Consider the following 234812-nt stretch of genomic DNA (forward strand, 5'->3'; position numbering starts at 1 on the left):
CTGGATCCCTGTTATGAGAGAGCATAAACAAGATCATGATGGGCGTCTTCACATGAACCTGTTTTGAATAACTATAAAGCCTGGGTTTTGGACTCACAACTCCTAACAAATCTGAATTCTACTCATACAACGCATTGGCAGGGAGCAAGATGAACGGCAAGAAAATGATCTAAACGTTATAAATGACTAACATCAAATCCATTCTTATAACTTCACATGTATGTTGATAAGAGTCTGAATTGGCAATGACTAAGCACTGTAAAGAGATTTTAGGATCAATGAAATTCTCAGTTCTGTGGGGGGGGGGCAATGAAAATGGAAAATTTCATGCTATTATTAGAAATGGGACTGACGATAAAAATGCCATCTGCAATCCTAGCATAACAATGAGGACTTTTAAATAAATTTGGAAAACTGGGTAAAATTTTAGACACTCCACCTCAGAAGGGATACTGTAAGCCTGGAAAAAGACATCCCAAATGACAAATGGTTCACACCATATTCTCTTAAAGGAAAGGCTAAACTGGGGCTTTTTAGGCACACACTTTAAAAAAAATAAATCTTCACTACAATCCTGTGGGGTAGGTTTAGGATGAGATGGGATTAATAGCTCAAGATAACCCACCCAGTTTGCTTCCTGGCTTAGAGAAAATGAGAATCCAAGTCTTTTCCACCACACTTTGCTTATGTTAGGGTCAGAGGTACAAGCTGGGCAATTTTAAACTGCAAGTAATGGTCTTCTAGTGCCCGCCGTCTTTACGATCCTTTTCCTAAAACGGTCGTGGGACCTGACGGCGCCACTGACGACTGCTAAGCGGACCCAAAGATCTGTTCTTCCGGATTAAATCAGAGCCGGAACTATCGATGCGCAGCCCTAGTTGCAGAGCCGAGATTGTTCGGCGTTGCACCAAGGTGCCGCCGGCTTACGGAGAAGGTGCACCCGCTTTTTCCTTCCCCCAGAACCGAGAGGAAGTCGGGCAGAAGCCGGGATGGAGGCCGCGGCTGGGGCGCTCGTGTCGTGGTGTGTGGGGCAGCTGCGTGGCGGCTTCGGGCTGGATGTCGGCGAGGAGCTTGTCCAGTGAGCTGTGGGGAGAGGAGGGGGGGGAAAGGGTCGATTCGCCGAGCCGGTTACCCCGCGCGGTGGTTGTGGAGAGAACGCGCTGCCGGCGTTGTGACAGGGAGAGGCGTGTCGCCCCCTTTTCGCCTGGCAGGCGAGCGACGCTAGGCCCAGAGGGGCTCCTGTGCCTTTAGCACAGGTATAGGCAAACTCCGGCCCTCCAGATGTTTGGGACTACAATTCCCATCATCCCTTGCTAACAAGACCAGTGGTCAGGGATGATGGGAATTGTAGTCCTAAACATCTGGAGGTTGGAGTTTGCCTATGCAGCTGTAGGACAGGCAGAAATGCCAATACAGTCATACCTTGGGTTACAGACGCTTCAGGTTGTGCGTTTTTGGGTTACGGACGCACCAAAACCCAGAAGTACCGGAACGGGTTACTTCCAGGTTTCAGCGCATGCGCAGAAGCACTAAATTGCGCTTTGCGCATGTGCAGAAGACCAGATCGCAACCCGCGTGTGCGCATACGCAGCGCTGCAGGTTGCAGACACTGCAGGTTGCGAACGTGCCTCTCACACGAATCACGTTCGCAAGCTGAGCGTCCACTGTACAGGCACCGGAGTTGATGTGTCTGTTATTATTATTACAGTGGTACCTTGGTTCTCAAACTTAATCCATTCCAGAAGTCCGTTCCAAAACCAAAGCATTCCAAAATCAAGGCACACTTTCCCATAGAGAGTAATGCATAATGGATCAATCCATTCCAGACTTTTAAAAACAACCCCTAAAACAGCAATTTAACATGAATGTTGCTATCTAATGAGACCATTGAGCCATAAAATGAAAGCAATAATCAATGTACTGTACTATAAAACAAATAAGACAGTGTTCTAGATGATAAAAATAAAAAATAAAAATTCTTTTCTTACTGCACTAATGATAGTCATTGCTTGGATGGGGGGGCTTTTATCCATTTCCGCAATCACACAACCAGTCAATCAATCAATCAATCTCAGTAGCTGAACTGGGTTCCACATGGTCACAAAAACAAATTAACTGAAAAAGCCTCAAAAACAGAAACAAAATAAATAGCAAAAACAAAAGCGACAAATTTAATCTGTTCTGGAAGTCCGTTTGAAAACCAAGGCGCAGCTTCTGATTGGTGCAGGTGCACCGAAAACAATAGCCGACAGCCACATTAGATGTTTGGCTTCCGAAAACTGGAACACTTCTGGGTTTTCGGCGTTTGGGCACCAAAGTGTTTGAGAACCAAGGTACCACTGTATTATTATTTGTGTGCACAATATCCCTCTACTCCTTACACCACTGAGCAGAAAACACGTAGGCCTGTTGAATTTTTCTCTCTCTACATACGTATATATGATCTCTGTTCCCCTCAAATATGAGAGTACAGAAACAAGATCATGATGGGAGTCTTCATGTGAACCTGTTTTGAATAGCTATAAAACCTGGGTTTTGGACTTACAATTCCTAGCAAATCTGAATTCTACCCACACAATGCATTGGCACGAAGCAAGAAGAATGGCAATAAATTGATGTAAACGTCATAAATGACTATTTTTAAATTTTCAGATTTATCATCAAGCAAACAAATAAAACAATTTCCATAAGTTCCCTTGGACTAACCCCCTCTGCTTTTGTGGGTCTTTATGTTAACTTTTTCTCCTGCACCTTCTCTGTTAATCCAATTCTATTTAATCTCCAATAAAACCATAGTCCAACTTTTAACTACGAGTGTCATTCCAATCCTACTAATAAGATAAATTGTATATTTCCCCCATTCTGATTCTTCTGGTCAGCTTTGCTATTTCTGCATAGTCCAGTTTAATCTGCCATTCTTCTCTGGAAGAGACTGCCTGCTTTCCATCTCTGGGCTAATAGTGTCCAGGCAGTAGTAGTCACATACATAAAAAGTGTCTTCTGGTCACTTGGAGTTTTGGCATTTACAATTCCTAAAATAAAATCTTTTGTTTTTTTAAGAAAATGTTATTCTAAGGCACGCAGCTTCCCCATCGCTCTCGGAGCTTGCAGGGCAGGGGGCGGGGGAAGCCTGAACTTCCCCCGACCCCAGCCCCCAGAACGGGTCCGAGAGCGATGGCGAGATTGCATGCTTCCGGAGCTTGCCCGGCTGGGGGGATAGCTTCCTGAAGCCTGAAGAGCGAGAGGGGTCGGTGCGCACCAACCCCTCTCGCTCTCCAGGCTTTAGTGAAAGCCTGCATTTGCCCCATGGGACACACACACATTTCCCCTTCATTTTTGGAGGGGAAAAAGTGTGTCCTATAGGGCGAAAAATACGGTACTTGCTTTTAACTGTTTTATCAAGAATGTTTCATTTTATACTTTGTAAACTGCTTAGAGGTTTTCTTGTAATCAAGTGGTAGATAAATTTTGTTAAATCAATAAGAAGGGGGTGCACTGATCTTTCTGAGTGTGGTTTGTATATTGTCTCCTGATGCATTCAGCCATAGCTCTAATTTACTATCACGTTGTCTCATTTAGTTCTTTATTTTGCCCCAGTGCCCTTAGAAGTCTCATTATACAAATAGCATGTTGAGAAATTAAGCAGCAAAAGCATTTAGCCTTCATGTTGTCTTTTGAACAAGGCACTCCTACAAGCTTCTGTGCTTTCTGTTCCTTTATAGATATATCTTGTCTATTGAGGATGAGGAGGAGATTCGAGATTATGTCACTGACCTAATCCAGGGGGCAGATGGCAAGAAGAAGCACTTTGTGGATGAGCTGGTAGCCAGATGGCAAAAGTCCTGTCAGCCAACCTCTGACCCTTTGCCAATATATCGGAAAAAAGATGGTAAGTGGGAGTATAATGAGGCAGTAAGTAGAAGAAATAACTGTTTGTTTGCTAGATTGCAACATTTTTAGATTACCACTGAATCCAGTTGCGTTGCTGAAAAATATGAGATCTTAATCTGAATTGTTCTTGGTGCTCCTCATGAAAGGTGCTGATGGTAAATTGTTGCACATTGACTTGTGCTGATGGCAAGTGATGTGGTGCAGAGAGCAAGTGAATGTTACAAGGAGAAGGGGAGAGGAGTGGTAGGAGCTATTGAATTTTTCTTTACTGTACATTATCTTTTAGATAGCTCAGAGGTTCTTCGGCCAGGAGACCAAGTCAAGAGGGGAAGACGCAAAGGGAGAAACAAACAGGAAGCACCTGTTCATGTTGAAGCTGAACAGCCCGTAGAGGAAGTAAAAACACCACTAGATTTAGCCAAGGTAGGTGCATTTGTTGTCCACCATTGGGTCAGATTGACTTTGTGGGCGCTTTATCCAAAGACAGAAGCCTAATCTTCAAAACAAAAAAGCATTGTAATTTTTTACTTGAAGAGCATAAAGGCGCCATTGTATTTCAGTTGTGGGGACTGATAAGGCATCTGCTATTCTGAGAGTCAAATGTTTCATCTCTTATCAGGGAATGCACGAATAAATCTGTCATCAGTGGTCAGAATCTTTCCACTTTCTTTCTACGTGCTTTTAGTGGCCAGAATTTTTTCACTTTTTCCCCACATGCTTTTTAAGGACCTAAGTAGGAAAAGTTAAAAAGGGAAATCACCTGAAGCCCAAATTAGAGTTCAAGGAGTTCTGACTGTTGATTTCTTACATACTTTTCTTGTTGAGAATTTAAACAAATATGCAAAGTAGTGTGTGCTGATCCTTTTTCTTCTGTGGCTAAAAATACAAAGGATTAATGGCATACTTTCTGATTTAGACTGCTTTGTTTGTCTTAAAGTCTTCCAGAGTGTGCAGTCCATGCTACTTTCTCTGGAAAAAAAATTCCACTCACCAGGTTTTCCAAGTTTTGCTGACTTGCAATAACATTAAAAGTAGAGAGAGGGTACAATTTAGCTGGATCAAACTCTGAGGTGGTCTTCATCTGCTTCCCTTTCTCTCCTGGAATCCTTCTAACAGGGCAGGTGGTAATAGATAGCCCAGCTAGAGCAGGCCCTAATGTATTTGCTGCCTGCCTCTCCTGGAAAGCTTTCCATAGGGTCCTTTGTGATGGATGGCACTGTAATCTCAGCAGATCTCTTGGCAGCTGAACAAGTGTTGCCTAATCTTTTACCATAAAAATCACAGTCAATAAAGCCATTGAAATGGATGAGGTGACTACTGTTTCCAGATAGCCAAGGCATTGGTTTTTGTGTTTAGATTTTTATTCACAACCAGAAATATATGTATATGTATATTTTTAAAAAGAGTATGCCACTGTTTCTTTTATTGAATACAGTGGGAACACTTGTGACCAACAGCTTTAACCACAATTAGGCTTTGTCTGCAAATTTCTCACCATTTTAATCCTCACATTCACACTAACCTTTTTTTTTTACACAATTTATTAAATAATTCACACCCTGTTTTCCAGTTTGTTCAAAGCAATTTCCTGTGCACATTTAAGTACAATTTTAAAAATCGTATCGGTACATTTTATGAAAGCCTAGCAGACCCATTTGATAAAATGTAATCCAGATACCAGTCAGGTGCTCATCCTCTCCAATGGCCACCTGTAAACTTTCATTAAGACATCCTTTCCTGTCTCATAGGAGGTTCCCCACTTAACTAAACTCACCCCACACTCATACGATGGACACCCCACCCCATATTCAACCTTTTGGTTTCCTTGCTATCTCACAACTGGCCACCAACTTTCTGACAGATGTACATGGAGTGGGTGTTACTCCCCCATCCCTTTGCTGTCAACCATCATATGCACTCATGGGTCTTTTCAAGGCAATGGGAATACAAAGTTCTGCCCCTCACAAATGAAGTAAGAACAAAAGACGAGCCTGCTGATTAGGCCAATGGCCAATCTAGTCCAGCCTTCTGTCCTCACAGTGGCCAATCTGATGCTTCTGGGAAGCCCAACAGCAGGACCTGAGTGCAGCAACACTCTTCCCACTTCTGATTTCCAGCAACTGGTATTCAGGGGTGTATAGACTGACAGTGGAGGTTTGTTGGCAATTGTGAGGGCCATGCCGGCTTTCTCTTCTTTCTCCCAAGTAGGGTGCCTTAAAGATCTGTTCATATCTCATGAAGGCATGGGACAAATCCTTGCAATCAAATATCAGAAAGTTGTTTGTATGGCTCTGTGCTTGGCAGAAATAGTTCTGCTGCCACGATTCCCTATTCTTTATAATGATAATTTGATGATACAGATGACATGGCTTCTTCTCGTCCTGCATGATAAAGTAAATTGATAAAGTTAAGCTAGAGATAACTGGAAGACTTCCCTGATAGGTGGGGCATAAAAAACTTGAGTACCAAACAAACTCTGCAAGAGGGGACAATGATTAGGTACTTTTGTCCCGAGGGAACCTTCCGCAATCTTTACGTTGGTCAAAAAGAAGTGCAAAAATAGATAAGGCATTCCAGTTCAGAAGATTCTCACTCCAGTTGTTCTCTGAAATGTGTTTTCTTCTCCCCTCCTGCAACATCTCCGCATAATTTAGGCTCAGGAGATAAACAGTGGCAGCTCCTCCTGCAAGAAGAAGGCAAAATACGTCAATTTGTACACAAAGGAGGGTCAGGACAAACTGACAGTCATGCTCCCGGGACGTCACCCTTGCGAGTGCCTGGCTCAGAAGCACAAGCTCATCAACAACTGTCTGACATGTGGGCGCATCGTCTGTGAGCAAGAAGGCTCTGGGCCTTGCTTATTCTGTGGGACACTGGTATGTTAACAACGTCCTGTATATATTTGTGTGCCCCTCAGGTTCTACCTTGCTTAATTATATCAGGTTAGCACTATATTGTTCAGTATCCTGTGCAGTGCACTAAGCTATCTCTGTTATACTTCTCAGGGAAAAGAGGAAAGACTTATCCCTCTTTGCTGTTCAGATCTAAATCTCTCTCATGTGACATGGATGCATGTTCTTAGACCTTGTTTTGAAGTTTTATTCTAAATATAGTTTGTCTCGCAGACATAAGCTGATTTAATGTCCCGACATCTTGTTTTGAAACTTCATAAACCAGTACCATGAGAAGCAGTTCCAGGACAATTACAAGGGCTGTCATGGAAGCTGCGTTTCAGAACTCCTGGTGGATTTTGATCAGGGAGCAGGTGAAAGGTGGAGTTCAACGGATTAACCCCACCTAGCAAATTGAGGTACAATCTGAAACGGGAGCCATGGGAAGCAGACAATGACAGGAGTGCACCTCGAATCTTCTTATGGCTACCCTTTCATATATGCACAGTGCTTAGAAAAAAATTAGGCACTTGATAACAGGTGTTATTAATAGCGTGTAGAAATTTCATTTTCTGGATCTAGATGGCAGCCTGTCAGCAGCAGATGTGGAGGTGCTGCTTGACACCTTGTGGAGTTATTGCCACTCAGTGTAGACATCATTGGGCTAGAATCAGCAGTGGCCCAAATATGTATTTGTGGGCCCACTTCTTAGTTTATTATCATGTTTTCAGACGGTGCTAGTGCTGTTAGTGTGACTCACCTTGCTCAGGCTGTGACCCAGTATTGGGTTCTGACCAATGGGCCATTTGAAGAATAATGGGCTAGATGAGGATGGGGGTCTTTGGATGTTTGAAAATTGTGAGTCTTGGACCCAAACTATTGGGTGCAGGTGCGTCATTTGGAACATGGTGATGTTTTAGATGCTACTATTCTATATAAAACGGATACTATGAATATTTCTGTGTGTTTCCAATGTGTGTGTTTTTTTAAATTGTTATACTTATTGCTCATTTGAAATGAGATGAACCACCTTGGGCATAATTCTGTAGGAAAGCAGCATACAAGTCAGCAGATGCTGCTGATGAGCCAACCGTAGAAGGCAATTGCATGGCCATGTGTTGCTGCATGGAGAGAGCAGATCTCATAGTTCTCCGTTCTCTTTTAGGTGTGCACAAAAGAAGAGCAGGATGTCTTGCAACGAGATTCCAACAAGAGCCAGAAGCTGTTGAAGAAACTCCTGGCAGGTTGGTAGCTTATTTGGAGGCGGGGAGACTTGAATACAGACCTTGTTTACAGGATCAGGGAATTTTGCTAACTTTAAAGATTTGCAAGAGTGCAATCCTTTCTTGCACAGGTTAGAGTATTTTAAGTTTTATTTAGAAGGGTAGCTAAAATAAATTGTTTTAACACCACTTCCTTCTGGACAATCCTGGCTGGGTTGGACGTTGCACTTGCAGCAGTCTTTGGTGGCTGTTGTCAACCATTTTTATTTGAGTGACTTGCTTGGTCCCCAACTATAATTGCACTTTCAGAGCCAATCAGAGACCTTTAGAAGTCTGATTTGGATTGAAACCACTTCCTCTGCCTAGGGGGAAATGAATGCTCTATTTGCCACGGATCCAAAGTGATCCCTCCAAATGGAGCATTTGTTCCTCCGCATAAGAAGTGGTTTGGATTCTCTTCCTCATCTTATATCAGAAGTGGGCAGCAAGTAGCAAATGGTTCCCAGCCCAATTTTATGTGGGTGGCAAGGCAGGGGGCAAATGTGGGAGAAAGAGAGAAAGGGGGATGGCTTTGGCCAGTTTTGGCTCTGGTCTGCATCCCCCACCAGCTTCACCACACCCACGTGTGCCAAGGGAATGCATCCCTTGACAGATGAAAAGATTCCCCATCCCCTCTTTGTGTACAGGCAAGACTATGCAGAAATTATTCTCAAAGTGCCAGGTGGATGTGTAAATTGATGCATGGAGTGCAGGTCGCAATGAACTCTTGTGGATTTCAGGCACTGAGAGTTCTGGAAAGGTGGATATAAGTGGCAAGGACATACTCCCCCGCCAGGAGTCTCGACTCAAGGCAGGTCTGGAGGTGGCTGTGAAGCACAAGGACAAGCTGCTGGAGTATGACAAAACAAGGTACGTGACAGAGCGAGTTAGACATGTGTCTAGATCCAAAGACTTCCTGAGAGGAAAGATCCTCCAATCCTTCTTTATGAGCAGCCTGAACCACAAGCTGAACTCTCTCTGCTAAAGCTTTGAGGACTGATTTCCAATATTAATATTTGCAGTTTCCGTCCTTGGCCCTGTTCTTGTACTTTCTCTTGTATAAAGCGCACAAGTTTCATTTTTTACTCAGCAGGTTGCTTTTGACAGAAAAAACTCAAGGTTTTCTTTAAAAGCTTTGATGTGAAGATGCCCACTGTGCCAATTGCTGAATCTCGACTAGCTGGATTTGCCTTTTAGCAGGATAACACCAGCAAGGGGGTGAATTTGACAATTTCAGATCCTCAGATTGAGAGAATAGAAACTGTGCCTGCTTTGCTTCTGTCCCTAGCATATGTGTGAAGCAGTGTTCATTGGGTCACCTTTGTCCCATGCTATAGACCAGGGATGGGGAACTTGTAGCTCTCTAGATGTTGCTGGATTGCAGCTCTTATTAAACCCAGCTGCCAGACTTTGGGCTCTCACATTTCAGCGGCACCCTGTGTGACGCTAAAATTCAGTCGTTGTCGTCCTTACACTCCATTCTACAGCATAGTTGTGGCACCCCTTGCAGCACGGCACCCAGTGCAGCTGCAGCAGTTGTGTTACCTTAAAATAGCCTCTGCCACCATGACCATCTGAAGGCAGCTTTTAGGCGTTTAGGGAAGCTTTTAATGTTTAATAGGTTATTGTATTTTAATATTCTGTTGGAAGCCACCTAGAGTGGCTGAGGAAACCCATCCAGATGGGCGGGGTATAAATAATAATAATAATAATAATAATAATAATAAATAATTTATTATTACTGCCCCAGGGTGTGGTCCAAAGGCACGTGAGCCACTGCCTTAAGCTATGCAGGATTGGGTCTAGTGAGTTTGTGTGGCCTGGGAACCACGTGTATGCTAGGAAAAAGGTGGACTATAAATGTAAGAAAATAAGGAATATAGGACTTGTAGTATCTGACATCAAAGATCATCTCTATGCTACATGGCAAGAAGTAGCGTGCTAGTGTGTTTAGGGAAGTCTTTAATGTTTTCTCTTTTATTGCTTTATTATTATTACTACTACTACTACTACTATTATTATTATTAGAACCAAACGTTCTGATCTCCCTTTAGAGAGTTCCCATCCAATTTCTCTTGAATCTAATGTGCACCCACAGATTCTTTACTTAGGGATGCTATCATGGGCTGCTAGGTAGTAATAGCTTAGTGGTAGATCACTTGCTTTGCATACAGAAGATCCTAGAAGGTTCAGTCCCGAGCATCTCCAAGTAAGGCTAGGAGACAACCTCGTCTTATACCCTGAAGAGCTGCTGCCAGTCATTATATCTGTAGACAGAACCAAGCCAAATGGACCACTGGTCTGACTCTGTATAAGGCATCTTCCTATGTTGCCTGACACCTGCAGATAAAAAAGGGGTCAGATAGTAGGTGATGGGAAAGACCTCTCCCTGAGCCCCTGGAGAGGGGTGGGGTATTCTCCCCCCTTTTGTCTTTTGAGGGCTGCAATCGCTGTTGCAAACTACATGTAGGCACTGAGCAAGATGAAAGCCAGAGGTTGGCAAGGTCTTTCTTTCTTTCTTTCTTTCTTTCTTTCTTTCTTTCTTTCTTTCTTCCCTCCACTTGCATGAGAATAAGCATGAAATAAGCATGAGGAGCCACAGGTTGCCCACTCCTGAAGCAAACTGTGCAGGGCTAAAGGAACAAATCAGTCCTTTGTAATGACACCTTGTTTCCCTCGGGGCTGCTGGGTGCCCGTCTTCTGGTTTTCATGCTAGTGCGCGCCGAACTCAAGTCATCGATGACGAGTCAGACTACTTTGCTACCGACTCCAATCAGTGGCTCTCAAAACAGGAGAGGGAAGTACTGGAAAAGAGAGAGAAGGAGCTACGGGAGCTGAGGCATGCTTCTCGACTCTCCAAAAAGATCACAATCGACTTTGCCGGACGGCAGATCCTGGAGGAACAGGGTGGCATGGCAGACTATCACAGCAAGTGAGTATCATGGCACAGTAGGTCAGGGTAGTGGATTCACTTTTGACAAAGAGGAAAGCTTGATGGCTACAGAAGCAACTGCTCCTTTTTTGGTCAAATGGATGTAATGTTTGAGGCTGGTCTTCCCCCCTTGTCTCGTCCTTCTCCCCTTTAGGAATAGGACTTGTAATCATCTAGTTTGCTCTTATTGTTGATGGTCTTTTCACTTCCACTTCCTGTTTTGTGACATCACAGTCACATGCACAAACAAGAACAGAGTGTGTGTGGAATCGAACAGATGAGGCTCCCAGGATGATACTTCTTTGCATCTGTTCCTAGTGATGAATGTAATAGCCTGAAGTGAAACAGAGCAGGGCTTGAATCGCGGTGCTGTAGCCCCATTCATCTTCATCCTAAATGCACCTCCTGGGAACATTTTTCATTATTAACAATATAAACTCGCACGTAAAATATTTAAGATCAGGGTTGGTTTGCGCCAGAAAAAAACTGGCTTGGTTAGTGGTCATTAAACTTTTCTTTTGAGTGAAAAGAACAATTGCTTTGCTGAATTAGGTCAAGGTCTGTCCATCTAGTCAAGCTTTCTGTCTCTAACAATAGCCAGTCACTCACAAGTGCTGCATGTTGCTGACCATCCCTTGTTGATTGTTGAAATCCTACAGCAGTCAGAGGGTCCATTAACCTTTCGTGGCAACTGGTGCATTTTATGAATTGGTCTTTTTATCACCTCACCACTGACATTGCAGTTCCTATGGTGGAGGTCTGCTACAGTTGTGTAGCCAATGCACCTGTGCATGGTGTTTCTATCTTTCTCCAAGCAAAGAAGTTTCATGTAGCAAAGAAGGTGAAGGGAGCCTGGAAAGGCATTTTCAGTTGGACAGGTGTAGGGTAGTTTGCAAAGACTAATGTAGAACTGGTTGGCTCTCCTTGCAGACTGGATGAAACCATTGAAGCTATCAGTAGGGGAACCTTGACCAAGCCAAAGCAGAACCCTGAAGGAAAATATGAAGAATCCGGAGTCTTGGTGAACCCAAACCTTCTCCAGCCAGCTCCTGTGGTCAGTACTCTTCCCCTTTAACAGAATTCTAGATCTCAGATGGGGAACCTATGGTCTTCCAGATGCAACTGGTGTTGCAAAGCTAGTACAGCACAGCTTCAGCCAGCAAGTAGTTGAAAGCGTGGTACAGTGGTGCCTCGCAAGACGAAAAGAATCCGTTCCACGAGTCTCTTCGTCTAGCGGTTTTTTTGTCTTGCGAAGCAACCCTATTAGCGGCTTAGCGGATTAGCGCTATTAGCGGTTTAGCGGCTATTAAACCCTATTAGCAGCTATTAAAGGCTTAGCGGATTAGCGGATTAGCTGCTAAAAGGCTATTAGTGGTTTAGCGGCTTAGAAAAAGGGGGTGGGGAGCGAAAAAAAATCTCAAGACTCGCAAGACATTTTCGTCTTGCGAAGCAAGCCCATAGGGAAATTCATCCTGCGAAGCGCATCGAAAAACGGAAAACCCTTTCGTCTAGCGGGTTTTCCATCTTGCGAGGCATTCGTCTTGCGGGGCACCACTGTACAAGCAACATTTGGAAGCAAAGGGGCAGTTATGTCCATATATGGCAGTAATCCTTTCACTAGCTTCTACTGGTTTAATCACAAGGCATAGCAACTTTCTTATCTTTGCCTCCTTCCTTTGTCCTTAACAGCTATAGCATGAGCTCACGCACAACTGTCGCTCTGCCCTTCTCTCACAGTTTTCTTGCAAGCACAACTTTCACATTCTGACTTTCACTCGTTCAACCTTTCTCACATGCATCTCAACTTTTAATTTTTTTAAATTTCTATAACTTATACGACAGTAGAGTCCAGCAATGCACAGTTTGGCCATTTATGCTCTAAATAGTGTTGCTTGAACAAGGGCTGTTTTGCCACTAGTGAGGCAGAGAACCAGCCCAGGGGTCTGTCCACGGTATCTCCTGTTGGAGGCCTAGTGAGGTTTTCTTATGTTTTTATATATGTTGGAAGCCACCCAGTGACTGGGGCAATTAATAAATTGCTATTATTCCTGGACAGCAGCATCTTCTGGCACTGTACTATACAGTGTAACCTCGGGTTGCGGATGTAATTCGTGACGGAGGCACGTCCGCAACCCAAAGTGTTTGTAACCTGCAGCGCCGCGTCTGTGCATGCATGTGACGTGATTTGGCGCTTCTGTGCATGCATAAGCGGCAAAACCCGGAAGTAACCTTTCCCATACTTCCAGGTTTCCCACAGTCCACAACCTGAAAACACATAACCCGAAGCATCTGTAACCCAAGGTACCACTGTAGTTGCATGGGATTGTGTATGCTTCTCCAGATCTTCAGGGTCCCCATTGGAGGATTACTTAGAATCATAGAATCATAGAGTTGGAAGAGACCACAAGGGCCATCGAGTCCAACCCCCTGCCAAGCAGGAAACACCATCAGAGCACTCCTGACATATGGTTGTCAAGCCTCTGCTTAAAGACCTCCAAAGAAGGAGACTCCACCACACTCCTTGGCAGCAAATTCCACTGTCGAACAGCTCTTACTGTCAGGAAGTTCTTCCTAATGTTTAGGTGGAATCTTCTTTCTTGTAGTTTGGATCCATTGCTCCGTGTCCGCTTCTCTGGAGCAGCAGAAAACAACCTTTCTCCCTCCTCTATGTGACATCCTTTTATATATTTGAACATGGCTATCATATCACCCCTTAACCTACTTGTTGAGGTTTGAGTCTGGGCTCAGTATAAGAGTCACAAGCAATGCTGTCACCTGGAACCTGATAGGATTCTTGCTCCGTGCTTGCAGTCATGGGATTGGTTTTAGCACGGTGTATGTTTTCATTCCACAGAGTGGGAAGTGACGGAGACAGGATGTTTATACTACTGTGTTCCGTGATGTAGGACTATTGCCCTTTGTTCTTTCTTTTATAATACACGCTCCAAGTGTATTATGTGTAAATAAAGTAGTTTAGCCAAAATGCTGTGCTGCTGAGTCTATTACGCAAACCGCTAACACTCTGAAGGATCCTTAAGTGTGCTGATGCCTCTTGGTATCAGTCGCTGTAGTGTTCGGGCTGGAGGAAGCTTTTGAAGCTCCCAAATGACTGACCAGGAGGGAGAGAACATGCCAGTTGGGCATTTGTCTCTGCCAGGGTCTTACACGTGAGTAGGACAATCCTGACAGAACCTACAAACTACAAAACACCCGAGACACACTTTCATGCCTCCCTGTTTTGCAGTTTAAATGGAGAAATGTTAACCTTTTTGTGTGTTCTTCTTGTTTTTAGTGGGTGGAGCAGACTGGTTTGCTCTTGCACAGGAAAAATATCCCTTCTGCAGAGGCTGGAAGTGAGGTATGTTTGGAAAGAAGTCGTTTACGAATTCAGGACCGAGAGATACAGGAGATATCGGATGATGGCTGGTGCCTTAGCATGCATCAGCCTTGGGCCTCACTGCTGGTCAAAGGGATCAAAAGGTAAGCAGAAGACCTGAAACTGGGAGCATTTGAGACAGGGAGCAGCTTGTTTAAGGGAAACCCTTGTGCAGTTATCTGTTGCGGATGATTTCCCCTTAAATGGAGTGGCCTGTCTTATCTAATGAGCGTTATCCAGAGCCTCTTAATTTTCTGTGACAGTAACTGCAATGTGTAAATAACAGGGACATGAGGCACTTTTGTCCTTGCTGCAACATAAGAGACACAAGGAGAGCTTTCACTTACAGAAATATTCCTTGGGGCTTAATTTTCAGTAAAGGCTTATTCATGTAATAGAGGGTGAAAGGAATCTAATGCATCAGCTTAGAGCACTGAACTTAGACCTGGGGACTCAGGTTCAAATCCCTGCTTGGGCTGTCTCACAGGGGTGCTGTCAAGATAAAAGGCCTGGGAACTGTCAGCGTCTTGGAGAAAGTGTGTAGTAAAATTAAATGTTACGTATTTTTTAAAGGACCAGCTTCTAGTGATTAACTTTGACCTATACTTACTGGCTTCTGGCCTTAAAATTTTCACTTCCCATTTCAAGTGTTAGGTGGCAGTGTTTTCCTCTATTCCTCTGGGTGGAAAGGAGATAACCTTTTGAACAACTGCTTTATTCACTTGAATGTAGATCAGAAGACTGAGGGTAGTATCTATCGCTAGTCCCACTCAGGGCAGATCTGTTGAAGTTAATGGCTATAAGCTAGTCATACAGGCCGTGGCCCTTTTAGGTGGCTCCAATTGATGCACAGGTCCTTTTGGACCTGGAGGAGGGCAGAATGGGGGTGTGGTGCAGGGCTTATGCATGCTCTGCTGACATGTGCAGGAGCTGGGAATGGAACCCCCACACGAAATGGTCGTTGCCTGTATTTGCTAATTTCAAGTGGACTTCTGTTACATTAGATACAATTCAGAGTATTCAAGTCCAGGTATGGTTGCAAAATGGGTTTTGTGTTAACCTTGAATTTATTATGAGCCAGCATTGGAGACAATCGGGAGGTTTCTAACGCTTGATGTTTTATGTTTTTAGATATGCTGTAAGCCGCCCAGAGTGGGGGGACGCGGGTGGCGCTGTGGGTAAAACCTCAGCGCCTAGGACTTGCTGATCGCATGGTCGGTGGTTCGAATCCCCGCAGCGGGGTGCGCTCCCGTTGCTCGGTCCCAGAGCCTGCCAACCTAGCAGTTCGAAAGCACCCCGGGTGCAAGTAGATAAATAGGGACCACTTACTAGCGGGAAGGTAAACGGCGTTTCCGTGTGCTGCTCTGGCTTGCCAGAGCAGCTTCGTCACGCTGGCCACGTGACCCGGAAGTGTCTGCGGACAGCGCTGGCTCCCGGCCTCTAGAGTGAGATGAGCGCACAACCCTAGAGTCTGTCAAGACTGGCCCGTACGGGCAGGGGTACCTTTACCTTTACTTTAAGCCGCCCAGAGTGGCTGGGAAAATATTATTATTGTTGTTGTTGTTGTTTTAAACCACTTCTGATGTGATCAGATTGCTGCTTGGCTGTGGAGCAAGCTAAGTGCCATTGGGCAAGTCCCTGTTTCATGACCTAAGCAGCCTCACACAGTTGTGGAGCAGGTAACAAGGGCCAATGCCACCTATAGCATCTTGAGCTCCTCAAAGAAAAGGGGTGATAGAAATTTGATCAATTAATATGGGGACTACCTCACTTCTTCCTTGTTGTATTTGACACCTGTGCTTTTGTCTCCATAGAGACTGCATGGCTCTTCCAAGCAGTCTTGGGCTTCAGCACCTCTTTTGCAAGCTGACTGTTGCTTAACTCACTCTCTCTGGCTCCCATCCCCCCCATACTTTTAACACTCATGGTTCCCCCCGCAAGAATCCTAGGAACTGTAGTTTAAGTGTGCTGAGAATTATTGGGAAGCCCCTATTCCCCTCTCAGAGGTCTAATTCCCACACTTACTTGGGAGTAATAATAATAATAATAATTTATTATTGATACCCCGTCCATCTGGCTGGGTTTCCCCAGCCACTCTGGGCTGCTTCCAACAAAACACTAAAATACAATAACCTATAAAACATTAAAAGCTTCCCTAAACAGGGCTGCCTTTAGATGTCTTCTAAAAGTCTGGTAGTTATTTTTCTGTTTGACATCTGATGGGAGGGCATTACACAGGGTGGGTGCCACTACCGAAAAGGCTCTCTGCCTGGTTCCCTGTAACTTGGTTTCTCGTAGTGAGGGAACCGCCAGAAGGCCCTCAGCGCTGGACCTCAGTGTCCAGGCAGAACGATGGAGGTGGAGACGCTCCTTCAGGTATACTGGACCAAGGCCGTTTAGGGCTTTAAAGGTCAGCACCAACATTTTTAATTGTGCTCGGAAACGTACTGGGAGCCAATGTAGGTCTTTCAAGACCGGTGTTATATGGTCTCGGTGGCCGCTCCCAGTCACCAGTCTAGCTGCCGCATTCTGGATTAGTTGTAGTTTCTGGATCACCTTCAAAGGTAGCCCACATAGAGCGCATTGCAGTAGTCCAAGTGAGAGATAACCAGAGCATACACCACTCTGGCGAGACAGTCCATGGGCAGGTAGGGTCTCAGCCTGTGTACCAGATGGAGCTGGTAAACAGCTGCCCTGGACACAGAATTGACCTGTGCCTCCATGGACAGCTGTGAGTCCAGAATGACTCCCAGGTTGCGCACCCGGTCCTTCAGGGGCAGAGTTACCCCATTCAGGACCAGGGAGTCCTCCACACCCGCCCGCCTCCTGTCCCCCAAGAACAGTACTTCTGTTTTGTCAGGATTCAACCTCAAATCTGTTAGCCGCCATCCATCCTCCAACCACCTCCAGACACTCACACAGGACCTTTACTGCCTTCACTGGTTCCCATTTAAAAGAGAGGTAGAGCTGGGTATCATCCGCATACTGATGAACACCCAGCCCAAACCCTCTGATGATCTCTCCCAGCAGCTGCATGTAGATGTTGAAAAGCATGGGGGAGAGGACAGAACCCTGAGGCACCCCACAAGTGAGGGCCCAGGGGTCTGAACACTCATCCCCCCCACCACCACTTTCTGGACACGGCCCAGGAGGAAGGAGCGGAACCACTGTATAACAGTGCCCCCAGCTCCCAGCCCCTCTAGACGGTCCAGAAGGATGTTATGGTCGATGGCGTCAAAAGCCGCTGAGAGATCCAGCAGAACTAGGAAACAGCTCTCACCTTTGTCCCTAGCCTGTCGGAGATCATCGACCAGTGCGACCAAGGCAGTTTCAGTCCCATGATGAGGCCTGAATCCTGACTGGAAGGGATCCAAATGGTCCGCTTCTTCCAGGCGTGTCTGGAGTTGTTCAGCAACCACTCGCTCAATCATTCAAGAGAATGATTGTTAAGCCACTCTAGAAAGGAGAGTGATCTTGTGCTCAAATTTAGCATGCGGGTTTCCCACAGGAATTTGGGTGGCCACTGTAAGAACATGATGCTGGACTTGAAAGGGCTAATGGCCTGACCCAGCTGGCTTTTCTTTTGCTCATATGTCGATGCCGTCAGTATGGCGAGACTCCAGGATGAGTTCAGAGAACGTCAGCTTTGAAATAAAAGTAAAAAGTTTGTTTCTGGCAGTGTATTGTAGCTGGGGGGAAATGTGTCAGCAGTTTATGGCTAAATGGGGAAATGTATAAACTTTGGTGCTTTGAAGATCATGATTCCTTAAGCCGTTCTCCTAATGCCTGAGGCCCTTTCATGGATTTTCAGCTTGCAACTTTAATTCTGTCACTAGCGCCTTCCTTTTGAAAGGACTGTCTGTGCCAAGGGTGCTTGCCTCCCCCAGATTACACAGCTTGGATACTAGAATGGCAATTCAGCGTTCCCTGAATCATGTGGGTGCCGAGGAAGGCATACCTCCTGGAGATTGAATCTGTTTCTGTTCCTCTCTCTCCAGGGTAGAAGGCAGGACTTGGTACACATCACACCGGGGTCGATTGTGGATAGCAGCTACAGCCAAAAGGCCATCCCCTCAGGAAATCTGTGAGCAGGAGGCTACCTACAAAATACTGCTTGGGAAAGGTGAGCCCCCCCCTCCCACCTCTTAAGACCTTTGGATTGCCTGCCCTGAGTCAGGGTGTTTTTCCTTGGAGGCCAGCTGGCTAAACGAAAATTAGTTTGTGGGCTTCAGAGTGGCTACTGCTATACATGTTCTGGTTATTTATATAGTGCATATATGTGTACATAGATGAAAAGAATGAGAGGACAGGTCCCTGTCTCCTAAGGGGCTTACAGTGTGAAAACACAACTGGGGTATCAAAACAGGGCCATTTGCTATGCCAGCTGTGGATAATGAAGGATAAAGTTCAGCAACATCTGGGGACGCAAAGTTGAAGAAGTCTGCCATAGCTTTATTCTCCTGCCACTGGCTCTTTTCTCCTTTGCCTCACATTTTCCTTTTCTCATTCTCATTTTAAATACTGCAAGGACTCAAATTCTTCAGTCTGAATACAGCATTTGAATTGCATAAAATGTGTCCTAACCAATTAGAGAGTTAGAGTGCTTCTTGCCAGTGAACCTGGACCAAATGTAACATTTGCCCTTAGATAATACCTCAGCAAGGCCTGGGGCTGATCTTTGCACTGGCTGGAGGCATGTTAATGGAGCAGATTAGAAGGCCTTGGGAGACCGAGGTCCTCGTGGAGAAATGCTTTCCCCAGGATCAGAAGAGCTTCCCTAAGCAAACGTACTTTTGTCCAAACCATGAAATTAGCTGTATAAAACAGTGTGGAGAGAGCTCACGCAAGGCACTCGAAGGCTAATCAAGACCATGTGGAGAATGGCAGGGCGCTGCATCACATGCCTGAGCTTGCCTAACAATTTTCTCTCCGGCTTGCCATAGATTTGGAATTTCCCAAAGATTATCCCTCTGGCTGCCTCCTTGGCTGTGTGGACTTGATTGACTGCTTGTCGCAAGAGCAATTTAAGGAGCAGGTGAGTGAGCACCAAAAAAAAACCTGCTTGGTTTTGTGAGTGTTGAAGCTGGAGAACATTATTTGGCTGCCTTTGGCAAAAATGAAGGTCCTCCTTTCTCCTTCCTCCCCCCAGTAGGGTGGCAAAATTATGCTACTGCAATGATTTTCCTGAATGGAGGTTTCCAAAGGGGCTGTGAGTGTGTCTCTTTCAAGTTCTGCTGCTTCAAGCATAGGAACCTGCCTTATCCTAAGTCAGGACTATTTATCCATGTAGCCTGCCCAGTGTTGTGTATTAGGTTTCCACTATCCACTTTCCTATCATTTGCTGCTTGGTCCTTTTAGGCCAGGGAATTGAGACTGGAGACCTTCTGCATGTGGCGCATGTGCTCTGTGGTCTTCTCTCTAAAGCAGAGGTAGGCAACCTAAGGCCTGTGGGCCGGATGCGGCCCAATCGCCTTCTCAGTCCGGCCCGCAGATGGTCTGGGAATCAGCCTATTTTTACATGAGCAGAATGTGTCCTTTTATTTGAAATGCACCTCTGGATTATTTGTGGGGCCTGCCTGGTGTTTTTACATGAGCAGAATGCGTGCTTTTATTTAAAATGCATCTCTGGGTTATTTGTGGGGCACAGGAATTCGTTTTTTTTTCTTCCAAAATATAGTCCGGCCCACCACATGGTCTGAGGGACGTTGGACTGGCCCACGGCTGTTGCCCTGCTCTAAGGCAACAACCTGTTCCTCTGGTAGAGTTGGGGAGGCACCAACAGCTTGCTTTTCCAGAAACATAAGAGAAATCACCATAAAACGAAGAGTATGAATTCAAATTTAAAGCAAGTCTTCTGCACACAGACCACAGGCTTGTTGCAGATGATACCTCTCGGATAGATCTGTTCTTGAGCTTATGGTGGAAGCAGAGGCGGTGGGGGGGGAGTGTCTGACTGTGTGTGGGGGGGGTGCACTTCTCAACCTTGTGTGTGGCTTTGAGCATCACTCTTCTCTCTCAGAGCCATGTCAGTTGTGACCTGTATTTGTTTAACCAAATCAGTCCTGAGTCAGGGAAATCCCTTTTTGAATAGGGCTCCTGGCAACCAGTTGGTTGGTTATTGATTTACAGAGGCAGCTGCAGCTAGGCCAGCACACCTAGTAGATTCATAGCAGTCCGTTGGCAGGGAGGGAGATCTTTCTCTACCAGACAAAAGCAGCCGCCACTGCTTGTTTACCCATGTTTGGTAATGGTCTGCATAGAGGCAAAATCTTCTGTTTGTGAACTCAGACTACTCTGTAGTTAAAATGCATACCCGCCCACACCCTGGTGTTTCATTCACAGTTTTCTCCGAGGGAGGCTCAGTGAGTGGCCTTTGTATCTGAGCTTCAAAGGATCCCTCTTACTATCACATTCCTGGCCTGTATTTAATAGGTTGTATGTATCTAGTAATGGGATATCTGGTTTTCTTTTGTTATGAGTTATGTATTTTGTGTTTTTATGTTGTAAACCGCCCTGTGATCTTTGGATGAAGGGTGGTATATCAATTTAATAAATAATAATAATAATTGTACCTAAACTTAGGCCCCTCCTGCAGTGTACATTTAAAGCACTGTAAAGGTAAAGGTACCCCTGCCCGTACGGGCCAGTCTTGACAGACTCTAGGGTTGTGCGCCCATCTCACTCAAAGAGGCCGGGGGCCAGCGCTGTCCGAAGACACTTCCGGGTCACGTGGCCAGCGTGACATCGCTGCTCTGGCGAGCCAGAGCCGCACACGGAAACACCGTTTACCTTCCCGCTAGTAAGCGGTCCCTATTTATCTACTTGCACCCGAGAGTGCTTTCGAACTGCTAGGTTGGCAGGCACTGGGACCGAACAACGGGAGCGCACCCTGCCACGGGGATTCGAACCGCCGACCTTTCGATCGGCAAGCCCTAGGCGCTGAGGCTTTTACCCACAGCGCCACCCACGTCCCCCTTTAAAGCACTGATGCCACTTTAAACAGGCGTGGCTTCTCTCAAAGTATCTTGGGAACTCTTGGTTTCTGAAGGGTTCTGAGAGTTATTAGGAGACACCTTTTTTCCCCTTCTAGAGCTACAGTTCCCAGAGTGCTTTAACAATCGATTTCTCTTCCCAGGGAAATCTGGGAAGCGCAGCTCTTTGAGGGGAATAGTGTTGCTCCGTGATGGGAGTTATAGTTCAAAACACCCAGAGGGCACCAGGTTATGGGAGGCTGGCAAGAAGATCAAGCTGACCATGATGATTCACCTGGAGAGGTCCTCTAGAGTGGGAGAGCCTTCCACTGTCCTTCACTGCTTCCATGAGTAATGGTTTGGGATATGGCTGCATTGGGTTGACCTCTGCAGAAAGGAGCACTGTCTTTAGAGTGGCTGGGCAGTGGTGTAGGGCCAGGCATGGCTTTGTCACAGTGGGGAAGCCTTGTTCTGTTCCTGGACCTCACCGGTGGGCATGTGACGCAACCACTTTACTGAGGCTGAGCAGATCTGGGTCTGGTCACTGCCTGGATGGGACGTCATGATTGAGTTTCCTGATTGCAGGAAGGCAGCAGGATGTATATGTGCTAAAGAAATGTGACACAAATGGTTGGCTGATAACACATGTAGGATTCCTTCAGATGTAGCAAAACTTTCTGAAGTCTTGCATTCTTCAAGTCAGGTCATCTGACTTTCAGGTTATCTGCTTCTAGACAGCCAGCTCTTCAACACTGACAGACCTACCTATTAGAGGTGTATATAGAAAGCAGGGGTGTGGACCCTCTCCCAGGCCATTAGCTGGGTGCAGCTTGGAGCTAGATTTCACCTTGTCCTTCTGGGTGCTCTTGTGCCAATTAGCTGTTCTGTGGGCAGCAGCTGAGAGGGGAAAAGGGCTTTGATATATGGCAAAGTGCACACACTGCCATTCTTAGAATTTTTCTGTGGAAAATACTAAGTTGCCTTTGACTTTTATATGGTCAGGGCAAATAAAGGGTGTTGGGGAGGAGTTGTTGCTGTTGTTGTTGTTATTTATTAAACACACTTTGTAAAATAAAGTCTATGGAGGAATGGAAGGTTTAAGAATTAAATATATGTTTCTGCTTCCATGGGAAATACCTATATGTTTTGGGTTTTTTTTAAATACTATGATTTTCAATTTTATACATTTCAACAATTTTCCTTCCATTTTAACATTTCAAGACTTGACTTCCTTCCCCCTTTTTCTGCAGTTCCTTAAATTTATTTTAAATATTCTCTGCATATCCAAATGAATTTAATTTACTCATTTATTTGCCTGCTTTAAATATATAGTCTTATGAAACTGCAGGTTATTACAATAATCCTGCCAATGTTCTTATCTGTTTACAATTTGTAAATATTCCATAAACCAAGTTTGCTATCTTGATTTCTTTCCCCCCCTTTTTTTGTATGCCATTTCTGCATATTCCATCAGTTTTTGTATCCATTCTTCTTTCATTGGGACTTCTTCTTTCCATTTTTGGGCAAGCAACATTCTTGCCGCTGTAGTCGCATGCATGAATAGATTTCTATACAGTTTGAGTAGTTCTGTCCCTATAATACCTATATGGTTAAGGGTATGAGATGGTGTATGACTCTGGCCCATTCCTGGAAGGTGTCCCCAATAGCTTTCCACTAGGTAATGTGGTCCTCAGACAGCAGAAGACTCTCCACTCCTGGTATAAAGCAAACCTTGATCTTACCTGTGTGCCATAGCACAGGGGAAGCTCTGTTGCTCTTAATGATGTGCCTTCTGCCTCTTTGCTCTCTTCTTGCCACCAGAGGGACACCCAATACTTTTCAGTTTATTTACTCAGGAACGGGAGGACTGCTAGCCAAGCTCCTGGTCTCCTGCCAGTCGCTTCAGCTCCCTTCCCTTCCTTATCTTCCATTAACTTGAAACCAAACAGCCTAGCCACCATGGAAGGACACCCAACCCTCAGGTGTTATAAGAATCCAGTCAAGCCCAGGGATCTGATTATTTGAGAAAATTCTCTTTATTTGAGAAAGGGGGGGGGGGAGAGGGAGGAAAAGTAAGGAGGAAGGCAATGAGTGTGCACAATAATAAAAAGGAAATAAAACATTACACCAGAGCATTGGTCTGGCTCTTGGCTAGCAAACTGGTGACTCTCCAGCTCTTGCTAGACTCCAAACAAATAAATCTCCCAGCAGTGAAGGAGGTGAATAGAATATAAGCCATTCCACATTGGAAGCCAGAAGGCTGCTTTTGAAAATGAGAGGCAAATATATTAATATGCATCCGTTTTTTAACAAAGTGTCACAGCAGAGCTGCCCAGCATCTTGATCAGAGGTAGAAGACTGGTGCTTTTGAACTGCTGCTGGACTCCGGTTCCCATCTGCTCCAAGCTACATGGTCCATAGTCAGGGATGATGGGTGGGGTAGTCTTAACATCATCTGTAGGGCCATAGATTCTCTACTGCAGATCCTGATAACCAATAGACAGTTTGTGTTAGAGAAACCGGATGCTAGTTCAGACTAGCTAGCTTTATACTCTGCTTCTCAAACAAAGCGTATGTAATCTTACGCTTGGGAAGAAGCCTGTAAGGACTTGAGTCCAAATATAAATCTCCACACCACACTGCCACATCCCTGACCATCAGCCATGCTGGTTGAGGTTGGTGAGAGTTGGAGTGCCACAGGTTCCCATCTCCTGCTCAACACAGGTCAGTCCTGTGGATCAGTTTCTGAATGCTTGCTAGCCTCCCTCCTCTTGCGCAACTGTTGGATAAAACAATGCAGAATGCCAGAAAACTCTAGCCTGAGAGAAATCATATTATGTGCTTCTTTCATTAAAAATGACATCATTACTTCCTGAAAAGGGAGCGGATTGCTTCCATAATTCTATTTCAGTAGCCAACATATATATTTTGAGAAAATGTCTCTTTCACATCATTTATGTTTATTCAGTCATATCTCTATGCCCATACTTACAAAGTTAAAATAGATAATACTGCTATATTTTTCTGTTGGTAAGCAATGCCATAAATAATACATGTCAGTGTGGCTAGATATGCTCAGTATCTGGTCTGGTTGCCTTTAATTAAAAGCATTTTGCCTGTTTTCAGAAAAAGTGTGCATAAATCACACCCTTTTCATTAATTACGTATAGAAGACAGCTAGCAACTATCCAAGAGGATACACAGCTTTCAAGCAGTGAGGAGGCCATTTAGAGCTGATGATCAAAATTGAAACAAGAACTAATTATACCCATTGCTATCCATGTACCTTCTACATACTAATATTTTATTTTATTTTTAATCTAGATAGCTGTGTTAGGACAAAAATCCTAAAGTAATAGTAGGCAGCACCTTCATAATGCCCAACTGAAATATTAGGAAGAGAGCAAGCTTTCAGGTTCGACAGAACTCTTTGTCTAAGCAAAACAAGCAAAAAAATGGGGTCAAGTGGAATCAGTATGTTAGACTAGATGAAAAAAAAAGCCTAATTTGCACCATGTTGGGTAAGTCTTAATTCCCCCTTTATTGAAAAGAGGGACGGTTGAGGATGATGCCTGATAGCATAAATTCCAGAGCTGCAGCATCTTGCCCAGCATTTAAATGTGAACTATCAACTCACTGAAAAAGTCTCATTGATGCGATCGCTCATTTGGTAGAGCATGAGACTCATAATCTCATGGTCATGGGTTCGAGAGCCCTGTTGGTCAAAAGATTCCTGCATTGCAGGGGGTTGAATTAGGTGACCCTCGTGGTCCCTTACAACTCTACAATTCTATGAATTGTTGTCACTGCTGCTGTTGCTTTACTTTTGTGAACCTTTTGAATGTATTATTATTATTATTACAGTGGTACCTCAGGTTGGCGGTTCGAATCCCCGCGGCGGGGTGCGCTCCCATTGTTCGGTCCCAGCGCCTGCCAACCTAGCAGTTCGAAAGCACTCTCGGGTGCAAGTAGATAAATAGGGACCGCTTACTAGCGGGAAGGTAAACGGCGTTTCCGTGTGCTGCTCCGGCTCGCCAGAGCAGCTTCGTCACGCTGGCCACGTGACCCGGAAGTGTCTTCGGACAGCGCTGGCCCTCGGCCTCTTTGAGTGAGATGGGCGCACAACCCTAGAGTCTGTCAAGACTGGCCCGTACGGGCAGGGGTACCTTTTTACCTCGGGTTAAGTACTTAATTCATTCCGGAGGTCCGTTCTTAACCTGAAACTGTTCTTAACCTGAAGCACCACTTTAGCTAATGGGGCCTCCTGCTGCCGCTACGCCGCCGGAGCATGATTTCTGCCCTTATCCTGAAGCAAAGTTCTTAACCTGAAGCACTATTTCTGGGTTGGCGGAGTCTGTAACCTGAAGCGTATGTAACCTGAAGCGTATGTAACCCGAGGTGCCACTGTATTATTATTATTATTATTATTATTATTATTATTATTATTATTATTTATTGCTTGTGTTTGTAAACTGCCTTGGAAAATATATTTCCTTTTCAATGATAGGCTATAAAAAATGAGAAAAGTCCGGGTTGTTCCAGCTGTGTCCAACTTATGCAAGGATATAGATATGTAGCACAGACCTGGAACTGTTTGCCAAGCCTTTTGTTGAGAGAGGGGCATGGGCTGTCTCCCCTGCGCTCCCAAGGTGCCTCCTTTGCTCCGACTCTCAACTTGATCATGCTTGCAACTGATTTCCTGCTCAGGGTGGGCAGTGTGAAGAGTGACAAGGAGCTTGCATAAGTGCGAGATGAAAGGGAAATGAAGCAGCCCGGCTAAGATGCGTCCATCTCCTCTTCAAAGCAGCCAAACCACTTGCCAGCATGTTTCTGTTATCTGCAAGCAGCAGATAGAAGCTCTCAACAGCCTCCAGGGAAGATGTTGCTTGCATTCAGCAGCACAGTAGGGCTGTGGTTTGTAACCTCAGCAGTTGAGGCAGTTAGTGTGTGTGTGTGTTTCCCCCCTCCTTCTTAGCAAAGCCATTTTGATTACCAAATCCACGACTATTAGCGGCAGTGGTTTTGCACAGTTCCTTTCTCACCTGTCTCAGCTTGACCTAGCAGACTTTCACACCACAGGCTGTGTGGCTTTTAAAAATCTCACCCCACGGCTTTAAATGGATGCATTGGAGCTATTGCCTTATTGGTTTGTTTTTATATCCCATCTTGGTTGTCTCTTCCTTTCTATTTTATTTGAGTTTAGGTCAGGAGATCTGGTTTGTTTGTTTTAATTCACCGTGCCTGTATCCCACCTGGTCTCCAAGGAGTTCAAGATAGTGTGCATGGTTTGTATGCTTTGTGTCACACAAAACGCCCAGCCAAAGAAAAAGCACAGTAACACTGCATTCCTCTCTAGCACATGTGACCTTTTCTAGTCCTCTGGAGAATTCACAGTATAATGTTTTATTATAGTGCTTGGAAGAGTGTCATCTGCATGATCCTGTTCATCCTTACATCTGTGTAAGATGTAGATCAGTGTTTTTGCAGGTGTGTAGGACAGCAGCCTGGGACGCGGGTGGCGCTGTGGGTTAAACCACAGAGCCTAGGACTTGCTGATCAGAAGGTCAGCGGTTCGAATCCCTGCGACGGGGTGAGCTCCCGTTGCTCGGTCCCTGCTCTTGCCAACCTAGCAGTTCAAAAGCACGTCAAAGTGCAAGTAGATAAATAGGTACCGCTCCAGCGGGATGGTAAACGGCATTTTCGTGCGCTGCTCTGGTTCGCCAGAAGCAGCTTAGTCACTCTGGCCACAAGACCCGGAAGCTGTACGCCGGCTCCCTCGGCCAATAAAGCGAGATGAGCGCCGCAACCCCAGAGTCGGCCACGACTGGACCTAATGATCAGGGATCCCTTTACCTTTACCTTAAGACGGCAGCCTGGTGGTGAATCTGCAGCTGAGATTTTGAACCAGGGCAAAACAAAAAAATTGATAGCTATACAGTATATGAGAAAGAGGGTCTTGTTGTATTAAGTCTTCTAGATGTAGTGCTGGGCTGCAGTTCCCTTCATCCCTGAGTTTTTACCATGCCAATGGAGTCCAGTGACATGTGGAGGGCTACAGATCTGGAGGGCTACAGAATCTGTGGATCTGCACAAGCAGCCGGTTGTACCCACTGCAACATTACTTCACTTTGTGTTGGAGAAATTGGATGTTGGCTCAAGCCAGCTGGCTTTGCCCTGCTTCTCAAACAAAGTGTAGTCTTATGCTTGGGAAGGCTATAACAATTTGAATCTCTATTTAGATATCTACACCAAGAGCAAAAGATTTGTGGCCTCCAAATCTTGCTGGACTACAGTTCCCATCGTCCTTGACCATCGGGTATGTTGTCATTAGCTGATGGGAGTTGTAGTCCAGCAACATCTGAAGGGCCCCAAGTTCCCTGTCCCTGATGTAAAGGCTGTTGCCTCATCTTGTGGCAGTGAATTGCATAACAGAAATTATGGATTGGATGAAGGAAGTTAGCATCTTTTGGAGAGGAAGAAAATGGAGAGTTGGGTTAGAATGTTGTTCCACATGGTATGGTGGATCTATGCAACAACTGGTTACTCTCCACTGTGGCATCTGCTTCCAGCACACAGCAGAGATGCCCAAGTGTTGAAATATACCAATTCAGCTGGTATCTGCTTGCAAAAGTGTGCATGCCAGCAGTTTAATGGCAGGCATTCCAGGGAAGGAAGAGTTGAATGGCTCCATCTAGCTGGAAACTGTCCCATGCTTTTGGGAGGATAGGGGAGACCTCCTGCCAGGGACAGCCGAAGAGAAGCAAATTGAATGGCCTAGTATCTAAGCTTCCTTACTGTTTGGCGATCAGAGAGGTATGTGCATCCCCCATGTTGAAAGCAAAGCCAGCTTAGGTGTCATCATGACACCTTTAGAGATTAACAGATTTATTGTGGCAGAAGCTTTCCCAGACCGGAGCCCACTTCATCCGATGCCATCTGCAAAAACCCGTTTCCCGGCTGCAGGCATGAGTTTTAATGCACGCTTACAGCTGCTCATCGCACAGCTGGAGTGCCAGCACTGGGAAAAGCACACATTTCTGACCCAGATAGTTGCCAAGATAAGCTTTAGCAAAGTGAAGGCACTGGTAAAGAAGAAGGGCTTCGAGTGGCTATGCGGAGAGCTCTTTGCTTTCCCCCACAGCTCTGAGTGCAATTTGCCTGCTCTCCTCTGCCTTCCATTGCACTTTGGCATTAGGAGAGAGCACTTCACGCTGACATAATTATATACATTGAGTAGTAGTATGCTTCTCGAAGATGGCTTTTTGGCTACTGATTTTTTTTAGCAAGCAATAAATCAAGGTCAGGTTTCTGGCTGAAGCAGAGCTGCGTGCATGTTGCACATCTCGCACACATTGGTTTGGATATTGGGCACCAAATTGGGTGCCCTGAATAACAAAACCTCGATTTATTTTTCTCTCTTTTAAATAAAAAACCCCCACAAGCTCTAGCCCTAAAGGCTGTGGCGGTGGACTTGAAAATGTGTAAGCAGTAACTGATTAAGGTACTGATTAATATAGCTTTGGAGATGCCTTGGAAAATGCCCACTTCTTGGTCACAGCCCTATAACAGTCTATAGGGCATTGTGCTTCTAACAGGGTTTCCCCAATGACCTCAGTGATTGAACTGTTCTGCATAAGGGGCAGTGATCTTTCATGTCATCTGGTTCTTAGTTGTTCGGGGCTTTGTCAATAATTGGAATGTAAACGTGGCCCAGTAGTTTATCAGCAGACGGCACCCTTCCCTTGAGACAGGTGTAATGTGTGCACATGCAGACACACCACTCAACATGCAGGCTGCAGGGTTCTGCAGCAGTGGCAGCTTCTGGATCCGTCTCAAGGGAAGCCACTTGTGAGGTTACCTATCTTGAGGCAGCCTTCTCCAGCAATAACAATGATCAGGCATGATGGGAGTTGTAGTCCAACGGCGTCTGGAAGGCACCAAGTTGGGGGAAGGTTGATTTATTGAATTTATATACTGCCCTATACCCGGAGGTCTCAGGGCGGTTCACAGAACAAAATGAAAATATAAAACCACAAAATATATAATCAAAATAAAACAACCCAATAACCCCCCCAACCCCTTTTAAAAGGACATAGGATGTCAATCAGATCAACCAAAGGCCTGGTTAAAAAGGAACGTTTTTGCCTGGCGCCTAAAGGTGTATAATGAAGGTGCCAGGCGAACTTCCCTGGGGAGAGCATTCCACAGATGGGGAGCCACTGCAGAGAAGGCCCGTTTTCGTGTTGCCATCCTCTGGACCTCTCGAGGCACACAAAGAAGGGCCTCAGATGCTGGTTATTTTTTTTTTTTTTTTTTTACCAGAGCAAACAGCAGCCAGGAGGCCTGGTCTTTACTTTTTTCTTTTTCTTTTTCTTGTTTTACAGAAGTAAGTGTAATGCCTCGTTGTTGTTTTTCCATGTAACATTTTTACAAATCCATTTCATTTGTTGAGGCATTAGGGGGAGAGGAAAAGAAAAAAGAAAGAGGGGGGTGGAGAGAGGGGAAATGGAAGGGGGTGGGGTTGGGTGGCGGTGTTTCTATTGTGTTTAATGTATGTAGAGTTTGGGGTCAGCGTTGTTTGTGTTGTTCGCTTGTGTTCCTTTGGTGGTGAGAGAGGTTGGGGTTGGCCTAGGGTGTGATTGTTTGCTTGTGATTGGCTGTGGTGATCTTTGTTTTCGTATGTGAGTGAGGTGGGTGGGTGTTTTGGATCAGGTTAGCCATATTGATTTGTATGCTGTTGGTGGATATTGTCATTGTCTCAGATGCTGGTTATCAGGGTCTGGGTAGGTTCATATGGAAAGAGGCAGTCCTTGAGGTATTGTTGTCCATTGCCCCATCTTTCCCTGTATTTTCTCCTCTGGTTAGCAGCTGTTCTACAGGGTACAGGTGTACCTCGGGTTAAGAACTTAATTCGTTCTGGAGGTCTGTTCTTAACCTGAAACTGTTCTTGACCTGAAGCACCACTTTAGCTAATGGAGCCTCCTGCTGCCGCTGTGCCACCACTGCACAATTTCTGTTCTCATTCTGAAGCAACGTTCTTAACCCAAGGCACTATTTCTGGGTTAGCAGAGTCTGTAACCTGAAGCGTATGTAACCTGAAGCATCTGTAACCCGAGGTACCACTGTATTAGCCTTAGGTTTCCCCTAGTCCTGCTACCTAAGATCTTTTTAATTGGAGCTGTCTCAGGTCTTCCTCAGGAGTTTGTGGACTGTGCTTCCTTGGAGGTTTTTAAGCAGAGGTTGGATGGCCATCTGTCATGGATGCTTTCGCTGAGATTCCTGCATTGCAGGGGGTTGGACTAGATGACCCTCGGGTCCCTTCCAACACCATAGTTCTGTGATTTTATGATTCTGGGAATTGAACTCAGGATTTTCTGTATGCAGTGGCGTAGCGTGGGGGTGCAGGGGGGGCCGGCCGCATCAGGCGCAACATCTGGGGGGGGCGCTCGCACTCGCAGCTCTCTGAGCCTACCTGGCTCACTCTCTCTCTCTCACTGCAGTGCTGGCTGTGCGAATCCGATCCGAGCCACTGGGTCGCCGCCCACTGTGGAGGGGAGGGTGCCAGGCGTGTGGTGCGGTGCGGAGAGAGAGCGAGGGACTATCTGGGGGAGGGACAGTGCAGCGGGGGGGGGGCGCAAATTACTTGCCTTGCCCCAGGTGCTGACAACCCACGCTACGCCACTATCTGTATGCAAAGCATTTGCTCTGCTATTAAATTATGCTCCTTTCCCCATTGGATTTTCCACATTGGATTTTCAGAGAGTAAGACTCTGGTGTCCTGCATCGTTTACCATGCCCACTTCTGGCTTGCCAAAGTAGCAGAAATTATGCAAAAGCAGCGTATCTATGCCGCTGCATTATTTTTTTCATAAATCATACAAACTCAACAAAGTGTGCAGCTCCTTTATATATGTTCAGGTTTATTGTGGCAGAAGCTTTTATAAGACTAGAGCCTTCTCATCAGACACAGGTGTGTACACATAATACACAGAGACTTTGGACATCTCTGTGCAACACTCAAGTGCATTTGAGATAAGCATAATGACTGTACAGAGAGGCAGCCCTTGGTAATAACAGAAACTTCTTAGCTTTGCTGTTCTCATTTAATACCTACTTATTTGTTGTGCAAAGTATGTACAGCTGTTGATAACTTGTTAACCCATTCTGTGATCCTGCCGAAACCCCAATCGTCCTTTTTTTCTGGGTTATTGCTTTTGATGCCCGGTGAATAGCTTTTTCTTTTCTCTGGCTTCTCAGTCATAAATATTGTTAGATCTATTGCACCAGTGCCACTTTGCCCCTGGTTTTGTCCTGAATTTTTGGATTTATTCTTAACGCTGTACTTTATACTTCTAATTTTTTTTCTTGTAAATTGCCCAGAGAATTTTTTTGCTGTTGAGAAGTGTAGCAATGTTAGAAATAAATAAAACCACCTAGCCCTTCTGTTAAGTACTTGTGGGGTGGGGGTGGGGATCTTGGTATGCTAGAAAACATTTCTGGGCTGGCCATCGGACATCCTTTAATTCAAGGATGGGAAACTTGGAACCCACTGGCTTCAACCAGCGTAGCCAGTCATCAGGGATGATGGGAGTTGTAATCCCCATCCCCATTTCAGTGGTGTGCACATACTGAGCAAGAGCTCAACCACTGAGATTGGACCTCTTTGTTGCCTTTAGCCAGCGCCTTTTCTCTTGGGCATTTTTGTCACTCAGTCCTCATCACTCGGTCCCCGGTGATTCTCTGCGCTCATCTTTATTTAGCAGGTTTGCTTTGATCTAGCTCACACATCAGTGTCCTTTGCTGTTTAGTCCACAGGCCGACTCTGAAAGGCCAGTTGTGAGGTCTGTCTAAGAGTCCATCCCTTTCTGGTCTCCCCTTGTGAGAAGTGAAAGTCAGATTTCTGAAAGCGTTATGTTCTGTGCTGAGCATGCCATTCCACGTCCCCCTTGGAGATCTGAAAATAGCTTGCAGGGGCTGTTTGATCTGCTAATATTTCACGTGGCTGCATTTTACAGAGCAGTTGCATGTACTGATGGCTGAAAGACACTGTTCCTGGCAACCATGGGATAACTGTTTATAGATTATTATTTTTCTGGTAATTTTTAAATTAGTGACATTTTGGCCACCCCAGACTCCTTGAAGGGCAGGATGTAAATTAAATAAATTAATAAGACAGTAAATACTCTGAAGTCAAGTCCCTTTCAGCTCAATAAGGCTCACTCCTAGGATAGTGTGACTAGGATCACGGCCATAAATAGGGCATTCTGAAGGGCTGGCTTCTGCCACATCAAACTGCCCGATCAAACATAGCTATGCCTTCGTGTCACAGAATTGTAGGCAAAAAAATTGTGATGAGAGAGTCCTAAGGGCATGTGAGAGTGAAGCTGGAAATGCAGAATAGCCAGGTAGCCTAAGGTGGTTATTTAACTGTGTTAAAATTCACAGCATCTGATTTATAAAATTTTAAAATAAATGCCTAGCTGTCAGTGACCATTCTAATTCCTTTTGTGCTCATTCTGTGATTCTGTGATTCTGTGTCACTGACTAGAACACTGATAGGATTCCTACTGAGCAATTAGATGGAATTCCACCTGCAGGCTTTTTTTATCTTTACATAAAATGGCTGGAGACTGCTGCTACTAAGACTTATGTTTTTTCTTTGCTTTTGCTATTGAATGAAAGCTAACAAACCTAAGGAAAATTTAGGTTAGGGGCATGGAATCTCCCTGAGGGGGTCATGTCCCCTTATAGCAGCAGCCCTGTTATGTAAGATCTTTTTAAAGCCCTATTTCCAGGCACATAGTTCCTGTCTTAAGAAGTAGCTGCTTGAATTTGTCTGTATGCAGCCCAGGTCCGCTTACACCTGAGCTATTCTCTGAATAAACCTCAAGAGCTCTTACGGCCAACGAGCTGTTCCCTGCAATTAAATTCTAAATTGCTCTATGCTGCTTCAAGCATATTTTTGCTGATCTGTGTAACTTTTAGACATTCAATTCTCTCTCTTTCTCTCTCTTATAATTCATTGCGGTGTTGCTAACCCATTTTGTGTGTTTTGTTCTTTTCTAGTATCCGCAGATGAGCCAGGAGTCAGCTTCTCCGTTTGTTTTCATCTGTTCTAATGCCCAGGAGATGATTTTGAAGTTTCCCATCAAAGGCAAACACAAAATCTGTAAGCTCTACTTCTCTATTCCACATTGCAGGGCATTTGCGGGGGGGGGGGGGGTAGGCTGATAATGCCCTTCTGGTGGTTCCCTTCTTTCAGGCTTTCCTGGCAGCAAATTATTGCATAAGGAGTGGTCGTCAGTAACTTATATTTATATTTAATAATAATAATAATAATAATAATAATAATAATAATAATAATTTATTATTTGTACCCTGCCCATCTGGCTGGGTTTCCCCAGCCACTCTGGGCAGCTTCCAACAAAGATGAAAAATACACTAAAATGTCACATATTAAAAACTTCCCTGAACAGGGCTGCCTTCAGATGTCTTCTGAATGTCAGGTAGTTGTTTATCGCTTTGACATCTGATGGGAGGGCGTACCACAGGGCGGGTGCCACTACCGAGAAGGCCCTCTGCCTGGTTCCCTGTAACTTGGCCTCTCGCAGTGAGGGAACTGCCAGAATGCTCTCGGTGCTGGACCTCAGTGTCTGGGCAGAACGATGGGGGTGGAGACGCTCCTTCAGGTATACTGGACTGAGGCCGTTTAGGGCTTTAAAGGTCAGCACCAACACTTTGAATTGTGCTCGGAAACGTACTGGGATTTATATTTATATTTATATCCTGCCCACTCTGGACAGCTGGGTTTTAGCTGGCCTAGTTTTAGCTGTTAACAATATGAGTTCGATAAGCCATAGTTTATTGGACAGAACGAGTCACATGTTTTCCCTGCCCCTCCCCTCTTCTCCTTGAGCATCCCGCTTCAAATGGAGGCAGTGTTTAAATGAGCTTCCTTGTTCAGATGGCACAGGAAACTTTGGCTTAACAACCCACAATAGCCTGAGGGAAGGAGAGGGATCTATGGGGCATGTTTGGGCAATATTGGACCAAGATTGTTATGTCTGAACCAGGCCCAATAGCTTCTCATAATGGGTTTAGTGAGCTGGTAGCTAATCTGCAAAGAACAATGGAGTGTTGTATATTTTGGCCTGAGGGCCTGGGCGGCATGTGTGTTGTGACTCAGGGCTTGGCATGTTTTCTAGCTCCTGGCTGTGTCATGCTGAAAGGACTTTGCAATAGCTTTGGTTTCATCTAAAGGAATGCCCTCCAACCACTAGCTATTACTACCCAATTTAGCTTCTTTTGATTCTGTACCTACAGCATCGTCTACAATTAAGGGCTGCCGCATAGTTTTTCTTCTGCTTTCTGCTTTCCAAAGGACCCAGAGAGTTCTGATTAGGTGTAGAGAGAGATTATTTTAAGATTATAACATGTCGCATGCTGGTTCCCTACCAGCACTGAGTGTGAGGAAGGGTAATGTGAATGTCAAAAGCTAGCGTAATTCTTTATCATTTTAGTAGGTCCTAATAAATTGGGTCCTGGTTAGATTCCCCCGCAATCCCTTGGACCAACACAGCCCCTCCCCTGCCAATGTTAGTGTAATCCTTGAAAGCGTAGCTTAAAATCATTGCCATTCCCCACTGATGGTTAAACTGCTATTGTATCCCTGTAGTGTTTTGCCTCTTTCTCATTGTACATCCTTGGATATACAGAGTGTGAGCAAATTATCCACACTCCTGTGTTTACAGTAGAAACAGAGCTGAATATGTCTTTATGTGGGTTGGTTTCCTGGCTTATGCCACAGCATTGTTTCCCGCAAAGGGAGTGGGCCTCTTGCTGTTGGAACAGATTTGGCAGCTGTGGCTGCACAACCCTTAAGAGGGATGCACCTGGCAAGGAGGCTTACCTCAACGTATTTATTGGGGAGGGCTAGACGAGCTGGAATGGTGGTTTTGGGAACTTACTGTGAAATCAGCTTCCTGCAGGCACCAGGATTAAATGTTCAGAGCTTTTCGGTTTGGCTCTGATCCTTTCTGGGTCTTGCCTGCCCTCCGTCCCTGTGGATCCATCTGCATTCTAGAAAGGAGTTTGCTGTTGGAAGTCCTGCATGAATGGCATTAACCAAGAAGGCCAGTTTTGAAGGGTCCTTGGCAAAGTGCTCTCTCCTAATTTGGCTGGCTCCCATGGTAGGCGCTAGCAGTGCTCTAGATGGGTGTTTAAGCAGCCGGAAGCTGATTTTTAAATTTCCCACAATGCCCCAGCATAGCATCACTCTGGGGCATTGTGGGAAATTATAATAACAGCTTCCAGGCACCCAGTGCTTTTCTTTTTTTTAAGGGGGGGGGCGTGTACAGGACAGATGCCAATGGTTGCTCTTGCTGGGGGCCCTAGCAGCTGCCCAAGGATCTGTGTGCTGGCACCAGGCCTGTCCATCAAACCGGCTCCTTTTCTGCTGCTTGCAGTAGACAGCCAAGCATGAGGTTGGGATCCCCCACCCCCACTTCTGTGAAGCAGAATGTGCACTTCTGCTGCCAGTACAAACCCTTCTCAAGTATGTCACAGTCTGTCCTTTCCAAAGCGACAGTTTCCTGCTCGAGGAGGGATCAGCCTAACAGACTGGAAGGAGATTGCCCGTGCCAGAGGCTGCCTGAGTCCCCTGCTCCCTCATCACTTTCCCTAGGCTTTCTCTCTCTTGGGAGGTTAGGCAACAGGAAAGCTTGTTGTTTGCAGGGAGAGGGTGGTGGTGGTTGGTCATTCCAGGCCATTCAAGAATAGTTGGTGATAAGGCTATGGGACAGAGAATCCTGTAGCTGTTATCACAGCAATGCCCTGTTGTTTGTTTTACTGTGGCAGAGCTGCAGTAGGAAAGAGTTCAGTTCTACTTGGATATTAGCTCAAAAGTCGTTATTCTCATGGCATCCATTTGCCTAGTTGAATCATTCAGGCAACGTTAATGTTTCCTTCTTGCAGCATCCCTTGCCAGCCCAGTTCAGACAATGACTAACATTCAAATCTTCTCACATTTGGATATGATCCATCAGTTCAAGTCCAAATGAAATTAGCAAGGATTGAACAAGAGCTTGTGAACAGGCTCTCATGCAGCTCCTGTTTATCTGAAATGGATTTGCAAAAGCTGCACACCCCACCCCACCCTGTCACTCACACCCGCACATTGTGTTTGCTCCTTTTAAGCAGATGGGTTTGCAAACATGTTCTGCTGTGCTGCTCGGTTGCTTGTGAAAGGTACGTTTGCCCCAAGTGGGACTGCAGGTGAACACATCACATGGGATGGCATTTGAGGAAAGCAGCAGTGGGGAAATGCATTTGCAAATACGATTTCATGTATCTAAGTAAAGAGCGTCCATCAAGAATTGGTATTGATGTGACTGGTTTGGTACTTCATGCCTAGGATCTGAGGTTCTCTGCCATAAAGCAGAGTTGTTGCTGAACGTCAAGCCAGGACCATAGGAAACAACCTTTATTTTTTGCCTCGATATGAGTGTGCCTTGGAGGAAACCTTCATTTCTGTGAACAACATGGGCATGAAATGGTTGGTTGAGCATGAAGTGGCCATTCTGTGCCATCCATAAAGATCTTTTTGTTGCCTGTATTATAAAAGATGCAGGCACAATAGCAGACTTTTAAAGGGACTGGGGATGCTGCAAGTTGAAAATTATGAATGCTACAGATATTTGAACAGTGCATACTAGTGGGCTAGTGGGTGTCCCAAGGTGCAGTATTAGGATATTTCTTTGATTTTTGCTTTGATATGCAGATGCGCAGTACAATCCATCGATTTCCTGCGCCTGAGACACAGGACTTTCATTCTCAGATATCTGTTGACCTTAACAGCTACCCATTTAAATTGGGGTTTACCAGGCTTTTCCACATCCCAGCTATCAATCTTGGGACCAACTTACATGTTCAGATTGGCTGATTTGTAGAGGAAAATACTACTATGTTTCTGCATAAGTATGTCAAAGGAAAGGCCTTCCCTACTCAAACCTTTGTGTCCTTCCTCCACCCCAGGATACTTGGCTGGTTTTCTTTTCAGCTTTGAATTCTTGTACTTAAGCTGCTTTGAGTGTTATTTTTTAATGTAAAAAAAAATAAAATAAAAATGAATCTCGTGTTAAAAATCGAATTACACACCTTGGAATTTTAACAACCTCAAAATCAAAATCAATCCTTTACCATTTTGGATGTTAACTTTTTAACCGAGAAAGGCTGGTGAGGTTTGGTGGTGAGTGCAAGGAAACGTTAGGTCAGGGGTAGCGAACCTCCAGCCGGCAACTCCTTTTGCCTGATTGGAATCGCTTTGGCATCATTATGCATGGACTCGCTCTCCTTTTCCCACGCTCAGCTGAGCGGTGTCCCGAACAGTATGAGCTATCAGTTTGTCTAGCTCAGCTTGTACAGTAGCATGTGCGTGTCTGAGGGGTGCAGAGGCAGCTAATGAGTAACTGCTGGTTATGGATGAGTATGTCTCAAGTCAGCCGGTGCCCTGACCAAGCCGAGAGATCAATGCAGGCAGACTCCTCTTGACAAATGTTCCTGTCTAGAGCAATGGACGGCGAGCCAAGGGCAGCTGCTGCTTCAAACTGATTAAGGAGTACAAAATAGCATCAAACAAGAGGTGGCAGAGCGCATGCTTGAGCTGTAAAGACAAAGGATAGGGCTTGGGTGTAAAGGGCAGGGGCTTACTGATATGTCGCCGGGTCTCCCTCTCTCCTCCATCTTGTCCCCTCGCTGTTAGAGTCAGTGACTCTATGGTTGATCCAAGCCTGGCCAGGGAGCTCATATGAATTTGGAACTGATTCCATCTTGGCAACAGAAGCTGAATTGATCTGCTGTGCAGAGCTGCATACGATGGCAGTGCCATCTTGCTGACAGAGGGGAGAGAGGAATTGCTAATCCTGTTTTAGCCAGTAATATTGTGGCTATTGATTCTGACAGCTCCGTCTGAGAGGATCTGAAGGGCTCAGGTGCTTCTTGGCTCAGGAGCCCTAATAGCTTGCGTTCACTGTTCCCAGCAGTTCAAGGGCATGGCCCTGAGATGGTCTTGCTAGATTCCTATGCTCCTCTTGATCTCTCAGCCACCCACCACATCCGCACTTCTAGTGCAAAGTGGGGAACTTCAGGCCCTAGGGGCCCAAGTAAACCCTGCAGGGCTCTCTTTCTGGCCTTTGGAACTCAGGCCATATCTCTCACTGGTCTTGCTTCAGGCCTTCCTTGAGTTTATTTCATAGAGTCATAGAACTGTAGAGTTGAAAAGGACCCTGAGGATCATCTGGTCCAACCACCTGCAATGCAGGTATATGAGCTGTTCCATACAGGGATTGAACCTTTCAACTTTGGTGTTATCAGCACAATGCTCTAACCAACTGAGCTATCCAGGCTGACCCAGTTGGAATGTGTCCTTGAACCCTGATTGGATGGAGAGAGGGATGAGAATGTGTGTAGATGCTGTAGCCTACTGTGCAAAGGTAAAATTTGCAGGTGTTGTTTCCCCCACTTTTGCCTCTGGCCCCAACCAGCCATGGGCAGGGGCCCCTAGAAGGTTGCACAGAAGGGAATGCAGCCCTCAAGATGAAAAGGTCCCCACTCCTGGTCAAGTGATGGGACAGGGGACAGGCCTGCTGTGCCTCTCCTTCCCTCTGCCTTGCAGGTGTGGATCCTCATAGAAAAGAGCAGCCACTACCGCATTTTGGAGTTGTAGGTTTCCATTGCTTTCTGCTTCCCATAGCTGGAATAGAGGTTTCATTGCTCTCTATTATAAGGTGGTTTCTTGACTGAAGTGCTCATGGTCTCTGAGATGGGACTATGCATCCAGGAACATGGATAAGTCTAACTAGGGTTTCCCCCCCCCCCCCCTTAAGGTGATAGCATTGCCTACACTTGATTCCCCACCCCTAAACCTGCCTGGAGGGCCTCTCACTAAGGATAGAGCTCAAAAGCCTGCTCTGCTGCAACAGGCTCCTGTTGTATCCTAAGTGTTATCTGTGGTGCAGAATTTTATCAGCAGCAGCAGCCTTTTCAGCCTGTTCTTCCAGCCAACAAAAGCAAATTTCACTGACAGGGTCTGTCTACCTGTCCAGTTTGCCTTCCTCCCTTCATCCACGGATCTTACAGCCTTATGTGGCAGATTAGATGGTGGCTTTTCAAGAGCTTCCCAGTGAGCTTGGTCGCTGCACAATAACTCGAACCAGGGAGGTGACTTCAAAGCTTCCATTAATGTAAGTAGGTTCTCATGATTGGAGTTGCCAAAGGAAAGACGATGAGACGGAATTGCAGGATCACAGCACCTGGCGTGCTGGGCTTTCAGGCTGTTACCTGTGCCCTTAACTAACAGGTGTCGAAGCCTTTTGTCCTGAGAATGGCCATGCCTGTTTCCAGGATGCTCTACTGCCCTCTCTCTGCTCACGGCCCTGGATAAACTTGCCTGTCTTGCCCACGCCCGTCTTTCAAAATGTCTGGCAATTGTCCCTTAGCTTTCCCAGAGTGTACCAGCTGGCTTGTATCCTCCCCTCAAACAGAGATTGCTTTCCTCTTTGCAGCTGTGACAGCAGAGGAGGTGGTGGCAGCAGCGCTAGCCGCACTCCCCTCTCCAAGGCCCTGGATTTCTTTTTCTCTCCCCACCGCTCGACACAATGCTTCACAGCTCCTTGCATCACAGGGCAGCAGCGGTGGGGTTTGGAAATGCCTGGTTCCTGAAGCAAGAAAATTGGATGTGACAGCAGCACACTAACAGGGGGAGACCTTGTTGCCTTCAGCTGATTTACATTGCAAATAACCTTTAAAAACAAGTACTCATGAGACTCCTCCCCCCTCCTCCCCGCTTCTTTCCTTTTTTACAGGGAAGCTGGATTCGAAAATTCACCAGGGAGCCAAGAAGGGATTAATGAGGCAGAAAGCAGTGGTGTGAGCCGGAGGGCACACACACCACCCACCCACCCCACTCCCAGGCAAGAGAAGAATGGATCTGAACCCGACCACTGAGGCTGCCGGAGCGGAGGCCCCAGATACGTGAAGAGGGCATTCTGAAAATGCAGGCACTGACAAAGACGGATCCACCAGCAAAGGAGGGATTGCTGTTAGCTTGCATAAATATTAACAATCAAAGAGAGAAATTGGGTGCCGAGTTGTCTGTGGCCAAAGAGCACTGTGGGGAGCCCTGGAGGAGGAGGCCGGGATTATGGGCTAGCAGTATCTCTTCCGCCTTTGGCTGGCTTCAGGCCAAGCCAGAGGTGCTTTCGGAATTGGCCCTGTGCCAGAGCTTCAAATCATCACCCTATGCATTAAAGCTAAGCATCGTTTGGCTTTGTTTTCTTCTTGGCCTTGTTTCTTGCTGGGCACGGAACAGACGAGATCGCTTTGCAGCGGGAGGGCTGGACCGTTAGAGTATCCTCCGGCTAACTGGCTTGGAGGAAGATGTGCTGTAGGTGCCTGAAGCACTGGCTTGGCGTCAAGGCCTGCTGCAGTTATCTCCCACGTGGGGCCAAAGGACTTGAGCTACGTTTCACCCTCTTATTAATTTCAAGCCTAAGGACAGGGCAAGGTGTCAGGGATGGAATGTGGTTGACTGCCAGCTCCTTGCTCTCTTGAGTTCTTGAACTAAACTGTCATCTTAAATCACCACTTCTGGTTTTTTATGTGAACGAACACACATAGACCACTAGCACTAGACAAGCAGACAGAGCTGAGTAACTGGTCCCTTCTCATCTGGGTGCATAAAATGGGCTGAATAAAATGGATGCCCCTCCACCCCTGTTCTCTTTAATACTTTATATTTATATTATATACTTTATATTTAGCAAAGTGCCGTTCTCCTTGCAAACTTGCTCTATCTCTGTTACGAATGGTTCTCTCTCCTGTGAATTGCCCCTATCTCTGCATTGTCTTGAGTGTCAAATGCTTGTATAGCCCAACATTTTTCTGCATGGATATTGCTGCCATTGCTCTCCTACACAGATAGCTGGCACTGACCAAGAGCGTAATTTTTGGTACTTTTGGCTTGCAACAAAGGCTATTATGCTAGCCATTCTGGTAAAGTGTGCAGAGCTGGCCTTTGTTCCTATCATAGCTATGTGGCTGGCCTTATATCTGGGCACTTGGTTCTTCGCCTGCGTACCCTTATGGTGCCTCTGTTCCTGCCAGTGGCGTAGCGTGGGTTGTCAACACCCGGGGCAAGGCAAGTAATTTGCGCCCCCTATCCCGTGGATTTGCGCCCCCTAACCCGTGGATTTGTGCCCCCTAACCCTAACCCCCAGATGTTGCGCCCGGTGAGGCCGGCCCCCCCTGCACCCTCCACGCTATGCCACTGGTTCCTGCTAATCTTACAGCCAGGGTGGGAAACTCCGCCTGGCCTCCCCATGTTTTCTTGAAGCCACACTCACCTGCCCCCACCTCCCACTTGCCTTCATATGCAACATCATATGTGGGGCAGGTAGCAATACAGCTGGATCCTGCAGTTGGACATCAGGGTTGAGCCCCCTGAACATCAGCTGATGGGCAGGGAGCTTGGCCCTGCTTGGTTTGTGTGTGCCAACAGGTACGTCTGAGAGAAAGGACATAGCTCAGTGGTAGAGCACATGCTTTGTGTTCAGAAAGCCCCAGATTCAATCCTCTGCATCTTTATGTAGGGCTGGGAGGGACCCCTCAGTTTGAAACAGGAGAGCCTCTACCAGTCAGTGTTGTCTATACTCAGCCAGATGGAGCAATGGTCTGACCTCGGTATGAGGCAAGCTACTAAAAGTGCTGTGTTCTCACTGTGCTGTATAGCACTCCAATTGATTTCTCTTTACCGCCTCCTGCTAACTGCCACCTTGGCATCTGTAAGCTCACTACACTGTGAAAGCCAAAATTTGTCTCCACAAAGGACTGTTAAAGTCACCCATTCCAATCTTCTCAGCTCAGCATTTCTGCCAAGGAGCTGTTTGGAGAACTTATCCCATCTTCTGCTTCCAAGTTGTCACATGCCTTTTTGCCTCCTCTTTGTCCATCCTCTTACAGTCATCTTGTTTTCAACCAAATATCTATAAGGCCCTCTTTCCAGCACTCCTCCCACTGACGTTTCTCCTTCCTCAGAGCTCCTGTTTGGCTTCTGGTGTCTTGCCCTGCAGTGCAAATCTTGACTTCCACCTGCTGAGCAGGTGTGGGCTAGAGCCATAAATGTCTGGAAATCCCCTGTGTGGGTGCATGCACTGTTGATACATGCAGAAATGTGTAGCCCTTTGTGCTAGTGAGACGGCCTAGCAGCAAAATGCTCCTGCTAAGAGCCTTCAGGGCAGATGGGAAACTGCCTAGAACAAAGCCTCATCTAGCACCTCCTTTTAGCAAAGGAGCGGATTACTTCTCTCTCTCTCTCCCTCCCTCCCTCCCGCCCCGTGTGTGTGTGTGTGTGTGTGTGTGTGTGTGTGTGTAAAAGGGATTCTTTAACAGTTCAATTTCACTGCTGAATGATTCAGTCCTTGAGCAAGTGTGTAAAAAAAAAGCAACAACTCAAGTGTTTTTCATGAACATGTGCACCCATACACAAGCTGAGACTGAATTGTTCTTATTTAATGTCGACCCCACTTTTCTGTATAAAATGACCAAAACGGCTTAGTGCTGAAAAGGCAGTGCTAACAGGCAGCCTTTTAAAAGCTAAAGCAAGAGACTAAAACAACCATTTTAAACAACACCAACTGAGATAAAAAGGTCTTCAGCAGCAGTCCGAAACTGGAAAGAAAGAGAACCCTGTGGATCTCTACTGTGACAGTTTTCTGTAATCTTGGTGCCAGCACTGAGAAGGCCCCGTCTCGTACCCATCCATCCAATCTCATGTATGGATGCTACAAGGAGCTGTGTCAGCTCCTACATGAGTCTTGCAGTAGCCTAGAAGCTGTCCCTCTATGGCAGGTCCCAAATCTTATTGCAGATGAGGGTTGGTCCACCCATACAAGGCAAGGTGAGGAGACCGCATCCACTGGGTCAGCAGATCCTGATACAGATATTTGTTTCCCCCCTTGCTACTGATGTGCATCTTCACACTTCTTCCCTGGCCTGGCAGGGTGTGTGTGTGGCATCATTTTGGCTCTGCTGGAAATAGAATCTCTTTGGGAACCACATGGTTGGGATTCCTCTTTGCATTCTACCTCAAAGTTTCCTCCACCCCTTTCTCTGTCATATCACAGCCCAGCTGTACAGATCCTTCAAAGAACTAGGCTGACAAATCTTCACTCACAGGCAAATGAAGTACATAAAAAGTGAGGGGGAAACAAGGCGAGGTGGGGATTTCTCTGATCTTCCCTTCACTCCAGCACCACAACCCTGTCCCTCTGACAGAAAGTCAGTGCAAGAGGCACACGCACTGCTAGCCTTGAGGGCTTGTCTCTTGGAAGGCAACATATCAGCTCTGCTCACCAGGAACGTCTATCAGAGTGCAATGCTTGGAGCCAGGAAACTGGAGTCGAAGGAGGAATCTGACCCTTTCTGGAGATGACGGGTGATAGATACATGTGCATTGCACTACTTGTTTTGGGATTCCACCTAAACATTAGGAAGAACTTCCTGACAGTAAGAGCTGTTCAACAGTGGAATTTGCTGCCAAGGAGTGTGGTGGAGTCTCCTTCTTTGGAGGTCTTTAAGCAGAGGCTTGACAACCATATGTCAGGAGTGCTCTGATGGTGTTTCCTGCTTGGCAGGGGGTTGGACTCGATGGCCCTTGTGGTCTCTTCCAACTTTATGATTCTAGATGTGCTGCAGTATAATCAGCCTCTTGGTTGCAGGTTTTACCTTGTTTCTTGGCTTTTTCCCAAATAGTGCTTCTTTTCCCAGAGACAAGTCAGGACACCAGTGATCTGATGACCTCAGATGTAAGAGGGAACAGCTAGAGATGGAATGCCCAAATGCACAATCTCCAGTACCCTCAATTGTAAATTACTTTTGAGATGATCCCTTGTGTCATCTGCTTCTTCCCGCGGTGAACTAGCCATCTCATGTTAATTTGGAACTTTATGCATCCTACCCACTATACCTCAGTTGGCATGCGGTGCCAAACCATGGTCTGGCATTACATGAGCATGCCTTGCGTCTGAAGAACCCTTGCTCCTCTCACCTGCTATGATTCTGTCCCTGTTTCAGGGTAAACCAGTTTCCCATCACACCTGAACTGGTAAACTATGGTTGTGAATTGGGGCTCTTGATTCAGTTATGCTTCTGAACTTTGACTTGGAGGACAAACCATTGTTTTCTGCTTTGGTGATTGAGAAAAAGGATGCCAGCAGGGAGAGGAATCACACAATCCCAAGGCTTGTTTGTGTAATACTGAAACATGGCTTGGTGTCATATGTGACCTGAGCTAATCATGCAGTATTACTGGGATGTTGGTGGAGAAAATTGGCATTTGGGTACCGTTTCAGATGTAGCAGAAAACGCATGCATCTGTGTGCTTAGAAGCTCCATATCAGGATCAAAATCTATTTGGCAGTTGAAGGCTGTTTCAGACTATCAAGAAAGACAGAAAGAATCACAAAGGAGATGCCAGAAGGAGAAAAGCCATCTCACAAAATGTTTCCAGGGAAAACAGTCTGCTTGGATTCTCTAGGACTTAAATTACAGCATGGAACTCCAGACAACAGGGTTGTGTTGTATATTTTTTAAACTAGCAAAGAAGAACAGGAGCCAGAGAAGAGCTCATTCTCTTGCGCTGTTAACATCTTCTGAAACAGAATTCCTGAGAATGGAAAATAGATTTACTGCAATGATAAATGGATAAAGCCCCATGGGCAGAATAAATTCCTTAGCAAAGTATTTTCACAGCTGGGAACTGAAACATAGGTATCTCTGCCTATCTTTCCATGGTGGGGATCAGGAGACGGACTATATAATGGTTTGAGAGGCCAGCCTAATCAAGAGAAGGAGAATCAAAAGGTTTCCGAAACAGCCAGGAAAATAAATTTATTATCAGTTTAGTACCTTTTATAGGCAATATTCTAAGTTTTAAGCTATAGGATTGCCTATTATGGTGCTGTGGCCCATCCTCTTTCCTGACTGCTTGGGATGAAAGTGGCCTGAGTTCATGAGCTTCCTCCGAAACCCAGCCAAACCCCTGATGGGGTTGGCAGACTGTGGTCAGTCAGCCTTGGCTTTTCAACCAGCTGTTGAACTGGCTGCTAGCATCCATGCCTTGGTGGGTCAAAAAGAAGTCCTACCTCCACTGTCGTAGGCAGTTGTTGTTGACATCTGTCTGTCTCAATAAACAATGGAATGTGCCTCCAAGAGTGAAGTCAAACCACTGAGTTAGCAGCACCAAAGTGACCTCCCAGGGTGCAAATCCCAGGGTGCAAACCTGGGCCTCACTGATATGGTCCAAAGGAAAGCAGATCAATACGTTTGGCACCAGCTTGGCTGCAGGAGCTGCTGGAAGGAGGTGTACAAGGCGCCATCCAAACGTCTTAGGGACACCACTCTGGATTTGTGTAGGGTTTGCTCCTTAGCTTTTTCTTCTTCTGAATATATCCTGCAAGGCAGTGGAGGTTTGGGATCAGAGGTTTCCTTCTCCTAGATGGGCTGCCTTCTCAGGTAGATCCACCCCTTACTTTCACCCACAGCATGTGCCGAAACCACCTTCTGGACCATTTGACTCACTGTTGGTCTTGTCTGCTCAATCCACTGCAGCCAGTCTTCTCCCTAACTGTCTGATGTTTTGAGACCCATCAGCTACCTTCACCTGGTATAGCCAGCCTGTCAAAGCCGTTTCCTGGAGTGTGGACACTGTAGCACGCTGACAGGTGAGAGCTATATGATAGTGGGGACCAAAGGTGGACAAGCTACCCCAGAAGGTAGTTCCCCACCAAAGGTACTACCCCTCCCCTAATACCCCACACACCTGAATGTCATAGGCAGTATGCCCCTGAATACCAGTTTGTGGGCATCACAAGCAGGGAGGGTGCTGTTGTCCTCAGATCCCATTTCTAAGCATCCCATGGGTATCTGGTTGGCTACTGGGAGAACAGAATGCTGGACTAGACAGGCCATTGGCCTGATCCAGCAGGCCATTCTTATGTACTTGAGCACCTCCACATAGATCTCTATAACCAAGGATGTTCCACTGAAATATGTGGGCCTCTTTGCGTGCCCAGTCCTTTGCATAAGGTAAAGGTAAAGGGACCCCTGACTATTAGGTCCAGTCGTGGCCGACTCTGGGGTTGCGGCACTCATCTCGCTTTATTGGCCAAGGTGTACAGCTTCCGGGTCATGTGGCCGGCATGACTAAGCATGACTAAGCCACTTCTGGCGAACCAGAGCAGCGCACGGAAACACCGTTTACCTTCCCGCCAGAATGGTACCTATTTATCTACTTGCACTTTGACGTGCTTTCGAACTGCTAGGTGGGCAGGAGCAGGGACCAAGAAATGTGAGCTCACCCCGCTGCGGGGATTCGAACCGCTGACCTTCTGATCGGCAAGTCCTAGGCTCTGTGGTTTAACCCACAGCGCCACCCGTGTCCCTTTGCATACCATGGTTTTAATACACTGACATTTTAGGCAACTGTATGAGCCTCTGCAGTCTTGTCTTCCTCGCTTCTCCCTGCTACAACCACCTCCTTGTCTGCACATAAATAGATAGGTTTCCCCACCCTTTCAGCTTCTTTGATCTTGTTCCTTATCTTTCTCATTATCAACAGGAAAGCAAAAGGACGGATTTTAAATAGTTCTGCAGAAGCTCGGGATTGAAACAACAGAGACATAATCTAATTATGATGAGCTTCTTTTCATCCCAGCAGTTTCTTGCCGTCCACAGAACCAACATGTCTGTACTGCAGACACATATTTGTTTGCTTATTAATTCGTCTCTATTCTGTAATGAGGGAAGAGTTATTATAAATTGTTATTAGTAATAGTATTTTTGTTTAAAATGCTAATCCATTGATAAGGAAAAAACCAGATAAGGTATGCTGCACTGCCATTTATTTTTATCCCGCCTTTTCTCCCATTATCTCAAGGAACATATAAGGTCCCCTCTCACTTTATCCTCAGAACACCCCTGTAAGGTAGGTTAGGCTGAGACACTGTGATTGACCCAAGGTCACCCAGTGAGACTTATGGCTGAGGGGGGTTAGAGCAGGCTTCCTCAACCTCGACCCTCCAGATATTTTTTGGCCTACAACTCCCATGATCCCTAGCTAGCAGGACCAGTGGTCAGGGATGATGGGAATTGTAGTCTCAAACATCTGGAGGGCCGAGGTTGAGGAAGCCTGGATTAGAGCCTGGGTCTCCCTGTTCATAGTTCAACACTCTAACCACTACACTACACTGGCTATTGCCTTCCCAACACTTTATCTAGAGATAATAATACCTTTGTGCAGCGATACATGTCTGGTTTTGCTTGTTGGTGTGTCTTCCCAAGGAGTCGCCTAGTTGAAGGCTGGTCTACATCTAGCTGGACCAGCGAGAGGAAAGGAAGGAAGGGGTGAGGAAGAAGACTTTGCTCCTTCCCCCTTCTCTCTATTGTTGCTCGTGCCAAGCTGGGCTCCTCGTCAGCTGCACCAACAGTGGCACAACTGCCATTTTGGGCCAGCCCAGCTCAGATATGGGAACAAAGGTGCCCGTTTGAAGTCCAAATGGGACAAGGAATACTTTTGTCCAAAAATGGGGCAATCTCGTTTTTCTAGGGATGGGTGGCAACCCTTTGCAGGTGTGATGGGAGAGACCTTTGTCCAATATCCTGGAAATCCACTGCCTGTCCAAGAAGGCAATCGCGGGTCAGATGGGCGAATAGTCTGACCAGGCATTGGGCAGCTTCCCTCTGCACCTGCTAGCTCACGTATCTACCTGTGATATTTGCTACAAGAGAGACACAGACTTACTGCAGTCTGGAATGTAAAGAGCTGATCTGCCAATAAATTACTGCTTGACAATTCCTGCTGTGCGCCATGCCGCAGGTGATTGTTCTGCACTAGAATCTGGCTGTGATCCCTCTAGGCCACTTCACACTGATGCCTGCTCTTGACAGCTAGCAATTGTTTCCCTCTGAAATGTCCCAAGTGCACTTTGTGCAGAGCCAGTCATTGTTCACTTCCCCCACCCATGTCGCTGGGAAACTCAAACCTGCCTGCCTTTTCTTACAAAGGACTAGGAGCCCAGGAAGCACAGCTACCTGGTGAAGGAAGAGGAATACCTTGGGGGGGGGTGTGAGAAGGTGATCCTTAAATCTTTGGATGGGGGGACCCGCAAACCTCCCGCTATTATTGGACTCCAACTCCTACCAATCCCATCCAGCATGGCCAATGGTTGGGACGCGGGTGGCGCTGTGGGTTAAATCACAGAGCCTAGGACTTGCCGATCAGAAGGTCGGCAGTTTGAATCCCCGCGACGGGGTGAGCTCTCGTTGCTCGGTCCCTGCTCCTGCCAACCTAGCAGTTCGAAAGGATGCCAAAGTGCAAGTAGATAAAGAGGTACCGCTCCAGCGGGAAGGTAAACAGCATTTCCGTGTGCTGCTCTGGTTCTTCAGAAGTGGCTTAGTCATGCTGGCCACATGACCCGGAAGCTGTACGCCAGCTCCCTCGGCCAATAAAGCGAGATGAGCGCCGCAACCCCAGAGTCGGTCACGACTGGACCTAATGGTCAAGGGTCCCTTTACCTTTATGGCCAATGGTCAGGGATGATGGGAGGTGTAGTCCAGCAACATCTGGAGGGCCACAGGTCCCCATCCCTTCTTAAAGCAATATATGCACACTTTGGGTGGCATGCAATACCGAAAACCAGCCGTTCCTTAATTGGATTGCTGCCTTAGGCTCCTTTGGGAGAAAGGGCAGGAAATAAATTTAATTAATTAAATCAATAAATAACTGCTGTTTCTCACACAGCTGCTCGACTCTAACAGCCCATCTGCAGTGTCAGACCGCTTTAAACAGTCATGGCTTCCCCCAAATAATTATGGGAACCGTTGTCTGTTAAGAGGAGACACCTAATATCAGACAGCTGCCATTCTCAGAATGCTGGGGAAGAGGGGCTTATTGTTAAACCACTCACATTGTAGATCTTTGAGGGGAATAGGGATCTTCCAATAACTTTCCTAATCCTTAGCAAACTACAATTCCCAGGATTCCTTGTGGGAAGCCATGACAGTTTAAAGTGGTAAGATACTGCTTTAAATGTATACTGCAAATGGGTCCTAATACTGATGTTAAAAGTCAAATTGGACTTGCAGCCTGAAGCAGGTCTCCATTCTGATTATCTGACGGAGAGCAAAACTGAAATTCCTTGAGTAAAACCCACAAATGTGTGAGAAATAGGCAGAGAGTCTCATCCAGGGAAGATGGTGGAGGAGAAAAAAACCATGTAACTGCTTGTCACACTTGAGAGCCAGTGTGGTGTAGTGGTTATGAGCGGTAGTCTCGTAATCTGGAGAACTGGGTTCGCGTCTCCGCTCCTCCACATACAGCTGCTGGGTGACCTTGGGCCAGTTACACTTCTCTGAAGTCTCTCAACCCCACTCACCTCACAGAGTGTTTGTTGTGGGGGAGGAAGGGAAAGGAGAATGTTAGCCGCTTTGAGACTCCTGAAGGGGAGTGAAAGGCGGGATATCAAATCCAAACTCTTCTTCCAGATTACTGACCTCTTAATGTCCTCCCCCCGCAAAGAGCTACCTAAAGTCCCTCACATGTAATAGGAGGTTCCTCCTATATAGGATTTTAGATTATAGGAGGTTCCTTAAGTTTTTCAAAGACTGTAGGAGTCTAGACAGATCAAATGATAGGATATATGCTGGACTAGATAACCCTATGTATTTCTCACAGTGATCTACTAGATTCCCCCAGTAAGCCCACAAGCAGGACATGAGCATAACAGCCTTCTCTGGCTGTCCTTCCCCAGCAGCTGGTATTTGGAGACAGAATGCTAGCTAAAATTCCTTGAAGATTATAGGAGATGAAGTTCATTACTTTTGAGTGTTCTCGCTCTCTTTTTCTTCTTTACCCTGAAGGAAAACTGAATCTCTTCCAGACTCTGCCAGTCAATACGCTAAGGCCAGGTCTATTAAGTGACCTTTCACAGCCATTTTTCTTCCATTTTAAGCGTCTTAGGCCTTACACAGAAGGGGGAGGGGGATCTGTCTGGCCACTCCTGGCAAATTGGTGAGTTAGGTAGGAGAGAGTAAAGAGAGAAGAATGCAGGAGGGCGAGTGCCTACAAATATTCACCCACATGGTAACTACCAGGGCAGCAAAGGTGGGGCACAAGCTGTAACGGAGAAACAGGGCTGTGTTTATTTAAGTCTGCTTAAGTCAATGTGCGCGCGCACACACATACAGATTGGATGCTCCCTTCAGTGCCTGCTTCCATTCGTTCAGGTTTTATATAGGAATACAGGTATAGGAAACTGCCTTGTACTGAATCAGGCCCTTGATCCACCTGGTTCATTGTTGTCTACACTGACTAGCAGTGCCTCTCCAGGATTTTGGACACGGTCACTCCCACAGTCGCACCTCTACCTGGAGATGCTGAAGATGGCACCTGGGATCTTCAGCCTGCATAGCACTACCAACGAGCCATAGCCCCATAGGTTGCATTTCGGCAACCCATTTCACAGCTTCCACGCACCCAGTGCAGTAGACTAGTTGCTACACACCCTTTCACCCCTTTGTCCTCATTCCAGGCAAGCAAGGGTCACTATCAGAGTTCAAGGACACATTCAAGCTTGGCAACAAACAAACAAAAACACTACTTAAGCTTCTGGTTATGAAATGGGGCAAGTCCTGGGCAGAAGGGGAGGATGTGGTATGGGGTAAAGTCCTGAGGGCCAGTTAAGATGCATGGAGGGCCACATTTGGCCCCTGAAGTTCCATACTCCTGGCTTGAGGGCATTATGGAAATTTCAAATGGTGGCTCCCAGACCCAGCACTAAAAGAAAACGAGTTATGCCCAAACACTTTGTTTCAATAAAAATCCAGAAAGTCTAGCTTAATATGATGATGAAAAACTATTAAGAGCTACCATTTTATATTTAATACTATCTGCTTGCTCACTGTGTTATCCAACAGGTCTTTCAGCACTTTTATAGAATGCTACCTGCTTGTTTGCCACCTGATCCAATAGTCTATTACATAATTAGGAGTCAATTTCTAGTGTTGAAGGACTATAAACAGAGTGGCAACTGCAGGTCTCCAGAACATTAGCATGATTTGACCCAGATCTTGTTAACGTATCCCGTCACTTTGGAAAAGTAAGAGAGGCTTATTCTATCTTTTGTCCCCTCCCCACCAGCAGAATAAATGATTGAACAACCCCACAGGAAATGTGACAGTCTGGACCCTTCCATTTTATAATACTAGGCTGTATGAAGATGCTTGAAGCAAAAACACTAACTCAGGTTCAACAAATGTATATTACAATACTGAAAACAAAAACATTTTTTTTTTAAAGGATGAAACAGATTTTTAGGATCTTGAACATACCCTTTTCTCTTGCCTGCCAAGTGTAATAATAGAAAGTGTACCTCTTTGGCCATAGGCCAGCTGCCACCGAGTGCATCTCAGTTCTGCAAATTGTCTGTATCCTTATGGCTTTCATTGCTGCTAATGGTGTACAAATCGCAAAAGAATCAGTTTCATTCCAAGCTGCAGCTGGCATTATGAAAAGGCTTTTGGTTTTTGCAGGGAGGCCCGATGAGGGTGCAGTCTTACTTACCTGGGAGTAAGTCCCATTCAACTCAGTGAGACTTACACCTGCATTTACAGGATTGTGCTGTTAAGTCCTAAAGATAAAATATACTATTGGTTGTGTATATTGTAGAAACCAAAACTGCACTGCTTGATGCCTTGACTGCCAGCCGGGTTTGGAACATCCAAAACAGGCCTGGGGAGGCTTTGACTCAAACAGCTGCAACAAGCCAAGAGAGCCTATTTTGTGGAACTAGACATATTCTGAATAGCTCTCCCAACAGCTGTGAATGAGATAATGTACTGCAACCTGAAGCCAAGCCAAGCCAGGCCTAATCTGCAGAAGTCTGATGAAGTTCTTGAAAGGCAATAAATCTCCCCTGGTTACAGAGATGCATGTGGCTGTGGGTCAGACGGCCTGCGCTATTCCCCTCACAGGCGTAAGCAGTTTTATTTATTGCATAACTGGACAGAACAATCTAATCAGCAATCAGTCTTGTAAATCATGACACAGTGTGGAGATGGTGGGCTCTCAGCTAGGCACTGCTTACAGCTGAGTAAGGAGCGCAGATCATTCCCCCGCTGCCTCCCTTTTCTTCATTCTCTCCCCAATTCCAGTGCCAAGTCTAGAGCAGAGAGCATAAATGCAACGAGCAGCGCAAGTTGCAGTGTAACATGACATACCTATTCTGCAGTCACCACAAGATTACACTCTGCTCCTTCTAGGGGAAGAGAGGACATGTCTCTTGTCAAGCTTCCATTTAATAGGGTGTGTGCAGGAGAAGGTTAGAGTAATTGGTAATTATAGTTAAATGTTGTCTCCAGTTATTATATGTTGGAATTTCGACTCCACCCTTAGGTTTGCTACTGTGTCAGTATCATTTTCACTAAACAATAAATAATCAATAAACAGCTCCCTGTTCTGGGCCTACAATGTGTTCAACCTTGCCTAATATTAATTCAGCAGTGGTGACTAGAAAAACCTGATTGTGTTAGCTTATGGGGAAATTGAGAAAATTTAATCCAGAAACAGAAGAAGGGCATCAATATGTAGAAAGACTAGGCCCTCCAATCACTCCCTCTAACAGTAAACTCTGATGGTAAGTATCAACAGGACTGGACCCAAAAGAAAACACAGGAACATAAGAAGATGCCTTGAAGATGCCTGTTTAGGGAAGTTTTTTTTAATGTTTAATGCTGTATTGTGCTTTTAATATTTGGTTGGAAGCTGTCCAGAGTGGCTGGGGAAACCTAGCCAGATGGGCGAGGTATAAATAATAAATTATTGTTGTTGTTGTAGTACTGGGGGCAGACCATTGGTCCAGCATTTCAGGACTGTTGGCATTGTCTGGCTCTCCAGGGTTTCAACCAGGAGTCTCTATCAGAGATGCCAGGGACTGTAACACCCTGGAACCTTTTCAAGTAAGATAGATGCTGTACACTTGAGGTACCCTTCTCCTGGGAAATGAGGGCTGCTGAGAAACAAGAGTGGGGAGTGACAGCGTGCTCAGTAGAACCATGATGTTTGCAGAAGTACAACACAACTTTGAAAACACACACAGGGGTTAAATAAAAGCCTAAGGAGGGCTGAGTACGGAGGATTGAGCAAGGAGGAGTGTAGCCATGGAATTGCTGGTTGTTGTCAGGGAAAGAAAGGAGGAGGGGTGGAATGTTCTGCTTGAACTCCTAACAAAGGTTATGATGCCCAGAAGAAGAGCATTTCTGGCTAAAGAGGCACTCCTGTAAGGGTGTGAAGGTACTCTGCAGCTTATTGCAGCAGGTGCCACTTCTGAGTCACTTCCAATAAAATATGGTTAGACTCTGGCTTGCTCTACACACAGTAAAGAGTAACTGAGCTGTGGACTGCAACTGAAGAACGTTGTGTCCTCTCACTTCAAAACCCCTGCCTGTGGGAAAATAGCCTCCAAGTTCAGAGTTATTCAGGCCTTCACCATATACTCGAGGTCAACAGCTGTCCTTTGGGTTAATCCCAAAGAATGATCTCTTCCTTGTTTCACAGTCAGGATAATAATTAGAGTATACTGTATTGTTATTAGGATAGTTGCAACACTGGGCTGATTAATTGATTAGATGGGCTGAAAAAGCTTTTAATCAGCTAAAAAGGTGCTCCCAATTCACTGAGCAACATATTCACCAGGGATGCAGTGAAGTCCTAAGCCACTCCTACTGTCTTCATTGGGTCTTATTCTCTGTAGCAAGTGGGCTTTAGGGCTACAAGGAAGGATTCTCCTTCATATAGTTCAGGGGTGGGGAGCCTGTGGCTCTCCTGGTGTTAGAATCACAGAATTGTAAAGTTGAAAAGGACCATCTAGCTTGCAATGCAGGCATCTTTTGCCCAACAGGGGTCATGAACTCAAGACTCTGAGATTAAGAGTCTCAGGCTCTACCAACTCCTGAGACTCCAGGTTTTCAGGTGTAAAAATGGCGTCAGGAAAAACCTGGATGCATGGTAGTGTGATGGAAAAAAATATGGGGTCGTCCTTAAAAAAGCTCAACAACTTCTTTGCAGGCGTCAGGAATTTCACTTGTTAAGATATGGCAACCCTTACCACTGCCGCCACCACACTACAACGTCTGCAATCTCTGACCACCGGCCATGCCTTCTGCAGCAGAGTAGATTTGTAGTCCAGCAACACCTGGAGGGTCGCGGGCAGCCCTCCTTGATCCAGTCCGGCTCTTCAGGTCAGGCTGCACAGCCGATGCACGTTTACTCGAGAGTAACCAGCCTTGCAATCAGCAGGGGCAAACTCTGAGCGTCCTTGCCTTGAACTGGGTTTTTTTTTTGTTGCAAAACTGGATCATTTGAAATTAAGGGGCCCGCGCAGTCCGCTAGAAACTCGCTTTGTCGCCTTCTGGAGTTGCGGGTCATCCCCGCTACCCCCCCCCGCTTCCCTTCCTCTTCCTCGCGCAGGAACTTTTCCTTCCGGAGGGTTGTCACCCCTTCCCTTCACTCCGCGCTCCGGGTTTTCCTTCGGTTCCCAGGAGGAGCGGCGCATAAAACCGAGCCCTTCTCCAGGCTTTTCCTTCCCGCTCCTGACTCCTGCCTCCGCGTTTTCCCGCCACCCTCAGATCCGGGGCTTGAGCTCAGCGAGACTCAGCGCCCCTCAGCTGCCCCCTCCCTTTCTGGCGGCGGCGGCGGCGGCGGCCGCGCTCAGGGAGGGCCGAGCGGAGCCGAGAGCCGGGACTGCGGCGCGCCAGACCTCCCCTTTCCTCGCTTCTCCTCAGGCGGCTATGGCGGCGGGGCCGGGCCCTTAAGGCGACGGCGGCGGCGAGGTAGTAGCGCGGCTCCATGGAGGAAGCGGCTGAGGGGCGCGCCCGGCACCGGCCGGAACCCGAGGGTGAGTCTGAGGAGAGAAAGAGACGCGGGGGGGGGCGGGGGGAGGGAGGCAGGGAAACGGCAGAGGCTCGTGCGCGGGGCCGGGGAGCGAGCGAGCGAGAGGGCGCGCTGGGGCTGGGCTGCTCATGGCGGCGCCACACCAGGCCCCGGGCCTCCTTCCACGCTTCTTGTCAGGCCGGAGGAGCCGGAGTCGGTGAGGAGATTCTGCCCCCACCCCACGTAAAATAAAAACGGGTTAAGATCCCTTCTCCAATCCCAGTGGATCGCGACCTCCTCGCTCACCCTCCCCTCGAGGACCTGCAAGAGGGGGAGGGGGAGCCTTTCTCCCCGCCTCTTCCATGATGGGCGCCCGTGTGTGTGCGCGCGCGTGTAATGGTGGTGGTCTCTACCTGCTTCTCCACTTTCCTTGCTCGCCCCCCCCCGTCCTCCGTGCGCCCCCTCCTCTCTCGCCCCCCCCCCAAACACAACACATTTGAAGTCTCGAGACCAGGTAACAGTTCCCAGAGTGGGGGGAGGGGGAGGGGTGCTAAGTCTGTTGCATCAGCAACAACAAAAGGAGCCTTGTGGCACCTTGGAAATGTTGTGGTGGCGGACGGCTTCCTTTCGGGCTCTACGGCGGACGGGTTCGCGTGGAGTTGCCGCCGCTGCCGCCGCCCGCGCACTCGCTCGCTCGCACAAAAGCGGGGCTTGTGCTCCCGAGCACATGGGGGTCGTCGGGGGGGCAGCGCCGTGTCAGCCAGCCGCGGGGTGGCCCGAGAGAGAGAGATGGATAGACCTGCACTGAATGTGCGGGCACCTAATGTCCGACAGCATGCAGGTCCAGATGAGGGGTTAAAACTGTTACCGTGAACGCATGCATGCGCACATGTATGTGGGCATCCTTGCGGTGCATCTGGAAACTTAACAGATGGGTTGGGGCAGAAGCTTGCTTAGACTCCAGTGTACACAATGGTCTGGAATTGCGTGTGACCTGGTTTCCTTCATGCTGAATGTGGAGCCTTTTGTGCACAGAGGGCATGGCCAGGGTCACTATGAAATGTCACTGGAGGCTACCACAATTAGCAAACTGGTATGAGTAGTCATACATTTGATAAGAGGCAGGTTACATGTTTGTGTTTGTGTGTGCCATGAATCCTTATCGTTTGGGGGTGTTTCACAATAACCTCCAGTTTCCTTGGGAGCATCAGGGTCTGCTTTTGCGTTATATTCAGAGTAGATTTATGCAAACAGCCCTTGGGTGTGTGTGGGTGTTGCCTGTACAACTGTTGTGAGTTCTGCAGCCTTGATGGGACTTCTCAGAGCTTCTGCTGTTGTAGGGGCAGTGGGAAAGCATCCTCATGCAAGTGATCTGTTAAGCATCATGCAGAAGCTTGTCACAAGCTGGTCCCAAACACTTCTGAGGTGAATACCTGGGGGCTGTTGTGCTGTCAAGTGGCAACTGATGACTCATCTTGAGCATATAATTGAAAAGCATTGTGTCAATAGATAAATTTCTTATGGTGTTTTACATGTGATTGGGCACAGATTCAGAGAAGTTGCCATTTGGTAGCACAGTCATCAGGTAAACCAGTCCAAAATCAGTTTCAGGTAGTTACTTCAAGATATGTTTGGTATTATAGGTTCTTGTGTGGGTTTCCATATAGACATCTGTTTTTGAGGAAGTAAAGCTGCCTCCATTTTCTGTTTACTACTGGGTGTTATCAAGATGCCCTACTTAGTCTGAGAGATAAACCCAGCTTTGCCTGACATACCTGTGGGATGTGTGCAGTGCAAGTGATGCTCTTGCAAACTTCTTGCCTAGAAGAAATTGAGTGGTTGACTGTAGGCTGGTCGCTCCAGTAGTAAAACCATGCAGCTACTTTCAATATTTATTAGAATGGTACAAAATCACAGATGGTGTTCTGAATGAGTTGTCTTACTGTGTAATGTACAGGTTGGTTGTGTTTCTGAACAGTGATGCATTGAGAACATGGTTTTCAAACCTGTTTTATCCCTGCAGTGTTTCTAGATGTCCTTGCTGCTTCTGTGCCTGAATTATGCCTGTCTCTAGAGTGCGAAATGACAGCTCCTCATTGGTGCCCTGGATGGGAAGAAGTGAAGGCTGCTTAAAGACTGCTTTAGGAGGAAATGAGTGGGCAGGTTGAAATGGCCTGTTAAAATGAATCCAGGATAGTATGTGTCTGATCCCTGCTGGGTGCTTAAAATTTTCTGCCTACGTTTGTGATTTATACTTATTGAAATGGCTATTTGACTGGTACATAAGAACACTGTCAAGGTTTCCTTCTTCTATAACTATAGCCATTGCTGTGTAAAAATGGTTATTTGATGTATACCCTTCACTATTTTGTGGGCTCAGCACAAAATCCTTCTAGGAATGCATGGGTTGTGAACCCCTGCAAGAGGTTAATAATCTTTAGATTACGCTGTAACCATAACACATAGTAAAATAGGAGCCATGATTATTTCCAAAACCACTGTTCTCAAGTTTGAATTTGTAAAGTAGGTGGTTGTGGTGCTAGTAGCTAAATTATTATGTTGCCCTTCTGAGTGGTGTGACTGTAATGTGGTTCTTAACAACTATAATGCATGACATCAGTGATAGACTTAGCTCAATATCCTAATTCTGCAATCCTAAACTCTTGCTAGTGAATAAACCAAATTAAAGAAAGTGCAATTTCTGAGTAAGCAGGCATAGAATAATACTGTAAACTTAATCAATGACTTTGCTCATCCTAATGCTGTAGCATTCTGCAATTCTTTGGTATCCTTTGGACTTAAAGGGCAGATCATGATCAAGGTTCGGTGTGAATCCTAGTGAATGCAGTGCTGCCACCTTCATTGTAAAAACCGATCACTTAAACTATTTTACAGCTAGTGGTTGTTCTGGGGGGGGGCATTCCTTGTTAAAAGGTTTGCTTTGAAAGCTGGTGTACTAATTAGATAATTCATATTAACATTTTAAGCATGTTAAATATTTGTGACCTACACTTTTGCTCTATGTTTATACACGTGTTTACCCACTTTATTGTTAATAGTCTGTTTGTCCCCTTGCCTGAAGTTCAGGTCAGACTCTAGCATTTCTAGGATTGAAAATCTTACTAAAAAGGAAAATCTATATTACATTAACTATTTTATAATCATTTGGTTTAGAAGCAGATTTCAAGGGTTACGTATTGGTGTCAATAGTTCCTTAATGTTACCTAATATTTTGTTTGAATTCCTAGAAGTTAAGAATGAATGAAAATCTTGTCTATGTGGCTGTGTGACATTTTTTCAGATTTGGCAGTTGAAAAGAATTTTAGAGATACTTTGTTTCAAGATGTAACGAATTTTGTAGCTTTGTTTCTTGCAATGTCTCCATTGTCCAAAATGAGAAATTGCAGACCTTGGATGTCCAATGGCCCTGCTGATTCTCTGGCAGGCTTCCATTTTCTAATAAATATGAAGAGAGCTGTATCTTGTTTCCCCCCCAAAAAAACAAAACCTTTAGTTAGCTCTTGATTATTCTTCTTGGCAATCTAAACTGTCTGTGGTTTTCTTCATTAAGATTGTTTCATGTTGAAAAGGATGTTCATGTTTTCTAAAAAAAATTATGCTTCTACTATTACTGGTATTGGCTGCATTCAGACAATCTTGACTTAATAAGCTGAGATATGAAATGATGCTTTTGGCTGTGCACATAAGCCAGGATATAAAGCCAATTTAAATCCATGTTTTAATATCCTAGCTTATTCCAAAACTGTTAGTTTCCTGGTTCAGACAAAATGGGAACTATAGTTAACGGAAGGCTTCCTGGTTTGTTTGCTGACTTGCACAAAGGGTTGTAGTGTGTAACCAAAATATCTTTCATGTCTCTGTTCACTAAGCAAAGAAATTATCATCCAAACATGACCATTATTTTAGATTTTCTATCGCTTTTGGTAAGGATTGCTAATGCTCATAATCCATGAACACTACATCTTTATGGTAAAATGCAATGTGATCTGATGCATCACTACCTTCCCAAATCCAGGTAAGGAGGCACTGGGCTTTGGGAAGAAGGTGCAAGGCTCTGACAGGATCCTAGAGTTCTCCTTCCCAAGAATCTAGTTCTTTCTCAGCTTTGGAAAAGAGATGGGAAGGATCTAAGACCCTGCCTGATTCTCGTGCCTCCTTCTCAAAGCCTGGTGCCTTGCTTACCCAGCTTTGGGAATGCAACGCACATTTCCATGTCAAAATTACTCTTGTAGCCCTCTTGGTATGAAACATTGGACCACCCTGTGATGGATCATCATAGAATTTTCAGGTTTGAAGGAACCTAAAGGGCATCTAATCCAACTCCCTGCAAAGCCCGGAATCGCAACTAACAAATCTCTGACAGATGGCCATCCAATCTTCTTGTTAATCTGAAAGGTTGCCTTTTATCCTGTATTTGACTATTTTTACCGCAATGATGTGCTTATACTTAGGGAAGTTGCATCCCACTTTATGCCAATCTGAAAGTTGTTTATAAGTACAGTCCATGTTGAATCAATTATACAAGGAATCTGATTAATATTCATGAGGATTTTAGTTCTAACATAATTTCTCTAATGGTTGTGGAGGTGACATTTCAAAGCACATGGGTAGTAGTAAATTCTCAAATGTTCAGGGGGACCGGTACTGCTACCTTTTCTTCCATATATCTGCTCATGGCATCATACTTCTCTCCAAATATTTCAGAATCTTGTGTACCTCTTCAAAATAAAATGTGAAAGATAAGCAACATGGTGCAGAATAAGCAAATTCTGATAAAATGCTGTATTTAACTTGCAGTGTTAAATACAGTGTTAAATAGTGTGTAATTTGAGGGTGGCAAGAGTGACAACTAGAAGTTCCACCAATAGCAGTTTTGGACAGGCATGCATAAGATGGCAGCTGAATAGGTGGTTGTCTGCTCTGTCTTAGTAAGCACTAAGAAGTTTCCAACTGGTGCTGACAGTAAAAATGAAATTGGTGCCCAAGCCCAATACTTTGGGTTATTGTTGGGCACTGTAAACTAATTTGCTTGTATTTATTGAATCAATACCCTGCTATCCTGCTCTTCAATAATTTCAAAGTGAGTAATCACAAAGATAAACACAGTATAATTAAGAAACACAGAAATTTAGCAATAAAGCATTTCCATCATGGTAGCATGAGAGTGGGCTTTTCAGTGGTGGTTCCCACTTGTTTTCCTCAGGGTAGATTGCCTTGTGCCATCCTTACCTATTTCCCCCCCAGACCTTTGGCCCTTAATTTGAAGAGTTTTAAGTACTTACGGATTCTTTTAGTGGGGCTGGATCTGTAATATTTGTATTGATGTGCTTTTAGGTTTTTATTGATGGTTTGTTTGAACTGGTTTGATTGTTTACACTGTGTTTGTAAGTCACCTTGAGTTGCATGTAAGGAAAGTATTTCTCTCTCTCTCTCTCTCTCTCTCTCTCTCTCTCTCTCTGTGTGTGTGTCTATCTATCTATCTCCTTAGACATCCTGGACAACAAATAGAGGTTGTCTTTAGGTGGTAGAAATCCATCAAAGTGAGTTTCAGGAGACTAATCCATGGCAGGGTGCCACAACCAAGGATTACTCTTTCCAGCAATCACCTGCTTTGGAGGCACCCTCTGAAGGGCCTCTAAATATGAACTTGGTGTACAGATAGGTTCATATAGCTGTACATGATTTGGTAGATGCTTGCAAACTTTGAAGTGCACCTTGTATTTCTTAGTGGTAAATGGTTCATTGTTGGGATTATATTACAGTTTGCTTCTGGGCAAACATTCACCAGGAAGTTATGCTGAAATATTTCTATCTATATTTTCACCTTGTTTAGCTGTCTTAAATCACTAGATCAAAGTTGGGGAATTGTATCCATCCAGTGGGTCACATTCCAAAATCCACCACCCCTTGCAGTTCACAATTGATAGGTGAACAGGTCCACCCAGCTGTCAATCACCTGACAACATAATGACATCAGGTGATTGACACTTGTTAAAGTTCAAAGGAAAATGCTGTAACCAATGATCAGCTAAGTGGTGGTTACCACAATCATATGTGAAGATGTGATTTCAGTGCCAGCCATCTGATTGGCATTAGGAATACATCTTCTAAGAGACATGCTTTGGAGAGAAAAAATGCTCCATTTAAAAACTGCATGTTTTTCCTTCTGCAGAAAAATCATCTAGTGCTTTGACCCCAAACCACTTCCTCCATCCCTTTTGACTGCACTAGTGAGTTCTTGACAGGAAAGCCTCTAGTGCAGGGGTCGGCAAGGTTTACCTTGTCTGGGCCAGTTCACTCCAGTGGAGATCCCTTTGTGGGCTGGATCGTGTGTGTGAGCATGTGCAGCCGCGATTTCTGGCACCTGCGTCTGCACAGACACAATTTCTGATGTCTGCATCTGCTCAGATGCGATTTTTGGTCTCTGAGCATGCAAAGATGCGATTTTCGGCATTGCGGAAGTGAGTCCCTGCACCATGCTGTGCTGGTTTAGCGCAGTGCACGGGGACTCATTGAGCGGGTGGCTCTGTTCGGAGGTGGCTCGGGGGGACTGGCGGAGGAAGAGGAGTGTGGGGAGCGCACTGGATCCCGGTGGGGTGACCCCCTGCCCGCGCTGGGCACCATGCCCCCCGCAGGTGGCACGCCATGCCCCCAGGACGCATGCCAGCCCCGTCCCCGCCTGCTCTCTGCCCCCTGGTGCCAGAGCATGAAGCTCTGCCACCCCTTGGGGGTCGGTTAAACGACCCCCATGGGCTGCTTGTGGCCCATGTGCCTTAGGTTGCCTACCATTGCTCTAGTGCAGCAGATTCCAGGGAGGCTCTCTGTCAGGGCTGATTAGCTGATTGGCACTGAAGGGGAACTCTGCTTGCTAAGGAACAATCAGGAGCTCCTGATTTTTTCCTTCTAGCCATGTCTACAACTGACATCACAGATGATGTCACAGATGGGGCAAGTGGGGGGGGTTGTGGGCCAAATTGGGATCTGTGGTGGGCCTAATTAGGCCTGCAGACTAGAGGTTCCCCACCACCTCTTCTGTGTATAATCAGTAATAGGGTCAACGTCCTGGTTAGTTACTTAGTCTAATGGGCCCTGGTCTTGTTTGGAGTGCTTTCTCTCGATTTGAGAGAAACATAATTCAAACAAGCCTTCTGTCTCTGCTGCTGGAGCTCTTGTAAATATAGCATGCTTATGATTTTAAGTGAGCTGCTGCAGGAAAGAGTTATGAAAAGAACATTTCTTTTAAGGTGTCTGGCTGGCTTTATGAAAGGCTTCAAGCTGATCACGTGGTTGCTGGCTCATTGAAAGGGTGGGAGACCCTTCTGTGACCTTTGCAGAAGCAGGTTAGTTTTAACTTGGATCAGTTGCTTGTACATGTTAAAGAACAACAGAAGCTTGCTGAAGAGCAGTCCTCAGTGCTTATTCAACTGGGAGGTGAGGCAGGAGGCCTGGGCTGGAGCCAGGTGATTGCTGGGTACAATGGAGGCTGCTTTTGTTTGTTTGAAATCTTTTGGTGCACTGTAAGACATTGCTCCTTTTGTGCTATTCTCTCCATGTGCATTCCCACTTCTGAGAAAGATTTAGCATATCTTTGGAGACTCACTGAAGGATCCGGACAGATATTTTGAAGCCATTGAACTTGGAATATATGCATAAGAGCTTATTCTCTCAAAAGTGCTGGAAGACAGACTGTTCTCCTACACTTCACTCTTCTGTATAATGTACAATGAATGATTGGCTTTAAAAAATTATAAACAATATAAGCAGCTGTTTGCCAAGATTTGCTAAAGCATTTTCTGTTCCTTAAAGTCTTTGCTCAAGTGTTGCTTTGGTGTAAACTGCATATAGAAGAATTATATTCTCCAATAAACCACTTCAGCTGCAGATCCTAATAGACAGTTATTATGCTGTGATCATGGGATGCAGGTGGCGCTGTGGGTTAAACTGATCAGAAGGTGGGTGGTTTGAATCCCCACGATGGGGTGAGCTCCCGTTTCTCGGTCCCTGCTCCTGCCAACTAGCAGTTCGAAAGCACGCAGTGCAAGTAGATAAATAGGTACTGCTCTGGCGGGAAGGTAAACGGTGTTTCTGTGCGCTGCTCTGGTTCGCCAGAAGTGGCTTAGTCATCCTGGCCACATAACCCGAAAGCTGTACACCGACTCCCTCGGCCAGTAAAGCTAGATGAGCGCTGCAACCCCAGAGTCATCTGCGACTGGACCTAATGGTCAGGGTTCCCTTTACCGTTAACCTTTATGCTGTGATCAGACCAAACACCTCACTCATGAAATATGCTATTTAGTTCAAAAAAGAAAGAAGGAAATAAGTTATAATTGCACTATTGAGGTTCAGGGTTCTGGGGCCATTATTAATTAAATACCTTGATCCAGCAACACAGAGAGCACTTTTCAGAGGCTTTTGAACTGGGTCCTAGAACTTGCTGATAAGGTTCCAGGTGGAAATACTTGGAAGGGCATGGACTGGTAGAATTAAACAAAGCACCAGCCTAGCCACCAGGCACAACCTTGCAGCAGTTGAAATCTGTGCCCAGGGTGCTTTATGCTTCCACAGCAATGTGCACACACTTTCTGCTGCTTCTTGTCCTTTCAGGTTCTGGATGTATCTGCCTTCTCACATGAGAAGCAATCCATCTCTGCAGTCAGTGTGGATTTGTAGTAGAAAATGCTACTGGGTTTCAGGGCGATGCTTGTTCGGAGTAGCACTGCCTGCTTGCCAAGGCTTTTCCCATGAAACTTTAAAAGGAGTAGATTGAGAGCAGTTGCTTGAAGGGAAGGAGTTCACAGAAATTTCGGCAGACCAAGGCAGTTAAAAGACTTCATTAACTTTGTGGGTTGAATATTAGATTTTTTTGTTTTTGAGGCATTTGATAGGTATACACTTCAACAGCTTTGAAAAGTTAAAAATGTATATATCAAAATTAGAGGAGGAGCTACCATCTTTCAAGATAAGTAATGTAAGAAAGAGCTCTAATCTTCAGATGGAAGCACAATGTATGTGATGTTAACACCCCTTCTCTTTATATGTTTTTAAAAGTTATCGTAAATAATAGCTCTTCAAAACTGGCCATACTCTGTACATTTTTCACATTTAAACACCTTTCAATCCCACCTTTTATAACTATCTGATAAATCACTTGGTTCTATGGAAGTGACCAGCTAAAATGTACTGCAATGTGGAAATTCATATTTCTCTTTCAGAATAAATTATAACTATTTAAAAAACAGGTTTATTTCCTATGAGTACATGTTTAATTTCTACAATACGCTTCATAAACATATACATCTCAGAGTTCATACACACACACACACACGCACACACATAATCTCAGAGTTCATAAGCTTTTGGCTTGGATGAGAAAAAAAAGAGGCTAGTTGAGTAGACACATGGGAATAAAAGCTATGGGAAAATGCAGGACAGGAAGTGATGCTGTTCATTCACATCCTGTCCCTAGGTACTGGAGACAATACTTTTTATTGTGAGTCGTTCATTGCATATACAGTCATACCTCGGGTTAAATTTGCTTCAAGTTGAGTGCGTTCGAGTTGTGCTCTGCGACAACCCGGAAGTAACGGAGCATGTTACTTCCGGGATTCGCCGCTTGCGCAGACGCTCAAAGTAATGTCACGCGTGTGCGCAGAAGTGGCGAAAAGCGACGCGTGCGTGCGCAGACGTGCCGTCGCTAGATACATTTACCTCTAGATGCAAACGGGGCTCCGGAACAGATCCCGTTCGTATCTAGAGGTACCACTGTATATGAAACTATGACAGTTGTGTATGATGTTTTACTTAATACTAAATTAACTTACTGATAGTTAGGACTTCATTTGTGTAAGATGATTAAATGATACAGGTGGGGCTCACTGCAGTTACGTTTTGGTAGTGGCCTGGTACACACATCCCAGTAAGCCATTGTCTAAACTCTAAAACAAAGTATGACTTTACTGTAAGGGCACCAGCCATTCTAAACATTCTTCCAAAGAGCAGGTACTTAACACTGGATTTGGTGTAACATATTCTGTGTCTGGACATGGTTGATCAGGCAGAATTGTTCTTTGTGCCTTAGTGCAATGGGACATGTGCACACATGTTGACATGTGTACCATTCTTTTAAGATAGTAGGACCCATGTAGACATGGTAGGGAGGGATAATGACTCTATTTGCCTGCAGTAGTGTAGGGGAAATGAAGTGCATCCTGTGAATAGGAACTGAAGCCCCTCCAAGCAAAGTTTACCATACTTCCTATGTGGAGATGTTTATATAATGCTTCTTAAGTGCCTGGTTGTAAAACTTCTGTGTAGTTTTTGAAAACAAATTAATGCCACAGATGTTACAGCTGCTGTCCACATCTGATTAAAGCTTCCCCTTTTTTGTGGCTTGAAATGGGGTATTGGTGGTGAAAGGCCGCCTTTGACCCTTTTAAACCCATTGGAATGTCAAGGTTATTACAAAAATCTTTTAAATTATTATTATTTCAAAAAGTCATAAATGTATTTGTGTTGCCTATTGAAAAACACAGCACACATGCTGAATTTTATGTTTACTTCAAGGAAGCAGTGTAACAATTCTCAAAGTGTTGCCTTTCTCTGGGAAATGTTTTGATTTGCTGAAAGAGGGACAAAGCAGCACTAACTTCTGTTGCAATACTTAACTTGAAGCAAAAGTGACTCATGTTACCCTCTGCACATGAAGGCTATGTGCTTTTCTCTGTCACTGAGAGAAACTGCATACCTCGGTTTAAGAACAGCCCTGTTTAAGAACTAGTCGGTTTACGAACTCCACAAAACCAGAAGTAGTGTCCCGGTTTGCAAACTTTACCTCAGTCTAAGAACGGAATCTGAATGGTGGAAGGGCACCGGCGGCAGGAGGCCTCATTAGGGAAAGCGCGCCTCGGTTTAAGAATGGACTTCCAGAACGGATTACGTTCATAAACCGAGGTACCACTGTATTGAAAAAGTAATGTGTGGAGCAACCATCTGGCATCCTAAGCCATTGGAAAGAGCAGGACCTGTTCAGCCACAGCTCTGTGAGCTGCTGAATCCAGATTAGAGGCTTGTTTCAACACTAGTGCAGGGCAGACCTACTGCTCTGGGGTGACAGTGTTATATGAACCTTTTTATCCCAGTTGTGAGGTTAACACATGACAGCAGAAGAAATATCGCAAGCGCAGGTAAGCATTCTGCCACATGCAAAGCCCCATCTAGCTCCAGCATGCCTTGCTTAATTAGTTATTGAACGCTTGGAACTGAGGCCATTAGCCCATAAAGCAAAAGCCCATCATGTTTAGAATCTGAGATATATATATTTTTTGTCTCCAGTGGAGGCATCAAGGCTTCCAGAGCTGCCTATTCATATTTTCCCTGGGGAGGCCCTTAGTCCAGTCTGTCTCCTGCCCAAATGCACTGGGGCCCAGGAAGGAAAGAACAAGCCATGCAGCAGACAGCACCCAGTGACCTTTTTGAGGAGCCAGGCCATGAGGTTAGGGTAGAGGTCACTCCCTGGGCATTGTAGGCCATTGTTCTTCAGATGCCCCCCCCCCGAATCTGGCCACAAGGTTTGTTTTCCAGAGGTTGAAGTTATAGGTGTTGCTCATGGTTTATTTAGATTGATCCAGTTATGTAGTCTGCCTTTGTTAAGAATGCTTTGAAGTTTTCTTTTAAAAAGTGTCCTGTAATAATTGCTTTTCCCTGGGTGCTCATTGGTGCGGAACAGGCATTTACCTTCAAATTCCACAACTGCATGAGGCAGCCACCCAGAATACTAAAATTATAGGTGGTTCAAATTGTTCCCAACAAATCTCCACCCCACCACCCACATTTCAGTAGTGGGAGCTGAAATAATATTTGAACAAGCATTTTGCACAATTGGAGAGATCTAGTTTTGTAGAACAATCTTGCTATAAGCACTTTTTATTAACACCCCCCCCCCATAAAAACACCAAAGGTTTGCTGCTTATTCCAGAATTGGCCAGAGTAGAATTTATTAAAGGTTGTGAATCCTTTTGAGAACAGACTTTATAATTTGATGTGCTTAAACTGTTTGGAACAATGAAGTTTAATTACTCTGGGCCACCTGAATAATGGAATGGGAACACAATACTATACACATATCGACCAGGAAGTAAGCACCATAGAGCTCAATGGGGCTTATGTCTGTGTAAACATGCTTAAGGTTGCATTGTTAACGTGTGGGAATTCTGAACAGGACCATTGCACTTTTGAATAGTGATATATGAGGTTTGCCTTTTCATGCAAAACTCTGTATTATTTAGGATGTGCAGTGTTAGTGGACTTCCAGAGGAGCCAAGAGCTTGCTTTTGCCTGCTCTGCAGTTTCAAGCACTGTCTTGCATATTTTATTGAAGGGTCAAAATGTCCAAGTTGAACTCTCTGTTGTTTGCATACCAGTTGTGGTTATGGATTATAAGAGTTAATATATTGGGAAAATGTGCAGCAAAGGCTATTTATAATTTAAGATTCTTAACAGATATGAATGCTTTGCGGTCTTTCATTCTAATGCTGAGCTGACATTCTTCTGGCACTCATATCTGAAAGTTTAGGAAAGGGTTTCAAAAATGTATGTCACAATGTGCTAGAAGTGGGTCATTTACTTTGTCAGGCACACAGGTGCTCAGGATCAGTTTTGATGGAACTGTGCATTATTTTTGGAGGAACATGTTAACTTACTAGACTTTAGCTGTTATATAACTTAGAGCCGTATTGACTCAAATCTGCTTCTTCTGCCTGTGGCTCTTCTGTCCTGTAATACTTACACAAGTGACGGGATTGGGAGGAGGAAGATCTTGAATATTATCCACTATATATTTTGGAAAGTGGTTTCTCTGTCTGTCTGTCCTTCTGTCCTCCATAGTTTCAGCTGCCTCTTGCGATTTCATTGCCAAACTCAGCACAAACCTTCCTGAGCTGGCAACTATGGTCATTGCCAATGTTTGGATGCCAGATGCCATACCAAAACGTGAATTTGACATGACTTTTCCCATTTTTCAGCATAGGTTCAGGCACCTTGAGGTATCATCAGAAAACTTGGCACGAGGGTGCCTGAGACAGAGGCAGTGAACTTTGCCACCATTCAGATGCTGGATGCTATTTTATATTTTAATTCAAAAATAGCCTTCCTAAAATAACAAAACTGGTCAAGAACTTAACTGAGCTATATATACTTAAAATGTATATTGCGTGATGCATTTTAATCTGATGCCTTAGTTGCAGCTTATTAGGGCTTTGAATAGTTTTTTCAAAACATGCCTGGCAGTTTGTACAATAAAAAACCCTATTTTGAAGTATATGGCCTAGGTTGCTTAGTTTTGATGCTATTTTAGCCATATTGGGGCCTTTGTACCTTATTCCCACTCAAGCATTTATTTTGGTTGAAAAATAAAGGTGGTTCATTTAATCTGATTCATTTTCTACTACAGAGCACACAAACTAAAAATAGACTTGCTCTGAGATCCTTTCGAGGTGTTTTTTCCCCCCTCCTGTATTTCTTTACTACAACTGAATATTGTGTAGACCTATTTAAAGATGTGAATCCCCAAAACAATTTCAATTTTTTGTATTCTGATGCTTCATTTCAACCATTATTAGGTAATAATAAATAGAATTGTAGAGTTGGAAGGGACCCTGAGTCTCCAGCATGGTTAATGTGGGTGTGTATATTCCCACAGAGGCCTTCCCTGGTGCCTGCAGGGTCCTGCCCCCCTACCACTTCTCTCCATGTGCACACACACAACCGCCTGAAAAGAAGTCTTTTGTATCCTATAAAATACTTTTTTCCAAGCCTAATTGTTGCTGCATGGTGCCTTCCTGTGTTGATTTGATTTGCTCGTTGCATTTGTATCTCACCTTCCTTCTCCAAGGAGCTCAGGGTGGTGTGCATGGTTCTCCCCCTCCTCCTTTCAACGCTTGTGAGGTTGGTTAGGCTGAGAAGCACTGATTGGCCCAAAGTCATCCAGGAGCTTCATGGCCAAGTGGGGATTTGAATTGTTGTTCTCGCAGGCCCTGGCCTGACATTTTAACCACTGGTACCACACTGGCTTTCTTTCCCCCTGGAGATTGCACCTGGGGAGTAAAGGTTAAAACGTGACTCTCCTGCTGCACCCTCCAGGAAGGTCACACGCCACACCACCATCAGGCTGTGTGGGGAAGCACAATCACTTTTTTTCAAGCCTAATGGTTTGGGTTGGAGGAGTAAGTGAATGTGTGTAGTGTTCCACAACACTTTTCTCCAATTCATGCATGTGCTTGCAACATTTTATATTATGGCTGTGCATCAGTACTGTAGAGAAGACTCATGGGGTGGAGGGAGGCATCAATAGCACATTTCTGTTGTCTGATAAAGTCTTCCTAGGATAGGGAGAAGCAAAGATGCCCCCCTCCCCCTGCCAGCAGACGTTCCTTGAACTGAAAGCAGCTAGTTAGGAAGCTCCTTTGTGCAGATTTCTCATCTCTTCTTCTGGCTGCCAGCTGGCTTTCATTCAACATTGTTTTCATCATTGGAGAGAGACAGAGGAAGAGAGGAACATCTTAAAAAGAAAGCTACGAAAGGATTCCTGCTTTTTATGGCTTATTTAAAAAAAAAATAACCTAAACAAGGCAGCTGGAGAGAGCACAGCTCTGTAGTCTGAGGAGCTAAGAGCACTGCAGCTTCCTCTGCAAAGCAAGATACATCCCTCTGGGTTTCTTTAGTCATAAAAGGAAACAAAAAAGGATCCTGTGTAGAGGTAGTGTATAGAAGAAAGACATAGGCTGGCTGCCAGCAAGAGATGGCGGGAGGAGCGGCTCCTGAACACAGCAGCTGCTCATGTTTCTGCTCTGACCTCTGGAAAAATGGACAGTAAAGGGACTGGCTGGGGTTTAACAGAGTTTGTTCCTAGGCTTCCCAGGTAGAGTCTGCTATATTTTTTCTGACTGAGATGTTGCAGCTTGAAACTTACCCTGTTCTGCTCCAATTGCTCTGATTGTTCCTGACTTATTTTCCCAGGGGTTGTCTGGAGCCAGAAGGCACATATGCTGTCTTGGACTGATCCCAGTAAAGCGGAGCAGTAATCTGAAATCCTGTTACCTTTGCCATGCTCTAGAGCAGCAGTTGCCTGGTGCTGGAGATTTTCCACTGTTTCTGCTGTTCCTCAGTGCAAGCATTCCTGAAAGTTAATCAGGGTGAAAATTGCAGTCACTCATGTCTGGAAGCAACCAGAAGCTAATCCCAGAGTCTGCAGATTTGAACAGACTGGTAGGAGACATTCTCTTTATATGCACTGAACTTTTAATGGGATCAATTCTCCTTTGGGTGTCCAGTCATTCCCAGTTAGGTTTTCTCTGCCTATTGTTTCACTACAAAAGGTCAGAAGTGTAATGCAAGCTGTTGTGGCTAGCCTGGGAGCAGCCACTGTGAGTTAAGGCACAATGAACCCTTGGTTGCATACTGATCTATGTGCAATGCTTTCCTGAGAGTTGCCTTATGTGATTTGTTAGAAGCGTTTTGATAGGGGCTGCGAGTTCAAAGTGAACTCTAATGACATGGCTGCTTCTAGGAATGTAGATGTGGTTTATAGAGGTTGCAGCCCTTAATGGAGCTGAATTATTTATGTCGGGCCACTGCATGTGTACAGTTTTCCAAGTGAGAAGCCATTTCCCTTAGTATTCCTGTTCCAGGGCTTCTCTTAGAATTGCCTATTGGAAGATTGCCAACTGGACAAGTGAATACATGTACTTTCAGCTGTGTATCGATGAGTTCTGTGTGGCAGGGAGGAAGTGGAGAGGGATTTGTACACTTGGGTGGGGTTTTTTCCATCTGGTTTTCAGATGCCTTTATATCTTTTCTCTCTACTGAACACTCTGTGAGGCAGGGTGCCAGGAGCAAGTCTGTGGTAGCCAATATGATGCCCTCTGGAGGTTGTTGGACTTAACAACATAATCCCTGACCATTGACTCTGTTGACTGTGACTTAGAGGAGCTGTCAACAGCACCTGGCCTCTATGTGGGGGCTTAGTTAGGGTTTATTGTATAATACTGCTATAATTTTGAATGAAGCTACATATTTGTTGGGACGTGTAGTATTCTTTTTCTTTGGCGATCACTTGTAGCAAAGTAAGATTGTCTTCCATCAATATGGTCCTATCTGTGTCCATAAGTGACTGTGGAGGCCAGTTCTGGATCTGCACATCCTTCCACAGTGGGGACACAGGTTTCCAGGTGGAGTTGATCATGGTCAGGATTTGCCAAACGTGCCTTTCTCTCAGCTCATTTGTCCCTTTCATCCAGATGCCTTGTAGGCAGGGCTTGTGTTTTTTTGTCACTTCCAACTGACTCATGCAGCTGGGCTCTGGCATAGTGTGTTTTCTGTAAAGCAAGATAATATAAAATGTTTATAGGGCTTTCTGTCCTATATTTTCTCTTATTTATACGCTTCTCTCCATCACACACAGGGAGGCAGGCAGGCAGATAGAAACACTCACAAACACACACATTCTCCCTACTCTGTCTTTAGTTAGAAGTGGAATAAAGATTGACTTAGTCAAAGCATCTCTATCTTGATTGTAAAAGGTCCATATTGTCTCTTACTTTCTTTGATATAAGAGGTGATGACGTGCTAGATTTAAATACATTTTTTAATGTGCAATGTGGATTGCTTAAATCCCACCTAGGAATCTGAGGAAGGACAGGGTACAATTTTATAAATATTAATCGGGTGTTCACACTGCTTAATATATTTTTTCAGGCAAAAACATAAGATACTTTGGCCTAAAAGGTATTACTGTACAATTATATTTGGGGGTGGAGTTGGAGTAGGATGAATGTGAGCAAATGCAGTTTCATGGTTACAGTTGGAATGAGGATTAAGGGGTTAAATAGTGATGAAAGTGGAGTTGAGAAATATTTGCCATTTGAGAGCCATCAAGTTTATAAAATGAGTAGCACTGTAAGTGCATCACTCAGCAGGTGAGCAGGATGAAGTGGAAGTCACAGGAGGAGGAGACACTGCCTTCCTCAGAGGAATAAAGCTGAGGCTGGCAGCAAGAAGAGGGAAGGAGGTTGACAAGGCACTTGAAGGGAGCGCTGACAAATATAAAGTTGACAAATATTACTCTATAACACAGTGGGCATATCCATTGCATTAAAATATTCATACTATTTTAAATTGCATTTTATTCCTTTTTATTTCTTTTATTTCTTGTTTTAGAATTTGGTATGGAGGCAGCCAGGTGTGGGAGATGAGAGCTATGCTAGCTTTAATAGGGCAGCTTTGCATGCTCTTCCACGTGTGTAGGAACAGTCTTTTTTTGTTTGGGGGCAATAGTTGTAGGTTTGCGTGGGTTGAGTCACCACTAGTTTGAGATGAGCACGAGGATGCTGTTTAAGTGTAGTTAATTTTGCCTTTGTAATCTGTATGAAGAAAATCAAGTAGCTTTGGATATATGCACTAATATGTGGTATCAAAAACATTAGATGGTATAAATGCATGTTTCTGTTACACTGATTCACTATCTGAACTTAGTCTTCTGGAAATCTGGAGATATTCAAGTGTATCTTGGTGTACAGTCAAACCAGGTTAAATATGTTTCAGGTTGAGCGCTTTCGGGTTGAACCCCGTGGTGACCCGGAAGTAACGGAACGCGTTACTTCTGGTTTTTGCCGCTTGCACATGCGCAGACGGTCAAAATGACGTCACACGCATGCTCAGAAGCGGCGACTCGTGACCTGTGCACACGCAGACGCACAGCACGGGTTACGTTCGCTTCAGGATGCGAACGGGGATCCGGAAGGGATCCCGTTCATATCCAGAGGTACCACTGTAGATTGTAATTGCAAGGATAAGTTAACAGTTGAGAAGTTAAAGTTTTGAAAATAAGAGTTTTACTAACCCCAATTTGCACCTTGATTTCAGTGTGTCACTTTTCTGTGGTGAGTCTGTATGTATTTACTATAGAAACTGTTTGCTCAGTATTTTTATTATTAGTAGTAGTAGTACCCTGTACTAAAAACATAATAAAAAAGTGCCAATACATTGCTGCCTTCAGATGTCTTCTAAAGGTTGTACAGTTTCTTATCCATTTGACATCTGGTGGGAGAGCATTCCACAGGTTGGGTGCCAGTCCCGAGAAGGCCCTCTGCCTGGTTCCCTGTAACTTCACTTCTTGCATTGAGGGAACCACCAGAAGCCCCACTGGTGTTGGATCTCAGTGTCACTCACCGAACACTAGACACTGCCCAGAAGGAAGGAGTGGAACCATTGCATAACAATGCCCTCAGCTCCCAAACCCCTTAAATGGCCCAGAAGGATACCATGGTCAATGGACTCAAACCGATGGCTTCAAGTTACAAGAAAGGAGATTCCAACTAAACATCAGAAATAACTTTCTGTCAGAGCTGTTTGACTATGGAATTGGCTCCCTCAAGAGGTGGTGGATTCTCCTTCCTTGGAGGTTTTTAAGCAAACGTTGGATGGCCATCTTTCTTGGATGCTTTAGTTGAGATTCCTGCATTGCAGGGAGTTGGACTAGATGACCCTCAAGCCCCTTGCAACTCTATGGTTCTATGAGCACTATAGTGTTTCAACTTCTTCAGATGAAAAAAGTGAGTCATACAAGGTTGGTGTTCAAGGAGCTCTTAGTGTGTGTAGGCTGGGGATTGTCTGCTTTTTGGACGGAGACCATCCTCTTGTTCTGTAATGATGAAGGGAGATGAAACAGATTGATCATTTTCCTCTGACCTTCCTTCAGACTAGCCCATGCAAGAGGGAGGTTGCTTATGATCTCAGCTGTGGAAATAAAGGCTCAGTGATAGTATCTTAACAAGCCAGGCAGCCAAAGCATTCCAGGGTGGCAGGTAGCACTAAACTATGGTTTAGTGCAAGGGGAGGGCTCAACAGACTGTAGATTTTGAAAGCTGCTTCTGACTCCATAGCTGCATGGAACATTCCCTTGAGTTTACACTTTTTTTACTATTAAGATAATAAACCCTGTGTTTGGCTTAGAACAGAGGCTGGTTCTGTTGCATTGGATGGGGGAAACTTGTGGCTTCATACACATTTTTTTCTGACTGTTTGGGAGAATTCTTTTATCACTAGTTTTTGGTGGCTTTAGTTAAGCTCTCACAAGACTTTGATGTTTTTCATTTCTTCTTTCCCCCCCCATTTACAGGAATCCTGATTAGCACCCTTCAACAGTTATGACAGTTGGGCACATTGCTATGTTAACAATTATGACATCTGCAATGTTTTATAAAAGCAATTAATTTAATAAAATCACTGTTGTGAGGACTGAAAAAAGAGAGATAAGAAGTCTGTATATCTTGCTCAGATACCAAGCATTGGCTCATGGGGTTAAAAATCTATAATGACCTGTCAGGGGGAAAATTATTAGAATTAAGGAACCAGAGATTCTGTAGACAGTGGTTGGAAAAAAGCTTGACTATCTCAGCCCCTCAGATGACTCAGTCTTTGACATGGCTCAGGGTACCTGTTTCTGACTATATACTGCCAAGCAACCTTTTTAGACTCATTTGAAAACAATGTCAGCTTTAAGTGTTTCCCATTTGTAAACATGGCAGATCATCAGTCTCCTGTGCGCAGGATGGAGGAGCAGAAAATCAAAACACTTAAAGAAGAGCCAAAGCTGGTGGGGCAGCCATGGGTTTCAAAGGTGTACCTGAATCTACCCTTTGGTGGAATTTGGCTCACTGCTAGGAAGAATGCCATTTCACGTGTTAATTATCTTTTGAAAATATAATTGCCATATAGTTATCTTGTGGAGTGACTGGCTTGCTAGTTTGTAGCCTCCGGGAAAATACTTGATGTACAGTGGTACCTCGGGTGAAGAACTTAATTCATTCTGGAGGTCTGTTCTTAACCTGAAATTGTTCTTAACCTGAAGCACCACTTTAGCTAATGGGGCCTGCTGCTGCGCCGCTGCTGCACAATTTCTGTTCTCATCCTGAAGCAAAGTTCTTAACTCGAGGTATTATTTCTGGGTTAGCGGAGTCTGTAACCTGAAGCGCCTGTAACCCAAGGTACCACTGTATAGAGTCTTCATGAAGATAGTGTGCTTGGTCACTTAGTAATTGTAGCCTAGCATGATGGGGACAGCCATTATGCATTCCATTCATTACTATTTTGTGTACTTTTGGTCTTCACATGTTGCATATCTGCATAGCTCTATCTAACCTTTCCCCATAGCTATTTGCCAGAGCCATAATCTGAGGCCCTTCACCGCATGCCCCACTCATAGATGCTTGGAGCGTGTCAGTGAGAGAATGGGCCTTCTCAATTGCAGCTCATGAAATACTCCCAAGGAAAGCTTGCAGGGTGCCAGCATGTCATCTTTTTCATGCCAGAGCAAAGGTTGTATAGTATTGTTTCAATGAGTATGTGTACTGAATTCTACTTTTAAGTTGCTTCAAGAATTCCTTGGTTGTGAGAAGTGACAAGCAAATTAATAATAACAATAATCTACTTCTTCAGCCATCAAACTGTGTATGTAAATTTGGGTTTTCCTTTTTATTGCTAGCAGTGTTAGAAACTGGGATAGAAAAGCTATTCACCAGTGGTTCCTGGAGCCTGGGTTACGGGTACAAAAACAGAATGGCTGGTCACCTGCCTACTCCCCATACAGCAGCACTTTCCATTTATTTTTTCAAAATGCATGAACACAATTCACACCAGTGACACATTGTTAATATCACCTTTTAATAACAGATACTCTAAGCACACTGGTGAGAACCTTTTTCTTTCAGTTTGCAAAAGTCACAGCTTCTGTGATAGGTGGAGTTGCCAGCGAGTGACATTGTCTTACTCTGTCCACTCATGCTCACATAACATGATTATTTTCAAAGTTCAAATACTTTTATTTCTGTAAAGGAAAGCACTTCCCTCATACAGGAGCACTGATGCAAATATTTATAAAAGTAGTGTGATGCTCCACCATTTTAAGATCTTTGGTTTCTTTGAAGGTTTGCCTCCTTCCCTGCTGTACAGAGTTTGTTACCTAGTCTTTTCAGGTAAGAACAAATTAGGATGCTATGGGCACTTTCTGGACCAGCCCAGATTTTGGTTTCTGTCTGCAACTTGAGAATGCTTTACATGGGTGTTTGCTGATTTAATTTTACCGTTCATACTGTTTCTAAGCTGATAAGCCACAGGGCTCTAGCGAACCTAAAGGAATGAATGATGCTGTTGCTGGCAGTGTATTGCTCCCGTTTCTGCCCCCTCTGCCCCTGTCAGCAATGCATCTCAAGTAAATCCATGTTTGGCCCTCTTCCCCAGCAGAGCCCCATTCCTATTCAAAGCAGCCGAGAGAGCAGTAAAGTGCCACAAGTCAGCAGGGTGATCACATAGTATACCTCACAAACAGGGCATTTAACAAAAAGAGAGGGGTGAGCGGGCGAGTGAGAGAATCAGGTATTGCTAGAGCATGCTGCTGATATCTCCAAGGTTGCAGGTTTGATTCCCATAAGGGACAGCTGCATATTCCTGTATTCCAGGGGGTTGGTCTAGATCAGTGATGGCCAGACTTGGCCCTTCAGCTGTTTTGGGACTACAGCTCCCATCATCCTTCGCTAACAGGGCCAGTGGTCAGGTATGATGGGAATTATAGTCCCAAAACAGCTGAAGGGTCAAGTTTGGCCATCACTTGTCCAGATGTTCCTTAGGGTCCCTTCCAACTCTGATTCTGTGATTCTTTCACTGCCCTCCACCTGTGAGTTGATCATTTCAGCAATAAAAGATATAAGGGAAGAAGGCAGGGAGCCCAAAGAGGGAACGCTCACCAGACTCTCTCACCTCTCAAGCATGAAGCAGGGAAAGAAACAAAGTGGTGGCTCATACTGGAGAGACGGGTGGCACCTTTGAGCAGGCACAAGGGTTGCCCCTGTTCAAGTGCTTCCGAGCCTGGCTAGCCAAGGCAGTGCAGCACCAAAAGAGGCATGTATTTTGGTTCCATGCTCCCCCCATACCACCTGACTGGTGTGACATTGTGGCCACATCAGCCAGCCAGTTAAAGATATTATGCACTAGACCTGACGGCCAGACATCTCCACTTCCTCACAAAAGGCTGGTTGCCTGTCATGAAATGCATACGAAAATGCATATTTTTAATGTTTTATTATTATTATTTTTATGACAAATTCCATTGTGTATTTTTTTGGTGTTGTAAGTCACATTGAGTGTGGTTTGAACGGTGGGAAGCCAGCATACAAATAAAATTGTATGCATGTATGCAGTTTTACAGTTATGGTGCTTTAAAAAATATATTTTCAATGGGTATTACAATGTAGGACAGATTGACAAACAGCATATTGCCTTAATACTTTGGGATTTGTGCTTCTCTCTGTGATGTGCTAACGTAACAAGGCCCGGTATGCTATTTTAACTTTGGTGCCTTAATTTGATCATAAAAGTACTTTGGTGTGGGGAGAGGAACTTAGCTCTACTATAGTCCACCTACACATTGCAATTATATGGTAGTATTTTACCACCAGTGGCATTGGTAGTAGTGATGGTAGTGTAACACCAGTTGGGTAGTACAAGTATGGGGAACAGATAAGTATATGTTCAGCTGGTCTGCATGTGTATCTTTATTTGTCTGAATGTGAACACCTTCCCATATATGCTTGTGTACTGGTTCTTAGACCCATTTCTTGAGTAACTGCAATGTAATATCCATTGTTCTTACTTTCCCTTTCAGCAATTATGTTGTCATCTGGGCGCACCTTGATAACTGGAGGCTTGAGAACATAGCCGAAGCTGCTACTTCATACCCAAAGGCTGAGGGAGCAGACAAGAGGCTTGAACCTTGAGGTGGGTCGTTAACTCTAAGATGTCCTTGAGCAGTGGAGCTTCCGGAGGGAAAGGAGTGGATGCAAACCCAGTTGAGACGTATGACAGTGGGGATGAATGGGACATTGGAGTAGGGAATCTCATCATTGACCTGGACGCGGATTTGGAAAAGGACCAACAAAAATTGGAAATGTCAGGCTCCAAGGAGGTGGGGCTACCAGCACCGAATGCTGTGGCGACACTGCCGGAGAACATCAAGTTTGTGACCCCAGTGCCAGGTCCACAGAGCAAGGAAAGCAAATCCAAATCCAAACGGAGTAAGAGTAGCAAGGACAGTGGCAAGGCTGCCCCAGGATCCTCCCTGTTCACTCCAAGTGAAGGGACCAGTGGCAAGAAGGAGGTTCAGGGGCGACCTGGTGATGGCGTGAACTCTAGTGGCTTGGTGGCTGCCATTGCCCCAAAGGGCTCTGAGAAATCGGCCAAGGCTTCGCGAAATGTGGCCAACTCAAAGAAAGAGAAAGAGGGGGGTTCGTCCAAGAGTAAGAAGGAAAGGAGTGAGGGTGCGGGTGCTCCAGCAGAAAAGGAGCCCAGTGTACTCCAGCCTCTTGCCTTGGCTGTTAGGGTTGGGCAGTATGATGGCGGCCAAGGATCAGAGCCTGCTGCTGCTGCTGCCGCTGCTGCCGCCGCTGAGCAGCTTGGAAGTATAGCTATTGACACAGGATCTGCACTCAATCCTTTGGGAATTAAGACGGAGCTGGAAGATGGTGACAGTGAGTGTCGACAGCTCAAAAAGGTCAAGGCAGAGAAGGTAAGATGTGGGCTGGTGGCTGGGCCTGGTAGGGTACTGCTGATGGAAATTAGGGTCTCCACAGTAATGCCAAACACTACAGTGTTCTTCTTTGCTGTAAAGGGCATATTTTGTCCCATAGTGTATGATGGGCTTGTTGTTGGTCATGAGCTGGAAATGAAGGCAGATTCTTACATTTTACTGGGACTAGGCTAATATTTGTACCAAGGAAGGCTAAATCTGCTTCTAAATCTGGAAGATCCTTGGAAATAAATGATTATTTTGCTGTTTAAAAACTATCAAAACTCCTGTGGGGGACACAACAGCTGTGACCTTGTCAGCTGTATGAGATGCAACTGATAGGTGTCTGTTGAACCTCCACATGTAGATGTTTGCTGGGGTATATCATCTCTTAGGGAACAAATATTCCATCTTTGTCCTAACAAGCACTCTTTCAAGGTAGGGTCATATTGTTGTATAATGACTTGAAATTGTAACTGTTTCATGCTTGATAAAAGTCCTACATTGATACTGCTTCTGTTAAGAGATTGAATGATAACCCACATAAAGATGGCTGCATATGGTTAATGTTTTGCCACAGATATGTGTATGTGACTTCAGTTGGCTGGGTTTCTGCAATATGGAGATGCAACAAAATATGTGTGTTTATCACATGTGACAATGTGTATATGTGGAATATGTGCAGTTTCCTACATGAGAATTATGTCCATATAAAAATGAATGTGTGAAGTAGTCCTTAGAAATAATCCACATGGAAATGAATATTCTCCAGTAATTGTGTGACACAATTTCTCATCCTGATCTTGTCTAGCAGGTTCAGGGCTTGTGAGACTTGCTCAGATTATTCTTGCTTTAGGTTATTTATGAAAGTGGTGACTTTTATAAGGGCATGGGCAGTTGGGTCACAATACAACCTCAACATTTGTTGGTCACCTCCATTGTCTTTGTTATGCTCTCTTCTTAAAAAGCTGTTTTTCTCAGGATTGGTTGCTTAAAGTTGCAGAATCATCTCTGTACTATGTGCTCATTGTTTTTTGCTGTTGGATTGGGGCTAGTCAGAAAGTAGGCCATGGCTAATTTTCAGTGACCCCAGTTACACCTGTTTCCTTGGATTCTTGCCAAAATAAATGCATTTTTTAAATCCTGGGTTAGTATAGACATTAGACTGATACTAACTTGTTTAAGTTCTTAAGCAAGAATTCAGAACCTGGATCCCCTGACATAGATTAACTGTACTTCCCCCCCTTTTTTAAAAAAAAAAAGGTTGTATGCCCTTTTTCTTTTTAAAACAGATTGGATCAATCACAGTTATTCTAATTGAAGCAAAAAATGTTAAACATTGAATATTAGAATAGAATAGTCAAAATTAGTGTTGACACACTAGTAGCAAAGAAATGACAAACTGTGTTCTCTGATATACCATCTCAGAGACTGTGGGTTACAAATTAAATTGGTATGTTTGGACCTGCAAGCAGTTTTGGGAGGGGGATTTTCTGCTTTCTCAGTGGAGTCCTGACTTACTTGGATTATGTAGATTCAAGATCCTGTCCTATTTCAATCAGTTTACAACTCCTTAGAAACAAGTTGGACTAAAAGGTTTTTTGAAGTTGTTCAACTGGGCTAAGGTTGTAGGATGCTCTTGTGCTCATCCTTGTAACTTCTATGACAAATGCTTTTAAAGGAAAATTGGATGTTCCCTTGTTTCGGCTGACTGCCCTGTCTAAGTAGGTGGTTAGGTTGGGTTGGGTTTTTTAGTGCTGCATTGTGCCACTTACCACAGTGTTTTGGTGGTTATGAGCTGCTTTCTTTGCTCGCAAGGGCTAGAGAACCAAGTTCCTAACCTGTATCTCTTGACATGTATGGTAGTTAGGCAGAAACACTGTAACCTGCTAAGGATGATATGGGTGAGGCCACATTGCCACCTTTGTTTTGCTCTAGAGAATAAGATTTTGCTTCTCCCATTGCACCCTAGTCAATTTGTTGCTAGTCACTTACCAAACAGATAAATTTCTCGCCTCTCTGTTGTGTTTACTATATGGTTTCTATTTGTGGGACTGTAGGGACCTTTTCTGCTCTGTGGCTGTGGCTTATTATCCTGTTCAGGTGCATGAAGAGAATGGAGTCACCTCTGCTAGAAAGAACAGAAGGAATAAACAGATAAAGCTCCTTGGGGAATTACAAGGTTTCATGAGTGGGCTTTTGGCCTAGAAACTTGTGTTGGGGCATAATTTGATAAATTCCTGCTGCTGTATCCACCCAACAAACCTACAATGTGCTGCTTCTCTAGTCAGATGTTTAAAACAGTAAGCACAGATTTTGCGGAGAAGGAAGCAGGGTTATGGATTGTGAATAATGCTGCAATATTCACCTGGCCTTTCCAAGGCTTCCCTCCCCCCCGCCCCCTCTAGGAAATGTTCAAGATTTTGTGGGTCATATTAGTAAAGATGATCATGCCGACTAGCCTAATTGGCCAATTGTTTCTAACTCGCTCCTGAAAGTAGCAAGTGTTTGTGTGACTCTCCTGTGCCTAGTAGTTCTAGGTGTGTGACAGCTCATTGCATCATAGTGGGCAATGATTTTGTATGCTAGAGATATAAATTGAAATGAAGATACTGATGTGGGGAAAAGGAAATAAGAGTGTTTACATACTTCAACAAGAATGAAAACCTAGGACTTGGATTTACAGTGAGTGGAGCAGAATCTAACAGGATTTACCAAAAGGGAAATAATGCTTTCAAGCTGTAGGGGATTGAGGCCTTGCTTATGCTTTTAAAAAACGATTCAGTGTTCATTTTCTCTGAAGAGCTGTCAAGGTTCATCACCTTCATATCATGAATTTTATGGCAAGAGCTGTTTGCGGAGAGAGATGTGCTCTGGTTTTAAGTGCCACAGAAACCTATTCATAGCTACTAACTGAAATCTCTGCATTTCTAGGATACTAGTGTAATCAGAAAGAAAAGCAGAAAAATGCATAAATAGGTTATTCTCTTTCCCTTTCTGTTGATTCCATGGGCCAGAAATCATTTGGGTGGGAGTACATAGCCTGTGATGAAGGGGGTTGGTTGCTTTGTGTGTTTTTAAATATAAGGGAAGAAAGAGTGCCTTCATTTGGCTGTTTTATTGTCATATTGCAGAAATAGCTTTAAATTCCTTCCTTCCTATTGATTGTAGGTTAGGGATTTCTTGAATTTCCGTTGAGATATATTATACTTTATTGGTATACACAGAGAGACTGCTTTGCTCTTCCTCCAACCCCAGCCAGGTCGCTTGTACAATGAAAAATAATAGCAACATAATATGTAAAATCTAGAGTCCAAGGTCTGAGCCGGCTTCTGAAACAAATCCTGGAACTTCAAATTGACTGTCCTTGTCAAATTGAGCATACTGCCTGGTCCACCTTTTTATAGTTGTAAAAATGGCCAATAGCAAACTTATGCTAATTGAAAAATATGCTTTGTCTGCTAAATAAATGATATAGTCTTGTATCTTTGTAAAATGGGAGCAACAGTATTTCAAAAACTGTCTTTCAAGTGTTCTTGCAGTGCCCTAAGTCTCAGCTAGCTTCTTATGTATATTTGGGGGGGGGGGTTTGGGGGGGGAAGGGAATGGCAGTAGATGTTTGTGACTTCAGCAATTTGATTTTTTGATGCCTCGGATTCGCCCTACATTTCCTTTGTTAGGAAACTTTGAGCTTGCAGTGATCAGGGACGAATGCTTTAGCTCTGACAAAGTTTGAGACTAGAATGAGAAAATAGTATGGGATTATTTATTGATAGATTTATTTCCTGCTCTTCACCCTAAGGTCCCAGGACAGGTTACAACATTAAAACACAATATTAAAAGCAATAGAAAACATCCTATCATCATAAAAATAAGGTGGGTCCTAGAAACATATACCTCAGGTGTCAAAAAAGCCAGGGTAAAAAGGTGCATCTTCAGCATTCTACAGAAACTATATAATGAGGGTGCCAGTCACACCTCTGTGGGGACAGAGTGCCACAGAGAATGCCCTCTCTGAGGGCGGAGTAGCTGACAAGAGGGCTGCCAACCCCAGCACTCCTAGGATGTGCAGGGAAAGAGGTGGTCTGTCAGATATTTGGAGCCTGAGTCATTTAAGGCAGTAAACATCAACATGAGTACCTTGAATTGGGCCCAGAAATGAAGTGGCAATCAGTGCAGCAGCTGTTTTAAAACTGGGGTTATACGAGATCTAAATGAAACCCGAGTCACTAATCTGGCTGCTACATTTTGAACCAACTGAAGTTTCCAAGTTGACTTCAAGGGAAACCCCAAGTAGAAGGCATTTGCATCCAATCTGGAAGTTTTCAGAGCATAAGGTACAGCAGCCACTGAGGCCACCTGAGCCTCCAGTGATGGCGCTGAATCCAGGAGCACTCCCAAACTATGAAACTGCTCCTTCCAGAGTAGTGCAAGTTCAACCCTGGCCAGGGCAGCCCCCTCCCCTTTTCTGGACATGGGAATCCAGGTTTCAGCTTCAGTTTATTGGCTCACATCCAGCCAGTCACTGCCTTCAAACACTGGTCTAACATCTCAACCGCCTCCCCTAATTCAGATGGAAAAGAGAGATACAGCTGGATGTCATATGTGTATTGATGACACTTCACTCCAAATAGAATCATAGAATTGGAAGGGACCTTGAGGATCATCATCTAATCCATGAGTAGGCAGACTAAGGCCCGGGGGCCGGACCCGGCCCAGTCGCCTTCTAAATCCGGCCCGCGGACGGCCCGGGAATCAACATGTTTTTACACGAGTAGAATGTGTCCTTTTATTTAAAATGCATCTCTGGGTTATTTGTGGGGCATAGGAATTCATTCACACACACCCCCAATATAGTCCAGCCCCCCACAAGTTCTGAGGGACAGTGGACTGGCCCTCTGCTGAAGAAGTTTGCTGACACCTGATCTAGTCCAACCCCCTGTAATGCAGGAATATGTAGCTGTCCCATATGGGGATTGAGCCTGCAACCTTGGCATTATCAGCGCCATGCTCTAACCAACTGAGCTATATCTTGATGACAGCTCCCAGAGGCTTCATAAAGATGTTAAATAACACAGCGAACAAGATGGAACCCAGTGGGACACCATAGGGCAACCCCCATGGTGCTGAACAGTAGTCTGGAAATGGCCCTGGATGTAGGAGTGGAACCACTGAAGTAAGGGAGCACCAGCAGATACCATATTAGCTTATGATGAAATATAATGTGGTCAAGAGTATCAAAAGCATCCAACAGAACAAGGAGAAGGTCATGATTGCACTCCCTCAATTTATCTCTCGATAAATGTCATCAACAAGAATGACCAATGCAGTTTCAGTACCATTAACAGACCTGAATCGTGTCTGGAGTGGATCTATGTAATCAGCTTCCTCCAACCATGCATGAAGCTGGACTGCTGCCACCTTCTCAAGTACCTTGCCCAGAAAAGGGCTGTTTTCCATGGGGCGAAAACATTTCTAGGTATGCAGCGGTATTTTTAAGGAGGGGAATACCTCCTTCAAGGTAGATGATAGTTTCCCATCTCCATTGAAGCATTTTGTTGTTGTTTAGTCATGTCCGACTCTTCGTGACCCCATGGGCCAGAGCACGCCAGGCACTCTATATGCCTGTTGTCTTTGTCCATGGAGTTTTCTTGGCAGGGATACTGGAGTGGCTTGCCGGTTCCTGCTCCAATTGAAGCATTAATCACTCCCAGAACCCACCCAGACAAACCCCTACAGCTAGTTTTAAGAAAAGATGGGCAAAGGTGAAGGAGGCAGGTGGCTGGCTGCACTTCTTCAAGCTTTTCCATATCTTCAAGCTGCAGTAATCCAAATTGATCCTTTGTATATGGAACAGACTGTTCTAGACACTTCCATTGGACTTGCTCTAACTGTGGCATCCAAGTCTATCTGAATCTGAACATCTTGTTCCTAATGTGCCCTGCAAATTTGTTACAGCAGGCCTCAATGGATGTCAGAGCAACTGTCTTTTAGTCTGATTCTACAAGCCCATGCACTATTTGGAAAAGCTCTGCTGGATGGCTGCTTGCAGACGTAATAGTGGCAGAGCAGAGTAGGCTTTCTTCACTGTTACCACTGCCACGTGGTAGGCACAGTGGTGCAGCCTCACCATGCAAAAGACAAATGAAACCAGGTGCCTGAGCTTGGGAGTGTATGGGCAGATAGCTTTCTTCCCTGCTGTTGCTATAAACTATTCATGGCAAGAATTGTGATAAGAAGACCTAGTACTAGCAGCTTGTTTTTGTGTGCGGCAGAGTATAAGAATTGAAGAGCTTTTTGGCAAAGGGTGTTTAAGGAGAAAATAATTGGGTTAAAGCTAACCAAAAGTAGCATTATTATCAATTTACGATGAGGTGGAAGGTTCACAAGCTATGAATGACTTGCTCACAAATTTATTGAAAGCTGCGTGCATTATTATAGCTAGGAAGTGGAAGGGGCAAGGTGAAGAAATGGAAGAATGGTATAAAGAGGTGTGGGATATAGCTATTAATGATAAATTAACATGTTCTATTAAGGTAAGATGGGGAGTATGCAGGAGAAATGATTTTGAGGATAGATGGAAAGTATTCGTAGAATTTGTACGGTTAAAATGGAAAGGGGCCAAACCATTGCAAGAGATGTTGAAATTTTGAGAGGTTGGATAGTTATAATGGAATGGTCTTGGGGGTGGGGTGCACATTTTTATTTTTATTTATTAATTATTATTATTATTTGTTTAAAAAAATTGAAGAGCTTGGGAAACTGCTTTCTACAGTGTTTGTAGCCATAAAGGTTGCAGTGGAGCTTGTGGTAGGAGATGGATGAGCAGAAATCAACACCCATCTCTTCCTCCTCCCAAACAGAAGTTAGCAGTAGTTGTCTTCTCAAAATCCATGTGTATAAAACTTTATTGCAGACATTTAGCAAACAGTATAACACATTAGTTGGTTGTCTGAGGGATGCAATTGACTAGGTATCATTCATACATAAAAGGTAAGGTAAGGTAAAGGATCCCTGGACAGTTAAGTTCAGTTAAAGGTGACTATGAAGTTACGGCGCTCGTCTTGCTTCAGGCCAAGGGAGCCGATGTTTGTCCACAGACAGCTTTCCGGGTCATGTGGCCAGCAGGGCTAAACCGCTTCTTGCGCAACAGAACACCATGATGGAAACCAGAGCGTATGGAAATGCCATGTACCTTCCCGCTATAGTGGTACCTATTTTTCTACTTTCACGGTCATGCTTTCGAATTGCTAGATTGGCAGAAGTTGGGACAAAGCAACGGGAGCTCACCCTGTCATGCAGATTCGAACCGCTGACCTTCTGATCAGCAAGCCCAAGAGGCTCAGTGGTTTAGATCACAGCGCCACCCGCTCCCCCTTTACCTATTCATACATAAACTAGAGCTTATTTGGTATCATTCTGTTTTCCCCTCAAGCCAAACTCCTTTACAGAGGAGGAAGCCTATCTGTAAGGGTGAAGGAAATGGCTGATTTGGCATTTGTAGGGAAGACTTTGCAGGTGTGGGAAGAGCTAATCTAATTCAACCATGAAAACCTGCTCTTCACATTTACATTAATTAGTAGACACCTTTTAGAAAGTAGATGTTCACTAGTCAGTTCTGCTCAGAGTCCAGTGTTTTTAACCTCTGCTAAAGCCTGACCCACACAGGTACATCTGGCAACGTCATTATAGGGTTGACAACATATGCTGAAGACACATCTCTTGGACATCTGAGGTAGGTGTTCCAGCCCCCCCCCCCTCTTGTGTCTGAATTGTTTTTAATATTGAATTTTAAATTGTCATAACCTGCTCTGGAATCTGCTGCTGAAGGAGATGGGTAATAAATTGAAGAATAAACATGGGGATGATCACCTGGATCTTGGAAGGAAAGTGCCTCACGTCTGAACATAATGCTACTTAAGTGCTTCAGGTTTTTCCTTCTGTCAGCTTTGAGTCTGTGTGGTTGGCAGCTTCTGATGCTCTGGTTGTGGTGCAGCTTTCTCAGATAATAACACTATAAATGACAGGTTCTCGCTGTGTGGCAGCAGCTCCTGTTGCACCTGCAGGAATGGGAGGTGCAGTCTAGGAGACCGGCAATTCCATCTATTGTCGGCACACTCTGCTCTTCCTGCTTGGTGTGATGCTTGATAAGTGAAGGCAGAGAACTGAGCAGCGGACTAAATGGCTCCCCTCTGTTTCACTCCTCTAGCTTTATTAAGAGTGGGAACATGCATCTCTAACATGTGGGTTACTAATGTGATGCTACTCGGCAGGAAAGGGGACTTTAAGAAGCCCCGCTTGTTAAGAGTTCCAGACACACAGTGTTCTGAATGCATTCCTTTTCACTGTCATAGACTGGAGGAATTCTTCCAAGTGGAGTAATTATACTCCTACTTAGATTCATATCCAGGAAGACACATCAAAAAGCTCGATCTTGACTGGTCTTCAACCAGGGTTTTTCACTTTAACCATCTGTCAGTTGTTATTTATAGCCTTGGTCAGACAATTGCAGCAAGCCTTAAGTTTGCATATTCTCTACCTTCTATGCACGTGAGAGGAAGAAACATTCACAATGAAGTATAGTTCCCATTACATAGGAACTGGGACTCGTGGCTTGTTTTAACCAACAGTAGTTTAAAATAAACAAAAATAAAATTGTTGATTTTCTATCAGATCTATGTCCATTTTAGGTAAAGGTACCCCTGCCCGTACGGGCCAGTCTTGACAGACTCTAGGGTTGTGCGCTCATCTCACTCTAGAGGCCGGGAGCCAGGGCTGTCTGCAGACACATGGCCAGCGTGACGAGGCTGCTCCGGCAAACCGGCACCAGACCTTCCCCCCCTCATAAATTGCCTTCTACCTCCTCATAAACTGCCTGCAATGCTGAACTGCTATTTCCTTACAACTATTTGATATTTCCCAATAGCTTTCAATATCCAAACTTCCTGCAAACCTAACAGTTTTTAGATCAGCACAAGCAGATAAATCGGTACTGCTGTGAACGGCGTTTCTGTGCACTCTGGCTTCCATCACAGTGTTCTGTTGTGCCAGAAGCAGTTTAGTCATGCTGGACACATGACCCAGAAAGCTGTCTGTGGACAAACGCCAGCTCCCTCAGCCTGAAGCAAGATGAGAGCCACACCCCATCTTCACCTTTGACTGGACTTAACCATCCAGTGGTCCTCTACCTTTACCTTTTTATATCCAATTTGTTCTATAAAGAGACTCAGAAGCAGATGAGTGAATAATGCAAAGCCAGTCAGGAAGTTTGAAAGTTTTTTGCTTATTGTGCTTTGTAAAGGAAATTTTAAAAAATGTAGGAGGAGAGTCTAGAGAGGACACACATGCTTTCTATTTCCACCACCCCTTTCAAGGCCTCAGTGGTGGACAGCCTCCTAACCCAGGGGACCAGCATTAAGGTCTCTGCAACATGGTTACCTTACTTTGTAATACAGTGGTACCTCGGGTTAAGTACTTAATTTGTTCCGGAGATCTGTTCTTAACCTGAAACTGTTCTTAACCTGAAGCACCACTTTAGCTAATGGGGCCTCCTGCTGCTGCCACGCCACGGGAGCACGATTTCTGTTCTCAGAAAAGTTCTTAACCCGAGGTACTATTTCTAGGTTAGCGGAGTCTGTAACCTGAAGCATATGTAACTGGAGGTACCACTGTATGTTTAACTAGTTCTTTCATCTGACCAGGACCTCGGATGGGACAACCGCATTAATACCAGGAGAACAAATCTATGAAGTTTGCATGTTGTGATTCCCAACCATAATGATACAACTCCATTCAGGGTTTGGAGGCTACACTAAGTCATCAGCTTAAGCAATTCCAGCTATTCTGCAAGCTGACACATACCTAACTTGTTCACAGAAATAACTACAGACATACATTAATGCAGTGAAGCTGCGGGAATTGAGAATAGTTTGGGCTTAGTTTGGTAGAATATCAAAATCTGATTTATAATATTTAGGCTCTCTAACGACCTATACAAGGTTGGGGCATAATGAGAGGATTTATGTTGAACTTAAGGTCCCAACATCACACAGGTCTTTGGCAGAGACACCATCTATTAGGAATATTAGTTTGATGGTTTTAAATATTTATCCAACACCCCTTAATCACAGGGATTCTTCAGCTGGATAAAGCCATCAGCATATAATGAACAAATAAAAGCAGTGAACAATTCCATTTCAGTACCACAAATAAAAATCCATTAAAAGCTAAATAGAAAAGTAGCATTTCCTACAAATAATCTGAGGGAGAGCTTGAAGACAAGGCACCACAAATTTCAGGGCTGATCTCTGGTTGTCAACCACCTCACCTCAGAAGGGAAGTAGACCCTCAGAAGATTATTAGTGGTCAGAAGTGTTCATTTTAGGAATGAGTAGTCAATAGAGCATGAGACTCTTAATCTCAGGGTCATGGGTTCAAGCCCCATGTTAAGCAAAAAGATTCCTGCATTGCAGAGGGCAGGACTAGAAGAACCTCATGGTCTCTTTCAACTCTACAATTCTATGATTCTATTATTTATTTCCAGTTCATGTCACTTTCAGTGGCTCAACCTGGTGGGATAATGAAAGTTCTGGAACGTAATTTAGTCCAGGAGGGGCTGTTCAGGTCAGGTCAATAAGCATCAGAACTGATTGACTGAATTCCTCAAGAATCCCTATTTCATATGTGTATTAGCAGTCTTTGGCTATGAGTAATATTTTAAGAATGAATGAATGAATGAATGAATGAATAAATAAGGGCCATCCTTGAACTCTCTGCACAAGTGGGCTGGAGAGAACTATATTTCAAATGCATATTGCAACCAGAACCACCATTATTTTGCACCTGCTTTTACCAGACCTCTAAAGCCTCCTATCTTTATGAACCAACAGCAGAAGAGATGGAACGGTGATTCACTCTGCAATGTAAAGGTTAAACTTGTATAGTATTTTACTTTTTTTATCCATTTTCCAAAAAGGTCTCCATGTTTTGTTGTTTTAAAAACCCAACCCTGCTCCCATCAGACTGTGTGTCAGCTGAAATGTAAATGAAGCTACAATTAATATTCCATGGCAAAACCTATTCCTTTTGATCAGGCCCTCTGTAACTAATTAATGTTTTTGCTCTGCATCCAAGTCTTTCCTTCCAGGCCAGATAACTCTCACACCCAGCCTAATTAAGAACACCTATGGGATTTACAGTACCTCCAAGATTGTCAGAAGAAGAAAAATCATAGTGTTCACTGTTAACTTACCTGCATATTTGACTATTTGATCCAGTTAGAAACTAGCTTGGTTCTCATGTGAACCATGAAAAAGATGTTCTAAAAGTGATGAATCACACTGTTTCATATCATATAGGGTCTTGCTTTTTTATTTGTATGAAACACCATCTCAGCACAATCCAGATACATTTGGGTTGATGACACAATATGAGAAAGTTACAATTCATGGATACCAAAGGTTGTCTTGATCACCAATCTGAAATACAAGCTGATGGACTCACAGCCTACAAATACATTTTATGTTTACACTATTTTCACCTTCAGAAGTTAGCACCTTTTAAAAAATACATCTGCTTTAAAAAAACCTAAATATTTTGGTTAAGTAATCCTTGGTTCAACCTGACCATTCAGAATGAACAAGGCATGATGTCAATATAGTGGCCAAACTGGACATCACACTGAATCATCAGGAGAAGAGTGAAGCAGTACCATCTGACTAATAGCTTAATTTATATTTTTTCAAGAGTTTTTGTAGATGAAACATATTTGATCAAATGTAGTAATGGACAGAAGCAGATTGGATAGTTATAAGCAAGTAGAGGGCATGAACATTCAAATTTCATTTAAAGAAATATCTACAGTATACGAGTCTCATTATGCACAGCATTCAAAAATGGAGAAGTAACAGCTACATATCTCTGTAACAGCCATAAAACATGTAGTCTCTGTTCAAAATTGAATTGACACAATCAAAATTTTAGTACAAGTTCCTGTTCAAATATCTCACATTCCATTGTCTCCCTAAATTTACATTTGACTCTGCTGCAAGGTTTATTTCAAACTGTCAGAAATATAATTGGAGGAAAATCTATGCTTATACAGTGGTACCTTGGGTTATGAACTTAATTCGTTCCGAAGGTCCGTTCTTAACGTGAAACCGTTATTAACATGAGGCAGGCTTTCGCTAATGGGGCCTCCAGCTGCCACGCGATTTCTGTTCTCATCCCGTGGCAAAGGTCGCAACCCAGAGCAACGACTTCCGGGTTAGCGGAGATTGTAACCCGAAGCATTTGTAACCCGAGACACCACTGTATATAGAAAATACCCTAACTTTAATGAAATACAGAAGACCTTAACTTTATCTGTGCACCTTCATCAACAGCAGCAATCCAATTAGTGTTTCCTTCCAGGGTACATATACCTGTATAATATCAACTAATATAAATTAGTATGTGTCCTTTGGCAGTATGCATCAGACAAAGAAGCCTGACTTTAAAGCAAACATAAAATGGACATGGGACGCGGGTGGCACTGTGGTTAAAACCTCAGCGCCTAGGACTTGCCGATCGCATGGTCGGCGGTTCGAATCCCTGCGGCGGGGTGAGCTCCCGTCGTTCGGTCCCAGCTCCTGCCTACCTAGCAGTTCGAAAGCACGTCAAAGTGCAAATAGATAAATAGGTATCGCTCTGGCGGGAAGGTAAAGGGTGTTTCCATGCGCTGCTCTGGTTTGCCAGAAACGGCTTAGTCATGCTGGCCACATGACCCGGAAGCTGTACGCCGGCTCCCTCGGCCAATAAAGCGAAGATGAGCGCCACAACCCCAGAGTCAATCACGACTGGACCTAATGGTCAGGGGTCTCTTTACCTTTACCTTAACTAACTGCTAGCTCCACTTCATATTCTATGGCATGGAATAGATGGTATTTATGAAAACGTAAGAGATGAGACATCTTGGCAGCAGCAACTCTGAATGAGAGAAAGCCGAGGTGAGAGAACACCATGAGTCTTCTATCTTATTTTCACCTTTAGATGGGTCAGCAGATATGATATGTGTGTCAAAGTCATTTTCCTCAGCTGTCATCCCCTCTCTCCTAGCAAGTCATTCACTTTTAGGGGCCAAGGACCAGGCAGCTAGAGCAGGAGCATTGTCAACAGCCCGTGGTACATGCTTGTCTTCCTGCTGCCTTCCATCAAGCAATATCAGGTGGTTTACATGATTGCAAAGGTATCATCAGGAGCAAATGTGCCAACTCTTACTGGCTGCTGTGTTGGTAGCCAGCAAATAATAAAGTCAGATATTGAGAGCAGCTGGTATTAAGGACATAGTCATCATGCTTCCTTTTCATCCTAGCCTTAATGGTGTGGACATGTGGGCATTCCTAACCACCATAATATTGCCCTTGATTGCCCTTAATTTCATTGTACACAGGTTGTACATTGATAATAAAGGTATTATTATTGATTGAGCGAATACAGCATGCACTTGTGGTTGTTTATCACCTACATTGAAGGGCTAAGACCCGGAAAATGGAGAGCCATAAGTGCAGTTGCAATGGTGTTGTCTAGTCCCTGTCCCAGAGGAGTGGCAGCACATTTTGGCAGTGCATTTTGTTGGTTAGGTGATGATTGGAGAGCAATTACTACTCATCTGAGGTAAGGTGATGACAAATTGCATGTAGTAGCTAATGAATGGCATCTGTAGGAGTGGGCCAAAGTTGCAAAGAAAGTTGTTTGTCAGGCCAGCAGAGTGTTTCCACACATAGGGTTATGGCATGAAATCCTCAGATTCCTATCTCCTCTATACAAGCAAGTTTGCATGTGTTATTGCCTCTCAGTATTCAAACCTTAGGACAACTCCTTGTTTCTAGGGTGCTTGGCATTTGTGAAGTGGTAAGAAGGGGGCTTGGATTGAAGACTAATTGTGCCCTTATGTAATGCATGAGCATGTACAAAAATCTCCCAAAGAAAAATTACTTGCCAGCAACATGTGTATAAAACAAAGCAATACCCAATGAGATCTTTTTAGGGCAGGGATGAATAATTTATAGCCCTCGAGATGTTGTTGGACTCTGTTTCCCTCAGCCCCAGCCAGCATGGTCAGTGTTCAGGGATGATGGGACTTATAGTCCAATAGGATCTGGCAGGCTGCAGGTTCTCCAGCCCTCCTGAAGTGAATTTTATTCATGGCTGTTAGACGCTTTCGTATGTTTTATGTATTTATTAAATTTCTATCCTGGCCTTTCTCCCCAAAGAGGAAGTGCTATGTTGCAGTGCTATATTGTTTATTTTAGGTTATGGTACCTGCTTGGTGAATCCAGTCTAAGCAGCCGAGACTAAGAGTTTCTGTCAGGCATTGGAAAGTGTTTTTTGGTATTAGAGCTTTCCAGCTGCTGCCATTCATTTGTGTCTTTTTCCCCCTGTGGTTTTCCACTCGTGAGATATGCATGAATAAGCTCATGACACAGCTGCCTTTGGAGGACTTGCAAAGTAGAATGTTCATTTCCTTATCATCCACTGACCTACAGTACAAAGCCTTCTGTTGCAGAAACCAGGCAAGAACATGGCATATGGCCAAGATGTCAAGAGTTACAAAGGAGGAAATTGGACTTCCTTGCTTAAACCAGTACTATTAGATTTCGACATTTTGTATGTTGGCACATGTGACTTTGATTGCTAAATGAGCTGAGGCAAATAGCTGCCTTCTTCTGATGTGCCTGTTCTTGTGAGTAGAAGGTGCTGGCAGTATTGATCAATGAAGGGCAACCAGTTTAACATATTTTCTGGGGGGGGGGTTAATCCAGCTCCTCTCTCTTTCAGACAGTTCTGTTTTTGGAGCTGGTATCCCAGTCTTCACGCTAGCAGATTTGTGCGTTTTCAACAATATATTAGAACAGTGGTAGCCAAACATGGTGCCCTCCAGAACTGGGCAAGCGAAATCACATGTGCCTGTAAACATCCCCCTTCTCCTTTCCCTGGGAGCTTGCTGGGGCTGATGGGGGTCTAACAACATATGGGAGACATCACATTGGCTACCCCTGCATTAGAAAGAGGCACATAATGGGGAAGGAGGGGCAAGAGTAACCATCTTAATAATGATAGACTCGGACTGTACACAGAAATTCCAGTCTGTTATTTTTATTGATGATGTGTGTTAGGGCTGGGGGATATATCATCCCAAAACAGTTTGAACTCCATATCTTAGTATCTGTTTCATAATATTTAACCTGGCAATATATTGTAAATCGTGATGTGTTTGTGTGTTCTATGCAAAAATCATGTTATGGAAAAAAATGTGAAGCCAGACAATAACTTTACATATCTCCATCCTTATTTCGGACATCATGATTTATTGGTATATATCACAATGTTGAAAACCAGATATCTCCTAGCCCTAATGTGTGTAAATCCCCAAGAATATGGATGCTTTTCTGATTTCCTGGATCTGCAGAGGTGTAGAGGTATCCACAAGGAATTAGGCACATACAATCCAACAGTTTACTGACATTTCCTTTCACCTGTTACAGCAGTCAAGCCCCCCCCCCTTAAAACCAATGTTATACCATTTTTATAGTGACTTTTGCTTTGCTTCCAGTTTTCTTGAAGACCATGTAATAATCTTTCTGCCTGCCCTGCCCTCAACCAAACTTGTTCATTTGCATAAGCAGTAAAAGTTCTGATTCTCGTCATATTCTTTTTCCACAGTCAGCCTCATTCCTTTATTTTACTTAATGATGCAAATTCTACTGCGAGGTCAAATGTATTTCTGGGTCTGGTGATACAGAGTTCTATTCTAAACAGTCATTGAACTCCTTCATGTTTGCATCCCCAGCAGCAGGGAAGCTATTTTCCTATGGTGTGACGCTGATCTCAAGCTGCTGGGAATTAATGTGTGTAGGCCTGACTTCGCTACAGGGGGGCAGCAAGTTAACTCAAAAGTGCAAAATTCCAGGATTAAGAATTTAGAAGTTCCTTTTCCTGCATTTTAATACTTCAGCATGGTTTGGAGGAATTGATGGTAGACATTTGGCTGTCATTAGAACAGCCAAGCACAGCACTCCCTTATTTTCCATCCTGTTTTGTGACTTGCTGTTTTACATTTCCATATCCCTTAGGCCAAAAAGCAAATGTGGTGCAGACGTTTGTACTGGATGCAGTACACATGTTGTTTTTGTATTTCCAACATTTTTTCTTATGAATTAGACTTGGTGTGCTCAAAATGAGGCTGCTTACTTTCTGAGTGACTCTAATAACTCTCAAGGAAGGACTTAATGCACTCTCACCTCCCACTTCCTCTGATGTGACCACAAGGACGAAGCTGGAATAATTTACTTCTCTTTTTAACTAATCTCAGTTTGCCTTTCTGTCCAAACTGGTAGATGAAGGTAAAGGACCCCTGGATGGTTAAGTCCAGTCGAATTTGTCTATGGGGTGCAGTGCTCATCTCTGCTTTCAGGCTGAGGGAGCTGGTGTTTGTCCGCAGACAGCTTTTCTGAGTCATGTGGCCAGCATGACCAAACCACTTCTGGTGCACAGAAATGCCGTTTACCATCCTGTCACAGTTCTACCTATTTATCTACTGCCAAACCTAGCAGTTCGAAAGCATACCAAACTGGTAAGTTTAAGCCACTAATAGTGTGGTTCCTTCCAGATCTTGCTGGACTACAATTCCCAGAGCCCATGCTGTCTTGGGGCTTAAGGAAATTATGCCCACCAGATGACAATGATGAACTGTATTTGGCTACCCCTGGTTTAAACAGTGTCTTGTCTGAACAAGCCAACTCCAACCCATGCTTTGTGATCCCTGACTTACTTGTATACACCTTAGTTAAAACTGTGGCCAGTGGATAATGGAGGCAACTACTTCTGTTTCTTCATGGTTAAGGAGGAGGTGGGGAGAAGACGCCTGAACCCAATGCTAAATTAGCATTGTGTCCAGACCAGCCTGCAGAACTGTTAAGTAATGCCTGATTATTTTCTTCTCAGAAGGGCTCTGCTTTTGGTCCTTTCTGCTAGCCAGGAATTAGAGCTAAGCACTTGGAGCAGAATGCATTAAGGATTTATAAGCACAGGGAGATAATTTTGTCTTAAGTCAGGAACCATTGTGGCAAGCATAACATGGAGATGTGGCTTTAAGAATAGATTATTTGTTTCCACTGGCTACCATCTCAGTCCGGTGCATGTTTTCTTGTGCAGCAATGGGGAGTTGATATTGGTAACGGTTGGCAAAATAAATAAGAATGGTCAGTCCTATTCTGTACCTCAGGCACATTCAACAGGCAGATCACTGGACGACTGTGGTAGATCGCTGGCTCCCCCCAAAGAAGCTCAACAACTTTGGCTCGCTTAAAAAAGGCTCAACATTTTTGCCCCGCACCCCTCCCAAAATGGGGCTTTCCTTCCTAAAAAAAACCCTCAAAAACTTTGACCTGAACCCCCAAAAAGGGGGTAGATCACTGCCAGTTTTTAACTTTGTGAGCAGATTGCAGTCTCTTGGGAGCTGGCCACCCCTACTGTACGTGTTTCTGTTTTCCATGGAGATGAATTTATCCAATCCCCCAAGAACGTTGGTCCTTCTGGTGCATTCCACTTACTTGCTGCCAAGAACTAGAACTAATTTTCTTCAAGGTGAATCTGTAGAACCTGATTTCTAAAATAACAAAGCTTTAGAGCTTTTAAAATAAGGTTTTTAAAAGGAAAAATTGCATGTTTATTGAGATTTGAGCAAGTGTAACCTGACATCTCAGCATTGGGGATGGTATCTCCCTCCTCCGGTAGCAAGGTTCTAAAAAGCCACATCTCCTAACAGCCCCATTCAGTTTTCAGACTTCTAAAAGCTCCAAGGCAGGCCCAGGATGTTTTGCTGATGTTGGCAAAATGGCCAAACATCACTCCCACCCACACGGCGATGTCCTCCCTCAGATTTGGGCACCGGCCTGCTCCCTCCTGGCAAAGAGAGGAAGAATGGAAGAAAAAGGGAAAGGGGGAGAAGAGGAAGAGCTGGATTTGATTGTGCCAAAAATCCAGGGGGCCATGCCATCACGCAGGGAACAGGCTGCCATCAGACAAGCTGCCTACCTAGCCAGAGGGGATACGCTGGTGCTTCTTGGGGAAGAGGGCAGGCTAGGCATGCCAAGTGTAATCAGCACAACAGCTACAGTGGTACCTCTTGTTAAGTACAGTGGTACCCCACAAGACGAATGCCTCGCAAGACGGAAAACCTGCTAGACGAAAGGGTTTACCGTTTTTCAATGCGCTTCGCAGGACGAATTTCCCTATGGGCTTGCTTCGCAAGACGAAAATGTCTTGCGAGTCTTGAGATTTTTTTTCGCTCCCCACCCCCTTTTTCTAAGCCGCTAAACCGCTAATAGCCTTTTAGCAGCTAATCCGCTAATCCCTTAAGCCTTTAATAGCCGCTAATAGCACTAATCCGCTAAGCCGCTAATAGGGTTGCTTCGCAAGACGAAAAAACCGCTAGACGAAGAGACTCGCAGAACGAATTAATTTCGTCTTGCAAGGCACCACTGTACTTAATTCGTTCTGGAGGTTCGTTCTTAACCTGAAACTGTTCTTAACCTGAAGCACCACTTTAGCTAATGGGGCCTCCTGCTGCTGCCACGCTGCCGGAGCACGATCTCTGTTCTTATTCTGAAGCAAAGTTCTTAACCTGAAGCACTATTTCTGGGTTAGCGAAGTATGTAACCTGAAGCATATGTAACCTGAAGCATATGTAACCCGAGGTACCACTGTAGTCATCGCTCCCTTCCTTTCCCTTCACCCCTTCCAGCTGCCCATTGGTGTGCTGGTCTGCCTGGGAAGTGGAGGGAGTTGAAAGCGTGGGCTGAACTATTCTAGGCTGAGTGTAAGGGGAGCAAACATTGCCAATAGCTGTTCCCTAGGTTAAGTAGCGTGGTTTCCCCATTGCAAGCAAGCAAGCAAGCAAGCAAACCCAGGCAAAGACAACATTGCAAGCAAGCAAGCAAACCCAGCAAAGACAACAGGCAAGTGGGAAGCCTGGGCAGGCTGGCAGCAGCCACCTGAGACAAATGGCTTCACCTCACCTCATTGACAGGCCACCCCTGAAAAGCTCTATCTTGCAAGAGGTGGGTAGTGCAGGCTCATCACTTCACAGGCTTTGCTAGGTTATGCATGGTTTGAGCTTCTTTTAGCAATCTTCTCTCAGTGTAGCCTCAATGTGCCAGTTATGTGTTAGGGTACATATAAAGTGCAGCTTCCTTCTGCTCTAAGCTGTCTCTGGCCAGGAGTTTAGGAATGGAAGATTAAGTTCTAAATTGTACCCCATTATACAGCCTGTATTTTGAGAGAAGACCTAAACCATACCTATTTGTCACGAATTACAAGTGGAGCCGAATACATTTCTAATCTCCAAAGCAGGTTATTGGGATCCTGCACCAAATATTTACAAATTTGTTCTGGGTAGAAGGAGAGTGGGATTCACTTGCATAGTGTTAAAAACATTCTGTGCTTTTAATGTGAATATGCATGTTTTGGTGCATGCTACTGAAGAGTCTACTCCACTCCTTAACTGCTCATGGTGCCAGGCACCAAGCCAGATTCTGGCATATTGTGAAGCCTGCACCTGGGTTTGTGGTTTCTTTACCATCAAGCAAACCACTATCAGTAAGTGAGGGACAAACCTTATTTACCACTTGCGGTTTGTTTGAAGAAAAGCAAGCCACAAGCCCAGGTTTGGACGTCAAAGGCTTGCTTCCTGGCAGCGCTAGGGAGGAGCAGAGAGAACTTTTCAGCCACGTGCAACAGCACCCTAAGCATTCACATTTAAACCATAGCTTATTTTTAACTGGTTTAATGTGATGTGTAAATTGAGGCACTGTGTGTTCAATCTTGTACAAAATCGTGGAGCTGATTCAAGTGGAACTTCACACCCGCACTTTGTGAATTTCTGTTGTTCTTCCTATAACTTATGATGCAATTTAGTTTGAAGGTACCTTAAGATCTTTCTGTTGGTCTTTCTATAGATATATCATCACTTGTCCTTTGGGTGTCTTCCATACTTGCTACTGTGGTTCTGTGCTCATCTGCATCTTGCATTAGTATGCCCCTGCAGATGTTGCATTGATGGCATCATATACTCCTGGCAGCCATTAAAACAGGTGACTTTTGTTCTGCTTTTCAAGTTGCATGACAGCACAGGTGATTTTGAAGAAGGGTTTGATATGTCAGTAGATGGAAGTGGAAAATTGGTGCCTTTACCCATGTCTGGGAAGTGGGCCATTACTTGGATTGACAGCAAAAGCAGAGAAATCGTAGGAACTAACTGGTGCAGCTGAGACATTCTGGCAAGCTACTGGGATGCTGACCAGAGAGATAATAGCAAGGGCACAACACAAGGATTTTCATCTAAACAAGAGGGGTACTATGTTGTTTCTGTAGGGAACCTTGGTTTCTGGCATTATTTTTCATGATCACAGATTGATGTAACAGTCTCCCATCAAATGCAGTACCATTGAATATAACAAAACATTGGCCTTGGATTTCATCTACTGCGGATTTGGGGTCTCTGGCTTGAAAATTGTTCATAAATATGTGTGGCATTTTGGCTTGGTATGTGTGTATTTTACAGCATACCCTGTCTTAATCCTGGCAGTATTTTCCTTCATACTTATCCAGAGATAAGTGTGCAATGCAAATTTAATACAGAAAGACGTACAATTTAAATACTGATAAAGCAGAGTGTTTAAAATATAGCAGCCTTCCAGTGCTTAAAATACAAGCCATTAAAATACCTAAAAGACTAAAAATGTCTTAATCCTGCATTAAAAGATGATAAAGTCGGTGCCTGACAAGCCTCCTTGGTGAGGGAGTTCCATAACTGGGACCCCACAAAGCCATCTTAGTAGCCACTGCTTTATCTTTGAAGACAGTGACGCTTTGAAAAGGTCCTTAGTGTAATATATTTGTGTTTGGGCAAGTTAATATTAGAGAGGGTGATACTTAAGGTACCTGGTTCCCAAGCAGTAAAGGGCTTTAAAGGTCAAAGCCAGCACCTTGAATGTCAAAGCCTACCAGTGTAGATCTCAGAAATGTTCTCAGAAAGCAGTGTTCTTAAAACCAAACTGTGCCCACAAGTACAAGTTCCTGGGGGGAACAAGAGCAGCTAATTAAAACTATGATGCAACCTTCTCTTGTCCTTACATTCCACTGGAAGTGATCTTGAATGCATGCCCTCTGAACTGCCCTTCCCAGTCCCAGTGGGACATATCTCTTTATAAGCTCTTGACTTCCACTGACCCACTAACTGAATCACTCCTGCCTTTCTCATCACCCCACAATGCAGTAGTGTCCCATGCTTTTTATAATACAGTGGTACCTCGGGTTAAGAACTTAATTCGTTCTGGAGGTTCGTTCTTAACCTGAAACTGTTCTTAACTTGAGGTACCACTTTAGCTAATGAAGCCTTCTGCTGCCACTGCGCCGCCGCCACATGATTTCTGTTCTCATCCTGAAGCAAAGTACTTAACCTGAGGTACTATTTCTGGGTTAGCAGAGTCTGTAACCTGAAGCGTTTGTAATCTGAAGCATCTGTAACCCGAGGTACCACTGTATGTTTATGGGAATGTATTTGTGTGTTAAGATTTTGTCATATGTGCATGTCATTTTTTAAAAGTCCAAATTATAAGAACTCCCAGGATAATTAATTGCAGGTGCACTTTAAATTTGCATTTCTTTCCAGGTTCTTTGTGACTCCTTCCCCATGCTACCTCTTTGAATGAAAATTTACAGATAAGAAAAAGTTACTTTTCACATGTCCCATACAGTATTCATTCATTCATTCATTCATTCATTCATTTTGCCAACCTATTTTTCTTTTTAATATTTTTTATTATTACATCTTGTATCCTGACTTTCCATTTCAGAATGAAACTCCCAAGACTGCTTACATTAAACTTTGAAACGATTAAAAAGTAAGCAAACAAAAACATACCAGATGTAGCAAATAAAACAAAAATCAGTGGTGGAATTAGGCATGATAAATGCAGATGCTTGCCTGCCCAAATGCCTGCCGGAACAAAAGAAGGCTTTGTCATTGAACACCATCAACAATGGCCAGATAGATTTTTTGGAGCAGGCCACAGCCTAGACGTTACAATGGACAAAGTTGTACACCAGCAGGACTTAAGATGGTGGCAGGAGGCATATAAAAACAGCTTCAGCTGAACTGAGTGGGTGAAATGGCTTGTGGGAAGGGAAGGGTCTAAGTATTCTGTTCTTAAGTCAGTTAGGCTTTAAAGATAGTAACCATCACTCTGAATTGTACCCAGAAGTCAACTGGAAGCCTTTAACAAAGAGGGTTTGCCTGTTACAAGAACCTGGTTCTGATCAAATATATAGCCACTGCAATTTGTACCAGCTGAAGTTCCCCTGTTCTTTTCTGAGGCAGCTTCATATGTAGTGTGTTAAAATAATTTTCCGTAGGGTGAAGGGCAGGAAACAAACAAACATACATACAAACATTCAGCCTTGGTGTAATTATAAAGCACATGTGAATTATAAGTGCTCTTGGATGTTGTAAGTAGTGGATTCCTACCAATACTGGACATCACACTTAAGGAGGCCATAATTGTTTGTTATGAGTCTTCCAGCTAGCTAACACAGATATAGATGAGGAAAGCCACCCACTTGCTTGCATACTCTGAGGCTGCCTCAGCTCCTGGCATGCAGCACCTGCTAGCCAGCCCCAGAGGCATCATTTACCTGGGGAGCTTGTAGCCAGGGCCACTGCAACAAACATCCATACAAACCTTTGGGAGGCAGAGATGCAAGAGGGCATTATAAGAGGGAGAGAAGGAAAGAGGAACAGTGGCTAGTGTTGCCTGTGGCAAGGCACCCCAGGGTGCCACGGCGCACTGGTTGAAATCCACTGGGCTAGGGAAATAAAATGGTTTGTTGTTATGTGTTTGCTTCTGTTTGTGTACACATGCGTGCACACACCTCACACACCTTGTTGTCACTGTATTTTCCAGGAGCAGAAGTGAGCAACTGGAGCATATATGGTGGATGAATGCTCCTGAGGATAGCATTTCTCATGCATCAAGCCCTCCCTGGAGAGGCCTAAGAATTAGCTTGCTCTCAGTGCCAAAATGAGTTTTACCAGTAGCACTAGGTTTTAATATTACAACACTGCTCATATTGTGCCAGATTCAGTGATGGATTTGGTTGTGAAGCATCTGAAATGAAGCTTCATTTCTCAGCTGAAGGAATGAAAGGCCAGTATCTGGATCGCTAATGAGTAAACAGAAGCATGCAGTGAAATCAGATATTAATTATGTGACAGTTAAACAGGCTTTGCAGAAGGAAAGGTAGCAGGTAAGCTGTTTAAGTTAGCAGTGCTAGGTTTTCAGTGAAGACACAATTAGTGTGTCCAACTTCTGAACCATATAGCCCACCCTTTTACATGCATAGGTGGCTGAAGGGGGAAATGTAAATGGGGAGGCGATGAATGGGCACATCCTGAAGATGATGAGTGTGCTTGTGTCCATTTAAATCTAGAAGAGCCAGTCCTGAACATACCTGTTTGAAAGTAAGTTCTGTTTGTGTTGGTATAATGTATATGATATCCATAAAAGGTCTGCAGCCATATGGATTTATTTTGAGTGCATATGCATTTTTAATGCAGCTTTTGTGTAATTTTATTGTACGCTGCTTTGAGGGTTTGGATCACCATTAGCCTGCATATAAATATGAATTGGACATATGGGAATGAATTTATATTATTTATGTAATCTATATGTTCTCATTATAGAATTAGTAATGGTGTGGATTGAATTTGGAACCCTTTACACATGCAAAGCATGTGCTGAACACCTAGCTAGGGATGGTGTGTTCAACATTCTGTTTTCATTCAATCATACACTAGCTAGGAGTGTAGGGCAACATACACAGTGTAGTACATTGTACAATGCTGTGCTCAGAATGGGCAGAATATGCCAGTCCTAGAAATTGGCAATGCTTTAAAACTTGCAAAAGTTCCTTTAAGCTCTATTATTAAGCCTATGACAGGGTATATTTTCTTCCATTCTCAAATCTCTGCTTAATCGTTTCCTGTCCTTTCTCTGTCTTGTTGCCCAGCCTTTCTTTTTCTTTTGTCCACTACCTGAATTCAGCACAGGGTCTTATAAAGACTATTTATTTTCATTTTAACAGCTATTACTTGTCAAAAGTGAGTTCCTTCCCTGTTCTCAGTCTGGACTTGAAAACTAGGTGGTTTCTGAGAAACTAGAAAATACTGTCATTAACTATCTCCAGACTTTGTCAGCAACCACAGGAGAAATATATTTTAAACTGATAAATTAATAATTCCTGTGTGTGACTGTGTTTGGGCAGTGGGGAGGGCAAGGTTGAATAGATATTTCTTCGTGTGAAGCAATTGGTGTTTAGTGAGGCCTGTGAATTTTGAAATTGAAGAGATTTTACATTTTAATTTGACTATCCATTTAATGACAAAAGCTGCATGGCCTGTGGATTTGAATGATAGCAGCAACTTGCTTTAACTGTGCACCACATGGTTAGCTTCTACTATTCTTTGTTCAGTGGATCATCCTCTTACATCTGCTGAACAGATGGAAGTGTTTTGGGTTGTTGTTTTTTTGCTTTGGAATGAACTAGCTGCCTTTTTTTTTAAACAGAACTTCTTTTCACAAGTGAGGCTTCCTTAGGTGGCAAACATCCTCACAAGGTGTGTGTTGCAATGAGTTTCCAGTGAAGTGTGTATGCCTCCATATGTGATAGTGCAAAAAAGGGGTCTTTCTCATATTTCAGCAGAGAATCTTCTCTCTTTCCTGCATCTCTGCACTTAGAAACAGCAACCCCTTTATTGGAAAAAGTGTGTTTTACCTCTTGAGTGCAGAATGGGAGAAGGCTTATTAAAATTATTTCCAAATATGTATTCTGTTTGAGCTCTCTGTGTTCTAGTTCTGAATGCCATGGGCTTTACTTGCTTTTGCAGCCAGAATGCAGGGTCCTTCCTGTACAGCTAAGCTGTCACCCCCTTCCTCCAGACAGTCTGCCAAGTAAATCTCTGTGTGGGAGAATGTGAAAGGCAATTTAGCAAGGGTTGGAGTTGTTCAGCAAGGGCCAGGCAGTTGGATAGAGAGACAGAGACTGCACCAGAAGCTGCCTTGTTGAAGGCCTTAGGAAGTTCTGTTTTGAAGTCTGAAAGGATCTGCAGGAAGGGGGTAGGCTAGGAGCCAAGCAGCTCTCTGAGGTGGTGATGTTGAACTCATAAATAAGAAGAGCAGTTGTGTGGCCAGTAAAGTCTTTTCTCTTCTCTGGAGAGACAGGCTGACCTGGAGAATAGTCTGGAGGGTTATTGGAGGCTATTTGATGTTCTTTTCTTCAGAATTCTTGTGTCTATCATATGGTCAAGCATTTTTCTAGCAGAAAACCCTTCCTTTTTTAGCATTAACACTTGAAGGTACATACGCTTCGGGTTACATACGCTTCAGGTTACAGACTCTTCTAACCCAGAAATAGTACCTCGGGTTAAGAACTTTGCTTCTGGATGAGAACAGAAATCGTGCTCCGGCGGCGCGGCGGCAGCAGGAGGCCCCATTAGCTAAAGTGGTGCTTCAGGTTAAGAACAGTTTCAGTTTAAGAATGGACCTCCGGAACGAATTAAGTACTTAACCCGAGGTACCACTGTATGGTGTTTAGTGTTTATGGCCCCTTCAGGAGTAGCTATTAATTTTCAGTGCTTGCAAGGTGGGGAGACAGCTCTAGCTTCAGGAATCTGGGCTGCTCCATCTTGGTGAGATAAGGACTTGAATTCTAATGGAGAATTAAGAGCTTGAGCTCTTAGTAAATTTGTTGCAAATGATACTACTTTATCAAAAATTGCACATATTGGATGCTGAGATCTGGGGATACTAATACAGTAGGGGCAGGTTTCCCATTCATACTTTATGGCACTTGTTCTTGGCCATCAGTCAATGGAGTGCTTTACTTACTTACTTACAGGTGTGGATGATTTTGTGTGCCAATATCTGTTATCATTTTGGCTAATTTCCCTGTGTTTCCAAAATTGAAAGCACAGATATGTTACTCTCAAAGTGCTTTTTGAAAGCAGTGGGCTATTATGAAGGGGGGGGGGGAGTATATTTACTATTCATTAGTATCAAGAGGTTTTTGAGTCTGAGTGTAGAGTTTGAGGGTTTAAGCATTATTCTGATAACCTTCCCTAGTGGCTTAAACAAGCAGCACAATTATGGGTGTTATGGAATGGAATAAACAGGATCAGATACCCCTGCAGCAGGAATGGTGTCTTCTGCCTTGGCACAGCTTCATTCTTCCACTCAAACCAGCTTTGTAGTCAACCCTGGGAATCCTGAGACTTGGATTACTTTGCTAAAATGTGTAACAGGATCTCCTTGGATATGCTAAAGTATAGCTGACATTTTCTGTTGCACTGATTCTTGAAATCTGATTCTAAAATATTGAACCTGCAGGGGTAGAAGGTTTGCATGGTGTTTACATAAGCAGAACACTTGCTTTGCTCTGCCATTCCCATGTTTATGGTGTAAACCCCCCCGCCCCAATTATTAATACTTGAATCTGAAAAAGCCTGAAGTACTTCCTTGTATAAAGATCCGTCACTATTCTTGGGGGTGTGGGGCCAACCTGTCAGCTCAATGATAGAGAAGTATTGGGAGTAGGATGAACAGACTCTTCACTTATGATCTGTCAGAAAGCCAGCTGGCATTGAACACAGAAGGTTAGAATAGCTGCTGTTGGGCCATTTTGTTCTGGTGCCAAAAATTTTTAGAGGTAAATTGATCCGTACTGGAACTGGACTGCAGTGGTGCTTTAATGATAGATTTATGATAATTGGCAGTGGGCTTCTTAAGTGGCCAGTGGTGCTTTCAACAGTTGGTTTCTTGCTCATGGGGAAATCCTCATATTTTTCCTGGAGTGAAATTCAAATCTCAGTTTAGAGTTGCTCTTTAAGATTTGTTTGTTTTGTGTTTTTGCTGTTTCTTGGTTGGAATCTTAAAGCTTTCAGTGATGTGCTATGTGCTTCTGTTTTTACAAATTGTGTATCCTCTTGGAGAAGGCGGAAGATAATGCTCAGACCATGAACTAAACTGGTTGAGCAAACAAAATTATTGCTACCAGTTCATTACTTAGGTAACTTAATATAGTCATTTGGTGGTTAGCTAGTCATTTTTGCACTAGTTTAGGAACTCAGGGAACTGCTACCACTGTACTCTGTTTAGATCCCCAGAGTAAGAAAGAATATTATAATTGATGTATGGTCCCCTGGACATGTCCTTTCTTCTAATGTATCTACTTAATACATAAACCAAGCAATAGAGGTTTGTGTGGACTTGGCCCCACCTTCTTAATCTTAAAGTTTTCTGTGGTATTTTAATTGTTCCTGTACTACCCTTGAGATAAAATTAAACATTGTCATCCTGAAGAGCGTGTTTTAATCAGTTTCATGCAGGTCTATTTAAACTGAACCCTAAGTATCATATTGGTTGCTACATACTGCAGAATACTGGAGCCTGGCAGGGAGAGAGGATGTGCATACAGAGCAGATAAGAGCAGCGTTTGAGTAGGGATGAGGAAATCTCAGAGCTTAATTTTTGAGTTAGAATACATTGTCTCCATGCTCCAGGTGATAAGGCAGGCAAAATTGTAAGGTTGCATTCTGACTCCCACTCTTTCTAACTTTTATATTAGTGATTTGGTGCCTTATTTAAAGGTAAAGGTAAAGGGACCCCTGACCATTAGGTCCAGTTGTGACTGACTCTGGGGTTGTGGCGCTCATCTCGCTTTATTGGCCAAGGGAGCCGGTGTACAGCTTCTGGGTCATGTGGCCAGCATGACTAAGCCACTTCTGGCGAACCAGAGCAGCGCACGGAAACGCCATTTACCTTCCTGCCGGAGCGGTGCCTATTTATCTATTTGCACTTTGACGTGCTTTTGAACTGCTAGGTTGGCAGGAGCAGGGACCGGGCAACGGGAGCTCACCCCGTTGCGGGGATTTGAACCGCCAACCTTCTGATTGGCAAGCCCTAGTTTCTGTGGTTTAACCCACAGTGCCACCCTTGGTGCCATATTTAGCCAATGCTAAATTGTCCTCCTCTTAATTAGGAACAGAACGATCTCAATCTTGATGTATGCTCCTTTCCCTTTCCCAATTGGGCCTCAAAAATCTCTTCAGAACATACTGTAAACAGAAAATCCTATCTTTAAATTTCTCTAAGACCCAAGATTGTGATTTTTGGCAGATACAGCCCTAGGCATAGATGTTGATTGGATCAGCAGGCTACAGAATAAACTTGCTCATTTAGATACTTGGGTGTGCTCCTTAATGAAATCCTCTCTTGGAAGTGTCACATGTAGGCAGTGAAAGTAAACACACAGAAAACCATTGATGAATAGGGGTATTGATGAAGTTCTGTTACAATAAGGAACGGCAGCTGATTGAACCTGCCCTAAAGATATTTGGTAGCAAATTTCGCATTGAAATCTGGGGCACTGATTAGAACTTCATTGAAGTTTTGGAAACTGCAGAGTATTTCCCCCTGGAAGCTATATTCGTTACCATCAGGAATATCAGCAGCTCTTCTTCGTACAGAATTTGGGTGGCTAGCAATTAAGGCAAGAGCGGGCTTCGCTCACTTAAAGATGGGCTGATCAAGTAGTTCAGCAGTGAATTATAATGCTAAGGAGTTGCTTAACACAGCAAAGCTGTTTTGGGTAATGGAGCTTAGATGTTTTGCAAACAGCAGTTTTTACATGCCCAAAATTGATGTGAATCAGTACTGGTGTTCAGCAAGTATGGACCAGGCTTTGGGGGTTTGTGAATGTATTCCAAGAGAGACAGGGGTAACTTAGGTAACTACTTTCAGGTTTCTCTGCATTTGAACCTCTGCCAGCCTGACCTTTTAATACAGTACAGTGGTACCTTGGGTTAAGAACTTAATTTGTTCTGGAGGTCCGTTCTTAACATGAAACTGTTCTTAACCTGAGGTACCACTTTAGCTAATGGGGCCTCCCGCTGCTGCCACGCGATTTCTGTTTTCATCCTGAAGCAAAGTTCTTAACCCGAGGTACTATTTCTGGGTTAGTGGAGGCTGTAACCTGAAGTGTCTGTAATCTGAAGCATCTGTAATCTGAGGCACCACTGTATGTTTTTGTTTATTTTTAAACCTATTTTCTTAATGCTTTAAATGTTTTCTGTGCCATTCAGGGCTAATGGTTTGGAATAAGTACAGTTTATCTGTTTTTGTTTCCCTCAGTCCCACCTTTCTTCCATAGAATGTAACTCAGTATACATAGGATTTTCTTTGTATTCTCTAAAATGTTAGATTTATCTTTAATCACTTAGGGTTTGGGAACATTTCACCCCCCTGTAAATTGCCTTCTCTCAGCAGATGCTTAAGGGACGCAGTGCTGTGGTCTAAACCACAGAGCCTAGTGCTTGCTGATCAGAAGCTCGGCGGTTCGAATCCTCGCAACAGGGTGAGCTCCAGTTGCTCAGTCCCTGCTCTTGCCAACCTTGTAGTTTGAAAGCATGTCAAAGTGCAAATAGATAAATAGGTACTGCTCCGGTGGGAAGTTAAACTGTGTTTCCGTGTGCTGCTCTGGTTCGCCAGAAGCGGTTTAGTCATGCTGGCCATATGACCCAGAAGCTGTCTGCGGACAAATGCCAGCTCCCTCGGCCACTAAAGCGAGATGAGTGCTGTAACCCCAGAGTCGTCCACGACTGGACTTAATGGTCAGGGGTCCCTTTACCTTTACAACAAATACTATGTAGTAATCTAAAGTTTGTACTCCTGTTGGCCCAGTAAACTTATTTGGCCAGCACTATGCTGGTCATCTTTGCAGTTCCTGCACATTGCACTTTCCTGTGTGCAAAACAGACTCTGTACCTTTCCTGCTGTCTCATACCCTTTAACTGTCCACCTTCTGTAACTTCTTTCCAAATGCACAGGTCACTATCAGGTTTTCCCCACAGTACTTCCAGCACCAAAACTATAAAGCTAATCCTTCTCTTAAATCCGTTAAGCTATCGGCTAACAAATCCCTCCTTACACTTCTATCACACAAGTCCTTGCTAGGAAAAAACCTGGCCTTAAAACCAGGGATTATTAACCTTCCTAGGTACTCAATCATCAGCCCTCACCCTTCAGCTCTTTGCTGTGCTAGCAGTCTGGCACAGTCAATTGTTCAGCTGATGGCTGGCCAGAAGCAATGTCTCTAGCACAATCTGTAAGTGCCAGTATAATCTTTCTTTGATCTGTGCAACCAACCAAAATATGGAACTAACTAAAATGTGGAACTGTCTTGTTTCTCATGAGGAGTCATATTTGTGAGTGCCCATGAGCTGCAAAAATGCAGTTCACATGGCCTTCATAAAAAACAAAGCGTACAGAGTTTTCAGCATTCTATTTCTCTCGGCTGGTCTGACTTCATTAGGTATTGTCTGAGGTGTGAATATGATATGGCCTTGTGCTCTGATTTTTGGTAGTGACTTTGAAAATATAAAAAGAAGAGCACCGTGATCCTCTGACTTTTGTGCAGCCTAATATATTTTTTCACTGAGCACAGCCTAAATGAATCAAGCCTATGCTACAATTTACTCTTTCTATTGTACTACAAGGGTTTTAAAAATTTTGCTGAGCTAAAATTTCTTCCATCCCCATCCAGCATAATAAAGACTTTGAAATTAAAAGTTACTTGTTAGTTGGGACCAAAAACAGTACTGTACTCTTACTAATGGCCAGATAGTATTAGTACTTTCTGATAACATTCTGTTGGTGTCAGGTCACGCCTGGCCTTTCAAAATATGAGTAGTTTCTTAGAAGAGGTATTGATATACAGTGGTACCCCTGGTTACGTACTTAATTCGTTCCGGAGGTCCGTTCTTAACCTGAAGCTGTTCTTAACCTGAAGCACCACTTTAGCTAATGGGGCCTCCCACTGCTGCAGTGCCGCTGCCGCACGATTTCTGTTCTCATCCTTAAGCAAAGTTCTTAACCTAGGGTGCTATTTCTGGGTTAGTGGAGTCTGTAACCTGAAGCGTATGTAACCTGAAGCGTATGTAACCCAAGGTACTGATACTTAATATAACATCTGATAAATGAAAAAATTGTCCAGTAGCGCCTTAGAGACCAACAAAAGCTTATACCCAGAACAAACCTAGTTGGTCTCTAAGTGCTACTGGACAATTTTTTCATTTTTTCCCGACTGTGTCAGACCAACACAGCTAACTACCTGAATCTAGAATCTGATAAAGGAAATCGCTTTGGGGGCTACTCTAGACCTAGGTGATATCATTAACAGTGCATTCTCACTGAGCTATGATGCTTTCCTTGCTCTTTATGACTTTGTTCTTGGTAGTTAATGAGTAGGAAATGTGGCTATATGTGTGTGTCTGGTTTAAACAAATAAACAAGGCACTTTAAAGAAAATGCCTTGACCTGCGTTATGAATTCTTGCTCGCAGCCCTTCATGATCTGCTGGTATGGAGAAAGTGGCCATTGGCCACTTAAAACCTGGTTACCAGGAAATTGTTTGCTAGGCATATCGCCAGCATGTATTACATCTATTTTCTTCAAGTCATTGCAATAGGCAAGGATACATTTGTATCTGCTGCATCAAAACAAATGGTTGCATGTAAGCTATTTGAGTTGTCCTCATCATAACTATTCTGGTTGTTTTTGTGGTGTTGCATGTAGAAATATCATCAGCCTAGTCACCTAGCCCATGGAAGAAGCAATTATCCTATCAATAGTATCTTACTTTTAAGATTAACTTTGTGATATCACATATGAAGAAATATATGATCATGAGTTTTGGGTTCTTCATATTGGATGATGAACTGATTGATATCTTTGCTACTCAGTAGGTCATAGTTTGGTAGAACTGTGGTCAGAGTTGCGTGTTCAACTCCCCCCCCCCCAACGTTTCCTGTTTTGGTTCTTTGTACTTCTATATACAGTTACATTTATTTATAAAATAAATAACTGCTCTTTTTGACATGACCCATCCAGCATCTCACAACATCATAAAACAGACACAAACTATATAAGGCACTGGTGTTAACAATTTTTTAAAAACCTGGTCTAATTAAAATAGTTTACAAATATCAATATAAATTTCCACAAAACCAACAGAACCATTTGTACTAAAATATCTAATTCTGAGAACATATTTTAACATGAGGTGATCCAAAGAGAAATGTTTTTAAGGCCTGCAGTGATGAGGCCAAATGCACTTCTGCTGGGAAGGAGTTTCACAGTCTGGAGGCCACTACAGAAAAGGCTGTGTCTTGTGGCAGCTGAATTGCCCTGACAAGCTGGAACAGGCATATGAGCAGAGCCTTCTAGGGAGGTTTTAATTCTCAGGCAGGCTCATATTAGTTTCTTAGAATACTGATATAGTTGGTCTTAGAATTCTAATATATTAATAAATACTACAACTGTTTAACATTTATTTAAAACATACTTATTTATATCTTCATTTTCTTCTGTGGAACTCAAAGCAGCATGTATAGTTTTCTCACATGGTACTCATTGAAACCAAATCTGCTTATCTTCTACATGGATGCTATATCACATTTATTGTCTTAGTAAAATTGCAAGGAAGTCTGATTCTTGTATCAGTACAGAAAATACTGCTCTTTGTTGCTTGGGAAAGTATTGTACTTTGTTTCTTAGCCTGCTTCTGATATGTTTGGCTTTTGGACCTTACTTGAGGAAGTAATGGTAACATCATAGAAAAGAATAGAAAAGAATTGGATGGTGCTGATTGTCCATGGTTTAATATAGACTGTGTCCATTCCATCAACAGTTGTCTGTGAATAATAGATCTGGAAGATCAACAGGATTTCCTAATAGTCCCCCGACTTGGGCAGGTTAAATGTAAGAAGCAGGTGTATAGATGTTTTCTTTTTCTATGTTTCTTACTCTAAATTGGTGTGTGTTGGATATATCTAAATTTCACAGTATTGATGAGCTAAACAGCTTAGGGGATGCAGAGATCCAATTTATTTTAAAAAGAATTAATTAGAGGAAGGAAGATAGCTGATCTTGATTTCCCATTTGAAGTAGAATGAAATGAACACATTTATTTTCACATTCCTTTATTGGAGAGATTATGTCTCTCCCCCCAATTCATAGGTACCTTTGTAGCCAAGCCCGCACCCAGTCCCTGTACATCAGGACCCTGTTTCTGAACATCTTGCTTCCAGTGTTAGAAACTGAGATATAAAAGCTAGGAGCCAAATGGCGTCTTAAACCTAGGTTATGGTCGCCACAACAATATGTCTAGGCACATTTTTAAAAAGCAAGATCAGAAAGCAAATGAAGATAAGATGTGGGATTTAGCTGAAGATAGAATAAATGCTCTGCATGAAAGACAAATGCTTTTAAAAAACAGAAGCAATCAAGTGGAAAAGCAATCTAGAAGCGATGTGACTGCAGTTTTATTCTAGCAAAGGTAAAAACCAAACCTCTTTGCTCAATTAGAGGGGTTGCTTGCCAAAATCTGTATCTTTATAAATCTGTGAATAACTTTGCGTAGATTATTTATTTGTTTCTTTTTACAATTTGTGGTGTTTGGAGGGTTATAACTGGCCATTGCAAAACAGGTCATACATAGAGCACAGTGGGACTTAAATTTAGGCATGTATAGGACAGTGACATCCAGTGAACTTCATGGTTGAGTGGGGATTTGAACCCTGATCTCCCAGGCTCTAGTCCTACAGACACTCTAACTACTACATCACACTGGCTGTTACTGGGGAGATCCCTTTTTCTTTCAGTCTGCAGAGTCACAGCTTCTGTGATAGGTGGAGCTGCCATTGTCTCATTCTATCTATTCATGCCCACATAACACAATTATTTTCAAAATCCTCATGTTTTTATTTCTGTAAAGGAAAGCACTCCCCTGTAAATGGTACAGGAGCACTCATGCAAATCTTTAAAAAGGTGGGGTGATGTTTATGATATCCTTTAAGAGATGTGGTGACACAGTATTCCAAGTGTAGCTGCATCATACTGTGTAAGGCCATTATATTTCCAATTCTGTTTTCAGTCCTTTTCTTAATGATCTCTAAAATATAATTCCTCATTTTTTACTGCTGCCACAACCTGGTCGCTATCTTAATTGAGCTATCCACTATGATTCTGAGATCTTGGTTCTTGTTGAGTCACTGTCAGCTCAGACCTCACTAGCATTTTTGTAATGTTAGGACACCCCCCTCACAGCATCCATCACTTTACACTTGTTGACACTGAATTAGATTTATCATTTTAATGCTCATTCACCCAGTTTGGAGAGATCGTTTTGGAACACCTCACAGCCTCTCTTAGTTAAAAACTACCCTGAGCAATTTGGTGTCATAAGCAAACCTTGCTAACTCATCTCCAGGAAGGACTAGAAAGACACTCTGTCTTATTCTGCAGACCTGGGTTCAAAAAGAAGACAACGCGCATCCAGTAAATCTCACTCACTGTCACAAATGGGCAGGATCGGAACCCAGAACTAAACCAGAATGGTTTTCTTATCTATTTCAATAGGTAAGAATATTTATTCTACTTAAACTTCTCCCTCCATACCAAATATGCCATCAGATATAAAAAAGCAAACTTAAGAATCTCAACTTGGTTGTCAGGTGGTGCTCCTGAGTCACAAAAAAACAACTGACAACCTGTTAATTTCAACTGCTTGCTTCTGTGTGAGGTCAGAGATATCCCCTGCTCTCTTGCTCCAGCTCTAAGTTTGGAGCTGGGGAGGGCTGGGTGGGCTGAACAGTTCTGAAGCCCAACTGTACACTTAGAATAGAGGAAGGGCAGGGGATTGTTTTGTCAGTGAGTGGGCAAGACATTCTGAGCACCCCCAGTGCCCAGCACCAAAACAAGTTCCAGCCTTCAGGTTGGAGTTGGAGAATGAGGTGGGGATTTTCTCAGGAGTTATGCTTTGCTGAAGCAAGGCAAATGCTGTGTGGCAGTTTTCAGTGGAGCTTATTATTAGCTAAAACATGTTCCTTGGCTTGAGGGGGTGGGAATGGAACTCTGACAGACTGATTCCAATCTAATTAGAGCAGCGTAGGCCATAGCTAAGCAGGCAAAGCCTGGAGCATGGAGAAATTGCAACAGGTGCAACAAATGCTTGTAACACAGTAAAGAGGGACGCAGCAGTAGAAATAAGACGTTACTAAACCATGAAGGAAAAAGTTAGTTGCAATCACAATGGGTCAGATGATTGACAATTATTACAAATGTTTCCCTGTTGGGTATCTTCCTTTCCTGCTTACCCAACTTGTTCTGTTGTGATCCAGTATACACTTTGTTTTTTTTTTTATTTTCCCTTTCTCAGAGTGACACTTGGCTCTGTAGAAGCTCTTCTTGTATGTTGGGAAGTAGAAAGCTGTGATAATTTCCTTTTGACAGAGACAATAACTAGTCTGGAATTATTTATTTATCATCACCACCATCATTAAATTTCTATACTGTACCATGCTTCATCGGAGGATTGCAGGGAAAACAACAGAAAAGCACAAAAAGAAACAACACAGTAACCAACAAAACAATAACCTCCCCACCCCCCCACCCCCCCCGGTTTAAAAGGCCATAGATGGTTTAATCAGCCAAAAGGAGTGCCATAGACTGATTGAGTTCAGTGGCTCCAGAATCCAGAGCATGGGTTGCCAATTTGGTGCCTCCTTTGATGTTGTTGGTCTACAACTCCCATCAACCTTGACCATTAGCGCTATTACTGGCAACAATGGGAGTAGGAGGCCAGGAACACCGGGGGAGCACCACTTTTTCTGTGCTTGGTCTAAAAGGAAGTCAGCCTTGATGAATCATGAGTTATGTGCAACTGCTGTTGGCTTGTCCAGCTTTCGTTGGTGTGCTGAGTTGATAATGCTAATAGTGGACCACCCATGCTCACCAAGTGTGGCTGGCCCTCTGGTGGAGGATTGTGTATATTTGGAGGATTGTATGCATGCATACATGTGTGCCAACATATACATGTGCACATACATATTTGTACACATATGTGTGTGATGATTCTACCTGCTTGCTGTTTCTAGAGGAAAAGGCTTAACTCTTTGGACGTGGACTTTGGAAGTTTTGAAATCACAATTGTGTATTTTTAGTTGAATCAGAAGTTGGCACAGTTAACTTTTTGGATGCAGAAACAATTAAAATGGAGCGTCAGAAATCCTGTTATGCATATTATTATTTTTCTTACTGGAGTCATTTTGCTTGTACCAAAAGACATACAAATGAAAAACTATCTTGGCTTAGCAGGTAAGCGTCTAGGTTTGCGTTCCAACCATGTGCTTTGTGTTTCACCTGACAAGATTTGGTCCTGTTGGAAGTTTGATTAGCTTGGCAACTATAATTTATTGGTTTATCTTTGTACTGGCTATTCCTGAAACATCTGCATTTGGTAATGTTTAAAATGAAAACTTGAGCCAAGAGCTCTTACTAGTTTTAAATCATGTGTGTTGTGATATCCTTTATATACTAAATCCGAGTTATGTATATAAAAGTGCATACCTTGAGGTACCTTTCTGGGTTCTTTTGTAGTAGAGTCCTCAATGTAGACATGAAGGTAATCTTTTGTATTTTTATTTACCATCCTTCTTCTGTTTGTCTATAACAGCTGATGCAATTCAAGTAAGATGTGTCTGCAATAGAAGTTCTGCTGTCTTGTCTGCCTCCTGTGGCTGCAGAGGTCTTCCTTTAACATATTGCTCACCAGCCATTTCTGACTACGCACTGCCAGTACCTAGTGGTGGTGGGCTCTATATGTGTCTGTTTAAATGATTAGAACATCTGAAGCAGGCGACATGCAACCCAAAATAGAGGTGCCTGCTGTGACTACAAGAGATTGAAGTACCAGCATGTTTCTGTTCTTGTAATAGCTGCCTGTGTGCCCTTTTATCCTCTTCTGCTGATCCTGCGGTTCTTGAGCTGCATTATAGTAGGAAAGACGCTTCTAGGCGGGGGGAAAAAAAAGAGCAGCTGAAATGATCAAGGAATGGGAGCACCTTCCCTATGAGGAGAGACTAAATGTCTGAGATTTTTTAAGATAGATAAAAGGATAATTAAGGCAAGACAAAATAAAGGTTATTTTTTTTAATGCAGATATACTTAAGTATATTTTGTTATCCCTATCGTAGCCTAAAATTGCCAGGTGCTGAAAAAACATTTTAAAATACAGGCACTGCAGTTGAGTAGACATGAAAGAAAAGAAGGTTGGGAATGGAAGAGGAAAATATACAAATTCAGATACCAATTCTTGCAGTTGGGATCAGCCAAGGTTATGACATGGCTCTTGCTGACCTGCTTCTCCTCCTGATACAGACAAATGTAAATGCAGAAATAAAACTTGCAGTAGAACAGATGAGAGAGTACTTCAAACAATGAGTGATTAAATTATACTGAATTCCATGCTGTGGGAAGTGACTGGTGCTGCTAATTTAAATGGGGATTAGATGAATTCATAGAGGATAGGCTATTGACAGCTGTTAGACATGAAAGCTAAATAGAACCTTCATATTTAGTGGAAGTATGCTCCGGCATGTTTGTTGTTGGCGTAGGGAAGACAGCACAGCAGGCAGTACTAGTGATTTCATGCTGTGCTTGTGGGCTTGGAGGCATCTAATTGGCCACTATGCGGAAATGAGATGCTGGATGAGACGGACTCTTGATTTGACCCAACAGGCTGTTTGCTTGCTTGCTTGCTTATTTATGTATTTGTGGATTTTCTAACCTAACCAGTGTTAGAAATTAGCCAGAGGCTAGGTGCGATTTCCTAGTGTTGTGCTGGTCCAATTGTGACCATGTGGACATCTCAGGATGCCAGGTTGGCGACTGACTTCTCCATCTGGCTGGGCCCTATAGCTTTCTTAAGCAGGTAAGCAGAAGGGCATTTATTGCATTTATACTCCACCTTTTTCTCCAAGAAGTGCATGGTTCACCCCAATCCTCAGTTAATTCCTAAAACAACCCTGTGTGGTAGGTTAAGAGGCTGTGACTGTCCCAAGATCCCCCAGTGAGCTTCGTGACTCAGTGGGGATTTGAACCTTGATCTCCCAGGTCCTAGTCCAGCACTCTAGCCACAACACCACACTGCTTCCTAGATACTTCTGCTATGGAGCAGCTACATAAATTAAGTAGGTAAATAAATTTGGAGAAAGCAAAATGTTACTTAGAGAACAATCTGAAATATTTTCCTTGAAGCTTGAATTGGTTTTATTCTTGGTTGTTTTATTTGACGCTTTATTGTGTTGTAAACAGCTTTGAGATTTTTTTCTTTAAAATATAAAGTGGTGTAGAAATAAAATTAATAGGAATAAGAATTCCCACTGAAAAAAGGTGCCTTATTGAGAGAAGGATAGGGGGAGTGTGACCCTGTTACTGTTTCTCTCAGCAGCTTTTTTTAATTATCAACCATGGTGAACTCCTGACATGGCTCTGCAATATGGGAATAAAAAGTTCTTCAGTGGTTCCATCCCTACCTGCCAGGTTGTTTCAGATAATAGGACTGGGAGCCTGCCTGGCCTCTTGGCAACTATGCTATTGGGGTCACATGAGGTATCATTTTGTCTTTCATGCAGCTTCTATAGGAAGCTGTTGAGTATAGTTATAAGGAGATTTGAAGCAAAATGTCACCAGAATGCTTACACTTGGAACATTGGAGTTAGACAGCCTCCTACATTGTATACCTTTTGTTGGATGCTAAAATCTTTTTTTTATTTTTACATGTTTCTCCAAATGGTTGAGTGAACTTGGTGATAGCATCAAATTCCTTTTTTGATAATTGTTTTATCAGTTTTTGTTTGCTGTATTTTTATTTTGTTGTATACATATGTATTTTGTAATGTTTAGTGATTTATAAACATTTGAAATAAATCTGTGACATGTATAAGTCTGCTAATCAGGAGACCTGAAAGCACTGTGTGTTCATATGGGCAGGCAGCTTTTATGATTTACTTCAACAGAAACAGCTCATTTCAGAATTTCCCCCCTTTTTTTTGGTATGCATTTCTAGTCACAGAGACAACAATATGGGCGTATTTCATTAACATTGGTGGTATGAATAAATAAACCTGCTGCATCATTCAGACGCTGTAAATATTGGGATAACAGATGATTTGCATCCTGAAAGAGTAATGCATATTCTCCTTATTCCTAATAGCTACTGTGAAGTAATGCGAATTCATTCCTGGTGTTATGTCCATGAGCAAAAAGAGCAGCAGCCTGTAGTAAATCTACTACAGGCTTTACTATATTGGATCAATAGCTGAGGATATATTTGGCTTTCATCCACAAGCTGGATTTCTGAACCTGTTTCCAAAGTTGTGAGAAATTATAGCAGGGAAGATATAAGGAGGGGGGAAACCCCTCTCACTCCAGGCCATAAGACAGCCAGGAAAAAAAAGCAGACTGGTGATGGGATAGGGGAGAGTAGGAGAGTTGCCTATGATTGAGAGTGAAAAAATTTTATCACTTAGGCGGACTCATTGTTAAGACTGTGTTTATGGAAAACAATCTTACTCTGCTACAAGTGATCACCAAAGAAAAGGAGCTAGTAGGAAAGTCTTTCACTGACATCGGCCAATTAGTCCCTTTGTTCTCCAATTGTTTGTGGTGTCAGGTGTCAGTAAAACCTCTGACAGAACCTTGTTTTTGTCACTCTCCTGAACTTTAGAAGAGCACCCTACATTGTAGTATTTGCTTGATATTAACTTGTAAATAATTTAGGAGAGTTGCAGACCAATCCCATACACATCTGCCCAGAAGTAAGTCTCATTAGTTGGTGTGGAACTTACTTCTGGTTAAGGGTACAGCAGGATTTCAGCCTTGTCAAGGAAAATGGCAACATTTAAATTATGGAATTAATGAACAATGTAGGTCATCACATTTTTTATATTTACATTACTGTATATTATCTTATTATTTTTTATTATATTTAATTTGAACACCACCCTTCATCTGAAGATTTCAAGGTGGTTCACAGCATAAAAATATAATACACAATAAAACCATGAAGAAAAACAAAACAAACCAATCGCCCCTTCTCACAGAACACATTTAAAAGGACATAGAATGTTAATCAGCCAAAGGCCTGGTTAAAGAGGAACTAAAGATGTATAATGAAGCTACCAGGCAAGCCTTCCTAGGAAGAGCATTCCACAAACTGGGAACCACCGCAGGAAAGGCCCATTCTCATGCTGCTGCCCTCCAGATTGCAGGGTCCGGGTAGCTTCTCATGGGGAAAGGCAGTCCTTGAGGTGTTGTGGTCAAAACCAGCACTTTGAATTGGGCTGCCAAATTCTGCACCAGCTGAAGTTTCCAAATCATCTTCAAAGGCAGCCCCACATATCACACTTTGCAGTATTCTAACCTAAAGGTTACTAGAGCATAGATGATGGAAGTTAGGCTATCCCTGTCTAGATAGCCTTAAGCAAATGATCCAGAAATGCCCCCAAGCCACGTACCTACTCCTTCAGAGGGAGTGTAACCCCATTAAAAGCAGGCAACCTCCCATCCATACAGTCTAAGGAACCCGCCACTTACAGTACCCTATTCTTATCTGGATGGAGCCGAAGAGCACTCCCCAAGCAGCACCCTCTGGAAACGACCACCCAAGTAGAACCGGAGCCACCACAAAGTAGTGCCACCCACCCCAACTCAGGCAGCAGCTCCAGAAGGATATGATAGTATGTTCCGTCAGTTTTTGTAGCAGACTGGAAGTCTTTGATAATGAGATTCAACAATGTGTATATAAACTAGCCAGAAGTATAGAAATAGACTTTTGAAGTAGAAACAAATTCCTCTCAGTTTGTTTGTGCATCCTCAGTAGACTGTGAGTCACAGTTTAACACAACACTTCCTCATGATAGATCAAGAATGGGGAATATGTGGCCTTCCAGGTGTTGTTGGATACAGCTCCCATAGGTTTTGACCATTTACTATGTTGGCTAGAGCTGGATGGAAAGCAGGAGTCACTGTGTCCCGATCCCTACACTAGATGATTCTAAAATCTTTGTTCTCCAGGTTGTTTGAGAATTATACAGGATTGGTTCCCCACCCCCATGGCTCTCCCTATCAACATAAATTAACCTGTGTAAACGTTGGAACTATTATTAATTACATTATGCAGATTTTTTCAGAGAGCAGATTTACATGGGATGCTTGGCTACATTTCAAGTTAACACATGCAAATGTCTAATGGTGTTTGCATGCAAACAGGAAGTAGATATAGAAGGCACAGTAAAATGTGGTCTTGGTTTACCACTGTAACCCACAGTAATTTCCAGGCAGCATTTTCAGAAATGTACAAATCTTGTTTTTTGCATGCCAGACTTAGTTCTCATCTGCAGTACTCACATTTGAAAAGATCTCACTTTGCATTGTAGCTGTTGTTCTGTGTTTATAGATGGGTAGTGTTTTAGTGTAGCAACTTGAAGCAAACGTGATTGTTAATTTAGTATGCAGGTGGTAGTCTTGCACTTTAGGAATATTGACTGCAAAGCAACATCTCTGCTCACTTGGGGGGGGGGGAGGAAGTATTCTTCAATGTTTCACAATAATTGTTTTAACCTATCAAGTCATAGGTCCTTCTAATCCTGTACTGTCTGACCAGTGGCACTGAACTCAGCTAGATTGTTAAAGAAAAGGTGTTTTATATGCATTGTATATGCAATATAACACTGTGACACCAGATGCCGCCATGGAGTCCCGTCTTTCCCTATTGGATTTCCCTGTGTGAGTTTATAACGTGTTCAACTGAATCGTTTCTTTGATATGTCTAGATCCAGCCACTGATCAGTGAGATCCCCATAGGAAACCCTGAAGCATGTTATAGTGGACAAGCTTTGGGTAAGGGATTTAGCTCAGTGGAAGAACACATACTTCTCATGCAAAAGGTCCTATGCTCAATGTTTAGTATATTCAGGTAGGACGGCAAGACTCCTTTCTGAAACCCTAGATAAGTTTCAGAAAGTATAAACTGCTAGTCAGTATTAACAATAGTGGGTTAAATGCTTGATAGAACTCCTTTTCTGTGTGTGTATATGAGAACCATATCCTGTTTGTCACCAACATCTGGTAATTAGAAGTATCCTGTCTCTGAACACAAAAAACTGATTCTCGGCTATCATAGCTAGTAGTATCACAACCATCATAAAATTTGTGCCTTTTTTTGGTCGTCAAAATTAATGTTCATTACCGTATCTTTATTCATGCTCTGTTCCCGTTCAGTGAAAAAATAGACCAGGATTCCCTAAATATATGGGACGCGGGTGGTGCTGTGGTCTTAACCACAGAGCCTAGGGCTTGCCAATCAGAAGGTTGGCAGTTCGATTCCCTGAGACGGGGTGAGCTCCCGTTGTTAGGTCCCAGCTCCTGCCCACCTAGCAGTTCGAAAGCACGTCAAAGTGCAAGTAGATAAATAGGTACCACTCCGGTGGGAAGGCAAATGGCGTTTCTGTGCGCTGCTCTAGTTCTCCAGAAGCGGCTTAGTCATGCCCCAGAAGCTGTCTGCGGACAAACGCCGGCCCCCTCGGCCTGTAGAGCGCACAACCCCAGAGTTGTCTGCGACTGCACCTAAGGGTCAGGGGTACCTTTACCTTTATCCTAAATATGCTGCTGTTCTCCTGGCCCTTGGAGATTAGATTGAAGATTGGCATGGTGGCCTTTGCTTCAATAATAAGACTTGAAGCCCCATATTTGGTAAATTGCTTTAAAAAACAGCTAATTGCTCTTTGTATGTTTATTGCTGGTCATTATGGTATGGTTTCTTAAATTAAAACAAAAAGAGATTGTGAACAACTTCAAATGAACCTCTCCAAACTGAGTGAGTGTGCAGTAAAATGGCAAATACAGCTTAATGGTAGGCAAGTGTAACGTTGGGACAAAAGATTTAATTTCACGCATATGCTCATGGGGTCTGAACTGAACAAGACCTTGGGGTCACAGTAGATAGCTCAATGAAGATACTGTTCCAACTGTGAAAAAGGCAAATTCCCTGATAGGGATCATTAGGAAAGGAACTGAGAATAAAACTGCTGCTATCGTAATGCTGTTATGCAAATCTATGGTTCAACCGCACTTGAGATACTGTGCACAGTTCCAGTCACTTCACCTCAAAAGGGGCATTGTAGAGGTGGAAAAGATTTAGAAAAGAACAACTAAAATGGTCAAGGGAATGAAGAGACTCAGCTATGAGGAAAGTTCACAACATTTGACACATTTTAGTTGAGACAAAAGTTGAGTTAAGAGGTAACATCATAAAAGTTTATAAAATTATTCATGGCATGAAGAAAGTGGATAGAAAAAAAGTCCCCCCCCCCCCCTTGTAACACTAAAACTCGTGGACCTCCAATGTTGGAGGGTTTAGGACAGATAAAAGGAAGTTCTTCTTCTTGTAGTACGTAGTTAAATTATGAACTCACTCCCCCAAGAGGCAGTAATGGCCACCACTTTAGATGGCTTTAAAAGAGGGTTAGACAAATTCATAGAGGGGAAGGCTATTGATGACTACTAGCCATAATGCCTGTGCTTTGCCTCCACAGTTGAAGGCAGTATTGCTTCTGAATACCATTTGCTGGAAACCTCAGGAGGGAAGACAGTTCTCGTGCTTGGGCCCTGTTTATGGGTTTCCCACAGGCATTTTGTCTTGCTCTAATTAAGTAAAGTAGCAGCAGTGGTAAACATGCAAGTCAGCATGATAAAGGACAATTCAGTGGTGTCTGGGGAGGTACTGCTATTTTACATATTATTTTGCACAGACTGTTCCTTGGTGCTGTACAGAAAGCAGAAGTAACATGCTGCTTACCCAGGGAAGTTAGTCTCTGAATGAAGAAAGCAGAGCATGTTGAGGGAATATTGTCCACCATAGGACAACTGTGTGAGGAAGCACAGAAGGAATCTATCTAGTTCCTGAAAAGGCTCAGCGCACAAACTTGGGGGGCTTTTGCAAAGAAGAATTCGGAGAAGGAGGGGGAATTAGCTTGGTGAGAAGAGTGGAAGGCTGTCCTGGTGAGAGCTGTATGATAGTTGCATAATTAATTAATTTATATACCATCCTTCAGTCGAAGATCACACACATATGGAGAAACTGGAATCCTTAAATAAAAGGGTCAGGAGCTAGGGTGGTTGAGTGCTAGAGTATTTACCTTAGATGTGGGAGATCCAGGTTGAAATCTCTAGTGAGCAGTGGACCTCACTGGGGAATCCTGATTAAATGTCTTCATTTAATCTGTTTATGGCTATTGAGCAGCAAAAATACTGTGAAGGGCAGGATCCAATTGTAGCAATTCATTGGGTTATGATACAGAGACTTAAGGAAGGATTCCTAGATGATGATGGATAATGACCAACTTTAATTGGCAGGAGGAAAAATGAGAAAACAGCAAGTCCCAGCATATTGCAAGACGGGTTTTCTTGATAGAAGGGTAGATGTGAGGCAACTGAACAGGATTTTGTGTACCTTTGAACATACCATTCAAATACTGGTGGGGCTTCCTGAATACTACTCCATTTCCCCACTTGCACCAGAGATCATCTTTATATATATATATTTTCCTGTGCATGAGGTGTACACCAGAATGCATAATTCTTTAATAGAATTTTCAACAAGATATTATGGGCATTGGTTTACTTGCCTTAAAGGAGGTTTATACAAATTATTGGCAGAAAAATAGATTACTAGCTATAGTAATATAACTATATGCAGAGATCAGTAAAGGTGTCTGAACTTGGCTGCCAAAAATTATTTCTGCTAGTCACTAGGCCTGGGTGACATATTGCCCAGGACCGGTATGAGGACCAGACCGTGATATTGGCTTCACCCAGCAGTATATCATTGGTGAAACTGCCACCGCACCTGAGTTCCTCTGCTAGCGACTTCCTCCAGCAACCGTTGCTAGCAGAGGGACTCAGGAGTGGTAGCAGTTTCACCAGCAATATATGAGTGAAATTGCCATCCCACTCTGCCCTCATACTGTGCAGAGGGAGGAAAAAAAGCTGCATTGGTGAGGCACCAGTACAGTTCTTCCTTCTGCATCTTTAAACTGCTTGGCTGAGGAGTGTGCAACTGCTGCTCCTCTCAGCCGAGCAGTTAAAGGATCTCCCAGCCCAGCACTGGCTAATGTCCAAGCTGGGGGAGCACTGGGGATGGCTCTGCCAGGGATGGGAGCCCTCCCCATCCCTGTCAGAGCAGCGCAAAGGATCCGCTGTGCTCTCCCTGCTTGTCCACAAGTGGTAGGAACACCTGGGATGGCTCAGCTTGGGATCGGGAGCCCTCCCGCCCCACAGCTGAGCCGTACAAACAAGCTGCATTGTCCCAGCCCACTAGGCGCTGGGGTGAAACTGCCTCAGCTCCCTCAGTGAGAGCTGCAGCAATTTCACCCAGCGCCTCTCAGGCTGAGGCCAACGCAGCTTGTTTTTTCAACACCGTGGTATATTGCCAGACTGTGATGTTTGGTGATATACCACAATGTTGAAAAGCTGGTATCGCCCAGCCCTACTAGTCATTGGGAATGTAGTAAAAGTGCTCCTGCACACAATAGATTGTCTTTCTCTCTCCACTGCTTTTGCTAGTGTATGAATAACTAGGTGCACTTAACTGTGCATGAATTCAGGCTGTAAGCTTTCACACTACACACTCATATGGCGTTTGAGCATATTTGCTCAACAGGAAGAAAAACATTGTTTTCTTGTCTGTGTTGGTGAGTGCTGCTGAATACATGGTACCTCGGGTTAAGTACTTAATCCATTCCGGAGGTCTGTACTTAACCTGAAACTGTTCTTAACCTGAAGCACCACTTTAGCTAATGGGGCCTCCCGCTGCCGCCGCGACACCAGAGCACGATTTCTGTTCTCAACCTGAAGCAATGTTCTTAACCTGAAGCACTATTTCTGGGTTAGCGGAGTCTGTAACCTGAAGCGTATGTAACCTGAAGTGTATGTAACCCGAGGTACCACTGTACCTGTCTGGTGGGAAACAGTATCTGAAGTGGGCTATTGCCATCAAGGTAGGCCCTGCTAGTGCTTCTGTGTATCTGCTGTAGGAAACAGGATGCTGGGCTACATGAACCTTTAGTCTTATCCTAGTATAACTGTTCTTATACACAAATTTGAAGATATATGTTTCCTGGTTTTCCTCCATGTTTGCCCAGTTAGCTGCTCAGAACCATATTTGTGATGAGAAGCAAACTGGCTCTCTCTTTGTAACTTTAAATTAAAAAGTAGTTATTCGAGGAGAAATGAGAGCAAGCAAACAAGCATTCTCCTCAGTGGTATACAACCTGTGAGCGCTGCGGCATGCACACAATAACAAGTTAGAGGCTTTAATATTTAATAGACTGGAAGAAGATGTCTCTTCTTGCCTGGGGGATAAACAGCTCTAAAACATCTTGTCTTCCCCACTTATCATATCTAAAATACACACATATCTTCCTTCAGAAGCCAAATATCCTCTAATCTCTTGCCATACCTGTGTACAACATGTTTGCAAACAATTGCAGCAATATACTGTGTTATTATGTCCTCTCCAGGTCTCTACTTGCATGAGGCCCTGTGTGGAAAATACCTTTATAATTGCTACATACACAAATAAAGTATCTCAAGAACTTTATTGTGTCAGAGCTCTCTAAGGTAGATAAGAAGAGATTATTTTTAATTGGACTTTCAGAACATCTTATATCAGATTATAATGGGTTTGTCAAGCTTAATTTGGTCTTTTGTGACCATGGAGTTAAAGGACTGCTTTTCTATATAAAATAAAACAATTGCAGGGTGGAGGGAATACCTTCCGCTTGAGGTCAGTTATTACATGAACTGCATTACTGAAGACACACAGATAATATATTTATTTTAATTGACTAGATATTGCAGGCTAGGGACTGGCAAGCCATCATAGCAGATGGAATCTAGCTTTAATAGATGTCATCCAGTATTCACTGACCGCCCTGGGGATTTCACACTTCTGTTTATCTCCTCTTAACTTGCATGAGCTCTGCAACTTACTCAGAATAGTACATTTCCTCAAGTCATGAATTTTTGAGTATGTCGGCCACCCTAACGACACATACTTCTCGCCTCAAAGAAAAAGCACCCTTCTAGTCAGTCTACTAATTTTTGCTTCTGGAGAGTTTGGCAGGGTTGGTGTCCAGGTAAATGGTCTGGTTCATGCATGTGTACTTATCTTTATCTTAATACTTATGCACTTTATTAAATCATACAGTATATGTGTTTGTAATTAGTTGCCAGCTTCCATCCTAATGCAGCTCAGCACAAATAATAAATATTTTTTTCTGCTTCAAGTATTGCTTAATCATTTAAGCTGTTACATATACTTAATGTATATCTTCCTAAATAACATAAAGACATCGTTTTGTTCTAAATCAGCATGTTTTGAAGCAGGGTGGCTAGTCTTCTTTGGCTTAAGGGCCACAATGACATTCAGCTACCACTGCAAGGATCAGCGCCTGCACATAACCACACAGTCACCATATGTACAGCACACACAAACATACACATAGCAGTTCACACATTAACCAGACATGCAGTCTCCAACAACTCTTTGCATACATGCCTACCCATACACAGAATATTTTCAGCCCTTCCTACTGCACTACTGGGCTGGATATGGTTAAAACTGCCTTTTACTCTGCATAGAAGGATCTGTACAAAGTATAAGGAAGCATTTTAGCTGCAGCATTGCAGGGAGGGGGGAATGCCCTTTTTTAATCTTAAAGAGCAGGCAAGGGGTTTATCACAAATACTGACACTGTGCTATCCACCTGTCTTCTGTGGACATCAGGATCTCCTAAAGCACAAAACAAAGGGGTTAAGGTTAAACAAAGTCCTTTCAATCCCCAAACAGAAATCCTTTACTGTAATAAAAGGAAGAAATGGTGCCTAGATATTCCATTGTGGCATCCAGCAACATAGGTTTAAGGTGCCATTTGATGATTACCTTATATATCTGAGTATCTAACCCTGGATAAAAGCTGGGTGGAACCTGGTTTTCCCAGTTCTTTACATTAAGATTTTAGACTATTATGTTTGTCTATAGCCAAAAAGGAACACCACAGAATGTTTGGTTTCATGTGCTCATAGTTTCCTACATTTGATTCCCCCCCCACCCCCGCCAGTGGAAGTTGTTGTTGTTGCTGAGTTATTTCTGTACCACTTTATATTTTAAAGGGGAAAAAATCAGAGCAGTCTATAACACATTAAATCATCAAATAAAACAATCCTGAATAAAACAAATTCAAGCTTCAAGGAATATATTTCAGATCCTTCTCTAAGTAACATTTTGCTTTCCTCATATTTATTTGCCTAGTTAATTTATGTAGCTGCCCCATAACAAAAGTGCTTTAGGAAGACAGTGTGGTGTAGTGGTTAGAGTGTCAGACTAGGACCTGGGAGATCAGGGTTTAAATCCCTACTTAGTCATGAAGTTCACTGGGTGACCTTGGGCCAGTCATAGCCTCTTAACCTACCTCACAGGGTCGTTGTAGGGATTAATTTAGAAGAGGGGTGGTGAACCATGGAGAAAAAGGTGAAGTATAAATGCTCTTCTGCTTACCTGCTGAAGAAAGCTAGATCTCAGTTGCCAACCTGTATCCAGAGATCTCCATGTGGTTGCAGTTAGACCCGTGTCAGTCACAAAGTGTGCCTGGGGAATTTCAACACTGCTTTTATCTCCCCTCACAAAAGGTTGTGCGCTCTCTCTCTCTCTCTCTCACACACACACACAACCATTGCATGCACTGAATATCTCTCTAGTGCTGTGCAAAGCTCAACTTGAAATGGTTACATAGCTTTTGAAATAGCGTTTAATTCATTTGTGCTCCCACCAAGAAATCTGCATTTGGACGGAAAGTGTTCTGCCACCCCCTAGAGAAATTGTATACCAGGGAAGTAGATTATGCAAGTTCAGTTTTATTTGATGGTGCTCTCTGACCCCACATCCTCATTTCAGGATAGGTTCATCAGAAGAAATGTCTGAACCAATATTCTTTATAGAATGTGTTCTCCAGGTACAAAACTTAATTTAGAAATTATCTTTAGTTGCCTGTGCTTACCATCAATTTTTACCTGGAGATGGCTTCTTATAATAATCAAGCAGGAAACAGGTTAACCTATCTGGAGTGTGTGTGAGTTATGTATATTTTAAATGTTTCTTTGAATCTTCTCATGAAGGAGGAGTTAAAACAAGCATTTTATATATGTATAACTCATACATCTATCACAAGGGTAAATTGATGCATGAATACGTAGCTACCAGAAACTATATAGGGGTTAGTTACATCCAGTAGCCAAGAAATTCCTTGGCTGTTAGCCCAGCTTAAAAGGAATCTAGACACCACACCCTGCACACATTCACAGATGGCTGAAGTTGTCCCTGCCTTGCTGAAAGCTTGCAAAGTGATAACTTTCAGGTCATGTAGGCTAACTGGATCCTGGCCCAAGGACTTGGCCTGAAATGACCTGTCATCCAGAAATTTTGCAGCTGGTTTCTTCAAATCATGTTTGAAGATGGATCAGCCAGTCAGAAGTGGAGAAAATGTGGTAATTCCAGGGCAACAAATGGAAATATATTCAAAATTAGTGGTTATGTCATGTTTGAGTTGCAAGCTAGAGCATTTTTTTTTAATGTAACCATTTCCATGCTAAACTTTTGGAGACCAACATACTGTGCTCGTCTTGTCCTTGTCATCCAACCAGCTTCAATCATTTTGCAGGTATCCAACCTTTGGCTTTGCCTTTCTCTAGGCAACAGGAATAATGCTAGGACTGCATATATTTAGTTGACTTTGCTAAAAGAGTCTCTGATTCATCAAGGGCACAGAGAACTGAGAGGCGACATGCCAGGGCAATTTTAGACAGCCATTTTGTGTTATTAAATTATATGTATCTCTTCCATGATGGAACCTCCTCCTTTACTCCAAGATAGAACTTAAGTCATTAAAGGCATGTTAGCCCACCTATGAAAATTTCTTGGTGAAGGGATCCATGTCCATGCTAGATCCATGTCCATGTAGAAGAAATGGCCGACCTAGAGTTCTATGCAGAAGTGCCATGCAGTGGGTGTGAGGAGTTGTCACCAGTAGTGGAAAAGGAGCAGATTGCAAGATGGAAAGCACAGTTTTCCAGATTTGTCTGCAAATAGGATTCCTGATTTTCAGCAGCAGAGTTTTTGACCCCAGAAATGGGAGATATATTAGAGCTCTAAGCATTCAAAGGGATTCTAGGTTGCAAGGGACTGCTTCATTCAGCAATACCTTTGTTTAAAATTAAAGTGGGGTTGTGGCCACATTCTCTGAGATGATCATTTCTCACCTTCACTGTCCTTTCCTTTCCTTCTAATTTTAAAGGAATCAGATTCCTAGATAGTAAGAGAAAGACTAACATTCTGGGAATTGAAACAAATTTATTTGCTACAGCATGAAAAGTGTTTTAGCTCTGGTACTTGGCACCAGCAAAGAGCATCATTTATCATTAGCTCTGAAGTGGAAGCCAGAAAATTCTGGCTTCTGCTCCGCTGTGATGGATACATTTCAGCCCAAAAGGTGGCTCTAGTCTTTCATGAGGGGCACTGTAGGTGCTTTGTGCTGTTTGCATGTGAAATATATTTGATTCAGTACAGCTCAAAGTTTGAGTAACTTTTTGAGATGCAGCCAGCTTAGAGGTTTTTGGATTTGTCTCCTGTTCCATGGTGTTTACTGGCCCATACAAGGGTCAATCTTGACAAATCTGGTCTTTCTTGTAAGGAGTTATTGTGACTGCTGAAGCCAATATGCTTACTAGAATTGTGCAGCCTGCCCCATCTCACAGGCTCAAAGTAATTTCATCTTGCTAGTGAACTGACTGAGTCCACTTCTGCAACTCTTGATTGTAAGAGTATTTATTTTGGTCTGCTCAGAAGAACACTCAAGGAAGGAGTGGGGAATCTGGGAGTTCAGTCAATAGTAAGAGGACAAGGCTGCCTTACATCCTTGCTGGGTTTTGAGGCACACAAGCAGTGTTAGAAACTCAGATATATAAGCTAGGCACCAAATGGCTTCTTAGACCAAGTTTACAGTCTCCAAAACGGAATGTCTAGTTGACATTTTTTGGTAAGGCACTCTAAAGTCTTATTTTTCAAATAATGGACTGTGCTAAACATTCTCAGTTAAACATCTGCTAGTTCAGTTGACAACCTTGAGTTAGGTTAAGAGCTTTGAGAACTTAAAGAAGAAAAGCCACTTAATCCAGGGACAATCCACATATTTATTGGCCTATTCCAACCTCTTTTTCTTAATGGTGACTGCTCCTGCCAAGGCTGCACAGAAAAAGCATTTTGGTTCCAGAAATTCATTCTGATTGTGCAGATAAAATATAACTGATAGAATTCTGCAGGATTGAGCATAAGTGTGTGAAAACAGTCCAGATCCAATGATCCCCATCTCCAGATAGTGGAGATGTCAGGCCCCATCCTGGTGCTCGGGCACCTTCACTTGGTCTCAAATGATCAAAAGCCAGGTGCAAAATGTGCCTGGTGCCTGGCTAATTTTGAATACTGCACACAAGGTAAGAATAAGGAATTTGGTTGGCTTGGTGCCTACCTTGCCTGCTGCTGGTTTGTACAGTACCTCATGTCACTTCTGGATGCTAACACAAGGTCTGCCATCTTAACACTAGACGACAGAATTTGGAGGCAAGTTCCTGGTGTGGGGACCTCTTTTGCTACCTGATTAGTTCATCTTCAGTAAAGTGCATTGCTTATTAGTGACTGGTACAGTTGCTTGGGGAGGCAACTGAAATGAGTAAGACCTTGGTTTTTTGTGTTGACCACCTGCCCACCTTCTTTGGGGTATTCATTCTCTTCTGCCCATTTCAATGTAATTTGCACGTCTTGCTTTTCTCAGTCAGGCCATATATCTCTTGCTGAGTTGTGTCCTAAACATCAACTATTCTGTAAGTGACAAGCAGAATCAGCTTTAGAGCAAGTATGATAATGACAAAAATGTAGAGTGGCTGCTTTATGGGGTAAGGTATTGTTTCACTAAGGGGAGATAGAGGCAGAAATAATTGTTTCACTAGGTCATGGATGGGGAACCTGTGGTCCTCCAGATGCTGTTGAACCATTACTCTCATCAGCCCAAGGCAATGCGGTCAATAGTCAGGGAAGATGGGAGCTGTAGCTCATAGTCCAGCAATATTTGGAGAGCCATAGGTCCCCCACAGACTTTTGATCTGACCTACCTCTAGATTCCTATTTCTTTGAAAGCAGGATACAAAATATATATTAATTACAACCACGTTTATGATGCTACACATAAGCATTATGGAACAAGTTTATTCTATTCTTGAGCTACGGTGATTGAAATGTGTGAAGTTAAGATAAACTACAGTTGTTTAGTGAGATGTGGTTCCAACCACATGTGTCTTGAGTGCTGCATTGTCACTAAGAGAATAGTGCTGTTGGAGTACCCCTGCTCTAGGGGGAACCTTTTCCTATTTGGCTACTTACGATGTTGCATCCATAGGCAATAAAGATCTAGGCAGGTAGGCTGGAGTATGATGCCTTTATGTGTCAGGGTATTATTGATACCAGCAGTGCATGTTTAGTAACTTCAGTATCTGTGGTGGAACTGAAAGAGAGCTTGTTGTCAGCAAGGCTGGTAAGGATGTGTGACTGGGAGTTTGATTCCATGGTTTCCTTGGTGAGTTTATGCAGTAGCCAAACCACTGCTGAATAATCAAGAATGAAATAAATTTACATAGAAATATATATCCAGATGGCTTTTGCTTTTGTTTGGGGCTGGTGAGCATTCTTGATTGCTAAGGATCTGGTACTTAGCCAGCTTCAGAAAGGCTATAGCTAAAAAGCATTGAGGATTTATGAGGCATTGCTATAGCTTACTTCAAGGTGACATTCCTCTGCTTTCTCAAATGTTGTTTTATGTGTGCTGCTTTTACATGTTGATTTTTTCCCCTCCATGGAAAATACCATCTAGTCCATAACTTTTGTTCCTTATGTATGTACACCAAGAAGCTGTTTCACAACACAGTGACCTGATATAGAACACCTCTTTGGCATTAGTAGAGATGAAATCCTTATGCCTCTTACAGTTGTAAGCACTCTATTGATCTTTCATATTGGGATCAGATAGATTCCATTTAAGTCAGTGGTTTTCAACTTGGGGTGCCTTGAATGATGGTCAGGGGTGCTGCGGGCTACACTGGCCTCTGTCCCGCTTTCCTCCCCTCCCTCCCCTGATGCCCTCTTGCGTCTCTGCCTCCCAAAGGCTTGTTGCAGCAGCCCTGGCTACAAGCTCCCCAGGCAAATGGTGCCTCTGGGGCAGTATGAGGAGACACCTCTCTTTGGGGCAGAGGGGACAGCTCAGCAACCAGGGTGGCAACTGCAGTTCCCCAGAGGACTCCCAAGGAGAGGGGAGAAGAGAGAAGGCTGAGGGAACACTCCACAAGGCAGAGTGTTCGAAAAAGGGTGAGAGGCTGCCAGCTCTGCAGGCAAGGGGTGACATAACTGGGCTCCTGCGCCTGACGGGGGTGCCACAGAAAGAATGCAGTTGATCAAGGGAGCCGTGGACCCCAAAAGGTTGAAAAATTCTAATTTAAGTAATAGTTGGTGTTTCTTGGGTGTTGTTTTTTTTTAATGAGATGCATTCAACTCTAGTTTAATGGGAAAATACATACAGTGGTGCCTCGCAAGACGAAATTAATTCATTCTGCGAGTTTTTTCGACTTGTGATTTTTTTCGTCTTGCGAAGCACCACTGTGCATTGACGGTTTCCCATAGGAATGCATTGACGGTTTTTTAAAAAAGGCGCAAGACGTTTTCGTCTTGCGAAGCAAGCCCATAGGGAAATTCGTCTTGCGAAGCAACTCAAAAAACGAAAAACTCTTTCATCTTGCGAGTTTTTTGTCTTGCGAGGCATTCGTCTTGCGAGGTACTACTGTACATTTGTCAGGCAGGGATACTGTACAGGGGTCCATGAAGACCCAGCGGGCACTCACAAATTTCTGGTACCTTAGTCGTGCATTTTCCCTTCAGTTTTGTTGCAGGAAGTATGTTTCTGCCTTGCTGTGTATTGCTGGCAAGCATGAAGTTATCAGCCTTTGAAAGTCATCCCATTACTTACTAGCTAGTGTTGAGAGATGAAGTCTGTATGGCACAGTCTCTTATCCTGAAGGACTGGTTGCCTTTGCTTGCTAGTAAGATACTTTAGGGTTGCTCAGTATCTTTCCTGCCTACCCTAGGGATCAGAGTTTTTAAATATATAGGATCTGTAAAGTCCTTACAGAAAGTAGAAGGATGGGAGTGTTTAAAAATTAAGCACTGCTTGGTTTGATATATATACAGTGGTACCTCGGGTTACAGACGCTTCAGGTTACAGACGCTTCAGGTTACAGACTCCGCTAACTCAGAAATAGTACCTCGGGTTAAGAACTTTGCTTCAGGATGAGAACAGAAATTGTGGTCCAGCGGCGCAGCGGCAGCGAGAGGCCCCATTAGCTAAAGTGGTGCTTCAAGTTAAGAACAGTTTCAGGTTAAGAACAGACCCCCGGAACGAATTAAGTACTTAACCCGAGGTACCACTGTGTGTGTGTGTGTGTGTGTGTGTGTGTGTGTAAATAAGGAGAAATATAAATAAGGATAACTAGGGAGAAATAAATTTCAATGTATGTTACATTGCTGGTATACTAAATTTATGTAAATACATGAGGTGTAGCATTCTTTTTAAACACACCTGCTTCTCCAGGCCAATTGTGGTCTAAGTGTGGACATTTCCACTATATAAATATCTCCTTTCCAAGTTGTCTTTCTGCTGACTGCTTTGTGTTAATAGATGAGAACCTCTCCTAAAGAGTGTAAAAGATTGACCTCATTTCTTTCCAGTTTTGTCAAAATAATATATAGGTTTTTGGATGAATGTTTGGAGCGTGCTTTAATTTTTTTGTGTTTTCAACTGTGTCGTTACAGTAGGCAAATTATATCAGTGCTGTAGGGTTCCTCACTTCAATTTGATGTAACGGTTGAGAAATAACAAAATTAATTCTAAGCAGTTATAATGAAAGAATGTTATAGTGCACCTCATGGAAATACAGTTGTTACATGAGTGATAGTTTGGAAACAGAATTATTAATTTCCTCACTCCCTTTACAGTTTTGGAACTCCAGAGACATGGAGTATCTCCTGCAGTCCTTTATGATCTACTTGGTGGTGAAGAGAGAGTATAGTTGGGAGAGATATTTTGGGAGGACAAAGCATGGGGTCTGGGGATGTTTGGTTTTTAAATAGCCTGTATACACCTGCAGGTCTTGGAACTGAGAGCTGTCATTCCTGCCTTGACTGTCAGGTGGCACAATAATCAGTGGTCTACAAACTTTGGCATGTCTTAGTAATCAACCTAGACTCTTGCAGGGTAGGCTTTTCTGCTTCTAGCTCCACAGAGGCAGATGTGGTTTTGTGTCCATTGCCCAATCAATGGGTTTTACAGAGGAAGAGCAGCAGGTGGGATTTGCATATATGAAGGGGTAATGACTCTTTTTAGGCCATGATACAGATTCTGTGTCCTAACAAAAAAACAGGGAAACCAGAGCATGACAAATTTTTTGAAAGTGACACCCCATTCCCACCTTTGTTGGCAATGGTTCTTTTTTAAAAAATATAAAAGTTGCTCTCCTGGACAGTATATTTTCTTTTATGATTGCCAAAATTAAACTTCTGGTCACCATTGACAACTGCATTTTGGGACCCTCTGACTGGGATGCAGTTAAAACAAGGTAGCTGACTACTTGATCAAAGGCATCCTTACCATCATAGAATATGTAAGTGTGGACTTTTAAATATTTTATTTATTGAGTTTATATCCCACCTTTTCTCCAAGTAGGTCAAGGTGGTGTACATGGTTCTCTCCCTCTTCATTTCATAAGCCATCACTTAACCTGGCATCTTAGTTTAAGAGAAGCCCTTTTGTGAAGTCATATTCTATTTTTGGCTGTGGGTTGAATCCAATATCAGTCACAACCCTGTGTGTTCCTGCAGATGTACTCGGCAGGCAGTCTTATCAAAGGTTCAACACTGTTGATACTTGCACTTCATTGGTGTATTTATTTTGCCCTAGCACTTGAGAGTTATTCACTGAGTGCACCTTTTCATAAGGATGATGCAAGTCTGGGCAGTAGAAAAGGAGTGTGTATGTGTGGATTGTCAATGCAGAATTTTGGATGGATGGGTCCTGAAGATTTGGAAGAAGAGATAGTGGCTATGTTAAGTCCAAAAAGATTCACTTTCATTGAGAGGGTCCTAGATCCCTTGCTATATGTTCATGACCTAGTGCATGAAGCTTTAAAGGGACTTTGAAGTTGGTGGTAGTCAGGTATGTGCCATTTGACATTATAACACACTAACACAGCTTGCTCATCTGGCAGTGGCTGATGTAATTTTTTTGGAGACTTTTTCTCTGCAGTTCAACATTTGCACTTGCCAGTAGCTTTCATTGCATGTCTGGCTCTGACAATCTGTTTAGTTCCTGAGCCTAGCAGGAGTTTTTGCACAGGAGGAGAACACAATGTAATTACTACCTATAGGGAGATTAATGATTCCCAGCTCTCTTCTTTCCCCATCAGCCTGTCTCTCATATTTTATGTTGAGCAAATATACTGGTCTTGTTTGCAGCTCAGAAGAGATGCAGAGGCTTGCCATTGAGAGATGTGGAGCTAGGCTTCAGTTCTTCCCTTTTCTCCCAGTACTTCCTCTGACATGTATTCTGGTCAGCAGGGTATATTCTCTCATGGCCTTCTTTGAAAAGCTCTTTCTAAGATTTTCCTTCCTTCCTTCCTTCCTTCCTTCCTTCCTTCCTTCCTTCCTTCCTTCCTTCCTTCTCTGTCTTCAAAAGCTGCAGGGAGGATTGAGCTACACATGCTCTCCCTTCCTTCTGTCTCCTTTCTTCACCCCGACAGCTGATAAATGATACTACATTTGTTCCATGGCAGAGTGAAATATGAAATCCCATAAAGCCACCTCACTTATTAGATGGTTCTCAGCAAGCTGCTTATTATGCTCTGTGGCATAATGCAGATTACAAATGTGACCAAATGATAATTAGCAAAGCTGGAGTGGCAATTAGTGTTCTTCTGCTGAGTGCTGATTACCTTTCAAAGTAGAAAGCAGCTGAAGGGTTTGCAAGCCTGCAACTACCCTGACTCTAAATGCACCAAGAAGTGCCCAGATCTGTATACAGGGTATTTTGTGGTGAAACAGTTTCCATCTTCCAAGATGAAGTGACCATGGTTTCTTGCTGAGTATTTTGCTTTAATATGTGAGAGGAGGGAGCATCTGCTCAGGATTAGAGAGCAGGGTTTTCTGGAGCAGCTGGTTAGTTCCATTCTCTGTTCTCACAAGCAACAGGTAGAGGTTTCTAGTGTCTTCTGTGGCAGTGTGACCTTGATCCTCAACTTTAATTGATAGGTCTCCACCTGGGAGCTCTTCAGAGGGTGTCAGTCCAGCTGGCAGAAATTCTGAAAAGTGTAAGAAATTCTGAGAAGTCTAAGTGTAAGAAGTGTAAATGTTGGGGCTGTAGATGACATTCCTTTCTAGGGTGGTGTCAGAGCTGTTGCCAGAATCAAGGCAAAATGTGCTTTAGATTGTTGTGAGACTGCTCTAGGGAATTGTCCCAATAAACAAATTCTCTCTTAGTCAGGATAAAGGGGTATGCAGCCACCACTGAGACCTTTTCTTGCTCCCAGACACCTTGGAATCTTTGCAATCTTTGCAAATGCATTGTGATTACAGTGTAGCTACTTAGTCTCTAGGGACGCGGGTGGCGCTGTGGTCTAAACCACAGAGCCTAGGACTTGCCGATCAGAAGGTCAGCGGTTCAAATCCCCGCGATGGGGTGAGCTCCCGTTGCTTGGTCCCTGCTCCTGCCAACCTAGCAGTTCAAAAGCACATCAAAGTGCAAGTAGATAAATAGGTACCACTCCGGTGGGAAGGTAAACGGCGTTTCCGTGCGCTGCTCTGGTTCGCCAGAAGCGGCTTAGTCATGCTGGCCACATGACCCAGAAGCTGTATGGCGGCTCCCTCGGCCAATAAAGTGAGATGAGCGCCACAACCCCAGAGTCAGTCACGACTGGACCTAATGGTCAGGGGTCCCTTTACCTTTTTACTTAGTCTCTGCATGCCTGTTTCTTTTCTGTCTTCATGTCAATCTTTATCAGAAGCCAGTTCCTAAGCTTGAAACTAAGCAAATTGGCCTGATTTCATAAATGCAGTCATTGGGGCCCGGCTCAGCAAAATGTGACATACCCCACCATGCACAGAAGACTGCACTTCTTTTGCCAGGAGACATTTTAAAATGCAAGAGATATAAGCCAGGCTCAAATCCTCATCCTCCCAAGCATGACTTACAGCAGGGATGGCTAACCTGTGGCCATACAGATGTTTTTGAACTACAGTTCCTATCAGTCCTAGACAGCGTGGCCAATAGCCAGGGAAGTGGAGAATTTTAGTTCAGCAACATCTGAAGGGCCAAAGAATAAGCAGCTCTGGTTTAGAAGATTGATAACATGAGCTGAGTGTTCAACCATGTTCTCTCTCCTCTATTTGCTGGTTTTACTTTACCCATAGTTTGACATCAATCAGGCAAACTATAGTTGGCACAAACTTCCAAACTATGGGTTGAAGTAGATTTGAAAACCATGGTTTGGAAGTTAAAACTAACCATAGTTACCTGATGGTTTGAAGGGTTGTCTTGGCTATGTGGGAAGTGTACTGAGAAAGTGGTACATCCATAAATACAGGTTAGATTTATAGCCTTGTTCTAACATGCTAGAAATGTGTAGGAATGTTTTTTTTTTTCTGCAAGAGAGCATTTGGTCTTGAAGTGAGGGCTGAGGGAACTGGTACAATCAAGATACAGACTTACTGCCTCTGAGAGAACTAGGCCATAAGCTTTGCTACCTGCCTGGGCAGATACATCCAGCTCAGTCACTGCAGATTAAACTGGCATCCAGTATTAAATGTTGATGAGATTGGATTTGCTTTGTTCAGCTGTCCAGAGCAAGGATATACACAGAAGGAGAAGGAGCCAAATGCAGGCAAGCAGGCAAAAGGCACTCTGGGTGTTTCGTTCTGCTATGTTAACATGACTGGAAGTGAAAATCCATCCCCAGAGCTCAGCATTGCCCACGTTCTTGGGCACCGAACCTTGCCAAAGGGGAGGCAGCTGTTTCCCTCAGTTATTGCTCGTGTGATGGGGAACATTTAATGAGAATGTGTTCACTGAAGGATAAACATGAGGGCTTTTGCCTCCTCATCCTCTTTCAGGGGCACTAGCTAACATAGAATTTGTCCTTTCCCACCATTTTCTTACAAAGTTTTTGGACACAATTATTCCTGAGAGTTGAAGGGAGCTCAGTATATTTGCGATGATACTGTACAACTCTCCCCTCCCAAGGATTGTTTTGGGAACATTGTAGAGATGTAATTCTGATGTGCAGCACTGGGCACACAAGAATCCACTTGCTCTCTTTCATTGCATTTAATTACTTTATAAAAAGACATAGCTAGTTGGGGAGGGGGAGGGGGAGGGGGAGGGGGATGGCATCAGCTAAGGAGGATTATCTGACAACTGTTCAAAAACCAGAATTAGTTTGAATGTGTGTGTGTGGCTCTTGGCAGTAATGTTCCATAAATAACTCCTGATTTTATGTACATGAATGCCCATGGGAAAGAGAGTGTGCAGGGTATCTTCTGGCAAAGGGGCTTGGAGATTTTTGCTTTTGGTTCATCTGAGACCAAGAACAGCAGGCTATAATCGCCAGCAAGCAGGCAGATTTCCCAAAATGACAGCTTGAAGCCTTTATCCCCCTGATTGGAATGTGTCTGCTCTTACCAGAAGATACCCAGGGCCATCACTTGAATGTTGAGTGGCATTTGGAACAATTTTTGAATTAACTGATTATTTGAGGCAGCAAAAGCCAAATTGGAAACCTTGTACTCAAAAACTGATTCTGTCTGAGCAGCCAGCATCTTCATGCTGCAGATTCTCTTTCAGGGGTGGCTGAGGGATTTCCTTTATAAGGTGGTTACTTAAATTGGGAGAGGGAGATAGTTCTGCTTTGAAAAGAGATGGGCAGGTTGGATAAGGCCCTGAAATTGCCTTTTCTTCATATGTGACATATGACCTGCGTATTAGTGGTGATTTTCCTGCTCTTTATGGTAGCAACGTGATCGCTTGGTGGCAGGCTTCAGGGGATAACTTGCATCTGCCATATTGGAATCTGTTTCTATAGAATACACACTGGCCAATAACCAGGCTGACTTGTGCCTAGTTCTCACCAAGGCGGTAAACGTATGTCTGGCTTGTACCACATCAGACTACAGATGCAGGACTTGTGTGATTTAATGCTCCTTCCTACAAAAATAACTCCAGAGTTGGGGAGGGGTAATCCTTAAATATCAAGGAGAAAGAGGTCTAGTCCATCGCTCTACCCATTGTGCCAGTTTTAAGTGTGTGTGTGTGTGTGTATACACACACACGCGCGCACACACACACACACACATGCATTCTGTCCATATGAGGTCCCATCTATAACCCAGAAAGAAGCTTACTACCTGGGTGAGGGCTAGGCCTTGGTCTCCTTTTCCCTTTTAAATAAGAGCTGCATGTGTAAGGAGGCATACAAGGAGGAGGGGGCTGGATGAGTCAAAACTTAATTTGTAAAATGTTATAATTTCCATTCACAAGTTGGGGGTGCAAAAAGCACCTAGATTCTGTCCTCCAGATTCTGAACATATTGAGTAAGAACTTGTGACATCTGCTCCTAAAGCTAAGATCCAAGTGGCAAATACAGGGCCTAAATGCCAGACCATCTCAATTTGGGGGTGTTGTAGACATAAGGAAGACCCAGCTTCCCTTATCCATCTGTATTCATTTGTATTTTCTCTTTTTCCAGATGGAGTCTCCAGTGTCCACCCCTGCAGTGCTACCATTGCATCTTCTTGTTCCTGTTGTCAACAGTGATATCTCATCACCATGTGAGCAGATAATGGTACGCACTCGCTCTGTAGGGGTGAACACATGTGATGTGGCTCTTGCTACGGAGCCAGAGTGCTTGGGCCCCTGTGAACCTGGCACCAGTGTCAATCTGGAGGGCATCGTATGGCAGGAGACAGAAGACGGTAGGTGTCCTTCAGTATGTTTGTTTTAAGAGTAGTGCTGGTCAACTGATCGTTCAAATGCTGTATCCCAGCCTAGTTCAATTTGTGTGGCATTGCACAAAATAAATGTTGCCCCAGAGGACTCTGCCATAATGGAAATTGCTCTTAATTGGGTCAGTATTGTTCCTTTGGAAGTGGTGTAGTCCAGGGTAAAAGCTGCTTCCAAGAAGCCTCCTCTCACTAGGCAAAATGAGAACACACTGTAGAGGCTTCTGGGGTGTACCACTTATTCTTGCATCCTATCTTCTTCAGCAATCGCACTTCTTCACAAACAGTGAAGCAGCACTTAGGTATTGAGATAAAAGACTACACCACATCTAAAAACTTGGTCATGCCTGTTGCCTTGATTTTGCTGTTCTGGGTTCCTATATTTAGGCACATGAAAGATTTTTTCCCTTCACCTTTAGAGTGCCTGTTTTACTCTGATTATAAGCTAGGGGGGGGGGGATCACTTGATCTGAGGCCAAAGCATCTTATCTGCTACAAATTTGCACCTTGTTTGAATTCTACATTCTGCCCACTTCCTGACCTTGTATTTTCTAAAACCTCCTCCCAGGGCCATTGTTCAGATTAGTCTTTTAAGTTGGAGGTAGAATGAAAGTTTGCCAGGTGTGCCTGCTTCTAAAAACTGTGAGTGCATTTTCTACCCCAGCAAGCCAGTCCATGTTCTGCCACCATCACTAGCCCATTGCCTCTACTCCTTAAGAGATGTGATTCATCTACACAGACAGCCAGTAGAAACTGGGAGGTAGGCAATTACCTTGAGTGAAAGTGATGCAAGGACAGCATCTTGCTGAGAAGTAAAATATATCTCCTTGGCCTGTTACATATCCATCTTAATATGATGCCAGGCAGAGTGGAATTGACAGGTTCTAAGCAGTTATTATTTGAGAAGAAAGCCCTGACAGGTGCTCTTTCTCAGATTGGTAGGTCTGCACACTGGTGTCTCCAGGGCTTTTTGTGGAAAGGCTGAAAGAGATGATCAGTGAGCACTGGATCACCTATTATTTGCTTTTTGTAGTAACCTTCTCTGGATTGATGCTACCCACCCCCTTTCTTCTACACTCTTATATTTACCAGGCACATATCAAAACTTTGATGTGCAGAGGATTTGCCACAGGGACTCATTCTTCTGGAATATCAGAATACTGTGGGACAAGCCCTTTATTCCTCTGGATTCTGTGGTAGTGGCACCCATAATTATGTAGTTTACATATCTCATGATATGGCAATGTTCAGTCCTCCTATATGTGTTTCAGAGAATGCTGCTTAGGAGGCAGGCAGAGTATGGCACTTGTCTTATGCTGCTGGCTGCCTTCCCTCTTGCTCTTGGCTTTTAATGGTTTTTGCAGCCTGTCCTTTCATGTTAGTCTTTTTTCTTTTCTTCTTTAAAGATCAGCTATGATTTCAGGACTTGCCTAGGAGGTATGCTGTGATTCCTGTAGCTCAGCTATTTTTAACCTGTACTCATTCAGTGCAATGTGTGCAAAGATCTTGCCTGTGAGGCTACTCTTGGCTGCTGCTTGGTCCCTGCTGTCAGAAGTGATGATTTTCTCTCACATCAGAGGCTGTGCATCCTTCAAAGCAGTTTGGAACTATTGCATCATTGGCCGACTTGAGTATATGGAGTCTGGTTAATGTATGTGGCAAGAGGTTCCTGCCACCCTCCCCACTTAATGGATTTCAGGTTAATGTTTACAATTTTGGTAGCTTAGGTCATTTCTCTTACATTGTGTTAGATGCTGAGCCAAAATATACATATGACAAATAGCAGAATTTTATTTCCACTTATTATCAAAAGGAATTGAAAGATACCAATAATAATAAAAAAGAATCAACACCAGGCTTATCCTTCTTTGGTTTCTTAACATGTAAGCACACCCTTCTCATGAGTCCTAGTTCTCTTTTCTGTGTGTACAATGCTGTTGGTGCTCTAGTGTCCCCAGCTGATGTTGCCACATTATGGAAGCTGGTAGAAGTTGAAATGAACAACAAAGCAAGGAGTAGCCATCTTAGTACTTCATGAGAACAGATAAAAACTCTCCACAGGATTTCAGCAGGTTTGATCAGTGTGGGCGGGTAGCAAATCCTCAGTAGTAGTTAACCAACAAGGTTAGTTTATGAGAACACTTTTTTTAATGACCTCCCATGGGTAGTTTCAGGTTTGTACTCTCACTTGGTTGTCTGCGGCAGGTAAAAATCTCTTTCAGGTTGTCTGGCAAGGAAGGGTAAAATAAACTGGTACATTCTGTCCTTTCAGGCCTCTGTGTCACAAATGACTGATGTCTGTATTTTTGTGGCAAGGTGAATTGCTACATTTTTTGTGGAATTGTTTGCATGGCTGGGCTACTATCTGCTTCTGAGGCTGTCAACTTATGCCAAAGTTGTAGCACTTCTCTATGTTCCATAGGCAGCTATCTGCTTAGCATGGCAGCAGCCTTCTAACTTCTGCTTGTTCCTTCTGCCTGCCTTTCACAAGGATATGTTGTCTTAAATACTTCTATGGACATTTTAAGGCATTTAAGACAGCTGTCTTAGCAGTTTTCCTAATTCTGTTAGGCGTGATTCTGATCTGCCGGGATCTTTAATATGGATCTAATTATACTGGAATGCAGCACACCACTTGCTGCCTTATGAGTTGCCAGGCTCCCATTTTCCTTTTGCTGTGATTAATGCCACTGGGGGTTGGGGAGCAGGGAGGAAGCCTTGTAACTAAAGAGAGCCTCCGGTCTCCCCAGACCTGCTCCATGTGGGGGAGGTCCAATTTCAACCAACCCCTAAAACTGATGATTCAGGCACCATCACTGCTCACCTGGGAAATATCTCAGCCAATAGCAATAGTGCTTAGAGCTAAAAAGCTATTGTCTGACATGGAGATCTTCATAGCAACAAGGATCACTGCATGGCAACAGCAGCTGCTGCACAAAGGAAACGTCAGAAGCGTATTTTCCTGAATCTCGTGCCTTTCGTTTTATCTTGGGGTTGTGATGTTCCCTTTTTTTGTTTTGAGAGGGGTTCTTTTTTGTGAAAAAAGGTGGCAGTTCACACAGTCTCTGGGCAGAAGAAGGCAATGCCATTATGGTGATTTAGTGCATACAAAACCACTTGAATTTTGCATTACTGAAAACTCAAACTTAGCAAACTGAGTTGTATCCAAATTAGAGGATATATACAATTTTGAAACCTTGCATAGCCCTAGCTGCGACAGTTTTAACATCTTTTCTTCTTCTTCTTTTAATGAAATACAGTCCTCTCCCCGCATCTCCACCCCAGCTGTCTGCCCTAGGGGCTAATGATTATAAGTCATGGGAAACAGAAAATGATGGGTTTTGTGAAAGCAGACAATTTGGAAAGGAAGAAAAATGTTTCTTAAGCTGTTGCTTCTCTTCATAGCAATGGAGACTTGGGGCTGGTTTAAAAAATATGTGGAGATGTGCACTTCAGTATTGGAGTCGGTTAATGTACATTTATGTATTTATAACTATTATTTATAGCTATAACTAGATACTTTACAATCCAAAATAATCCTGCAGGTTTACAGTCTAGTAGATATCGAGACATAAGGAAAAGGCGCAAGGATGAGGCAATAGACTTGAAAGAAACAAAGGAAATGTGGTGGATGCAAATAAATGAATGGAAAATAAGTAACCTTAAAAATGTTGGCAAAATGGCACCTGGGAGGTGAATGCGTGTCATTTATCCCCAGTGATGTCATGAGCATTCAGGGTCTGTGATGCTTGTGTAGTCACATTCCACGCAGTAGTCATTTTCTCCATATGTGTGCCAGGGAAAAATGCATTATGCTTGCAACAGAAATGTTTCCTTGGGGAAACCTTTCTGGATACCACTACAACATCTGAGTTACAGCTGCATATCTATTACATACAAAAACAATAGTCTCAAAAGACTCTTGGTCTGAAAACAATCTATGTCTCTTAATAGTTGCCATCCCTCTGCATCTGAACTTGCCACCAGTAAAAGGGCTGCAGTTTGGAGTCTCTGAGCAAGGAGTCTTGCCTCAGCAGCTGGATTTGTGATTTTTAGGTGAGCTGCTGCTGCATCTCTTTGGCCCTATAAAAGTGGGGATTATTATCCTGATTTGCTTTTAGAAAGCACTAGGGATGAGCTTAGGAATAGCATAAAAAAAGCAGGGTTACTGCCAGAACATGGTAGGTTTGTAATGCTTTGATAAGGTCTCTCCTTCTCCAGTCTTACAGCAATTCCAAATGCCTTAATCATAGTTGGCTCGGGATTGCTAGTGCTGGCTGAACATAGCCCTTCCACTTCTCTCTTTCCCCCTCCCTCCCCAACTAGGGTGGTTCTTCAGAGGCAAAGGCTGCATCGCAAATCATCTTGCATTTCACAAAATAATTCTGAATGTATTTGCTGGGAGGGATTTTTGTGTGTGTGATTGATTGAGGTAGGTTAAATCTAGGACACGGTGTGTCGGGCAGGAGTTACAATTAGTCTTGTGCTTTGTTTGGTTGCCAGAGCAGCAGGCAAAGGGAGGGGGCAGCTCAACCACCGCTGAGGTCTCTGCTTTACAGAGCTCTTCATCTTTCTCCTGTGATCATGGCAGCAGGCAGACTGCCAGAACGTCCTTCCTAATCTGACCTGCCAGCTCCGAGATGGAAGCAGCTGCTGGCGTCTTGCCACGCAATTAACTTGTAAGGCTCTGCAGGAAAGCAGTGTGTGAAGCCTGAGCATAAAGCTTTACAAAGCAGCCTTGCATTGAAGAGCTGGAGCCTGCTGGATGATGGTGACACCTGCAGGAAGATAGATCCTGGAACTTCAGGAAGGATGTTGGGTGGAATGGGAAGTGGTGTGGGCGGCAGAGGAGCCAAGATGCTGAGAGCTTTCTGAGGAGCCAGGGAGCCTTCTCCAACAATTTAAAAAGTAAAAAAATAAAAATCAAGGCTTTGTCTGCACTTCCTAACATTCTGAGTTTCACAGTCCCACAGTCAGAAGAGCTCTCACCAAGACAAGCAGCCTGCCAATGAACACATTGCAGACCCCCAGTCCCATTGGTTTCCGGACCCTTGATCATGTAGGTCGCCCTCCTCTGCACCCATTTCAGCTTATCAATATTCTTCTTAAATTGTAGTGCCCAGAACTAGACACAATATTCCAGGTGTGGTCTGACCAAGGCAGAATAGAATGGTAGTGTTAGTTCCTGTGACCTGGACACTATACTTCTCTTGATGCAGCCTACAATAGTATTAGCTTTTTTTGCTGCTGCGTCACACTGTTGACACATTAAACTTGCTAAGACCCCTAGATCCTTTTCACATATACTACTGGCAAGCCATATGTCCCCCATCTTATATTGGTACAGCTGATTCTTCCTGCCTAAGTGTAGAACCTTACATTTGTCCTTATTGAAACAATAATGTTCAGTTGGGACCAGTTCTCTAATATTTTAAGGCCATATTGAACCCTGAATCTGTCTTCTGTAGCATTAACTACCCCTCCCAGTTTGGTGTGATCTGAAAATTTGATGAGCATCCCCTCAATTCCTTTCTCCAAGTCATTTACAAAGTTGTTGAACAACAACGAGCCCAGGAAATAACCCTGTGGCACCCCACTTGTTGTTTTCCAGGATGACAAGGAACCATTAGTGAGCACTCTTTGGGTTCTGGCAGTGTACATGGCAGATGTTGGTAGGGACCCGGAAGAACAGACTCAGATGCTTCTGTGGTGAAACCCAGAAACTGTAGGTCATTAACAAGTGCTTGCTTCTGTTTGAGAGAGAAATAATTTTTGACCCCAGTTTGAAAATGAAGATTAAAAAGGTCCCTATATTTTTCACAGCTGGTTATTTCAAATATTTGCTCCTTCTGAGACTTCATTATTGGCCTGTAAACTAAGTCTGCAGACAAAGAGTATCCTGAGTGAGCACTACAAATTTTGAAACTGGACAGCTGAGCACAGCTGGCCTAGGAGTGCTTATGAGTCTATTCTATACAATCAATAATCCTTTACTGAGATCCCCACTCCAGTTTTAATATTTTCTTGATATGGGATTAGAGAGACTAGTTGCTCAGTAGGGCATATGTTGTCTAGTACAGAGTCTTTACCCCCCAGGTTCTGCTCCTAAAGAGGGAGACTCAAAATGAATGCAGGGTGGTGCAAGTTTCAGCCCTCAGAAGTTGCTTGCCCTTGCATGGGGTTTGAGCAATGGTGGAGAATCTCCAACATATGGACCTGACATCTTAAAGCATTAGCTGTGCGACAGTTACAGTCAGAGCTGACAGGAATACTCCTGATTTTTCATTTGCAATGGGGATTGCATTTGGCACTGTTCAAATTTGGCACCAAGGAGAAGCTCCATGGTTTTCCATGGAGAAATCCATCTAACATCATGAAGTCAGGTGTGTAGTCTCACCCAGCTGTTGGATGTTGGCCATGTATTTATCAAGTCTCCAAAAAAAGTTAAAAAAAAAAGTGGGGCCCACCTGTGGACTTGATTCTTCTGTAAATGCGTGATCCATCATATGTTTTGTGGAATACAAAGATGAGATTAATGGATGTGTTTATAAGCTCTTCAGCTGTTCAGTAATAGAGCTACTTTGGGCACCAGCTTTTGGCCAGTTTGGCACAGAAAAAAATGTGTTGGAAAGGTAAGGGTACCTCTCCTATTGGACCTGCACATGTGCCCAGAGGCAGGGCTTGGCTGTAGCTGTGAATTCCACCCCACAAAAGCACCTGTGTTTCCTAATAATACTGCTTTGTGCAGAATTGAAGATACGACCAGTGCATTAAATAAACATAGTGCTGTTTATGTGTGCTGTTTATAGCAGCAATATTATCAGAATCCTGACCTTGAGGACTATTCTGAACCGTCTACAGCCACGCGACAGTAAGGTGGGGGTTCTTCAGTTGTATTGATGGCCAAATAACTAAATGAATACAAAGCCCCAAGCAAGTGCTACCTGAGTTCTGCTGCAGGCTTTGGTAACTGTCTCCACCCACACTTGTTCTGACCTGTTCAGCAGGATGTTTCTGCATTGTGGCTAAGTTGTAGGCTGAGGATGGGGCAAGATTTGCAAGAGAACTGAGTGTTCACAATCCTCCCTTTTGCTCCTGCAGGTATGCTGGTGGTGAATGTCACCTGGAGGAATAAGACTTATGTGGGGACGCTACTGGATTGCACGCAGCATGATTGGGCACCACCCAGGTAAAGCATAAGGCAAAAAGGCTCTTCCTGTAGTGTGCTTGGTGACTTTTTCCTCTCACTCATTATGGGATTCTGCTAGAGGATGGATACTTTGATTTTAAGCAACACTAAGAAACTGTCATACTGTAAGGAGAAGGGAATGTATAGGCACATGTAGCAGGCTGGAATAAGAACTAAAGCAGTTGCCCTGCTCTGTCCTAGGCAGGAAGAATTATTCTGATTTAAATCTGTAGCCAGTGTTGCTGTCCTATCTGATTACCATGCAGTTTGCCATTGATGCAATTTCTCCCTAGAGAAACTGAGTTCAGTTACTGTACCTCATCTCTTTTGAGGGAGTTTAACTGTTGCACTCCTCTTCGTATCAGTATGGTTCCTGGGGACAATCATCTATTAATTTGGCTTGAGTTCACATCTTGTTTTAGAAGTTGTGGAACAGTCCTTCCATTTTTAAATGCTTAAAACAGATATGTTAAAAGCTAGAAGTCTCAGGATTCTAACACGGTTCTGCAGGTGTCTGAAAAGAACCCTAAGGGCCATGCAGTCTGCCTCCTCCTGATTTAGAAAACAGTGTATGTATGCCTCTTGCTTGTCTACTCCTGGGAAACCCAGCCAAGGATGTGTGTATATAGTAGCCTTGCAGATAAGAGCAGGAGAATTGTGCCAGAGACTCTGGTGCTCTCTCAACCACTTTGGGGTAGCTTTTGAGGCAAGAGCCAATTGCAGAGGGTGGGCATGGCTTGAAGTCTAACCTTGAATGTTCCTAAGCCCTGTTCTGTTATCGCCTAGGTTCTGTGATTCTCCCACCAGTGACCTGGAGATGCGAAATGGTCGAGGGAGAGGCAAGCGCATGAGACCCAACAGTAACCCTCCCATGAATGAGAGCACAGCAGCCTCTGATAGTAAAGGGACAAGTAACAGCAGCAAGACTCGGGCAGGGGCCAACAGCAAGGGACGCAGAGGCAGCCAAAACTCCTCAGAGCACCGCCTCCCACCCAGCGGCACAACTGAGGATGTCAAGGCCAGCCCTTCGTCAGTGACCAAGCGGAAGAGCAAGCCCCTTTCTGACATGGAAGTGAATTCAAGTTCTGAGGACTCCAAGGGGAGCAAGCGTGTTCGCACAAACTCTATGGGTTCAGCTGCTACACCAATGGCTGCGGCAGCGGCAGCTGCTGCAGCAGTTGCCACAACAACTGTCAAGGTAGAACCCACCATTCTCGATAGGAACTGCCCCTCCCCCATTCTCATTGATTGTCCCCACCCCAACTGTAGCAAAAAGTATAAGCACATCAATGGACTCAAGTATCACCAGGCTCATGCACACACAGATGATGACAGCAAACCTGAAGCTGATGGGGATAGTGAGTATGGGGAGGAGTCATCTCTTCCAGCTGACCTGGGCAGCTGTAACGGTGCTTCTGGTAGCCAGAAAGGCTCAGTCTCCCCGGCTCGATCAACTACCCCCAAAGTACGGCTGATGGAACCGCACAGTCCATCACCATCAAGCAAGTTCAACCCCAAAGCTGCTTGCAAAAAGAAGCTTGGTGGCGAAGGAGACCCTGACTCTGGTGCTCTGTCCAATGATGGCTCTGAGGATGGCCCTCTGGTAGCTGATGAGACAAGCAATGATGGCTTTGACTCGGTGGAGAAGAGGAGCAGTGACAAGGAAAAAGCTAAAAAGCCTGTCAGTGTCAAGCCTGAGAAGATATCATCAAAGAGCATCAAGTCTGCTCGACCCATAGCCCCAGCCATCCCACCACAAATCTACACCTTCCAAACAGCTACATTCACTGCTACCAGCCCTGGCTCCTCCACTGGCCTCACCACCACAGTGGTTCAAGCCATGCCCAACAGTCCCCAGCTGAAACCTATTCAACCCAAGCCAACTGTAATGGGAGAGCCTTTCACGGTCAGTCCAGCACTTACTCCTGCCAAGGACAAGAAGAAGAAGGATAAGAAGAAGAAAGAGTCCAAGGAAATAGAGAGCCCCTTGACTCCTGGGAAAGTGTGTCGAGCTGAGGAAGGCAAGAGCCCCTTCCGGGGAGAGCCCAGTGACCTTGGGACAAAAGGGGAGAGTCTCCTGAATGGCTCATCTGACCCCCACCAGAGCCGCCTTGCCAGCATCAAGGCTGAGGCAGATAAGATCTACAGCTTCACTGATAATGCCCCAAGCCCATCCATTGGGGGTGCCAGCCGACTTGATAGTGCAGCACCCACGCAACCCATGACTCCGCTTCATGTTGTAACTCAAAATGGTGCTGAAGCTAGCTCTGTGAAAACAAATAGCCCAGCCTATTCTGACATCTCAGATGCAGGGGAGGATGGTGAAGGCAAGCTGGAGAGCATGAAGGCAAAGGACCCTGAGCAACTTGCCAAGGAAGGGGCCAAAAAAGCCCTCTTTCCCTCGCAACCTCAAAACAAGGACTCTCCCTATTATCAAGGATTTGAGGCTTATTACTCTCCAGGTTATGCACAGTCAAGTCCTGGTTCCATTAATCCCAACAGCCAAGCCACCATAGACAGTCAGGCCCTGAAACTGAAGAAAGATGAGGAACCACCGAGCCCAGAGGTAAAAGTGAAGAACGAGGTTTGTGAGGAGAAGAAGGCAGACCTGGGTCCTTCCAGCCAGCAGCCGTCTGTCATCCAGCAGAGGTCCAATATGTACATGCAGTCTCTTTACTATAACCAGTATGCCTACGTGCCTCCTTATGGCTATAGTGAACAAGGCTACCATGCCCATCTGCTCAGCACTAACCCCACCTACCGTCAGCAGTACGAAGACCAGCAAAAGCAGCGCCAGAGTCTGGAGCAGCAGCAGCGTGGGATTGACAAGAAAGTGGAGCTGGGGCTAAAAGAGAGAGAGGTGGCACTCAAGGAGGAATGGAAGCAGAAGCCGTCTCTACCTCCCACACTGACCAAAGCACCCAGCCTGACTGACCTGGTCAAATCTGGACTGAGCAAGACCAAGGAGCAGGGGGGTGATGTAGCCAAGTCAGTCATAATTCCCAAGTTGGAGAATTCCTCAAAGCTCCAAGGCCAAACTGTAGAAGGCCTCAAGGGGAAGTTAAGTGAAAGCCATCTGGGGAAAGAGACAGAGTCAAAGGCAGGTTTGGACTGTGGACGGCAGGCTGAGGTCGACCCAGTACTCTGGTACTCACAGGTAAGCAGGAGTCTTTTGGGGAGATGCAATCTAGCTGTTCTCTAAATCAGTTCAGTAATACTGAGGAGCACAGGGCTTCAGACTGGTTCTCAGAGACAGTTTGCTACTTGATTGAGTCAGACATAGCTTCCAGTGGGACCAGTGGCCGAACACTGGAACCAGAGTTATCCCACTTTGCTAATTAGCAATGTAGTGGCACAAACTGGATTAGGGGACAGAAGCAGACTACTGGAAAGTCGAGTTCAGTTTTGGGGGGGATTTTGACATGTGGAGTGAACATTGCTGGGTTCTGTTCAGATTTTGTTGAGGCTCAGAGATGTGTTACATGGAGTGAAAGAGGTTTCACAAATTTCTCTAGCTGAATGACCTATACGTTAGTCTCTCTTGCCTCCCCTCCCCTTCCTCTCAATCAATAGGGGATAGTCAGGGATTTTGGAAAGTAATGAACACATTTTGATACATGATATGGGTGGGTAAGTGCCAGCTGCCTCTGTGTTGGTTAATATTGTGAACCGTTCACAGTCATGCAAGAGGCTGCAGAGAGAAATATTCTGTGGGGAAGGAAGAGAGGGCTAAACCAGTCCAAATAAGATTGTTCGTGTCTTTTTCATACTTTTGTTTCTGTTAACCTCTTGTTCCTTTGCGGTTGTCCATCCCCTTACTCATACCTAGGCCAGGGGCAGAGTGATTGTGACTGAAAGTGATGAAGCTGGAATTCCATTGCCAGCACTGAATGCATTGACATGTTGCTCTTGGACAAGTGTAGTTGTCTGGGTTTGGGGGCCTACAGCCTAGACAGTGGTGAGGGCTATGAGGTGTGAAGCTTTCCTTTTTCTTTGGTCAGAGCCAGTGCTTTTTTCTGGGGGGACGCAGGGAGATGCATATCCCTAAACATTTTGTGAATCTAAGTTTGGCCTCATTGAGGAGCAGTATTTCAATATGAGTAGAAAAATGAGAGTACCCCTAAACATTTTTTTAAAGAAAGCAAGCACTGGTCAGAGCTTCAAAATCTATGTTTTAATAAGATTGCTGGGATAACTTGATGCCCAGTTTCTTTTTTAAAACCCCCCCAGCTCTGCCGACATAATTCCCACACTTTGGGAGTGGTAACAAATTCAATAAGATGATTCGTCAGAGCTCAAGAATGAGTAAAGAATGTTTACCTAAGCTTGTGCATAACTTGCATTCTAAAATTTGTAGGAATGCAGAATATCAACTTCTGCACAAGGATTTGGGTGATGGCAGGAAAGCACAAAAGAGGCTACTGTAGGACAACAGTAACAAATAGTTAAGAGGAAATATGTGGAGGGCAGATATCTTGCTCATTGTTCTTTCACTGGTGAGGCTTTGGTGGATGCTACCTGTGGTCCACCCCTTTAATTGCACCCGCAAAGGCCCTTAATTTTAAGTCAAATCTGAGATTTCCAGGACTTCAGAAATGCCTTTGATTCTAGACACCTGACATCCTTGACTGTATGTTGCTACAGGAAGCTGAGCCTCGCATGTGGACTTACGTTTACCCTGCTAAATACTCTGACATCAAGACGGAGGATGAGCGGTGGAAGGAAGAAAGGGATCGAAAGTTAAAGGAGGAGAGGAGCCGCAGCAAAGAGCCCATTGCTAAGGAAGATGGGAAGGAGAGCACAAGCTCCGACTGCAAAGTGCCCTCCAGTGAGGAATCGCGCTTAGTGGCGAAGGAAGCCAGACCCAGCACCCATGTCCCAGTGTCTTCACCCCTCAGCCAGCACCAGTCCTACATCCCTTACATGCACGGCTACTCCTACAGCCAGTCATACGATCCCAACCATCCCAGTTACCGCGGCATGCCCACTGTTATGATGCAGAACTACCCAGGTATGGGGGCTTGAGGTGGACCCTGAGAATAGCAGAACTGTATAAATCATAATGGGGTGGGATCTTCCATGGGGAAGGGGCCATCGTTTTCATCCTTGGAGATGTTTGATAGCTGGAAATTGGAGTGAATATATATGTCTGGTATAGTGTGACCATCCAACAACAAGAACATGCAGAAGTGGTACGTTTGGGTTAGACCAGGGTGGGTAAGTTGTGGCCCTCCCGATGTTGCTAGGCTACAAGTCCCACAATCTCTGACCATTGACTCTGCTGGCTGTGGCTAATGGGAGGTGGGAGGGCCACAGGTTCCCTGGATCACAGATCAACAAAGCAAGTTTTAAGATCAACAGTGCAATCACACTGTATAGCTATTAAATTATTTTGCAAGTTAGCTTGCAAACCGTGGGTTAACTTCCAGAATAGTGTGTGTAACCTGTATGGCCTTCCAGAAGAAAATCTCTAATGCAATCTTCAATATGTAAAAACATCAAGAATGTGTAAGCTTAAGAGAGAGAGAGAGAGCACGCAACATAAGATTTGAAATTCAGATGCAAACAGAGCTTATTTAAAATGTTTTCCTTAAATAAAAATCCATCTGATCTAATGTTTCCGTCTAGCTCAACACAAAACAGGTGTCAGGTATTGTAGCAAGCCTGGATAATGAAGTTAAAAGTACCCCATTGAAATGTCTACGTCCCAAAGACTGCATTTATTATCAGCTTCCCCAGAAAAACAAAATAAATATACTGGAACCAAAATGAAGAATGTATACTGAAATAGAAACCTCCCAGATACACAAGCTGATGATAAACAGTGTTAATATTTGAACCGTGAGAAAGTATCTAAACATATGGAGCTGCCTTTTATATGGAGTCAGACCATCTAGCTCTGTACTGTCTGCTGGGAGTGGATCTCCTGAAAGTCAGGCATAGGGTTTTGGGATTGTATGGGAAATTGTATTGGAGATGCTGGGGATTGCACCTGGGACTTGCTGCAGACAAGGAATGTGCTTTGCCACTGAACTGCAGTCCCTCTTGTTTTTAAAAAGAGAGGGGAGTAGGAAGACTTGTGTATATTTTGTGATTTTTTCCTGATGTTACTGTTTCATCTTTTGTAAAGTGCTTTGAGGATTTTTTTTTCAGCCAAGTGGTATATAAATTTTATGAATCAAAAATAAAATAATATTTGTACAATTTTGCTGATGCCCAAGCAAGTAATGCTAGTTAATTGGAATAGGCAAGATAGTGTGCAATGCATCATCTACTCCTTGGGTACTAAAAGTTCTACCAAGGGGTCCTTTAGGCTTCTGAATCTGCTATGGATGGAGCAATGGCTGCTTTAAACTTGTTACTGCAACCCAAAATAACTAGGAACATTTTTTTGGGCAGGATTGAGATGTCAGATTCTCGTGGATCTGATTGAATGTGTGCAGTATCCACAATCTGCTTCTAAACTTCTCTCTGACAGAATCCCTGGTTCAGGTCTTTCAATTTCTCGCCTCTTCTGGTTAGGGGATATTTAAGGGCAGTTGGTCTCTTTAACAGCTTGCTCTTCTGCTGTGTGTGGGAAAGTCCTAACCAGCATCTCCTCCACAGGCTCATACCTGCCCTCCAGCTACTCATTCTCCCCATACGGCAGCAAATCCTCTGGGAGTGAAGAGAGCGAGAAGTCCCGCGCCAGCCCCAGCATTGGCTGTAAATCCAGTTCTGAATCCAAGGCCCTAGACATCTTGCAACAGCACGCCAGCCACTACAAGAGCAAGTCCCCAACGGTAAGTGGTGTGCTGGAATGGGAAATATATATTCAGTGCTGTCCTTGGCACAGAATTATCCAGGTGTAAATGCCGTACTTTCCAGGCTGATTCTGGAAGCGGGAACTAAAGCATGTGGGCTGTTGCCAGGGATTCCCTAGCTTTTTATTTCCTGGAGTGTGAGTGAGTGAGTAACAAACATGGCTTGCAAGGAAGCCACAGAAGAGCTGGCCTCATTTAGGTACTTGGCTGGCCTGTTCTTGCAGATTCATGTCTGGGCTTCAGCATGTCTGTCTGGTTACTTTTACAGATAGGCGACAAGGCCTCTCAGGAGCGCTGTGGGGTGGGAGGAAGCAGTGCAGGCTGCAGCGGTGTAGGGGGCGCCAGTGGTGCTGAGAGAAGCGTTGACCGGCCTCGCTCCTCTCCTTCACAGCGTCTGATGTCCACACATCACCATCACCATCACCTGGGCTATTCATTGTTGCCGGCCCAGTACAACCTGCCCTATGCAACAGGTGAGAGCAATATGGGGCATTGGCATTGGGGTGGGTGGGTGGGAAGGGGAATCCAGAAGCACTGTTGGTGGGAGTTGGGGGCTGTGGTGGTGGCAGAGGCAGGTGCCCTAGCAACTGTTAGTCACACCTTCCTGGGTGCCCTGCTGCTGCCGCCCTTGAAGCTCTTCGGAGGCACTGTGCAACATCTCCACTGTAAACCTGAGTCAGCCCTGTGCTGGAAGTTGCTTTAGTACCCCTCACACCATTGTGCATTATGCTTCTGCTTCTCTGCAGGTCTCTCATCTACAGCCATTGTTGCCAGTCAGCAAGGCTCTGCTCCTTCCCTATATCCCCCGCCCCGGAGGTGAAAAAGGTAAGGATGCCCCTGTTATGTCATTGGCTTGGGGAAGGGTATGAAGAGAGGCAACATCACAGGCTGCTCACATTACAGCCTGCAGGCAGAGTGGGTCTCTTTCTGGAATCTAAAGTAGGCTGCTAGATGGCATGTTACGATTAGTAACCAACAAGTAAAAGGGATTGGCGATTTACAGTGGCACCAAAGTGCCATACAGAAGCTTCTTGTGCAACCTGCAGCCAGGACATAGAGCTAAGTGAAACATGCTACAATAAGCACTGGGTCTCATGCAGCTCCATTAATTACTTTCATTCCTGCACTGTATGTATGTGTGTGTGTACCTACCTACCTACCTACCTACCTACCTCCTGTTGGTCCTAACCCAATATTTCAAATTTCCCAGCTGTGTCGTGGCTACAGTAACTGTGTGTGATCTGTAGTGTTTTGCTTCTTCTCTGCAAGAAGCCTTCTGAGTCAAGTGCTTCTCCAACTGAGGATAAAAAGATTACTGAAAAAACTCCTAGTTTCTGGTTGCTGTCACTCCAGCACCATCATGTGGTTGAAACTGAAATTGCTCGAGCAGAGTTACATTTCTCCTTTTTTCCCCAACAGGACACATGATCGGATAACCTAGGCTATACTCAGTCATGTGACTGGCTCACATGAGGAAGCGCTGGAAATTGCATTAGACATCAGTTGAATGGTGTTGATTGTTCTGCTTGACGGTCCTGCCATAATGTGAGGCAGACTCTGCCCCCTCCCCTACCAAACACAAGCTGAGCCCTGTACGTGTGAGTTGTGGAGCTGGGACTTGCAGAAATATTTATTCACCTGACTTGGGGTTGACTGGCCAATTTCCAGAACTCCTCTGGAGCAGGGACTTTGTGGTGGTGGGCCAAGCAATGTGGCATCACGGGACATTTGGAATGCTGGGGAGGGAGGACACATTAGCCTTGGGTTCCATCCAAGGCTCTCTTGCTCCTGTGCTGCAGCCCAGATGGCTACTTGGGTGTTGACGGAAGGTGAGAACATCCAGATTGGTGTATTTATACTTGTGATAAGTGGTCATCTGGTACAAGCACATATATGGGCACCTGCAAAGAAGACCACAGGAAAGAGACGATTCTGTTGAGTCAAGATGTCCTGGGAAATGGGGGGGCGGGGAGGGGGGAGGCAGCAGGGGCTGCAATGAGCACAAGCCAGCTATGTGCTCCTTTGGCAGGAGCAATACTGAAACTGTAGCACTTTGCCTCCAGGATTGCTGCACCCTGAAAAGCCCTCCCTTCCATTCACTGTTTTTCCAACACCTCTCCCTGCTGGCAGGCCATGTGTGTTGCAGTGGCAGATGCTTCTTTTGCTCTGCAGCACAAAAAATACACCCAGTTTGCATAAAATGGGGCCTTTTGGCAGGCTGGCCCTGCTCTCATTGGGAGGGTCTCTACTGCTGCCTAGCAGTCACCTGCTTCACTCTGCTGGAAGGTTACTGGCTGCCTGTCCTTCCTGTCTTCCCCAGACCCTGCTTTAAAACAAAACACATATTTTGTGTTCATAACAAAAGAATGTGCTGATGGGGCTGGTTGAATTTCAGACATGCAGTTCTTTATTCTCCATACCTTGCAAGACCTTCCCTTCCCTGCAGGGAGTGAAGGGATGGATGTCTTGGCCTGCGATATTTGGATATGGAAGCTCTTGGTCATGCGGAGATGGAGGAGCAAGCCTAGGAACTGGCTGCCCACCTTTTGAAAACCTGCAATGGGTGCGAGCTGTACTGGCCCAAGGCCGTCAAAGAGTGACCTCTTGTTAAATGTCCCATGCCCTGTTCTGGTGCTAGAGGAAGCCTTCCCCTGTATCACAAGACGGTTGTCTGGATTTCTTTCCCTTGGTCTGTTGCTTAGTGTTCCTTGCTGAAGCTTCTGCCTGGAGCACTGCCCACATTTATGGGAATTTCCTGCCCATTTCTTGCAGGGTGGTCAGCTTGAATAGCAACTGGGAAGGTCTGTTGTGCCCTACCTAGCTGATTTGTGTAAATCAGGTGCTGTGTGTCCCAACAATGCAAGCCTCCCCAGCTCAGTCTTTCTGTTCCTGTCTGTATGTTGTGTGAGGCCACCCTCTGCCTCTTGGACTTTGTACATACTGTAAAAAGGAATTGTTTGAAATCCGTTGTTTCTTTCTTTCTTTCCCAGCCTGGGAGTACTTATAGTTCCATTCATGTAGAAGTAGCCTCTTTGAGCTTGGGGAGAGGTTGATCCTTCATAGCAAAGCCTTATTTGCCTGCTGCCTTACAAAGAAAGCACATGGCGACCTTTGACTCCAGGAAGGAAATGTGCTGTGAATACCATCTGCCATTCCAGACCGTGCCACTCAAGCACATCCCGAGAGCTCTGCCTACAGAAGCTCCTCAGTGGTGACTGGCTTTGGTATCCAAACAGGAAGTGCAATGGGAAAACCTTAACGTGGGCATGGGAGATACACAGTCTGCTTTGAGGAATGTTTTTCTCAGAGGTTGCTATCTTATCAGCATGTTGTCCTTTTACTGCCATGTGTCAGCTGTGTAATGACCTGAAGCTGAGATAAGGCTCCAGTGCTTTTAAGCTTTGTTCATCATACACAGGAGGATACAAACATCGTTCTCAGAATGCAAACTTCCAGGCTGGTTTACAGCTATGAAAAGGGGACATATGATGTCCAGCTGGTCTGAATGGATTGGTGCCCTCTTCATTCCTTTTAGCCCAGAGTGTAGCAGGAGGAAGGTTTCTACAGAAGCACCAACTTGTAATCATTTCTATGCTGCATTCCTCATGGTTTTAGGAAGTCACTTCCTCTGTTCAGGTTCCCTTTTGCCCTTCACTTTAATTAGTACATTTCTGACCCTGGAAAAATGCCTCAGCATCAAAGTCTTTTTTAATTGGAACTGGTATGCTAAGTTTTCATTTAGAACTTGCAGCCTATGCTCTATAAAAAAGTGTACGTTATTTGCTAACATTTGGGGTTTTTATGCACACTTAAACCCACACCACCAGTGCTATGGGCCTCTGTACATGCAAGGTACTGAGAGCAAATACTTAGAAGAGATAATTACAGACAACAGGTGGATCCTCTTTTGATCTCTACTTCTCTCAATGCTGAGAAGCCTCATTGCCTTTTAATTTTTTACTGTCCTGGCCCTATTAAACTGGAGCCAGATGCAGCATTGACTCTAGACTGAGCCTAGGTAGCTTAATCTAGATGTGTAAGCACTGTGTACTTTTGTGCTAGAATGACTGCATTACTGCTTATTTTTATAGAATTATTCTATGACAGATGAAGATTTAAGGAGCAATGCAGGGTACTGACTACTGGATACCTTTTCAGTCACTTTTTTGATTGCACCAAATTGCCCACACATTACCTACAGTAAGGGATAAAACCATTTTATATATAAAAAAGGCAATAATCATTTCAAGCTCTGTTCTTTTCAGAATACATGCAGCCCTAATGAGGTTTCTGTGCTTAGCACACAGTGCTCACAGCTAAGGTGACACTATGCTACTTTTAAAAAGATTCTTAATCAGGTCCTCAGCGATCAAAATGAGGCGGAATGGTGCTAAAACTAATCAGATAGTGCTTTATCAAGATGAAAAATTGTGTTCTGCACAAAGGTGTAGGAGATGATAGAGAGCCATCCGATATCAGCATCATGGAGGAACCCATGATGATTGAGGAAACTACCTATGTATTAAACCTCTGTACTGCAACATGTGTATGATGGTAACAAAATCAAACAGCAAAAAGGTAATAAAAGAACAAACTTTTTCAGGGATAAGGTAAGTAACGTTCTTCAGTGATCACTGTTAGGGCCCTGTTTTGCAGTATTTTTATTGCTGACCTAGGGACACAGAGGAATGCGTTGAAGCTTGCAGATGAAAACATAATACAGTAGCACCAGTTCAAAAAACGTATTTGAAAAACCACACAAGACTATCAGGACAATCTTTCAAACTAGAAAAATATGAATGGGATTCTCACTAACTAAGCATTTGGTGGGTATATTTGTTGGAAGTTAAGAGAAAAATAACATTTGCTGATTACACCCATAGTATTCAAATGGAGACATGGGCCATTTGAAGAGGCAAATTACTTTGGCAGGGGAGCCGAGACAAGTGGAAATTCTTTTGCAAAAGACGCTGGTACATTAAGTAGATTGCTTTTCCAGTGACCTCATCTTCGTAATCAAGCAGCTGCTTGGTTCTAGAGAGGGTTTGTGTGTGACTTCTATACTTGTGCCTGCAGATACTTGCTCAGACTGGATACAGTAGAGCTAAGGGATGTGGACAGAAGCTCAAACTGGATTACATACAGTGTACCACTAACTGGCAAATACTCATTAGCAACAAGGAGGAAGGGGTAATTAACTGGCTGTTGTAGCTTGCCAAAAATGACACTAGAGGGTAGCAAGAAAAACTTTCTCATTCACTGGATTTGTTTTGCTTTTTAGAGATAATCATGTGTATGAACAGAGAAGTACTTTAAAGTTGCAAGATCAGTGAGTCACTAGTGTAATATTATGAGAAACAAATGCCATTTAGGATCTAGCTGATCACAAATTACTACTAATAGAAGTACTGGGATTTTTATGTACCAGCTGCAGCAAGGACACAAGTGAATAAAATACAAAGTGAACAGAAATAATTTCGAAATGCCAGAAATGCATTTTGGCAGTTCTGACAACCAGGGGCAGGAGGTTCTGGAACAGGGCCTCCAGAGCAAGATACAAATTGTTTCATAAGGGAGCATAATAAATTTCATGTCCTCTAAGGAACCTTACCTTTTCCCATAGTTTTAAGAAATAGGCTGAATGCAAATATGTTCATGGACCAATTAGTAACTTACTTAGCAAGTTTCCTATGCCCTGTATAGAGATTCTTCTCCCTATTTACACAATATTCACCAAGTGCTTATAGTCCCACATAAAGCAAATTGCCATTTGTATTTACCATCTTTTCTTTTTCACCAATGAGCATCTGTGTATGACTTACTTCTGACAACCAGATCATGGTAGACATTGAGAAAATGTGTGCAATGAGTACCAGGACTTTTCTCTAATGCACTGAAAGTACCAATGCTTAGCGTTGCAAATTCCTCAGTAGACACCTAATCCCTCTCTTTACTCGTAATACAATGCCAGCTTCCACTGGGTGGGAGGAGACAACTTTATTCCCATACATTCCTCTCCAGAACCCCAATTCCAACACTTCCCATGTCAAGCAGTAGCCCCTTACCTAGGTGAGAAACATACTGGCCACTTCTGGGGTAGGACCCCATAGGATTCTGCAGAACTCCACCTATGAAGACTAAATAGCAGATACCTAGCTACAAAAAAAGCATATTGCACATGTATTCCCTCCTAGACTGTCTATATTTTTGCTTTTTTGTAACAGTTGAATCATCTTAGCAAAAACCAATATAAGCAAGTTTGGATACCATTGTTTCACATTGACATCAGTTAAACAGACAAGGAAAGTGTTTGAATTGTATGTTATGAATGAAGCTTGAAGGAACTGGCTGTCTTAAGAAAATATAAGCAGGATAGTTGTCTTCCATTCTACAAAAGAAAGCCATTAAGGGAAGGATGAGATGAAGCTTCAAGCACCAAATAGTTTTCAGAAAAGTTTCCTGGTTGTTTATTCAGCATTAAGCACTAATGCATGCAGTAGTGCTTAATTCCTAGTGGGAGAGCATAGGATTGCTTTGTTTATAAGCATACTGCAATCCATTCCTAGGTTTCTCAAGAAAAGCTGGCTGCAAGGGCATCAGTCAGAGCTGCCAGCATAAAATTTTCCCATCTCCAGCTGGGGAGGCTAGATTTGAGTACTTGTTGCTTTATCCTCCAATTATAATTTTCACCCATTTATTCAAAATCTCCACTCAGAGTTTTACATCCACTTCCACTACAGAATGCAGTGAAAAACAGCAGAACTATTACAAATCTGGGAAAGGGGTGCTTATGCAGTTCTTTCTCTCTAAAAATCAGGGTCAGCTTCGCATGTTTTTTGAATGCCCCTTTTTATTGAAAGCTGTACTAATGCAGTGTTAATACTAACCTAATAAAAAGGCTAGAAAGAGCACAAAGCTTCTCAGGAACCCACAGTGTTGGTTACTCCAGGGGGGTACCACCACCTAGGCTTTGCTAACAGTGTTACTGTTCCTCACATACCTATGCCCAAAGCATGCCTCCTGCTTAAGTCTGAGTGAACACAAAAGTATACAGTTATTTAAAATGAAAGCCAAATAACCAAATGAACAGAAAAGCCCAACGCTAATTTAACAAGTCAGATCTGTGTCCCTCTTCACCTCTGAGCTCCTTGCCCATTGGGTGGCTGGACAGGATGTCTGTCCACTAGGCTAACCAGCAGACAACAGAGCTGTATGAAAGGGCTCCATTTACCTTCCATTTACTATTGTGCGATTACATGTGCAGACTTTATATTATTCACTAGGTAACACATTTCAATGGAAAAGTCAACTCAGAAGATATACAGGTCACTCTAACAATAAGAAATGCAGTTTCAGTCCAGAAGAATTTTGTTTTTCCTTTCCTCCGAAGAGGAGTTTTAGCCCCCTCTCGTCTTTGAAGCATGTTCGGGTCCCACTGAAGTGCTGCACTGGGTCTAATCATCATCAGAAGAGACCTGATCCAGGGGGTATACCATGAACAACACATCTGGTCGTGATGGGACACAGGGATGGCCAGGCCTCACAATTTCAAAGCCCAAAAAACTGAATGTCTTCAGTAATGCAGCTGCAAAGACAAAGATTGGCAACATCAGATAGGTGTGGTTGTAAACAAGCTGTGCTCCTAATGCAAATTCCATGACTTTAATTGTATACAGAAGAAACCATTCAACAACAGTCTGCGAAGGTTGAAAAAAGTTTCTTCCCTGGCTCGGAATTGTCTAGTAGGTCTTGCCATAGTTCATACCCCTTTTCTTGTCCGTTCTGCGCTGCAATCCTGTTGGTTACTGGTTCGTAATACCTGTCATCCTACTCAACAATAGTTCAGTCGTATTTCTTACCTCTCCCCCACTCCCGCTAGCCACCAAAAGAAAAACACAATGTTACACTAGAAAGAAGCAACTCGGTTAGGTGTTAAGGATAGCCAAATGCCAACCATTAATGGCAAGTTCACACGTAATACTCAGCCAGACCTCGGCAAAGTGTGAACATGCAAGTATGCAGATACTCACAATAAAAATCCTAGCCACTTCACTCTTCCCCTGGCATTGCATTGCACAGGGCTAAGCCATCGTTTGGCTTAGATCTGGACACAACCTAATAGTTTGCCAGCCCCAGACAAACCATAAGCAGTAAGCCAGGAATGAAGTTTGGTTATAGCTCATGCTTTCTGGGGAGGCAAGCCATAATTCAGATGTAATGCTAAGCCTTAGCCCTGGGCTCTGCAACAGGGATGATCAGGGGGAGGAGTGGCTGGAGTTTTACTGCGAACCCTAGCACACTCCTACATTCACACTTAGCTGTGGTTTGGCTTAGTGCGGATCAGGATCCAATAATTACATTGATGTACAATCCTCTTTTTAAATATAAAGTCTGATTTTGAAACTGATAATGTAAATACAAACCTGAAAAGACCAGAGTCCTGGAGCCAGATTCTAGACCACCTCTAACAAAAAACTCCTCAGAACAGTTTTAATCAATATGCAATTTAATTCCTTTGCTTCTAGATAAGCTTACTGTGAACAGGTCACTCAATGCACAAAAGAAGCAATTCAGAGGAAAACTGGCATAGAAAGGATTTGCAGTTCCTCTTATAGTACTGCCACTGTTACAACATGCACCTTCAATTAGTAATTATATGCTTTACACTGAATCCCTAAACTTCCTTGATTTAATCTTCTATCTATAGAAGCTTAACGCATTTTCTTAAGGTCTGGAAGAGGACAGAGGCATTGAAAGTCCAGTTCATCAACCTCACTTAAACCTGATTTAAGAACTTGGGCATCCAGCCAAATACAGCTATTGCACAGGCATGCAAAGCTAACAAGAGAATGTTACTTCCTTTCTCATTTGAACCAAAGAACTGTAGTATTCTGACTGGAAACATATGTAGCAATCTTATGTGTAGTTACCCAGGAATAAGCCCTATTTTGAGCATTCTGGGTAAGTTGCACTCAGTCCTCCAATATTTCAAGAAATGCTACAACACCATTCAGACTATCCCCAGCAAAGCCCTTTAAAAAAACAACACCCCACATACATTAGTTTAGAATACCACACTTGGCACCTGCAGGAAAATTCACCCCCAGAAATTTACCCCCAAAAATAATGGCTACTTTTGCTACTCTGCAAGCCCCAAGGTTAAGATTGGTGGGGATAACAAGAGGCTAAAGCACTAACCTCTGTCTTCTCTGCTTTTTCGGAAGCAAATAAAGACATAACTTGCTTTCATTTTTTCTTCAGCAAATTCCAACAGTGCTAATAATCTGCCAGGGGAAAAGGGAAAAAAATCACATCATACAGACACAATTTCCCTGGATAATTTGTTAGCTTATTGTAGGGTCTTCAATGTGACGGACACTCACCCCAACTCACTATTTTGCCAGACTGTCAGAAAAGACACAGAAGTGCCAAGAAAAGACTTTGCATTTTTTAGGGGGGAAGGGGAGTCAAAAGTAGAAATTTAACATGGCTGCTAATGAGCATATGCACAGCAGCACACAGGAGGAAGGCAAGATGTTACACACAGGTCCCATGAGTTGTATATTTAAGTTCCAGAAGGGTATGTTATTGTCACTAAATCCTCCAATTTCCTTGGAAGATCCCAGAGTGATGGAATCTGTTGCACAGGTGGGGATAAATATGACTAGACTCAGGTCACTTTATTTCAGTAAAGCCAGCACAAAAACAATGGAAAAACTGCAAGGGTATAACTTAATGCAAAGATCTAGGAACACCATGCAGATGTACCCATTATAATTAAATGGCCTAGGGAAACAAAAAGGTATTTGAACTAGTCACTTACAACATCACAGCATGGACATCAAGTATGCAAGACTCTTGGGAGGGCATTCTGTAAATGGGGTGCCACTACTGAAAAGACCCCTCTCCCTCGTAACTACCTCAAGCTCACCCTTAGACTGGAGCAATGAAATAAGGGGAGCAATGAAACCCAACACATTCCAAAATGCTGCAGATTCAGGGGTTGGTCTACTCTGCATAACCCTCATGCCAAGTTCTGAAATACTGTACAAGCCAAAGCACAGGGTGACCTCAGCCCTAACCCTCTGGTTAGCCAGGCATCGCTTGCCACTGATTTAGCAAGCTGCAGTTAAAAATCAGGCTTTAATCATTGCTTAAGTGAACAATGGCCACAAGAGTCAAAAGCAGCAGCAAGCAGAGATTAACTTGGAAGGGATTTTGTTAATATGATAATGATCCATTTTAATTATAACCTTCAAGCTGCTTATTTTAGCTGGCTAAAAATAAACAGTTATGCAATTGTACTGAAACCATGCCAACAGCAGAAGTACTGTCAAAAGAGTGCTGTTAAGAGGATGGGATGAATGGGCTGACACATTTATAAAAAGGAGATATAAAGGCTAATTGCCCTTAAAAATTGTGTTGTCACCTTTTTTTGGATATCAAGTTATCCGTGTACTAGTAGAGCCCATGTGCAGGAATCCAGGGAATCCAAAGAGGGAAGAGAATGTTTTCCAACACTCGCAGAGAAATAAGGAGCAATCAGACATATCCCACCTCCCACAGCACCCAAGTACAAGATAGTGGGGTGCTCATTTCTTTACTTACTTTCCTCAGTGAAACACAAAGGCCAGCTAATCCCTCCCAGTCATCACCTGGAGGGATAACTGGTTTCCATTTCAAAGCAACTGAGATGGGAAAGAAATGGGTTCTACAATAACACCCTTTTGGTGAGCTGTCTGAACACAAATTTCTACCCCCGCTCTCTGAAACAAAGCGAGTCTGAATTCTCCACAGCTACTAGGGGAAGGGACAAACCAGGAAATACTTTCATGAGTTCTTAATCGTGCTCCCTCTCCTTGAACCTGAATTTCAGTGTCTTAAATCATTATTTCAGTCCACCCAGCAAGCAAAAACAAGGATAGGACAAAGAAGGAAAACAGATTACCAATTCTCATCTTGCCAACCAAGGGTGGAATCCCAAGTTGGGCAAGCAGACTTCTACTTGCACAATGAGACTTCAATATCCTCTCCTCCCTGCCAGCACACCACTATAATGTTCTCATGGTTCCCCTCCACCTCCGGAAGCAAATTTTGTAGAAGGCTACAGGGCTAGGATGGGGAGAGCTCCGTTAGTGTGTGGTGAAGAGGGTAATGAAATCACACTGCACAAGCAGAAGTCTGTTCTCACGCTGGGATAGTATTGGATACAACTGAAAAGCATGTACTGTCCACAGCATATATCAAAATATGATAAATTCAGCATCTGTCAAAAGGGGTAAATTCATTAAGAATTGGTTACCTCAAACTCAAGAAAAACTACTCTGGCAGGGAACAAGAAGGTGCTGTCTCTAAACTAATCTCTCTGAAGCAGATACAAGCAGCATCAGATGTGGAGGGAGAAAATAGATGAATATATTTCAACACTTAGATCTGGGTTGCTTGATTTTAGAGGAGACCAATGATACAGTGTTAGAAACTTAGATATGAAAGCTAGGAGCTAAATGGCGCCTTAAACCTAGGCTATGGGCACTGCAACAGAATGTCTAGGCACGCTTTTTTATAACAAGAATACAAAGCTGAAAATGAATGAACTGCAGCTAATACCTTATATTCATTTTTTACTGCCCAAAACAAAGCCATACTTCCCCTGGCTGCCACCCTAATATTCTTATGAGGGTCCCTTCTCCAGTCATCAAAGTGGCTGGAAGTGGGGAAGCAGAAAAAGGTCCTCCTTTTGTTACAGCAGTGGCAGTTTTTATCTGAAATTTTAGGCGCAGTACTGCTCCCAGAGCTCAGAAACTGCTCGCGTTCATGAAATTTCCTGTCACAAAACGCTCCTAGAACAATGGGAGCTTCAAAGGCTGCATAGATATAATGAGTGTAACTGAAACCTAATGGCAGGGTTTATTCCACCATGCAGCTGGACAATTTTTTGTACAGTGTCAAAAATAAATTGTACGGTAAGAAGTTAGTTTTTGCAAATTAGGCATATGGGATTTAATAAGGAACTAAGTAGTTTCTTTAAAAAAAAAATGAGAAAAGACAGAAAATGAAGATGAATACTGGTGTCTTTCAAATCATCAGAACCTTAACAGTGTATTATAGTATATAATGAGGCTAACTACTTAACTAGTCAAAGGCACTGATTCATAGTGAATTCTACTTAAACAGTATATGTCATTACATCCCAGCAGAAAACTGCCATGGTGGTTCCTTTCACATTATGCTAAGCGTGTTAAAATTTCTTTTGTTTCAAGAGGCAGTAGGGGAGGTTGGAGGTCAGCTTCAAAGTTATGGTTTGTGGGGGAAGGAAGTCTCTGAACCCAACTCTAAGTTAAGTAAGGAAGATAACTTATTCCCACCCCCATTCTTTTCAAGGCACCTCTATTTTTCTTGGTTTCTTGTTGTCCTTCATTTTCACAAATTTCCTGTCTTTTCTTCTTTCCCTGTTCTTTTTTCCTTCCTTTCTGTCTCTCTACAAAAAAGTCGGGGGAGGGCACTGTGCTGGCCACTTGTACAGTTGGGGGCAAAAAGCTTAGAATAAACCCTAGTGTTTGGGGTGAGCAGTGAGGCAGCCAAGCATGCTGATGACAAAATTTGTTTAAAGTGTTTAAAACAAACAAAAATTGCAACGTGCTAGCTCCAAACATTTTTCTCCCATCTGGATGAATGGGCATTAGAATGGCAAATGCAATTTCATGTAAACATGTGTAAAGTGATGCACATAATTTCCACCAGTTTTCCTGGATAGATGCTCTATATTTCTAGATCCCTCTTTCAGCAATTTCACACCAAAATTATTTTTAAAATGTTCAGGTGGATGGGAATCAGGGCTGTCCATTCTTTTATGTCAACAAGGCCTGGAATTTTGCCTCTTGTCTCCACTTTTTGCCTCAGACTCCTTTCCTGAGAAAGTTAGTTTAAGCAGAGGGATCTGTCCCACATTTTCCACTGTAAAGACAAATGCAAATAAATTATCCAGCTTCTCTTGCAACTCTCCTTTTCCCCCTTCAGCACACCTTTGATTCCTTTGTCTACAAGCACTTTAGTAGAGTATGAGACTTAATCTCAGGGTCGTGAGTTCGAGCCCAACATTGGGCAAAAGATTCCGGCATTGCTGTTGGTTGGACTTGACCCTTGTGCTCCCTTCCAACTGTACAATTATATGATTCTATAATACCATGATAGCTATAGGCTCAAACACTTACCCTTCTTTACTCCCATCAGCTAATACACCATCAGGGATTTCCACAAAAAGACTCTGATTGGATAGCACTGCATCCCAAGAGGAGACCTTTACTTCCGTAACTTTGTACTGGAAGTGGACAATGTGTGGTTTCCCATCGTGCACTGGAAGATCTTGGTTAACAGTGAGCTTCTCATCCTTAAAGAGTCACAGAATAAGATTTAAAAGTGTTAAAAGGAAGTGCCAACGAGAATATGATATTCATTTTTTCTTTATTGCCATGAGGACTAAAACCTAAAAATACTCTATTTTTAAAACAAGTACTGAATGTCAGTGCTTCTACTTAATTAGAAAGTTTGCTCAGTTACAGCTTAAGTTAATTTTCATAAGAAACTATTACATATGTTGCTTTTGATGACACGGTCCAACATCTCTGAAGACTGGGTCTTTTGATCCCTAAATCCTATCCCCTCGGCAATCTTCAGGTGGGTACACCTTACGAAATAACTTTCTGCCAAGAGAATTATCAAAACCTGAACAAACTTATTTTGCCCTAAACCACTAGACATTCTCCTGGATAACTTAATTTGTGGCATATAGAACTGCACAGGGAATACTTTAAAGCTCTGCTTCTTCATAAGCATGGGATCTTCTCTTGTTCAAATCAGAAAGCAGGACAGCAGCTACAAAGCAACTATTGTCAACTGTGTGGGTTGTTGCTTTTTAAAGAAAAACAGCCAAGCGTATTTTTTCTCCATTTCTTGACTGGATACAGAATATGATCCAACTATGAACTTGACAGATAGATGTGTACATTTTAACAGAATCTTAAAAGTCGCATTGCATAAGAAGATTAACGAGGTCCAGACCGGTCGCCCCTGTAAGTTAATTAAATATTAATAAAATAGGTTGGGTTACAAAATTAATTTTTGTATGAAGACTTCAAGCACCATCTTAGAAAATGCACTCCCACTTCTGGAATAGCTCTTCTAAGACCACACCAGCAGTGATTTCCGAGTATTAACTAAAAGCAAATATATCATCTTCAAGATTAGTTTAAATTGTATAAAAACCCAGAATTAATCAACCAAATTAAAACCCCCGCTATCAACTAATTTTTTTTTTATTAAGTGTATTTTAATCCACTGTGTGACTAACACCCTAGTATTACAAAGATTACTTGAATGGCAACTCTGCATTTCAGGAGAATCTCACTCAACTGCTCTTCTCACCATGTTTTTGTAGTACAACATACTGAACAAAATGAGTGTTGTTACTATGCAAGCATCAAATGATGAGCGGTTGTGTCAGAACAATATTTAAATGAGTTGTGTAGAGAAGGTGAATATTTCCCTTTGTAAAGACACAAATATAAGGAACCATTTGCAATCAAAGAACTGCTCAATTCAACATGGGAGGCCAAAAAAAGAAAGAAAGAAAGAAAAGAAAAGAGAAAAGAAATCACACCAGAAGCATATGATAACCAATATTCACAGGCATTAAGAACTAGTAATAGTCAGCCAGTATTCTTTGGTGAGATCCAGAGATGACTATGAATAGGCCTTTTCTACAGCACAGCTTCAACACTGTAGCTTCCTGTTTAACACTGGCCTACATGGCATGTTTGCAAATATAACTCTTCTACTCCTGGAAAGTAGGAAAAAGCAAAACTTCAGAGACCAGATGGCAAAGGCTTGAGATTTGCTAGTCACAGATTTATCAGGATCCACAGTACAAAATGAGAATGGTGAACAGTTTCAACCAGTCAGAATCAGCTGTGGCTACTGGTCTCTTCAGATTAATCTATAGATGGCTCTGCAGCTGCCCACCCTTTCCAGTTTCTAATCTGAATACTGAAAAGAAATTCATTTGCCTCTTTATTCCTTTTTCATGGCAATAAAACATTCAGAAACCCATTCTATGAGTCAAAACACTAGCTTTGTAAGTGTTATGGAAACACAACTCTGGGGAGAAGAGCAGTTGGGTAATTATTTAGAGCAATCCAGAGGGAGAATTGAAACCTAGTGTTGTTTTCTCCATTATACACACTCCAAATCGGTACTGGCTTGGTGCAGACTGCCATTTCGCTATGCTTCCTAATTTGTTGTATCATAAAAAGCAAGCACTGGGGGGTGCTGAGAAAGGGTACCCAAGGTCCATTATTTGAAGAAATAGCCCGGACTACAGTACTGGAAGTAAATGCTTGACCTATTCTGTTTGAAGAGCTTTGAATTAAAGAATATCCATTGCATTCTTTGATGTGCGTATTCTTGAACATAAGTACATTCCCTCAAACAAGGCTTATTTAACAACACCCAAAGACATCATCCCAACCACACAAAAAAGCTACATCATACAAAGGCAATCAGTCTCTAGACATTAAACTAGGCTCACCTTATATATCAAAGCTGAGAGAGAAGGATCCCTGCCAACCCCTCGCCCACCGGGGATCTTCGACAGTGGGTGAGGGGCATCAGGAGCACCACAGAGGCCCTGGGACAATGTGCCTGCAGCACTGTAGTTGGGGGCAGTTACTCAAAGGCAAAATACTACTGGAAGAGAGAGAGAAAAAGCACAAGGTTAGATTTGCAAGGCCGGACAGGATTCAGCTGAGACTCCAAGCATGTCAGCTTAGGCTGGGCCCAATGCATTCTGCAGGGCCGGCTGGCCTGCCCATGAAGTGAGGTGGGGCTCTTGCCTCAGGCGGGGGCTGCTGCGGCTGCACCCTGCTGCTGCACTCTCCCCGCTGCGCTTGGACTGCTGCTGTGCTTGCAACCTGGCTGCCAGACCTGCAGGGCACAGCAGCAGCAAGAAGGGTGCAGGACCAGACATGTAGGGTAGGGGGCAGTGGCGGCAGGGTGTTTTTCCTCAAGCAGCAAAAACGTCCCAGGCCAGCCCTGGCATTCTGGGTAGGCAGCTCTTAGACAAGTGGCAGAGAAAATGATTCCTACTGAACAGGGAGTGTGAATAGCAAACCCCTTCTATTGGCAGAAGTCCCAGATGACTAAAAACACATGATCAGATGAGCATACGTTTTTCAATAAACAACTAGAAATAGAGCGACAAGATTCTTGAAGGAGCGGAGTTAGGTTTCATGTTTTCAGAAAGGGAAAGAGAAGAGCACTGGCACTTCAAACCTTGTAACACATTATTCTAAGATTAGTGCAATGCTGCCACTCAGAAGTGATCCTTATCTGATGTAAATAATAATAGATGTGGCCCCTTTTGTTACATGAAGGCATGAAAGCAAAGGGGAGCGGAAGCTTGCCAGTGTGATTTCAGATGTTATAAATTATTCCTGGATACTGCAGGTGCTTCAGATGTGGGGATCGCCTGAATCTCCTTTAAAAAATAGTCTACCCAAGAGAGCAGAGTCAAATTAGTCAAACATATTTTCTGGCCAAATGTAGCTCTTCATTGGGAAAAATCAAGACAAGTGTTGCTCACTTATCTCTCTGAAGGTTTCTTTTTGCCTAGCACACACTGAATAAATTTGTCTCTGCACCCTCCTACAGGTTTTTTAATGCTTCTTACAATGTCTGAAGCAGCTCTGAAATTAGGAGCTTTCTGTCTTCACTTTAATAAAACATGAACAGCACACTTCCCATTTGCAATTTTGACATGGTGAAGTTACCAGAATAATATAATTAGTATTTCTTTCAAATCAGTTCCTAGTTCCTGTAGATATTGCACAACAGCAAATGCTTAGTGTTCCACCTGTTCTTTTACCACTGTACTCAAACAAAGCAGCACAAGATTACCATTTAATCATTTTGGTATGCTGGGCCCTGACATAATGCTAGGTGACAATAAAAATAATGCACAGCCAGTAAGAAAATATGCTCAAGCTGAATTAACTATTGCACTTCTTGTTCTATCAGATATTTAATGATGCCAAATATTTTGGCCCACTTTCTGCCCCATCCCATTTGGGGAGTGGGATCGTATTTGTCCCAATGTCTTGACACAGGGAGACTATGAAGTGAGAGGCCTGTGTTCATGGGTTCCATTTGCAGAAGCAGACCAGTGGGAGTTGCTGAGAGCTGCCTATTCCTGCCACATGTATACATGCATGTTGCATGTCATATGGGGCTCTTCACAATGACACTGTTGTACTTGCATTTGACATTTCTGTTTTCCAATTATGGCCTTGCACAGTGCAACAAGAGGAACCTTGACCCTGGCACTGAGGTAATACTGCCAATCAATGCTGCCCCTTCCATAGCACACCAACTCATTTGGCACCACATAATATCTATACAGGTATGGCTAAATAGCAGCAGTCCTCTGCACTCATATAGAGGGCAGTCCTTCCAACTGGTGCAAGGCCATTTAGCATCCTACACATCCCAAACACTTCTGTACTAAATAGAATTAGGGCCTTTCCAGCACATGCTTTAACTGCTTCCATACATTATCTCAGTTTTTTTGACAAGACACCTGTAATTTATGACAATTGTTTATCATCATCATTTTACAGAACACTTGTTATAACACAGAGACAGAACAATTCTTTCCTCCCAGGATGGGCAAAACAACCCCCTATTGAAGGAACATGAGCCAACCTACTAAGTGGTTTACTTAAGGCAATGTTACAAATTCGCTACCAAGGAACTTTCAGGCTCAGAGATCATGGTTCTAACCACTGAAATAGGAATGACTTAAAGAGTCTGAAGGTATCTGCCATACTATGCTGTATTTCCTAGAATGTTTGCGGAAAAACAGGCAGCTTTTCAATCTTTCACTCTGTTCTGCAGTAAGAATACTTTCTATCTGAAACTTCCCAAACCAGTTCCCACATGCCAATGTCAAAGGGAGCTGCACATACTTTACAGCACTGAGCAGAGCTCAGACTCAACAAGTTTCAGCTAGAAAATGCAGTCCTCACATGCCGGCTATACTAATTTCCAATACTGGAGCCCCAAGCTAACATACCCTGAACAACAACTAATTAACTTTACTGAAGCCAAGTTAAATTGACTGTATGCCCAGCTTGAAAAGCAAATTGCTTGTACAGAACAAACAAGCATTCTTACAGAAGTTAATTCTGCCCATGAAGACTGATCCAAAGCAGCTGTATTGAAAGTGTCAGCAACTGAACTTGTATACATTAACTCGGCCTGTCTTCATCACCCATATACACTGCAACAATTAACTGACAAGCAGCTCTTCTTTTGTGCTGGTGTCTGGTAGAGACTGGTGAGGCAAAACACTTGACTGTGCATCTCTTCCCATCCCCCTTTGGCCTCCTAATATGGCTGCCAGATGTGCTTGTTTTCGCCAGTCAACAATACAGCATTATTGATGCTGGAGGAAGCTTGAATAATCTAGTGAAGTGGTGAAAATCAAGATTTGTTTCCCCATAAAAAGCAGTTCATTCTTGAAGTGCAAGGTCTTATAAAGAACCTTGGAGGGATGGATTCATCACATCTCTGACTAAAAGATGTGCATGCCTACACACATATACCTATACTTGAAGTTCCTGCAGCCCAACAAAGGGCAATTCTGCACCAAACAGTAGCTGTACGCATTATGCAAATAAGTACAGTACATCTGCATATTTTGTGGAATAGTATCCTTCTGCCAGTCATGGGGGCAGCTATGCAGAACAATGAAGCCCACCCCCTGACTAATGGGAATCTTGCTCAGCCCTCTCTGGCTTCAAAGTGTTCAGGCAAGGCCCATAAACATTCAAGCTCTCTTCCACAAGAAATAAAAACTTTTAAAAAGAAAAGCTGAAATTTTCAGGATACTAAATGCTTTGTCCAGTGATGGTTTCTGTGCTTTTACAATGTAAAATTCACAGAACCCTGAGCTTCTTCAATAAAAGGCACATATACCACCATTGTTGTGAACCTGTATGGAAGTACCACCTAATCTGTGGTATGCATCGCTTACTAGTACGTCTTCATATCTTTAGTCCAAAAAGTGGAACTTCATAGCACTTACACTGCATGCTCACCATTAGAAAAGCACAGCTATCTCACAAGCAGAAATAAAGGAATCAGAACTTAAATCACCCTAAGGATAGAGATGGAGTTAAAGGGCGTGTTATCAAGCCATCATTGTCCATGGTGGGTGTACATTTCCCCATTTTAAGGGGGCATTGTAGTGTTTCAAAACAAAAATCTGCTAAATATCTTTGGCCAGAAAAATAACAGAATCAATCACACAATCTTCAATTCTCTGAAAAAGAGTAATGTATGGCTGCAGCCTAAATAATAAGCCATACTGTATTGATCTGCCATTAATTCAACAATTTTCATACATCACAAGGATATGATCAGCCTACCCTAGTCAACCTCCAATCCCTCTTATTGGGATACTGGAATCAGAAATTACAGGAAAAAACACTGTAGACATTATATTCATGCCTTTGAAAAAGGTCTATATTCTGAAACAATCAAGATGAGAAAACAATCTGTATATGATACACTTGGATATTTGATTGCATAGATTCATCCCAACTGGCAATTAATGTCATCTGATATATTCATTCAATGATGAAGATAGAAAAAAAGTCAAGTATTGCTTCTCCAAAGAAGGGCTTTCATATCATAAAACAAGAGGCAGAAATTCCAAGGTTCCTGTGAAAAAGCAAAGCTGAAATAACTGGGTCAGTAACAACTGGTAAAATTAAAAGACCAACCACAGATTACGTACATCATATCAACTGGAAACCACCAAGTGATGGAAAACAGAATACAACGGAAATTGTAAGTGGCATGGACAAAGAAGCCCGTGTGCATGAGTGAACAGAAGGTTCAAAGGAACTCCATCCCTTGTTTCAAACCTAGTGTTCAGAAACTCATTCTGAGATGCAACACCACATGCAAGAGTTAACCAGAGAAATAACTTAATTACCAAAATGGCAATAGTATGTACACAAAGAAATCAACCAATCTATCAGCTAATCAAGACTTAGGAATCGTAGTAGAGAGGATAAAGTCCTATCCAAAGTAATATTGATTCTGTTTTATCCACAGTAGCATAAACTGCATTCATAATAGCAGCAGACAATCTAACCAAGGAAAACAACAATACGCATCCAGTTGTAGGCTATGAGAGTGCATGTGACCCCTCTGCCTAGTAGCCTGTGAGGATCACTGCTAGGTAGAGAAATTGTTTTCCATATACCACACAAAGAACATAAGTAGACAAGTGGACTTGTACCACTGGGGATTCATTTTTAAGGCTGTTTCAATGTTCTTAGGAGGAGCTCTTCTGCACACTAATGTAAATAATCACTATTAGGCTGTAGCAGAAAAAGAACTTTTGAGCCTTTTGTTAACACTAGGGAAAAAAGTGCTACTCCCAGAATGAAAGAAAGAGCAAAGGACCAGGAAATTGATAAAACACTGTAAAAGACAGTGAAACTGAGACACACATACCAGAATGCCACTGAGTTAACTGTGGGGACTTCCATTATGGAATGACCTATCACAACTCTGATAGTTTAAGTAAACAGACTTGCAATAGTGAGCTTCACAAACATCCTATTTGTGCACTCTATGAATGTTAGAGGACAAATTATACAATTTTGCTTGAATACAAATACCAAACCTGGAGCACAGAAATGGTGAGTATAAAGAATTGGAATCCTAGAGTCAGAAGAGACAACACAGGTCACCAAAGTCCAACCCCCAGCTGATACTAGTAATCTGCTGTTACAGCATTCCTCATAGGTAGCTATCCAACCACTGCTTAGAATCCTCTAACAAAGACAAAGACTTTCCACCATAATTTGTTCAATTGTTGAAAAGGAGTTCTCCTTGATGTTTACCTTAAGTTCCCTTTCCTGCAAACTGGAACCTGTTGGCTCAGGTCATGCAAATTTGCCCTATGATAACAGAAAGAATGGGGAAACTCAGGCCAAGGGGCTCAAAGCAGCCCTCCAGGCCTTTTTGTTTGGATCCTCAAGACTCCTCTCAAGCCCCACACTTTCTTCCTACATATTCATTCAGTCCTAGCCTATTTTCTCCTTGAGTGTTGTCTCCTGTCTAGGTGTTCTTGAACTGTGATCATGTCTGCCTAGAAAAATGATAACGGATTAGGCCCCTTGCGCTGAAAAAGATTCACCACCCCGATCTATGTGAGAGCCCTTCAGATATTGGACAATTACTATTTTACTACTTCTTAATGGTTTCTTCTCCAGACTAAGTATACCCTGTGTGCAATCCACACACAGAGTTGACTCTGTATTTTTCAACATCTACTGATACATCTTTTCAATAAGATAAATACAAGGGTACAAGCAAAAGCAATATTTACCGTAACTGGAAATAGAACACTAGGCTCGTCAGCCAGCCAAAATTTCAAAAGAAAAAACTAGCTGTGTTGCCAGGTAAAAATGCATTCTAGAATGCAGTAATGTTTTGACGTACTAAACTTGATGTTTTTACAACAAACATATTATTTAAAATAGGAAGTCTAAATTAAGTTTTAAACTGCTTTAATGCTTTATTTCATGATGCTCTAATCTGCCCTGGGACCTTCTGGTGAAGAGCAGGTAATATAAATCAAACAACAACAGGATCTTACACTTTGAAGCGAGAGTGATACATGCAAGGCAGATTGTTCATAAACTCCAGTGTATGTTAAAGAGGATCACTACCACACACCACTATTGCTGACCTAATTTCTAGACCTCTGAATGGATAGAATTACTTAACCATTTACATAACACAAGAGGCCTTAAGTAGATTTTAAAAAACATCCTGATGAGTCTCTTATGTTCATCTTACTCAAATTTAACAACACATCAGAGCCCCTTATTCCACTTTGCTGTACTGTAAATTCTGAGTAATGGAGAGTAAAATAACTTTAAGATTGGATTTGTGCTTCTTTGGAAGTTCAGCTGCATGTATGTCTTGGACAAAGCTAAGAACTCCTTCCTTTGAACAGCTGTAAACAAAGGGCCTTCCTGTTTTGCAAAGCATCGAGTTTTTCCAGACATGCATGTAAGCACTTGCCAGCTCAAGTGACAATTTGACTTCAAACTTTTAACTATTCAATTTCAAATTAGAAACTAACATTTTATGTTGGAGAAAAGAAGCTGCATGCCTGAGAAGGCTGTTCCCAAAAGCATTTTAAGCAGCCTCCTTTCTGTTTTAAAATCTGGGCTCTGCTGCCAGGTGGGCTATTCATACATTGGCCTTCCCAAAGAAATATTTGCCTCTTTGAGTCACCTGAAGACATTTTTGACTTTCAATTACTTTCCAGTCTACGTGTGTGCAAGTGCACATACATACACAGATGAACCCAGAGCTTTTTCAAATAGCCACTCTTGGGGAATATACATAGTATATAAGAGCTAGCAAATCTATGTAGCATATCTGGCAAATATCTGCAGGTTTCTGTCTTGTATAAAGAGTTATTTATCAAAATACAGAGTATGAGTGGCTGTAGTGCAGTTTGGAGCACAGCTAATAGCTGGATGGAGGCCAGTACGATGTGGACATGGCAGAGGCCAACAGTGAAGCTCACCAAATGCCATGAGCAAGTCTATGTCTCAGCCTAAACTTCCACAAAAGACAGTCACACAAGTAACTGTAAAAGTGCTTTGTAAATATTCTGCTTAATCTCCTGTATTTTTCTCCTTAGATTTCCTTCAGGCACCTTCACTCAACTCACTTTTGGAAGGTTTGTTCCTACATCTAATTGCAATTTGATTATTGACAAATCACCACAAGCAAAATGTGGGGTGCAGGGTAAAAACTATCACAAGACCCGGAGAAGAACTGCCTACTCTAACTGGTTGTTAAGAGTCCTAGTGCTAAAGTCTGAGCACACTAAAAAAAACAACCCCCTCATGTACTGCAGTTATTAACAGCCTTAGTATAGCTATCCAGTTTTGGGGGTAATTCTGTGTTTCCACAGTAGTACAGTAAACATTATTTAGGCATACCCTAGGGAAGCTGGTTATTCATCAGCCCCAGATACCTAACTATTCAATTACAGAACCAGACCAAACCACAATCCCTAGAGTGTGCGTCCACCTAACTTATTTGTGCATCCACCTTTCTTAAACACGGAGCATCCATGAATAACACAACTAAGCACCCTGATGCTGTTCGGTGTTCTTACAGCCGTTTTGAATGCAATGTGATGTGCTTTCACAAACCTTCCCAAAGTCTTCTGACCAATGGTGTACCAAACCACTATCTGAGTTCCTGGTGCAAGACTTCTATAGTCACTATACCTGTTTCCTGTACCATTTCCTTATCTATTTCCCTCCTATTGATTTGGACTTATTCCTCCTAGTCTGCACAAATTTGCCCCTTGCTCTAACTTGTTAACATACAATGAGTGCACCCAGTGAACAGTCTGGGAACACCTGATGCTTCAGTGAAACTAAGCATCAACTCCTGGATGAGGAGGCTGTAAGGGAGTCTCCACAGAGGTGTTATGCCATTTTAAAATGCAGAGTCACCCCATGGATTGGAGAGTCAGGATCTTAGCTTCAAGGGGGCACGGGGAGGGGGCAAGAGTGGTTGCAGGATTTAACAGTGGATTGCAGAGACGGGGGTGGGGTGGAGACGGGATGGCAGTGGGACAAAGCTGCCTCTACCCATTTACCAGAGGCTGAAAAGGGGGAAGCGAAGACGAAGAGGAAAAAGCTCTCTTCGAAAACAAAGTCCTGCGATCGCGGTGACAACAAAACACCCGCCACTCCTTCGCCCGGCACTTCTGGACGGTTCTGGGGTAGACGTGCAAATCCGCAGCAGGCGGCTCCCACCCTCCCTCGGTCCACTGCCGCCCCCCCCACCCGCCCCTTTTGCACGAGCGCCTGCACAGCGCCCCGCGCTGCAACCAGCCCTCCCCACCAGCGCGGGCGCGCGCCCACAAAAAAATAAAAGCAAGCCCCGCCGCCCCCTCCCCACACGCATTTCGCTCTCTGGCAACTCCACCCCCCTACCCCCCTCCATTTTGTATCATCCGGGTCTATTCTGGGGTTACTGAGGGTAGGCCGCTTCCAAAGGCAGGCCACGATCCTGAAGGGCGGCGACGGTGAGGAGAGGAGATGCGGGGCGAGGTACCCCCCCCCCCCGTCCGCCGCTTCCTTCGGGGTCCCTGAGGCGACGTAGGCCGAAGCCTCCCCTCCTCCGCCCCCTCAATACCTGTCCTGGGTGTTTATCATCCTCGGGGCTCGGCAGGGCGGAGGCGGGGGGGAGGTCGGGAGGAGGCGCTCGCTTTCGGGCCTCACAGCAGCTCCTCCCTTCGCGAGCGCCCAGCTCCGACTGACGGACTGGCAAACCAGGAGCGCGAGCCGCCGCCGCCGCCTGTGATGCCTCCGCCCGCCCCGTTACTCATCTGCATAGCCACGCCCCTCCGCCAGGCTGCCTGGGAAACAGGCCGCTCGAAACAAAGGCGCGCGCGCGTGGCGGAGGGGGGCGGCCGCGCGTACTGCGCAGGCGCGAGATAAGTTGACAGGCGGCACGTGGACAGTTACGTGGGCTTTTTTCATCCAGGGGTTGGTAGAGGTGGGCTGTTGCCTGCGCGCGCCAGTTTAGGATCCGCGCAGCCCCGGCTCGAACGCTGCGCGCGCCTTACCTGTTGCTTTGCAGTGCCGCCTATTCTTATTATTCTGGATAGTTGGCCTTGGTCAAGATTTGACGTTTTCATCCCCAAAGAGTTTTTGATTTGAGTTTCTACTGAAATGAGGCTGCATTTTAATGTTGTATTTTAATCTTGTTTGTAAGTTTTATTTCAATTCAGTTGTTTTATACCTGGTGTTAGCCGCCCTGAGCCCGGTCCTGGCTGGGGAGGGCGGGCTATAAATAAAATTTATTGTTGTTGTTGTTGTTGTTGTTTGTTATTGCTGCTAATGCGGCAGTAAGTCGCGTTCCCAGGTTGGGCTGCGCTTCTTTAGCTGGAGAGCTCGCCTCTGAGCGAATAAGTGTAGGGTTCAGGCACGTGTCGCTGCGCACGCAGAGCCCATGGCCCATTAAGTTCAATGGAACCTACTCCCAAGTACTTGAATATAGGTGGCTGGGTGGCCACGCATTATACTTTTTAGAGGGCAGTCCCTTCTTTGAGGGTGTCCCCTGTTTTAAGGGCTGTCTGCTCAAAGTCCTTTTTTTAAAATGAAGGGAGAACAGGAGAGCCCTTGGAGTTGCCCACCAGCAGTCAGCACCTGGATAGCACACTGAGCAAGCACACAGGCCACGTGGTCAAAGTTCAGTCATACCTCGGGTTACGAACGCTGCGGGTTGCGCGTTTTCGGGTTGCGGACCACGCCGAACCCGGAAGTACCAGAACGGGTTACTTCCGGGTTTCGGTGCTTGTGCATGCGCAGAAGCGCAAAATGACGTAACGCGCATGTGCAGAAGCGCCGTGACGCTTCAGGCTGCGAAGGCTGCGGGTAGCAAACATGCCTCCCACACGGATCACGTTCACAACCAGAGGTATGACTGTAGTCTCTGTTAAGGTGGGAGGCGATATGCATGTATTTGAATTATAATAATTATTATTTTTTCATAATGTGGATCTATGGGTATAAATTAGAACATGCAATTCAAACATGCAATTTCAATGCAAATCTGTGTCACCCTTTTTTTCCTGCGATGCCTTTCCTCTTTTCGCCACCCCACTTAATATAGTTTTACACTGCCACTATCGCCCCCTCTTGTTTTAGTTTGATGTTTCCTTGCCAACTACCTCAAAAAGCTAACTAGACTAAGGTTGCACACATTTAATTAGGTTGGGACCAGGAGTAGGATCATCTGAACACAATTAAACTTCCCAGGAAACATGCATAAGCTTGCACTGCCTGGCTGCAAAGCTATGCACGCTTCACTTTGAGCATGGTTGGTCTTTCTAAAGTTGCATAGGATTAAGCAGCACAAGGTGAATCACTGCAGGATGTGACCTTTGCCCCGCTACTGGGTCAAATGTGCTGTGCAAGCAAGCACTTGTCATGGGAATCCCTCTTCCATCTCTTGACACCCTCCACTGAGCTGCAGCCAGACATCAAGTGTTAAAAATACCTCTTCTTTAATGCTGACGATACAAACTGACTCTTAGAAGAGCTGAAGGCTTAACGGTGACAAGCAAGACAAAGGTTTCTCCCATCACAAGAAATCAACAGCCTAATGCCTAATCTTATTTGCCATGGGACAGGGAGGAATTATTTAATGGCCGCTCACACTTATTGCATAATAGAATTTGCTAAAAATATATTCTAGGGGGTATCTGATCTCAGATGAAACCACCACAGGAAAGATGTGTCCTGTTGCTAAGAAGGAAGGAAGGCGAAAGGGGAAATCTAGTAGGTCTTTAGAATAAGAGATTCCAATAACTAAAATAGGAGACAAGAGCAGGAAAGAAAAGAGCACTAAAGGGGAGAATAAAACAGTTGTTGAGGACCACAGGGATTGTAAACCACCATGCGACCCTCGGATGAAGGACAGTATAGAAATTTAATAAATAAAAATTATATATGTGTGTGAGAGAGGAGAGAAAGAGAGAGAATCACATACAGAAGTTCACTATCTCAGGAGAAAATGCTGGTCAAAAGGTGTCTATTTGTCAAAACCATACAAAAATATGTTTATTAGAGGAAATTTGCATGGAAATGCTGAAGAATTTTCACTGGGCTTTTTGTTCTTTTGTGAGGAGATTCATCAGTTGCTGCAGAAATATGGGGAACTGGATTTAAGACTGGAAAAAATGGAAAACCAATAGAAGCAACATTGACAGATACTTCCACCTGTATTAGCTAGGATAGCTGTCTTCTACAGTGGTACCTCTGGATGCAAACGGGATCCATTCCGGAGCAGCGAAACCCGAAAGTAACGCGTTCCGTTACTTCCAGGTCACCACAGAGCGCAACCCGAAAATGCTCAACTGGAAGCAACTTCAACCCGAGGTATGACTGTACTTCCACTGTCAGAGGAAGATGTCTGAGATGCCTTTCCCAAAATCTGCCCCTGAGCACAGGCTCCTCTGTTCTCACACCTGCCCCAATGCCAACTGTATCACAGGTGACTTTCTTTCTCGCTTCTTTAGATGCTACAAGTCTGCTTCTCCCTATGTAACAGCTTGTTCACTCTACAGGAAGTCAAAATCAATTGGAGTCTGAGTTCAAAAGAAGCCTATTACTGTCATTCTCCCCACCCTCCTTCTCATTTAATGTCCTTATTAGAGGAAGAGCTCTATTTATATTGCTCAGGAAAAACAAAACCAGCCTTTCCCACAGAGGCTGCTGATTGTTACTAAAGGAAGTTGGAATGTGCTACATATTATTTTTAGGATTCACATGGGAAAAAAGCTTGTACTGTTTCATTTCCAACCACGGGGAAATAAGAAAATGGTATCGAGCGCAACATGTTTATTTGATACCAGACTTCAGTCTGCTTCGTACTTTACAGGAGTGTTAACAAAATAAAAATGTTTGTTCCCGTAGCACCTTAGAGACCAGCTACGTTTGTTATTGGTATGAGTGTTGTTGAGGATGGGTTTTTGGGGGGAGAGGAAGAAAGAACCAGGTACTTTGCAATGAGCTCCTTGGAGAAAAGGTTTGGAGGGATGCCATAAATCAGAAACACCCTAAAACTTTAATGCAGATATAGCCAAAGTGCTGCCCTACAGGCGTTGCAGGTTTTGTTGGGACTACAATTCCCATCCAGTCAGCATAGCTAATGGTCAGGGATGATGGGAATTGTAGACCAATGACACTGCTGGGATAGCTCAGCTGGTAAAGCATGAGATTGTTAATCCCAGGGTCGAGGGTTCAAGCCCCATGTTGGGCAAAAGATTCCTGGATTGCAGGGGGTTGGACTAGATGACCCTCATGGTTTCCTCCAAATCTACAGTTCTATGATTCTGTGACACCTGGAGGGCATCATATTGGCTACCCTGGCTTTAATGCATTATTGTGCAACCCTGGAAGTAAGTTATATTGAAATAAATGAACCTTAGTCTCTGTCTCAGGTATGTACTGAGCCTCTTGGGCTTGCTGATCAGAGGGTCAGCAGTTCGAATCCCCACGATAGGGTGAGCTCCCATTGCTCGGTCCCTGCTCCTGCCAACCTAGCAGTTCGAAAGCATGCCAGTGCAAGTAGATAAATAGGTACCACTGCGGCAGGAAGATAAATGGTGTTTCCATGCACTCTGATTTCTGTCATGGTGTTCCGTTGCTCCAGAAGCGGTTTAGTCCTGCTGGCCACATGACCCAGAAAGCTGTCTGTGGACAAACGCCGGCTCCCTCGGCCTGAAAGCGTGATGAGCGCCACAATCCCATGGTCACCTTTAACTGGACTTAACCATCCAGGGTTCCTTTACCTTTTTTAAAAAAAAAAACTTGGAGCAGAACTATTGAATTTAATAGCTCTAGTTAATGATAAACTTAGGTGTGTCCATTAATTTTAATGGGTCTACTCTGAGTAGGGCCAAAGTTGTATACACTCCTTTGAAGCTGACCCGGAAACTACAACTAATCCAGAATGCAGCAGCTAGACTGGTGACTGGGAGCAGCTGCCGAGACCACATAACACCGGTCTTGAAAGACCTACATTGGCTGCCAGTAGTTTCCAAGCACAATTCAAAGTGGTGGTGCTGACCTTAAAGCCCTAAACGGCCTCGGCCCAGTATACCTGAAGGAGCGTCTCCATCCCCATCATTCAGCCCAGACACTGAGGTCCAGCTTCGAGGGGCTTCTGGCGGTTCCCTCACTGCGAGAAGTGAAGTTACAGGGAATCAGGCAGAGGGCCTTCTCGGTAGTGACGCCCACCTTGTGGAACGCCCTCCCATCAGATGTCAAAGAAATAAACATCTATCTCACGTTTAGAAGACATCTGAAGGCAGCCTTGTTTAGGGAAGTTTTTAATGACTGATGTCTTAGGTAAAGGTAAAGGACCCCTGACCATTAGGTCCAGTCGTGACTGACTCTGGGGTTGCGGCGCTCATCTCACTTTATTGGCCAAGAGAGCTTTGGGGTCATGTGACCAGCATGACTAAGCCACTTCTGGCAAACCAGAGCAGCGCATGGAAACACTGTTTACCTTCCTGTAAGATACCTGTAAGATACCTATTTATCTACTTGCACTTTGACATGCTTTCGAACTGCTAGGTGGGCAGGAGCTGGGACCGAGCAACGGGAGCTTAATGTATTTTTAATCTTTTGTTGGAAGCCGCCCAGATTGGTTGGGAAACTCAGCCAGACGGGCAGGGTGGTATTATTATTATTATTATTATTATTATTATTAATTGTTAAAAATGCTGGATTAGGACTGAGAAGACTTGGATGCAAATCTCCATTCATCTTTTAGGCTACATTCACAGAAGCCTAGTACCCAGATCATGAGAGAAGTCATTGTTTTGTCTACTCTGCATTGGACAAGCTGTACCTGGAATTCTGCTCTGGGTGCCACATTTTGAGAAGGACATTGACAAACTGGAGCGGATCCACAACAGCACATCCAGCGGTCTGGAGACCAAGTCCCACCGAAGAGTGGAAGTGAAAGAAGTCAGTGAGGGAGAGCTGAACATTTGGCTGCAGCTGCAGCCAGCTGCCTGGCGAAGGAAGGGGATGGAGCACCCCATACAAGAGAATTGTCTTGGGGATGTTGCTACAGTGCAGCTCTCTTCTTATCCTAGCCCCCACTCTGGTCGTAATTTCTTAGAGTCTCTTCCAATGGCCTTCTGGCATCCCCCCAAAGAGCTGCTACAACAGGAAGGGCAACAGGCCGTGGGAACAGATCCTGTGAGACAGCTCGCGGCAGCGGACAGAGCCAGCTGCTTCCCCTCCTGCCACCCCCACTTTCCCAAGCCCTGTTCAGCACGGAAGCTGGAAACAATATGCCAAACGTGAGCCAAGCACTGGCAGTCCAAACAGACGCAAAATAGACGCACGCGCTGTGCCATGCACCCTGCTTTGCATCCAGCGGTGCCCTTTGCACCTTTCCACAGGCTGCATGTGCCAAATGCGCTATTTGTGCCACACTGTCCAGCTTGAATATCCCACACCAGTCGTGGGCATTGCTAAGCATGTTTTCATGCACAAACTTTAAAATTGCAGGCAGGTTTGAACCAGCTGCAGTGGTACCTCGGGTTAAGTACTTAATTCGTTCTGGAGGTCCGTTCTTATCCTGAAACTGTTCTTAACCTGAAGCACCACTGCTGCCGCGCCGCCGGAGCACGATTTCTGTTCTCATCCTGAAGCAAAGTTCTTAACCTGAAGCACCATTTCTGGGTTAGCGGAGTCTGTAACCTGAAGCATATGTAACCCGAGGTACCACTGTATTTCCTAGCACTGATCACGAACTGTCACATATCCATTTTAAAAGGTTGTGTGAACTAAATGATCAGCCGCCCAGTTTAGAACTGGCCAGCTGATGGTTTTGCTGACCCTGCCTTTGTCTAGAAACTATGCTGGACCTAAAAAGGCCTACAAGGCTTCCTGGGCACTCTATATCAATATACCTTGATGCAAACTTTTGAGTGGTCGCTTACACATGAGCCAGAAAAGAGAAAATGCATAGCCAAAAAGGAGATCCATTTGCACTAAAATTGCATATGCTATTTTGCATGTTTAGATGCAAATTTGGAACCAGAAATGCCGTGGTGGGGCAAACCATATGTCCTGTTCAACCACGTGCTTTCTCAATCCCCTGTCCAATTGCAGTTAATTGATGATAGGCATCTTCCAGGCCCCTCTTGCTCTCCATTCTTAGACTTTTAAAATCTTTCAACCTGACTTGGACCAGAGAGAGAGAGGACTCCTTCAAAATAGAGGACTGTGCTTTGCAAAGTAGTAAACATGACCGATCCCAGTACAAGCTAGACATTCAGGCTGTGGTCCGAAGATCTTGTATAAGTTCTTAATATCTGCCACTTCTTGCAGTGGAAGGCAAGCCCTATCTGCACTCTATGTTTAGGGGCTCTCCTAAAAACTATTGGCACCTTTAAAAAGCTGCGGCTCCCAGGATTATTTGGGGGATGCCATAACTGTTTAAGGTGACATAGTATTGCTTTAAATGTACAGGGAAGATGGGGCTTCAGACACACCTCACCAGGAAGGGCATTCCACAAGCAGGGAGCCACCACTGAGAAGGCCCTGTCATGGGTCAACAGCAACTGGGCAACCGCCAGTGGAACCACCACCAAGGGTCCAAGATAGTTGATATTGGGGGAGGTGCCAAGCCATTTAGGACTTTGTTTGATAGTAGTAATACCTTGAATTGGTAGCCCATTGACAGTCAGTGAAATGCTTTCAGGACCAGTGAGCCTCACTGGGCTGCTTTACATATCTTCCTAGCAGCTGCTAGTTAAAAACTGAGATAAGGTCACCTAGTGAGCTTGCTTGCTTATTTATCTATTTTTCAACTTGTAAGCCATTATCTTTAAAACAAAAAGTAACGCAAAGTGACTTAAGAAAAATGAATTCATATAAACCACCATAAACCCTAAAACAGAGTAAATACTGAAAACACATCCGTATTTATGAAAAGGTAGCACTAACATCCCACCCACTGAAGGAAACTACAAATAATTAAAGGCCTAAGGTCTGGTGGAAGAGGAACATTTTGCCTGGCACCTGACAATAAATAGATGATCAGGAACATGCTAGAGAGTAAAACCTATTGAACTCAGGGGGACTTGTTTATGAATAAAAATGCTTAGGATTGCAGCATAAGGATGCACAGTCTTTACCCAGTAATATGGGAGTAAAAAGGTAAAGGGACCCCTGACCATTAGGTCCAGTCGTGGCCGACTCTGGGGTTGCGGAGCTCATCTCGCTTTTTTGGCCGAGGGAGCCGGCGTACAGCTTCCGGGTCATGTGGCCAGCATGACTAAGCCACTTCTGGCGAACCAGACCAGCACACGGAAACACCGTTTATCTTCCCGCCGGAGCGGTACCTATTTATCTACTTGTACTTTTGACGTGCTTTCGAACTGCTAGGTTGGCAGGAGCTGGGACTGAGCAACGGGAGCTCACCCCGTCGCGGGGATTCAAACTGCCAACCTTCTGATCAGCAAGTCCTAGGCTCTGTGGTTTAACCCACAGCGCCACCCGTGTCCCAATCTGGGAGTAAGCTCCATTAAATACAGCAGGACATACCGGTACCTCATAGTAGACAGTGTAAGGCTCCATTTACAAGAACGGAATAAACACTCCACACATTTCTTTTAAAACATGGCTGGCTGCTGAAGCGTTGCAATTAAAGAATTTAAAGTGTATTGGTGACATTTTCCTTCAAAAGTATAGGAAGGGCTTCATGTTCCAGCTTCACCATTTTCTTCATTTTGTGCAGGAATTTTATTTTCAGCATAAACAGGACTCTGTTTTTGCACTTACACACCCACCCCACTTTCAGTTGTTCTCCGAGACGTGGAGGGGAGAAAATAGGAAAACAGGAACATTCCAGAATCAAATCAGAAACCGGGACGGCTTCTGTATTCCAGGACTGTCCCTGGAAAATAGGCACACTTAGGGTGTGTGTGTGTGTGTGTATGTGATAGCATACCATATGCAGGGAGCCAACTCTGAAAGGCCTGTTCTCATGTCGACACTCTCTGCACCTCTCTCAGAGGAAGCACACAGAGAAGGGTCTCAGATGATAAATACAGGGTCCAGGTTGGTTTGTGTGAAGAGGGGCAGTCCTTGAGGTTTCATGGGAAAGTGAGAATTTGAAGCTAGTGCAAACACTCTAACCACTGCACAACGTTGCTGAAGCATCAGCGCTGCAGGTCACAGTGTTCCATGGGTGGTCAAGTACTTCTTCAGTGTTCCTGCTCAAACAGCCATTGTCCCCACACCACTGGCTTGAAAGGTCTATAAAGCTTACCGGTGAAGCTGGGCCTTTCTCTGTTTATTTACAACAAAAGCTGTATACTGCCATTTCATTTTTAAAAGTTACAACATTTATGTCTATATCTATACAATAACAACACACACCTCTCTATCCTTCATCCAGGCAAGCAAAAAGCATTATCAGAGATCAAGGGACCAAGTCCAGCCAGGCAAAAACACTCAAGGATGGTGTAAGCAGGACTTGTGTGTGCTATAGCCTAGAGCAGGCATAGGCAAACTTGGCCCTCCAGATGTTTTGGGACTACAACTCCCATGATCCCTAGCTAACAGGACCAGTGGTCAGGGAGGATGGGAATTGTAGTCCCAAAACATCTGGAGGGCCGAGTTGGCTTTTGCCTGGCCTAGAGACCTAACGTCAGGCAGAAGGGTCTGATGGGCTGAACACAGCCCCTGAGTGTAAGGTTCCTAACCCCTGATTTCCCCGTGCCTGGCTGGCTCACAACTCCAAACAACCTAAGGATTAGATATTAACTTTGTGGGTTTCTATTGTGGAAGCCTGAATAGGTCATCTTTCTCAACAAAGAGGCTGTGCCATAGTGCCAGATTTCGAGGAAGACCTGGGCCTCTTTTTTATTGTCTAGTTTGGGTCTCTTCAGGAGTGCTCTGATGGTGTTTCCTGCTTGGCAGGGGGTTGGGCTCGATGGCCCTTGTGGTCAATTCCAACTCTATGATTCTATGATTCTTCCGCATGCCCTCAATGAGTGAAGAAAAGCATATGCCTACTGCTCGCCAGTAGATGGTAGCACAGGCTTTGGCACTAGAAAGGCTCTCGGCTATTGTCATTTGCAGCTGTTGCATTGGATACAGTGGTGCGCTTGCGAAGGGGAGATGTTCAGTTTGGACACCCATCATTCTTGTGACTGCAGATCTCCATGGAAGTCTGTCCTCCTGCAAACTAGACAGGGCATAACAATAACATATAAGTCTTGCTGGATCAAAGTGAAGATTTGTCTGGATCCACCATCCTCTTCTTGTTCATACTGGCCAACTAGACTTACTCTTTAATTTTGCTTATTAAAAATATTTGTAACCCCTTATAACTATATGGATACCAGAGCAGAATGCAAGGCATGGCATAAGATGAACAGATGATGCAATAGTAGAAATACTTGCTTTGATACAAGGCCTTGTTTCTTTTGGAAGACAAGCTGGATTACACATAACTTGGAGAGTGAATCAGGGCCTCTTTTGTTGTTGTTGAGTCATTTAGTCGTGTCCGACTCTTCGTGACCCCATGGACTAGAGCACGCCAGGCACTCCTGTCTTCCACTGCCTCCCGCAGTTTGGTCAAACTCATGCTGGTAGCTTCGAGAACACTGTCCAACCATCTCGTCCTCTGTCGTCCCCTTCTCCTTGTGCCCTCCATCTTTCCCAACATCAGGGTCTTTTCCAGGGAGTCTTCTCTTCTCATGAGGTGGCCAAAGTATTGGAGCCTCAGCTTCAGGATCTGTCCTTCCAGTGAGCCCTCAGGGCTGATTTCCTTCAGAATGGATAGGTTTGATCTTCTTGCAGTCCATGGGACTCTCAAGAGTCTCCTCCAGCACCAGAATTCAAAAGCATCAATTCTTCGGCGATCAGCCTTCTTTATGGTCCAGCTCTTTATGGTCCAGGGCCTCTTTACTTCATCTTAAAGTCTGGAGCAGTTCTTAGGGTAGGAGGTGTTTTTTCAAATGAATGTGGCTTCATTAAGAGACTCAGGCTGTTACCCCCATGTATCTCAATCTGTCCATACTTTTCCACTGCCCTTCCTCCCTCATCTAGCTTATCTAGGGAACTGAACCATCTCATGGCTATTAGTGGAGCCCCATTGTGGTCTAAACCACTGAGCCTCTTGGGCTTGCTGATTCGAAGATTGGTGGTTTGAATCCGTGTGACAGGGCAAGCTCCCGTTGCTCTGCCCCAGCTTCTGGCAGCCTAGCAGTTTGAAAGCACGCCAGTGCAAGTAGATAAATAGGTACCGCTGTGGCAGAAAAGTAAACAGCATTTCCATGCACTCTGGTTTCCATCACAGTGTTCCGTTGCGTCAGAACCGGATTAGTCCTGCTGGCCACATGACCCAGAAAGGTGTCTGTGGACAAATGCTGGCTCCCTCGGCCTGAAAGCGAGATGAGCACTACACCCCATAGTCACCTTTGACTGAACTTAACCATACACTTTCTTTTCTTTTTTCTTTCTTTCTTTCTTTCTTTCTTTCTTTCTTTCTTTCTTTCTTTCTACGTTCAAAGCAATATTATGCCACTTCAAACATTCATGGCTTGCCCCCAATAATTTTGGGTGAGCCGTATAGTTTGTTAAGGGTGTTAAGAGTTGTTAGAAGACCCCTCTTCCCCTCACAAAGCTACATTCCCATTATCAACCAATCCCTCTTCCCAGGGAATGGTAACGCTATAAGAGGAATAGGGCTCTCCTAACACCTCTCAGCACCCTCAACTAGTCCCAGAATACTTAGGGGGAGTGTCACTGAGAGAGAAGGTGCACATATCCCCTAAGCTAGCCTGCTGCTCTAGGGCACAGTGAAGGATGCTGTTCCATCGCAAGGCGGTGGTGGTGGAATTAGACTCAGTGTACCTTTAAAATGATATCTACTAATTCACACTTTCTGAAGAAATACTCAAATTGAAACACAAGCCATCTTTTGAAATCTGCACTTAACCATTTTTTGCAAATGCAGTTCCCCAACCAATCTTTACAAAAATGCATCTATTAGGGGAAAGTGTACATAAAATTGAAAATACCTGTGTAAAATATTATACAACAATCCATTTTATTAGGGGGGAATGGTTTTCAAAAATATGTACGTTTAGTAAAAACTGCATATAAAAATGATTTGTTGGGAGAAATCTGCACTAAAATGCTGATGACCTTTCATGAGGATCTTTTTAAAATTGCAAATTCCTGCAAAATGTGCAGAACTGAATTTAAGATGGGGGAAAATGAGAAATGGAGAGCAATAAAATTTATAGATCTTCCTGTTCCTAATCCATCCCTATCTGTCCCTATCAGTCCAGGTGGCTTCTGTACCTAGAATGGGGACACCCACCCACATGTACATGCTATTATCAACTTTGGTTTAGATCAGAGGCAGATTTAGGGGACCACAACCGGTTTGATCACACTGGATGCAGAGCCTTGGGGGTGCCCTAGGATGCCCTAGGAAAATAGGGACACTTGAAGAGTCTCTCTGTGTGTGTTGAAACTACCCTACTGTACTAAGGTAAAATTTGCATTCGTTTCTCTGCCCCCTTTTGTCTCTGGCCCCAAACACCACGTGAACACTGCCTAGAAGGGAACATGGCCCTCTGGTGAAAAAAATGTTTCCTGTCCCTGCTTTAGGCAGCAATTGTCTTGTTTCAGCCCTGGCCACTGCTGCCGTCTCAGCTGTAGTTCTCTGTGCCCTGCTCTTGAGAGCAGTGCTGGCACCTCCGGAGAGAATGGCTACGCTTGTGGATCTCAGTTTGGAAGAAGAGCAAAAGGCAGCATGTGCCTCGCCCCCCGCCTCCTCCTGCCTTGGACCCAGCATCACATCCCATCATCTCAACTTGAGCAGAGACCGGAGAGCCTGCTCAATATTTCATGACGCGTCTCCTGGCGGCCTTCGTAAGTCACATTCCCTCTCCCTGCCACTCTGCATTTCTTTCCATGCCCTTGCTCCTCTCGGCAGCAGGAGAACCAGGGAGGGGACGGTCGGAGGCTGTGCGCCCACTACCTTCAAAGCACATTCTTCCTCCATCCGCCCCAAGAATCCCAGGAATGTTGTTGATCCCTCAAAGAACTACATTTCCCAGCAACCTTGACAAACTGTTGTTCCCAGGATTGTGTGTGTGTGTGTACGCGCATTTGCTTGCTTGGGTTGTGATTCAAAGGTTTGTTGTGTACACAGCCAGAGTTTAACAAGGATGGAGCGCTATGAATACAGTGGTACCTCTGGATACAAACAGGATTTGTTCTGGAGCCCCGTTCGCATCTAGAAACAAACGTAACTAGCGACGGCATGTCTGCGCATGCGCGCGTCGCTTTCCACCGCTTCTGCACATGCGTGTGACGTCATTTTGAGCGTCTGCGCATGCACAAGCGGTAAAACCCGGAATTAACGCGCTCTGTTACTTCCAGGTTGCTGTGGAGCGCAACTCAACCCGAAGCGCATTAAACCCGAGGTATGACTGTATTAGGAATAAACAGCCCCTCCCCCCACCTCACCTCCCTTGCTAAGATACTAGCATTTTTCAACAACGGGGCTGGGTTGTAGTTAAATCAAAACAGGGGTCAGCAAACTTTTTCAGCAGGGGGCCAGTCCACTGTCCCTCAGACCTTGTGGGGAGACGGGCTATATTTTTTGGGGGGGAAATAAACAAATGCCTATGCCCCACAAATAACCCAGAGATGCATTTTAAATAAAAAGACACACTCTACTCTTGTAAAAACACTCTGATTCCCGGATCATCCGCGGGCCAGATTTAGAAGGCAATTGGGCCTGATCCGGCCCCAAATGGGTAGTTTGTCTGCCCATGGATCAGAATCTACTGGTAGATCACTGGGTGATCTGTTGCGGATAGGTAAGGGTCTCAGACTCCGACAGCTAAAAGCTTTCACCCCATCCCACCCTCAAAATTAGGCTGCTCGGGGAAAATTAGGAACATACAGTGATACCTCTGGTTACGTACTTAATTCGTTCCGGAGGTCCGTTCTTAACCTGAAACTGTTCTTAACCTGAAGCACCACTTTAGCTAATGGGGTCTCCCACTGCCGCTGTGCCGCTGCTGCGAGATTTCTGTTCTCATCCTGAAGCAAAGTTCTTAACCCAAGGTACTATTTCTGGATTAGCGGAGTCTGTAACCTGAAGCATATGTAACCTGAAGCGTATGTAACCCGAGGTACCACTGTAGATAGCTTCTGTATACTGAGTCAGATCATGGTTGCATCTAGGTGAGTACTGCCTACCCCAGGTGTGGGTAACTTGTGGGCCAATTTGGCCTGGGATGCCATTTTCTCCAAACCACCCCCACCTTCCCCCCACCCCCCAAATGTCATATATGATGTCAGGTGTGGGACAGGTAGAGACATAACTGCACTGCACAGCTGATCACTGCAGAAAGGAGTGCTGAAGTCACTGCTGGATCAAGCCTGCTAAGATCAGCTGTGCAACCAAGTTCTGCAAGGGGTAGGCTGCAGTTGCAAGGATTTTTTGATGAGGGATGCCATGTGCTTTAAATGTATGGCGTGTACAGAGCTAGAATGTTGACCTGTTGGGAAAATAAACAACCCAGGTACAGCAAATGTCCTATATGTTACTTGCAAAGCAGTCGTAATTAACCAACCAGATTTTCAGAATTCCTTAAAGAAAGTGGAGTTTGCAGTCCATATTTTCAAGGGCGGGTTGTTGTTTTTTGCCTCTGAAGCAGCCAACCAAGGATTTAATCACCAGTCATTAAGACAAATATAGTGGATTATGTAGACATACCAGGATAATGAGGTTTGTTATTTTGAGGGTGTCCATCATCTTGATGAGGTCAACACAGCGATGAGCCACCCACAGGACAGTGGCACCATAGTTCTTCAGCTACAGAGGATTATGAATCAAACAGAACCATCCATGTACACTTACTGCTCACTTTGCCACAAAATTACACACTCACCCTGATAGGCATCTGGGAAGTTACGTATCCTATATTATAGTCCTGTATTTGAATGAGTCTTGCCTGGTCCACGTTAGCTTTAAAGATAAAGCATCCTAAAATGGAGAACCAGGAACTTGAAGTTGTCCAGAGAATGAGCAGGCACACAGTTCACCTCTTCACAGTTTCCTCCACTACGGCGAGATGTATTGCATTACTATTGAGATTCTAGCAATTATTTCTAAAATTGCATCTGTGCATCTACACTTTTTACCTTCTTGCTTGGCAATGTGGTGTAACTCACTGGAGTCACTGCGACAGACTGAAACTGCTCCAGCCTCAACCAGCAGAGGGGAGCAATGCATCTGTCCCAACTTAGATCACTGATGGATGGGTAAAGAAGGCTGAGTTCTGTTTTGATGTGGAAGCCAGGCACTAAAAAGTGCTTTTGAGCATCCCATACACTGTTTGAATCAAGTATGATTTGATTTTTAAAATATGAAACAGAAGACTTGATGATGATGATGATGATGATGATAACAGAACATAACAAAACAGAGCGAAACATCAGACATGTCTTTGACATCCGACAGGAGGGCGTTCCACAGGGCGGGTGCCACTACCAAGAAGGCTCTCTGCCTGGTTCTCTGTAACTTCACTTCTTGCCATGAGGAAACTGCCAGAAGGCCCTCAGAGTTGGACCTCAGTGTCTGGGCTGAACGATGGGGGTGGAGATGCTCCTTCAGGTATACAGGGCTTGGCCCATTTAGGACTTTAACAGTTAGCATCAACACTTTGAATTGTGCTCAAAAATGTACTGGGAGCCAGTGTAGTATATGTGTGTATACTAGTTTAGCTTTGGTATTTCATAGACTTATAGAAACCATAGAAATGGAAAAGTAGCCCTAAGTGTCATCTAGTCCAACCCCCTGCAATGCAAGAATCTCAACTAAAGCATCCATGATAGACGACCATCCAACCTCTACTTAAAAACCTCCAATGAAGGAGAGTCCACAACCTCCCAAGGGAGTCCATTCCACTGTCAAACAGTTCTTCCTGTCAGAAAGTTCTTCCTGGTGTTTAGTCAGAATCTCCTTTTTGCAACTTGAAGCCATTGGTTCAAGGCCTACCCTCCAGAGCAAGAGAAAACAAGCTTGCTCCATCTTCCCTGTGACAGCCCTTGAGAGATTTGAAGATGGCTATCATATCTCCTCTCAGCCTGCTCTTTTCCAAGCTAGACATACCCAGCTCCTCATAAGTCTTGGTTTCCAGACCCTTGATCGTCTGACATTTGTGCTGTTGTTGTTGTTGTTGTTGTTGTTGTTGTTTAGTCGTTTAGTCGTGTCCGACTCTTCGTGACCCCATGGACCAGAGCACGCCAGGCATTCCTGTCTGCCACTCCCTCCCGCTGTTTGGTCAAACTCATGCTGGTAGCTTCGAGAACACTGTCCAACCATCTCGTCCTCTGTCGTCCCCTTCTCCTTGTGCCCTCCATCTTTCCCAACATCAGGGTCTTTTCCAGGGAGTCTTCTCTTCTCATGAGGTGGCCAAAGTATTGGAGCCTCAGCTTCACGATCTGTCCTTCCAGTGAGCGACATTTGTGCTACACACATCCAAAAAGACATCACAGGAGTCACAAAACCCTTTGGTGCAATTTTTAGAGAGGGCAGCTAATCTCCAGAAATTGCATCTACTTGCTGTAGAAGGTGCTCGGATCATAACCACATTTTAAAATTTAATTTTAGTGGTGGGATCCTTCTTTGACAGACAAGGCTTCAGGAACATAGGAAGCTACCTTAGATAATTGATCCATCTAGCTCAGTATTGTCTACAAAGATGGGCATCAAATCTCCAGAGCTGAAGTTATTTAACTATATCACTTATAACTATAACATTTAATCATATTTATTTTTAATAAAAAGAGGTGTTTGTAAGTCATATTCCACTGCCTTTGCACTCACTTACTAGAACACTGGAAGGTAGTGTTGCAGATCAAGCATTACCAAGTTTGGAGTTTTTGCCTGTGGTTCCATTCCTGTCCCATTTTTCTTGCAGATTTTTGTTGCGCTAAATAAAATGAACGTACGGACATCAACCCTAGCTGCCAATCACTTCTTTTAAAGTAGCATAAACTTAATGGCTTGAGGAGGATGAGGTCCTGTCCTGTCCCATAATCCTACTGCAGCAACCCTTGTTAAACATTACTTTCTTGTGGGAATAACATTCGGATTTGCTTGTGTTTTTTGGGTCTCCTACTTCTTATGCCATTCATTAACTTGTTCAGTCACATGCCTGGAAAGACAGGCTCTATGCCATCAGGCCTTCCAAAGGTCCAGCCTGCTTCCGTATGCATAGGTCATGATCCTGGCACAGAGACACCTGTGGGCAAGTTAGCACTGTTCCTGTTGTAATCGGGTGCTGTAATTGCTGCCAGTAACAAAAGACTTGCACCCAGAAGATGAGGACACTGTCCTGGGAGGCTCCCAAATCACCAAGTGGTCACTTTGCAATGCTTTGCCTGGGATGTTTACTGCCTGTCTGGCTTCTCGCTCACCTGCAGCCAACTTCCGTGCCACTTTGCTCCGGGGTCTTTACAGACTCTGGATACCACTTTTGGAGGATCACAAGCAGGGCATCCCGGAAGCATTTTGTTGGCCAGAATCCTGGACTAGGCAGGTGTTTGATTCGATCCAATAGGGCTGTAGTTTCATTATGTCCAAATAGAAGAATAAATAGTGTTACACATGCTCCAGTCTCCAGGCAGTAAGACATCTCAGGTCTTCCAGTACGTACCTGGGGTTGGGGTTCCTATAACCGCCAACATTTCTCCAATCAAAATAGGGATGTCCTATTCCATTATTATTATTATTATTATTATTATTATTATTGCTGCTGCTGCTGCTACCACTACTACTACAGTGCTACTTTGGTTCTCAAACACCTTGGTTCTCAAACACCGAAAACCCGGAAGTAAGTGTTTCGGTTTTCAAACGTTTTTCGGAAACCGAACGTCAGATGCGGCTGTCAGCTATTGTTTCCGGGGTGCCTGCAGCAATCAGAAGCTGCACCTTGGTTTTCAAACGTTTCGGAAGTCAAACAGACTTCAGGAACAGATTAAGTTTGGCACTTTTGTTTTTGCTATCTATTTTGCGTTTTTGTTTTTGAGGCTTTTTCGGTAAATTTGTTTTTGTGGCTGTGTAGAACCCAGCTCAGCTACTGATTGATTGTGTGACTGCGGAAATGGATAAAAGCCCCCCCCCCCCCCCCATCCAAACAATGACTATCATCAGTGCAGGTAAAGGAAAAAAATTACTTTTAATTTTTATCATCTACAACACTGTCTTATTTATTTTATAATACAGTACATTGATTATTGCTTTCATTTTATGGATCAATGGTTTCAATAGATAGTAAAATTCATGTTAAATTGCTGTTTTAGGGGTTGCTTTTAAAAGTCTGGAACAGATTAATCCGTTTTGCATTACTTTCTATGAGAAAATGAGCCTTGGTTTTGGATCGTTTTGGTTTTGGAACGGACTTCCGGAATGGATTAAGTTTGAGAACCGAAGTATCACTGTATTATTATTCTATTTATTCCCCACCCATCTGACTGGGTTGCCCCAGCCACTCTGGGCAGCTTCCAACATATATAAAAAAGATAATAAGACAGTAAACATTTTTAAAAACTTCCCTAAACAGGGTTGCCTTCAGGCAGCTTGGGGGTTGGATAACTCCATATCCTCCAACATTTCTCTGATGAAAATAGGGGTGTCTTATTCCAGGATCAAATCAGAAACTGGGACTGCTTCTGTAAATCCGGGACTTTCCCTGGAAAATAGGGACACTTGTTGGGTCTGGGCTGCCAGCCTTTTCTGTGATCTAAGTTTTATTTACACAAATTTATTGACTGAGAATAAGATGGGACGGTTCACTCATACAGATCTTGCTCCCCACTCCCCCAGGTTTCTAGGGATGAGTCCTAATGCCATACTCCTGGATCCAGCACTGAAACCCTCTTGTCTCTTTCAGGGGTGCCAACTTGAATAAAATTTTGTGGGGGCCCAGGTAAGCCCTGGCCCGCATAATCACATAACGCAGTGCACACACCCCATATGAATGGGAATGCAAATGAACTTTATGAAGGGCTGGCCCTCTCAAATATTTTATTGTGGGGGTCGAAGCCCCCACGGCCCCTAGGAGTTGGCTCCGATGGTCTTTTTCCAGCTTCAGTCCCTGAAATGACTGTCCTATGGTTTCTTTCAGACACAGACCTCTTGCAGTTTATCACCTCCAGCCAGTCTCCAACTATTCGTTTCTGTGCCAACTCATTGCACCAGCTTACATTACAAAGCAGATATGCAACAGACCTGGCTAGGCTATTGACTTAAGATTGATTTGACCTCTTTAGCAGTCTCTCTTTTCTCCAGCATCTAGTGTTGCAGTTGAAGAACCCGCAACACTGATTATTGTGCATATGTAATTCAACATCACCCTTGGACATCTTCCATTCCTTCTCATCGAGTGAATGACTTTCAGAAGTTGCTGGATCTGTGCGCAGCCAAGTTGTGTGGCGAATCACTGATTTGCAACTGTCAGCCTTCTCAGTGAAAAAGTGCTGGGTCCACCTCCCGACGCTGCCCAGGAGCCAGCATGAGAGGCCTTTCTGTTCCAATTGAGCCCTCCTTGAGCATGAAGGACTTCCCTGAGCTCTGTCCTCTCCAGACTGATATTTGAGCTCCACTCTTACAGAGTTTGAGGGACGCGGGTGGCGCTGTGGGTTAAACAACAGAGCCTAGGACTTGCCGATCAGAAGGTCGGTGGTTCGAATCCCCGCGACAGGGTGAGCTCCCGTTCCTCGGTCTCTGCTCCTGCCAACCTAGCAGTTTGAAAGCACGTCAAAGTGCAAGTAGATAAATAGTTACCGCTCCGGCGGGAAGGTAAAGGGCATTTCCGTGCGCTGCTCTGGTTCGCCAGAAGCGGCTTAGTCATGCTGGTTACATGACCCAGAAGCTGTACGCTGGCTCCCTCGGCCAATAAAGCGAGATGAGAGCTGCAACCCCAGAGTCAGCGACGACTGGATCTAATGGTCAGGGGTCTCTTTACCTTATCCTTACAGAGTTTGCAGCCCAAGCCCTGCACAGAACTCTCCAGGTTGTCACTGAAGCCTCACCTCTGCACTGCTCAGGCTGTTGCTTAAAAGAGAACAGGTGTGGTTCTATATTATTGGCCGTTCTTGGATCTTGAATTCTGGCTTGCTCCTTCATCCTGCCTCCTGGTTCATCCTTTGGTTCTGATTACTACTGACTTTGTCTCACAGTTCATACTACTGACCATGTCCCAGCCCGGGACAAGTGCATGTTTCCTTAGGATGATATCAGTGGCTACTGTTATTGTTGCAGGTACACATCAAACCCCTGCGTTTATAGAAGGAGAAAGATTTTGATTGCTAGAGGCTTGAGGAAAAACAAACGGGTTGGCCAATGCATTCTTGACAAATGTCGTACAGCAGGAAAACGGTTGCAAAAGGCATTAAAAATAAATTCTGCTATTAATAATAATAATAAATAAATAATTTTTTAAAACATAAATGTTTAAAAATATCACAAAATGGTACACATGGGGTGCAGATTATGCGTCAGTATTTTGCAGAAGACACTCAAATGCAACTGGAGCTTTAGGTTTGCACAATTAAAGTGGATTGAAATCCTCCATTGCCCACTTTTAAATCCACTTTTAGAAAAAGAACAAGACTTTTTGCAGTTAGGAAAGTGCCAGGGAAATGCACTGAAAAGTGAAATGAACTGATGATTAACGGGATGATGTATAAACACCTCACAAGCAAATGATGAATGATCCTGCAAACAAACCAGAATGAATGCTCATTAAAGACATAGTCTGATCCCTGAGTAAGATATGTATAAGCAAATGCTCAATAAACAGATAATTTGCAGGACATTGTATTGTGTTATTTGTTATCCGTGATGTTATAGGCACTGGCCAGCACCTGCCCACAATGTTCATACAACCACATTCTGCACAATTCTCTAACAACAGGTGTAGAATATTTTTTTAATAGTTTGAGCACCAGGAAAATGCAATATTCCCTAATCAGAAGGGCTTCCTTGAGTGTAGACTAGTTTGTCTTTTTCCCTGCAACGAGACACAATTCTGTGCGTTTCATTTTGTCTGAAAAGGCCCCTTTTTTGTTTTGCTTTTTTATATACTTTTAATCCCCTAAGCACCAATAAGAAGCCTCAGAAGGTACTTTGGTGACCAGCTTAAGGAATAACTTATGCAGGCTGTGCAATGATCTTTCAAGTCCTGGGGCTGGAAGGCAAGCGAAGAGGGGGAGCCCGGAAAGGTAGGAGGCCTGTTCCTTTAACTGTACCAGCTGGAGAAAATTCCAGGCTCTGGGAATGCAGCTTTCGCTCAGTGAGGCGAAGGAGCTGGGAGCAGGGTCTAAGTGCTTTGTGGCTGCTGGATGCTGATGGGATGTGATGGCTGCAGCCAGGCGTGCAGGTGGAGATTGCACTCGGCTGCTGCCTCTGGGATGGGGGTGGGGAGAGGTGAGCCTCAAAAAGCAGTGGAGATGGAAGATGCTACAGAGGGAACGGCAGCATTCTCCGGCAGGCACCTGCAAAGGGCACCTGCTCCTGCCCCTCTGGCACCAGCCAAATGAGGGCTTTGCGGGCCATTGTTCATAGAGGGGAGAAATTCAATTAAGCTTCGCTTTTACATGCAAACCTGCCAAATTTGCACATTCCAAAAATATGAAAAATAGCCATCCTTAAAAATTTGGGCTTCTCCAAATGTTGCAGTGCAGTATTCCAGTTTTGTAACGCGTACAAAAATGCATATGCTAGGGTAAAGTGTGCATAAAGGTAAAGGTAAAGGTACCCCTGCCCGTATGGGCCAGTCTTGACAGACTCTAGGGTTGTGCGCCCATCTCACTCAAGAGGCCGGGGGCCGGCGCTGTCCGGAGACACTTCTGGGTCACGTGGCCAGCGTGACATCACTGCTCTGGCGAGCCAGAGCCGCACACGGAAACGCCGTTTACCTTCCCGCTAGTAAGCAGTCCCTATTTATCTACTTGCACTTTGACGTGCTTTCGAACTGCTAGGTTGGCAGGCGCTGGGACCGAACAACGGGAGTGCACCCCACCGCGGGGATTCGAACCGCCGACCTTTCGATCGGCAAGCCCTAGGTGCTGAGGCTTTTACCCACAGCGCCACCCGCATCCCTTAATAATAACACAAAAATGCATACACTAGGGTAAAGTGTGCATAAAAAGGCATATATTAGTGGAAACAGCATGCAAACCTGTATTATATTATGGGATATTGTTGTGTGCACAACACACGTTTTAAGCACATGACTTGGCGCCTTCCGTCAATGAAAACACCTGGTTCCTCCTTTCCTCATGATAAAGACTCTTGTGAGGAAGTGGGAACTGTAGCTTACCCAGCCACAAAAAGCTACAATCGCCAGCACCTTTAGCAAACTACAGTTCCCAGGATTCTTGGAGCTGAGGTCAAGTGTTTTAACCGTATGGTGCACATGCAGCCTTTCATTTGACTTTTCCAAGGCCCAAGCAGTAGAAACAGAGGGCTGAGACCCAACAGCTCAGTTAGTAGAGCATGAGATGGTTGATCTTAGGGTTGTGGGTTTGAGTCCCACACTGGGCAAAAGATTCCTGCATTGCAGGGGGTTGGACTAGATGGCCCTTTGTGGCACATTCCAACTCTACAGTTCTATGAAACCAATGTTAGGCCTACGGAGTAAACCTATGGGCGTTAATGAGCCTATGTTTGTCACGTCCATTAATCTCAATGGGCCTGAGTAGGCCTAACATTGAGCTGCAACCCAGGTTCTCCACCTTAGCATTGAGAGAGAAAGAACTTTTCATTGGCTGCTGCTCTGAAAGTGCTGCATCCTCCCTCTCCCTCATTAAATACGCCAACTGAGGAAGCAAGGGTGCACAAAGGCAATATCTGCACAGTTGCAAGTGCCAGTGGATTTGCAGGATGCTTTGCTTTGTGCTGTGTCTTGTTGTCAGAGCCAGGCTGAGGGAGAGGACAAAAAAGAGGTGGCTCCCGTGTGGTGAGCTAGAGATCATCATCATCATTTTTAATTTTCTATCTTACAATACTCAAGGCGGTTTACAAGCTGAAGAAACAAATAATGTACATCTTATAACAATCTAATGCAATGCAAAAATGTGATAATAAAACATAACTTTAAAATAGGCAACCTACCTCAAAAAAGTAACATTCAACAATCACTAGAATAGTATAAAATAATAATATCAGCATATAAAAGTTAAACAGAAATCCACTCGACAGTTACAATAAATACAGTGGTACCTCGGGTTAAGTACTTAATTCGTTCCAGAGGTCCGTTCTTAACCTGAAACTGTTCTTAACCTGAAGCACCACTTGAGCTAATTGGGGCCTCCCACTGCCACCACACCGCCGCTGCACAATTTCTGTTCTCATCCTGAAGCAAAGTTCTTAACCCAAGGTACTATTTCTGGGTTAGTGGAGTCTGTAACCTGAAGCGTATGTAACCTGAAGCGTATGTAATCCAAGGTACCACTGTATGATGGTACTAGAAGAGAAGAAGAAGAGTTTGGATTTGATATCCCGCCTTTCACTCCCCTTCAGGAGTCTCAAAGCGGCTAGCATTCTCCTTTCCCTTCCTCCCCCACAACAAACACTCTGTGAGGTGAGTGGGGCTGAGAGACTTCAGAGAAGTGTGACTGGCCCAAGGTCACCCAGCAGCTGCATGTGGAGGAGCGGAGACGCGAACCCGGTTCACCAGATTACGAGACTACCGCTCTTAACCACTACACCACACTTTATAATCAATAAAACAACTGCAAGCCACAGTACATAAAACAATACAATATACAATATACATTGAGAAGCAGAGGGTAGAGCAAGGCAGGTGGAAGGAGGCCTTGCCTGATGGAGTCTCTCCCCTCACAGTTCTTCCTTCAGGAACAGCACTCTGAACCAGCCCCGTCTGTGAAATTAGCCACCCCAGTGAGCCCAGGGACCCCAACCCACCCTTTCCTGCAGAAGGACTAAATCAATCATTTCAGTCCTTCTGTTCTGCCAATAAGGATGGAAGAGAAATTGGATCCAGGTTGTATTTACGGGTGAATTTACCTAATCTACTTTTCAGAAAAAAGAGAAGGATGTGAATCAAAATACAGCTATACTTCAGAATTCACCCCAATTTTGAGTTCTCCAGCCAAGAAATGAGTGCAAAAATGCATATGCTCATGTTAAGCATGCATATAAGCATATATATGATTGAAAACAGCATACCAAAATGTGGGGAAAGTTATACTGTTCAGAACTGCTTACAAAAATAAATGTGTTTTCTAAGGCAAATTCGCACTAAAAGGCTGGTGAACCTTCACAAGAACTTCCAAAAAAACAATAATTTGCAAATGGCTGTGGAAAGGCAGGGAACAGAATTTAGAAAAATGAGAAACCGAGCAAATCTGTAATGGACAGATTTGCCCAGGTATAGCTACCAGGCAGCAGTGAGCTTCAGCCATGTTGAACTGGCTTCATGCACTGATGAAATGAGACCCTCACAATCCCTACTTTCCCCATGATAAGCCCCTGGAGAGGAATTGGAGCAGATCCATTGCTGTACCAGCACAGTTGAGGGATGCTGAGAGCCCATCAGCCACTGACAGGAGAGCTGAGACAATCCAGGCATGGCTGAAGTGAGAAGCGGGGCCTTTTATGGAGAGGAAGGCCCTGGCAGGAACCTTTATCTGCCCCCGTCCCCCAGGGAATGCAGCCCACTCCACTTTCTGCTGCTGCCAGATAGGGCTATAGAAAAGGCCCCTGAAACTTCCTTTCTCCTCAGCTGCCTGCAGCAACTGTGCAGTCAAACAGGGAGAGGGACTCAGCCTCTGCTGAACTCTGGGGCCTGCAGGAATATTTTTGGGGCAGCGGGAGGTTGGCAAAGTAAATACTCTGAATAAATAAATACCGGTAAACACAACTTTATCAGAGAACATTGGATTGTTTTCTATGGGGCAGCAATCACTTTTCCACCAGGGAAGACCTGAAGGAAAGACTTAGAGCCCCACATGGACTGGGGCTCTATTGTTCGAAAAGCTTTTACAGAGCTACGGCTAAATACAATAAGCTCTGCTTATAGAGATGGGAGACATAGAGGCATACCAAAAAACGAACGTGTTTGCATTAGGGGATGTTCTGAAGTAGTGGGCCTTATGCTTTATATCTTGCACTGTCCATTATATAATGATGCAAGAAAAAGATTTTTGGTACCTATAATGACAGGGTCCCCTGACCAGAACCCCCTTGACATGATGTTATATCTCCTTGCAGACACAGATAAGTATGTGACCTGGCGGGTAGCACTTTTTGCAACTGCGGCTAGGAAAATTAGAGCAAATTATATAGCCAAGGTAGCCATTAACTGTAAAGGAGATTAATTTATTTGATCCTATCTATCTACCTCAGGCTATGCTCTATCTTTGTCACCAAACTCTGAGTATAAATTGCACACTGTATTAATTGATATTGTTTTTAACATTAGTGACCATGTGATGATTTTAGCTTATGAATTTTATTGTTTAATGTTTTTATTTGTACATTGGGGTACTTTTATAGCTTTGTTTAGAGTATGTAATGTTTTAATAATATAAATGTTGTGAGTCTTTTTTTACCAATTCAGTATATTTTCTTTTAATTGTCAAATAATTCTGTGTACATTGTGGCAGCCTTTGGCTATGTGTAATAAAACTGACTGACAGACTGACTATTGTTGGGTGTATTCTGCAACACGTTCTTGAAGCAATAATTCTGCCTTAGCGGAGGATTGATTCTGCTTTACTTCGTTCTGGGATGCTTCCCCGTTGCAACCCCATTATTGCTGTCCGGAAGGGCTATAGCGCAAGGAAAGCAAGGAAAAAATGAACTGGAACATTTGTGGTGTAAAAAGTTACAGGATTTCAGCGGGAAGTTGCAGGGCATGGTGTAGATACATTTTATGAAATAAATAAGAAAAGAAATTCAGGGGCGAGGGCAGCTGCTTGCCTTGACACCCACCCACACCCACCCACCCACAGCAGACCCTCCAACTGTCCCTAATTTCCAGGGACAGTTCTGGATATACAGAAGCTCTCCTGGTTTCCGATTTGTTCCTGGAATGTGGCTTCTAGAAGCTGTCAGCATACAACAGCGACCACAGCCCAGGAAATGGCTTCAACTGGCTGGCTAAACCAGGTGAGGGTAGCCAATGAGTCTGTTATGTACTGAGTTGAATAGGATCCAAAATGCAGCAGTCTGATTGGTCCTAGAACAATGCAGCAGTATTATTGGTCCGCAGGAGCCACCCAATCCAGCTCCAGGTGGAAGTGAATCCACAACCTGATTGGCCTACAGGAGAATCCCGGAATTAGCCAATCACATGCGGCCCATTGTGTAAATAATGTCTATAGAGCAGATATTTTGGGGGAACTTTCATTCCTCACTACTATGAGCTGAATAAAGAGCATGAAATCCACACTCGACTCTGAGTATATTTCAGAGTCTCAAACTCTTGGTGAGTTAGGAACTTCTCCTGAATGCAAGACAGGCTCTGGCGGATTGAGCAGACAAGACCAATAGTGAGTCCAACGGTCAAGAAGGCAGTTTCTACACGTGGTGTACAGGGAAATGAGGTGTAGATGGGCAGAGCCGTCTTTCCCATAGGGCTTAGTGGTGTGTTGTGCCAGGGCGCTGGCCTCTCAGGGGCGCCCCAGCGAGTGGGGGAGCTACTAGGCTTTGCCGGCAGCCTCCCCTTTACCTGCACGCTCACCAGCTGTGCCTTGTCAACCATATGGCTGGCGGGCCTGCAGCATGCCTCCCAAGCCTCTGCGGGGATTGCTCTCCTGCAGCAGCATGGGGGAGAGTTGCACCCCCCAATGGCTGGCAGTGCGCAGCTTTGCTCCCCCCCCCATCCGTGGTAATTTGGGGGCGTTGGGCGGATATTTGACCCCGGCACCGCATCTGCTAAAGACAGCCCTGTAGATGGGCGTCAGGAAACAATGGAGTAGCCTCTGGGGGTAAGGTCGAACTGCTGCACTGGCAGCACCAAAGTGACCTCCCTGGTGTGCAAACCTGGGCATTCTGTGTATGAAGGTCCAGGGCTGCCCAGATAATAAGGCCACCCTCTCGGCTTCACAGATGTGGCCCACAGAAGTCAGAGTCTGAGGTTTGAAGCCATCTCAGAGAGGGAACAATGGAGCAGAGTTGGGAGTTGAAATGTGTTTCAAAAGTAGATGAGGTAGATTGGGTTTTCTGCAAATTGCTATTCTGATTCAGCAGCCACCTCTGGCTTTCTCTGAATAAAGCGGCAGGATGAAAAACTCTGCTTGGACGTGGACTTGGGATGAGCAGAGCTGTTCTTGGAAAACGCAGTGTGAAAGGGAGTCTGGATGAGCCCCAAGGAGGCATCAGTTGCCTTTCAGAAACATTCCTTTCACCCCAAACTCTTACCTTGCTTCTCAATTTTAAATTTAGAGTATTCTGCTCCTTTCACATTCCTTCACACCGTAGGTGGCTAACAATCAAACAATTGATCAGCACCTCTCTCTCTCACACACACACACCTCTTTTTGAACACTTGGTGGAAACCAGGCTCTTACTTTATGAGATACTTTTATGTACATTTTGGACTGTGAGAATAATTATTTCCCCCTAATGAAAAAATAAGAATCAAAATCAAAGGAAAACAGAGCAATACCTTTGGCATACACTTGGCTACAGGAGTTGCCAGAAAGAGGCGTTCAAGGTGCCATCCAACCATCTTTCTGACACTGACAAACTGGAACGTGTCCAGAGGAGGGCAACCAAAATGGTCAAAGGCCTGGAAACGATGCCTTATGAGGAACGGCTAAGGGAGCTGGGCATGTTTAGCCTGGAGAAGAGGAGGTTAAGGGGTGATATGATAGCCATGTTCAAATATATAAAAAGATGTCACATAGAGGAGGGAGAAAGGTTGTTTTCTGCTGCTCCAGAGAAGCAGACACGGAGCAATGGATCCAAACTACAAGAAAGAAGATTCCACCTAAACATTAGGAAGAACTTTCTGACAGTAAGAGCTGTTCGACAGTGGAATTTGCTGCCAAGGGGTGTGGTGGAGTCTCCTTCTTTGGAGGTCTTTAAGCAGAGGCTTGACAACCATATGTCAGGAGTGCTCTGATGGTGTTTCCTGCTTGGCAGGGGGTTGGACTTGATGGCCCTTGTGGTCTCTTCCAACTCTATGATTCTATGATTCTCCATTCTGGATTTGTGTATGGTTTACACCTTAGCTTTTTCTTCTCCCTAAGATAACCCACAAGGCAGCAGAGGTTTGCGACCAGAGTTTTCCTTCTCCTAGATGGGCTCCCTTCCCAGGTTGACAAGCCCCATCTGCCCCTCACTTCCCTCCACAGCACATGCAGAAACCGCCTTCTTGAACCCGCTGATGGTCTCATTCACTCGTCTGCCGGAGCCTGGAAGATAGAATGCTCATGTAGCAAAAGGGTATCTGTTCTGATCCAGCAGCACTTATCTTAAGTGATGCTCTCAGGTGCCCCTGTTGCCAAAGGCGAGATAAGAACCTGCATCACACCAGGTTAGACTGCTCCTCTAGCCTCTATATTGCTTTCTCTGACTGGTAGCAGCTCTCCAGGGTCTCGGTGAGAGTTGCTTTTCCACCACCTGCCTGTCTGAAGTTTTACCTGGAGTTGTCAGGGATTTTCTGCATGTAAAGTGTGTGGTCCATTAGTGAGCTATGAGCCCTTCTCCTGCTAAGCCATTCCTCTCCAAATTATGAACAAGCAAAACCGCATCAAGTCCGGAAGCATGAAACACCGCCCCCCTCCAAAAAAACAACGAACCTTTTATGGTATGTGGGGCATGCATATGTCCAACTCAAAATGTATGGAGCAATGTTAAAGTGTGATAGTGGAATAACTGCCCCCAGTACTGTCAGGAGCACAAACCACTATGAATCCACAAAAGAAAGGACATCTGGAGGTACCTGCAAGTTTGGAAGCCCCAACAGGGAGGCAGGAACCTCACCTTCCAGCCATTTTAGGCACACAGCAGAATGAAGGAATCCTAGGATGTGTTGGCTGTGATGGGAAGTTTCATCTTGGTGAACGTTCAGGTTGCATTTCTGAGAAGAAGCCTTTGCATCATCTGGCTGGATTTGCAGAGATATGTGGCTTGTGAAATATTCATCATATCTCTCTACTCGGGACATGAAATGGCTCTAAATTACTCTAAATATTTCATTGTCGGGGCCGGGGATACAATCTCATCACTTGAGGGCTGACACGCAAAAGCAGTGTGCGATGTGTGTGTCCTAAAGGCATAAGCTATATTGGCTGCCTCAGAAGGGCCTCGGCCTCTCTTGTTGTGCAGTTGGGCATGGGTAAGCTGAGATGCTTACGGGAGAAGACAGGGGCATTCTGGGAGAATTAGGTGAGGAGGGAGCACTTGCCAGGTGTTGTGGAAGGCCAGGCACCTTTCCCTTTTGCCATTCTCCTTCTCTTCATCGTCCTTTCATCTTTCAAGCTCCATCCTTTCATTTTCTCCTCCTCCTCCTCCTCCCCCCTCATTTCTCCCCTCGCCCAATGCTGAGCAGCTCTCGTTAACGCGTTGTGAAAGGAACATTCCTGGACCCATGTCTTGTTGAAAGCAATTCTCCACCACATTAAATGTGTAGGATCTGCAAGATGCCCTGAACAACCAAGTTTATTTCCAGGGCTGAGGGGGGCCAACAGGCTGTGCTTAACAGTGACTGCAGCACAATCTCCGGGTTTATAGAAGCCATACATTTAAAGCCCATTCCTCACAAGAATCCTGAGAACAGAGGTTTGATAAGGGTGCTGGGAACTGTAGCTCTTTGAGGGATAAACTACAGCTCCCAGGATTCTTGGTGTGTGGTTGGATGTGCTTTAAATGTATGCAGCCCAAGGCTGTGATCCTAACCCCATTTCTGTGAGATTAAGCTACGCTTCCTCAACCTTGGCCCTCCAGATGTTTTTGGCCTACAACTCCCATGATCCCTAGCTAGCAGGACCAGTGGTCAGGGATTATGGGAACTGTAGTCTCAAAACATCTGGAGGGCCGAAGTTGAGGAAGCCCTACCAAATTCTATAGGACTTTTTTCTGAGTAGACATTGTTAGGATTGCACTGTTTGTGTATTTCATTTCCTCTAGAGCAGGGGTGGGGGCTCTGGGTCTAGGGATGGATGGATGTACAGTGGTACCTCTGGATGCGAACGGGATCCGTTCCGGAGCCCCATTTGCATCCTGAAGCGAACGCAACCCACCTCTGCGCATGCGCGGGTCGCGATTCGCTGCTTCCGCGCATGCGCGTGACGTCATTTTGAGTGTCTGTGCACGCATGAGTGGTTAAACCCGGAAGTTACGCGCTCTGTTACTTCCGGGTCGCTGTGGAGCGCAACCCGAAATGCTCAACCCGAAGCTACTTCAACCTGGGATATGACTGTATCCATTTCTGATTCCCTCTGTTTCTCATTTTTACAAACCTTAAATACAGTTCTCCACATTTCGACCATTAGATTAGGGGATACAGCTCTGGGGAAAAAATGATCTTGGGCAAAACTGCATGCTAACACCTGTATGTTAGGAGAAATTTCCCTTAAAATGCTGGTAAATTTTCTATGATGTATAAGTTGTATTTGACACCTGTAAAACTAGCAAAAATGTATAGAACTGCTTCCAATGTTTGCTGGAAATGTAAGAAGAAAGAAGGCACCTTCTATCATATGTGGTGGACGTGCAAGATAATCAAGGCATTCTGGGGAATGATTTACAATGAGCCGGCAAAAATGTTTAAAATGGCATTTGTGGGGAAAACCAGAGGCTTTTTTGTTAGGCATTTTAAGTACAGAGATTCCATGGGAGCAGAAATGACTATTCATGTAAGTGACGACAGCAGTGAGGATATTACTGGCCCAGAGATGGAAAGAAGAGAAAGTTCCAACCAGAGAGGAATGGCTGATGAAGATGATGGACTATGCCGAAATGGCGAAACTGACTGGGAAAATCAGAAACCAGGAAGAGAAGAATTTCAAGAAGGAATGGGGGGAAATCATAATGTGCTTAAAAGAACACTGTAAACAACTAAAAACTTTGGCAGGATTTGAGTAATGCTTGTAATATACGTAAAACTATGGAATAATGGATTGTTATTATTTTTAACAAATTGGAGAAAATAAGATAAGCAGTTGAAAAAAAAGATTGATAACGGTAACCATGGAAGGGCAGAGAGAAACCAAAGGATTCAGAGAATCCGAGATGAAGAGGTGAATGATGCGTTTGAATTTAAATTTGTTATGTAAAACTCTCTCTCTCTCTCTCTCTCTCTCTCTCTCTCTCTCTGTCTCTCTCTCTCTCTGTGTGTGTGTGTGTGCTGGGAAATTTTCATGAGGACTTCTCAGGAAAAGGTTGTCAGGGAGGCTGTGTCTCTAATTTTATGTTATGCCATGATACCCTTGGCAGCCATTTTTTGCTTTAAAGGTAAAGGTAAAGGGACCCCTGACCATTAGGTCCAGTCGTGACCGACTCTGGGGTTGCGGCGCTCATCTCGCTTTATTGGCCGAGGGAGCCGGCATACAGCTTCCGGGTCATGTGGCCAGCATGACTAAGCCGCTTCTGGCAAACCACAGCAGCGCACGGAAACGCCATTTACCTTCTTGCCATTTACCTATTTATCTACTTGCACTTTGACGTGCTTTCGAACTGCTAGGTTGGCAGGAGCAGGGACTGAGCAACGGGAACTCACCCCGTCGCGGGGATTCAAACCGCCGACCTTTTGATCAGCAAGTCCTAGGCTCTGTGGTTTAACCCACAGTGCCACCTGCGTCCCACTGTTTTTTGCTTTGCCACCCCACTCATTTTGTGATTGAGGCCTGCAGCACTATCTTAAAACTTGAAATGCGTCCAGAAATGTTGTTGGCCCCTCATCTACACCAGTGTTCCTCAACCTTGGGTCCCCAGATGATGCTGTACTACAATTCCCATCATCCCCAGCCAGCTTAGCCAATAGTCAAGGACTATAGGAGTTGTAGTCTAGCAACAAGGTTGAGAAGCGTAGCTCTGCACTGACTGGCAGAGTGTTTCCTATATCTCAGGTGGGAGTCCTTCCGAGATCTACCTGAAGATGCTAGAGATTGAACCTGAGACCAGCTGCTCTGTCACTGAATTTCTGTCCATTGGGCTGCCGTCGCTAATGAATAAATTAAAACTCATTGGATAAGGTGGTTTTTTAATGTGTCATGTTATGTAACAAACAGAACTATAGGAGGATCTACTCTGGGATCTGGTTTTTGCTCCTAGTGGGTCCTTTAGTTAGTTTCACCCAAGGTTTCCCAAACTTGGGTCTCCAGCTGTTTTTGGACTACAGTTCCCATCATCCCTGACCGCTGGTCCTGCTAGCTAGGGATGATGGGAGTTGTAGTCCAAAAACAGCTAGAGACCCTGGTTTGGGAAAGCCTGGTTTAGCTCAAGGTTTAGGAACAAGTTAAGCACAAAATCATACCTGCCGTTGAGCAATCAGCCGTGTCTTTTCCTTCTTGTAAGAAGCTGGCAAGGCTGCCACCCTAGGCAGGAGCTGGCAGTCTGTTTTGCAGGGTAGGAAAATCCTAACACGTTAAGGCCAAGAGAAAACTTTTCCTAGCCTAGTAAGGCTCTGGCTTGCTCTGTGAGTTCCCCCAGCGCAGGCTCCCTCCCTAGAGACCTGGGCTGCTGCTGCGCTCTCCCTTCTGTCTCTTGGGCTTTACTATTTAAGGCAAATCTCTCCAGGCTCTCAACCCATCTCCATCCTCTTTTTAAAAATAACTTGCTGGGAATAAACAGCTCACAGCACAAGCCTATAAATCAGGTATTCCCAGGCCGCACCCAGCCAAAGCACATGGAGAAAGCAGGGAGAGATGGTCTCCAAAACCAGAAAGGAGACCCATGCTTCCCCCAGTCCTAATTAGGATTGTCTTAATTGGACGGGTAAAGCCAGCTCAATTGCTATACTTCTATGTTGGGAGAGGTTTTGCCTGTTGAATTTCTGCCTGTTCCATGGCACTTAAATGCCCAGCTGGCCTAGCAGCAGGGGGCAGGGGCAGGACAGCTCTAAACTGGGTTGGGATTCACCTAGGACTGACCTCATCCATTTTTTCCTGGGCCGTGGGCACATTTGAGTTTTGGAGTGAGCGCCATGGATGCCCCTTCCCTCTGGTTGTTGCTGTTCTGGATTACACGCACCTGAAGATCACACACTTTCCCAAAGGATCTGGGAAAGATCTGGATCTAGTGGAATTATTCTGAGTCTTTAAAAGCCCATAGAGCTGGAAGAGGAAGTGGGGAAAGCGTATCCCGTTCCCAGCTTCCTCCTTCACCTCTATGCATTTTCCAGAAAAGGAAAAGTGTTATGTACTGAGTTGAATAGGATCCAAATTGCAGCAGTCTGAATGCTCCTAGAACAATAGGATTCAGAATGCAGCAGTCTGATTGGTCCTAGAACAAAAGGATCCAGAATGCAGCAGTCTGATTGGTCCGCAGGAGCCACCCAATCCAACTCCAGGTGGAAGTGAATCCGCAACCTGATTGGCCTGCAGGGGAATCCCAGAATTAGCCAACCATGTGGGGCCCATTGTGTAAATAATGTATATAAAGCAGACATTTCGGGGGAACTTCCATTCCTCACTACTATGAGCTGAATAAAGAGCATGAAATCCACACTCGACTCCGGGTATATTTCAAAAAGGCAGTCACTCTCGCCGCTTTGTGACAAAAAGGGCAAGTGCCGGCCACTCCTAGGCTCTGTGGGCACCAGGGAAAGGCCTTGTGGACTTTCCACATTGGTGACCCCTGGCGTAGGGTGAGAGCTCAACTCAGAACACAGATTGGGTTTCTCCATCGTGATGAGCAGGTTTACATATCACCTGACAGCAGCCATTACATCATGTCTGTGACAGAGGGGGGAAGAGTAGGGAAGCAGGGCCATTAGCTTGGTGGAAATGCCTGATTATATGCATTTCCATGAGAAACCCCTGAAAAAAACCTTTCCCCTGGCTGTGCTCCAAGAATAAGCCCCACATGGTGGTGGGAAATGGTTGGAAGAGGTGGTTGTGGGAACAGGGGTGGGGAGAAGGAAAGGATCAGCACCCACTTTTGGCCCTGTGTTTTTTTCACCTTCCATAACCCATTTCCCATGGAGTTTTCTTGGCAGGGATACTGGAGTGGCTTGCCAGTTCCTCCTCCAGGTGGATCACGTTTGGTCAAAACTCTCCACTATGACCTGTCCATCTTGGGTGGCCCTGCACGGCATAGCTCATAGCTTCTCTGAGTTATTCAAGCCCCTTCGCCACGGCAAGGCAGTGACAGCAGTCACGAAATCAAAAGACGCCTGCTCCTTGGGAGAAAGGCAATGGCAAACCTAGACAGCATCTTAAAAAGCAGAGACATCACCTTACCAACAAAGGTCCGTATAGTTAAAGCCATGGTCTTCCCAGTAGTGATGTATGGAAGTGAGAGCTGGACCATAAAGAAGGCTGATCGCCGAAGAATTGATGCTTTTGAGTTATGGTGCTGGAGGAGACTCTTGAGAGTCCCATGGACTGCAAGAAGATCAAACATATCCATTCTTAAGGAAATCAGCCCTGAGTGCTCATTGGAAGGACAGATCGTGAAGTTGAGGCTCCAATACTCTGGCCACCTCATGAGAAAAGAAGACTCCCTGGAAAAGACCCTGATGTTGGGAAAGATGGAGGGCACAAGGAGAAGGGGACGACAGAGGACGAGATGGTTGGACAGTGTTTTCAAAGTTACAAACATGAGTCTGACCAAACTGTGGGAGGCAGTGGAAGACAGGAGTGCCTGGCATGCTCTGGTCCATGGGGTCACGAACAGTCGGACACGACTAAATGACTAAACAAACAACAACAACCCATTTCCCAACTTTATACCATCTTGGCTTGGCCCAAGTCCTAAGTTACACATGCGTTTATTGTATCTTTACTTACTATCTCAATTACCAGAAGCTCCAATGTTGTGCTCATAATAAGGTCAAGCGGAGAAATGGAGACTGATTCAAGCTTCATGACTGAGCAGGGAGTTGAACCTGGATCTGCCAGCTCTACTCTGATGTTCTAACCATTGCACCACATTGACTCATCATTGTTAGAATTCCTACTCCATGATTGCAGTCATTGGATTGTTGTCTATCACATGACAGCATATGTTTTGACTCCACAGAGTGGGAAGTGACGAAGACAGGATGTTTATGTTACTGTCTTCCGTGAAGTGGGGCTATTGTCCTTTGTTCTTTTTCTCTTTGCTGTCTGATGCTAGAGAGAGAGGGAGCCATGTTGCAGTGCTGCATGTGTGCTTACATGTAAATAAAGTAGATTAGCCAAAATGCTGAGTTGCTGAGATCTGTTACGCATGATGCGCAAACTCTGTGGATCCCTAGGTGTGCTGGTGTTGGTTGGCATCGGTCACTGTGATGTTCAGGCTGAAAAAAGCTTATGAAGCTCCCAAACGATCACGCAGGAGGGAGGGAACATGCCAGTCGGGCATGTGCCTCTGCCAGGGTCCTACTTGAGTGTAGGCTGAGCTCCTGACAGTTAGACCAGAGTTGAGTAACCTATGTGGTTCTCCAGATGTTGCTGGACTTCCAACTCCTACCAGATTAAACCAGCACACCCAGTGGCGAGGGATGATGGGAGCTGCAGGCCAGCACTGTCTGGAGGTTCACAGGTTCCACACCCCTGAGTTAGACCCTCAGAGGCAAATGGTGGGAGTTGCACACTGTCATGGACTGGTTGGACAGAGGAATAATGGGAAGAACCAGCTGGGGAACCACCAAGGGAAGAAGACTCAGAGCCCCGAGAGCGGTAGTAGGATGATGTTGAGTGGTCAGAGAGGGAGAGGACTGGGAAGAGATGTCAGAAGCTGAAGGGGTAACAGAGCTTAGTGAGCGGGGAGAGTCTGTAGCAGAGAGCAGTGCAGAATCAGAGGCAGAAGCTGAAGCACGAAGATGGGGTGAGAGAGGTCAAAAGGCAGCAACGAGTTTGGCTGGTAAGAAATCACAGGTGTTTCTCCTTCCTGCTACAATAAGCTCCCCTCACCCCTGGTCTTCCAGAACCAGAAGAGACATGAAAAGGGTGGAGGAAAGATAGGATAAACACAGGCACAGTTTCTGCTTGCTTGGAAAAAGCTGGGGGGGGGGGGGGCTTAGATGGCTGTGAGGAGGTGAGGTCTTTCAGTCTTGGCAACTGATTTTCATGGAGTAAGACCACTGGGAATGAGCTGCTCTGCTCAATAGGCCTGACACACAACCAAGTCTGTGGTGACTGTGTTTTTGCTAAGAGTTAACTCCAACTCTGAACTGTGTGATTACTGACCTGCACGCTCCTGTGACACATACCTAGGATACAGCCGCATAAATATTTGCAGCCAGTATAAACAACATTTGCCTCTACAAGAGTGCTCTCGGAATGAACTCCCTGGTGGAACAGAGATAGAAAACCTGGGTGGAATCTAGACACCTATTAAAAACGCTGTGAAAATGCTTTTTAAAAAAACGTTTTGAAAAATATATTCACTTTGCCATAGCTCACCATCGCCATCTAGTGTCACATTTGTATAAGACACTTTACAACACACACAAAATGTTTTATTTGAAGCTGTGTAGCTGAGTCCCTGGTGTCAGAATTAAAAAGCCACATGGAGGAAAGTTCGTTCAGCAGGACGCAAAGTCCATGTGGGTTTTCAATTCTGACTTCACGCTTCCCACATGTCCCCCCCCCCTCTCTCTCGGGAATCAATCTGACAGCATTCTCATACAGGAGAAGATTTTATTGGAAAAGACCTGAGCCTCTAGAGCCATCACCCCCGACATTGTGTCGTGCTGCCCCTGACCAAACAATGGGAGGTTCCAAGTAGCCTTGACAGGTCTGTTTCCTTTGGAGGAATGAGATCACTGGGAAACGGATGCTGGTTTTATAAGCCTCTGTTTATTTATTAATGTATGGATTGGACAGGCATGACGGGGGCACAGAAAGCAGCTCAGAGGGAAGATGGTGCAAGGCCTGAACAAGTCCCCTGTTTGCACCATGACTCAGCCACAGGCATCTGCTGTGCGGGAATCAGAGCCAGAGAACAAGCCAGGAAGCGGTAAATGCCTTCACTGCCCAGACCAGGGGTGAGTACATATTGGGTGATAATGTGCATTCGGTGCTGGGTGCAGGCGCCTTTTCGGGGTGCTGACTGTATACGCAACCTCATCCCTATCCAACCCTATTTGCCAACCTAAAGTGCCTTCTGCTGGGACAGTTATAATCTGTTTTGTGCTAAAAACGCACTTCTCAAGCATCTGATTCAAACATGCGTACACACAGTGCTTTGTCAAGCCACCTCCTATCGGGGCAGGCCTACTGCTATGGCAGGGCTGTGCCACATACCCCTCACCACATATAACATCTATGTGAAAGAAATAGGCAAAACAGGAAACAGTGCAGTAACTTAAAGGTAAAGGGACCCCTGACCATTAGGTCCAGTCGTGACCGACTCTGGGTTTGCAGTGCTCATCTCGCTTTATTGGCCGAGGGAGCCGGTGTACAGCTTCCGAGTTATGTAGCCAGAATGACTAAGCTGCTTCTGGTGAACCAGAGCAGCGCACAGAAATGCCGTTTACCTTCCCGCCAGAGTGGTACCTATTTATCTACTTGCACTTTGACATGCTTTCAAACTGCTAGGTTGGAAGGAGCAGTAACTTAGTCACCTCTTTAAACCAGTATATATATCCTCTGTATATCAACACACTAGTTTCCGGCCACTCTCTTTGGAAAGACTGTTTCTTAGCCAGTTCTTGATCCACAAGAAGACTCAAGGATGCATTCAGATGTGCAGATTATTGCATTAGTTTTCGTTTCCTTTTCTTTTTCATAATTTTTAAATTATTCAACATTTCAGCATAACAATTTATCAAAAACATATCAACCTCATTCCCCCCCCCATAAATTTCCCTCCCCCACTGGAAAAAACCCTCCCTCCTACCCCCTCCTGGACTTCCCTCAGCTCCTCTCTCTGGTTTTTGAGCACATGTTACTCTCTGCATGGGACGCGGGTGGCGCTGTGGGTTAAAGCCTCAGAGCCTAGGGCTTGCCGATCGAAAGGTCGGCGGTTCGAATCCCCGTGGCGGGATGCGCTCCCGCTGTTCGGTCCCAGCGCCTGCCAACCTAGCAGTTCGAAAGCACCCCTGGGTGCAAGTAGATAAATAGGGACCGCTTACTAGCGGGAAGGTAAACGGCGTTTCCGTGTGCGGCTCTGGCTCGCCAGAGCAGCGATGTCACGCTGGCCACGTGACCCGGAAGTGTCTTCGGACAGCGCTGGCCCTTGGCCTCTTTGAGTGAGATGGGCGCACAACCCTAGAGTCTGTCAAGACTGGCCCGTACGGGCAGGGGTACCTTTACCTTTACTTTTACTCTCTGCATATTCTAAAATTGTAACGATCCTTAATTTATCTGTCTATATGTTACCAATAATAAATTTGTGTCTGTTTATTCAAAACCTGCCAAAGAGATCAGTACATTTTGTTGTTTCTTTAAGTGCTTTGTAAAAGGTTCCCATTCTTCTTTAAAGTCACACTTGTCCTTGTCGTGTAATTTATGCGTCAGTTTCACCAGTTCCACATAGTCCATCAATTTCCCTTCCACTGCTCTTTTGTCGAGATTTCTTCATTCTTCCATTCTTGTGCTATTAAGACTCTTGCTGCCATTATCATATACATGAATATGTTCTTCAATTTCCTTGGCAGGTCTTTTCCTACAATCCTTAACAAAAATGCTTCAGGCTTTTTTACAAATGTTAATTGGAACATTTTCTTCAGTTCATTATATATCATTTCCCAAATGTTTTAATTTTCACTACAATCCCACCACATATGATAAAAAGTTCCTTCTTTTAGTTTTCCTGATTATGATGCTGGCACTTCTGTCCCAGATTCTAATGTTGCTTTTGCACTGCATTACATGTTGTGCTATGGAACTGTGGCTTTTTGAGCAATATACTCCCATGTCACGCTAAATTTTAAATTTGAAAATTGATTTTTTTTCCTGCAAGCAAATAACATGGAAATTAGCACTTAATTTCCCATAGATTTCCAGAAGTGGCTTTCATATCATGTGAAATATCACATAAAGTGTGAAAAAACATCAGGTTGAGAATGTTTGGGAAATGGAATAAAGTGTTTGTCTGAATGCAGCCTAAACCTGTACAGAGACAACAAATTCAGCTAACTGGGTACATGATGGATGGAAGCATTTGTAGCCAACAACCAAGCCTTCTTGGCTGAAAACCAGCCTTCGCAAGCTCAAGTAGCCCAACCTTTGACTGGAAATCTGGATCTTCAGAGTCAGTTGCAGGCTGCCTAAATTGTAGCAGCTGTTAGAATCATAGAATCATAGAGTTGGAATAGACCACAAGGGCCATCGAGTCCAACCCCCTGCCAAGCAGGAAACACCATCAGAGCACTCCTGACATATGGTTGTCAAGCCTCTGCTTAAAGACCTCCAAAGAAGGAGACTCCACCACACTCCTTGGCCGCAAATTCCACTGTCAAACAGCTCTTACTGTCAGGAAGTTCTTCCTAATGTTTAGGTGGAATCTTCTTTCTTGTAGTTTGGATCCATTGCTCCGTGTCCGCTTCTCTGGAGCAGCAGAAAACAACCTTTCTCCCTCCTCTATGTGACATCCTTTTATATATTTAAACATGGCTATCATATCACCCCTTAACCTCCTCTTCTCCAGGCTAAACATGCCCAGCTCCCTTAGCCGTTCCTCATAAGGCATCGTTTCCAGGCCTTTGACCATTTTGGTTGCCGTCCTCTGGACACATTCCAGTTTGTCAGTGTCCTTTTTGAACTGTGGTGCCCAGAACTGGACACAGTACTCCAGGTGAGGTCTGACCAGAGCAGAATACAGTGGCACTATTACTTCCCTTGATTTAGATGCTATACTCCTATTGATGCAGCCCAGAATTGCATTGGCTTTTTTAGCTGCCGCGTCACACTGTTGGCTCATGTCAAGTTTGTGGTCAACCAAGACTCCTAGATCCTTTTCACATGTACTGCTCTCAAGCCAGGTGTCACCCATCTTGTATTTGTGCCTCTCATTTTTTTGCCCAAGTGCAATACTTTACATTTCTCCCTGTTAAAATTCATCTTGTTTGTTCTTGCACTGCCCCCCAAAAGATGCTCATTCAGCCTCCCTGAAATGTTCTCAGTGGCTCAGTGGTGGATTTACCTGAACCTGTGACCTGGAGACTTAGTATTCAGTTGAGGCCAGGTATGGTTATTTAACATTCTCAAAGATACTGCAGTACCACACCTAATCTTCTTCTTGGTTCCTGGCCTTCCTTGAGGAGCTAAAGCAGGTGTTTTGGGACCCCCAGAAAAGAGAAGCCAATCACTGCATGTAGTGATCTCGCCAACCAACAGGGTTGGACATATGAAATATACTTGGAATTGAGTGTGAATTTCATGCTCTTTATTTAGCTCAGAGTAGCAATGAATGAAACTTTCCCCAAAATGTCTAGCTATATATACATTATTTACACAATGGGCCCCACATGATTGGCTAATTCTGGCTTGCCTTTGTAGACCAATCAGGTTGCAGATTCACCTCCTCCAGGAGCCTGATTGGCTGCTCCTGCAGGCTAATCAGGTCACTGTTTCACTTCCACCTGGAGCTGGATTGGGTGGCTCATGCGGACCAATCAGACTGCTGCATTCTGGATCCTATTGTTCTAGGATTCAGCTCAGTACATAACACCATATCTTACCAGACTTAATTAATTGCTGTCTATGCATTGTGCCACAACTGCACTGTCATGGGTCTGATAGTTTCACCAGGATTTGGCAGCGGAGGAGCAGGAGGAGCAGAGGCTGGAAGGCTGGCACTCAGAGATGACGGTCCTCCCCTTGTGACTCTAGGGGAAGCAGATCTGCCATCCATCTCTCCTGTAGAGTCTCATCAGGGAGGCGGGAGGCCTTTCACCAGGTGGCAGCAGCAGAGCTGGAGGTGGAGGGACAGGACACAGTCTTGTCACTAAGGACCAGGTGCTGCCTTTGTGAGTGGGATCAGACACACACGCCCAGCTGGAGCTGGGCAGGAAGGGCACGTCAGCTGTTGGGACGCCTTCGTAGCTTCCATTCATTTCTGAACCTCTAGCCGTGCTCATATACCTTGGAATCATGACTTCTGGACCTTGTGCTTGCTGCTGAGCCTGTACCACTTTCAGCCTGAGTAAAAATCTCTGGCTTACTTTCAAGTGTGATCCACTGTCATTGGGTTTGGGGATAGGAGCATCACAGGCACATACATGTGACATGTATTCTGCCAACAATTAGGGTGGATAAAAATGCATTTTAGCTCCCCTTCAAGCCTAACAGAGGGGTTTAGGGAAGCTTTTAATGTTTGATGTATCACAGTATTTTAATATTCTTTTGGAAGCCGCCCAGAGTGGCTGGGGAAACCCAGCCAGATGGGCGGGGTATAAATAATAAATTATTATTATTATTATTATTATTATTATTATTATTATGTTGATCTTCCTGGAGACTGCAGCTGGGAAGGCAAGAGTTAACCGTTGCTCCCCAGCTACAATCTCCAGGATGATTACACAAAAAAGCGCACAGAGCGCAATAATTAGGCTTGGGAACAGCCTGTATTTCAAGCCTAGCTTCAGCACCGAGGGAGTTGTAGACAGGACCCTGAAAGCACTGGGAAAAGCAGGCACCAGTCACTAGCCATCCTATAGTCTATGCCAGCCTTTGTCAAACTGCTGCCCTCCAGATGTTTGGACTACAACTCCTATCAGATGCCCCAGCCAGCACAACGGTCCGGAACATCTGGAGGGAGCCAAGTTTGCAAAGGCTGGTCTAAACTGATACTGCCCTGTGGCTGCCTCTTGGACCAGAGAGAGCCCCTGACCTCTGCAGCAGCCTTTGGGGTCCAGCATATTCTCATCCAAGCCCCATCTCCTCCTCCCCACCTGGCTTAATCTCTCTGCTTATCCCCACCCTGGTTCCTCTTAGTGGGATTTCTAGGACAACCTCTTCCAGAACGATGCCTCGTTTCACTCTCATCTCCCCCAATTTGTTAATCCCCTTGTTAGCCACATGACTGAGGTGAGGCCTTCAAAGTTCAAAAGGATACTGTACGGTGTCCATTACGGATCGGATTGCATCTCTTCAAGAGAATCGTGAACTTCTCCAAGGCGGACACAGGAGGAGGGAGCCTAGCAACCAACTTCAGACACCCCTATTCTAGACTGACGCATAGAGAGGGGCCTGATGGATGGAGTTGGGGCCCGCTGTGTGGGGTTCAGGGTGTAGGGGAGCCGTTTGGCCTGAAGCTGAAAGGGGACCACAAATTTCGACACTTGTTTTGGCATTTGATAAGTTTCCCAACTTGCTTTTTTTTTTTGCTCACAAGACCAAAATGTGTGACACACTCTGTCAGCTTAAGAGTTGCAAATTTAAGGAAATAAGAAATGTGATTTAATAACAGACATAATATTTGTTGACTGATATAGATTTTGTCATGTTAAAGACTTCATGATCGTAAATATTAAAAAAAATATACAGTATTGGTTCTCATGGAACAAGATTAGACCACGATGGATGTGTCCTCTCCTATCAGCTGATTATATAAACAAAGAACTTGCCTTTTGTTTGTTTGTTTCATGTGTCTTACGATGCCTTATAAGGAACGGCTAAGGGAGCTGGGCATGTTTAGCCTGGAGAAGAGGAGGTTAAGGGGTGATATGATAGCCATGTTCAAATATATAAAAGGATGTCATATAGAGGAGGGAGAAAGGTTGTTTTCTGCTGCTCCAGAGAAGCGGACACGGAGCAATGGATCCAAACTACAAGAAAGAAGATTCCACCTAAACATTAGGAAGAACTTCCTGACAGTAAGAGCTGTTCGACAATGGAATTTGCTGCCAAGGAGTGTGGTGGAGTCTCCTTCTTTGGAGGTCTTTAAGCAGAGGCTTGACAACCATATGTCAGGAGTGCTCTGATGGTGTTTCCTGCTTGGCAGGGGGTTGGACTCGATGGCCCTTGTGGTCTGTTCCAACTCTATGATTCTGTGATTCTATGATTCTTTTTTATGGCTATGGACCTCTCTGGACCAACACTGGACACACATGCATAAACAAAGTATCCCATGAGTGTGAGAGCTATAAGCTCTGCAGAGCCCTGCATGACATGCAGAGGGAACTCTATGCAACATCCTGACTACGGAAGCCCCACATGGTTGAGAATTCATAAGAACAATGTAAGGACATCTAAGGAGAGTCCTGGTGGACTCAATGGTTCTGTTCTCAGAATGGCCAACCAAATACCAATGCGAATTTACACTCAGCTCAGCTTGGCCTGAGTTCCAGCATTTTTGTGTTTTTTTCAGGGAGTGGGCTTCCGTTCCATTGTTTGATATGCTTGCTTGGTTCAACCAAAATTTGTCTGCAGTGAAGAATCATTATTGTGCTAATGATAATTTATATGCTGCCCATCTGACCGGGTTGCACTAGCCACTCTGGGAGGCTTCCGACAAATTACAAAGCCACAGTAAAACACCAAACATTAAAAACTTCCCTAAACTTGCTATTTTCCTATTATTGACTTCCTATGTTGTTTATTGGCCACTAATTTTATTATTAATCATCTTCCACACACATCTCAAGGTGATGTACAAAATGCAAAATAAGTAAACAAATAGCTTTCACAACAGTTAAATGTCATACAAAAAATAACAGCAGATACATTTAAGAAAAATACAAAATCAATATCCCTTTGACAGAGACCTGGGAAAACTTGTGTCTTCTGTTGTTTCTGGAAAATGCAGGAAGTGAGGTTCTTATATTTACATTTTTCCAGAACTTCCATAACCCTCTGACAGTAACTCTAAGCTCCCTGATTAATGTGACTGAAATAGTTTGCGATAACTTTATATAATGTACAGTGGTACCTCGGGTTAAGTACTTAATTTGTTCCGGAGGTCCGTTCTTAATCTGAAACTGTTATTAACCTGAAGCACCACTTTAGCTAATGGGGCCTCCTGTTGCCGCCGTGCCGCCGGAGCACGATTTCTGTTCTTATCCTGAAGCAAAGTTCTTAACCTGAAGCACTATTTCTGGGTTAGCGGAGTCTGTAACCTGAAGTGTGTGTAACCTGAAGCGTATGTAACCTGAAGGGTATGTAACCCGAGGTACCACTGTACCATGTAATGGTACTCTGTATTCTCAGTGTTTGAGTGGAATTCCCTCTTTGCTTAGGGTCTCATGGTTTACTGATATTCGCCGGAGCAAACTATGATGAGAAGTAGGGGTGTCTACAGACCCATGTGTCAATGTGACCACGGACAGAGTTTGTGACCCCACTCTTTGGTTGTCTTTGGCAGTACTGCAGTTTTTTATTTTAGACATAGCTCTGTGGCAACCGCCGCTCGTGGATGTGCAGACGCTCAAAATGACGTCACGCGCGTGTGCGGAAGCGGCAGCACGCGCCGTCGCGCCTTACGTTCTATTCAGGATGCGAACAGGGCTCCAGAACGGATCCTGTTCGCATCCCGAGGTACCACTGTGTTTATTTTTAAAGTCCTCATGAAATTTTACTAGCATTTTACTGAAAATTTCTCAAACATACACATATTTGCATGCATTTTTGCCTAATGCACACATTTCTAAAAGCATTTTCCCTATTATAATGCATTTTGTATCTTATTGTCACGAATATATGCATTTTTATGCACACTTGGTGTGTGCATTTTTTTCCTGTACTTGCAACTTAGCTAAAGAACTGCATTGCAAAATCTGGAGAAGTTAAAATGTCAAGGTGATTTAGGTAGGATAGTTAGGTTTTAAACTGAACCCGGTTCCTTTCCCACCCCACCCCTACCTGATAGCACCTCTGGGCTAGGAAGACTGGCACAAAGTGTGAGGCTGCCAAAGAGCAGCATTCATCAATCTTTCCATGGCATAAAACCCAGAGGGAACAGAGGTGGAGACTCAGCCTTGATGAATATGCCACAATGCTAGCCAGAACGGAGTCTGTCGGAGGCGGAGAAGGACAGATCTGGAGATCATCAGCTCCACACTGTCACCACAGAAGTGCTATGTGATGAAGTGGAGGCTCATGTTATCAGAGAGTAACCGCTAATAGCATGGCTGTCAGGGCAGGAAGGAATGCCGCCAAGTGGTACCAGGACCAAGAAGCTCCCCATGCCATTTATAGAGGCAACCAGTTTCCTATATGAGCCTTTCGGCTAAGGTTTCCTCTCTTATGAAATGAGCTTTGGGCACCTGTGTGATATTATATCGGTTTGTTAAGGGTGCTAGGAACTATAGCTCAGTAAGGGGTAAACTACAGCTCCCAAGATTCTTGGGCAGGGGGAAGCCATGACGGTCAAAGTGGAATAACTGTGTTTTACATGTGTGGTGTGGGACGCGGGTGGCGCTGTGGGTAAAAGCCTCAGTGCCTAGGGCTTGCCGATCAAAAGGTCGGCGGTTCGAATCCCCGCGGCGGGGTGCGCTCCCATTGCTCGGTCCCAGCGCCTGCCAACCTAGCAGTTCGAAAGCACCCCCGGGGGCAAGTGGATAAATAGGGACCGCTTACTAGCGGGAAGGTAAACGGCATTCCGTGTGCGGCTCTGGCTCGCCAGAGCAGCGATGTCACGCTGGCCACGTGACCTTGAAGTGTCTCCGGACAGCGCTGGCCCCCGGCCTCTTGAGTGAGATGGGCGCACAACCCTAGAGTCTGTCAAGACTGGCCCGTACGGGCAGGGGTACCTTTACCTTTTTTTTACATGTGTGGTGCAGATATGACTTTGCAGAACAGCAGAGTTCTGTCTTTTGGTCCCGCGCATTCCCTGCTCCCTCTATCTTTGACTCCCTGGCCTGTGTAGTAACTTAGATGGCAAGTCTGTTACCCTTCCCTGGGGCCAGTGTTGTGGACTGGCATCCAGGACCCCCCAGTGACCCAGCTGGAGGGTGGAGTGATGCCGTCACCGGCCATCCAATTGGCATGACTGAGGGTGTGGCCACAAGCTGTTTAAGGTTAGGCATTGGATAAGCCTTTGTTTATGGGAGGGGAGGTTGTAGCCTCCACCTGCCCCGCCTTGATAAGGGTATCCTGTTAAAGGGATCCAGCGGTGTGGATCCTGTCCAAAGCCTGGTTGTGGGCTAGGGACACGGCACAATCCATCGGGGACCCTGGGCTCCCCCAACTTGTGGTTTACCTATAGTGTGACTCCCTGCAGATGGGCAGGAGTCGGGATATACTGTAGTCTAGTTTCACCCAATGCCTAAGCCAAACCACTCACATCTGTAACCAATGAAGCTGTGGCCTATTTTAGCCCATTGACCTAAAATATTTGTGTCCATGTGTATTTATTATAAGGGAACTACGGGGCCCAGGATCTTGTCACGCAATTTGTGTTTATCTATACAACCCATCCCAGTACAGTGGACACTCGGGTTGTGAACGTGATCTGTGTGGGAGGCACGTTCGCAACCCGCAGTGTCCGCAACCCACAACGCCGCATCTGTGCACGCACTGGTTGCGATTTGGCGCTTCTGCGCATGCGCAAAGCGCGATTTAGCACTTCTATGCATGCATGAGTGCCAAAACCCGGAAGTAACCCATTCCGGTACTTCTGGGTTTCGACGTGTCCGTAACCCAAAAACGCGCAATCTGAAGAGTCTGTAACCCGAGGTATGACTGTATATGTGGCTCAGCAAGTACCGTACATTAAACAATTGGCTCTGTCCCCTTAACCACCATTTTCCACGTGGCTCCAGCTGATATTTTGAAGTTCTTATAAAAAGGAAAGTAGATCCTGCAAACCTCAATTCTTCCCATGCCTACATTAGATCACACATTCCAGCTACCAATCTTGCTCTTACGTTCATGTAACAGATGCAGTAAATCTGAGAAAGAAAGAAAGAAAGAAAGAAAGAAAGAAAGAAAGAAAGAAAGAAAGACCATCTTAAGCATCACAGTTGTGAAAACACCCTAAGACATAGCCTAGGGCACTTCCAGAAGACTTGCTTATTGAGCATTCATTTGTTTGCAGAGAGATTCAGTGACGTTGGCTGTTTAATTATTTGTGATTTGTTCGCAGGGAGGTTAGATGATATCACACCAAAGCAAGTGTTATCCCACCATTTCCACTGCATTTCTCACCGCTTTCCTTATCACAGTACAGTGCTGTACAGTATTTTGAGAAAGCGGGTTTGTTGTGCAAAAACACCCAACAAACAATAATTGTGCAACCTGAATTTCTGGTGTGCAATTGAACCCCAACACCTGAAAACAGTAGTGGTTTGGAAACAGCCGTAATAAATCCCAAACCTTCTTTTTGCCATCAGTATCACTAACATGAATTCATTTCCCAATGCAGCGCTTTCATTGGCTGGCTGTGGGAAACCTGCAAGCCAATGCAGGCACCTGGGATGCTGACTGCTGTCCTGGTCTCAAGAGCATCTTAAAAGGTACAGGGGCCCCTGACCATTAGGTCCAGTCGTGGCTGACTCTGGGGTTGTGGCGCTCATCTCACTTTATTGGCCGAGGAAGCCAATACAGCTTCCGGGTCATGTGGCCAGCATGACTAAGCCGCTTCTGGCGAACCAGAGCAGCACACGGAAACACCGTTCACCTTCCCGCCGGAGTGGTACCTATTTATCTACTTGCACTTTGACGTGCTTTCGAACTGCTAGGTTGGCAGGAGCAGGGACCGAGCAACAGGAGCTCACCCCGTTGCGGGGATTCGAACTGCCGACCTTCTGATCGGCAAGTCCTAGGCTCTGTGGTTTAACAAAACTGTTAACCTTTTTTTCTACTGAATATTGAGGATAGTAGTCGGAAGTGAGAATTTTCTAGTGGAAAAATCAGATGGAAGTCAGATTTCCCACATCTTAATTGCTCTTTTCCCGCATCTTATTGCCCTCTCTGGGGAGCGAGAAGGAATAATATCCCTTGGTTTCTTTTACAAGGTTTCCTGTGAGAAAAGCATTTTATGATGGGAAACATCTAAAGGGGATTCCACTCCCCCTTTCCGTCACAAGAGTCTTCCCACTCCCACTCCAGACCAGCGTTAGAAATGTCGTCCTTTCCTCCTCTTGCTTTCTCAGCCAAAGTGCTGCTGCAGAGAGATTAAGGGAGCTTCTTGAGGTTCTACCCTAGGTGAGCAAGCTGCAAAATGTCACTGCTAATCAGGAGGAGGTCTGAGGGAAGACAGCCGCATCTGCAAAGGCTCAAAACATGTCTGAGATGTGTGTGTATGGGGAGAGGCGTGGAAGGGAGATGTTGCTGATTCTGCTCTTGCTGTTTCCCCCTACTTTAAAGAGAGAGAAATGCTTAAGGTTCTCACCCAAAGGTCGCCTACTTGGAAGAAAGTCCCATTGAAACCAGTAGGACTTGCTTCAGAGGAGGGATGAACGGATCTGTCCATTTTGGTTCTCTTCGCTTCCCAGTTCTTAAATTCTGCAGCATTTTAAATTTAGAAAGAACATCCTCACAAAGATTCTTCAGCGTTTCAGTGTGAATTTCCCCCAATAAACACCTTCTTATATGCAGTTTTGACTAATGTACGCAGTTTTTTTCAAGCAGTTCCCCCTAGTATATTGCATTCCTGGATATTATTTTCACTAATATCTTCATTTTTATGCACATTCCCCAAATAAATGCATATTGGTAAATACTGTTTGGTTGGAGACTTGCATTGCAAAATTGGGGCAAGTGTGAATTTCAGGGAGAGCTGTGTTTTGCTTGGCGTATTGTTTTAAAAAGTGCAAATTTGACAGGTCCGGACTTAAATGCAGACTGAATTGAATTTCACCTCCATTCCCAACACTGGCCGCAACCTGAGAGCCACTGGGTGAAGAAATTCCCTCTTAAGCTACTATAAGCCATGAGAGCAGCATATCTATTCTAAACAAATGCTGCTGCTATCAGGAAGTGCTTGAAATACCCATAAAAGCAGATTTGTGTGATGCCTTAAAGTATCTGAGATAACCCCCTTCTTCCTGGCTTAAAATTGGCCTCCAAGGAAGGTGAATGGAAGGGTTTGTGGGGGCTGGAATTTTTAGCAAAACAGTCAGTAAAATCCCAGAGGTAAAGAAATATGTAACTTAAGCATGGACTCAGACGGGCATTTAGGCTTTCCCCCTGCTTTTTGCTGAGCTTCCAAGGAGGATAATAATAATAATAATAATAATAATAATAATAATAATAATAATAATAATTTATTATTTATACCCCGCCCATCTGGCTGAGTTTCTCCAGCCACTCTGGGCGGCTCCCAATCAAGTGTTAAAAACAGTACTCCCTGACCATGTGCAGAGTGCACCCCTCACCATGCCATTGCACTTGGCCTCCCTCCACAAAGAGGGTCAACTCTAGATAACACTTGCCCCCAGCGCCCCCCCCCCCGTTGCCCATGATTTTAAGTTTTGTTTCAAATTAGGAATATTATTTATTTGTGTAGCTGAAGCCATTAGAAAAAAACAAGATACATAAAACCAGTGCTTTTTTCTAAAAAAAAAAGTTTAGGGGTACTCTCGTTTTGAGTCAAGAAAATCACCATTTTATAGTTCAAATCGGAAAAAATAAATAAAGTAAATGGACAAAAGTACAAAGATTCACAAAATGTTCAGGGGTATGCGTATCCCTGTGTACCCCCCCCCCAGAGCACTGCATAAAACAAAACAAAATACATTACACAGTTAAAATAATTATTAAGACCAGGCATTCTGTCAGATAAGGGTTTTCTCCCCTGAAGAATTTAACTTATCATCCCCACAAACTTTTCTCCTTAAGACTGCCAGTCTAAAGGCAAAACAAGCCACTATGAAAGAGAAAATGGTTATTATTGGGAATATTCTTGGCTCAAATGGTCATGAGCTGATCCAGTTTGATTTAACTAGACTGACAGCTGGAACCAAAACTGCAGCTGAGGCATTTGATTTTTTTTAAAGTCAGGTTTCATTAAACTAGCAGGGTTGCTTAATGAGGTAAGTTGTGTTAGAGAGAATACAGTGGTTTTAAATGCTGGAGGTGATTGGAATGTCTGGGTTATGTCCAAATTAGTCAAACTCAGAGTAGACTCACTGAAATTAATAAGCACACCTAACTTAGGTCTGCTCTGAGTAAACACTTATTGAACACAACCTGCTATGCTTAATATGCATACACTTGAAAAGCACACTTTATAGAAACACAAATAAAATCTCTGAGGTCATATTGTAGCAAAAATGGAGAGGTGATTTTAAACACACACACACAGTGCCACAAATGAATGAGTTTGGAGATTAGCCTAAATCCCATCTGCCCTATTCATTTAAAGCGATATCACACCGCTTTAACCAGTCATGGCTTCCCCCAGAGAATCCTGGGAACTGCTGTTTGCTAAGGCTGCTGAGAGAGAGACCCCCCCATTCCCCTCACAGAGCCACAGTTTCCTGAATGGTCTAACAATCAGTCCCTCTCCCCAAGGAACTCTGGAAATTGTAGCTCTGTGAGGGAGGGAAATGCGGCTGACAGTAGTTGACAAGTAAGAATGGGAAGAACCAGTAACCATATAGCCATCGAAGGGTTAACTCAGACATAGGATGACCATTGGGCCATCTAGTTCAATGCTGTTTGCTCTGACTGGCAGCAGCTGTGCAGTGGTTCAGAGCTGGGAGTTTCACTTTGATTACTCAGAGCCTTCTCTTGTTTTCACCCTGAGCATTTTCCAAGGGGTGACAGCAAAAAATAGAAGTTTGCAAACTGAGTGTTAACTTTGGTCAGAATTGTATTGCAAAACATCAGGCCTGAATGCTGGCACCTCTAGTGCTGAGTAGCTCCACAAAAAAACAAAAACCGAAACAACAACAAAAAACGGGGTAAGAGGGCAACATTTTTCTGCCTAAATAGATCTGAGCATGGCTTCCCTCCCGCACAGGCAGCCCCCAGTAGCTCTTCTGGCCTGACCTTTATTTGCCTGGGCAACAGCTAGCCTCTTGCTCCTTCCTCTCCCTGCTGCAATTTGTTTGTTGAGCTGTTTGCCTGCCTGCCCGCTTGCCCTTCCACCTGCATCCCAGAATACAAAGACCTCCTCTCTGACCCTCACTCTGAGTTGTCTGTACTGCACTAGACTTGCGTGGATCTGCTGTGCAAGACTGCAAAAGCTGTCTTCCTTCTGGAAGCTCCTGGTTCTGTCTGTATTCAGTTCACCCGAAGCCCCATTAGAGGAGTCCAGGCGACCTATTTATTGAGCCTCCATTGCGATTTGCTTGCACAAAGCTTATGCGGAGGTTAGATTAAATTAGTCTTCATTGAGTGTTCGTTTTGACTTGGTCTGCTGTGTTGATCCTGATTTGCTTGTGGGATATTCGTATGTCTTCACATTCATTCATTCATCCCATACATTTTAGTGCATTTCCCTGCCACTTTCCAAACTGCAAACATCGGATATTTTCGTAAAGTGGATTTGTGGTGGCAAAATTCATTTAAGTGGCACAAATAGACAGTATACATTTGAATTCCCCCCAATGACTAGACTGCACTAGCCTCCGTATGCATAGTTAAGGGACTCTGCGTAAGTGTGTCATGCCCAGAGAAAGACTGTGACAGCACTGTGCTGTGCAATTTCCCCAAGAAGAAATTGGGGGTGTGGGGTTGTGTTTAAGGCTGTGCAAAGGCCAGCCTGGAATGGAACATTCAGCTTGGGGGCTGTGGCCAGTCTGTGCTGTATTTCCCAAAGGAGGATATCCTGCTCCTGTCACCGGGAGCCATCTGGCAGGTGCAATATACACAACCTGTTAGGATGTGCCATCATCTCCCAAGGCAGGAATCAAGAGTTCAGGTAACTATTCGTTGTGTGTGTGTGTTATGTGCAGTTGAATCATTCCACAAAATAAACGAGTGAAACGTGACAGCTGTCCTTAGCTACTACCCCTGGAAAAGTGGTGATGGGGGGGGGGTCATCAAATTCTGCAGGTACAGGGAACCTCTGGCTCGCCAGTTATTGCTGGACTACAACTCCCATCATCCTTGGCCACCGTCATGCTTGATGGGGCTGATGGGAATTGTAGTTCAGTAACATCTGGAGGGCCAAGGTTCCCCACACCTGATGTACTGGGAAGTTCTTCCGTGCATGTTCCCCGCTCGCCCGTGAAATCAACAAGAGTTGTGTTCTTGTGCAGTTGTGCTCTTGGGACAAGTTGTGTTCTTGCACAGCACCTCTTCATTTCTAAGACTTGCATGCTGGAGAATTTTCTGCTCGATTATTATGCCCTAACACTTAATTCAAGGCAAGCCACAGCTTAATCAACTTCCAGCACCGATGCTCATCTTTGGCACACACTTTGGGGGAAGGCTTTCCATCCAGAGGATGTGGTTTTACAGTGTGGCTCAGTCCCCAGTATTTCTTTTCTCTCTAAAGAAAATAATCCCCAGAGCTGCCAGTTTGGCACACGGCAGAAAACAAAAGGCAGTGTGAAAAAAGGCAGTACAGGAAAATGAATGAGAAACCAGGAATTAAAATTAAGTAGCATTTTTTAAAAAACAAAAACTGGATATTGTGTGTGTATATATGCACCTTTTGTCATTTTTTGTGGTTAATTTGTATGAGTGCACACTAGTGAGTTCTTTCGTGTGAAGGCTTGGATGGATTATTTTCAGTGCATGACGACAACCACGTAAAAAGGTGTGGTAATGCCGGAATTCTAAGCCATCACGTGCGAATGTCAGTATTATCTGCCTATGGTTATATACGGTGACATTGAGTAAAAGTGATCTTCCTGAGCTTCAGCATCTCAGCAGCTTTCTCTGCTAGATTGGGCACTGCGTAGGCCAGGCAGCATTCTTCAGAGCATTGTACATGAAATTTGGCTCAGGAATCCTTCTGTTGCTGACTGCTACTGCATAATCATTCATGTTATTTTATTTAACAAAATGTGCATGCCACTTATAACTGTAAATAAAAGCACTAAGCAGGTTCTTGTACTTATGTTAAAATTTTAGGAAACCTGTTGGACTCAGTGTTAAGAGATTCAAAACGAGCAAGAAGTCCTCACATACATATACGATCTGCGGAACTCCCTGCTACAGGATGCAGTGACTGATTGCCATGATTATAAGTTGTGGTTTGTTTGTTTTAAAGAGAGAAGTACACACAGCACAAAGCAATACAAAGTGTAACAATAGCTGTATTCTCTGTTTTATTGAATTTGTATGTACAGTGGTACCTCGGGTTAAGTCCATAATTCGTTCCGGAGGTCCGTACTTAACCTGAAACTGTTCTTAACCTGAAGCACCACTTTAGCTAATGGGGCCTCCTGCTGCCGCCGCACCACCAGAGCACGATTTCTGTTCTCAACCTGAAGCAAAGTTCTCAACCCGAGGTAATATTTCTGGGTTAGCGGAGTCTGTAACCTGAAGCGTATGTAACCTGAGGTAACACTGTAGCTATTTTACTGCATTTTCAATTAAAATAGAAAAAAAAGGGGGGGGAACAGGACTGAAAGGTGAAAAAATGTTATACAGAAAACCAAATTAAAATTTAAAAAGAGAAGTAAAGTTATCAGTTCTATAGCTACCAACAAAGACTATTAATTAAGGTCCACATTCACTGGTTCCAGTAGTCTGAGGTAGGGAACCTATTTCCTCACCAGATGTTTCTGGACACCAACGTCTAATGGGAGATGCTGACGTCATCCAGAGGTCAGAGGTCCCACACCACTGCAATGAATTCTCGTGTGGATAAATGTTCATTGGTTCAGTGTAACATTTTAAGAGAATGTAGCCTTTAGCACCAGACATTTCCCACACCTGCCTGTTTGAGCCTTGAAACAGCAAGGAATATAAGCATAAATATAAATTATAAATTCCTGTGCCCTGAGACACAAGGCAAGATGGACTGGACCTCTGCTTTCCCACATAGTGTAAGGCATGGGCAGGCGAACTAAGGCCCGGGGGCTGGATCCGGCCCAATCGCCTTCTAAATCCGGCTCGCAGATGGTTCGGGAATCAGCGTGTTTTTACATGAGAAGATTGTGTCCTTTTATTTAAAATGCATCTCTGGGTTATTTGTGGGGCATAGGAATTCGTTCATTCCCTGCCAAAATAAAAAATATAGTCCGCCCCCCGCAAAAGGTCTGAGGGACAGTGGACTGGCCCCCTGCTGAAACAGTTTGCTGACCCCTGGTATAAGGGGTAACAAGCCCAGATTGGTGCCAGAATCAATGTAGACTTAACAGGGACATCTAGTAATGACAGCACACAGCTACAAGAGAAATCTTAATCTGCACAATCAAACGTCTCTCTGCTCTCATTGAGGCTTTGTGCTGGGGCGTGAAAGGCAAGATCAGGGTGGGGAGGAAAATTAATGGCGGGTTCATTCGGGTCTGGATTCCCTGAGAAGCTACCTGTACGTTGTTTGCTTTCTGGGAAGGGAGTAATAGGAATGGCCAGGGGTGAAATTTGTGTCCTGTGATTTGTGGCAGCAAAGAGCCCCCCCCAAAGCCCTCCTCCTCAAACAAGCATGAAGAGGAAAGCAGCACCTCTCCCATGGACTCCCCACAAATTTCTTTATATCGGTGAGAGATGTGGACCAGAGGGATGCTGAGCAGACAAGCACCTCCACACAAGTAGTCACGTCCCCCTCCCCCAATATTTGTCCTTTTGCCCTGAAATCTAATGCATGGGGGAAAGCTCTCGCGAGCACTGCAGAAATGCATTTTACCCCATCTGTGGATGCAGGGCCAGATCAAGATATTTTGCCACCTGAGGCAAACCACAAAACAGCACACACACACCCTGCCAGGGAAGAAGCGGGGAGTGAAGGAACAAGCGGGGATCAAATCAACTTTACCCAGCAACTGAACTGGGAATCAAAGGCTGTCACAGGGGAAAAGGGGCCCACTCAGAAGAATCACACCGGGTGGGTGCCAGAGCGCAGCAGGCCCCGCCATTTCCTCTCCAGGTGTGGGGTGGGGAGACCAGCAGTGCCTCCTATTCACCAAGAGGCCACTGTGAAGGCAGCAAGGGGGGCTTCTAAAGAGAGTGGGCAAGGGGCCAGATCGACCTCCCTTGTGGCTCCTGCCACCCGAGGCCATCACCTCACCTTGCCTCATGGGGGGGGGGCAGCCCTCTGTGGATGCTATTCAGTGCTAGTCCTACTCAGAGTAGAACTGCTGAAGTTAGGTTCTAACTAACTTAGGTTCATTGGTTTCAAAGAATCTGGTCTGAGTAGAACTTGGCTCTCAGTCCCTACAGCCAGTGGCGTAGCGTGGGTTGTCAGCACCCGGGGCAAGGCAAGTAATTTGCGCCCCCTAACCCGTGGATTTGCACCCCCTAACCCTAACCCCCAGATGTTGCGCCCGGTGCGGCCGGCCCCCCCTGCACCCCCCACGCTACACCACTGCCTACAGCCCTCCCCCCCCGCAGGTAATATGTTTCCTGATCATGCCACTGACAGCAGCAGGAAATAAGGTTTTATCTACAGGTAGTCGAATTTGTGTGTCAACACACACAAACAGGGCTGGATTTAGGTTTGATGAGGCCCTAAGCTACTGAAGGTAATGGGGCCCTTTATATGTCCAGCTGTCCTTTGTCAACAACAAATTGTTGCTTTTGTGTGTTGAATATACAGTGGTACCTCGGGTTATACATACGCTTCAGGTTACATACGCTTCAGGTTACAGACTCTGCTAATCCATGAATATTACCTCGGGTTAAGAACTTTGCTTCAGGATGAGAACAGAAATCGTGTAGCGGCGGCGCAGCAGCAGCAGGAGGCCCCATTAGCTAAAGTGGTGCCTTATGTTAAGAACAGTTTCAGGTTAAGAACAGACTTCCAGAACGAATTAAGTTCTTAACCCGAGGTACCACTGTATGCTATATGGTAATTTATAGACCTAATAGGTATCTAAAGCCATTTGCACATAACAAAATACGTATTTTATCAAAGTAATTGTTGAACTGAAATACAATTAAGAAGAAGTGTATTAATAGTGAAATACAATTAAGTAGTATATTAATAATGAAATAAATATTAAGCTCTAACTTAAAATGATTTTTTATTCATAACAAACCTAATAATGCAAACACATGCAACCAGTCCATGCAGAATGTAGGCACCCTATACAGTTGTACCTCGGGTTACATACGCTTCAGGTTACAGACTCTGCTAACCTGGAAATAGTACCTTGGGTTAAGAACTTTGCTTCAGGATGAGAATAAAAATTGTGCTCCGGCGGCAGTGGGAGGCCCCATTAGCTAAAGTGGTGCTTCAGGTTAAGAACAGTTTCAGGTTAAGAACGGACCTCTGGAATGAATTAAGTACTTAACCCGAGGTACCACTGTATGTAGAAATGAGCAAACCAGTGATATTTTAAGGAGCAGGCGGGGCCCATTACTTACACCACAGGCGCCTACACAACACAAAACAATACAATACACTGTTGCTGTTGTTTTATTTTATATGTTTTTTATCTTATATTTTGGAAATATACATCCAGTTTTTTCCCCTTTAATTTTTTGGGGGGGCCTAAACTAAAGCTTGTTTAGTTTATACCTAAATCTGGCACTGCACACAAACCTTGGGAAGGGGAAAAAACCCTGGCTGAGCACAGCATTTACAACTCAATCCTCCACGTTTACTCAGAAGTAAGCTCCACTGTGTTCAGCGTAGCTTAAGCTGCGGTAAGTTTTGCACACCCTGGCAGCGACCTTCTCGCCTGTTTACCCGCCCCCGTCAAGCAAAAGTCGAGGGGGGGGGATCCACATTCCACAAAAAAGTAGACGAAAGAACGGAGAGGGAAACTTTGAATATACTAATGCATCCCTTTAAGCGGGCGCAGGGTGAAATGGAGAAATAAAGTTGTATCCAGGAAGATAAATAATATCTCGCGATCCTACCGCAT

General features: G+C 44.3%; 3 protein-coding genes across 6 annotated transcripts; 2 read left to right on the forward strand and 1 right to left on the reverse strand.

Annotated features, from left to right (window-relative positions):
• Positions 1-914: 914 nt before the first annotated feature.
• TRIP4 (thyroid hormone receptor interactor 4) lies at positions 915-40642 on the forward strand. The gene is made up of 13 exons (XM_083413086.1): positions 915-1078; positions 3723-3889; positions 4178-4314; positions 6546-6767; positions 7948-8026; positions 8785-8914; positions 10761-10976; positions 11907-12030; positions 14269-14456; positions 18351-18475; positions 19296-19387; positions 33390-33492; positions 40184-40642. Exons 1-13 carry the CDS (start codon positions 990-992, stop codon positions 40249-40251), a joined length of 1740 nt encoding a protein of 579 aa, XP_083269212.1. The 5' UTR covers positions 915-989; the 3' UTR covers positions 40252-40642.
• Positions 40643-54941: 14299 nt separating this feature from the next.
• Positions 54942-157137, forward strand: ZNF609 (zinc finger protein 609). Of its 4 annotated transcripts, none has more exons than XM_083412972.1 (10): positions 54942-55327; positions 78035-78934; positions 139930-140155; positions 147284-147371; positions 148158-150528; positions 152016-152382; positions 153978-154153; positions 154566-154647; positions 154921-154999; positions 155594-157137. In XM_083412972.1, exons 2-9 carry the CDS (start codon positions 78167-78169, stop codon positions 154992-154994), a joined length of 4152 nt encoding a protein of 1383 aa, XP_083269098.1. In that variant the 5' UTR covers positions 54942-55327; positions 78035-78166; the 3' UTR covers positions 154995-154999; positions 155594-157137. The 4 variants fall into 4 exon arrangements, with proteins under 4 accessions (XP_083269098.1, XP_083269096.1, XP_083269099.1 ...); XM_083412970.1 differs by having other exon boundaries at positions 54943-55327; positions 154443-154647; XM_083412973.1 differs by lacking the exon at positions 54942-55327 and adding an exon at positions 55354-55519.
• Positions 157138-158818: 1681 nt separating this feature from the next.
• OAZ2 (ornithine decarboxylase antizyme 2) lies at positions 158819-178674 on the reverse strand. The gene is given in 6 exon segments (XM_083413222.1): positions 158819-161759; positions 163373-163458; positions 167386-167561; positions 169758-169838; positions 169840-169912; positions 178484-178674. Coding segments are annotated over 6 exon segments (567 nt in total). The 5' UTR covers positions 178504-178674; the 3' UTR covers positions 158819-161628.
• Between the last annotated feature and the right edge of the window lie 56138 nt (positions 178675-234812).

This window comes from Podarcis tiliguerta (assembly GCF_965153285.1).
Source record: "Podarcis tiliguerta genome assembly, chromosome: 14".
Lineage (NCBI taxonomy): Eukaryota > Metazoa > Chordata > Lepidosauria > Squamata > Lacertidae > Podarcis > Podarcis tiliguerta.

Excerpts from the sequence above, each read along its gene's own strand:
- TRIP4 (XM_083413086.1), top strand. The coding sequence starts at position 990 with ATGGAGGCCGCGGCTGGGGCGCTCGTGTCGTGGTGTGTGGGGCAGCTG. Across the intron at positions 6,768-7,947 it reads GCTTATTCTGTGGGACACTG|GTGTGCACAAAAGAAGAGCA; the intron begins GTATGTTAACAA and ends GTTCTCTTTTAG. Across the intron at positions 10,977-11,906 it reads ATGGCAGACTATCACAGCAA|ACTGGATGAAACCATTGAAG; the intron begins GTGAGTATCATG and ends CTCTCCTTGCAG.
- ZNF609 (XM_083412970.1), top strand. The coding sequence starts at position 78,167 with ATGTCCTTGAGCAGTGGAGCTTCCGGAGGGAAAGGAGTGGATGCAAAC. Across the intron at positions 150,529-152,015 it reads CAGTACTCTGGTACTCACAG|GAAGCTGAGCCTCGCATGTG; the intron begins GTAAGCAGGAGT and ends ATGTTGCTACAG. Across the intron at positions 154,648-154,920 it reads CAACCTGCCCTATGCAACAG|GTCTCTCATCTACAGCCATT; the intron begins GTGAGAGCAATA and ends GCTTCTCTGCAG.